The sequence below is a fragment of the Fundulus heteroclitus genome, chromosome 24 (genome assembly GCF_011125445.2).
Source record: "Fundulus heteroclitus isolate FHET01 chromosome 24, MU-UCD_Fhet_4.1, whole genome shotgun sequence".
NCBI lineage: Eukaryota > Metazoa > Chordata > Actinopteri > Cyprinodontiformes > Fundulidae > Fundulus > Fundulus heteroclitus.
The window spans coordinates 19,271,128-19,496,032 of NC_046384.1; the positions used below are offsets into that span (position 1 = coordinate 19,271,128).

A 224,905-nucleotide genomic window follows, 5' to 3' on the forward strand; every position below is an offset into this window, starting at 1 on the left:
TATTCTCCAGATGTCTGGACCAAGGAGTAGAGCTGCAAGAGAAAAGCTTTTTTTTTTTTTTTTTTTTTTTTTTTTTTTTTTTTTTTTTTTACCCAAATAAAAACATTGTGGGAATAGGTGGTTGTAGTCTGAATAATCTGAAACATGACGGCGGCGGTATCATGCTGTGGGGTTACATCTTCTTTAGATGGAACTGAGGTTTTAATCATGGCGGATTTTAGTCCTAGTATTGATTAATCGATTTTGTTTTAGATTAAAGGTATATACATCTAATGTAATTATAATAATTTCAGTTTTTAGAGCAAATTAGTTTTTTTACCCAATTTTTAAGACTATTAAGTTCTCCTTTATCTTTTAGTACTCTTTGCTGAGGAGCAATGCTTTCTGAAAGGTGCAGGTGCCGCCTTGATTAGGCTGATGAGCTCCCCCTGTGGAGTGGGCGGGTAGCTGCAGGGAAGGACGCAGTTGAGAGGAATGCCACGGCGGGTCAATACAGAAAGCAAGCTGAGCCAGACCACTGAGTGGTTCCTGACCTGAAAAACCTGAACTAGGCTCACCGCTCAGCAGGCCATGGGTGGGAGCTGCTGAGGGAATCACATGTGAAGCTGGAGAGAGACAGTGTCCAGAAAATAGTCTGTGACCGGGGTGCGAGGGATCAGCCACAATCTTCCCTGCACGCCTCAGAGTCCTGGAGGCATACAGGTCCTGGAGAGATGGAAGATTGCAGCCAATCACCTTCTCTGCGGACCGGATGACACGGTGCAGTCTGCCCTTGTCCTTAGCGGTGGCACCAGCGTACCAGATGGTGATGGAGGAGGTGAGGATGGACTCAATGATGGAGGAGTAGAACTGCACCAGCATTGTCCTTGGCAGGTTGAATTTCTTCAGCTGCCTTCTTCAGGAAGTACATCCTCTGCTGGGCTTACTTGGTGAGGGAGTTGATGTTCAGCTCCCACTTTAGGTCCTGGGAGATGATAGTTCCCAGGAAGCGGAATAGGGGGAAGTGCTGTACTACGGTTATTGCCACAGTGTCGATGGTGGAGTCACAGAGGGTGATGGGGGTAGCTTTGAGCCAGTCACCGGCTTTATGTACACAGACAACTTAACACATAGACACAACAGACTTAGTTAGTTTTTTTCCATCATTAAAGCATGCAAGTTTATATCAGAGTCCAAGAAGTCTGATATCAATCCCTTTGTGAACACTATGAACCACTGATGTTACCTGAAATAATCCCTCCTTCAAAGAGTTTGAAGTAATGAAGCAATTTCTGTGCAGTGATCACAAGGGAAAAAACCTGCAACTAAAGGGTGGTTCTCGTCTCATGGACTGATGCATTTGTTCAGCATTAGATTGCTAGACAACCCAATTTTATATGTTCACCAACGGCTTGATTTGGCAGCAATTCCAGGTCATGTTCCCGTGTTGTACCCAAATACTGCCATGTCATCCCAGCCTACCTCAGTAAGGAAACCATTGTGTCCCCATTCTCATAACCTTTAAGTCTCTCTTCTGCTCTCTTGGACGTTGCCTATTGCAATGAAACGTTGTGAGAAATAATTGTAAATATGCTCAGGTTTAAGATGCAATAACATCATTTTACATTCATCTGTATGGAGACCTATACCACCCGATTTCCCCTGATCGTGCTTCTTATCCTGAGCCAGCTGACTTTTATGAACTATGATAGATTGACCGCTGATAAAACCAAAGTGAGTCAAAGTGACCTTCTATCTTGTCTTTCACATTGAGTCTCACAACGTTAACAAAAATGTCCATCAAACGCATATCAAAGATGTACAGTTTGTCCTTTTCAAAAAAAATAATAATTTAACAATCATGTTTTAATTGTTCAGTATTTAATTCTGCATGTAAAGATCCTGTTATGTGCTGCTTTTCTATTTTAAAGTGATGAAAGTTTTATTTCTGGTGATGAAAACATCCCTAGAAATATAGATATGCGTTTATGCTGAATGAGAATTGGCAGTAATGCCTGTTGCTGTTAAATCACAGAATAAGTCAAACAGTGGTGTTTATTTTGTTGTAATTATTTAGTTAAAAGCCGTTAATACCTTTGCAAGTCTAAACACCAAGTGCTTTCCAAAGTGTGCTGTAAACTACAATGAATGAGCAAAAAGCAAGGAAATGAGTAAATTAAATTACAGAACAGTATATGTTAATTTCGATGAGCAGGTAGCCCCCCCCTCCCAATTTGGATTAAAAATCGGTCATTTTATGCAGCGTTTAGTTGTCTAGACATTGGTGTAATCAGTATTACTAAGCTACATATAATATGAAAAGGTTGGTGTAAACAATTAATACCTCACAGTCCTCAAAAGTCACTGGCTAATGATTGAATGGCGTCCTTTTGCTGTAGGATATGAACATAACTTGTCACAGCCCCTCACATAGCTGCCTGTTATGACTCCTGATAACTTAAAAAAAAAAAAAAAAAAAAAAAAAGCTTCATATTAAGACTCGAGTCCTGAGTGCTTAGGACTCGAGCCGGAGTAAGGTTTTAAGGTTTTTACGGCATGAGTCAATCAAGTCTTTGGGGCATGTGCCCGAATCAGATTTTTAACTCTTCAGGAAACATTTCTGAATATCGAGTCTGAGTCAAGTTTGAAGTGCTTGTTTTTGTCACTTAAGTTTAATTCAAATCCAAGCCTCGATTGCCCATCCCCGAAGCATAGGTAGTACCAAAATTCAGTTTAGCAACCACGAGTTTAAAAGAAAACCTTTACAACAAACCGACAGGGTTCTCTAAACTACCCCTGCAAATATTCACACTCCTAAATATCTTTCACTGTTAAATTGTAGGTGGTTTACATTCTAGTTGTCCTTCTTTTGTAAGTAAGTTGCTTAAGGCGCCCATCTTTACAGAAAATCATATCCACCATGATTTATTAGAGGGCAACGGAGAGGATAGGCATGTTGGAGAACGACACAAGCAAGACCGTCAACATTTATGTGAACAGGATGTACGGCATGTAAGTCGTCGGGGGACGGTTTAGAGAAACCGAAAGGGAGTGGATCAACAGTTATAAATCAAGATGCATTGACTTTTAGTGTTAGATTATAGCAGGGATAGTATTTTTATTCCAGTGTATATGCGACTTTGGCTTTACTTCCATAACAGCAACAGCTGTGTCTTGGTTTCATTCCAGGACCACCAAGTGTTTTTTTTTTTTTTTTTTTTTTTTTTTTATTTCATCAGATCCTGCACAGACCCACCATCTAATCAAAGCCAAATACAACAAACATCGGACTTCTTACAGTGTGCCATATGCTTTCATTTATTGTGGTGAAATCCAAAATCCTGAGAGCGTTTAATGGGAAACAAATCACTGGTAAATTATTGTTTCAAATTAAATTAATATGTAATAAAATCTCTGCTTGTATGTTATCTACACTAGTTTTTATTTCTCTTTTGGATCTATATCAGCTGCATAGTACTTTATGTAATTGAGGTAGACCCAACCAGTTTTACTCCAGTGTTGCCGCGCCATGCCAGTCACCGTCTTATGAACTGTTTTAACTCATTTTCACAGTTAAAATGAAAACTATCGGGTTCCTTCCTCTTCATTATGTGCTTCTTTGTGTCCGTTTATGACGTAAAAATGCAGATTTTAGGTTACAGGACAAAATATGAACCAGTTCAAGGGGTATGAATTCTGCTGCAAGGCTCAGTAGGTGTGTATTTCCAGCTGTCGTGTGTATTTAAGTGCTTGCGGCCACGTGGTGCCTTCAGGCAGCTCCACACACAGCTTTGCAGTGTGCTTTATACCGGTTGTAACCCCGAGCTGCGTTTTTTTCTCTGATGTGTCATGTGCTGAGCCGTCGCCATGAAAACTGAGTTTTTTAGGCATGTCTAATGACGTGATCGTGCTTTTCCAGCCAGGACGGACAGAGCGTGGGAAGATGAAGCTGGGCCGTAATGATGTCCCATCATCAGGGAGGTGACCTGATGAAACTGTTCCGCTTTCTCCTTTTTCATATAAGTTAGTGACTGATTATGGGAGAGTCAAATTAGAGGCAAATATTTTCTTCTTAACCCTGTTCTTAGCCTGCTTTTTTGCTTTTCTTTTGACGGTAAACCTTTGTTGTTTTATTGTAGACGGGTCCTTTTTTTCTCCACGGCGTGCTTGAATTTACTCGGAGGTAAATCTGTGCTGCTTAAAATAGGAAACATTTCAAAGCAGGTTCAGATTTGTCTACAATCAGTGCCTTGCAAGAGTATATTTCCGTTCTTTGAATTTTTCCACATTCTATTGTAATACTACTACAAGCCTTAATGTGTTATTGGATTTTCTGTAGATTAACACTGAAAAGTACAAAGCTGTGAAGCGGATGTAAAGTGATTTTCAAGAATTCTTTCTAAACAAAAATCTGAAAAATGTGGCATGGCCAACGGCATACCATAACTCTCATTCAGTGTGTGCTATAACTGACAACCAGGCCCGTATTAAGACAATGTGATGCCCCTGGGCACTATACCTCAAAGCCCCCCCCCCCCCCCCCCCCCTTACCCGTGCTGTCCTCCGGTCAAAAACATCAGACATAATCAAGGGGATTTCTGTAATGTAATTTACTATTTACTAACTTACACAACTACATGTAGGCATATGAGCAGTGAGCAATATTCAAATATCTCATTTTAAAATGTTGAAATCAAAAAGCACAGCTTTTGATGTCTGTTCCTTTTGGATTAATTTTCTGTAGCGTTAAAAAAGACGATACATTTGCACGTACTTGTGGACCAGCTCAACTATGACAGATTGGGGAGGGGGAGTCATAGGTCACGTAGTCTAATCTTGATTTATTTATCATTTGTTATTATTGTGACATCAGTGTTCACAAAACGAATAATGCATGGTCTTTCAACAATTTCAAGTAAATAATATAACAATTTATGAAAAATATATTTTTAAAGCATGTGTCATGTGGTGCCCCCCCCCCATGGTTGGTGCCCCTGGGCACTGGCCCACTGGCCCTTATGGATGATCCGGCCCTGCTGACAACACGTCTTTTTCATCACTATGGTCCACTCTGCTTTGCAGAAAGGTTTGGTTTTAGTTCAGCCAGATTGCATTTGAAATATTTTTTTTTATATAACACCAATTCACAGCCCATTTAATCTCAAGGCACAATAAATAGTTTTTTTTAAGGAAACCCGGCAGAAGTCATTGACTTGCAGCATTCACTCTTCCTGGTAGAAGAGGCTCACCTGGATTCATCCTTTGGATACAGTCCTATTAATTCTTGGTCCAAGATCCCTTGGGAATCCGGCGTGGGGCAATGTGTTCGCTGCCCCTGCGGCATATTGGTACCGCTGGCACCGACTGGTCTGCTCAAACATCGGCTGCACATTTCTGCGCCACCGTCATGTGAAGATCTGCGAACAGGGCCGTCAGGAGAACATCTGTCTGCTTGATCGGTTCTCCCGGCAGACTAACCACTGCTTCATTCACACGGCTCTGTTTGATCGCCGATCACCAACAAAAAGAACCGTTATTGCTCTCACTTCCTGGATTTCCTGTTGTTGATGGAAATATGGCTGAAACTAGGTGCTTACTGCACATTACCAGAGCTCCTCTCACCCAACTAATCATTTTCCAGCTCTCTACATCTGAGCGGATGAGTACGGAGAAGAATTTGTTCCAATCACAAGCAAACTCATTTCAAAAATAGGGGCTTTGAAAAACTGAGTTAAAACAAAAGTTTTCAGACTGATTGGAGGCGTGCATTCAAAAGTTGAACCTACTTTTTTTTTTTTAGCAATCTGGTATTGTTTTCATGTTTTTCATGTTTTATTATTAACATGAACAAACTTGAATCTGTCAGACAAATCAGATTTAAACCAGCCTTGTGGTGCCAATGTATGGCAGCCTTGCTTCTGTCAATCTACCCCAGGGCAGCTGTGGCTGCTAACATAGCTGACCACTGTCGGGCTGGGAATGCGTGTGTGAATGGGTGAATGACGGACTGTATGGCAAGGCAAGTTTCTTGATAGAACACTTTTCAGTAATGGGATGATTCAAAGTGCTGTACAGGAACAAAAAAAGAGGAAAGAAAAGGATTACAGAGACAGAGGGAAGACATTACAGAGGAAAGCACATTGCATTAGAATAGTAGCAGCCTGTCTGACCCAATATAAGATAAGCCAGACTATAAACTTCAACACTGACATTTAAAGGCAACTCTAAACAAATAGGTTTATGACCTGGATTTAAAGGAACTCAGGGTTTCAGCCCTTTTACTGTCTTGTGTGATTTTATTCCAGATAAATGGAGCATAAAAACTAAATGCTGCTTCTCCATGTTTGGTTCTGGGTATGCAGAGTAAACCTGAGCCAGAAGACCTGAGTGGTCTGGAGGGTTGATACACTGATAACAAGTCTGTGATGTATTTAGGTGCTAAGCCATTCAGGGATTTATAGACTGTGGTGTAAAGCGCTTTGGGGTCGTCGGACTTGATGAAGCGCATTACAAGAACAAGCCATTTACCATTTCTAAAGCAAATTGTGATCTAACAGGTCGAGGTGGGTAGAGTAGCCAGACAACTTATTCAAGAGTAGCACTACTTTAACTGATTTTTACTCAGATCAGAGTAAAAAGTACCCAACCAAGTAAAAAAGGTAAGAAGGTTACTCAAGCACTGAGTAAATATTTATAACAACTGATTTAATATTTAAAAATGATGTAATAGGTCAGGCAGAAATGTTAAATGATGTACAAAATCTGGTATTTTAACATAATTTACAAACACTAACAATTACAAAGTTCCAAATTCAGGCAGAAGAAACAAGTTTTGTTCAAATGTTACTCAAGTAAATACTACCCATTTATGCAAGTATAGGCACAAGTCCATTATCTGAGGCCATGAGAATATCATTAGTGACTTTCACCAGAGCTGTTTCAGTGCTATGATGAGCTCTGAAGCCTGACTGAAACTCATTACAGTGTAAATGCTCACATACTTAGCAACTATTTTCTCCATTTTAGATAAGAGAATAAAAGATCTATAATCTACCAAGTCATCTTGATCAACAGAGGTTTAAGTAATGGTTTAGTAACAGCTACCTTAAAAGCTTGTGGTACATATCTGTTTACTAAGGATAGATTAGTCATATCTAAAATGGGAGCATTGATCAAAGGGAATACTTCCTTGAATAATTTGTTTGGGATTGGTGCTAACCAGTGGTGGCTTATCAATACGAAGGCAATAGGGTGCTGCCCCCATTAAATGCAAGATACAAGTATAGAGACAGTAAACATAGATGACAAAATAAAAAGTAATTATATGGGTTCTCTAATAAAATGAATCTAACTTTTGATTTTTCAACGTTTGTGATTTTACAACTATCGGCAATGCATTTTGGGTTTGTTTTAGGTCCTTTTTTGTGTAAGTCTAAATTCAGATCTTTAGATGGTGAGGGATGCTGGCCAGATAAGTATGTTCTTAATATTTTGGCCTCCACGTGACTTAATCCTGGTCTCTGATTGCGGAGAGCTGCATCCATAGCCAATTAGCACTTCTTCTGTCATTCTTAATCCAGTCGCAATACCTGTCCATCAAGGTAAACACCAATGGGAGCTTGGATGCATCGCTGCGAATGTTACTCAAAAATATGGATGCTAATGGAATAGTCAGACAACCATAACATGGGAGAAAATGACAGCGAAAGAAAATTTGGTCATTTACAAAACAATTTCTGTAGGGAAAAAAGCGGATAAAGGAGTTAAGACTGGGCTGATAAGACTTAAAAATTGCTGCAGCAGGCAAGTGGCTGTGGACACATTTGTTTTAAAGTACAGGTTCATTGTTTTGTTGTACTTTCCGACTTCTAATGCCTTTGTGGTTTTGGTCTTAGAACTCATGAGCGCTGATCTTAACTGAGACAAGGGACCTGCAGTGCCTTAGATGTCGTTTATGTGACTTCCTGAATGATTCGTTGATGCGCCCTAGGAGTACTCTTTGGAACGTTAGTTTGATCTAAAATGTGCCAAAAAAGGCAAAAACAGAAATCTGTAAGAGCCTTTAAAACAATTTATATCCAGTTAATGTCCGATAACTGGATCCACGGGTTTGCTGACAGCAGTCAGACCGTAGCTTCTTCTGACAGGCCCCAGCAGGGCTCACTGTTGTTTCACTTACAGTAGTAGCAGGTTTGCATACAGAACCTTTTAACTACATCTACAAACTTCGCAGAACAACAAAGCAGAGATAAGATAGCAAGGTCATAGTGACTGCACACTGTCAGCATTACAACAAAACTGCGTTGGTTCCCTGACTTTAAATTAAAAAGAAAGCAAAAACACCTAAAAGATTAATAAGAAAAGGTGTTTATTGTGCTCCTTGTGGCTGAACAAAGAAGTCATGGAGCGTCGTTGGCTAAAAATGACACTGTCATACTCTCCCAGAATTTGTTATTGAATAGAAAATGTTTGCTAGTTGTGGGCATTTCCTCCTCTCCTCACACATCAAACCAAAGTGGGCATTTGCTGGTCTTAATGATACGATGGCACTTATGGTTTCAGCTCATCGGACTCTTTAGAAAGTAAATGCTTGATTTCACAAAGAAAATAAAACATGTTAAATCATCCATAAGCTCAAAGAAATCAAATTAGGCTTTATGAGGGCTTTGCTCTGTAAATATTCTAGCTTTCCTTCAAAGTTGATGAAATTACAGTTATGGGAAAACTTGCCCATAATTCAAAGGAAACATATAAATAATTAGGACCTTTATTTAGCCTCTCTTCACACAGACAGGTAAATGCTAATCATTTTAGAAAATTATACGTCGTTTCCTTTACTGCACAGTTTTATAACACAATATTTCTAAATGATTTTAGTTTGTGGATTTCTACCGCTTAATTAAATGGCGGGAATAGGATTTCTATTCAGAGAAGACAAAATAATGACGCATCAAATAATAACCAGGTCGGAGTCTGCAAATTGTAATTGGGTGATTGCAGCATTTACACTTCTACTGTCCTACAGCATCATGTTCGACTCTAGAATACTTGGATTTTTGTAAATGGCGGGAATACGATTTCTATTTAGAGAAGACAAAATAATGACGCATCAAATAATTCCTGTTATTGCCATCTGTATAGTAGTAATTTAACGACAAAGCCAAAGTGTAGTTGCTGTGTGTGGGGATGAAACTCAAAACGGATTCATTAGCTTGTGAAACTTCCTCGGTAGTTGCTTTCTGTCGGTCTTTTGTTCTTTGACCTACTCTTCTTTCCTGTGTGGCTTCAGCTTCTTTCCAGCGGTGCCCTCTTGACGTCTCACCACACCATGTGAACCAGGTCGGAGTCTGCAGATTGTAACAGGGTGATTGCAACATTTACACTTCTACTGTCCTACAGCATCACATTCGACTCTAGAATACTTGGATTTTTGTAATTTCTCTAAGTGCTGCATTGCACTGTCTGAATATTTTGCTGAATTTGCTCCGACATCCACTCCCAGGTAGATCATAAACCAGATGAGATGTTTTCCACTTCTGAGGAGTCTTTACCCAAACAAAAGAACTTATACCTCTTCCCAGATTGATGGGAAGGAGCATTTCGTCTTTCCATCTTGGCATTACTATTATAAGACCATAACGGTTTGTACTGCTGGTTTGAAACGCCGCCGTCCACATATCCGTCACACGCACCACCAACCACCCTCCTCCCCCTCAGAACCCCCACCTAGATGTAGCATCTCTGACGAAGATGTAAATGGGCTCTTTCAGTGTCAGAAGATCAGAGAAAATCCAGGACTTGGCTATGTTTCCGTCTTCCGCCGTAGGGCCAGCGCTGACCGATTGGCCCCTGTCTTCACTTGGATCTTTAACAAGCCTCTAAAGAAGGAGGGAACCTCGCACGGATGCAAACTCTCCATCGTCAACCAGGAAAGGCACCGTCATGGGGTTAAACGATTACAGCCCTGTATCCCTGAAATCCTTTGAGTGACTGGTGTTGAGACTGGAGAGGATCTCCTCCAATACAAAACTGTCAGTACTGGCGCCCCCTAGGGGTGCCCTTTCTCCTCTCTGCATAAAAGTGACTGCGCCTGAGTGGACTGGTATGTGAAACTCCTGCAGTCTGCAGATGACACCTCTGTCAGTGGTCCGATCCAGGACGGTGGTGAGTCTGCATGCAGGCTGGAGGTCCATCAGCTGGTCCGTTGTTGTGATCAGAACCACCTGGAGCTTAAAACCCACTCAAGACTGTGGGGAAGACGCTGGACTCCAGGGCAACACACCCCCACACTTCTTTATGCCTCACCATTCTCAGCAACACTTTTGATTCCTAGAAGCCATCCTTTCTCAGGATCTCTGTTGGTCCTTAAACACGATCCTGTTCAGAAGAAGGCGCAGCAGAGGAAACTCAAGTCCAACTTTCTACTCTGCCAACATTCATTCTTCTGTTCACATCCATCACTGTGTGGTTTGGCTCAACTTCAAAACAGGGCGGGTCCAAAGTACAACGATCATGCCTATTTGCACTAATCGGACCGTGTCTTCCTCATTTGTAAGAATTTCTGCGTATACAGCTTTACAACAAATGTCATATTTGTACATCTAAGGGCCTAATTAAAGTGACTTAAGGGCAAAGTGAAACAGAGGTCAAATTCCTTGTTTGTGTGCACAAACTTGCCAATTTAAGCCGATTCTAATGCTAAAATGGGCGAGATTAATCAGGAACAACTGCATGTTCATGATGAAAGAACACAAAAAGTACGAAATAGGGCCCATTTCACCCTATTTTTGTAGACAATAAGGTGAAAAAATAAATAGGGTGAAATGGGCAACGCGTGAGGTAAAAAGAATTGACTCTCACTGATTTGAAGCAAAGGTCAGTGAAAAATGGTACAGAGTTGATTCTGATTGCAGTAATTTGATTGCCTGTCAACTCTAAAACTTTTTGGTGCGTATCCATTATAACGAGTGTAATTTTCATATTGAAAATGTCCGGTACAGTGCAGTTGGTTCAGGAAAAGCATGTACTCAATGAATGGAGCTCTTTCATACTCAAACACATGCAAAAAAAAAAAAAAAAAAAAGTGTGGAACTAGGTGTGCAATGCAACGTTCTGTACCGCCCCTTTTTAATAAAGTGACACCAAAACTAATCAGAGAACTCTCAGCTATCCCTAAACTCTATGTTGGGTAAAATGAAGGCATCTCTTGCAGCTAGAGTGGAGAAAGAAAGGTGGACTGAGCCAAAACAGCAACACGGTACATGGCTTGTCTGTATTTAACTAAGTTACTCACCTGAAACGACAAGCAGGATGCAAACATCACTGTCACTGGAGAAAAACCAGCTGACGTCCGATTGGCTGCCACCGCTATCCAATCAGGGTACTCCTACTGCATCATATACTATATTTGTTTAAATAAATCCAGCCATGTTTCAAGTCAGTTCCATACTGTCCACTTTTTTTTTCTTAGGATTTAAGACCATATCAAATTCAGTCGAAAACAGAAAATTGTCTTCTGCTGACCAATGTAAAACAAAACCTATTTTTTTAGTTATCTTGATTGTACTGTACCAAATCGTGACTTTAAAGCCTGCATGTGTGCTGAGCTGTATTCTTTATTTTTCTGTGCTGGTACACCTCTAGTATGCATTTCAAATAAATGCGACCAGAATATGCAGCGGGGAGTTCTCAGCACCGAACGAGGTCAAACTCTGCAGACTTGTGGAGGCTACTGACAGATTTTGAAACAACCCAAACGTTCAGAAGTGGCCGCTTTTTAAAATCAACACCTCTTTGTCTGCATTCAGGCAGCTGTTGCATAACGCATAGTCAGGAGAAACAAACGGAGCCACTTGTGCGTTTGGTCTGGTCCCTGTCAGCCGGACAAACATGAGGAGCATGTGACATTTTCAGCCGGTTAGAATAAACTCTGAGGAGCCGCCATGAGTGCGGCTCTCTGGAGCGGAGGAGTGGTGGTTGCAGGGCGAACCTGGATGCGTTTGGACTTGCAGTGATGTGATGTGGCAACTGTTCATAGAATGCAGATCTCCGAGCGAGATGAGGAAACTCTCGTTTTCTCCAAATCAGTTCTCGTTTCGCTCTGCTTCTTTTGCTTGAACGTCTGGCAAGCTTCTCAGATGTTATCGTTTTTTTGTCACAGCTCGTTGCAGTCAGACCAAATCAAAGGTGAATTTGTTTCTTCTTTCTTTTTCCGTTCTTTTTGCAAACATTTTTGTTTTTACAATTTTAGATTTAGGATTAAAAAAAGTCATGTTTTGTCCCTTGGACACTTGACCAGTGACTTTTCACCCTCCCTCAAGGAGCACAACTTTGCACACTTACTATTGTCTTTGTCAGTTGGTCCAGAGTCTAAACAACAATTTTTTTTTTTTTTAACTCTGATAAAATACTATAAATGTGTTTTCCTCTCAGAACAGATGCATCCTGGTGTAATACAGCCAATCCATGGTGGATTCACTGGTGGGTTTCGTTACCACACTACAGATGATCACACATTTTCCTCTAGCTCCCTCTGATGCAATCGAATTCATGCTGTTTTCTGTAATAGTGAGCCGATCAGGTCCTGCTGCTGCAAACCATGACACTCCCATCGCTGTGCCTGATTTGGTATGAGGCTCTTTCCCTGGAATTTCCTGTATTGGATTTATGCCTAAGCATGTTTTGGTGTTCAAATGTTTTGGTCTGGCACGCGATACTCTATTTACCACGCAGTGGAACGGCTGTTTTCAATTTCTTTTAGACCTTTTTAAATGTCTTGCCAGATTCATAAACTGCTAAAATCTTCTTTCTAAAAAGGCCTCAGCCTGTTTGGATCTCACCTTGCTGTTCGCTCTCACTTCTACAGTCAGGAACCCATCGAACTGTGCGGTGTTACTGAAAATGCAGAGTAATGCTGTTTTTTTTTTTTTTTTTTTTACATCAGAGCGATTTTTAACTGTTCAAAATGGGGGAAAATGTGGGGGTCTCCTTATTTATTCTTGACCAAAATTTACACTTTAGAGTAAAATATTAAAATGTATTTGCTTTTATTCTGTTTTAATTTTCTATATTTGAATCATGTAAAGCACTTTGCGTTGTCTCTGTACTGAATTGTGCTATACAAATAAATTTGCCTTGCCTTGCCTTGTTTTAATCATCTAATATTACTTGAAATTGTCAGTGTGAAGCTGATAATAAATATCTATCTGTTTAAATATACCGTAAAAATCTGACTGGTAGGGTGTCCTAAATTTTTCACATGAATATAAAACTCTGAGGCCTTGGGCTTTTTCACAGTTTACCTTTTTTCTATTACTTGAACTCTTGTTTTTATGTAGTTAAACCTTTTTAATTCTACTAAACAACACTGATTCTTGCCTAAAAAAAATGCTTAAAAATGTTTGTGGCAACTTGTGATTGATATTGCATGCTGAAGAGGTAATAAAGCAAAGGAGGGAATGTTCTCCTGATGTGATTTTCACACATTGCTCTCTATGTTGCTGCTAGATATGATTTATCGCCTACAGCCGGTGATAGGAATGTGTGTTGGCTTATGTTACTTTTTAAATAAACGCTGAGAAACATTTTTAAGCAAGTCCTGAAAATAAATTTTTAATGAGACTGTTTTCTTATTTTGAAGTTTAAACATTTTAATTTGTTCTGGAAAAACAAAACGAAATGAAACACTGAAGGCCAATAGCGGAAAAATTGTACATATGACTTAGAATCTGTTTTTATTGCAAAACGTCTTGAGATGATTTGTTGTGAATTTGAACTTTATGAATAAAATATATTTCATCGTATTATGCATGTGTCAGTTTCTTTTTTTTTTTCCAGCTGCATCTTAACTGTCCACGGATCCATCACTGCCTGTAGCTCTCGTTACGACAGACACGGATCGGTTTCTCTTTAACTGGCATTTATTTCGTCTCTTCTCTCATAAGCTGTCCAACAAATCTTTGTCAATCAACACGACACTCCATTCACGCCCTTAATGGCTTTCATGCCGTGAGAACTGTGCAAATACAAATATATCTCAGCTCAAACAAATATTGTACATAAAGTAAATAAGAGTGAAATGCTGCGCTGCTTTAATATAAACAAAATGCATCACTAAAACAACTAATAATACCTCATTAGCCGCTTGTCATGGTCTCCTTATCGGCCAGGAGACATTGGTTCCAGGCCAATAAGAACAAACTATGATTGAACTTGATTTTGTAAAGTGCCTTGAGATGAAATGTTTCATGATTTGGCGCTATATAAATAAAATTGAATTGAATTGAAATACATTGAAATTCATGTGTGTGTGTGTTTTATCTTATAACACACACACATGAATTTACTCATTTCAAGTTTTTACCTAAATTATTTAACAACATAAATTATGAATTACTAATTTTAACATGAATTCAACAGCGCTTACCCTGCCATTAAGACACGCTTTACAATAGAAGGCCTTTCTACCCTGGGCCCGGTTAAACTGGAATTTTTTTTTTTCTTTTTCCTGTTAGGATTGGTTCCTTCTCCTCTGCCTGCGGCCTTCAAAATCAATGACTCGAAGCAAGGGGCGGGGCTTGCTCTTAATAACCCGTCTACACAAACAATGAGCATTTTTTTTCCCTGCGTGCATTAAGCCTCCTGTCTGTTTTTCCTGCTTTTTATTAACTCTTTAACAGTAATTGACGTGACGCTGCCTGTTAATCAACCTTGGAGGCTCGGCAGTGGCTGACCAAACAGCGATTGTGCCAAAGTCAGACGCCCCTTACCTGCAGAAGCGCTTTCCTCCCTCCTTCTGCGTGGGTGGAGCGATCTTACAGTGTGTGTCACGTTAATTTTTATAACCTAATAAAGCGCCCGTTGTAAATTAAAGTGAGCTTCAACTATTCCAGAAATTTTCCTTTTTTAAAGGTTAAAAATAGGCCACGGATCATTCAGGCTCTCATGCTGATGAGCTGTCGTTTAGTCTTGTCCACACTTGCTGTTGCTCTAAAAATCCAGAAGCGCTTCTTCTGACCACGTTCCTCTTAACAACACTTTATTCATCATCAGAAAGCAACAGGGAGTGGGTGGCAGAAGTGCTGTTGCAGCGATGGCGCATGCGACCCCTGTGTGGGAGGGTCAGCCATCCCAGGTTCGAGCCTCGGTCCTTGGAACTTTGCTGCATGTCGGCCCCGTCTGTCAATCCCATTTACTGTCCCCTTATTGTCAAATAAATCCCACTAATGGGAAAGAAAAAAGAAAAGAAAGAAGAAAGCAGCAGGGAGTGAAGGCAGCTCCGAACATGCAGGTAACCCCAGGGCAACTCCGAGGCATCTAGCCTAATCTGTCTAAAAGGTATTTAACCCCTAATTATGGACACACACAATTATTTTAAAGTTGTTGTAGGCTGGCCAAGAAATAAGAGGAACAAAGTTAGTTATCCCATGCACAAAAGATGCCATGCTATGATTAACACCCTCTTAGTTTTTGTTATGATCTGAGTTCCCTCTTGCTCAGATCATAACAAAACATCAGCTACCATAACTATGCAGACGACCCATAGCTCTACATCACCATGTCTCCTGGTGACTACTAACCCATTCAAACGCTGAGTGGATGCTCAGAAGAAATCAATGCACGGATGTGGCAAAATCAGTTGAATAGAAACAAAACTGAAGTAACAATTCTTGGACCAATAGAGGGGCGATCAAGAGTTTGCACACAGCTTCAGCTGCTTCAGCTAGTAAACACTGATCAGGCCTGGAATCTTGGTGCAGCGATGGACCCAGACCTGAACCGCCAAAAGGATCTAAACACAATTTATGAAGTCGGCTTCAATCACCGGGAGAACATTTCCAGAATTAAAGGACTAATGTCTCAGCAGGATCTGGAAAAACTAATCCATGAGTTTATTTTTAGTAGAATTGATTACTGCAACGGTGTTTTTACAGGTCTGCCTAAAAAGTGGATCAGACAGCTGCAGCTGATCCAGAACGCTGCTGCCCGCGTCCTCACTAAGACTAAGAAAATAGAGAACATCACCCTAGTTCTAAAGTCCTTACACTGGCTCCCTGGATCTCAGAGAATAGACTTTAAAATACTTCTGTTTTAAAGTCTATAAATCCATACATATATAAAAAAATACATCACAGACTTGTTATCGGTGTATCAACCATCCAGACCACTCAGGTCTTCTGACTCAGGTGTACTCTGCAGAACCAGAACCAAACATGGAGAAGCAGCTTTTATTTTTTTTATGAGCCACTTATCTGGAACAGTGAGCAAACAGGAAACAGGAAATTCAGAGCATTCCCAGCGCATTATTTCCACCTAATCTATAGTTGTCCTCTGACTTCAGTCTCCACCACAGATCCAAAAATCTTTTAATTAATCTTGCTCAATTATCTTTTTAAAATTCTGTCAAGAGTAGTTTTACTGCCATATGCAACATAACCATGAATAACCTTGGATTTTTTCAGATTTATTGCACAAGTTCATACTTTTATATCAGAATTGAGAAAATGTGATTTGTGTGGATAATTAATTAGATTTAACTGAATTTAACTGAACCGAGCTGAATTCTATGGAAATAAATTGAGATGAACTATAATGTATTGAACTGAATCAAACTTGGTTAAACAGCTATATCATGTGAACATTAGCTTACATGCTAAGATTTGTATCAGCTCAAGCAAATGACGAGGTCGTATTTCAAATGCCTTGACATGACGTTTGCTGTGAGTTTGTGCAGTAAAAATAAACTAACTTTAACAGACATAAAGACTTAAACTGAGGCTTACTTAAGTGACATAAATTGAGTTTATGAAACTGAATTGCAGTAAACGTGCCTGCAACAAATCAAACCAAATTTAAATAAACCGAGGTGACCAGAAATGACCTGTCCGTGATGAAAATGATTCCTATCGCTGAAAACTAAACGAGGCAATAGAATATCCTGTTTTTACTCACACTGAAGGTATTTTAACATAGTTGCTTGTATATAGTGGCTTACCACTGAAAAGCTGGTCCCAGATGTGCTGGGACTGTAAGAATTACCACTTCAGCTATCCGGCCTCCACATCAAAAAACCGCCAGATGCTTTCTCTCACAAATCCAACTTGTTTTGGATTAAGATTTCTATTCATCACAGTCCAGCTGATGTTGGACTAGTGGGCACCCATCCTGGCTTGAAAACTGTGGGAATTACCTCGTGTGTAATATTTTCAGTCCTGGGTGAAATGATTAACGTAGTCGTCGGGCGTTTCCTGGATGTCATGTGAATTTTTCTTTTGAGTCAGATTTCAAGTTCCAGTAAAACCCTTATTAAAATCAAGCTTTGAACTAGAGCTTTGAGTGAGACGGGGAAAGTCTTTGTGGAGCTATTTTTAACCAGGTGTCCAGAGACTGCTTGTTAATGCTGCGTGTGTTGGTGGACATTCGTGGGTTGGCCAATGTTCTGATTTCTCCGGACCGAAGGGGGAAATCCCTCCGTCGCGAATAAATCTCTCCCACTGACTCATTCAACTCAAGCTTCTGTGTTAGCGCTTCTGTCTGTGTCACAATTTTCTCCACACGGGCCAGATCTGAGTAACTGATGAAACGACAACAATGGCGGAGAGTGGTTTTGGTTTTCAGAGGAAGTGGGTTTCTGACGGAGGGGGAAAAAAAAAAAAAAAAAAAAAAGAGAGAGTAGAAAACACCCAGCGGCTGTCGCAAACTTTCCAGAATTAACCAGTCTGGCTTTAGCAATCGGTTTAGCAGGAAAGCTGATTAACAGGCTCCACTGGGTGAATAGGAATGTTCTGGGGAATTAATAAGAATGTAATGTCTGTTGTCTGCAATAATGACCCCAGGCTCTAGTCCTTGAGAGCTGTTGTCATCCAATTCTCAGGAGTGTTGAAGCAGGAACCTGTGACTCAAACACACCAGCTAGATAGCAGAGCTCTGCTAACTAGCTGCATGCTAATTGGTAGCATGCTAGTGAGGCGGTTTAGCTCTTTGATTCAGCTATCTTGACCGAGGGACACACGCACTGACCCTCTGGGATTTAAGCTTGAGACCACTGCTCCATAGCATAACTCATCTCTTATAATCTGAAGTAATTTAAGATATACAGGTACTGTGGGAAGTAGAAATATACTTATTTTGGCCAGGCTACGGCTTTCAGGTTTATAATGCAAGGTTTCATAAAAGTTCTAGAGGTTTGTTTGTTTTTAAATGGCTTAATAAGGTCCCGTCTGAACAAATTTAAATTCAATTCAATGCAATTTTATTTATATAGCTCTAATTCATGAAACATGTCATCTCGAGGCACTTTACAAAGTCAAAATCACTCAGATTATACAGATTGGTCAAAAATTTCCTATATAAGGGAACCAGTTGATTGCATCAAAGTCCCGACAAGCAGCATTCACTCCTGGAGAAGCGTAGAGCCACAGGGAGAGTTGTCTGCATTGTCCATGGCTTTGCAGCAATCCCTCATACCGAGCAAGCATGAAGCGAGAGTGGAAAGAAAAAACACCCATTAGCAGGAAGGAAAAACCTCCAGCAGAACCAGGCTCAGTATGAACGGTCATCTGCCTCGGGGGTTACAGAAGACAGAACAGAGACACAACAAGAGAGACAAAAAAAGCACAGAAGCACACATTGATCTAGTAATCTGTTCTACATTAGATGGTAGTAGCGGGTGATCTGTCTTCCCTGCATGATGTCACAGTTAACAGAACGTCAGACCAGGTGTACCTACTATGAAGAAAAAAGAGAGAGAGAGCAAAAAGTTAAAAGCTGAAATGATGACAGTCATTTCAATGTAATACAATGCAAAACTGGAGAACAGTAGACTGGAGAACAGTAGAAATCAGAAAAAAGTTATTTTGCTTTACATTTTCCTTTAAAGAGTTTGTACTTGCAGATTTTAAAGGTAATCCAGTGTTTTTGTTAAATGGTAGCAACGTTCCTTTAAATCTTACTGTGCCACAGAGATATGTACCCGGGGCAGATAGCTCAGTACAGCGGTGCCTAGGAGTGCTCGCATGGTGGTGGTAACCTTACGCTCTGGTTGCTTTGCTCTCTGTGTCACTGGCACATTGCAGAAACTTGCTTCGCAGATTCTGGACGCAGTTGGGTGTGCCAGAAAAACAATACCTTCAACTACATGTCAGAGTTTTGGAATCAAGCAAGCATTAAAGCTTTTTACAAAGCTGTGACATCAACCATGCTAAAGGTTAGTGGGTTATGCTTCAACGCTGGGTCTGTGCCAGAGCCCTCAAGCAGTTAAAATATCCTGCCGGAATTATGCACAAACCTGTCTGAGAGAGCTTCAAGGTGTGTGGGTGAGATGCTACTTCCGACGGGACGTGTATAATTTCAGTGTGTATAGCAGGTGAAATGAAATGTTAAACATTTCAACATTTTTCTTAGTAAATTAGGAATGTCCATGTGAATCTGATAAATGGTCTGACGACAGGCCTCTGCAGAGCCGAATGACATTCTGTTGAGGGGATTCAAGTGTGCCGGAGAATGGATTGTATCTAAAAGTTGCTGGACTGTAGCTCTCAACTCGGGCACAAAAAAATACAAATTTATTCTATTGGCATGAAATTCACTCCAAAGGTTGGTAACAACCCAGGTATTTCACACTTGCAAAGAAATCCAGCAAAATATTTCATGACAAATGTAAGTTTTGTCAATAACCAGTGTTATCAGAATGTCAAACAATGGCTGCCTATCTGCTGATGATCTGGATATTACTTTGTTTTACATACAAGGACATAATAAACATGATCTGGTCTTATCCCAGTGCTGAAATCATTTAAATCTAACCTCAGCCGCACAGAAAACGCCTACAACCACCTTCATCAGCAATAAGGCTCAGTCTTTTTCTCTCTGACTTTATGGCCCCCACTTCATTAGAAAAAGGGTCAACTGTCATATATCTGAACCTTAAGCATGCTGGCACTGCTGTCCTGGTTTGAGTCATTTTTGAAGAAAGATGTAGCTGTGGAAAACAAACGGGCTACAGCTCGGTTTTGAACTCATGACAGATACGTGGAGATCTGGAACTGTTAATCACCGATCTGCAGAGGAAGCAGCATCTCCGTGGGGAGCTCCAAAACCAAAATGTAGTCTTTCAGTTGCATTAAAAATCTCTACAGCTGCCGGCTAATTGCTTAAAACATGTTGTATTTAGATCAAAGCTGTGTACTTGTGCTTCATTGCTGTTGAGAAAATCCAAGTTACTTGTTTCCTTTCAGGCGTGACGGTGAGGAGCTGGCAAAGAGCAAACCAAGGCAACGGCAAGAGGTTGTTCCTGCGGTGTGCAGATAGCAGCAGTCCTCCAACTCGTTAAACAGCTTTGGTGAGTTCGGTTGGAATGAGTTGGCCCGCTTTTCTCACATCGTAGTTGTTTACGGTTTCTAATAGCCTGGCTGCCAGCTGATGTTACCTGACTCCGCCAGATAGATTTGCTTCGCATATCCATCTGGAAACCTTCCGTTGAAGTAATTTTGGGAAGGGGCGAAAATACTGGTTAGCTGATTGGCCTATGTAGGTGATAGATGGGCCAAATAAACCAATCAGATCAACGAAGCATATGACGTACTCGTCAACATGCTTCGTAACAGAGCGACAACGAAAACACAACCACAAGCCAAGCTACTCTTGCTGCTGCAGGTAAAGGCTCGTTAGCTCAGCAAAGAAATAATCTGTAATTCCGATAAAACTTGCTCGATAGCCACGCTAACGCTAGTTTCATCGGCTGAAGCCGCCATATTCTTTAGACTGAACTGTCGCGCTCCTCGTCGCGTCACACCTCAACCCGCCTCAAAGCCAACGCTGATTGGACGTTCGTTTGGTGAACTGCTCCAAATTTTCTTTAACGGAAAGTAGCCAGACTGATCTGCGAGTGAAACCTTGAAAGCTCGCGAGATCAGGATGGTCTCACAAGGCTAGCAGCTGATGTGCATTTCAAGAACAACCTTTATTCTAATTCCCCAGATTAGTTGGTACGACCAGTCAATATTTGAGCTTGTCCACTTGCATGCAATGTGCAGATTTACAGAGGGAGGAAAATCAAAAACCTAGTTGAAGATGACTACAGATTTCCCTGAGTCTTTATTTCTTTGCTCGCCCACACAATGCTAAGTAACTACAGTCACTATATTTTATGATCATGTTTAATACAAATTGTATTAGCGTCAACTTATCTACTAAACCACAAAGTAGCAGATATTTGTGGCTTCATCGTGTCTTACGAAATTAGACAAATAAATCCAGACCACACTGTTTATGATCTTAAAATGGATTTGATGGCTGATAAGTGATGCCTTTGCCTTTTAGAATGGCTGATTCTAAAAAGATACTGATAGTGTTTCTAAAAGTTGCAGCCCACTGAATTTGTATTATAATATGTATTGGCCACTATTTCTAAAAGTTTCAACTTTGTTAATTTTTTTTTCTGGGAAACTGTTGCTGTCACAGTTTAATAAATTCCCCCAATTAGTTTGTTACTTAAATAGGGAAAGAGAGCAAAAATTAAAAGGTGTTTTGTCCAATTCTAAACTTTTTTTTTTCCATCTTTACTGATTATTGTACAATGTTTATCACATTGCACCTGAACCAGGAAAATTATTTCGATAAAATTTCTTTCAAAATCAGACTAATTTGCCTACATACTTAATACACCTTACTTGACACTGATTTTTCTGCAGTGTCATGACTTTTGAATAAACTAGTAAAGTTTATTCAAAAGTAAATCAATACTATTTAAAGTTATGAACTGCCATATTTCAAAGGTTGTTGTCATAAAGTTTAAACAGGAGCAGGATATGTATATGAATAAGGGAATCCAAAGTTTTTTTTAAAAATAAATTAGATTGTTTGAAAAATATGGTTTTGTTATGTTTTCTGTGCTTTTTCCTTAATTTTAAAAACGTCTTTCACTTTTGCGAGTCTTAACATTCACACAAGTCATTCACTCGGGTGGGTACATGGTGTTACACGAGAGTTATTCACCGTCACATGCAGGTCATACATTTGTGCGTGCATCTCTGTATGTCCAGCTTTTGACCGCTTTGACGCTTTATATACACCGTCTCTGGCGATAGTCCCCAGCAGTCCTAAGACAGGTATAGAAAATGGATGGATGAATGTGAAGGGAAGATATTGTGTTTAGAAACTTTAATTTACAAGCATCTGAGTGCTGTTTTTTTTTATTGCAGTACTTGTTGGAATGAAATGGTTGAAATTAACATTCCTGTGGAGTACATGCATAAAAATTTTAATTGCACAGGCATGTTATACTCCCTGTATAAAATCAACGGCATGTAAACGCTGCACTGAATGATTTGATCTTCTCCAAATTCAAATTTTTTGTTTTTGCTGTGAACTTTTGCTGTAAATTTGTCGTTCACATTTGCGAAAGAAAAGTTAGTTTTCAACCACTTTTTGGCAATAATAAATGTTTTGCTTTTTACTGCCATGACCAAACAAAAGACAAAAAGTGTGAGAAATGCACTTTTTTCCCCCTCAGCCCTCCCAATGTATTCCTTTACTGTATTCTAACCTCCTTCCTCCCTGCCCCAGTTGAATAGCACAAATTTTTGATTGACGGCTAGCTGACAAATATATTGTCTCGTCTTAGGAGGGGGGCAGGAAACATTTCATTTTGATTGGATGGAAAGTTTGACTTAGTTTCACCAATTGACAAATTCTATTTATTTTATTGACCGCTTTTGTTATTGACCATTGGCAAGTTACTAAAAAAGACCCCAAGGGGTACAAGTAGCTCACAAATGACGTGTTGGCGACACCTGAACTGGAGTAACCAGTTGACCTAAAAGTCACTTATTGGTAATTTTAAACACATATGTGTATTTAGTACATCTTGCCTGTAAAGGCTCCCAAATACTCGAGCATACTGTGCGCGTACTGTGAGCTTGGCGGACTCCGCGCTGACTCTCTGCGGTTGTTTTACCCTTCATAGTCGAGCGTACTGTTGCCTACATTTCTTGTGACCAATTACTACAGTTCCCACACTTCCTGCCAGTGGGACGACGAGGCGGAACGAATGGTAAAATGTGTGATGCCATTCGTCCTTGTGACCGGCTACTTGGAGAAGCTCGGTGATTTAAGCTCGGTGTCGCATGTAAAACGCTGGCGTAAAGATTTAGCTCTGCACATACCTGTCTGTGCAGAGTCCACGCAGAGTCCGCCTTGAGCATTTGCGGACGTCCGCAGACTCATGTCCGCAAGAATGTGGGGGCCTTTCAGTTGTAATAGGAGCTTCATTGAAGGATCTGGGTGGAGATCCTTGCGTCCCCTGCTGGTTATGACACTCCCATGCCTAAGAACTCGTAATATGCACACGTAATATTATTTATTTCATGCAGTGCAAAACATGCTTACCGTACTCAGTCTTGAAGAGTCTGGCGCTAAATTTAGGGTCAACTAACCATTTTTGATTAGCTCTGCTAACAAAAGGCTGCTCTGATGACGTACTAACATCCATGCTAGCTGCAGCTCGGCTAACGTTATTGAAGTCTGCATGGTACTCACCTTGATTAGCAGGTGAACAAGCGGACTCAACGTCTTCTCCACTCCTCCTCCAACTTTTGGAAAAAGAACATGTCGCAAATAACGCAACCAGGACATGTTGCGTTATTTGAAAAAGCTATTAGCATAGAGACTGGTAGTGGTCTTCGGGGTCCGGACGAACACCTCCTATGTCTTCCCGTATTGACCATAAGATATTGCCATTGTGCTTTCAACTGTATCACCAAAGATACTCTACATACCATCTTTGGTATCACTGTTACTGGTGTATAAAAAAAAACATATTTGAAATAAATAAACAACGCTGACGGAATGCTAGGCCTATAATACAAATGAGGTATTTGAACCATTTCTGCATTTTTGAAAATAGCACTTGCCAAGGTAAAAACAAAATTCATATTAGAAAGATTTCAGACCCCTATATGTGTGAGATAAGGCTACAACAACACCTTTGGTCAATCAGTCGGAGAGATTTTTGAAGGACGGCAGTTCTCGCATGTAAAAGGTGAAATCTGGTGTGTTGTGTGCAATGCAGTTTTAACAAATACTTGAAAGAGCCCAGACAAGGTTGAAAAGAATATTAGATATGCAGACTTTGTAGAAAAAAAGAGTCCAGGCTGGGCTTCTCGTTTGCTGTAATTTAATTTCAAGGTTTCTCTGACAGTGATGAGTCTGTGGTTTATCTTACAATAAGCAGGACCTTTTAGGTCAATGCCTGCATGCGTTCGTTTTGTCATTCATATGACATGCAGCACAGGATGAACCAAACTAAATAACTGGAACAAGATCTAATGAAAACCTCAAAGGAAAAGTGAAAGGCAATTGGGTAATGGGCCTCCGTCATGACCATCGAGATGTCTTGAGGGAAATCGGTTTACTTTTAGCCAGTGGGAGTAAACTGAAATACAATTTCCCCCAACAGCGATCCTGCTCATATCCAAGCAACAGGACGGCACGGATTCAAAGCAAGAGGCCGTAATTGCTAACAGAATATAGTAACCTTGTGCATCCCATTCTGGGGCCTACAGTTGCTGAAGCTGCGAACAGTGATATCTCTCTTTTCTCCTACAGCAGCTTTAACTCAAACATCTGAATGTTTGCCTTTAGGCGAGTTCGAAAATGGAAAAACAACTAGAATCTTTTGCATCCCTTATTTCTTCATACTCCACATCTACAAATATAAAAATTTCTAAGATTTTATTTGAGTTCAATTTAAAAGTGGTGTAAAAGAATGCATTAATTAAAACTCGTCTCTCTCTGGCTCTAACGCCGTCTCCTCCTGCATTGTCTCGATTTTACCTCTATCCGTCTTCCCATGAACTCTGATCAGCTTTCCTGTCCCTGCCGAGGCAAAAAGATTCTAGACCTGTTTTACTTACTGTACATTTGAATAGAAAGAAACCTCAACTCCAAATTAGTATGCATAGTTATTGTGTTGGTTGTCACTTGACTAAGCAGATTTGAAACCAACTTAGCTGTAGTGAAAACAGGAAGTTTGCTTTGTTTCAGCTGCAAGGTTTCATGCGAGTCACGTGGGGTCTGAAAATCGAGATTTTCCGATGTCTCTGTTGTGGATTTGCTGCTGTGGTGAGGAGCACTGTCCTGCGGACTGGCTCAGTTTGGACCGAGCCTTAGATGTCAGACACACTGAATAGTTAGGTACACAGAGCGGTTCGCTGTCAACACAGTATCCGTCAAACAAAGCCCCCATTATCAACCTTCAACCACTGCTTGATAGTTGGTCGAGAGTTAGAGAACGCTGCATATGGCTTTCTGAGCGTGCTGCTTTAAATTATTCCACTGTTTTCAATAGAAACTTCTACACAAGTAATGCATTTTCATGCTGAAGGGCTTTGTCTTGGTCTGTGCTGCAGAAATGCCTGCAATCGTTCATTTGATGTTGATCTGCAGTTAGTTTTATAATTAGTAAGAGTGAGATCATTCATTAGCATTGTCATGTCTTTTTACAGATGTAAAATTAGAACGCTTTTACTTCCTCCTCCTGCATAGATGTTCTATTGCAACTCTGCTTATTTCCATCATCCAACTCCATCTTTTTTTATTTTTGCACATACTATGTTCACTTCGCACTTTGTTCACCGACAAATGTGTTCTGTCACAGGAAGGGATAAACTTGTAACCTCTGATTGAATTAAACGTGTTTTGTGATACAGGTGCCTTCACTGGCTGTATCTTTTTAAATATGGGGTTTTAAGAAGCAGGTAAAAGTATTCCGCGACTGCTGGTGTTCACCAGCGAAGGTTGGTGTTATCAGAATGTCAAACAACGGCTGCCTATCTGCTGATGATCTGGATATTACTTTGATTTTACAGTCACAGGAAGGAGGTACAACCGCTTCAGTTCTAGTTTTACATACAAGGACATAATAAACATGATCTGGTCTTTTCCCAGTCCTGGAATACTCAGCTGCACAGAAACAACGTTTCATAATTTATGATTAAAATAGAGATTAACTGAAATGGAAAGTGTGTTTGTGTGTCTGGAGGGGCACAACCTATGACTAAATGCCTAAAACCACCCTTATCAGCAGTAAGGCTCAGTTTTTTTTTTTGTCGGGCTTTATGGCCCCACTTTTTTTCCCACAGAATTTATTTCTGACCAGAACATTTCTAACAGCTCTGGACTTTCTCTCATTTTCTTGTTGATGAAACGATTTGGGCCACGCTTCAACTATTGGCCTGATATTACACTCTTGGATAGTTTGGAGAAGTCCAGGTCCTGCGGCAGCAAAAAAAAATAGCCCATTTCATCACCCCCTGTACCACCATGCTTGGCAACCGATGCTGTTGGTATGCTTAGTATTTTCCACCAAACGTGATATGCACATTTAATACCAAAACGTTCTTGTGTTTGGAACCCATCTCCTTCCTAAAGTGTATCATGGTTGAACATTCATGCAATGTTTATGATTATGTTTTCTCAAATCATGTGGGGTCTTAGTAATGTAAAATTTTGGAAAAATAGAAATAATTTTGGTATTGAAACAGGTTTTGTTAAACAGTGATGGGGAAAACGGCCTTTTTATACAATGTATGTAAACATCTGGTCTCAACTATCCCTGTAAAACCACAATCTGAAGCGGTCATTTGGTGAGTGTAAATATTTGAGGATAAATATAATTTTGTTTCCCCTCATTCTTGGCTGTAGAAACGTTACACAGCAGATCTCATTTTAATTGCCGTCATTTTTCCGCTCCGTTGCGGACCATTATCTGCTAATTATCTGATTCTGTTAGATTGTGTTTCCTCTAAGCTCCGTCTTTGCACGGTTTTCGGTTCACCACAAAGCCGCCGTTAAGAGATTCGCAGGTGTCGTCGAGCTGGGGGGGCTAATCTTCTTTGCTGGTTTCCCTCTGCAGAGAGGGAAAAACATGGTCAACCGTATCGTGGTTCTTCTCGGCACCTACGTAAGGTCCTTTCATCCTGCTTCCCTTCCTCTGACCGAATCAAAGCTTCATTATCTAATTAACCTGACAGGGTTAGTTAATCAGCTAATCAGTAACATGGCTAAACTGAGTTAGGCCTCTGCCATCCAAATGCCTGGTCTGCCAGATAAGAGGCTGAATATTCATTAGTGGGACATTAATGTTACAAAGCAATTAAGTAAATGACGGGTAAGGGAAATGGCATTGGTGCTCAAACATGTGACTTGTAAGATGTCACCTATGTCGACATTTCCGCTGTAAATGTATAAAAAACACATTTCTTGCCAATGCCTGCAGCTGTTAACCTGTTAAATGCTGCGTTATCCTATCATCATCATATGGGCTGTTTAAAGTCGACTGGGCAGGAATAGTGTGCTTTTACTGAAAAACGTCCGCCTGAAGCTGTTTCTGACTGAACAATGCCATCACTATTCACCATGTTCGTGTTTTAACTAATACTTACTGTTGTGATACTGTTAAGTATCACAACAGTATCAAATCTTGGCAGCTTACAGGCATTCTTACAGGTTTGGCTTCAATTTAGCTTCCTCCATCTGCGAAAGAACAGCATCCTCAGGTCATGGTGCTGCTGCTACCGTGGTTTATGTTACCATGTTTGTTTGCTAAAGACACCTTTTACTCTGTCAAGAGCACCCTGTTATCCATATATTTGCTCTATTCCTATAACTTGTGGCTCACTGCCAGATGCGTGGATCTCTGCAGCTCCTCCAGAGTAACTAGCACAGGGGTGTCAAACTCATTTTGGTTGAGGGGCCGCATACAGCTTAATCTGATCTCAAGAGGGCCACACGAGTTAACTAATTGCAAGATTAAATAGAACTAATAAATGTGGACTTGTTTTTTATATTAAGTTAATTTCACTTTTACACAATATATTATGAATAACCTCAGCGTTTTTAAGAAAAGTATGTGCAGTTTCAACAATACTTTTACTCAGTTAAACATTTACTTGTGCATTATGCATAATATCTGATCACAGTGATTATACAATGTTGAAAAACATTTATTCACATTTTTTGGAACTTAAAAACACTGCCCTGCATGACAAAATACATCAAACAGATAAAAATTAAGAAATTATTTGAATTTTTCCACACCTGAAGCTTAATCTGCTAATTAAAACACAGCGCCCCTCGTGGACAATATAGGAACTGCATATTTTCAATTAAACGAAGTACATGTTTTTTTCAATAATTGTTTTATCATTCTCTTCCTTTTATCTTGTCCACTTGTGAAAGTCAAATCTGATGAGCTCTTTGTGGCATCTTATTGCCACATTGCCAGACAGGACACTGGACACTTTTTTTTATATATAATGATAATGCATTTAGCCACAGGGCCGGACTAAAATGTTCGGCGGGCCGGATCTGGCCCGCGGGCCGTATGTTTGACACCCCTGAACTAGCATGTCAGTTTAGGTGGACAGTATGAGATTAAAACACACACACCAGCCGACTGAATACCACGTATAATTTTCCTTTTACTTCACTATTACCTGCTACTTTTTTTTATTTATTCAAAAAATTCAAACCAAGAAACTTTCCTGAAGCTTGTGGTTGTAGGGTGATAAAAAAGGGGGGGGAAAGCATGAGGGTTATGAACATCTCAGCAATGCCCAACATATGCCTGCTGCACAGTTTATCTAACAGGTGGTTAGCCTTTATGAAGTGTATAACAGATGTGTAGGTGTGAATATCATCACCCGCCTTCCCAAAACATCCTGCTTCTGTTACTGGAAACTGCATGTCGGTGACGAGGCAACGAACAGAAAAAAATAAAATAAAATAGAAAGTTTATGAACTAGCTAGTCCTTTCTTGACAGCAGCTTCGACAGGCGTACTGGGTAATTCACCTCAAAGTAAGAATCTTAGTGTTATATCTGTCGTTAAAATCATTTCACTAAAATACAGCCAGCAGGTAAATAACAGTGGCATAAAGTTTGTGACACCAACCTTCTTTAAAAATGCAGAATTGTCCAATTCCCTGTCAGAGTAATGTGAATACACCAAATTAGACCATCATAACCCGATTAGGGCTGCTTTAGGGCCGGATTAGCAATACCGTCATGCCTCAAAGCAGACATCCTGTTTGCCACTGAAACATTAAAGAAAAACATAATAAGTCTCAAAGTAATCATAACTGTGCTGGTAGTTCGTGGAGTTCTTATGCCCTAAAATGCGTTTTAGTTTTTCTTCAATTCTTTGTTCAGTCATTGTAGATTCCTCACCGGCAAAATGAGTAATTTTATGTCACAGTGAGACTTTTAGCTGCTTGTACTGATCAGTGCTGTTTCACAAACCAATGTAACATCAGAGTAACAAAGCTGGCTGGAGTTTTAGCTTATTAAAGGTGAGTTTTTGTCACAAGTGAACATGCACTGTTGTTGTGAATAACAGAGCACTTTTAAACTCCCAGGTAGAGTGCTGATTTATTAGGTCTCCAGGCTATTGCCTGACAGACATCATTTCCACTGGCCCCCCCACACCTTACTAGCCAAATGACCATATAAATCTTTCTCATATGTACTCACATTTAAAACGTTTGCACTAATTACTTTGTATGGGCATTGTGTTAGGCACCAATGCCCTTAGTTCAGTAGCCTGTCACTACCTCATCACGCTTGTGCAGCATTTTGAAGGTGCCTGGCCATTCTTGTGAATTTTTTTTGTCTGTAGCGTTTTCTTATACACTTTTAGACTCTGAACATAGAAATAAATATAACTATTATCATAAAAGGTCCTGAAAACCCTTTGTTTTCTCTAGTAATTATTCATACTAACTTTGTATCTCATTGAAGTCTAGGAATAGAAAGTCCCTGTTGCATAACAGCTCATAGTATCAGAATAGTTTGTGTTTTATCGCACAGAACATTTGCCCATAAGGTTTATTCAAATTATCAACGTAGGAAAATCTTAATTACTTTCATCTGCAGCCTTTTAAAGTTGTTTTTGCTTTTATGGTTCTTTTCTTTGGGAACAGTTTTCATAACACAAAAGTACATCCGTCTAAAGTGTTCCTGCCAGGTTCTCATGCCAAGAGACTGTCTGCTTATTGCTGCCACACCGAAGGATGAAATGAAACAAGGGCTGGACTGAGACGTGTCTCCCTGTAGCACAGGCCTCCTCTACAGCTGTAACTCATGAGGACTTTGCAGCGGGGGAATTGAATGTGGGCTCTTGTACTACTGCAGGGGAAGAGCACAAGAGTCCGCCTAACACAAGCTTCCTCCTTCCCAGCTGCCAGGACTTGCAACACTGCCGCTTCAGCTTCCTGGCTCTGGTGTTGATGGTGGAGATGCTGGTATTTTCCATCTGACGGCCATGAACCCCTAAGAAAAGGGAGGGGTCACCGCTTCACCTGCATCCCTACGGCATTAAAAAAAACCTACCTGCTCAAAGAGCTGGGTTCTTCAGTGGTCGTAAAATTCCATCAGGTTCTCTTTATTTTGGGTAAATTGCACAGGATGCAATCAATTGGCGTGAAACTGAATCAACTGGAATCATTAAGTTGCTTCATGCAAGGAATTTGATGCTGGGTCTACTTTGGTCTCATTAAAGACATTTAGTAAAAATAGTTAAAAAAAATCAAACAAAAATTTTTTTTGTGTGTGTATATATACAGTCAAAGGGAAGATTATTAGACCACCCTTGTTTTCTTCAGTTTCTTGTTCATTTTCAATGACAACAAAAATGGCCAAGAGTTTAATTTAAGAGTGTATTTCTTGCATTTTCCATGTTTTTCTTAATGATAACCAAAATCGCATAAGTATAGTCGTGGCGTTGTACTGCCAAAAACTGTGGTTTTAGGCATTTTATGTTTTCTGTCTGTTTCAGTCACATGAGTTAGAACTCGATTGCGTAACCATTATTTTTGATGACTCCAAAAAAAGAGAAGAAAACAAGGGCGGTCTAATATTTTTTTTCTCTCTCCATGTTTCTACAAAAAAAGGAAGATATGTCTGATGCTATACTTATTTGCACCAATCCGAAAGGGGCGCTGTGAGTGTTCATCTAATAATAGTATTCTGTAGAACCGACCTGCAAAGATGGTCTCTGCCCTTTTCCTGACCCTAGGTCAGATTAAAAACACATTTGTTTAAGATTGCCTTCAACTGTTCTAGTTAACTGAATCACCACTTTTTTTTTCTATCTACATTTTATTCCTACTTGCTTTTATTTTGCTATATTTTAATCATGTAAAGTACTTTGTATTGTCTTTGTACTGAATTGTGCTATACAAATAAATTTGCCTTGCCTTGCCTTGCCTAGACCTGCCTGTGATGTCCTTCAGTTGCTTCAACACAGGCTACAGGTCTCTAGTCATTTAACCCCATGACGATGCGTGTCTTGGAAACTTAAAGGAACCAAACAAAGATCCAAAGACTACATTGATCTAAATTAAACCAATTCTAAAAACCTATTATAAAGACGGAAACTCATCCTGAGACATTGCCAAGGTAATTTTGTCTCGGTGCGTTCTGACCTACTGCGGTGTCCGTGCCGTGAGCGGTGGATTTTTATATTATCCCTGTGCAAATTGCATGGTCAGGAGCGGTAAAACGGCCTGCATCATGGGAAATCGAGGCATTTCCGCTTTTGTTTCCACAGCCTGCATCCACAACGCAGCCTTTTTTTTTCTATTCGTTTGTTTTTAAAGTTAAAAACATGGTGCAAACGTGCTGTGTCATTAACTTTCACATTCATTCACATGATCGCTTAGGGGGGAAAAGAACTCATGCATTGAGATTTTTTTCCAGTTTACCGACGTCGAAACAAAGCCAGGGAGCTCAGATCTCTGAACTAACAAATAGATGTAGAATGACCTGGATAGCGATGTCTTGATTTCAAATGAATGTTACAATAATAACATAAAACACATTACAGAGTGCAGCCATGAAAGATGAGGGAGAGCACGACATGGTACGCGCAGAGCTAAATTTTTAGGACACCGTCCGCAATGTCACCCTATAAACTGCTCGGCGGCAAGAAGTCTTTACATCAAACTGTTTTATATGTGACACCGAGCTTGATGCACTGAGCTGCTCCAAGCAGACGGCCGCAAGGACGTGTGGTATCACTGTCCCTCTCTGTTTGGACTGACAGGTGTGTGTTAGAAGCCTGCTGGAAAAGAAACGGCTCTAGGCGCTCAACTTGCTAATCAAACATTTTACCATCCATTCCCCCGCTTCGTCCCACTGGCAGAAAATGTGGGAATTGTACGAATTTGCCACAATAAGTGTAGGCAACAGATACGCTCAATTATGAAGGGTAAAATATTTGAAATGAAGACAATTTTCAGTTTCACACGAAAAATTCAGAGATCCTGAAGTTGCTTTGTACATGAGCCCTTTAAGACTTACCATTTCTGAATTCTTCGCCAGTATTAAGACGAACTAAATGGAAAACAAGCTCAGCTTCTGACGATGGCAGCAGGTCATGTAAATCCTTTGTCCGTTTATCTTGTTCATATGGATCAATCTCAACGGTCCTAGAGATTTTTTCACGATAGTGAACCTTTGGAACAGGCACTGTCCATCACCTTTCTCTTTAGTATGGTCCATATTTAAAGCACTTAGCGTCTCTATCTCTCACGGTTCAGCACGTGACTTCAGGGCAAAGTCACCCTGTGGATGGGTCCCTCTGCTGTAGAGTTGTAGGTAAACTCAAACTTATTGATCCATTATGCAAAGGTATTTCTTATAAGGCCAGGTGTGACGATCAAATATAGTTGTTCGCATGAAAATGAGGACGATCAGGCCTAGCAACTGATCGTTGGTGCTATGATGGCTGCTCATTGTTCCCAGAGGGTTGAGTCACGCTCACAGTAACAGCTTTGTAAGAATGCAGTTACCTTCTTCCAGGTAACTGTCCTGAAAAAAAACACCTAAACTTAATGAGGAAACATTCTTCAAAATTAAATTGTTTCTTTCTTTAATATTTAAACATTCATATTTTTTTGTTCACAACTGGAACCCATATTCAAGCTCAGCTTTTCCTTGTTTCTCAACATTTGTAGGGTTAACTGAAATGTGGTGAATTGTCTACCTTATCTGTGTCTTTTGGACTGTTACCCAAAACTAATTGTAAAGTTAAACATTATGATTTTGAAGTGGAGGAACCAAAGATGGTCAGGGTGCATCATGTCTTGTCTGGGCCTCGCAGAAATAAGAGAACAAGGATGAGTGTTAGTGACTCACTGTGCGTAAAGGCTTACCGAGCAGGTAAGACGGAACATTTTGTAGATGAGATGTTTATTTACACAAGCCATAAAAGTAATCCATACATGCTTGTGCGCTCAGTGCAATAATTGTTCATCTTACAGTACTTGGAGAGTACACGACATCCAGATAGGCAGCATTGTTTGACACTGTTCGTTCATATTACAGCTCCCGTTTATCACGCCGATACATTCTTACGCGGTAAATGGACAATTGTAGCCTAACTGACCCAAGCATAAATACATGGACACAAAACCACTCACTATACTATAGTATACACTGTCACTATAGTAAACACTGAACATTTTAATGTAGAGCTTAACAATAGCCCAACAGAAACCACAAAGTACTGTTTATACAGATGCAATGGCATAAAATATCACAATGCCCCCCCCCCCCCCTTTCTCGTCTGTCCCATTTTACCAACTCATTTTCTGCAAACACAGCTAAGAACCTCCTCTCACATTATTATAGCTTGATGGTTAGGCTGTTACAATTTAAACTGCTCTATTGCTTTTATTCATGGTATTTTGATACAGAAGCTAACAAAAAAAAATTACTGTTGGGGATTTTATTGCCAAACCTTGGATTCCTATTTAAACTTGACTACCGTCAAGAAAGAGAAGTAATTATTAGTTAAGGTGTTTTCTGAGTTAACCATGTGGGAATGTGTGTCATGTAATATAGACTACCTGAAAATACAAAAACAGTGAATAATCCTGCTTTTTCCATAAAGCGGTGTAGCCTCCGAATTGACTTGAAGCTGACATCAGTCTTATTAATTATGTGTAGTACTGATGGGCATCTGGTCAACATAAAACAGGCTGAACTGGCTGATTGCAACCTGACATTTCAGATTTCAGTGATCTATGTTGAAATAAAACTTGTATTTTGATTGTTCTCCACCAGGTAGATGAATTTTGCAGTCAGGTTGAAGATTTGTTTGGAATGGAAGCAATTCTTTCCCCCCCTTTGGACTTTGGTAATTTCAAGCTATTTTTTTATGTTTTAAACCAAACTTTGGAAACACTTGTTTATTCCCCCCCGATATAAGATTACATTACTTGGCACTATGATATTAAAATTATTCTTTTCCATCTTTCCTGCTAGCCTGCTCACATAAATCAAAATGTGAGTAAAAATGCTGAAAGTTTAGTCTTTAAAAGTGGTGATGCATCAAAAAGTTGACAGGTGGCAAAACTATGATCTTTTTTTTTTACAATCCATCCTAAGCGCTCCAATGTGATGTAGTTACGCACATCACGCTGTAAATGAGTGATGAAAGTTTGCCATTTTCGAGCTCACTGAGGTGTGTTCGCTTAAGTTAGAGGAAGCAAGGCACGTGCAGGAAACTATTTAATAGAGAACCAGATTTTCTACGACGTGTCAAGACCCATCTGCGGGTACAGCTCGGTACACATTCCACGAGAACAGAGGGGACTCCCCTAATAGGATAATTTATGGAGGAAACGCCGCAAAGAAGCGGAACTGGCAAGTCCAGCCGTTTAAATCAGCGCAGTTGAATGGAGGGAATGCGTGACTACAGGGTTAAAGTTTGACAGATGCGGGACGCATTTCCGCTTTTCTATCTAAATCCTGCCCAATCACAGTACAGTAGCGGGACACCCTGTGAAAAAAAAAACTGTTCTGCCCCGACGTGTCGAGGAGCAGGGTGGGCTTTCAGCAGAAGACAGAAAGGCTGAGCGAAGTTCCCAATACACTGCAAAAACGGATCTAAAAATAAGTAAAATGTTCTTAAAGTTAGTGCATTTGTCCTTGATTTGAGCAGGTAAATAAGATTATTTGCCAATGGAATGAGTATTTTGACCCCTAAAATAAGATAATTAGACATCCTGCACTTGAAATAAGATGATGGAGATGAGTTGTTCCTATTTTAAGTGCATAAATCTTATTCCATTGGCAAAACATCTTATTTACCTGCTCAATTCAAGGACAAATACACTCATTTTAAGAACATGTTACTTATTTCAAGTTCCGTTTTTGCAGTGTAGTTCGTTTCATCTTTTTGAGCTGGAGAACCAACTGATGATTCAGGAGTCAGTAAATGAATAAACACCTTTTACAGTCACCCTGTTTCTGCACCTAATATACAGTAGAGCGGAGACAGAGAAGCAAATGCCTGCAAATTGCAAAGGGGGTATTTTGTAATTTCTAAGGGTTTGTTATTTAAATAAGAGCGAGGTAGGGTAAGGTACGACCGTTTGCTGCAGATGAGACGCCAACTACTCTGAATTACTTCACACAACCCCTCAACAAAAAGGGAATCTCTTTTTGTCATCAGCGCTGAAGTTATTTGCACTAATTTAATCACACAAAAAAAACACGCTACAGTTACACATTTTTATGACGATACCAAACCACTGTTACTAACTGTTTACAGTCTATGCTTCTACAAAGCATTTTGCAGTGTCTCTCATTGACTTGCGCACGTCGAAGCAGTGGAGCCGCCATGCGAGGGAGGCCTTGTGTAGGAACCAGCTCCAGGACACTTCAGCCTGTGCGTCATGCCCCCCGAGCCACAGCTGCTCAACACACTGTCACCGAAACAAGATTTTTTTCAGATTACACATCGTGGTGAAAACTCGTGAACAGTTTCATTACATATGATGCTACCTAATGTGAAAAAAAACTGAAATGACTACAGGAGTCATGTATGGGTTTTTGGTTTTTACTCTTTCCCTGAGTGAACGTTTGGACACCAAAAATTCTCAGAGCTTTTCTGGCCTGAGAAGCAACAGCTAAGTGGAATAACGTCTCACCCCTTCGTCCTAATATCAAGTTATATGCAATTTCATTTTTTTTCCACAATAAAAATGAATTTTGGCCTCATTGGTCCCGTAACAACATCGTATGGCTTTATGTGGTGGACCAGCACAAACTAGTGGTTAAAGCAAAGGAAAAGAATATTAATTTCTTACTGCCACGAGCCAAGTAGGGGACACAGCAAACATGGAAAACTATGTGACTGGTAGAAAACCAACACTGCACACAACTCTCGGTCTATCATAAACACTAAACCTTGTGGTCGTGATCTGATAAATGCACAGCGACACCCTCTAGCATCGATCTTTGCGTTTGACGTGATTCATCTACGGACCAATGATCGCCTACATCATCCCATTATCAATGTAGGTCATTGATGCCAGTGGCCTCTTACTGTTAAATAAACCCACTGCCATTAATAAATAGCAGAAGCCACCCAGGCTTTGTCAGAGAGGCCTTTTGCGTTCAAGAGTAATACGCTACAAACCACCAAGTGAGTGGGAGTGGTCTTAATTGGCCGATGGAGCTTTTCTCGGTGCTTATCAGTTAAAAGGGAAATGGCCATAATGAAATGGAAACACCCAGAAAATAAACACGGGGGAAAGTCATCGCAGTCCATCAAACATCTCGTGGGCTTCCCGCAGGAGCGATCGCTCACTTCCAAGCAGCGCGCAGTAGGAAACGACCCGTCTGTGTGTGTCATAGATGTTCTGTGTCAAGGCAGTCCGTCTGTATGGTGGAGCGACACAGTGTCAGATGGGCATCGCCGTTCTCTTTGGTCAGCGTCGTCTCGTTCACGGTGTCCCTGAACTTCCCCAGCGGGGCCTTGCAGAAGGACAAACAGAAAAAGTGCAGCACGCTGGGGTTGAGAAGGATGAAGACCCACGGATCGACGATGGAGTTGAAGGAGATGAACCGCAGGGCTGTCAGGTCCCGCTCGTGAGATTCGTTGGGATCCCCTTTCGAAGCGTTGATGTACACTCGGATCTGTAAGGTTGATGGGGAGAGGTGTGTTAAATCAGCTTTAATGGCACATCCTCACTGACATCCTGGCTATCAATTCAATACTGGGGTTCTTTAGAACAGGAGCGACGCACAAAGCAGCCGGAGAACAGAGGTGAACAAAACGGCGTTTAAATGTCAAGCAGATACTCATCTCTTGTTCCACGGGCTTAAATGTCAGAATTTTCCTCCACTCTCGAGATGTTTCCAGAGATCTTTGATAACATATCAAATACGACCTTTGTGGAAATCATTCGTACTGCTGAGAGACTCAATTTCTGAGCAACTTCGCCTTGCTCCTGTTGGAGAAACACTAAAATCCATAATTCACCTCAAGACCCTACAGGCAAAAGTATTCACACTCCTTCACCCCTTCACATTTTTTCACCATCCACAACATTTTATGTATTTAGATGGGATTTTACATGAAGTGTTGCATAATTGTATATCTGGTTAAAAAGAAATAAAAATAATTTAAACGATTGCTCACAAGTTTGGAAATGAGATCTATGGTTTGTAACTGTTTTATGAAATTCTAATTTAGATAGATGTTATTGTAAACTGTAATGTAAATTGTAATGTAATCTTTTGCTGCTATATTGGCCAGGACTCCCTTGAAAAAGAGATTGTTAATCTCAATGGGACTTTTCCTGGTTAAAAAAAAAAGAAGAAGAAGATTTTCAAAAAAAATCTGAAAAAATGTATAATTTTTGTATTTGGCCTCCTTTATTCTGACGTCAATAATTAAAGGTCGTTTGATTCTAACTCTGGAGCAGCTTCAGTGATCCATTTTAATTCAGGGGAGGTGGGAAGAACAACTATTAGTAATGGATGCCACAAATCTGACCCTAAAGGCAGCGCTCCAAGAAGGAAGCCCTTGTTGAAGGAAGGAAAGAAGAAGTCAATTAAAGTCTTGCACAAGCCACATAGAGGGCACAGCAAACGTGTAGAAGAAGGAAAACAAAACTTTTTAGCTAAACTTTTTTTTTCATGCGTTAATGCTGTAAGTGAGAAACAATGCACATGATCCTGAACACAGCATCCCTAAAGGGTGATGGCAGTGCACACTACTCTGTTTGTCGTTTGTTAAAATACATAAAAAAAAAAGAAATAAACCTTTTCACTCCTGTTCCCCATTATGCATTTACCAATTACATAAGATTTCAATAAAAAAAAACAACAACTGATGTTTCTGTTTGCTATAGGTGAGGTGCAAACGTTTTAGGAGTGTGAATACTTTTGCTATGTATAATAAGTGAGCATGCACTGGGCCCATCGCCGATGTTTTCACTTTTTATGGGTTTAAAAACATGCGATAAATAATTCATTCAGCCAAAAACTACTTTGTTTTTCTACCAGGAAAGGGTTTTGCTTCAGTACTGGAGATAACGTGTTTTTTTCCCCTTTTATAATTGACAAATTAGGAGCCGGCTCTACTTCATACAAATCTGTGGGGGATGAAGCGGTTCAGATTCATGCCGGCGTCCAGCTCGAGACGGCTTTTGCTTGCCACAAAATAACAAAATGAAGGACGCCTCTATCGTACGGTAATTACTGCCATGACAGCCTGTGTAGCTGCGGAGATGCACTGGAGATGAATGGGAACGATTGCCTTACATTTACAAGCACTTCACCCTGCAAAGACCACAGTGGTAATTTCCCCTTACTTAGATAAGAGTATTTATTTTAGGCACTGGACTACATGTATTAGAGCGTACTAAGAGTAACAGTTTGGTTTTTTAAAAAAAAGGGTAACAATGTCGCATTCATGTGTGAAGAAAAGCCGTCTGATTTTATCTGAGTAAAGCCGATCGTAAGGTACAGACAGGATGTTCAGAAGAGCACGCGGCAACGTCCTAGTTTAAAAAGATTCAACTTAAGCCTTTTAACAGCAACTCATTTGTGTGTTTTGGGGTTTTATGAGAGCCGGATGTTTAATGCTGAGCCAGCAGCATATTGACATTCCTCTGCTGACGTCCACCAATGAGCTTCACACACAGGATACACATTTATTGAGGTGCTATAAAAAAAAATGATTGCAATCTTTTATCTCAAGCCATCTTTCGCATGTATACAGCATAACCTTTAAGCAGAGGTGGTTCATGTGTTTCAGTGTGACTGTACGCCCCCCCTTAATGTTTTACGCTGATTATTAGATCAAAAAACTTTTACTGCACAAAAATGTTGTCTTGAAGCGAATGTTTCTGCTACACATATGATACAGGCCCACCAATACTCTGGAAGGACGCTAGAGAACTGTTTAATCCATCATCTACCAAATGGAAAGAGTTTGGCACAACTGGTAATTTACCAAGGTGAGAGCGTTATATAGAGAAGCAGCCCAGAGGCTCTGGAGGAGCTGCAGTGATCCACAGCTCAGGTGGGAGTTCTGACAGGACCGTAATGAACCATGCACACCATCACAGCTGCCATTTATGGAACAGTAGCAAGAAAAATGTGCATCTCTACATAAAACCACAAGAAATCCTATTTGCCATTTGTGACGAGCCACTTAGGGGACACAACAAACGTGGAACAATGTGCTCTGGTCAGATGAGGCAAGACCTAAACCTTTTAGCCTGCGAGCCAAAAGGTTTGTCTCAGATTACTCCCAATCTGACTGAGCTTGAGCTATTTTTCACACAAAAAATTTACAAAATTGTTAGTCTCTGCATGTGTAAAGCCAGTAGAGCCCTACGTGAAAAGACTGTAACTGACTCAGGGAGCTTAACACAAATACGCAGCAGAATTTTAGATTTTTGTTGGAAATCTAAAATGATGCATTCATTTCCTTCCACTTTACATTGATGCATTACTTTGTGCTGGTTTTATTACATAAAATCCCAATGACACATGTTGAATCTTGTAGATGTGACGTTTAATTACTTGTGCAAGTCATTGTAGGTCTACAAGGCTGTTGTCGTAAAAAAAACCTAATAAACTATAGACTTATACGGTTTCGTCTGCTCTCCTACTTATAAAGATAAAAACAAGTCAAGTTTATGCCTTTAAAGCAAAGGTGTATGTATAATCTACAAATGTATGATAAAGCTGCTATGCAGTAAAAGCTGATGGCAAAATTAAGACTGTAACAGTTGGTAAATCCACAATGTGAAAGGAAGTTGTCACCATTGCATGTATATATTTGTATTTAGCTACAATATTGTTTGCCTTCCTTCTAAAATAAAAGCAAATGGAACAGACTTTTCCCCTCTCACTAATTGAAGCATGTTGCGATTCCTTTTGTATTCCTGGAATCTCTGATTGAGAAATACACCAGTTTAAAGTTTTGACCTTTTTAAAATTAAACACCCTTTAAACGTAACAGCTTGGTTAGCGTTCCCGGAGTGGAGAATGAGCCGCGGGTTTCCCCGCTGAGCTCCATCTTGCTGGGCAAAATAAATCAGCAGCTAGGACAGCTCGAGTGAGAAGCAGTAAATTCCCCGGAGCCATGGCCACAAGGTTGGGAACCGGCTTTTTAATACAATCCATGGAAGTTATGAGTAGTTCGCAGGTTTAGAAATTGCTCCCACCGTCCTCTCAGGGGGGTCAGAAAGGAACAATATACGGTTATATTTGAGGGGGAAAGAAGCATTCGGGGAGTCATTGTATTCTCTAACACGTCTTTAATTCTCTTCCTGCCTTCAATTTATTCTTTTTTTTTTTTTACTTTCCTCTCAGTTTCTTGCCATCGTCATTGTCCACCTTCTTTATCTTTCTTTTCACTCCAATTTTTTTATCTTTGTGCAGAAACACAAAGCCGAATGTGTTGTTTGTGATTGATAAATCGCTTATATCCCTTACTGCTTTCTCCACAGCTGAACATTCCTCCGACGTACTGCAGAGCAGCACCACAGCAGCTGTTAATCTCAAGTGTAAAAAAAAAAAAAGGTCCTAATACTTGGAAGAGTTTACAAGCTGCTGTACTACTGCGTACATTTGAGGAAACAGTTATAAAAACAAGAATGTGCATACGTACTCTTGTTTTGTCTTAAGTGCGAAGCAGCTTTTATTGTCATTGTAAACTGAACCACATGGCATCATTTTTTTTTTCTGATTACTGTCAGTCCTCAACATGTGTGAGAAACAAAAACAGCCAGGCTGAGGCATGTAATCCGTCTCACACTGTGAGACTATTTTCTCCCCTCCGAAGAGCAACAGGAAGCGTAATAAAAAGGTTAATGCGAAGAAGCTGCGAGAGTGCGATGATCACAGAGCACAGGCTGCTGTTTGAGTTTCATTCTTTTCTATAACAAAAGGACTGATGCTGAAAATGCATTATTAAGACGTTCTTCACCTCTGCACAAGCGACTTGCTATCTAAAACGCTGCCGTTTTCCCTTTTTAATCATTAATACAATCAAATATGACTGCAGGGTCATCGCATTCAAGCGTGTCATCCTGCTGGGGCTTCATATTGGAACAAAAAATGTAATATAACCCAGCTTTCTGCACGTGTTCAGACTGTGGTGTCACTTTCTTGCACATCCATGAGTGTGTGCGTGTGTATATATATCTTAGTAAATTATTCATCTGCTGTAGTAGTTTTAAATTAGTTACCTTGGCCAGCTACAATACTCTCATCACGATTTGAGGTCGGTCAGAGAAGCAGTTTTAAAGTTTAAAAAATGCTACACAAGCTGTTTGCATTCAGAAAAGTATTAAAGGTGCCAGGACATAAACGGTATAAACCGTTTCATGTAGTTGATATTGCTCCATATGCAAATTCTCTAAAGAATTTCATTTAAGAAATAATGTCAGCCTGTTGTTTAGTCAGGGGTTGGCGACGGTAATGATAATACCATATTTGGAAAACCGGTCAAATGTGGCCCCATCACACAAATGTATGCTTAGCTTTTAGGTTCACAATTGTCCACCACTTAGTAGAACCACAGGATTTATTTTAATTAAATGTATGCAATACTGGAATTTGCAAAAGACTGCTTTGATGCAAATTTTTTTTAAGGCTATTATATTTCAAGGACTATACATTCTAACTCTAATACCAAACATAGCTGGACTGACTTTCATCATCCTTGACGCCCAAACCAAAAGTCTGCAGCTCAAGGAGATTTGTGTGAACACTTTGATGTTGGTGGCTAATTGAAACTGATCTCATCGTGGCAATATTCAAAGTGGAACTAAACATGACGAAAAAAAAACATAAGCCCACCCTCGAGCCGTGGTGAGCCAAAGTCTGCGTTCGGTTTCTGTTCAGGCTGAATGCAGGCAAGGCCAAGCTGACCAAGTTGTGGTGGCGCGATTCAACACAGTGAGACTGAAGTGCAAAGCCACATAGAACGCGTCGCGACAGGGAGCGCGCTCCCTTCACAGCCCGTAACGCATTTCTGTGTCGTCGCTGTGAAGGCAGCGAGCTCCAGCGAGCCTACCACTAACACTTTACAAAAATGTTAGGGGTGTGCTCTGAGATGCTCTATATTTCGCACACACCCCAGCTAAACACTGAGTAAAACCACTTTCACTTTAATTGCATCTGCAAGTCTTCTTTGGTACGTTTTTTTGACTAGCTCTGCACATCTAGAGACCAACCCACAGCACAGCACTGCAGCCACCACATGTTACCATGGCGAGGTTGGTTTCAGGACCACATTATGCAGTGTTAACTTTCCACTACATATTTTGGCATTTAGGTGCAAGCATGTTAGACCACACCTGAACAATTAAACAGAAACAATTTAAAGGAGGGGGAGGGGAGATTCTTAAACACAGAATAGAATTTAAAATTCTTATCACATATAAAGCCCCTAATCAAGCTCCATCATACATAAGTTCCATAAGTTCCTAACAGAGCAGTTTACTCTCAGACTGCACGTCTACTAGTGGTTCTTAGTCTCTAAAAGTAGAATGGGTGAGGCAGACACCCTGTCTACTTTTAAGACTAGGCTTAAAACTTTCCTTTGTGACAAAGCTTATGGTTTGCTATTCTAGATCAGGTATTCCCAAAGTGAGGTGCTGGGAGTGCGCGAGCTGCCGCTAGGGGGTGGCCGTGAGATAAAAAATGGAATGGCTGTCTGACAGTGTTTTTTCCCCACACCTTAAATACGTGCAAATAAACATTTCCTTTGTAAAAGTTCAAATCAAAAACTTTAAATTTAATAAATAAAAAGTATTCACACGAAAATCTACTTATTTAGAAGAAGTCTTCTTCTACGCTTCATTTTAAGATGTTGAAATATAGAAGAAGTTATCATCTTCTACGCATTGTGCTGTACGGTGGGCATTATAAGCTTATTGCTTCTGCCAATACACCCTTTCCAGTTTTAATTTATGCTACATGGACTTATACTGTCATTTATTATATACTTGTGTGTCTGAAATAAATACCTATTAAATGTTAGTATAGGTGCGCCTAGCCTGTGGCCTCTACTTCATTCATTCTCACAAATATGCTCAATTGGCTAAAACCAGGGAAACTGTCAGGCAGGTGAGACATCTAAGGTCAAAGTTAGTCAAGTCGGAGAAAATCTCTCTATCTCTCTCCTCGCTTCACGTCGTTTACGTCAGTAGAGGAAAAAATTGAAATCGGGCCAAAAGGTTTATTTGCAAGTTTAAATTGAGCGACTCGGTCTCTCTATCGATCGCGCTGCACCTAAAACGGAGCTGCCCAAGGTACCGTGACTCTGAACCGGCGACAAACACTGATGCCCATGACACGGCCACACCGCTGCTGCTGCTGCTGCTGGTGGTAAAATTGATGGTAGAAAAAGTTGTAGTTTCTTGACTAAGCCGACGCACAGAGCAGCAATACTTTTCATTGTGGTGCAGACAGGTGCAGTTCATTTTACAGATACATCTTTAGCGCATATTAAGACAGGAACAGGGAAACCGGAAACCGGCTGTGGAGAGCTGAGGTGTGTTGCCGTGGGCGTGTTTACCTGCTGTGAAATAATCAGGAAATAACTTTTTATTTCTCTGATTAATAACATATTTATGGAGAGCTCTGTTATTGTTACTCTGTGCTGCTCTAAGTCTCTCGCTCGCTCGCTCGCTCGCCATGGAACACAAATCCAATTAAACTTAAAGCATAAATTGTGAGTCAGATTTAGACGCTGGTACATAAAATAAATCAAGAGGGAAAACACACAGGTAGATCATCAGAGTTTAATCCGTGACTCCACCTGGATGGCCTCTGCTTCACAGACGTTTTAGGTTGCTGTGGAGGAGTGACCGACCTGAGTCTGTTTCTTTCTCTGGCTCCAGGTTGAGCCACCGATGCACCTGAAAATCCTCAGGATCCTGTTGTGGATGTTGTGTGTAACTTTATTGCAATTTAATTCAAATTATGTTCTAATTTTATTTCCATAACCTTTATTATGATGGTTGTGTTGTAATTGCAACTGCATTTATTTTATTTTTTTAAGTTTGGGGGTGCGTTAACCTGGTTGGGACACAGAAGGGGGTGTGTGGCTAAAAACGTTTGTGAACCGCTGTTCTAGATGATGCCTTGGTCCTGTCTTTCAGCGATTAATGCCATCTCTCTCCTAGACATAACTATTGACAGAGCTTTCATCCTCTACACTTGAAAACGGTGTCAGACCTTATATGCTTGGCTGTGCATCTCTCCTAGTTGAAGTCACTAAAGGAGCTAACTGCTGGGTTTTTATTTATAGAATTTCTTTTTACCAATTTGAATAATAAACTAAACCTAACTGCATTGTTTGATAACTGAGATCAAAAGGAATGTATGTGCTTGACTTTGCCTCTGTCTGGATGATTCCATTGAATTTACTTCTTTTTTTTAGCAAGGCTCCTTAAGACTACATAATTAACAAAGTGGTGTTAACAAACAAATAGAAAGTTCACTTTTGGTCTTATCAGACCAGAGCACCTTGCTCCACGTGCCTGTGGTGTCATCTACTTGAAAACATGGCAACTTCTGCATTTCTTTTAACATTGTTTGTTTTTCTTTGTGGGGTTTCCTTACTAATAGTTGCTCAGACAACAGCCTCCCACCTGAGCTTTTGATCGTTGCAGCTTCTCCATAGTTACCATGAGCTCCTTTTGGTTGAATGCCATTTCTTGATAGGTTTTTAGCTGAGCCATGCTCTTTCCATTTTAAGATGGATTAAAACGTACTCTGAGATATTCAACGGCTGGGATTTATTTTATAACCTCAACCCGAAATAAAATCCTTTGCAATCCTATGTATTTTTCCCTGATGACAAAAAATTTCAGCTTCCCAAAAACTGCTGTGACAATATTACACATTTTACACAAATGTAGAAAAGTCAACACTTTAACATGTTGGTCTTTAAAGCTACTTTAGCCTTCAAATATCATATGAAATATTATATTTTGGTGGGGGGTTAAGCATTTAAAAGCCTAACGACATTTATTTATTGAAAATATCTGATTAATAATATTATTATTGTTGTTGTTGTCAGTCGTATCGTTACTTCCCTAAAATAGGTCAATGATAAGCAGCAACACTGCTGACTAAACATTTTAGTCAACAGTGTAACCTTTTCTTTCCACTTTATGATTTTACACTGCTTTGTTGTTGGTCGATAAACCTTAATGGACCACACATTTGCTATATATTGCCCTGCTCAACCCCAGCTGCATTAATTATGTTTCTCTATATGGAACATAAAGAAATGAATGGGCATGAAGCTGAGCGTCACGGACCACGTCCATTTCCATGTAATTACTCGATACGATCTTAACTCGAAATTAAATATTGGTAAAGCTTGCCGACATCCTACTGCAGGGCTCCGAGTAAAAACCAGTTCCAAAGAGCCTAATGGGACGGTTGCTTGGACACCCATAGTTTAAACTACCATTGCATGACGAGATGAGATGATAGGATATTAGCCAGACATGAATACTCTCCAGTGTATAGACTTGTAATCATCAGTGTGTAAACAGAGAAACACAGGGAGGTGGAAATGTCTGCTGTTTCTCAAAGGCCTTGCCAAAATCTACTAGTCTACTCTGCTTTGCTGAACCCCGTCACATGAAGCTATTGCTAATCATGCTATCGCTTTTTATGTCCTTTGGCAAAATGTATTTAATGGTTTTTGTGTCCTAATTTCTGATTCTTCTGCCCACTGCGTGCCCCACGTGTGACCGTAGCTGGTTCTTATTGAACATTAACTCCTGTCTCATCAGTAACCTCAAAAAAAAATGTATTAAACCCTTCTGCTGTTGTCACAGAAGTCCGTTTTGTTTCACGAACGTCTAGTTTTTCTTGACCAGGCCTCTGTCAAATCTGAGTCTGTTTGGTTTCTGTTAGAAAGGTCAGACAGGTGACCCGCTCTGTGTTTCAACACGTTTCAATAGGAACAAGTAGCAAAAACTCTGAAATCTAATCAGCTAATAGTGGCCAGATTATCCTTTCTAGATGCATTTAACTTTGCCCCCCCATGGCCCTGCCGCTTGTTTATCCTTGTCTTTGTTGGTCGGACCTCCGCAGAGTGAAAAACATCCCACAGTAGTTGCCAAAATGCTGTGACCCAGCTGTCTAGACATCTCTGTTGTAAAAAAAAAATAAAAAATAAAACTCTTACTCCTGCTCCCTGTTTCTTCCAACACATCACCTACCTACTCTGTTATCTTGGCTCGGCTGCCTCTCCTCTGGCTGTCCTCATTTACCCTCACTGTACCCAGGTCACCTATTTGATTTTGCCTCCTGATGAGATGGCGACGAAAGCGGATCCCTGTGTCCTCTATTTGCCTACAGGGGTGTTAGCTTTGCACACCGTGTTCGGACGAAGACAATTCAAACAGCAGACTAAAACTGGTATGATTCATGTAAAAAAAAAATTCTCTAATTGTTAGAATTACAAAAAGTGTTAAAGCTCACACTCTTCCAAAAGTATTCATACCCTTTGAGCTTGGTTTTACCTGTCTTAAAACAACCGCAAAGGTATTTTATGTGATGGACTAACAGAAAACTGTGCAAAAAAAAACAAAACTTGACAGCTGCAAAGACCATGACGCTGCCACCAACAACAGCTGTCATCATGTGATGGTTAAACAGGACGTCTAATGGCGTTCAATAGCCTGTGACTTTTGGGAATATTTGTTAGGAAAAAAAGATTGGAAAAGCACATATTTTCCTTCCTCTTTATATTTATGTGCTACTTTGTGTTGGTCTATCATAATAAATCCTCAATAAAATAAATTGAAGTCTGTGGTTGTACAATGAAGAAATGTGGACAAGTCCAGCCACTATTATGACCTTTCCTGGTACTATGAAGAAAATACCATTCAACATTCCTAACACCTGAGTCCTACATATGAAAAGGTTAAGTTAGTAGAATGTTATGAAGGTTTTGTAAATGCTGAATGAAAAAAAAAAAGATTCCTTTAACTGTGCGTGTTGTAAACGAGTCTCTGGGAGGATGCAGCTTGAACGGTTGGTTCGGCCTCCCTGTGGTCTGTCTGTGTTTTATTAACAACGCCATTAAAAAACCAAGCCCGAAGCAGAATTCAGCTTTCGCTGCAGAGCTGATGGTTTCCAGCAACGGCTGAGACGACGGTGCACGAGATGGCTCTCCGGTCCATTACGGCTGTCCGCACTTAAGTGCACAGCATTTCGCGCTGCAGGGAAAACATTATCGATTTTGCATCTGATGTCAGAAGTGTCACTTAAAAGCCAATGTGGTTCCATACAGATTACTTGGGAGTCACACTGAGACAACTTAATGGTTTGGGCGATGAGTCATTTATGGGTATTCATTGATTCAAGCACCCAGAATCCCCTCTGTCTGTGCCTAAACCATTAGAAGTATCCCAGGGAAAGTACAGCGTCAGCTCTGGCGTCAGCTAATCATAGGCTTCTTTCAGATATTCATTATATATGTTTAGTCAAACTGCCTGTCATGGCACGATGCAGCTGAGAAGTTTATCATTATAACATTATTGTAATGTTATACAATTAGTTTCTAATTATCCTCTTGATTAATCAAGATTAAAAACACATTTGTTTAGGACTGCCTTCGACTGCTCAAGTTAAATAGTTCTACTGAAACATCACTAGTTCAACTTTTTTAGTCCAACTGTTTTTAATGTTCTATTTTTGTTTATTAATTTTTGGAGTTAAGGAGGTCCGTACAAAGTGGCAAGCATCGTCGTGGCATCCTTATGCATCCTTATGCAGAGAACTACCTCCAAATCCTTCAACATCATCTTAAAACACAAGTTAGACGGTTGAAATCGGATACAATTGGCTATCCCAGCAGGACGACGATCCAAAACACGCTCCAAAACTAGTTTTGGAAGGAATACAGCAGCCTGACATTAAGCTTTAGGAATAAACCTCACCTCATTCTTTATGAAGATCTGTGGACTCTGTTTCGTATCCAAGACAGTGCCAGACAAAAGCTACCAACATATATGATCTCTGTTATTTCTACCCAGAGGAGTGGTCAAATATTCAGCCAGAAGCATGTTGATGGCTACAAAATGATATAAACTCCCAAATAGGTCATTTAGACCAATAATTGCATGTGAACTTCTCATCGCCACCTTATATCAATAAACAGCTAATCCTCTGCTGAGCAAAATGATCTCGAGTAGATTAAAAGTTGTCTTCACATTTTAAACCAACTACAGGTGTAATTTGTCAACCGGCCAAACTAAACAACGCTAATTAATTTTAGGTAGACGCGGTCTTGGCCGGCTGTTATTTAGCTAATCCACCCCACGTTGTTATCAGACAGATCATAGATGTTATATTGGTGGTGTGCTGCGCATGTGAAGTTTATGAGTCTAATTTGGAAGCCAGATACCCTTATCGTCTAATTACAGGTCCCATCCAAACAGCTTCCTGATGATGTTACTGATCACATCCTGGCTTCTCAAACTTTAATCACGATCTGCCACTGCATCTGAAGCCTGCTGGTAGCAAAGAGGGTTCTTCCTTACAACACAAGGCTAGCTTTGTGTTTCTTGTTTACTACAGTATTTACTGATCTCTTATAATTCTGTACATTTTACTTGTGCTGGTGTATTTCAATGGTCTTTTAGGCATTAAATCTACAATTCTTGCAGAGTATAATTTAAATTCACCCCAGTGTTATTAAATCTACATTTATTGATCTAGCATTTTAACCTTTGTCACTGGCACCATCAGACTGCTTCTGTTGCAGGGCTCCGTTAGATGCAGAAACAGTTTAGACATAAATACCGTATGATACTGAAGACAACCTATGTCTGCGTTGACTTTTGCACGTCCTCGTGTAAAGATCTTTACTGATGAGGCGTCAAACCACAGACCAGATTTTTTAAATTTCAGATCAGATATCCTCCTAACATGTGACATTTGAGTTTGAGTGAAGCCAATAATGGCAGTCATAAATCTTTTTCAAGAAATCATCATTCCAGTAAAAGTGGTCTTCCTGTGTTAAAGGTGCATAGCCACGTTATTTTACTTTTTAAAATGTTTAAGTCAGTAGCTCACTCTCGCTTCATACAAAGTTTTTAAGAAGGATGATCACATTCTGCTGCCATATTAGTTGTTATTTTGGTGTTTTTTATGCTTTGTTTTTGCTCAATTTGTTAGTAAGAGGTTAAAACAAGGAAGCGGCTAACTGCTATTAGCATCCCCAGGCAAAACAATGAAGAAAGGTCCAAGATCTTGTAGAGCGGTGTATTTAATAACTGTTGGTCTTCGATTATACCGAGCTGCTGCTTTATTACGAGGCATTGCAGAGGGTCAAGCTCGGTTCGGCATTATTTACAATGGAATTAGAAATTAAGCAAACTACCATTATGAAACTGTCACTAGGTTGGCACCAACTCTGTTTATATTTGTTAATCGCGCCCGAGAGCAACTTATTTTTCAGCTCAAAAAGGACTATCAAAGCATTACCAAGATGGAGGGTTGGTGTGTATAACCTTATTTTATCATGATCAAACAGGCTTTGGTCTTTCTTATAAACATGACATGGCTATATAACTTTAATGGGATGTTTGTCACTACTCTGTGATGAGAAAATGTGTTGTCTCATAAAAAGGAGATATATTTAGAGGAAACATGCCTAGTTTATGACTTCACAAGATAATTCTAAGAATGTGGTTTGCGTGGTTTTTCCCACAGTTTAATCATCCAGTATCTCTATCCTTACCATTCATAAAGTTTCACCAAGTCTCTTTTTGAGTAACTGTGCAAGACCGTCTTACGTTGCTCTTCTGCTCCTCAGGGGGATCATGTAAAAAAAAAAAAAAAAAATCTCCCAAATCCACTCTGGTCTTATTTCTTTCTACTAAACACTAGAAGTGTGCATGCGCAGCCGGCAAGCGGAACCTAACAAGGAATGTGGTGTTACGTGAGCACGTCGCAATGATTGGCATGTGGGACAACCAATACATAAGGCGATACCCCCGGGACAAAATCTCTGACCAATCCCTGCCCTTCAGACCGAATGGCAGGGATTGGTCAGAGTTTTTACAGGCCTGCAGCTCCCACAGAGACCACATTTTTTAACCTCCCTTTTTATGTATACATATTGACTACTGTCAGGATGGAAGGACCATTTCACCCAGTATAACAAAAAGTCTTTCTGAACAGGATTACAGACTACAGCTTTAACGGGAAAGGAGTTTCTGTAGACGAATGTTTGCTGTCAATGGAGAAATAGACTGTGGCAGGTACAGGTCATTTCATACTGGTGAAGTTATGGTAGTTTTGCATCTTTCCAGATACAAAAAACACACAGTCAGCCGCAGGATGCATAGCCAGCTTCAGCGTATAACAGAAGTCTGAAGGTATACTAGCAAAGTTTAAGAAAAGGAAATGTATGTCTTAAGCATCAAACCTCTGTCCACTATAGAGAATGTTAAGATTTGTAAACCTTGGGAGCCTTTTGGAAACCACAGCGCAAATTTAAAGGTTTACATCTCGGGGCGGGCAAATCTGGTCCTTGAAGGCCGCGTCCTGAACGTATGTGACGAAACTGACTGCATCATTATAGCAGACTCCTGCAGAACTTGGTGACAAGCTGAGGAGATAATTTAATGATTTGAATCAGGTGTTGGAGCAGGGATACATCTAAAACCTAAAGCCTTGAGGACTAACATAGCCCATCTCCTAGTATACATTCGATAGGGAATGTCATTGACAATGCTAACTGTACTAATTTATAACATAAGATGCTAAAGATTTTAAAATGCTACATGCTAATTGGCTTGCTACAGTCAGTCATTCACGCAATCATACACGTTCACGCGGCAACTCTAAATCATTTTGTCTGTTTTATACACATAACACACACCTCTGCTTAGAATACAAACTGTAATTTATGACTGCACGTGGCAGCAAGGTAAGCATGAAATATTTTCAACACTATTAACGCTAGTTCTTAGAGACCGTTGAATCTGCTAAAGCTGGCATCGGTAGATTGAAGCTCTAGATCGTAACTCGGTCGAGCTCTGACTGGTGCTTTTCTAAGAATTTCTCCTAGAAGCTCCGTAGAAGTGCAAAGTATGATTTACTAGATAACTGCACGGTGATGCTGAATCCATTAGTTGCGTGGAAAACCCAAATCGCTAATCTTCTCACCACAGGCATCCTCTTCGTAATACCCTGAGAAAACTACACGTAAACATTGACTGCTGGGACCGAGGTTTTCGGCTTGCATGCCGGCACTTTGAGTTAACTTGTAACACCGAGGTGTGTGTCGTCTGCTGTCGTCTTACCACCAGGGGCATTGTGCAGATGATGAAGATGATTGTCATGACGACCAGTGGGACGAGGTGCTCCAACTCATGAGCCACTAAGATCTTGCGCTCGCTGCTGGATCTCATGTTCTTCATCACGGAGTTTTGCCTGTTCCGACGCCGGTACATCTGGAGCAGCTGCTTAATCACAAAACCGTTGCACGCCACGACCGCCAGCACCAGCACCAGCATAATTGTGGCATATAATACGGCATAGAACCGGTGCTTAGCAATTATGGGATTCATGTCGATGAAGCACCATGTGCCAGGGCAATATTGTACATGGTCACCGAAGCCCACCAAAGGAAGCAGAGAAAATAATGTGCATATAAGAAACATAACTGGGATTGTTATATATGCCCATTTCTTGGTGACAAGCCGTTGGTACATGTAGGGGTGCCCTATGGCAAAGCATCTGTCCAGTGCTGTAATAAAGAGGAGCGATATGGTGGCCAGGCTGAAGAAGGTCATGCTGACACCAAAGTACTCACACAAAGTGCTACTGTTGGTACTGTGATTAGAAAACATCCCAACCAAAGTCCTGTTCCTAGCATATGCAATCTGCACAATGGGCGTGATCAAGCAAGTCCCTGCCAGGTCCGTGAACACCAGCGCATTGACGAATATGAGGAACAACCCCCTGCGCTGTCTTTCCTCACTCCTTGAGTCCTTGCGGCGACGGAATTCCAAGATCACCAGGGCGGCGACGTTGCCAAAGATCCCTAAGCCAAACATGACGGCGCTGATCACTGGGGTATCGTCATCTTGTATAGTTTGCCAGGAGTGGCAACAGACATACTTGTTGGTGTTAGCCATTTGTCCCTCCTTTAATGAGAAATGGTTTCCGCACTTCCAGCAGACGTTTAAAAATGGATCTTCACGTGGTTTTCTGGAGTCATCCTGTAACAACAAAAAGAAAAATATTTTTGAGATTTAGAGCAGCAACAATTAAACTAATGATCCATCAGATCATTAATCTTATGTATCCTCATTTTGGTCTCAATGAAGTTTTGTTCGTTCCTACTTTCATAATCGTACATGTAAAACCTGTACAAATGAACTTAAAACATGGTATATCAGTTCAGTTCTCTAGGTAGTCAAATAATTTTAGAAATTATGGAGATAAATTGTCACGCTAAAAACAACTTGACCTCCTGCTTTCAGATATGATTTACCAAAGCTGTACAAAGGTTTGTACACGTTTTTTTTTTTAACAGAATACTGACTAGAATGCTGAAAATGATTTTAAATCATGAGCAACAAAACACCACTAATATTCTTTTACAGACTGCCGCAAAGTTGGAAAAGACTAACAGAGACCGTCAAGCTGCGAGTCAAGATGTTTAATTTTAAATGAGCAAGAAATTCAGGCTACTTGGAAGTAAAATTCAGAGACGTATAGGCTGGTTAAAGATGTCTCCTGTAAATAAGTTTAATTCAAGTCTGATTAAATTGAGTTCACCGCAGTAGAACCCATTCCCAAAACATTTAGGAAAAGTCCAGCTGGAAAAAATTGCTTACAATCATGCTGTTAATTGCACTCTCTCCCCGACTTAGTCCTCATCCTCTCAGTGATGCCGCCACGCTGTTGCGGGCGCTATCGGCAACGTGCATCCAAAATACAGTGTAGTACCATTTAAATGTCGCAGTACCCCAGTACCAAATTAGTACCGGTATACCAGACAACCCTACGTGTGACCAAATGTTATTACAGCTAAGTACCTACTATCCTACTATAAATACGTTTGTTTTATGGTTGGATTAAGCAAAACCGTTTTCTTGGAAGGAACATGCTATATTTATGTTAAATAAAAAAAAGAAGAGCCTAGTTTGCAGCCTTATTAGGAACAAAACTGAGCAAAACCAAAATATCGATTTGTGCCATCACTATTATTATGCAGGGGAATTTTATTCAGATAATCCAGGAAACTGAGAGAATATCTGTGAAAACTAGACTTTTGTATTTAACCCTAAGTGTGGATTGACATAGTTTTTGACCAAATGCGTAAAGAGTCAACTTGGAGGTTGAGAGCCACATTCTCTAGGTTACAGACCCATGCTATGTACCATACAGCCAGATGGATCACCAGAAACAGCTCAGATCATCAGGTTCTTCTCTGATGTCAGACAATCCTAAGAATTTATGCTTTTTTTCTCCCCCCCAGGATTGTAAAAGCTGCTTACCTTCCAGTCACCAAACAAAGGACCTGAGAGCCTCCTCTATAAAGAATGCTTACTTCTCTGTCAGAGTTTCAAACTGTTTGGACTCAATGTCAACAACTGTGACTCGCTGCAGTACCCTAATTCGATGTTTCAAAAACTTTGTGTAGATTAACCTAAATTGTACAAGTACTAAAAACAGTCCTAAAATATCCCGCTCCTCAAGTGCTGCTCCGGTTTTACAGTTGTGACATCCACGGTTGTTCCTCTTCTATCTTATGATTTAGCAGGCGTCAGCTGACAAGCTGAACTGTAAGCTGTCATCCATTTCCTGAGTAACGGATGACGGCTTGCCTTGGTGCACAAGGAGCTTTCTGCAGGGGGCAGAGCATGCTCAGATAATCGGGAGTCCTCTGTTTCCATAACAATTGCTGCAAGAACATTTGCCTTGTAAATTAGTGCTGTTGTTGACATGCAGAAAACGACAGCGCTTTCTGAATGTGTTCACACCCCTTTCACTTTTTCCCATTTTGTCATGTTACAGCCTCAAACGTCAATGTTTTTTTTAACATGCTTTCTCTTTTGTTGGCATCAACAAAGTAGAGAAAGCACAAAGCCAATGCTATGCGGCAAAGAACAGGCTAAAGTTTCAGCATGATGCGCATATACCCATAACGCCTTGCAACCGTAATGGGTTACGGTCCTTTTAGCAAGTTTTGAGTCATGGAGGCTGGCCACAAAAGTAAGCCGCACTTTTCAGATTGTTTTGTTTAAAATAAAAAAATAAGCCAAGGATTTATTTCCTTCCACTGCACGGTTACGCTTCCCTTAGTGTTCAAAATATCACATAGAGTCCCAGCAAATGTAAAAATGGGATGTAAATATTTTTCCCGAGGCATTAGTCAAACTATGTTTGTGAAACTCTGTTTTTTTTTTCAAACCGTTACACCTAGACCTAAACATTGCGCATCGGTTCCAGCGGACCGACACCATGGCGACCTCATGGCTCTGCACCCACATATCTGACTCACTTTCTTTTATGTCCTACTGAAGAGCGTTGCATCAGATGTGACTGAATCAATGTAAAGTGGATGAAATGCCTCCAAGTTTTAACCGCAAAGAACCCATCTCTGACAGATGCGCCCAGCTGTTGGGCGTGTAACTTGGCGTCATTATAGGGCTATTTCACATAACCGCTCGCAGTTGCTCTGTATAAACTTTTCATTGTGCCGTATTTTCTCTCTAAAGAGTAAACATAACTTTATATATCAATTTATTTCAAAGTTGCGGAAGGAATTTGAACATAACTCTCAAGATATTCAACCCAAAATACATGTGCAAACCGGGAGTTTCGATTGAAAATGTTGACGTGCAATGTGTTACAACTAGTGCCAAAGCAAAGACCTCAAAAATAGTAATAATAAAAAAAATATTTCTGGTTGTAAAGGCGTCCTAGCCTTGTTTATTTGAAATAATACAGATGTTTACATAAATCACTATTTACGCGGAGCGAGAAAACAGCGCGAGCGCCAAACTGTCCGATCCGCGTGGACCTCCGCAGCGACAGAAAGCATCCCTGTAAAGTTCTCACCTGCTTTAAAAGTTGCTCCCGGCGTAGTTCTTCTGCTCGTCCCCGTCTTCCTTCGTTACAAAAAAAATAAATAAATAACCAAACTGAGCACGTCCAACTTTTAGTCCCAAATATCCCGGTCCACGGTCTGTTTGTCCCCCGGAGCCGCTCTGCTCTAAAGGTGCGCTGCTGACAGGGGTGAGGCACGAGCCGTTGTGATAAAGACGGGCATGAGTTGATCTGAGCGCAGGGAGCGAGGCGTTGACGTCACGCACAACCCGCAGCCACGCCCACAGAGCTCTGCAAGTTGGAGCTAGTAAAGCTACCCACCACGCCTTCACTTTCTGAGAAGCACCTTTCTGGCTAAATCGTTGGATCTGAATGTTGTTCAGACCAGAGCGTTTAAAAAGGAGCATGGATAAACAAATAAAATAGTTTTATAACTTCCCTGGATAAAAAAAAAAATAGTTTTATAACTTCCCTATGTAGAAGGGAATCCACAGGGCCTTGCAAAACTGATCTTAAGTGTTGAACTTCTTTTTATAAATGTTTTATAAAAAAGTACAATATTAATACTTTTAATCAGAATTGCCTCTATCATTCAAGGACACTATATACATGAAAAGACACAACAGAAACAGTAAAATTACTTACTATCCTGCAAAGTTACTTTATTTATCCTGAAAAGTTACTTCATTTATCCTGTAAAGTTATTTTATTATCCTGCAAAGTTACTTTATTATCCTGCAAAGTTACTTTATTTTCCTGCAAAGTTACTTTATTATCCTGCAAAGTTACTTTATTCTGAAATCCACTGAAATTCACTGAAATTCTCAAGCTGTATGCAAACGAAATTTCATTCTGTACGCACTCTGTGCATACAAAATGACAATAAAGTTTGTCTAAGTCTAAGTCTAAGTCTAAAATGCAATAAGATTGCTGAGTATGATTTCTTAAACAGATGAATTTTAAGTTTTGATTTTAGACAGAGGGAGAGACTCAATATGACGGATGTCTGGCATTTTTGGAGAGCAGAGTGGCTGAACGCTGTGGTCCCCATGGTGCTGAAGCTGCCTGCTGGAAGGCGGGGTGAGGTGGATGGAGGAGGATGACCTGAGGGAACAGGAGAGAATGGGGAAGTCTGAGAGATCTGACCGATAAGGAGGGGAGGAGGGTGGCGAATGGCTTTTGATGTGTGTGCAGAGGAACTTTGAATTCTGTTTACATAAATAACCAAGAGCAAGAGCAGCTGCTGGATAGATGTGGTGGAAAGATGGGAGTTTTGCCGATAATTCGGGCTGCTGAGTTTTGAACAATCTCAAGTTTATGGAGGAGTTTGTGTTGAAGGCCAAGACACTTCACTCGGTGATCAGAGGTCCTGGTAGCGCTGATGAATGCCTCGCCTCTGTCAGTCTCATATTAAATTTAACAAAAAGATCTCAGGAACATTTGTTCCAGGCTCCTCCCGTTGTAATAATTTGACTTCAGCCCCCCTCAGTGTCGACATTTTGCAAAAACCATCTTTTAATGCAATAACATCAGCGGTTTTCTGGGCCATCTCTCGATCAAATGAGCACATTTAGAGAGCAAAGGTTTGCCTGTTCTTTGCAAAGTAACTCAAGTTTAGTCAGACTGGATGATAAACAGGTATCTTTATGAGCAATTCCACTCTGGTTTTCACCCACACCACAGTACAGAAACTGCCCTTTTAAAAATCACAGACTTCTCAGGAAACCGTCAACAACCCCACTTGAGTGGTTTAGTTCTCTCTCAGTTCGTTCGACTCATGTCCTTTAGATCCCACTCCTCTGCTGTTATATCAGTTATGCCCCAGGGCTCAGTCCTAAGTCCTCTTCTCCTCAGCATTTATCTCCTGCTGCTTCTCGGTAATACTTTTCACAAATGAATCATTTATTTACTTTTTCCACAAAACCTAATTCCGCCCTTCCTTCTTCCTCCTCCTTCATGTGCTTATCTGGAATATGATCTTGGTCCACATCCAATTTTCTTTCAATTAAAAGAAAGGACCAAACTGAAAACCTCCTCGCTGGTACGTAATGGTAAACAGCTTGTACTTGTATAGCTATTTGTCAAGTCCAAACGATCCCAAAGCACTTTACACTACAATTCACACTCTGACGGTGGTGAGTTATGTTAGCCGCAGACTGAAGCAGATATACGGTAAGCCTAACTTAACAAAACTGCGTTATTTAACTTGTAAACAGCTATAAATGATCCACTCCACAGATCAGATTCAGGTCTTGAAATGAAAATGAATGCACCTTAGATCAATAATAAATCAATGATTATAATGTATGAAAATTTGTACCAGAACTGGCAGGCCCGTATTAAGACAATGTGGTGCCCATGGGCACCATACCTCAAATCCCCACCCACCCCCCCACCCCCAACGCCCCCCTTGCCCGTGCTGCCCTCCGGTCAAAAACATCAGACATAATCAAGGGGATCTCTGTAATGTAATTTACTATTTACTAACTTACACAACTACATGTAGGCATATGAGCAGTGAGCAATATTCAAATATCTCATTTTAAAATGCTGAAATCAAAACATTATACATGATTTATTTATCATTTATTATTATTGTGACATCAATGTTATTATTGTGACATCAGTGTTCACAAAACGAATAATGCATGGTCTTTCAACAATTTCAAGTAAATAATATAACAATTTATGAAAAATATATTTTTAAAGCATGTGTCATGTGGTGCCCCCCCCATGGTTGGTGCCCCTGGGCACTGGCCCACTGGCCCTTATGGATGATCCGGCCCTGAGAACTGGGAATTAAATTAGGCCCAGTTAGTGATGCGAAAAAGTAAGATGCAGCTCGTTAACAAGCTGAACGAGCTGTACACAGCAACGTCCGGGGTAGGGAGCAAACTCACCTCCAATTAGACTGTTAACTCACAAGCAAGGGGCCAGATTAGTCAGATTAGCGAGGTGAAATGCAAGGACCACGCAATGGTTATACCACCCACCAGGGAGGAGGGGATCTCCTGGGTTAGTACAGTCTCATTGGCCTTGTGAGGCATGTTGAAATAGCGTCTTCCCGTTTGCCTTTCAAGGTTGCAATTTCCCACTCATTTAGTCCCAAGTGTGCTGACTAAAAGGGAAACTGAGCATATTCGTAGTCATTAGAAGGGTAAGTGTCTTATATACAGCAGAAAGCCTGTAATTTATTTATTTGTTTATTTTCTTTCACTTTCTTTTTTTCAGGTATCACATTACACATGTCAGCTTAAATAATAATACATATGATTTAGCAATGGTATGAAGGTGTTACTCGATTGTATCTGTTGCTTTATGTCTGTTGGTTGTGCTGTTCTTTTTGCGTCTCTTTCCAGGTGATGAAGCAGACAGAGGACGTTTTATCACTCTCTCCCTTTTATCTCTTCTTTCTTTCACCTCTACTCTTTCTTTTTTTTCTCTTCTTGTTCTTCCTTTACTCTCCTACTTTCCCATTGTAGTGTCCATATAATTTGAAATTCTCCCTGCAGGAATCACAATAAAGCTATTTACATGCATAAATCAAGCGGAGCATTATGGCGAAAGCTGTTCGCTCCACTTGCGAAAGCAAAATCTGTCGAGCTCTATTTGGCATTAAGACATCAATTCTTATTGCCACATTGCTAGACAGGACACTGGGAAGAAAAAAAAGAAAAAAAAAAAAAAGAAGGGTAAGTGTCAGTGAGATGCACATTCTGCTTATCTTTATTTTTTTTTTTTCCCCAGATGAACCACAAGACTGTGTAATCAAAGATCGTATTCCAACCGTCGAGTACGGGGAGGAAGTGTGATGATGTGGGAACTCTTTACAACAGCTGGATCTGGGCACACCGCAGCCACCGGGTCGATCGTGAACTCTTCTGTGTGCCAAAGTATAGTCGAATACGGGCTGATCTGTGCCAAAGACGAAGCTTGGCCCAGACTCGGCCGTAAACAGGACAATTATGTCAAACACAGCGGCACATCGTCGACAGAATGACCGATTGGAAAAGAACAGAATCAACATGTTGCAATGGTCGTGTACAGAGCTAGACCTCGCCTAAGAGTAAGCCTGGGGTTGGAAAGAAAGACCTGTGCACGAACGAACGTCTGCAGACCTCAAAGAGAAACGCTCTTCAAAGAATCTACCGATAAGTACGTTGACTATGGTCACAAAGAGGACATATTAACTTCGGGTCATCGCTGCTTTCGCGTTGCGGTAGCCTGACGTCCCAGTTTAACACGCTGCAGTGGAACCGCACAGTCATCTTTAGAGTTTTTTAGCCGCTAGCTTTATCTCCTCCGGATGTTTAAAACTTAGCCCAAGTTACGCACACTGGGTCCTGAGACGCTGATTCTTGAAATAGACAGCTGAAATTGTACATGCGGCGGCCAAAACGTATCATATCGGCAAAAACCTTCTGCAGAAACTGTTTCCTCTTTGCAACGAGATATTTCGAGAGCATGCGGCATCCAGTGCGTGTGTGCATGCGCCGACCCTGCCGGGTCAAAAATGTGTTTCCACTGGAGCGTGAAAGATGTGTTTGCTTCCTATATGCGTCTCAGGGGTTTCCTCCTACAACATTTTAGATGTGAGGCTCTCATTTCCCGCGTGGATTAATATAACTTTCTCTTCGCTATGATATGTCCCCAATGAACCGAAGATGCAATCAGCGGCCTGGCTCCATTCCCCTACGGCCACAACAAAGGAAAGAACCAATCAACAAGTGACTAAAAATGGTACTTTTTGGAAATTGTTGTCTTGCTTTTCAGGGTCCTGTTCTGCTATATTTCCTTTTTGACAACAGATCATTTTCTGCAGCTTTCATGTCAACTGTAAAGACACAGAACATGTGCTTATTGTTAGTGGAAACGTATCAAGTGCTCCATAATGCATTGAACTGTTATTGTCGCATCATTTTATCATTTATCAAGAGCAAAATGAATGCCTGTCTGGGTCTTGAATGGGATGTGATGCATGCTGAAAGCTTTTAAATGGAAAAACTGCCTTCATTTAGGCCCATTAATGAATCCCTAATGGTTCTGCTGTAATTTTGCCTCTTTATTCCCGGCCTCTCTCCTTTACACTGAACTCGTCTCTCTTTTTGCCCACTTTCAGTTCTTTAGGGCATTTAGTGCCTTACAGCAGTGTTTAAGGTCCACTTTTTTTCATGCTATAACATCAAACTTTCTATGTGTTTTGATGGACCAATGCAAAAAGGAATAATTGAGAAGTGAAAGATAATTAATAAACGATAATTTCTGAGCTTTTCTGAAATAAGAATGGAAAAAGTGAGATCTGCACATGCATTCAGCCTTCCTGGATGACCTCAGAATCAGAATCAGAAATACTTTAATAATCCCAGAGGAAAATTTCAGTTCCAGTACAACCGTCCATCACGTACATCACAAACATTTCGGGGGAACAATTTGACTGAGGCCATGCTGCCAAGGACCCCGCCTGACACGGTTTCCATAGGGCGCTGCCTTTAACTCTGTGGAAAGATAGGTGCCACATTTGGGGAGGGAGAGGAAACAAAGGTATATTTTTAGCACTTTATCCTTAAAGGGTACAGTGCTAAAAATTTACATTGGAGACATGTCGCATGTAAGTTCATGTAGTTTTATGGGCGTCAGTTGTGTGTGTGTGTGTGTGTGTGTGTGTGTGTGTGTGTGTGTGTGTGTGTGTGTGTGTGTGTGTGTGACTGAAAGTGTGCAGTTTGTCCATGAACGCTGTCCAGAGGGCCATTGTCCTTGATATGATTTACTGTATGTCACCAAAAAATCCTAGTTTTACAATAAAATACATTAAAAGTTGGGGTTGTGTTATAAGAGAGCTGGTCAAGGGGTATGAATATTCTTTGGAAAGCACAAGTTGCTCAGAATTATATCTAGTAAGGGGTGTGTGACTGGATTTTTAAGGTTTATATCTCAAAATCTAAAAGCAAAATTCTGAACTTTCCACTTGTCTATCGACATCGCTCTTCCCTTTTCCCCTTTCCCTCATATTCACTTCCTTTCACACCAGCGCCCCTGCTCACCTCATCCTCTGCTCCACTGACACAGAGCCACATTTCACTTCCTTTCCCTTCACTTTTCCCTTCCCTACAGTTTTTACTTTTTCCTTCCTCATTGCTATTTTTCAGGTTCCCTCGCCTCGGGTGATGCCTCGGGTGTGTTCTGCTAAGGCCCTTGCTTCTCCCGCTCTCTTTGTCACAGCACGCATTTCAGCCCCTGCCGAGCCTGAATAATTGATGGCTTCATTGATTTCTATTGAATATCAGATGTCTCCACCAAGGCCTGGCCAGCCAGCATCCAGTAATTACACGGTGGGACAGACAAGAGTGCTGTTACACAGAAGAATATAGCATGAGCTGATGTTATTTACTTTTTTCCATCATCCATAAATAATCTTGTGTATTTGGTTATATATATAGTATAATGGACGCCTAACTCAACAAGCTCAGCCACAACTTTTGGAATGCAAATACAAAGAATATGAATTACCCAAGCTGAAACTAAAGAATAGGATGGGCTTTTATATCTGAAAGCCTCACGTTGGCTCCATCTGCAGGTTTCCTTGCGTAATTACACCATAAACTAAGAACATGGTTCAAGGACATTCAACATTTACTGTAAGCTGCTAGTTACATCTCACGAAACCCTGTTCTTTGGTCTTTATTTTTTTTTATTTATTTCCTTTTGTTTCTTCAGTGGTTTTCCCATATCCCATTGGAGGAGGGAAGGGATACAGACAGAGGGATACAGATAGAGTGTATATTCTGTCTGGCCTGGGAACACCTTGGGATCGCCCAGAATGAGCTGGAGGGCGTCGCTGCAGAAAAGGGACGTCTGGAGTTTTCCCCCTGGAGCATTTGCTCTAGCAACCCGGTCTCTAATAAGCGGAAGACAAAGGATGAATGGTTTTGTCTGGCAGGTCTATTAGACACTCAGATGTCTCTCATATTGACATTCTGTCACCTTAACGCCCCTAACATAATTCTGTTTCAGTTTTATGCAAAAATCTAAGAAGTGTGGCCTTTTTTTTTTGTATTTAGCCCAAATATGTCAATACCCTGTAGAATCACCATTCGATATAATTGCAGCAGCTTTGCACATCTAGAGACTGAAATGTTTGCCCATTGTTCTTTACAATGTAGTTCAAGTTCAGTCCGATTGGCTGAAGAGCATCTATACTATTCAATTTTCAAGCGTTGTCAAGTTCCTCGTCCAGTGGGATTAATCGTTGTAATTTTGTCATGGTGCAACATGGCAGAACATTTACCTTTGATGGTCATTGTCTATTTTTACCACCAGGAAAAAATTCAGGTCTGGCCTAAACAGTTTTACTGAAAAGGTTACCCATTTGTGGTCTTATCTTACAATGCCTCCATGTAAAAAACTTTCACAGAATAAAACCCACAAAGTGCTTCACAATAAAAACAACCATAAAACACAAAATAAAAATATAACAAAATAGATAAATCACCACCAAGCACAAAATCATTTAAATTTTTAGGCTACATAGGAGGAAATTATTGCCTCTTAGCTCTTTACAAGGCCCGCTTTTATTGCACTTCTAAGGTATATTTTATGTGTATTATTATTATGTGATCATGACAATGTCAACCATTTACTTTCCAATTCAAGAAGCAGAGCAGCACCATGGTGTTCAGAACAACTAGTTTTTGAAACACAGAGATGTCAGTCCTGCCTTGAAGACATTGGATGTCCCTGTTTGAACTGTTGTGGTATTTATATAACTTTACACACATAGCCTGAGGTAAAGAAAGTAAAGAACAGCAAGCTCAATTACTTCAATGGAATGTTGCCAAATTTAGCAACCTTTTTTTTTTTTTTTTCTTTATTCTAATTCATCATAAATCTGAAGGCGTTCTGTAAATTCCCGGCTCAATCCCTCAGTGAAAGCCTGTGTGCACTTTGGAGAATATATATTTTTAGGTACCTCTCTGCAGTGCCTGGAGTTAGTCTCTGATCAGATCAGACTTCTCTTCATCTTTCTATGATCTCCGACAAACTTCGATGCTCCCGCTGAAGTAAAGCATCACCGCCTGTGGATGCTGTCACCACCATGGGTCTTTGTTTGGATTAGTGTGTTCACTCCTGTGTTGCTTGGTGACTTCTGAAAGCAGTTGTTTGCATTTGATGTTATTAAGGGGTATCAAGGTGAGGGCTTAATATAAATACTGTTCTTTATTTGCATGTGTAGAAACAATAACCAATGTATTTTCCTTCCAGTTTACAGCTTAAGTTGGTGTGTCACATGAAATCCAAATAATATATCTTACATTTAGTATTGTGACAAAATTTGTAAAAGTATAAGTGGCCAAAGGATTGAAAGGAAGGGTCCACTATGGAGCCTGCAGTACAGCTCTTAAGACGCTAGGTGGCGACCAAGAGGCGACCAAGAGCCGGGCTGCGTTGATTTGTTTAGAGAGGACGGACAATAACAGTAAAAAAAAAAGAGAGAAATTAAAGAATGTGATTTTTTTCCTCCTAATTTATCAGCAATGTTTTATGTTCTCTTGAATGTTGAGCAGAGTTAAAAACGTCATAATTCATAAGTGCGTCAGGAACTGTGTGTGTGTGTCTGTGTGTGTTTGTGTGTGTGTGAAAAGAGGGAGGGAAAAAAAAAGTTTCAGAGCCATATGTCTTCATGAGTGTTGGGAAACAGATACTGCTACATCCGGATTAAAAATGCTCCAGCGCTCTTTTCTCTAATTCGAGCCAGATGTTGCCTCCTGCGCCGGGACGCTGTCACTCAGGCCCCCTCTGACCAATCAGAGCGGGGCCAGCCTCGTTCCCTCCCCTCCCGGCGGCGGCGGCGGGGTCTCGGCGGGTCTCTCTCTCCTCCTCTCTGCTGCTCCGCGCCCTGAGTCCGGCTCTTCCCCGTCCCAGAGCTGCTCGGCCTGCCCATGGACAGAGGAGCGATGCTGACCGCGGCTCTGCTGTGCTGCTGGAGCCTCTCGCTGTGCGTGGTCACCGCCATCCGGAGGACTGACCTGTTCCCTTACGGCGCTCTGACAGGAGATCTAATTCTGCCAGAGGGCGACGATGAGACGTCCAGAGCGCTGACCCTACCTAGACCCTTTTACTTTTTTGACTCCCCTTTCTCCCAGCTGTATGTAAGTAGGAGACTCATCACTTTTTTTTCTTTTCCTTCTGTCTTTAACAGGCTTAAATTTGCTATTGCAGGAAACAAGTGGGACCGATGGAAACATTGAGGAGATGCAGAAAATACAAGATTATTGGCTGCTTAGATAGAAGAGTGGGAAAATACTGGGACAAATTCAAGATATTTGTGCAAAACAAAAAGCTTTCCGTGTAAAATTTTCAGTGCCACAACTGTTACAAACTGAAATGTGTTTTCAGTCATTTTATTGGATAGACCGGCACTAAGCAGCATAAGAAGTGGAAATAAAAGGGATGCACAAGTCACCATCACTTCACTGGGATTCCCAATGTGAAGTGATATGACTATTGTGAATACCTTGTACGGAATGTTGTAAATATATATATATATATATATATATATATATAAAACAATGTGTGTATTCTGGAGCACGTAACAAAAGTAATTTCCCCCTGGGATCATTAAAGTATGTCTGAGTCTGAGTCTGAGGATTTCAAAACACACACAATGCCCACGCCGAAACACGGCGGTGGCAGCATCATGCTGTAAAATTGGCTTGTGAGGATCAGAAACAGTGTCCGAAATTAACTTTGTTACGGTAGACGTAAAATCAACCGGCCAGGCATATTTTTTACCGGCCAAAATATTCATTTTGACCAGACCTCAACTTTTATAAAAATTAAGAGTGAAATTATGTTAATTATGGGGGGCGTGGTTGGGGGCGTGGCTGACTGGAACCTGGAAGAGAAATCTTTGTTTCCTGAATTTAAAAAATATATATATTGTAGTTGATTATAAAAGACACAATATGAATTATCAGATTCACATCCAGGCGATAAAAAACACTACAGATTATCATTATTCTATCCATGTTGGCCTTATTTGTGAATGAGGCAGAGTTTCATCAAGCCTGTACGGTCAGTGGGGGTTCTAGACCAAATTTAGCAGGGTGGGTCAGGGTGGGGCCAGTGTTTTTTCACAGGGGCACAGAACAAAAGATTGGGGGGGGGGGGGGTACTTAACAGGTCAACATTTCATCGTTTAAAATATTAAGTAAGCCAAAGAGCCAATTGTGGCTCTGGAACTGCAGGTTGCAGACCCCTGATATTTTCTCAATACAGCGGGAGCTTAACGTGAAACAGCTTGATTTTAATTATTGTTATTTTTTTTATATTTATTTTTTAATTATTTTGTTATTTTATTACTGGGTAAAACCATAAACGAAAAAAATGCAACTGATCCAAATGACCAGTCAGTCACGTTATCTTTGTCAGCATTTATCATCCTAAGAAATTTAACATCATGTTTTTAGTACAGGGGCCATAACAGGGGCCAGGAACAGTTCTACAGGGGCACAGGCCCCTGTTGGCCCCTGTCCAGAACCGCCCCTGTGTATGGTTCAAAATTTTCCCCTCAGCTGCAACACTTAAAGCACTTAGGGTTCACGCTGCGTCTTTACGCTGATCTCGCTGCTGGATTTTACCGTCGTGCGCTGCGCCCCCGATGTTACAGGTTACATGTAACGTAATTTTGCGCACCTGGATTCAAGCGCAACGCACCACGCCCACTGAAGCACCGCTGGTCCTGTGTCGTTAAAAACAAAAGAGCATGAAAAACAGTTACCGACTCTCCTACTGACTTTAATTGGGACATTTTGGTACGAGTGGAAGGACATTAAACGTAGCGATTCACGTTTTGAAGGCTGGCCGCTGATAAAAGCACCTTGCTCCGAGAGGGGGAGGCACAGTAAGAGCGGTGAAGCACAGAGCCGCAGCGCAGGTAGTTAAAAAAAATCAGAATAAATAAGAACGAAACTTATAAACAGACTAATTGGCGTTTTAGACTGTATCTGGTTAGCAGATCTGTTTTCTGATCCAGCGTGCAGCCATGACTGGTTCTGAATGTGAAAGAAGCTGAACCAGCACCGCAGAAGGTGGGTCTAGACTGAGCTCTGGATGGACAGAGCTGTGAACGGATCGTATGGGTTTTGTTATTTTTATGTTACTTTTATTTTATTTGGTACAAACATTTACTCGCCATGTGGCAGCTAGCCCTCTGAAATTCACTCGCCAAACGGGAAATTTACTCGCATTTGGCGACTGGTGAGTGTTAATTTCGGACCCTGATTCAGAAATGTGTGGTTTTCGTTTAGCCCCCACCCGAGTCAACGCCTTACAGAACGTTTTAGGGGTATGTCTGTATCAGCATCACACCATTCCCACAGCATAATGCCGCTACCACTGTCTATTTAGAGGCCTATCTAAAAAAAAGTGAAAGGGAAATTATAAATGTGTTTTTTTTTCTTTTACAAATAAAAATCTAAAGCTCCTTTACTCCACTACCCTTAAATAAAATGTAGCTGCCTTTAGAAAGTCACGTTCAGTTATCAAAGTCATGTGTTATTTAATCCTAGCATAGATTTAGCTGTTCTGCAAGAGCTTTGTCAGAAAACATCATCACGAAGCACACAGCAGATAGGTCAGGGATACTGATAATGCTGCGTGTTGCCTCTGCATCAGTCAAACCCGTTTGCCCAAAGTTCTCGGACATCAACTAGGCATTTCAGGCCCCACGATTGCTGTTCAGTGGACATTTTTTCTCGTTTTTGGACTATTCTCTGAGATGGTTGAGAGTAAAAATACAAGCAGTTCAGCAGTCTCTGAAATACCCAGACTATCCAATAGGGCATCAACCACCTTCCAAGTCACTTAATTGACCCTTTCCCCCCATTCTGATTAACTTCTGCAAGTCGCCTGAAAGCATCTGGAGAATTGCTGCCATTCTAATGGCCGATTGGCTGTTATTAGCAGGTTTACCTAATAGAGTAGATGTGTAATTGCTAAACATAATGTTGTGCACGATAAGTAATTAAGAAATATTTGGTGCTTTAAGCGGCTCGTTGTGAGCAGTGTGACCTGACCGTCCTATATTCTCCCGATTGTATCGCGTCGCGTTTCACATGTGCTCCTTTGCATCACACTTTACAGGCATCATTGGTCATGCTCTGTTATCCAGGATAATATCGGTAGAACACTGAAAGCCATTTAGATGTGGTTTGCTGGTTTCCTACACATAATCAGGTCCAGGCAGGGGGATCCTTGAGGCTGTTCCAGAGGTTTATGGAGGTAATGAAGAGGTTCATTATGTGGTTCCCGGGGTCCATCGGGGGGCTTCCAGTGGCTTATAAGGGATGTGGGTTCATTTGGAGACGCCTCGGGGGTCACGTCTTTTTTTTTTTTTTTATAAACCCAAGCTCGCTCTCGTCTCTTGACTTAGGTGGCCACCAACGGCATCATCTCAGCCCAGGACCTGCCTATGGAGAAGCAGTACGTCGATGATGGCCTCCCTACGGACTTCCCTGTTGTAGCACCGTTCCTGGCTGACATAGACACCAGCGGAGGACGAGGAAGCATTTATTACCGGGTCACCGAAACACCCAGCGTGCTCAACAGACTCGCCAAGGTACGTCGAATTGAACGTCGTCTGAAATGAAAACTCAACTCTAATCTCAACTCTAGCCGTCTCAAATGTGAGAAACGGCACTTCAGACATGAATTCTTCTCTGTTTGGTTCATCCTCCATTAGTGCATTCCATAGTCCTTCCCCTTTTTTCATGTCTCATTCGTTCCCCCTCTTCATCCTTCGCTCGTTCATCCATTGCCCCCCCCCCCCCCCCCCCCCACCAGGAGGTGCACCGCGGCTTCCCAGATGCACAGTTCACCCCCACGCACGCTGTGGTGGCGACGTGGGAAAACGTGGCGGCGTATGAAGAACAAGCTCGAGCCACTGGAGCCTTAAACAAGGTAGGACAGATAAAGGTACTGACACTCGTACCCTTTGTCCGGATTCTGCCCCTAACAGTGGACTTCCTGAGACACGCGGTCCCAAATTCCTGTAAATTGTGTTTCGTTTGCACTAAGCCTATTTGTAACCCCCACCTTTTACCCTCCTAATCTTCCTCTTAACCTTTTCAAAGGGTCAGAGGCCATCTTTAAGTGTCATCAGAGACCCCCCCCCCCTGCTCTACCAACCCATTATTCCCTCCTCCGGTTCCCACACTATAATGCTTTGACCTCTGAAGCGTAGAAGCAACACTCCCCTCTCGGTGTGTTAGCCAGTCTCCATGAGGTTTCTCCTACACGTTGGCCTTTTAGAGATATTAATAATAACCACAGTTTCACATAGTTTTTGGGGGTTTCGAGAGGAATGTAGAGAGGAAATAAGTTGCTGGAAACTGGGTCAGTTGCTATAGCTGTAGGCTACAGCTTATAGTCGTGTTTGTTTATCCCGAATCCGTTTTTTTTTTATGTATCAGCAAGGCACCAGTAAAGTTGTTCAATACCTCAAGGAATGCTAAAAATCAACCTCACCCCCCTGGGGGAATTTAAGGGTTTATCTTTTCTTTTGCCGCAATGTTCAGTTATTTATGCTTTGCAACGCATGCGGCAAACAGGAAGTGCACAAATTCTGCGTCTGCAGAAATAGTGCTGTCAACAACAGGGGATCCAAATTCAAGTGCAAAAAGACCAGGACTCCCCCTTCTGCTTGAGCTGTTTGGCAGCTTCAGCTGTTGCTCCCATGATGAACGGCGCAATAAGCGGGCCGAACTGACTTCGCGTCGTGCACCTGCTCCTTTCCTTCCCACCGCAAATGAAATCGTGCCGTTCCTAAAACTCACAGGCATGCACAGGGCCGTGGAGATGTGGATGTCGTTGTACAGATAACAACAAACTTGATCGCATTTTGTTGGGGTTTTATGAAAGATTAAAAGAAGGCGCTACTGCCAACTCACCAAGACATGGCCGAATTGGCTGTCCACCAAAAACTGATCTGGATAGTAGAGGGTTTAGTCAGAGCAGCATCCAAGAGGCGCAATGCAACTCTGGAAGAGTTGAGGAGATCCACAGCTGTAGGGTACAATAAAATAATAAGCAGATCCAGTAAAATACAATTATGTTTGTGGTTGTAATGTGATGAAATTAAAGTTCAAGATGTAAAAATACCTTTGCAAGGCACTCCGATTAAATTTCCCCTCAAAAAGGAGACTCTTCACACCCAGTTATAAAGAATAAAGGCCCTCCATCCTAAACGTTCACCTCCTTCCCAAGGAGTCATAGTTACAGACCTATTAGAAAGGCTTGGCTTGAACTGCATCAGAAGCTCGGTTTAAGTTCAAAGCTGGGAAAGTCTCCAAGTAAAGCCAGGCTGAGCGAGGTGATCGATTGAACAAACAGCGGTTTGTAGTTCCTGGTGTGCAGCATGTGGGATGAAGGGAGTGGCAGATTTAAGGAAAAAAAAAAAAACCCAAGGGATCTTTCTTTGACCGTCCAACCCTCTCAGCAGTGTTTGCTCTTTGGCTTTCCTTTAATTGTATATTTTCTTTTAGGCTTATTTCTATCTCGCTGTCTGATCAGAAGCCAAATATTGAAACAATTATCTGAGGTTAGGGGGGGATGGGGTAGGGGATGCAGCATCAAGAGACTTTGTTTAGTACCCTCGAGACTGGTTTCCCTGCAGGGATGTTAATGGGTGTTTTTATGAGCTTCATAAACCAGATTTGCACCTTTGGGTCTCAGTCCACTGGCCTGGTGTCCAGCTCTTAAAGTGCAAAATGCCTCCACAAGAGTTTGTTCCTTAAGGGGGCCTGCCTGATCTTTAAGAATAGGGTGGGGTCCGCAGTGTGCTTCAATGTGTCTCACTTTGGACTGATAGCATCTTCCTTTGAAGAGATTAGACAGAGGTGCAGGGTGGTGGGGGGTGGGGGGGGGGGGTGCGGTATGTGCGTGTGAACTGATTAACCTGAGGTGCGCTTTTAGGGTTGTCATGGGGGGCATTTTGGGGGAAGGGCTAGACTGCGGGGTGCTTGACAGAAACGATAACAGAGACCCGAAGATCAATTAAAGCAAAAGAGTCAACATTCGTTCTTGATTATTGGATCCTGTTTTTGTTGTTGTTGTTTTTTTTTTAATTTACTTTATGGCCTACATGCAAAAAGTTATGTAATCCCTTCTAAATATGCTATTAGCATAAACCCAAATCAGTTTGAATGCAAAGACGGCGTTACATCACGCTTGCTCCGTTTGAAAATGACAAGCTCTCAGTGTTTAGATTTTTTTTTAAAGAATATCTACTATATTGCACTTTTTAACTTAAATATTGCTATTCCTGCTTTCTTTGTGCCTTACAACCAAAATACTGATCTGAGACCTGAAAGCTCCCCCTGATAAGTTAAGCAGACAGAGCTCCCACCACCCACAAACCCCCCACAAACCCCCCATGATGCATTTGGAGAAAACCCGACAAAGTCCTGCAGGAAATGTATACAGAGGTAGATTAATGTTGTAAACTTTTCATCCCTAAGAATCAACAATGATAAATTCAAGTGTTGGAGTAGTCCAGTTAAAGCACAAACCTAAACCCGACTGATACGCCGAGGGATGACCTTTAAGAGGCTGTTTGTGCTCAGGACCCCCTGATAGTGGCTGATTCTGCAAAGAAGAGTGGAACTAAAATATGTCATAGTGAGGGAAGAGGCAGTGATTTAAAGCTGGTGAAGAGCCTCCAACTTTACAAGTCAGAGGTTTACTTCAGAGGTCGTTTGAACGGATTTTCTGACTTTGAGCCTTCTTTGTTCATTTAGGATGTGCCGTTAGTTCTCCTGTGTCACTCGCATGAAAGCTACACGAGCAAACAGCTAAAGTTGAACTTGGTTCTCTCTTTAGCACCATGAGGAGTGTTTTAAGATTATTATTTGTTGTTTCTAACCCCCCCACCCCCACCCCCCCTCCGCGCCCAGCCGTGACGACGGGGGATGTTTCTTGGGTTATGCTCATTCAGCCTCAAAGCATGTTCTGACCGCTCTTCGACTTTGACACCATGTTATTCTGGCCACATGCGGTGGGACTCATTTAGACTTTCAGTTTTGGAAAAAGTAAGGAGGACAAAAAAAAAAAAAAAAGACTTTGAATATGGAACCCAGACCGGTGTGAGGTCTTAATTTTCTTTGAACAAACCTTTAAAGCACATGGGAACATGTCCCAAGCGTGTTCTTTAATCAGTCTAAAAAAGGCTTAAAAGCTATCGCTAAACCTTTAAATTGTATCATTTCTTTCAATTCTTATCAAGCTAAATTCTTTTCCAGCAGACAAAAATGCTACAAAGACAAGCGTGGGGACGCTGAGTGGACTGCTGCTGATCAGAGATCTGCTTGGTGGTGTGTTAGTGTGTCTGCATGCCTGTGTTGCCAGTTCCCACGCTGCACAGGCAGTTCTGGTGATACCGGCAACTGGACCACAGCTGCCGTCTGTCTCTCGCTGCCTGTTTGCAGCTGCTCCGCGGTTAACGGGCTGAAACACCAGCAACCAAAAACACACGTGTAGAACATGGATCCCTGACTTGTTTCCACTCGATGCTTCAGGCTAACCGAACCTGACTATGACTCCAGTCTGAGCAAAACTACAGCGTGGAAAGGCACTACTTCTTTGTAATTACTGAAATGGGGTTTCTGGGGAGTTATTTTCAGCGGTTATTATGTAAGCTATAGAAAATAATACATGGTTTTCAAAGGAGTCAACAGTTTCAGATGCTAATATATATTTCTCAGTTTCTCCGAACTAGAAACTTCAGTTTTTGCCCATTTTTCTTTGCCGAGTAGCCCAAACTCAGATTGGATGGAGACCGTCTGTGAGCATCAGTTTAAGTCTTACCACAGATTTTCTGTTTTAGGTCATGACTTTGACTGGGCCAGTCTAACGCGCACCTTTGCTTTGATCTAAAGCATTCCAGTCTACTGCTGCCCCTACCAGGTGTTTTCCTCTGACTAGCTTACCTGTCCCTGCTGAAGAGAGACATCCCCACAGCACGATGCAGTTCTCACCATGTTTCACCCTAAGTGTTGCTTTTTGGCCTCACATAGCTTTTTTTTTCTCCTGGTTTTGATCTCATCTGACCAGTTTATTGGTTTGGGACTTTAATGCTCTCATTTGCCATTATCCCAGTACTGGTAAGTTTTTTAGTGTTTAGTTTTGGATTTTGTTTTATAAGCCCACTCTCCTTAAAGCCTCTTCACAAACCCATTCCTGAATTGTCCGTCGTGATTTTTTATATCCTGTTTGTTGACTAATATTCTCTGACAAACCTCTGAGGCCTTCACGGAACATCTGGGTTTCTTGTTAGATTAAATGACACACATGCGGACTGTATTTACTAAGTAGGGGACTTTTGAAGGCACTAGTTGGACTAGTGTTTATTTAAGAGTGTTAAAGTAAAGAGAGCTGGATACATATCCGTGCTGCATGCTTTTCCGATGTGTTTAATAAGTCACATTTTCTTTAGCTTTACAATAAGGAACTGCTTTGTTTTTAACTAGCACATAAAATCACAATAAAATAGAAAGAGGTCTGAGGTCAAAATGTTACAAAGGGAAAAAGTTCAAGAGGTCTGAGCGCTATTGCAAGGCGCTGCCGTTGTGTTCATGACATTAATTCTATTTAACAGTGAAATTCTGACCAGGAAAGTCGAGCTAGAAACCTTTTTGTAGATGAACAGAGACCTTGGGTTGTTTCAATTAAAGACTGGGACGGTCTGCGGTTTGTTACATGTCATGTGAAACGTGCGAAACACATTCTGCAGAGCAGAACACACTACGTAAAAAAAATGTGATTCAACTTTAATGCAGACATTTGGACTATTCTTCCATGAAACACATAGACCTATCAGGCAGATAAGTCTATGTGTTTGTCTGCAGTAATTAATGTTTACCTTTATTTCTGGTCAGCACGGCTAAATGTAAGCGTTCCACTTTAAAAAGAAGAAAAAAGGTGCGAGGAGATGCCTGCAGGGAGGCTGAGTGTTGAGCTACAATCTCTGACAGTCTTTCATCTTTGTCGGCTGTAATTTGTTTTTCCTCCAGCTGTGAGTCTGCAAAGAACACCGAGACGTCTTTGCCGAGGCAGCGAAACAGCGCGTGCATCTGGCAAACAGCCAAACAGATAGAGGTGGGAGTGGGAGGCAGACTTTACCAAATGGGGCTTTCCCAATCTGCTGTACGAGGCGGAGGAAACTAAAGAATATATCATTAATCATCCCAAAAAAAAATCAGGGATTGTAGCTTTGTTCACAAAAAGGAAGTAGCTTTCTAATAAAATCATCATCATTGAATCAAACCATAAACTAAAAATCTGTGTTACATCTGTGGAAAGATTTAACACGGGCATTAAAACAATGCATTTTATTCAGAGTTTTTTTTTTTTTTTTTTAAGTATACTGAATAATTACCTCTGACCAACCTCCAGTCCACTTAGCACTGACTGATGTGCATATTGTCATGGAATCTCATTCTTGAGTGAGGGTAAATAACAGGATTTACTGATCTGCCAAAGAGAAGACAATAAAGCGCAAAGTGGTGGATTATCTAGCTCCATTGTTGATCTAACACTCACCTTGGGCTATAACCATTGTCCATACCCACTAGTGTAAACAATGAAATCTAGATTAGGGTGAAAGGCAGGTACACCCAGGACAGGTCACCAGTCCATCCCAGGGCAACACAGGACCAACAACCTCAGCACACTTTCTTTTAAAGCCATTTATGACAGACTCTTTAACCTCACCTAAATGTTTTTGAACCGCGTGTTTGAAAAACCGGAGTATGCGGGAAGAGCCCACAAAAACGCAGGGAGAACACGATCCATAATCCAACCAGCATCCATCTAAACTTATGGCCAACATTTAGTTTGTAAGACCGTGGCTATTGGTTATCCTCACTTTGTTCGTCAGCATCTTGCTCCCTATCTCTGTGATTTTATGTGGCCGGGTTATCATTTCCACTTTGTTATAATAAAACTAACAGTTGAATGGGAAGTGTTTAGTAGCAAGGAGATTTCACAACTGATTTATTGCACAGGCGGCCTCCTATCTAGGTTACATGGTGGACTTTCTTGACCTCCTGAGAGCAAGCCACTCTTTCGCAAATATTTGCACAAGCTGTCTGCGTGCCTAGGCCCTGGATTATATACTGATTGGAAAACATGAATTCAAAGATTTAAATAGGTGAGCAGATGTTTTTTTTTTTTTTCAATTTACAACCACTGGTCTGTGGAACACTGTGCCTTTGTGGCATCACAAACCTAATCAACCTGTGTGCATTGGAAACAATCGCTGATAAACACCAGGCCTAATGATGTTTTCTGCCTACGATTCTGCAACAGAATCGTAGGCAGTTCTTTTTTTTGTTTCTACATTCTATCCCTACTTGCTTTTATTCCTATATTTTAATCATGTAAAGTACTTTGCATTGTCTCTGTACTGAATTGTGCTATATAAATAAATTTGCCTTGCCTTGCCTTGCCTTGCATGCAGGACTGCGAGGAAGTACTACCACAAAGTTTCCAAACTTAATTACTATTTCCTCTTGAATTTGCGCTGTGGTCGTCACAGCTTCCTTGTAAGATGTTCAGAAAATGACACAGTGTGTAAAGATACCCAGTAATCTTTTAGGTGTATTTTGACCTACATTTTGCTTTTCACTCTCTTGGTGTATGTTTTTCTCCCTCCAGAGCCCTTTAATGATGCAACAAGGGCACACACATATACGCACTTTCAGTACATCCCCCCATCCCCTTCTCTTGCTTGTTTAAAATACTTATATTTAATAAAGATTTTAAAGGAAAACAAAAATCTTATCCTTCTTCCCTACAGTCAAAAGAGCCCCCTCCTCACTAATTACAAAGAGTCTGGACACTGCAAAGTCCTCCCACAAACAACAAGCAAGGTTTAAGACGTTGATGTAAACGATTAGGAGCAGACCCACATACATTCACATGAGCTGACTATAAGCTATGGGACATCTGTGTTTGTTTGTGCCCTGTGGGTCTCTTGTCTAATGAGATCTGGTTTCCAAGTTGTAACATCACCCTTTAAGACAGTCAGACTCAAAGAGAGACAGCTGTGGAGCTCAACATCTGGGCTGAGGGTGGTCAGCACAAGGGGTTTTATACATACATTGGTTTGTGTGTGTGTGTCTGTGTCGGTGTGTGTTTAGGTACTCGGGAGCTGTGACCAAAGAAAAACAACGTAGGATTGTTCAAAGTGTTCCCTTCATTCATAAAATTGGAGTGTTTTTAGTGTGGTTTGCAGTAGGCAGAGTGGCCTACGTTTCCTCGTGCATCAGTCCGTATAGATTAAATGTTTGGAAAGGCGGATCAACAAATGGTCGGGGTGGGTGTAAGAGGCGGAAAGAGGGGTGACAAGCCGACAATACCCTGCGAAGCAGGAGATGAGAGAGGAAGAGGGGGGGGACATGGAGGAATGGGGGAGGAGAAGTGAGAAGATTAAACATTAGAAGTGTGTTTGAAGCCATCTAAGGGTGACTGAGCGGACTCGTCACTCAGTCGACAGCAGATTGTAGCATCGTCTTGTATGGGATTATTACAGATTAATAAGCGTGAATAAAATGCATTACAAAAAGGAACCACAAGGCTAAATTATGTTTTCTATTTTGTAATGATTGGATTGATGCAAATAAGCACGGTACCGATCTAGATCATCTGATTGTTAAGTGTTCATCAGATTGACAGCCTGGGGGGGAGAAACTGTCTCTGTAAGGCCTCTTTGTTGCTAATAGCGCTCTGTAGTGGTAGGTAAAAGTCTAAACAGTTTGTGTTTAGGCTGTATTGGATCTGCTGCCTTTATTCAGACGTTTGACCTGTGTGGGTCCTGGATGGAGTGAGGATCAACCCTGATGATCCTCTCTGCAGCCCTAATTGTCCGTTGTCCTTTGGAGCTGTCCTTGTTTTGTGGATAAACCAAACCACACACTAGCCATGTTTCCATCAATGTTTTTTATATGCATTTTGAAGTGAAGTTCCTCCTCAATATGGCAAATTGATTTTTCTGCTCGCTTGAGTTTTTTTGTGACTGGAAACATTTCCAAACAGCTATATTTGTCTCTTTTGTAAGTCGAAGAAAAGCATAGCAGCCTTGTTTCAGCCAGCTGACTGCCAGGGCTCAGCAACATGTGGAAGATGGGCAGCCCCGAGTTATCCTATATTTCCCTGCAGGCATTGCACTGCAAAAACGGAACTAAAAATAAGTAAAATGTTCTTAAAATGAGTGTATCTTTCCTTGATTTGAGCAGGTAAATAAGATGATCTGCCAATAGAATAAGATTTTTGCTCTTAAAATAGGAACAACTCATCTCCATCATCTTATTTCTAGTGCATTAGATCTAATTATCTTATTTTAGGGGTCAAAATACTCATTCCATTGGCAGATAATCGTATTTACCTGCTCAAATCTAGGACAAAAACACTAATTTTAAGAATATGTTACTTATTTTTAGATCCGTTTTTGCAGTGTGAAAACGGCATCACTTTCTCAGGGGTCTCCTTTAAAGGACTTTAAACCACAGCAACAGTGTGACAGTACATCTTTGTGGTTTTGAAACTGTAACTTTATAAGATGGATTAGAACTTGATACCGTTAACTGGACCCATTTACTGTTTTTAACAGCTTACCTTAGTCAATGGAAAGTGTACATAGAAATACAAGAGTATTTCTATGTACACATTATTTAGTTTGTATAACTTCTGTTTAACTTTGATAATCAATGAATCTGTTGAACAAAACATCCCGTTAATCTTTCCAAACCAAATATCTGTAGGACAGTACAATGGACAAAAGCAGTGACGATGCTGTTTGCAGATGACATTTTGATCTGTAGTGAAAGTAGGGAACAGGTGGATGAGAACTTGGGGAGGTATTGGTATGGTCTGGATGGAAGAGGAAGTTGAAAATAGATGCAAGACAGAATGTATATAAAATGCCAGGGAGAGATGGGAGGATAAGGAAGATGGTAGAAGTAGAGCTACTGAAGGTGGATGAGTTTCTGTGCATGGGGGCAACCAGCCATTCAACATGTGGTACACAACAGGGGATTGGGAGTCGATGGAGACTAGTGTCAGTGGGGATTTTGTAATACATGTAATAAAATGTTTTGTACTGATATGCTAAACCGTAATGTGGTCACAATCAAAAGAAGTAAAACAGTGTTCATCATTTACTTTATCTGACATAAACCTTACACAGGCATATCTAACAGATACTTTTACTGTCTGGGGGTTAAGCATGCATCTACTGTTTCCTACAGAGCAATAATATGTAATGGACAACTTTCTAAATAACAGCATTATTTAGTAAAACAGAAACACTTTCAGTTTGCTCAATATATATATTTTTTGTGAGGCAATTATTTGTTTGCCTTTCTCAGTTACAGTTTCTATCAAATTAGTATTTGAATAAAAAGTCACATTAGAGGTTGAATTTTATATGTACTTAATTTGATCTGTTTTAGATCCTATTGAGTGTATCTCTCTTCCTTCCCTGAAGGTCAATACGTTCCAAGCTGTGATCGGATATGATGAAACTGACTCGTTCGTTCTCTTCCTTTATCCTGAAGATGGGCTTAGGTTTTTTGGGACACGACCTAAGGTAAACTTACTGGACTGTATGTATGGATGTATGGATGGACTGCAATGATGTAAACATACACAGTTTAACATTGTTTGCGCTGATACTAGTTTAAAACCCACTATTTTTCCACAGGAGTCCTATAATGTGGAGATAGAGCTTCCTGCTAGAGTTGGCTTCAGTAGAGGAGAAGTTCCATATTTCATCATCTCCAAAACTGATGGACCTTTTTACAGCGTTGCCCAAGATGAATATAATGTTAAAAAGCTTTCTCAGTAAGTAAAAAACAGGATATGTGTTGCCTTTATCGCCGACAACCTTGGACAGCTTTGACAGCATGGATAGTGCCAAAACTCTTGCGATTTAAAAAACATTTTTAAACTTGAAAAATGATAACTTCATTCAACTGTATGTTTGTGTCACACATCTCCTATACAACCATTAGTAATGATGCAAGAGACCAAAGGTAATAACCAGGTGAGTGTAGCAATTAGCTAAAAGGCTAAAACAGATTTCCCCTATGGGGAAATTTGTCTTAGCCTTTAATCTGATCTAATCAGATCTTAGCCTATAATCTGATCTAACTGTGACAATGTAGCTAAAACAATGATTGTGAATGACTGGCATCATTCAAAATGGCAGAAAAAGTACTTTTTTTTGGAAACTTTGGATTCTGATCTTTAGTTGGTAGCTAGCAGCAGGTTAATAAGATAATCTGCCAATGTAGTGAGTATTTTGACCCCTAAAATAGCATAATTAGATACTGCAGTTGAAATAAGATGATGGAGATGAGTTGTTCCTATTTTAAGTGCAAAAATCTCATTCCATTGGCAGATCATTTAAACTTGCTTGCTCAAATCAAGGACAAACTAATTTCAAGTGTTCACTTTGCACTGCTCATGTTGTTCACCCATCAAATTAAGCAGCAAGAAAATAAAGTGAAAAATGTTTGTTTGGCAATTATTCATTCAGAATTTTAATTTAGTTGGCTAAATAATTTAGATTTTGATTAAACTTAACATTCATGCTAGGTATCTTAAAGTTTGTACTGTACAAAACTAAATATTGTGTTTTTTTATGTAAGCCTGATGTTTTGACAAATCCATGTTTTTCAATTAATTTGTACTTTTTCTCTAGGTGCTAATGTGATTTAGCGCTTCCTTTTTCCTCTCGTTTCCCCCTGGAAACTAGGATGTTGTCCAGATTAGACTATTGTCATCTGACTAGCAATCTATTAGCTGTTCTTGACTATATTAATGTATCATGAAAACAGTGAGTGTCGTAGGAACAATGAGGAGATTTAGTATATTTATCAAAAAGATAATCTCATTCTTGGCTTGGGATTTTTTTACAGGTTACTGGTTTTGCTCAAACTTAAAATGTGACACCTTATCATAGTTTCATAGTTTAAAAATAAAAGCCTGAACATACTCCACCAGAACAGAGAAAGTGTTTCTCTTTATCTTTGGGCTGCCAAAACAAGAAGACATCATTCTGTTCTTGAAGCCCTGGTTTGTGAGTTTTTGCAGTCTTGACCCATCATCAGGACAGAACTTTATCCATCGTGGTTTCTGAAAACTATTCTAAACAAATTGTGGAGTGGGAGGGCCTATCAGGACTCCCCAAGACTTCTGCATCTTAGTTTTTGTGAAGCATGAAATGCCCGGACTGGAACCAACTTTGTTCTTGTTCTTACCACCTTAGGTAAAGGAACTCATTTCTCTTTTGCCTAGTATGTATTGTAGTATGAAAATGCAACCCTGAGTCGAAATGGGTCAAAATAATACCTGACTGAACTAGACCTGAGTGGCTTTACCAATGGTAGAGAATGAATTGGTTGTCACCACAGAATTGGTGACAAGAATTCACCCTCAGTCTTTACCCTATGCATGCACAGTGTACTGTGAAGGTGGACGTGTTTACTTATGGTTTTGGAAAGAAATATGCTAGATAATAAACAAGTAAAGAAAATAATTAAAAGTGCTTTAACCAGATTTGCTGGGGCTGACCAGCAGAAAGTAGCCCATTGTAATGTAGAGGAAGTGAAATCAATGATTTTCAAAATATTTTGTTTAGAGGTCTGTAACATGCAACAACTTGCCTTTGGCATTATGATTACCAAGAAACAGGGTTAGGTTAGCTTTAAATATCTTTTGGAGCACTGTTCAGTCCTTCACTCAAACATGATGTGGGTATGGCTCTGTAAATCTACCAAGACATGGACCTTCATCAAAACTGACAGGCTGAATAAAATGATTTAATCTAAGAAGCAGCCTTTGGCCCATGGTAACTCTGGAAGATCTACAGAGATTAACGGCTCAGGTGGAAGTCAGCAAGATAACTATTAGTTGTGTACACCACAAGTCTGGTTTGTATGCAAGCCGTTGTTCACACAAAGCCATAGGAAGACCTGTTTGAAGTCTTAAGCCATGTAAGGGACATAGCAAATATGCAGAGGACATAGAAAATGTGTGCGGAGGAAAACTAGCACCATGAACCACATTATTAACCATGTATTACACCATTCCAATTATGAAACATGTTGGTGGCAGCATTATGTTGTGGAGTTGTTTGTCTTCAGCTGGTATAGGGAAGCCGGTCAGAAGATAGATGGAGCGAAATACAGGAAGAGAGCTGGAGACTGTGAAAGATTTGAGACTGGGACTGGATATACCCTCCAGCATACTGGGACTTGCAGCTTTATTTGCAGAAAAGAAAACTATTAACTTTGCTTGAACTGAATACAAACGCATGTTGCACTTTTCAGGCTTTTATTTGTGAAAATAAGAAAAAAGGTGTCAGTGCTACATTTTGTGGATCTATCAAATGAAGTTCAGTTGAAGGCCTTTATTGTCATTGAATGGTTGACATACAATGACATTCTCTTAAGGAAAATCCCAATTTGTAACATGACACAATGTAGAAAAGTTTAAGGGACATGAGCACCATCAACAGATGATTAGCTAAGATTAGCTATAAAAAGGATATTGTTGTGGGGGGTTGAACATGCCTGTGCCTATTTATTACCTGTTCTCCAGGGTTGGAAACACTGGAGTCCCAGGTGTTTGGCTTTTCCATACTGGAAAACGCTACTCTTTTCAAGACATCATTCCTGCATCCACTGGTGGTCTCCTTGCTACTCCACCGACTGCTGGATATGGCCTCTACCTGGTAATCATATTGTTTGTCGTTTGGTCCAACTCTTAGATTTGACTTTCCGTAGTTCTAACTTATCACCCGCTTTGTCTCCTAGGACACAACCACCCCTGAATATGAGTTTACCGATTATACATTTGAGCCAGAGACCGAAGAGGAAGTGGATGGCTACACCCTGACGGGCAAAGACCCCAGGTTCCAACCAAATCCAGCTGGTAGAGACCACCCAGAGTCCCGTCAACCTGGAAGTCTCGACTCTCCGTCACAAGATTCCGATCCCGAGTTGACTTACAACAGAAAAGATGTACCGTTGACTTTGGAGCCGGTAGAAAGGCAGTACGCTCCGCCTGGTTTCCCGCTGACGGGCCCAGAAGAACGCGCTCAACGGCCCGGGGAACAGCAACCGCAGGTAACAACGCAAGTTCACCAACGAGTGGTGGCCAAGTGGTTAGAGCAGTGGGCTTCTGCTCTAAGAAGGATGCAAGTACCCGGTTCGATCCCCACAACCTGCACTCTGGGTCCCTGAGCAAGACCCTTAACCCCCGATTGCTTCCCTGGCACCGCACATGGCTGCCCACTGCTCCCCAAAGGGATGGGTTAAGATGCAGAAGTGAATTTCTCCATTGTGAAATCAATGACGTTATTTTTTTATTTTTTTAAGTTCTGACCAGTGGTATTAAATGTAAATTTAAAGTAATTATATTTAATTTTAGTGGTCATGATTATTTCTGTTCATGCCTAAGTGCTGCTGTTTGAAATTGCTGAGCTACAAAACATAGGAAATCTACAAAAACAGTGTTGTGTATGGGAATAAGAGTTCCTTCCTTTCTTCCTTCCTTCATTCCTTGGATCATTCCCTCTCTACTTCCCACCTTAAATCCTTCTCTGAAACATTTCTTTTTTTTTTCTTCAATTCTCTCGCTAGCCTGGTCGCGTTTCTTTAGTCACTGCAGGGGGTGTAAAAAGAGAAGTTTAGATTTTTTTTTTTGTGATAATTAAAAGCTGTAGTGGCTTTCTACTAATTCTGTGGGAGCAGGGGAATGTTGTTTTGGAGCGTTGTGCTGTCAACAGAGCTAATCTACTGCCTCCTGTATACTAGATTTGAAGTTTTCCCATGTCTTCATTCTGTAGTTACAGTCTCTGGAGAGAGGTAATGTTCTGGCTTGAGTCTCTGTGACAAAAGTAAAAAAAAAAAAAAAAATTGGAAGTGAATCAACTTTTATTTCCATCCTGTCTCCTTGTGTAGCTTCCTTTGGAGGTGGTGGACGTGTACCCTCCTCTGAGAGGCGAAGCACCCCTCTCCCCTGGAGGTCACGTTGTCAGCGTGGATGAAGACGATGTTGACTTTGACACAGGAGGTGAAAAACAAACCACACATGCATCTGTTTTTTGTTTACTGTCTAACGTCATACCATGATTAACATGGAAGAAAAAAAAAAAAAAAGCCGGTGTTAGGTGTGGGCTTTCTCTGCATTATTATGTAATTCCAGACTGTTTGCACTATACTGAGATCAAACTGTTGTTGGAGCCGTACAATTCTCCCTGGTGGATTTGTTTTGTAATTTAGATCAGGATGGTTGACTTGCTGCGCGGATCAGTCAGACGTTTAACGTTTTAATGCAGCACAGTCTCATGGTAGTTTGGTAAACTAGATCCGACAGTTGATAAAAAGAAAGCTCGCCATGCTGTCCCTAAACGATACTGAGGGTTTCATGGTTAGATATAAGAGGAGCATCTACCAAAGGTTTTGTCCTTTCAAAGAATGATGCAAAGTCATTCACTACTTTGTCCCCAAAGGCCAAAAACTGCATCTATCAGAATTATATTGTTTGATTTTCTTTGACTTGGCGACTCCAAACCTAACTAGATGCATTTCTTTCTCCTGTAATTAATTTAGAATAATAGAATAATTACAGAAGAATACATAATAACAACAGGGAAAATATTTTTCCACTTTTAATGCTGTAAGAGGTTTTTATATATATATATATATATATATATATATATATATATATATATATATATATATATATATATATATATATATATATATATATATATATATATATATATATTAGGAGCAGATGAGATGTCACTGTTGCATTGTTAGCGCTGATTGCATTACTTACTGTAGAGCCTTACCGTTAAGTCTGAGATTCCCAAAAGGCTGATACCGTTTCCACGTCAAGCATGTTCCATCACCAACAGAGATTAAAAGCACTAAAGGCAGAAAACAGAGTAACTTTTCCGTACTCTATTCAGTCTTCCTTTTATCTGCTAAAACACTTGCGTTCTCTTACAGCCTGAATAAACGGAAGATAAGTCTTAAAATTCCATAAGAAATACAGTTTCCTGTTAAATACATCCTACTGCATCTTAATAAGAAACGTTCTCACATCTATGGCAAACAGCTAAATTCAATTCTTCTTCCCACAGTAACAACGTCCACACTGTAGAGTGTTGCAGTTAGCGTGACCGGGTGTCAAAGGATGTAGTTTCTTTTTTGACAATTTCTGTTTGTACCTTTGAAAAAATATGTGCAAAACTCATCGGTTTCTAAACAATATTGAAAAATAAAGCCTTTGGTAAAAATGAAAATGAAAAATGAAATAAAATAAATTGGGTTCAACAAGCCACTAATTAGCTAAAGTCCATATAGTCATACAGCTCATGGGATGTATCTCGGATCGTAATGTGCTCCGAAATGCTTTTAATGTTTAATCAGACGTGATTCTGCACAGCTTTCAGCAACGAGGCTTCATGAGCAGTGCGTGCTCTTGCCTGGAAAGCAAGCATGCACAGTAAACTGGATGACTTTTGCTGTGAAATGAGGCTAACCAAACAGCCGAATAACCGCGTCTCAGATCTTTCTCCCATCGAAAACGAGAATCAGATTACTGCTGTAATAGACTGCAGCCCTGCAACAGCTCAGATCCTCTGTTGACAGTAAGTGCAGCTAAAGGAGAAGGTGATTTGACGCAATTATAAACACATGTCTCTTTCAACTGTTTTTTGTTAGCTTTGCTGCTATCAGGCCCTTCCACATACTCTAATTACTTCTACCTACCTATACTCGTAAATATTTTCATATCAAATGAGAGATGTTATCTTTTTCTTGTGTGAAATTCTTCACAATGTGTTACTTTACAACCACAAACGTCCATGGATTTTATTTAATTAAATGGCATGTGGGTTAGATTTTTAAAAATAATTTCTAAATAAATAAATCTGCCATTAGACTTAAACTTTGTATGCAAAAAAACTTTGTGTGAAGGAAAACCGACACCCTGAGGTTCAGCATGGTGATGGGAGCATCATGTTGTGGGAATGGTTTCTACAGTATTCCCAGGGAATGATGGGAATCTGGGTGGAGCTGAACAAAGGACAATCCCTATAGAAAACCTGTTTTAGGTGAAAAAGACTTGTCTTGCAATACAAAGCTAAAAAATATTTACCCAGGACGTTAGAAAGAAAAATGCACACCACACTTTTCAGATTTGTATTTTTTTATTTTGTAAAACATTCATCATTTTTATTCCGTTTCATGATCATGCACCATGTTGTAAAGGTTTAACTTAATTCCCCTCAAATCTGTTCAAAGTTTGCTGTTTTAATGAGACAAAATTATGTTCATGGATTCAAAGTAAAGCGAGGCACAATATGTATCTAAATATAGGCCCCTATCACAGCAAGGTGCATAGTAGGAGGGTAACACTCCCCCTTCTGTCTGTGGGAAAGCTGCTCAGCAGCTAGCAGTACAATGCAGCCGTTGTGTGGGCTACAACTCCAGGTGTGTGTTCAACACTCCCTCCCTCGCTGCTTCTCCCCAAGGATTTAGCCCTAAACAAGAATGTGTTCTCAGTCAACCCTTGTGGTGAGGTTTAAAAAGTCGGTGTGGGTGGGACGTATGCTTATGAAGTCATTTAGCTCAATTTAGGGAATGATCCTTTCGGAAGAAATCCATCAGTAAGCTTATATATGTTTATGCTGATGTGCCCCTGAGCAAGCCACTGAACCACAAGTTGCTTACCGATCTGTCTATGAATGTGTGCGCACTGGTCAGTGTGAATGTGGCTTCAGAGTAAAGCACTTTGGGTGGTCAGTATGAACATATGTTGTCGCCATCATGGAGGGGTGCATTACAATCAAGTCGAAGAAGAATGAAACATGGCTTTAAAGTGTTTTTTTTTTAATCAAATTAAATCAGAAAAGTAAGGATTGCATATATTCACACCACCCATGTGAATGGGTTAGTTCTGTTCTTCACATCTAACGGTTTCAGTTTTCAAGCCTTGTCTTGGATACCCGGTTGGATTTAGGTCCGGACTTTGATTAGGCCGTTGTGTTTCATGAATGCTGCCCTGGGCGATTCCCTCTTTCTGAAGAAGAAAGGTTCCATGACTTCGGTTTAGGTTTGACTAGTCAAAATATTTTGGGTTTAGATGTCCAGAGTCTTTAAAAAGCGGGAACTAGGCCTTTGTGGTCATGGAAGCAGAAAATCAGACAACACCTTAAGCGTTGTTAGCAAGCCACAGTGTAAAAAAAACATATTATCTAACGTGTTTACACGGTACAAAACACAGGGAGGTACGACTTTGCATTGATTGGACACTCGTTTGGAGAGGAAGTAACACATTAACCCCCCCAGTCAATGCCAACCCAGGTGGAGAGCCATATCTCCCATTATTACCCCGTCTTTAGCTCCATCCATCTTCCTATCAGCCCTGACCAGACCTGATTCCTATTTGTAACACATTTTGGACTCCATGTATCATATTTCGATCACTTATCAGTTATGCGCTGGTTTGTGTTGGACTAATACTTGAAATCCCAATAAAATACCTTAAGGTGTGTGTGGCTCAGACAGGAAATAAGATTAAAAACCCAAGAGGACATGAATACTTTTGCACGGCCATGCTTATTTTTCAAAGTTGTTACTGGTTTAAAGTTGGATTTCTCCATCACTACAATAGAGATTTGCCCACGCGGTACCCCTGTGGGATGGACAATCGCTGTGTTCTGGTCCCAATGGATATTTGCTAATAAATTAAATAGAGAAGAGACAAATGCAGAGAGAAAATAAAGGAAAACAGTCACTTGGAAATATTGAGTGACGTGTATGTCACTTTTGGGTTTTACCCAGCTCCCTAGAAGTCGTCCTGTTTATTCCTTCTGTTAAGAAACTCTTCAGCTTTTCCATCGTTGTGCTGATTGCTGCATTTTCTTCGTTTCCAAAGAACCTACAAACAGATTGCTTCACTTCCTGCATCAAAGAGCAGCTAAGAATAACCTGTGATTGTTTAGACCTGCAGCAAAGATGACCCCGATCGCCATTGCGTGCTTTAATGATTGATTTGGGGGTTCAAACCGGGCCGTGCCGGTAAGGTTATTTGGTTCGAGGCTGACCGAGCCATTTAGCCGTGTCGCTTTAGTGAACCAGAAAATGCCTCCTGCAACATGTGTCCTCACAAACAGAAAGCAGTGGGAGGTTGGGCTGCAGCAGCTGGTTACTTTCCAAGAGGTGCCTCGACATATGTTTATATATATATGTCTACATATTTTCCCATGCATGAATTCCAGCTGTTCAATTTGTCCCCCCCCCCCCCCCCTCCAATTTTTTTTTTACTTTTTAAGTTAGTGTAATTATAGATGTTGTAATCAAGAAAAAAATATCTGGTGCTTAAGGAAATACGGGCACGATGGCACTATAAAGACAGTCAAATTTAGTTTGATGGAAGAATCAATGCCAAAGCAAAGAAATACATGTGAAAACATGTTACATGTAACTAAAACCTTTAATTTGAACTGTTGGATGTGTTGCAATACGGCATCTTGCATAAGTATTCAAACCTTTTCCACATTTTGCCACGTTACAACCAAAATCGTAAATGTATTTTATTTTAATTGCATGTGATGGACTAAAACAAAGACATGTATAGCTGTGAATTGGAAGGGCTTTATTTTTTTTTAGCCGGTCATTCATGTAAACAAACAACCTATGTAAAAGACAGCAGTGATCCCAAAAGAAGGTCATGGTCACTCTGGGGGAGGTGCAGAGATCCACAGCTCAGGTGGGAGAATTAACAGGAAAACTGTCATCGACTCTACAAATGTGACTTTTATTAAAGTAGCAAGAAATAAGCTATTTTTGAGAGACGGCAGAAATAAGTTCAATTTAATGCATGCCATAAGCATGGAAGGAATATGGCAACTATGTGGAAGAATGCTGCTGGGGTCAGATGAGACCAAAACGTAACGTTTTTGAGTTAATAGTCAGAATGCTACATGTCAGGGAAAACTTAATTCATTCATGATCATGATCACGCTGTAGGGAAGCTGGTCAGGGTTAACAAGAACAACAAGCCACATGCGGCCAGAGCTACAATGGAAGGTTTCACATCGAAGCATTTTGACATGTTACAATGCCTCTAGTTGGGAAAACGTGGCAGAATTAGAAATTTTCTGTTAACAGATGTTCTTCATCCAGTCTGACTGATCTGGAACTGTTTTATAAAGGAATAGCAGAAAAAAAATGTCCCCTCCTCATTCCATGTGTTATTTTCCTTAGATCGCCCAATTGTGCACCATTTTCTGTTGGTTCATCACATAAAATCACAATAAAATACACTGAAGTTTGCCGTTCTGATGTGGAAAAAGTGTGAAAACATTCAAGCAGTATGAATACTTTTGCAAAGCACAGGATACAACAGTAACACGATCTCTTCTCCTCACCCTCAGTGATCCAGTACACTACAGAGAATAAGGAAACATGTGCCAGGTGAGTGAAAATTGATGAACTCCTAATGATATGCTGGTCAGCTTGTGCAATTTTATCCAATTGCTTCTAATGTAATTATAATTTAACAGCGACTTTAAGACTATACATATATATATATATATATATATATATATATATATATATATATATATATATATATATATATATATATATATATATATATATTTATAAAAATAAAAATCCTTGTTTCTTTTCATAATTAGGTTCCAGCAGCAGTGCTCCCAGAATGCATTCTGCTCAGACTACCCCACAGGTTTTTGCTGTCACTGCCGACCGGGCTTCTATGGAAATGGCCGCCAATGTCTACCAGACGGTTAGCACATACCGTTTGATCAACAGTGTTCACTTTTTTCGGACAAAGTAAAAAAAAAAAAAATCCTCTTCTAAAACCGGACTTGGTCGTGTGCTGCCTAATCTGCCTCCAGGTGCTCCCCAGCGCGTCAGCGGTAAGGTGAGCGGCACGCTGACGGTGGGTTCGACTCCAGTTGAGCTGAATAACATCGACCTTCATGCCTACATCGTGGTTGGAGACGGAAGAGCTTACACAGCCATTAGTGAGGTAGACGACTCAAAACACACGCATTCACCTCTGGAGATCCAGTGATAGTAATAAAAAGTAAGGAAAATCTCTTTGTATTGAGTCGTCTTCTTACCAACGTACTAACAAAAGATTAGGTCTGCGAAGGGAAATTAAACATTACCACATTTAACATAAGATCAATATTTATTTAAAATATAAATATAAACTGAGATTGGGGGAAACGTACAGCCAGAGCTAGAAGCAGAGTCCACAAAAACATCATTGTAGTAAATAATGCAAGAGCCTCTACTACACACGCATTTAGCGGCAATTCCTTGACCTTATTAGGCAATTTACACATTTGTAGAAATATTTTGCCCACTTTTTTTTTTTTTTTTTTACAATGTCGCATGAAGTTATTGTGGTTTGAACTTGCTACCTGCTTTACGGCCAATTTCAAATCTCCAGTTTAGTAAAGCTGTACCATAATTGGCAGTCCTAGCTTTACTATGGTAAGCAGTTGGTAATTTGTTTTGTTAGATGGAGAGGCAACATCAGTTATTAGATCCTATAGATCAGAGTCTCACCGTTTTTAAACAAAACAAAAAAATTGACAATGGAGTCGACGTTTTTAACAGTTTTTAGCATCTTCTCAAAGTGTTTAGCCCGATTAGCAGCTTACCCTTTCCTTGTGTAGGTACCAGAGCCAGTGGGCTGGGCCATGATGCCGGTTTCACCAATCGGAGAGCTTTTTGGATGGCTGTTTGCTCTGGAGCTGCCCAATAGCCAAGCGGGATTTAAAATCACAGGTGATCTTGTTTATGTCTGTTCCCTTGGACAAATTATCCAAAAAAAAAAAAAAAAAAAAAAAAAAACACGCAGGGAGACAAAGTGTTCTGTGCCGAGGACATTCTGTGTCTCACTGAGTGGTCACCCAGCCAGATGCAGTTTCTCCAGAGATGGGATGCGATACGAAGCGCCTGCCTCTCCGCTTTAATAGGAAACAGCTGCATGTGCATTTGTTTTTGGAGAGCAGAGTTTTTTTCCCACTTGTAGACAAGTGCAGCACCGTAATTGACTTAAAGCTGTGTAAAAACAGTGAACCCAACAGCGATGGATTTGTTGAGTTTTTTTTTACGTCACCAGGTGCTGAGTTCAGCCGTCATGCCGAGGTGCTGTTTAACCCCGGCAACCAGCGCCTGTCCATCATGCAAACCGGTCGGGGCCTTGACGAACACAACCACCTCAGTGTGGACACTGTAATTAAGGGCAATGTGCCATACATACCACCTGGAGCAGAAGTTACTATGGAGCCCTTCAAGGAGACCTACCAGTACTACCCGTCTGGTAAACATAACGATATTATTGGATGACTAAATCTAAACCATTTCAGAGCTTTTTTTGCCTGAGACAGACTTTTTTTTTTTTTTTTAACTTCCTGCAGTTGCCACCTCCAGCTCCATCAGGGAGTTTTCGGTTGTGTCAGCTGAGCGCGGCACAGAGTCCTACACGTTCCACCTGAAGCAGAACATCACGTATCGTGACTGTCGCCACCACAACCGGGATGCCACGCCCGAGACGCTGCAGATCAACATGGAGAGGGTGTTTGTGATGTACGTCAAGGAGGAGCGCATCCTGAGATACGCCATCACTAACAAGATCAGCCCAGTCGGAGGTGAGTAACATCTGCGTTATGTGGTTCTGGACTGCGTTTAAAAATGGAGTCATCAGCGCTGCTGTTTTAAACAGTCAAATAAATATATTGCATTTGTGTTTATAGATGTGAGTTTTTGAGATGTTCAAAGGTGCACACCAGCAGAGAGGATTACATAAGATAGACTAGAAGGTTTAGCGAGTTGAGGAGTAAGGATCTGCATTCATCCTTTAAAAAATGTCCATACTTCACAAGTATTTGACATAAGTTAAGCACTGAATGGTATTTTTTTTTATAAATACAATGTTTGATAGAGTTAGAAAGGCTGTGTTGTATGAAGATAGAACCAAGAATCAGTATTTATAACGTAACTAATACATATTAACAATCACAATAATCTAAATGTGTATATATGTAAAAATGTATATATGCAAACCCATTCAATGAATTAGAATATTATTGTTAGTTTAATTTTTTTCAGTAACTCAATTCACCAAATGAAACAAATTATGTAGATTAATTACACACTGACTGATTTTTCTGTTAATCATGATGATTCCCTGCTTACTGTAAATGGAAACATGACATTTATTGGTCTGATATCGCATCAGACCAATAAAAAACAATTTTATTTCTGAAATGTGGTCCTAATGAAAAGTATATTCAATACCTGCTTAAAGGTTGTTACTTCTAATTTGACAAATGAACTTGATCGTAACGCATATTCTCATTTATTGAATAAGATCATATATTAAACGGTAAAAGGACCATGATCTATGCCCTGTAGAACTCCATGAGCAGTATCTAAGGTTTTGTTTCTTTCATGGCTTTCAAGTTTGCTTTTGGCCTTAGGTCAGAATAAAACAAGCAGCAGAGAAAAAAAGGTTGTCACACCTCAAAACAGTTAACACACTGATTAAAATGTCAGTGTCCAGGAAGAGTGTGGGATCTTTAACTGGACTGTTTGCACCTTTTTTCAAGTTTATCAAAGTGAATGTTGGTCCAGATAACCCAGTGGTGTAAATAATTACAGTATAGATGCATGAATAAAACTCTGAAAATGGCTCCATAGCAGAAGATGTCCATTCATAAATTGACTGGATCACAAGTTCTGTCCCAAAATGAGTGAGCCACCAGGCTCTATATGTTCGCCAGATGATTGAGTAAAATATAGATCGAAGAAAAGTAAAAGATGGACCATCAATCTGGTCGATCACAGAAATCAATGATGTGCATGATGGTGGTGGAAATCAATGTTTCTCTGTGACTCAAACACCTGGTAGGAATTATACCAGGTAGGAATTTCAAGGGGTGGTTGCATCTGCTAACCTCTGCCTTGAAGAACTTATATGCTGTCCCCTGGTTCAGGACTTCAGAACTATGATCCTCCACAGGTTGAATCTGTTGAAGGGTTCCGAACGCCACTCCGTCAGGCTTCTTTGGTGTTCAGCTCCCTTCTCTGGTGTTTACAGCTTCAGTACTAGGGAGTGGACAGTTCTTCGGAGCGGTCAGGAGCATGTCACCCCCAAAGACTTTACTGACAACTCCAGCAAGGAATCCAGTTGGGCAGCTGCATTCAGTGGAGTCTTTGAGGCCAGAAATATGCACGTTTTCTGACTGTTTTAGATTTACAGTTGATGATATCACTAGGTAGCTTGGGGCTAGCTTCTCAAATGCCGGTCCATGCTCGGCTTTCTGCTCCAATCCTTTCCAGGCGAGTCGAGTGGCCAATTGGACCAACACCCAGAATGGTAATTGTTGCAATTCTACCACAGCCAAACCGTTGCGCTGTGCTGGATTGAGCTCAGATTCCAACACACACGCACGATGCACTAATAATTATGATCATTGCACAATGAAACCACTAACAGCAATGTTGAAGCATATTTAGTATTTCTGTTTATGGGTTCATGTTCTATCAAAGGCCGCAGAGACAAATGATTGTAGGTTTACTTCCAATATCATTTTAATCACAGTTTATGTTACAGTTTACTTAATTTTTCCCCAGATTTGTTTTTCTTCAGGCATGTCATTGTATTTATTGTCTTGAGTGCTAACATTTGTAGAGAAAGGGATTTGAACATTGTTGTGTAAGCTCCAGTTTTGTGTACTAACGATGAGAAGGATGATAATTAAAGTAAGGCCACCTAAATATTGTGTATTTTGATTGGAAATTTTGGTTTCGTTGGTTTCCAGACTGAAACACCATGATTGAAGAGGATTTTTAGGTCCCCCCCAGATCAAAATACCCCCAGATCAAAATACGTGATAAAAGAGATGTGCTTTAATGTGACCGTATATAAGAACATTTTTTGGCTTAAGACAAATCATCTGATAGAACTTAACATTGTAACCTCAGCGTACTGAACTAATACTTTTTTTTCTGATGTGTTGTTAGATTAAGAACACAGACATAAAAAGTTTAAAACCTTTCTTGTGAGTGCGTTAGTGCAAATGTTTTTTCACGTTTTGTCACATTACAGCTGCAAACGTAACAGTAATAATCATAATACTCTTTATTTGTCATTGCAATTTGGACATTCCAATCATTTGTGTCCTCTGCATTTGATATACCGCCACCCATCTTGAAATGCGTATAAAGAAACAGACCGCAAGCATATTGTTTCTATCCGCACACAATCGTTTTTCAGCTAATTAAAATGTTAAATATTATTTTTACTTTCCCATACATACTCTTACAATTACCTGACACGTAGAATGAATTTTCCTCTATTACTTCCTCTACCGCAGTTACCTCTTTAATTAGCCAGTCAGAGAGTGATTTGGGTTGCACACACCAATTTGCGTGTCCACCTGGCTGATTTGTTGAGTCTCTGTCGTCATTGGTGCACTGGGAGAACACGGGCTAACTTCAATGTTTATAGATATCTTACCTCAGACGACATTACACCTCTAAACAAAAGACCTGTGCAGTCGCAGCGGCAGTTGCTTTTCCTCTTCTCCCATGCACAAGCACAGCACTGGTGTCATTTCATCATGTCGCCAGAGGGGGCAGACATCTGCAAAAATCCCGGAACTTGCGCTGCGCTCCTGCAACCATTCAGTTCAGCGAAAATGTAATTAAAGGTCGAGACAGATCTACATCTGGGTAGATGAAGTGGAAAAGAGAGAGATCCAGCAGAAAGCCTGAGAAAGGCTGCTTTCTTCCACAGTGTTTGGACACGGACCAAGCTTCTGTCACTGGAACGTCAGCGCACTGATTAAAAGGTTTATGATGACATGTCTCGCGCACACTCATTCTGACACACAGCGACATACTCAGAGCACAGCTGGAGGAGGCTGCTGGCGTGTGCGTGTGTGTGTGTATGTGTGTGTGTGTGTGTGTGTGTTAAAGGATCTTACACTTTTTGGGAAATAGTATCTCAGCCAGTGACAGATTTTTTTTTGAAGAAGGGGGCTGCTGAACAGAATAGCTGCCCTGTGAGGTCATGAGAATATGAGATTGCAGCATGCTTAAGACACTCAAGTAATAACACAACAGGAGAACAAATTATAATTATTATTTTGTATTATTATAATTATTTTGGATTATAAAGAACTATATAGTCACCTTTTATAGGCTTTCAGAAGGACAGACCCTACCAGGATTTTTTTTTTCAGCATGACGGGGGACACCACTAGGGGGGATGCTGGGTTGTTGTTTTGTTTCTTCAGCTCGCAGAGGGAGCCCAGACAGAACCCCGTCACCGGGCTATCCATCAGGCTAATAACAGCTAGCGTTAGCTTATGCTGTCTGGGAGGTTTAAAACTGCACTGATGCACATTCAAGAGCTTTGCTGACCTTTCTATGTTGCTCTCCAACATCTGTGTGATACTGTTAGCTTAGCACGTAGGACCGTCACGCTCGTTAAAACTGGGTGTAACAGTCTAATTTCAGCGTCATTTTGATCAATTTCAGCGTAATGGCTCATTATGCTGAAATGCGTGGGCGAGAACCCTTCGGAAACCCTTACATTTCCGATACCAGGCTCACTGGGGGACTTTGGATGGTCTTGTTGTAAAAAAGTGTCCTTGACCTTAAGGTCATAAACTGATGGACAGACGTCCTCTATTATGATTTTCTGGTAGAGAGCAGAATTTGTGGTTCAGGTTGTCCAGGTCCTGAAGACACTAACCAGCCGTTGTCCGTCATACTACCGCCACAAAGTTTCACTGTCGGTGTGACATTCTTTTTCGTGAAACCCTGTAGTTTTTGCACCAGATCTAACGGGACGAGCATCTTCCCCAAAGAAACAGTCCACATAATATTTTCCCAGATATGCCGCTTTGATCCAAGTCTGTCCGTTATAGCTCTGACTGTATGTTCAAGCTTGCCGGAAGCTGAACTACCAGTTCTTTGCAAGGTACTGCAAACGAATTGCCCAACAATTCTCCACAATGTCATAAAACCTGCTCCTGCTGCAAGGCCAACCTTTCTCTAGATAAATCTGTGCATTTGTGTGTGAGAGGAGGAGGAACCACGTAAAAAGCAACAGGTGGGAAGCTGCAGCCATCACTTTGATGGTGTACAGGGCATGTGTGGGATGTGTGTGTTCCTCACCCCTCTGTCCTGCTCGCCTTCGTTCTCTCCCTGTCTCTAATTATCCCGTCGGCCTTTTTCTCCATATCCATGTGGACCTCTGCCTCTCATCTGCCCTCCTTCCTGGCCACATTACACTTTGAAGAGTCTTTCTCCCTCTCTGATAATGAGCCAAAATTGTTCTCTGGCCTGGGGGAGATGAAGGCAAGCTGTGCGTTTTTGTTTATGTTGTTTATGGTAGAAAAAGCCCTGATGGTTGCCCAAAAACCCTTACGTGTCATAAAAGAACAGACATTGCTATCCTTCGTGTTAAAATGGTCTCTAAAAGCTTTGCATGTATTTAAGTCATCTGGCGGAAAGCAGACCCACAGTAATGCGAGGAAGTGTTTTTATTTGGAACAACAAATGGGACGCCACAATCCCGGCAGACAATTTCTGAGGCTCAGAGGACCACTAACACCATGCAGCATGACTTCCCCATCCTGCTCTTGAGAATCACTCTGTACCGCGTCGTTATTTCTCAACACATTCGTACATCTTCTTACCTTCTTTTGTAAGGATTTCCCTGAGTTCTCCGTTCTGTCATATTCTCTGGAAATCAAGGTTGTCTTTATTTGCTTTTGAAATGTTTCGTCTGAACCAGGCGGTGGTATGAGGAAACTCCGCAGACCCCCTCTCCTGCTTGCATGTTGTCTCCTCTCTGATGTCCAGGACATGTGCGTCTAACCTCATCCACATGTTTTTGGTATTGAGAACATGAAGGGAGTCCCCTCTTTGCTGTAAACCCTCGCATGGGAATTTGTCTGGAACCTTTTACACGTGTCCCTGGTTAGGTTGTCCTGTAATCATCAGAACGTTAAGAGATTTTTCCAGATCTCGGTTACTCTGAGGTCGAAAAGACGGCTAGTACGATGGAGTTGTTGGATTTTGCCAGACTAAACTTTTCCTGCTTTACATCTATCAGGACTACCAGAATTTTCTATTTTCCAAATGCCAAAATAAGGAGGGACACATTTGGTATTACTTTTTTTAAATTCAGAACCAGAATGCCTTTCATTGTCGTTGTACGCATGTCCAAGCACGTACAACGAGATTAAGACCATCTCCAAACAATGCAGAAATATCAAAATGTCAAAATATATACAGTATAAACATTAAGAGGTATGGTGTGCAGTCCTGAGTGTTGTGTACATAGCAGAAATGAGATATATTGCTATATAAATAGTTAAGGTAAATATTTCACATTGTAGGACAGAAACTGTAAGCATTGTACAATGTCATAATTGCACAATAGTAAAACATTTTTTTTACAGTTTATCAGTGCATGTGGGAGTTCAGGATGGTTATTGCCTTAGGAAAGAAGCTGTTCTTAAGTCTGTTTGCTCTGGTCCTAATGCATGCGGGTGGAGGAGTGGTTCTGGGCCAAGTCTCACAGTCTGGGGTCAGTTGGTCAAAAAAATCCTTTAACCAGGGGCATGTGAGAGGGGGTAGGCCAAGAATGTCCTGTTGTGTAGTGAGGATGTCCGGGATTATTGTATTGAAGGCTGGGCTATAATCCACAAACAGCATCTGAACGTACCTCTGCTGCTGCTCTAGGCGGCTAAGCGCAGAGTGGGGAGCTACGACGATGGCGTTCTCTGTGGATCTGTTGGCAAACTGGTAAGGGTCGAAGTCTGGGTGGAGATGCTCGTTGACGCGCTGAAGAACTAGTCTCTCGTAGCACTTTATGTTTACTGGAGTAAGGGCCACTGGACGGTAATTGTTCAGGCTAGTGGTGGGAGACCACCATTGATCATTGACGCTGGGAATATTGTAGTTGATTTGAGGTAGGATGGGAGGACTGCCTGGTCCAGGCAGAGGTTGAAGAGCCTGGTGTAGGTTGGGCAAGCTGGTAGGCAAACGCTCTGAGCACCTTGCCAGGTACTCCATCTGGGCAGGCAGCTTTCTTGGGGTTGCTGGTTAAGATTCTCTCTCAGGTCATGATCCATCAAAACAAAGGTTAAAAAGCAAAACAACTGGGCTTCTATTCTGAAGCTGAAGGCGTTTTGCTTCCCATCCAGGAAGCTTTCTCAATTCAAAATGTCTGGAGTAGTGCGGAGCTCCAAGCTTTATAGACCTGCCGTCCTCGTTAGAGTTTAGGCTCATCGTTTGCCTGACTCACTGGAGGAATGTTGTGATAACATACATGAAAGCACCAGTCGGACCTCCTGCTCCTGTACAGTGAGTGGAGTGGAGCGGGAAGGCGGTGGGGGAGGGCTGGAGCAGATGAGTGCTGCCGACATGAGTCAAAGCTAGCAAAGAAGCAGTTTAGCTCCTCTGCAAGCGGCGCACTCAGGTCTGCTGTTGACAGATCACAGCCTCTGAAGTTTGTGATGTTTTGTATGCCCCACCGCACCTCCCTTGTGTTGTTACAGGCCAGGTGGGACTCTATGTGCATCCTGTGGTCTGCCTTTGCAATTTTTACTCCTCTTTTCAGGCCATCTGTATAGAGCTCTGTCGCCTGACCTGAAGGCTCGTCGCGTGTCCCGAGGAGTGTGGGGAACTGGCTGGTCATCCAGGGTTTCTGGTTTGGGAAAACCCAGATGCTTTTGTCCACGGTCACATACCCGACACAGAACTGGAGATAGTCCAGTACCGTTCCTGGGAATGTCTCCAGCTCCTGGTGTTCAAATAAGTTCCAGCCTGTCTATTTCAAGCCGTCCTGTAGTTTGGAGAGAACATTGTCAGGCCAAGTTGTAACTGTCTTCATGGTGAGCCTGAGGGGGGTGTTAGCTGGGGAGAGAAGGAGGGAAAGGTGATCTGACTGGCCAAGGTGGGAGAGGGCTATGGCTCTGTACGCGTGCTTGATGTTTGTGTAGACATAGTCAACACGGTTCTCCCCTTGGTGGAACATTTGACATGTTGGTAGAACTTCAGGACTACAGTCTTGAAGTCCCTTAAAGTCCCCTGCAATTATGTGAACACCGTCGGGGTGGGCCAGCTGCTGTTAGTTTACGGTGTTCAGCATGACAGAGAGCGCTGTGTTTACACTAGCGTCGTGTTGAATATACACAGCCGTAATGATCACAACAGCTAGCTCTCTCGGCAGAAAAACAGGCCGGTATTAACACAGACTTGTACTTGATGTCCGGGGAACAGTGATTGTCTATGATTGGCCCATTGTTACACCAGTTGTCCTGATCATAAATGCAGAGCCCCCCTCCCTTTTTCTTACCGGAGTCCTCGGTCCTGTCCTAGCTAAGCCGAGTGCGACATGCTAGCATCGGAGATTCCCGTGTGGAGCCAGGTGATAATCAGAACACAGCAGTCCCAAACATAGTGGTTCCCGGTAAGTTGTAGTTCCAGGTCGTCCGTTTTATGCACAAGGGACAGGCTCGGTAGAGGTGGTTCGTGTTATTTTTGTAGCCTTAGCAATACACTGGACCTGCGGCCTCGCTTTTGCTTCCTCTCACTCCTCTGTTTGCACCGCCACCTAGGGCCAACAAGAATCCGCGGAGAGCCCGGCAGTCTTGCTATGTTGTCTGGGACGTTGTGCGTGTTGTGAAAGTCACACGAAACAGACATCTGGATTTGGTCTCCAATGTCCAGAAGCAACTGGCGGTTGTGCTGGATCCTCGCATTACCGATTGTGCACAAAAGAAAGAAAAACAAGAGGAAAAAGAAAGGAGCACTGAAGTGGAGAGTCGTCAGCTGCAGCAACTATGTGTGCCGCCATCTTGGACAATCCAGAGGCTCACCTACACTAAAATTACTATACATTTAAATTACTTGGGAAACATGACGATAATGACAATGATTCAAGGCCTTTTTAAGCTAATTATTAGGAGAAGTCACAACATTTGGGTCAGTTTGGGGAAGACCTGTGATTTTATTTAAAGGCAACACCTAAAACACAGTGCTTCCTTCTATGACATCATGCACTAATAATAATAAAAAAAATCAGCCAAGATATCGAGAAGAGCAAACTTCACAAATCTTGGTGTTCCTTGGTAGCAAATTCCAGACTCATATCTTACTGGGTTTGCTCAGTATGTGGACGGTCAAGACATTGCTGGACGGGTTACTGGACAGGTTGGTTTCAAAGGCCAGCTGAGTGCTGGGCAGGGGGTGTCAAGCTCCAGTCCTCGAGGTCCGATGTCCTGTAACTTTTAAATCCAGGCCTACAGCCTTCCGAAAATGAACTACAAAGTGTGCGATCTCGTCTCCTGAGACATTTTTGATAATTTCCGTGAGGTGGAATGTGCTTATACGTCATGTGTCCCTTGTCCAACACAAAGGATTGTGGGAATAAGGGACCTAGTGAGGTTTCTATACTGAATAAGCCGCGGGAGAGAACTTGCAGGTACTTGCTTACCTTTTCCTACCTCCTTCCTTATTGACTGCACTATTTGGACAGCACTTATCATGGCAACCGCTGACGCACTTCCGCTTTGGCTTAAGAGTCTTTGCTCTGTAAGGGTATTCGGATGGAGCCAAGTTCTCCAGAGTCCTGGTAATGACCTCAATGATTATTTGACTCAGGTGTGTTGAAGCAGAGACACAGATACAAGTTTCAAGACATCAGACATTGAGGACTGGAGTTTGACAGCCATGCTTTAATGTCTTTGGTTGAGACCGAGCAATTCAGGTGGTCCTTCATCCCTACAGCAATAAAACTGTTTGACTCCTCGGGTTGAAGTCAGCCATGACTGCAATCACACACACACAAATACACATTCATATTCTTAATACGCAGGCACACACATGCACATAGAGAGAACAACGATAATGTGAATCTCACCTCTTTATTCTTCCGTGTGCTGTCTGTGTTATATAGTATTCCAGATAACTGATGGTGTGGGTTGTTGTTTTCACTTCATCACGTTAAAGCTGCATTAAACTCAAGTCAATGTTTGATTGTCTTATGTGATGACCTGGTTCTTTTGCATTCTCCTTGTTGTTTGTAGCAGATTCTTCTGGGGTTGAGCTGTTGAACCCCTGCTATGCTGGGACCCATGACTGCGACACCACAGCGCAGTGCATCCCACTGGAGGGCCAAGATTTCCGGTGCCAGTGTGCTACTGGTTACAGAGGAGATGGACAGAACTGCAACGGTAACTCCGTCTCTCCGTTTCCACTCCTACGCATTAACACATAGTTCTGATCAGAAGTTTACATACGATCACCTCTGGCATAAATGTCATGTTTGCTTGAGCCTTCATTTATTTGTACTGATTATGACCCTCTGGGTTTGCTAAATCTTAAGCTGTCTGTCTTATCTAAACGTACTCGGACTCAGCTGGAAGTTCAAGGCAACGTGCCTGTGCTTCATCGACATTGTCAGCGTAAAGTTGAGGGTTCAAGTACAGTCTGGATGAATGGAATCAGGAGTATTATCCTCCTCTTCTCATTCCTCCTGTTAAAAGGGACATGTAAGGATTGAAGCTGGTGGTGATTTCTCATCAGAGCAGCAGGTGGTCTCCGTCTCCTGCTGACACCACCATGAAGGCCCTTCAGCTCAGCCTTGGTTCCCATGCTTTTACCTCAATGTCTCTCACTTATCATTTTTCTGTCTTTTGTTGTCTGTGTTGCCCAATGTATTTTACAGCCAAGAATCCAGGAATGGGCCAGGGGTAGTAAGGAGGGAGTTACATATTATAGGAACAGTAAACACAGTAATTAGTCTCTTTATTGCCCCACATATGGCTTGGTGTTGGCTTTAGATGGGGAGTCCCTGGTTTACAGAGTGTCTGATGTACCCTCCCTCCCTTTGATGCAGACATCGATGAGTGTGCAGAGGGTTTGAGCTCGTGTGGCGATTACTCTCAGTGCCTGAACCTTCCTGGCACACACCGCTGCCAGTGCCAGAGCGGCTTTGAATCCGGCCACAGCAGCCATACCTGTGTTGGTAAGATCAATAAAAAAAGACTTGTTTTTGGATCTATATCACTTAAACAGGCAAGTCATTAATATACATTATTTTCCACATACAGCTGAAACTTTATCACATTTTGCCATAACCACAAACCTGAACTAAGTCAGCACTCAATGCTGCGTAATTGTAGCCTCGTGAGACCATCCTGATCTCGCGAGCTTTAAAGGTTTCACTCGCAGATCAGTCTGGCTACTCTCCGTTGAAGAAAATTTGGAGCCGTTCACCAAACGAACGTCCAATCAGCGTTGGCTTTGAGGCGGGTTGAGGTGTGACGCAACGAGGAGCGACAGTTCAGTCTAAAGAACATGGCGGCTTCAGCCGGTGAAACTAGCGTTAGTGTGGCTATCGAGCAAGTTTTAATGGAATTACAGAGTATTTCTTTGCTGAGCTAACGAGCCTTTACCTGCAGCAGCAAGAGTAGCTTGGCTTGTGGTTGTGTTTTCGTCGTTGCTCGTAACAGAGTGACGACGAATCTGATTGGTTCATTTGGCCCGTCTATCACCAACATAGGCCAATCAGCTAACCAGTATTTTCGCCCCTTCCCAAAATTACTTCAACGGAAGGTTTCCAGATGGATATGCGGAGCAAATCTATCTGGCGGAGTCAGGTTAGCGTAATTGTGAAGCAAAAGGAAAATGAAATATGGTTTTTCAAAATCAACATTACACCGTGATTACACCGTCCCACACAGTTAGATTTAGTGGTGAAAGCATTATGTGCCGGTGAAGATTCTCAGTCATCCAGGTCATGATCAATCCAAAAAAGTTTGAAAAATAAAACAACTGGACTTCTATTCTGCAGCTGAAAACGTTTCACTTCCCATCCGGGAAGCTTTCTCAATTCAAATTGTCTGGAGTAGTGATAAATTCCAAGCTTTATAGACCTGCTGTCCTCGTTATAGAGTTTAGATTCACATCTAGATTAACCTGGTACTGATCGCCCCAACAATGGAGAGTCGTTAACCCAACCTTAAACAGAGGAGGATGGCTCAGGGTTTTAACTTTAAAAAAACTTACAACACAGCTATAGGTTTGATTCCTGCTAAGTTTCACCTCAATTCACACCTCCATGCATGTAATCTAGTGCTGTCAAACGATTAAAAATTTTAATCGCGATTAATCGCATAATGTCGATAGTTAACTCGAGATTAATTGCAATTAATCGCATATTTTATCCTTTAATTTCTGAAAGTGTAATAGCCTGTTTGGGCATTTTAATGTGCAATTTTGCAATAAATGACACTAATAAAATACATGCTTGTACAAAACATATTTTATGTTATTTTTCAAGCACTTTTCAGAATTGGAATGAAAACATCCTGGTGCCAAATGTTAAACTCTGGACTATAATGGCTAAATGACTAATCATGACGCCCTGATGTTTACACCATGTGTAAACAAATGTGTAAATAAATACCTGTTTTCCTGCCGATATATTTTTTTTGCCTCTTAAACAAAGCTAGACATGGTATTATGCATAAACATATAAATTATAAAAAATTGTACATTTCAATAAAGTCATAGGTTTTGTTAATTTCTTCACTCTCTCTCTCTCTCTCTCTCTCTCTCTCTCTCTCTCTCTCTCTCTCTCTCTCTCTCTCTCTCTCTCTCTCACACATCTAATTCTGAGCTTTCACACCAACAACAATACAGGTCATTCCAGTCTTACACTTTGCTTGCAACTGGGCAGGAGCTTAATACCCCTAAATGAGACTGTTTAGCAACTGATTAGTAACTCCAGGTCCTTCGTTTGGCAAAGTGATTCAGCCTTAATTTGTCAACCCGTGACTCATGAAATTTAGAAGCGCTTTTAGAAAAAAGAAGCCCAAAGTCGCATGTGTCCGAGGGTAAAAGAAACCCTTCGGGGCGGGTGTGTTTTGCTACAGTTTTTTAGCACTCTTGAAACTACGGAAAGCGCCGAGGGTAAAAGAAACACAGTCCGGAGAGCGCGGCGGGGGGAAAAACATTAGGGAACGGTGTGTGTGTTTTGACGCGACGCGCGTTAATGGCGACAAAAAAATTGTCGGCGTTAAAATCGGTTTGCGTTAACGCCGTTAATAACGCGTTTAACTGACAGCACTAATGTAATCACAACATTTCTCCTGCGAGCCAGGCAAACGATGAGTCTAAAGACTCCCCATTGTCAGGGGCTTTTAGCTTGACTCCTCCATGAGAACATCTCTAAACTAGGATCACCTTGACTTTCCATAAAAAAACCAAGCTACCTTTTGAGTGAATTATACTACTTTAGCTACATCAGCTGATATGGTTGGCAGATGTGCTAAACTGAAGTTTGAGGCACTCTTTTTTTTCCTTGGCTTGTCGTTCACTTAGACATAGACGAGTGCAGCTCTTCTCCATGCCACATCAGTGCCAGATGTGTCAACGAACTGGGGTCCTTCCAGTGTCAGTGCCTGCGCGGATTTTATGGCGACGGATTCCACTGTTCCCCTCTGGCAGGTCGGTACGCTAGATGCCCGCACAGTTCCTGATAATCACAAACGTAACACAGAATGAAATGTCGCTTCCTTCTTTAAAATTTCAACAGAGCGGCCGGGGAGCCAGTGTGAACGGCACAGAGACAGCCTACAGAGTGGAGGACAAACAAGTAGTGGAGCCTACATCCCTCAATGTGACTCTGATGGACAGTATCGACCACGGCAGGTGGGTTTACACAAACTATTTGGTTGTGTCCATGGTAACGGCCCTCGCCCCGCTGCTTTGCATATGCTGCTTATTTTGGAGACTAATGAGCAGTTTTATTTCCTTACTTCCATGAACGTGATCGGTTAAAATGTCTTGAGGTGGGACTTTTTAATGTGAATATAAGTCCAAGGATTTGCTTGTTTGTGACTCTTGTTTTTTCTATTTCCTTCTGCTGCAATGTTCTTCGTTGTTGGAGTATACAGACAGAGGGATCTTTTCCTCTCTCTCTTTGCATAATACAGTTTTTTCGGATTTAGGTGTAGGGGCTGAGTTCACTTTGTGTTTGGTGAATTGTTTCTGTGTTGATCTGACCATGTTTTAGAACACTGTTCTGCTCAAAGACCCTTTGACAACATATTTTCAGTTTTCTGGTCAATACTACCAGATTGATATTCAAAATATCCGGGCATATCTAAAAATATAATGCAGTCTAACTTGTGCTTGGATCAGAAACAAATATCACAGTTAACTATTTTCAATATATTTAAATATATTTAACAATGTTTAGCAAACAATGTTCTTGTACAATACATGCGCCCAATACTAATACTAATCTTTAATGGGACTTTATGTCATAATCCTGTCAAGGTTTGAGTTGTTCCCACTGATTATGTTCCCTTTTTTTCCCACAGTTTTTCTTTCCACCCAACTTTCCATTGCTCACATACTTTATTTATTGGACTGTCAGCTATGTAGCAGTAGGGATTTTAGGCTTGTAAAGGTTGTTTTTGACTTTCTCCTGGTTAACTATCAAGTCATTAGCAATCTTTTTTATCGGTTGTATGTAATATTCAAATTTACTGATAAAGTAATGTTGGGTTTTCATTTGCTTTAAGCTTTAATTATCAAAACTAACGCGAATAAACACTGGAAAGATGGCATTCTCTGCATTAATCCTCTCTGAAATATGAAATTTTGCTCTGAATTCAATTTCAGACATGAATTAATGTTTTGATGACATTTTAATTTATTGAAATTCTTCTGAAAAAAACCTGGATATTTCAAAATATGTGAAATTTTGAAACGTGCAACTAGAGTAACTCTGAATAACCTGGGGTAAACACGTTTTGATATGATTTTTTTTGCAGTGCCATGGTTCTACTGGACACTGTTGGTGCGTGGACAGTAGTGGACAGGAAAAACCAGGAACTAGGACTCCACCTGGTACAGCACCTAAAGTCTGCGATGCATTAGGTAGGGCCCTATTTTTTGATGAGTTCTTTAAATAAAAGAAGTTGTCTGTGGATGTAAATCTTATGTTTTGTTTGGTTTTACCTCAACAGATGAGCCAGAACGACCAAACACTCACTGTGAGCACCACAGAGACAGTGTTCAGACCACCGGTCCAGATGGACTCCCTCTAGTTGGAGCCTATGTACCCCAGTGTGATGAAAATGGACAATATGTTCCACTGCAGGTCAGCACATAACGAGCAGATTGTTAAGTTTAAACATCCATGGATTAATTTGTATTTGTACTGTACTTTTTCACAAGAGATCAAGTTAAAGAGTTAAAAATGGTTACAATTATTAAATTATATATATAAGTAGGTAAAGAAACTAAGATCCAGTTTAATTTTTTTCCTAAAAAGAAAGGTTAACCTTTAAAACTTTGAAGCTCCCCACAGATTCTTCCCAGAAATAGCAGTGACAGACCAAAAATAAAATATGCCTCAAAATAAGTTCTTTTGTCCCAACTTTGGAGATTAATGAAGACCAGCATAAGCTAACCTGTGGGGTCTGAAAGCTCAAAAGAAAATTAGAGAAATAACTTAGACTAAGACATTTAAAACTTTGAAAACCAGTGAAAGAATCTTGAAATCAGAGTGATGTGACATCTCATTGGGTCCTTGAAAAACACAGGTTTTATTTAAGTGATGAAATGTGTTATTTAGAAGACTAGCATGAACAGCTTTGCAGCAATCAAATGTTCAAGTGACAAAAAGCATGGATGAAGGTCTTTGTATTGATTTGGGAGAGAACTTTATTTGCGTGAAACAAGGCTGTCTTTGTGACGTTACTAATGTGTTAGGTGTGAATCAAAAATAACACCAAGTGTTTTTCGCAATTCTGAATGGATGTTGTGCAAGAGCGCTTAACGCCACCGCCCACATAATTACGTTCACCTTTCTGATACATAGTAGGTCTCCTTTTTGCCTCAGAGCTACAGTTATTCTGACCGTGGATGCCATTGGAGTCGTAGCTGAGCTGATTTGAGCTGTGTGGCATGGTCTATTATATATCTCATCTTAGGGTTGTAAAGTGTGCCAAGAGAATATCCCCCACACCATTGCACCAGCAGCCAGAAGCAGGCAGGAAAATCAAACTCCTAAGACCAGTCTGTTATTATCCAATTGTGGTGAGCATGTGTAAAATTGTAGCCTCGGTTTCAGGTTCTTAGCTGAACAGTAGCCCATCTGCTTCAAGGTTTAGCATGTTTTTCCATTCAGAGATGGTTTCCTTGGTTGTAAATTAGTGCTTATTTGAGCTGCCGTTGTCTTTCTTTAATCGCAAATCAGTCTCGTTCACACACAACTGCTGCTTAACTAGATATTTTCTCTTGTTTTGGAGCTTTTTTTTAAAACCTGAGAGCTGGTAGTTGCTGAAAACCCCCCATCAGATCAGCAATACTGAGATCTACTCCTTTGGCACTAACAACCATGCTTTGTTTAAGTTCACTTTAATCACCTTTCTTGCACATTCTGATACTTGGTTTTGACGTCTTCGTCGTATTTAATCGATTGTTTATTTGTTTTAACGAGCAAATAAAGTGGCCTGTGAGTGAAATTGAAAAAATTGGCATTAACTTTCTCCCTCTATCCCCCCTTTTTTTAGTGCCATGGCTCAACTGGATATTGTTGGTGTGTGGACAGCAGGGGAGAAGAACGACCAGGAACCAGTACTCCACCTGGCACACCCCCCATAGACTGTGACAAACCGGGTAAGTGAGAAAAAACCTACAAAAATGGGCACTCTCTCTATATTCTCCATTTCCCACGGCCCCCTGTAGGTCTCCTATTAAACTGAATATGTTAGTGGGTGTAAAGCAGGTGTATAATGTCATGTCTTTTTAAAGCTTTCTTGTTAACCAATGACCTGTGAACCCACTTAATTCCTCAACTCACAAGCAACTCAGACAGCATGTTTATGTGAATTTGAGAGTTATGTGCCGCCGAGGTCACCGGGTCATAAGCTTGGAATGCCTGGAAAAACAGGTGGGTGGGAATGAGCGGGGTCCGTAAAGTCCAAAAGGAAACAGCAGCAAAGTAAAGGTAAAGCATAATAAACTGCAGAAAAACAAGTGAGTCTAAGTGGTTGCATGTTTGATAAATATTCGGAAGACAGAGGACCTGAGTGGATAGTTAGTTAATAAATGTCATAACTGGTATGTTCTACTAAAGTACACTAAGGTTTAATGCAGAACACCACTATGTTTTCATAAAAAAAAAAAAAAAGTTTTTTTTAAAAACTGTAGTGGTAGGCATTCCTGGGGGTGACACGATGGCGGTTACACGACTGTAGAACAACATGGTTTCAATTATGACGATGTCAGACTGAATGTTTATTCACTGTACAACTGAAATAACAGCTCTACGGCAGTAATCTAATGGCACAGTTTGCAACCTGGCTGAGCATTTTATTTTTCTGTGTTTCTTAAAAAAGAGCTCTAATGCCCTGTTGTATGAAAAACAACTGCTACGTGTGTTAACAGTAGGGTCGTTTCCACAGGCTTGAACTACAAATGCATGCAACCAGATTGTTCCTGCAGTCAAGGGCCCCCACATGATTGCGCGAACATGAGTCCACGGACGTCCGCTCATACTCAAAGGTGGAGTCTGTGCGGACTCTGTGCAGAAATATTACGTGCAGAGCTAAGTTTTTACAACCGTGTACGATTTGTCACACTTCCTTGGCGGCAAGAAGTCTTCATTTCGAACTGTTTTATATGTGACACTGGGTTTGATACACTGACCTGCTCCAAGCAGGCGGTCACAAGGATGTGCGCACCGACAGGTGTGCGATGGGTGGCTGCTGGAAAAGAAACGGCTTGAGGTGCTCAACTTGTTAATCAAGCATTTTCACATCCGTTCCCACGACTTTGTCCCACTGGCAACACGTGTGGGAATTATAGGAATTTATCACAAGGAATGAAGGAAATAGCTATGCTTGACTATGAAGGGTAAAAAGTCTGTGGAGAGACAGAACGGAGTCCGCAAAGCTCAGAGTGTGTGGGAGCCTTTAATAGTTGCTTTATGCTTGATACATGTACGTTCTGCGGGGAAATGAGATGTGTAGCCACCCCGTCTGCAGCATTTATGCTCCGTGTGGCTCTTCCTCTGCAGTAGCACTTTTCTCCTACACTCTAGAGGGCAGCGTTGTGCTCCTACGCCAAGTGTACTACATCCCACTACAGGTAGAAGTAGAACAGAGTTGTTTCCAACATGTTAAAGCCTGGGCTCCATCCGAATACCCTTCATAATAGCTTCCAGCTCCTGTTCCTAGACCTTTAATGGGGTCCACAGTAAGAACTCTCATGGGGATGAAAGGAGCTTCAGACTGCTGTACCGATTTCGGACACCTTTTAACTCTGACATCATTAAGTGACAGAAACGCACATGGATGATGCGAGCATGATGTCCGCGGAGCCATATTACATCATTTTGCATAAAGGTTACTCTACGCTTCACGCACATATGTTCCACATGGAAATGAGAAGTGCGGACACAATGTCTGCAGCATTTATGCTCCGTGCGGCTCTTCCTCTGATGTAGCATTATACGTCTAGACTCTAGAGGGCAGCGGTGCGCTCCTGCGCAAAGCGTGTTACACCCCACTACACATAGAAGTAGAAAACACAATTGTTTCCAACATTCGAGCCTCTTACTTTCTTCCAAGAGTGACGGCGAAATACGAAAATCCCACCCGGTGATCCTGATTGGCTCATCCATTTATGTGATAGTGAATTCCCCCCCAATGGCAACGACTCCAGGTGGATGTGTGGAACTCGGCGGAATTACATTCATCTGGCAAGAGTCAGGTTATGTAGCAGTGTTACACATTTGACCACATGTGGTTGGATAACAAGCCTGCATAATCAGTTCCTCAGTACTGTGCTTTACAGTTGGAATAAAGTTTTTTTTTTTGTTTTTTTTTTCTCGTTTTTCATGAATTGGTCCTTTAAATAGTTCATATAGAGACTAGGTGAAATACATCAATGATTTGAGCTGTTCATTTGGAAACGTCATAACATTTAAGCTTTGCAATATTTATTGGAAGCATCCTGACTTATTTTCTATGGATATTAATTCTCATAAAAATGTTGCATTCTGTGACTCACCTCCCCAGATGAGCCAGAGCGTGCCAGGACTCAGTGTGAGCACCACAGAGACAGTGTTCAGACCACTGGTCCAGATGGACTCCCTCTAGTTGGAGCCTATGTACCCCAGTGTGATGAAAATGGACAATATGTACCTCAGCAGGTTAGAGACGTTTCTACTGTTTTAACTGTGTGTTGTCAATTTCAACTGCATCACAACATCAACATGTTTCCATACTGCTTCCAGTGCCATGATTCTACTGGACATTGTTGGTGTGTGGACAGTAGAGGACAGGAGAGAGCAGGAACCAGGAGTCCACCTGGTACACCTCGTGTAGACTGCAGCAGAGCAGGTGAGGCTCCAGACTTTATCAGGGCATGCCATTTCTGTATGAAACTATTTTATGGGAATCACCTGGATAAGGCTGCAGATGAACAATAATCTTGGTATATAAAAGACTATCAGGACAAATACTATATATATATATACACATTAGGAATGCACAATAAATCGGGATAAACATCGGTATCGGCCAATATTAGTCATTTTGTAGCATATCAATATCGTCCGATAACTGAAACTAGAGTGATATTAAAAAACGATGCTTAGTTCTTTCTAGTTGCCATTTGTGCCTGTGTTTCAGGAGGGGAGGGGGTTGGTTGTCCCGTGTAAGGAAACACTGTTTCAATGTTTGACATTGTGAGTGCAAGCTTTAAGTTGGGAAATGTACAAAGACTACCATATGTATTGTGTTATAGTTATGTCTCAATTCTAATATTGTGGTTCAACAATTTTATAGCTAGGACTTAAAATTGATTTGCAGGTTTTCATGTTTGCCTGCCTGTGGATACATCATTTCATCGTTACATTTAATGTCTTGAATATTTACTAATTCCAGTGCAAGTGGGAAAATGTGCACTGACTGTCAGTATAAACTCCGATCATTTATGATGTAGCATTTCCCACAGATTAGAGTTGAGATGGAGCAAACGTGTGCCTAAAACATGTTTTGCAATTTAAGAAACGCCTGGTGGCCGACAACACCGCCAAGTTTGATGAGTTGACCTTGTCCAGCTGTTGTGGATGTTATTTATGTTGATTAGCCAAACTTTATCCCAGGAGGTTTGTCGGTTGAGGGAGTTAAGTTGTGGTTCAGTTTGCTTTCGCACTTGTTGCAAATTAGTGTGTGTGTGTGTGTGTGTGGTATATGTATAGGCCCAAATGTTCCTATCTGTGAAACCCTAGCCCACAGCAGCATAAGTTCCCCAGCACTGTGCTTTGCAGTTGGATTAAAGTTGTTTCCTTTACTTTTTCATGAAATGGTCCTTTAAATAGTTTATATAGAGACAAGGTGAAATACATTGATGAGTTGAGCTGTTCATTTGGAAACGTCATAACCTCTAAGCTTTACAATATTCATTGGGACCATCCTGACTTGTTTATTTTCTATGGATACTAATTCTCATAAAAATGTTGCATTCTGTGACTCACTTCCCCAGATGAGCCAGAGCGTGCCAGGACTCACTGTGAGCACCACAGAGACAGTGTTCAGACCACCGGTCCAGATGGACTCCCTCTAGTTGGAGCCTATGTACCCCAGTGTGATGAAAATGGACAATATGTACCTCAGCAGGTTAGAATCTCTTGAGACGTTTCCACTGTTTTAACTGTGTGTTGTCAACTTCAACTACATCACAGCATCAACATGTTTCCATACTGCTTCTAGTGCCATGGTTCTACTGGACATTGTTGGTGTGTGGACAGTAGAGGACAGGAGAGAGCAGGAACCAGGAGTCCACCTGGTACACCTCGTGTAGACTGCAGCAGAGCAGGTGAGGCTCCAGACTTTATCAGGGCATGTCATTTCTGTATGAAACTATTTTATGGTAATCACCTGGATAAGGCTGCAGACGAACATTAATCTTGGTATATAAAAGACTCCAGATATCAATTTAGAGGAGAGTTCATGTTTCAACACTGCTCTAGATTTTGAAGACCCATCACAATCCTATAAACCTACAACCGTACAACCCCAGATCATTGGTTCTCCACCGCCATGCCTTAGGGGTATTATACAGAGAGGGGTATTATTAAGAATATCACTTCAGTTTCTGAATAAATTGTGTAACTATGTTTCCTCTTCATCCAACAGATGAGCTAGAGCGTGCCAGGACTCATTGTGAGCACCACAGAGACAGTGTTCAGACCACCGGTCCAGATGGACTCCCTCTAGTTGGAGCCTATGTACCCCAGTGTGATGAAAACGGACAATATGTACCTCAGCAGGTTAGACCTTCTTTACCCGTTTTTGCTGTAAGCTTTCATTTCGGTCTTAGTGATTCAACTTTAAAGCATGGACTCATTGTATCAACATGATGTTTCTGTTTCTAGTGCCATAGTTCTACTGGACATTGTTGGTGTGTGGACAGTAGAGGACAGGAGAGAGCAGGAACCAGGAGTCCACCTGGTACACCTCGTGTAGACTGCAGTAGAGCAGGTGAGGCTCCAAATATTTTCAGTACAAACAATTGGTGTATGAGTCTATATACTGAATCCCATCTTATTGTAAGATTGGAGATAAACTATACTTGTTGGTAAGTGAAAGACATCAGAAAGGAGGCAGCAAACTCCTTACATCATTTTCAAGCAATATTCTTTATTTTCATATCCTTATTTGTATGTCATAAGTTAGCATACAGAACCTTTTGGATCTGTGTGTGTGAGAGAGGTCTGATTTCCTGTCTACAAAACGAGACCAAATCATCATCCCTTCACCTCCGTGCTTTAGGGTGATGGATTGTACTGGTAAAATAATGTTCTTTGTGACAAAACTTTAATACTTTGGTCTCAAATGTCCTAAAACTGTGTTCTAGATTTGGTCAGCAAGAGTCAGGCAGCAGGCTGGGTGGACCACTAGAGCACTTCATGTGATAGACCAACTCAATGTAGTGCATAGTTGTGAAGTGGAAACAAAACAACTTTTTTAGTTGGAGGAACCTGAAAAATGTGGCGTTCATCAATATTTTGTGGAGTCGCCTTTCCCTGTAATAACCGCTTTGTGCTGTACTTTTTGTCTTGTCAGTTGATGGATTGAGCGGTGCACTGTGAGATGTCCACAGCCTGACATATTGTTATACAACCTAACCTTGCTTTAAACTTCTTTGCAATCTCATCCCTCGGGGGGAAAAATGTAGGAAGTCCTGGAAAGATAAACTGTTTCTGTTTGAGCCAAACAGTCCAAACTACTCTTTGGGGAGTGTGGGTACTGGGAAGCTGTCCAAAAGGACAACATACTGTACACTTAAGGGTATTTGTCTCTGGTAACGTTCATGTTTACTATTGACTTGTTGGTACGGTTTTAGGGTTTGTCTTGGGCTGACAGGCTGATGTGTTAGCATATGTGGTAGAAAAATTGCGGATTATAAAATCTATCTTCACATAACCTAGGAGAAAAAAGGACTGATCAATGATTAATTGGCCAATTGGACCTAGTTCAGAAGATCAGCTACCAATTCGTCTAAAATATTTATCAGAAAATCAGTAATGGCCTGATAGCTTTGTTCATTATATTTCGCCATTCTTGTTTAGATGAGCCAGAGCGTGCCAGGACTCACTGTGAGCACCACAGAGACAGTGTTCAGACCACCGGTCCAGATGGACTCCCTCTAGTTGGAGCCTATGTACCCCAGTGTGATGAAAATGGACAATATGTACCTCAGCAGGTCAGACCTTCCTTACCCGTTTTTGCTGTAAGCTTTCATTTCGGTCTTAATGATTCAACTTTAAAGGATGGACTCATTATATCAACATGATGTTTCTGTTTCTAGTGCCATGGTTCTACTGGACATTGTTGGTGTGTGGACAGTAGAGGACAGGAGAGAGCAGGAACCAGGAGTCCACCTGGTACACCTCGTGTAGACTGCAGCAGAGCAGGTGAGGCTCCATACCTCTCAGAATATACAGGGTAATATTTGCACTACTTCTTCATAATTTATATTATTAATCCCAGCATGCTGGATATCAACTTCCAGACCAACTTCTATCTAATGATGACACATCCTTGTTTTATCTTTGCTTGGAGTTAATCACTGTCTTCTGGTCTCTGTTTCTCTGCTTGCTGCTTGAGAACTGACCACAGGTTCTCAAGTAGGTTGAGATCCGTGGATTCTCCTGACCACAAGTCCAAGATGTCAGTGTCACAAATTCTTTGCTTACACCTCAGTGAGAAATATTCATGGCACTTGCCAGACACTCCGGGATCCTAAAGTTTTCTTTTCTGCCGTTACCTTGAAGTTTTTCATGATAGAGAAGTCTACTCATGCAAGTTCGATGCTCTCAGCATCAGTTTCCTCATGACGCCATTTTGAGGCAAAGCTACAATTACACAATTATACAGTAATCGTAGGGTGGGGGGTGGGGGTCCATACGCCGCACACTGCATCAAATTTGTCCGCATGGCTGTCGTCCCAAAGGAGGACTCATCTAAAGATGATGCAGGGCAGTATTCTAATGTAACGACCCTAAACACTCCTGCCATGCTAACGAAACTGAAGGTATAGGTGCTGGACTGGCCAGACCTAAACCCCGTTGAGCATCTGTTGGGTATTCTCAAACAGAAGGAGGAGGAAAAGAGGGTCTCTGACATCCAGCCACACCAGGAAGTCATCATGGAGGAGTGGAAGAGGAGTTCAGTGGTAACCTGTGAAGCTCTAGTGAACTTCAGGCCGTGGAGACTGGAAAATAATGGTGGCCATACAAATGATTGACATCTTGGGCACAATTAAGAGATTTATTTACTTGGGGGTGTACTCTCTATTATAGCCAGTGGTTTAGACATGAATTGCTGTGTGCTGAGTTATTTTAAGGGTACAGCAAATTTGCACTGTTACACAAGCTGCCCACAGTACTCACTTTTCTCAGATACTGTAAAAGGATGAAGAACATCAGATACTGAAGTCTAGAAAACTGTTAGTTTGTAATAAGCTTTGTGAAAAAAACGCTGTCTGTACCTGTGCTTAAGATCCAAACATGAGACCCTGGTCAGCTAACAAAATCTAAGTTTAATTAATAATGTAAAAGTGTCTCTTCTTCTTTCAACAGATGAGCCGGAGCGTCCAAAGACCCACTGTGAGCACCACAGACACAGTGTTCAGACAAGCTCAGATGGAAATCCTCCGCCTGGAGCCTATGTGCCTGAGTGTGATGAAAATGGACAGTATCTGCCACAGCAGGTTAGACTTTCTTTACTGATCATGACAACAAGTTTCGATTTAACACTAGTAAAACTGGACTCAAATTGTTTCTAGTGCCATGGTTCTACTGGACATTGTTGGTGTGTGGACAACAGGGGAGAGGAGAGAGCAGGAACCAGGAGTCCACCTGGTGCACCTCGTGTAGACTGCAGCAGAGCAGGTAAAACTTGTGTCTTGTTCATGTTGCAGCAACTATTTCTGCTAATAGGAGCTCAGATCTTCTGAGGGTTAGGCAGATTCTACAGGATTCTGGATAATTTCAGTGATGAAAGCCAGAGCCATTTTTATTCTCTTATTGCAGTAATAGTTGAATGTCATCAGCATATTAAGCAATACTGACAGTAGACTGCATTGATTTGGCTTGTTGCGTCCAAGCGTTGTTTCTGACACGTTAAGCCAAAAAAAATTTAAATGTTTTGCAGATCAACCGCAGCGTCCTAAAACTCCCTGTGAGCACCAGAAGGAAAGAGCACAGGCCACCGGCTCACAGGGATATCCTGTAGCCGGAGCCTATGTGCCTCAGTGTGATGCAGATGGACTGTACATACCGCTACAGGTTTGCACTTCTTACTTATGTGCATTTAAACTTTAAATAGCTTTATTAGGATAAAGGTGTATGCTTCTCATCTTTATTCATGTTTTAGTGCCACACGTCTACCGGTTATTGTTGGTGTGTCAACAAAGATGGACAGGAGAGAGCAGGAACCAGGACGCCGCCTGGTTCTCAACCAAAGGACTGTGTGAAACCAGGTGAGACGGTTGGGTTTAGATGAATTATTATCTGCTAGAGGAAGTATGAAAATATTATGTTGAACTCTGTAAGACAGAGGAGATGATTCGGATTAATCAGAAACCAATTTGTTGCTGTTAAGAAAGCACTTAACAAACTTTTAAAATACCTCTCTATCTGGGATTTTTTTTCGTTATGCACCAGATGCTCCTAAAACTCGCTGCGAGGAGCAAAGAGACCGAGCACAAGCCAACATTCAAGAGCAGTATCCCTCAGCTGGGGTGTTTGTTCCTCGCTGTGATGCAGAGGGACAGTACCTACCTCGGCAGGTGACTCTAGGATGTGTTTTTGCGTCACCTAACTAGGCCTAATGTGTTCACCAATCCTGTTTTTTTGCTAAACCCTTTATTGTTACCTATTTCAGTGCCATGGTTCTACTGGACATTGTTGGTGCGTTGACAGCAGTGGACAGGAGAGAGCAGGAACCAGGACTCCACCTGGTGCCACACCTGTAGACTGTAAGAAACCAGGTAGGAGAGCTGTTTTTCAACAGAGGATGGATTACAGGTGTGTAGAGATTTAATGGATCGGTTTTTCACTCTTTATTTTCCATTTTAGCTTTATTTTGGCAGTGTAGATTCGGATGTTGTATTGTACAGTTGACGATAAATATAGAATAATAAAATTGTATTTCCTGATAAAACCTTAGAATCTAAAGCAAGGATGCTTGCTTTTTAACCTGACTTTAACCCGTGGCACATCAAGAAATAAATGGCTGTTCTTGATTGATGTAAAGCTCATAGAACACTCAACGAACACATTCACACTTGTGAACATATAGAAGCTGCTCTGCAATTTGCTGTAAAGGACATTTACGACCTGGTAAAGATGTAAAGTTAGTTTTTGATTTGCATACAATAACATAATGCTCATTAATATTCATAATATTCATTCATTGAAGAGCGATTTCAATTTCAACGGTTGAAGCAAACCTTTTAGCCTTCCTGTTATCTGCTGCAAGTCTGGCTCTCTCTCGCTTTCCTGCAGCCTAGATGACCGCAGACAATACTTCCTTTAAAACATGTTACCGACACTGCAACAACAACAAAAAAGCTAAATTTGAGGTTTGTTCACCCAGTAACAGCATCCACACCAAAGAGTGTTTTTGTTAGTGGTAGCATAGTGACAACAAAGTGCACCAGTCTGCGGGTTGGAACCCCCTTTATGTGCTTTTTCCTATAAACCACTGAATTCAGTCGACTGTGTTGTTAGATACTGTGTAACATTTAAACCACACGAATCAGACTTGCCATATTTCAGGAACATCTGCATTAATGGGTAAGAAAATGTAAGGCGAATTAACCGGTGGAGTCCTGACCATAGAACTGCTCAGCCAGAAGCCGAAGGGCCTGGATAAACATTAGCAGAAACCTAAAGTGGTTTCGTGTTCACTTATAAAGCTCCTCTGTGCATTGAGTTATTAAAAGGCCTCTGGGTGGTAAACAGTTTGGACTGAAGGAAGACGTGTGTGTGTGTATATGCCTCTTTAAACACGGGGCATTCACACGCCATTAATAAAGCACTCCACCTCCCATTGCAACATAAACCCAGAGAGCTGGAAAACAGATGCTCCATTTGGTTGAATAAATAGCAAAAACAGTCAACAGAAAGGGATCTGATCTGGGTTTTGTGCGCCTGTTGGGTGGTTGGCTGGGTTTAAAACGGGATTGTTTGCTCCGCAGCATCTAACAATCGACAGGAGAGCGTGTGTGAGAGATGGAGGGCCAGTTTGATCGAGCACTACGGTGGAAAACCAGACCCCAATCAGTACTTGCCTCAGTGCGAGCCAGATGGAGAATTCAGGTACATCGATGTACACGATCAACACGTGCTTAAGTCTATTCAGTAGCAATAATCCCGCTGATTCTGGTTTTTGTGCACTCTCAGTCCGGTCCAGTGTTACGGGGAGTCCTCTTACTGTTGGTGTGTCGACCAGGACGGACGGGAAGTCCCTGGTACTCGCTCAAATGATGCTGTCAAACCAGCGTGTAAGTCAGCTTTTGTTTTCACTCCTCTTTTATGTCTGTAATACAACATACAGTGTCTTGCAGAAGTAGTCCTACCCCTTTATTTATTTTCCCCCACAATTGCTAACATTCAAACCTGAAACCTCATTGCATTTTATCAGTAAACATCTGCCCCGGTCTCATGTCAGGTGGACCCTCGAGCACAGGGGTGTCAAACTCATTTTGGTTTAGGGGCCACATACAGTTTAATCTGATCTCAAGAGGGCCACACGAGTTAACTCATTGAAAGATTAAATAGAACTAATAAATGTGGACTTGTTGTTGATTTTTATATTAAATTAATTTCACTTTTACACAATATATTATGAATAACCTCAGCGTTTTTAAGAAAAGTATGTGCAACTTCCACAATACTTTTACTCAGTTAAACATTTACTTGTGCATTATGCATAAGAACTGATCACAGTGATTGTACAATGTTGAAAAACATTTATTCACATTTTTTGGAACTTAAAAACACTGTCCTACATGACAAAATACATCAAACAGATAAAAATTAAATTATTTAAATTTTTCCACACCTGAAGCCTAATCTGCTAATTAAAACACAGCGCCCCTCATGGACAATATAGGAACTGCAGATTTCCAATTAAACGAAGTACATGTTTTTTTCAATAATTGTTTTATCATTCTCTTCCATTTATCTCCTCTTTCTTTCACCTTTTCTTTTTTCTTCTTGTTCTTCCTTTGCTCTCTTACTTCTCCATTGTAGTGTCCATATCATATGAGATATTCCCCCCATGAATCATAATAAAACTATTCACATTCATAAATCAAGCGGAGCACTATGGCAAAAGCAGTACAGCTCCACTTGTGAAAGTCAAATCTGATGAGCTCTGTGTGGCATTAAGACAACAATTCTTATTGCCACATTGCCAGACAGGACACTGTAAAAAAAAAAAAAAAAAAAAAAAAAAAAATTATTTAATAATGATAATGCATTTAGCCACCGGGCCGGACTAAATTGTTCGGTGGGCCGGATCCGGCCCACGGGCCGCATGTTTGACACCCCAGCTCTAGCAGGTTTTCTTTCAGATTTGTCATTTTTGTTCTCAGTAACTCCAACTAGCTTCCCTGTCCCTGCGCAAGACAAGCATTCGCACAGCATGATATCGTTTGCTAAAAAATATTAAAATGTCAGCCTCACCGCCACCGAAATATATATTTTATCTTTCCGATCTCCGTGCCAGGCCTCCCGTCAGTGGCCCCGCCTGTCGTACGTCCCGTCACCCGTCCAGACGTGACCCCTCCGGCGAACACCGACGTCACTCTCCTCTACGCTCAGGGACAGAAAATAGGAGCTCTGCCTCTGAACGGGACCAGACTGGACGCAGCGCGCTCCAAAACACTGTTGACTCTACATGTAAGAAACCACCCAATTTTTTTTCTTCTTCTCCAGAAATATAGAAACAGAGCTAAAAAAAAAAAAAGAGCCTCTGATTAGGTCTCCATTTGTCATTTTTATTGTCTGTCTACACCCACCGTGTCAAATGATGCAATGTGTGAGGCACATGTGTGCAACATCTGCTGCGGGTGGGTTCCCTACGCCTACGCTGTAGTAGATGGGCTCATCAGAGGAATAGCTGCTAAATGTTGCATGTGCTCATGAAAAGTTAAGCTCGAGCTGATAAATTACATGTTGCCATGATAGAAAAATTAGAGCCCCATCATTTCATTCGGAACGGAGATTTTAGCCAAGGTCAAAATCATGAAGCAGGATCGTTTAATTGGCTTGACTTTAGCTCAGTGGGTAGAGTAGTCGTCTCGCAGTCCGAAAAGTTCAATTTTCTCTCTGAAAACAACATGGCAGCATGAGTTAGGCTTGCAAAGCTGCATATTGCAGACTTTTGCGATATATTGTGGACATATGAGACCCAAGTAGAGATGTTTGACCCCAATGCAGAGTGCCATCTTTGTTGCAAATTAGCCTAGACAGAGTTTAGACCTCCATCTGCTCAAAAGGATCTGATGGAAAGCTTTTTAACTTTTTAACTTTTACTTACCATTAATTACAGGGTGTATTTTTGCCAAGAATCCAATTTTGGATTTTGGTGGAGATTTAAATCTAGCCTTTTGGCCTGCTCAAAACTAAGAGCTCGGTAGTCGCTGAGAGATTCTGAGCCGTGTTTATGTGTTTGGTTTATGCCCAGGGCTCCATAGTTGTCGGTATGGCCTACGACTGCAAAGAAAATAAAGTCTATTGGACGGATTTGTCAGCAAGGACGATTAACAGAGCTTCCATGGCCTCCGGAGCTGAGGCTGAGATGCTGATCAACACAGGTAAGAGTGCGTGTCCAGTCTGCTCTGTCGGTTCCGCGGCTTCAGCAGCAGTTTAAACCAGCTCTGCCCGTAGATCTGGTCAGTCCGGAGGGTTTGGCCGTGGACGCCAAACGCAGGTTGATGTTCTGGGTCGACTCGAACATGGATGTGATCGAAAGCGCCGACCTGGACGGCAGCAGGAGGCGGACCCTGTTCGACTCGGACCTGGTCAACCCGCGGGCCATCATCGCGGTTTCGTCCACCGGGTAAGACTTCTTGTCTCACCAGTGGTAGGGGGTGTGACTAGATCTTATGTCAGGAGGAAAAAAGGTCTTTTAATTGCAACTTTCTAATGATTTATTTAGCTTTTTTTGTTTTTCATTACTTGTTTGATGAGAGGATCCGGTTACTAAAACGGAGGGGTGGCCAATTTTATAGCTTTTCTATCACCGAGTCTACCTCAGAATTAGACACGCGCAAAAACCATTTGATTCCATAAGCCTAGACTTTATACCTTACTCTTAGCAAAAGTCTTGTGAAGTGTCTAGTCTCGTTACTTAGGGTTAATTAATCCCTGCATCTCCACGGAGATGAGCCGCAGTGATGTATCAGAGCAGGGACCACATGGCTCGGCTCATTATTAAAACCAGGAGATTTTACGCAAGGGTCCCAGACGAGCTGGGAGTCAACGAGGCCTGGATCCAGAGCAGAACTGCTGATGCATTTCTCACACCACCAAGTCTTGTTGAGTCTGCTTTCCAGCCGCGGGGCGGTAACATAAACACGGACTCCTTGATAAGAGACAGGAGGAGATTTATGAGCTCGCACACACCGCGTGTTTGATAGCTTTTTTTTTTTTCCACGCTGTCCACAGATGAGCCAGGAAGACGGCTGGGCTGTAAATTCTGCATGCCTCCCACGTTTCATCCTTCCAAATTATACCAATAATTTATTCAAGTGCTTTATGAATAGGACTCATGAAGCCTAAAATGTATCTTTTACATCGTCGCCTTGACAGTTTTAGTTTCTCTCTGGAGTCCGGTTTGAGTGCGTCCTGGTAGAGAGCCCGTTTTTACACAGACACCTGCTGCGTGGAACCCCATCTGGACCGGACCCAATTAAAAGTGGTCACCATGAACTCGTCAACAGAAAACCCAGTGGCCCGCAAAAGTATTCAACCCCCTTGAACTAAAACAGCCTCACATCTCAATGGGTTCTGCTGGGAGGTCTCTGTGTAAAATCATGATGCTACAACCACCATGTTTCCCAGTGGGGCTTGTAGTGTGCCGTACTATAGTTTTTTTTTTTTTTACATATGGGTGGGATCAATCTAGTAATTAGCCATTAGAGTTTAAGAGAAATCAGTTACGGGGGAAGTCTTCTATATATATTTTTTGTTACATTGCCATGTATCCAATTTTTTCATGACCATGGAAAAATAGTTGGTGTGACCCACACAATCCCAGTACATTAAAGCTTGTGCTTTGATTAGGGCTGGGTATTGATTCAAATTTCTAGAATAAATTTGATTCTGATTCTCAAGACTTAGAATCGATTCTTTTCCATCCGATCTCAAACTAGATTGCTGGTATTAAATACTTTTTTGTAGCCGTTGCCTGAGTTATTTGACTGTGTAGTGATGCAACACATTGACACTAATATTATATTAACATTCAACAGCAAATTAATGAAGGAATGGTGGCTGCAAGGACCAAATTCTTCGCTTTTGCCAACATCCTGTGGGGCAGGACTGAAAACAATTCCTGGGTAGAAAACAGGACGGCAGAAATATCTACAGCAACATTTGGACACTAACCTGGCGCATTATTAAAAATATGACATTAACTATTCACCTCCCAGAGTGGAGTTTGAGATTGAAGTTCACAGTGGAAAATGCTTTTTAAATCAATCTTTGGTTATATGAACCGATCTTTAGGAATTAATATGAGAATCGATACAGAATTGGAAAATCTTTTTTTTAAACACAGATTTGATGTTGCAACATGAGGAAAAGTAAATGTTAGTGAACACTTTTCAACCCCCCTAAAGTCATCGTCGTGAGCGCGGTGCTCCTGCGACAAGCATCTGCTTCCGCTCTGGCCTTTTGTTTTCAGCACCAGAACGAGTTTCCGTGTTAATCATGGTGTGAAAGGTTCTGTTCTGCCACCCCCTGCAGGAGTCTTTATTGGACCGACTGGAACAGAGAGGCTCCAAAGATCGAGACCTCCACCGTGGACGGTCAGGGCCGCAGAGTGGTCGTGTCTGATGGGATCGGTCTGCCAAACGCCCTGACCTACGACTCCTCCTCCGGACAGATCTGCTGGGCTGACGCAGGTAAACGTTTACGCTTGAGCCTGAAAAGTGACGCTCCGCTTTCTACGTGAAAGCGCTATTTGAGCCGGCTTCTCGTGTTTGCGTCAGGCACAAAGCGCTTGGAGTGCATCTCTCCAAACGGCTCGGGTCGAAGATTGATCCACTCCGACCTCAACTACCCATTCAGCATGGTCTACTACAGCAACCACTTCTATTATAGCGACTGGAGGAGGTAGCCATCTTGGATTTTTGTCCCCCATCGGTTACTGAGTCTTGTGTTTTCATCGATTTGCTTCTGATTACTAATGCGTCCGGGTTCTCGCAGGGACGGGGTGATCGCATTGAGCAAAGACAGCAGCAAGTTCACCGATGAATACCTGCCTGACCAGCGCTCTCACCTGTACGGCATCACCATAGCAACCACCCACTGTCTACCAGGTGAGATATAGGTGCTGCTTGTGGACACAGGTTTGGTGAGATTCCTCTCATCTGTTTACAGTGGGTTAGAAAAGTAAACACACCCCAGGAACTGTGCCACGTTTTGTGCTATAACAACAAACTTCCCTGTTTTATTACAATTTTACATGACAACTGAAATAATAAAAATCGGTGTTTAAAAAAAGAAAATTGTGGCAAGCCTATCTGAGTCAAAATTTTGTGCAACTTCCTTGTCCCGGCTTGTCTAAACACTGAACCTGAAGAACTAAAATCGTTATTGTAGTTATTACGTTTTATACATTACCTGTAATGGGACATTTTCTTTTTATATAAAATTAAATCATAAAAGCACAAAGTTTTTAACTAGACAAATTGCTTCAATAAAAAGATTCCTTTTGTTATTGTTGTTCATTGTGGAAATGTAACGCAGACGTTGAATGAAAGCGCCTACGAACATCTGCTAAAGTGAGCAATCTTTGCATGATTACCTAGACCATCCCATCATAGCTCCAGCTGTATATCTAGGTTTGTTGGCGAACCCTCTCAATTCCTCTGCAGCCTCCAACGGGTTTTTCTTCCAGTATCGTCCCCATGTTTAGTTCTGACCAGCCTCCAAGTCCCGCCTGAGGAGAATTGTCCCCACAGCATGATGCTGCCACCATATTTCATTCAGCCGCACATTTGCATGACAGCATTTGTGTTGTTGGGTCTCACATCCCAGTAAAATACGATGGGGTTTGCAGTCGTAACTGGGAAAAAGTTCCTGAAGGATTTTTTTTTTTGTATATCAGAGCTCCGTTGAGTACATTCAATTCAATAAAATTGTATTTATATAGCGCCAATTCATGAAATATGTCATCTCAAGGCACTTTACAAAGTCAAACTCAATCAGATTATACAGATTGGTCAAAAATGTCCTATATAAGGGAACCAGTTGATTGCATCAAAGTCCCGACAAGCAGCATTCACTCCTGGAGAAGCATAGAGCCACATGGAGAGTCGTCTGCATTGTCCATGGCTTTGCTGCAATCCCTCATACTGAGCAAGCATGAAGCGACAGTGGAAAGAAAAACTCCCCATTAACGGGAAGGAAAACCTCCAGCAGAACCGGGCTCAGTATGAACGGTCATCTGCCTCGACCGACTGGAGGTTAAGGAAAGGACAGAGCAGAGACACAACAAGAGAGACAAACAAGCACAGAAGCACACATTGATCCAGTAATCTGTTCTACATTAGATGGTAATATTCAGATTTTCCCATGTTGGATTTCTGTAACAAAGTGTTACTTTGATTTCAGCTGTTCTGTTTTCAGGAATGTTATCAAATCGTCTCCCACCAGGGGTAACTATCCATTTAGGCCTTGTGGAAAAAGCGTGACGGCGACCCTCCTGACTCAGCGCGTGCGACCCAAAGGGCGATGATTACACGCTTGTCGGCGGCTCCTCTGCCTCTTACTTTGGGGATGCGTCACGGCTGACGTGTTGATGTCTGCAGATGTCCTCGAAGGGCGTGTTTTTAAAACACCTTCAAAGTGCGACGGGGGCCCCCTCTAAACACAGGATGATCCTCTAAAAGTGGCACCCTGTGCAGATGTGAGGGCCAGAGCCGCACATCTGCACAGGGCTGAATCTAGTCGCGGTGACGGGGATGCTTGTCGGGGGGGTTGGGAGGCGGGCTGTTAGAGGCTTTAAAAGCCGTCATCGTCGTGAACACACAAAACTCTCTGTGTGTGTGTGTTCTGTCATTAAAGATAAACAGAGGCACTAAAAAAAGAAGAAAACACACAGGAAGGCAAACCTGACTTCCTCTTCTGGCTAATTAGACGTCACAGACGTGGAAAATAAAGGGTCTTTTTTGTCTTGTTTCACAGGGAGCCACTAACAACGGACCAGCAATCACGGGTCCTTTGGTGCTATAGTCGCGGGAGCCGATCGCCGCACGGGAAGAAGGCCGATTCCCGCCGCCGGGAGCAGATCAGCCTTCAGAGAAGAGTCGCAACCCCCCCACCGTCCTCACCCTCAAAATATAAACTCAAAAGTAAATGTTTTGTAAATTTGTTTATTACCTCATTTTTCTAGTTTTTTTGTTTAAATGTTTTTGTGTTATGTTGTTTTCTATCACAGCTACAGAGCAATGATTTAAAAAAAATCTTCACTAGCGTGCCGCTTTCCTGTCACTTAAAGGGATAGTTCAGGATTTTTTGAAGTGAGGTTTCTGGTAAAAAGCTGGAAGCAGCTATCTTCATTTAGACTAAATCATTAAATCATAAACTAGTGGGCTGGATCTTACTGCTAACCTGAGCTTGATACTAAACCAAGATGGCCAACAGGGACCTACTGCTTGTAACTTTTCACCACGAACTCGCCTCAAAGATCCTGAACTGCTCCACCGTAGCTAACGAATGCTAACACTAAGCATCAGGGTGGTCACACTGTCCAGTGTGACCACTATGCATTCAGTTTTTGTTTGACGTATTTAGTGACAATTTAAGACCGTTTTGTGTGTTTTATTAAAAGTAACTTGGACTCAGCAGTATTACTATGGATCTAGAGCCAGGAAATGGTAACTTAAGTCACATTTCAACACGGAAACGAGTAGAGCAAACCAGTCAGATTGCTGCAGCTAGAGAAAGTCACTTTTTTTTTTTTGCTGAGTATTTTTTTACATTGTAAACCTTTTCCTGCTAACGAGATGTGATATTTATATCAATAAAATGGGATTTGATACAAGTTTATTATTATTTTTTTGTTGGATAATTGCATTCAAGTCAGTATTTGCTCCGTTGTACGAATCACATTCAATGTGATTTTAACTGTTGAGAAATTAACCTTTATTCCATCTACAAAAACCAAAATTAAAAAAAAAAAAATATCCCAGAATAAGAGATAACCGGACAGCTTTCAAGAGCTCAACAGAATCCTCCCGTCTTTGGAGGGAATTTCTTATTTCATCAGAACTACAACAGTTTTTCTAAGAGCTTCTCCTCCCTTCTGTAGGAAAATTAATCTTTGCATCTGAAACTTGGACCATTGCTCATAGTTTGTCCAAATCGGCCCATTTCATGCAACAACTGAAAAAAAACACAAACTTATTTATGTCCTTCAGACGTCTCCGAAAACAAAAAAAAAAGGCCTTTTTTTCCTGTAAGTCAACTTGAAAACTCCTGCGGCTCGGTCCTCGGCCCCCCTCTAGCGCCTCTCTTCGACCTCCCCCCCTCTCATCTGCCGACCTTGCCCAGCCGGTGGTCCGTCTTGGGGTCGGCTATGATGGCCTGAACGGCGACGATGGCCTCGTTGATCTTCGTCTGCAGCTCCCGCAGCTCCTCGATGTGCAGCAGGCGCAAGATCTGGGCGGCTTCATTCAGGGTCGCGTCTGCGGGGGAGAGAAGAGGAACTTTGTTACCGGGGGCGACGTCTTCACGGCGCACGTTTCCAACAAAGACGAGCGGTTCCTCCCTCACCTCCGGTGTCGAAACCCAGGATGTGTTTGTCTAAAGCGACCGGAATGCCCTGCGGAGACACGCGGCACATTTGTGAGCTCCAATGTCCCTCTGGGATTGAATGTGCACGTGTGTCCTCGGCTCACCTCTCTGTTCTGGCTGGCTTTAGTGATGGCCTCTGGTGAAAGTCTCTCCTGGATCAGAATACGGATGGCCTGCGAACAGCAGGAAGACACGCACTGATTACAACCGCACCGCTGCAGTTACTCATCTAAAGTTTCATGTTGCCCGCTTGGTTCTTCTAATTTAGGAACTAAGCGTTTACAGGGTTACCATAATTCACATCGCCCTAAGAATGCTTTTTTTATTTATTAGTGATGTTGCAAACAGCAGCCTTCAACAAAGGATCACATCGTTAGGCATTTAAAAAGGAAAACACATGGTTCTTAAATATTTTAAATAAAAATCCCAAAAGTGTGGCTTGGATTTCTCCTCGGTTCCCTTGACTCAATATTTGTTGAAGTGTTACATCAGGAGACTCACAAGTAGGGATGTGCCGATACCAGATTTCTTCAAACCAAGTACGACTACAAGTACTTCAGCTTTAGTACTGGCCGATACCGAGTACTAATAAATGCCATTAACTCCTCAGAATAAATTTTCTAATTAATTCATGAGAGAACTCCTTGTATTCGGCGTGGTGTTGTGTCTTAAGATGTTTTGTCAGGTTACTTGTGTTGTAACTGCAAGGGTTTGTTCCTCCTCTTGATAACTTTGATTTACACATTTTGCAACTAGCCTTACTTTTGTCGTCCTCGTTTAGTTGAAAATACTTCCAAATAGCGGGCGTGGCTAACTCCTTCCACCATTATGCGTTTACTCCCTCCCTCTCTACGCTCTGACTGGCGGGTTCTTGACGTCACACTGCGTTCTTCTTCGCTGCTTTGTCTTCTTCTTCGTTTTCTTCTTCAGTTTGATTTTCTTTTATGTTGCTTTATAGCTGCTTGTGGTACCTGATCGCAAACTAATGCTTTCTGTTAAAGAGAAAGGTATGCTAGTATCTGGTCCTGTAGTATCGGAACACATTTACGAACACAAGTACGAGTACAAAGACGTGGTGTCGGGCCTGATACCAGTATCGGTACATCCCTAGTCACAAGTGTCGGTCTTTCTCGAGCAGCTCAACCGTGAGCTGCTCCCTTGGCTTTGCTGAAGCAGATAATCCACATATATTGTGATTACGCCGCCATCATGCTTCACCGTGGGAATGGTTAGTTCAGGGCAAAACCGATTTTGGTCTCCTTTGGCTAGAGCAACAAATCTAGATGTTTGTGCTGTATTTCTTGTGACTTTTAAGCTTTCTAGCTTTTTTTAGGGACTTTATTCAGGGGATTTAGAGTAAAGCGGTTTAATACACATGCACGCCACACTTTTCAGATTTTTATTTGTATAAAATAAAAATCCAAACACAAAGTGGCACAACAATGTGCCACTTTGTGTTTGGGTCTGTTAAACTCCAATAAAACACTTGGGAGGTTTGTGGTTGTAACGTGACAGAACACAACAGAGATTGTAGACATAGACAAACTTTATTGTCATTTTGTATGCACAGAGTGCGTACAGAACGAAATTTCGTTTGCATGCAGCTTAAGAATTTCAGTGAATTGCAGTGGATTTCGGAATAAAGTAACTTTGCAGGATAGTAAAATAACTTTGCAGGATAAATGGAGTAACTATGCAGGATAAATAAGGTAACTTTGCAGGATATAAAGTAACTTTGCAGGATATAAAATAACTTTGCAGGATAAATGGAGTAACTTTGCAAGATAATAAAGTAACTTAGCATTGTGCGTACGACGTCACACTCTCACCTTTAGCATGACCAGGTAATCGTCGTGCCGTTGTATTTTCAGGATGTTGGCCAACGCTGCGACTCCTGCTTTAAAATCTGGAGAATTACCTGAAGGATTAAGAACACAGAAACATGGCAATAAAACGAGAAAGGGGGGGACACGGTGAAAGGAAACGGGGCGGGGGGCCGATCGCTTACTGTCGAGGTTGACAAGAGGATCCACGGCCTTATCGCTGTTACCGGACGTGGCCAGCGGCGGGCAGTTCTTATATTTTTCAACTGCACAAAAAAAACAGAACATGATAAAAGCTCAAAATAGACCAATCGCTCAGTGGGGCACAGAGACGCTATACTACACCACCATCTAGTGGCCAGCAGCGGTATTTCATGTAAGGAATGTCGAGCATTTCCAGCGCTTTGAAAAGGATTGTTTAGGAGTGAATTACATTGCGCTTTTATGTTTTGATGTTCAATAAATGCAAAAGTAACATCAGGTTTTGAAGAACTGTTTATAGTTATTTGCCGATAACTAAACAATTCAAGGTCCACAGAAGGAAAAGAATTGGTGTGAGGCTAAAAATAAGGAAGATCCCTGAAGGAAGATCTCACAACTTAGAGCAGGGGTGTCCAAACATTTTGCCACATGGGCCGAAATCATCAAGTCAGAGGTGCTCGAGGGCCACAAAACTAAAATAAATAAATAATGAATAAATAACCAAAAAAATATTTTTAACTTGCTCTACAAAACATGATCGTTTTATTTAAACTAATTAGTCAGAAATTCAGCCAGAAAAGGGATGTGTAAATCATTGAAGATGTGAATTTAAAAGTTTTTGCTCATTTGCCTCATCAAAAGATGGTCATCCAGTTCACTAATTATTTCGGGCTTGATCCAAAAAAAAAAAAAAAAAAAAAAAGTAGAATTGCAGAACAGGATTTGGTCATTATATCTTTGAAATCAGAATCAAATGCACCATAGTCTGCATTTGAGAAAATGACCCTGGATAGATGTGGTCCTATTTACTATGAATTTAAAAAGAATGTAAAAGGTGTGGTCTTAAAAAAAAAAACAATCACTTTGTGTTTCACCTGACATTTTCAATTGTAAAAATTTAACCTGTCTATAATAATTTTGCCCTAATTAAAAATTAAAAGTTGCCATTTGCATCAGCCACCTTTGCTGGTGGATCAAATCTTTCTTAAAATTGAGTCGAAGGGCCGCACAAAATCAGCACAGGGGCCATAAATGGCCCCCGGGCCGCACTTTGGACACGTCTGACTTAGAGGGACAAGACCAAAAAAAATAAATTCTATATTTATAGAAATTGTTTATGGAGGACACTTGTGGTTGAATAGAAATCCGTGCTCCCCTTTTCAAATATTACTTTAGATTAAAAAAAAAAAGTTGGTAGATCACATACAAACTGGTATTACCTCTGCAGGCCTTCTGTGTTATCTACTCTGTCTTACCATTGTCTCCATATTCATAGCGTACAGCCAGGCCCAGCAACCAGTCCAGGGCCTCCTTCCTCTCCTGAACTCCAAAGGGGCAGTTCAGATCCTGCAGGTACTACAGAAACACCAGCAGAAAGCTCAAACACAGATCACGGTGTCCAGATTGGCCAACATCTGCAGCAGTAACATCTGCAGCAGCAGCAGCAGCAGCAGTCTCACCTTCTGGTAGGCTTTGGGCCAGTCTGAGCTCGGGATGTTCCTCAGGTTCCCCCTGTCCTCGATCTTATAGTGTCGGATCTTCTGGTCCTCCAGCCACACGACACAATTCCTGTACTGGGTTTCATCTGGGGAGAGGTGACACGCAGACACGGACGCACTAGGCGCGTGATTACCAATAAAAGACGGCAGCAGATATTATTGTTATGCTAGTTTGAGTTAGGTTATTATTAAAGGAAGGAGAAACGAACTTGTGGGCTGGTGCCTTTATAAAAAGGCACTCCACTCAGATGGGGTTGGTTTTAATTTGTTTTTAGATTCTAAAAACATTAAAGTTTACTAACCCGATAAAAAAACAGGTCAATTAGAGGGCCTTAGAATGCGCTGATATGAATTCAAAGCCTAAAATGCGTCCGTATGTTGCTATTTTTAGTCCGGCACTCCGCCGTCTCCTTCTAGTGACAGGGCTCTGAATACGTACACGTTAGGTAGCTCCGTGGAAAACTGGACCAAACCTGCTAATTAGCTCCTTTTTCCCCTCACCTGAGCTGTCGAATCCGCTGGGGTCGTGATAGTCTAGGGCAGTCAGCTTTCTGCGAAACATTTCACAGCAAATATGTTGCGCAAAACCTCCTTTTTCTTATTTAGATGCTGAAATGTGCGACTGCCGCTCTGCTAACGCCTGGTCTGTGGACGTGCGCATGCGTCGTCGGACCCTGAAACTTCCTGGCTGCCCTTTCAAAGTAAAGTCCTCACTGCCAACGATTTCACTTGTCCCCCTCCAGGAATGTTCAATATATAAAGTTAAACTCGAATTTTACTCAATACTAGCTAGTGTTTGCTAAATTACAAATATATGGGATAAAGCGGGAAAGTATCTTAAACTGTCCGTTTATTAGGTAGCTTTATTACAGGACAATCGCAAGTCTCAGGCTGATGTAACTTTATTATTTTTTTATTTTGACACTTCCCTGAATACGTTTCACCTACTGCTCAACATTTTCACTTTGTCTAAAAATGCAAATCCTCCCTTTATTTTGGAAGTTCTTTTATTTTTCTGATTTTAGGGCTGCTTTCGCACATTGACCAAAGTCTTAATTTACATAAATTTAACTTTCAGAATCCACTTTGCTGACCACGATTGTAAACACATACAATCATATCTGACTTCAATGTCAAGCTCTCAGAGCATACAGCTTTTTCAACGATTCTACTTTGTTCTTCAAAGATTTTTTCTGTTTTTTTTTTTCTTTAAAAATGATTGAGTTCCCTTTATTTTTCCCCTCATCTTGATAGTAATCTACCAATAGGTAAACATCCAAAATCATTTCTATATTTCTAGTTCCCTCAAAGCGTCCCAACGCTCTGTTGTAGATGATCAATATATAATTCAAGCCATTATTATAGGAAAATGTTTACTAAATCAGATTTGTGAAAATTTTGAAATGTGTAATATTTCTAATCAAGCATAACTAGTAATTCTTAATAACTTATTTTAACCACACATTTAGCCCATTGATGTCAAATAGCCTATCTAAAACTTTTAATTCAGAGATCGTTTTGCAGGGAAAAAACTGACAGTAAAAAGAGACGTAGTCTTCGGAAAAAAAAAAAAAACAACTTTATTAAACATCAAGTTTTATAAAATGGAGGAAATCAATTGAAGATAACTGAGAAAAATAAAAGACAGATCCGTCCCTCTGTTGCATCAATGATGTGACTGAGTATTCAGAAGGGCCTCATGCGCGTGTTGAGGGGCGGCGCTCTGTTGGGTGGCGTGATGGCTATGTCCAGGTAGTCTCCGATGTGGAAACGCTGAGATTGCAGAGTCAAGCCGTCATCGGGGCCCTTCCTTCCAGACAGGGTGCCACCGATCTCTTTCAACCTTAAAGCGAACAGTTCATGTCAATCACCTAGTAACCCTAATATACATTTGTCTAAGTAAGCACTGGTTTGTACACTTACCGGTACATCTTTACTCTCGGATCAGGGAAGACGATGGCAAAACTGAAGTGGGTCCCCTTTTTCCTGGCTTCTGGGTACACTTCCTTTACTAAGCTAGTTAGCTCCTTCAACGTAGCATCCATCCTGCAACACACACACACACACACACACACACGGTCAAGAGTCTTGCTCCGACTTCTGTGACAGCTAAATACAGAACAATCAACAAAAGCCAGGAAATGTGCTTTTATTCTTACCATGTGTAAATCTGGAGTTCACTGGAAGGCACATTGCCCCGAGCAAATTCATCTGCTCTGTGGTGCCGCCCGCTGTTGGTGGTAAACACTCGCAGCAGAAGGGGACAAGTCTGCAACAAACAAGAAAGTCAGGTAAAATATCTTTTAATACAAGCAGCATGGACAGTCAAAAGTATTCTACACAAATAAATTAGCTTAGAAATATGTCAAAAACGAGCTATCTTCACTGCCATCTAGTGGCAATACCAGGTTACTACAGCTGCACTTTTGCTGGTTGGTACGTGGACGTCACATCAAAACTACACTATAAAAGGCTAAAAGGAAAACATGAATACATGCACTAATAGATCATTTTATTCACATGTTTTAAGAAGAAAATTACAAACAGTTGCTGGAGTCAAAATCCATCAATAACTTTCACAAAAGCTGATCAAGAAGCTTTATCTGCCATTTGTACATACACACATTATTCAGGCATAGTTTCTGGGGCACAGCTAGTTAAATCAGTACAAAAATATTTTTGAGCAACAAATAATATATAATAAAACATCTATTACGGTATATTGCAGTGTTGATGTTTTTGTAAGTGTGCTCGAGCAAATTTAAGTCCCGGTAGTTTGCATCGGATTGAGATTTCAGCGAAGGGACGTTCCATTTTAGAAAGAAGCTGCACGATATGATCAGCTGTAGTTCAACAGCTAAGCCGCTTAAAATAGCCAAACGGAAGTTGACGGGAAGACAGCTGGAGTTAAACACAGGGCGATCCTGGAAGAGGATGACCCGTTGAAGGTATCGTACTGATTATGTTGCCACTGGTCCAATCAAAACCACCAACAGTCAAACGTGGACACACTTTTCTCCATGGTAACATGGTGGTGGCAGCATCATGCTGTGGGGGGTGCTTTCATTCAGCAGGGATAGGGAAGATGGATGGAGTAGGATTTGGACTGAATTATTCTAAATATACCTAAGATTCTTAAAAAAAAAAAAAATGCAGCCAAAACAATAAGACTTTACCCCATTTCTTAGCTTTCCATTAAAATCACAGAATACAGCTTTTTACGAGCAGCCATCTTGTCTCTCTTAACCTCTTATTTATCCATCCTTTGTCTCCCTGTTTCTATCATGTAAATTTATACATAGTTATATTTTCACGGCTACCTGCTGTTCTCCCTACTTACTTCGTGACAGAATTAAAATGTCTTTAAAATCCAAATCTGCCAGAGTTTATAATATTTTATAATATTTTCAAGCATAAATGTAGTCAATTTTTATTCTATTACATTTAGAATCTGTTTCTGATCCATTCTAGGATCTAGAAACAAAAATGTGATTTCCAAAGACATCTGAAAATGACCATAGAGCCGTTTACTTGTTGAGAACGTGCTGCATTGAGCTTTCATTTTTATAATTGAGTTTAAACATACGTGATCATCCGTATATTTGTGTACTCGGTATATTGAAGTGATTTGTGCACCACGTGAAATAAACAAATGTGTCCTTCTCTGTTGTAAGATCTGTAACTGTATTATTTTGATTTGTGACATAAACAGCTTAAAGGAGCAATAAGTAATAATGACACCTTGTGTTCCAAGTCGGATCAGTGCTTGCTTACACAACAGCCCAGTATGCCGTTTCCTCAATGGTCTGTTGCTGTGAAAACCTGCTGAATAGACCCCTTGCAACCACGTGACTCCGTTACCCAGAATTACTTCCACAGAATAGACACTCGGCTTATGTTATGATGTTGTAATCTGCTGCTATTTCTGGTCCGCTTCTCTCACTGGCTTCCATGTTTTCACGCTGCTGCTCTTTTGCCAAAATACCAAATGCTGCGCTGTGTTTTTGGGAACTTTCGTATGATTGGCTGAGGAACCAGGAAGTAAACAGGAGCTACACGCTGCACAGAAGTAGCTCCGCAGCTCCAATTTTGAAAAGAGAAAAACGTGACTAAGACATTGTTGATGAAGAGGACCGATAGTTTATAGGGAATGTTACTTCTATCCTGGGTGACATATGAGAATGATTTATTGATCTTTTGAAGCAGGGTCATCTGACTCGGGTAAGATCCAGGACACTGGCCATTCAAGGCTGACTTTAGACACCACTGGCTTGCAGGTTTCACAGATCACAACCGGCGCCTTTGAAGATTAGAGACCAGTGTATAAAAAAACACAGCTACGGTTTGATCGGTACAAGTATTTAAAGATTTTGAGCCAGAGGTCCTTCGTGTTGATATAGCTAGCGGCCCTTTACTGAAGAGACGCAAGGTGTAATGTCGCGCAGGAAAATACTATCCAAGTTTTCGGTTCTAATTTGAATCTATATTGTGTAACTCTGTTTTCCAGCATAAAATAATTTGTCTTTGACATCAAATCAATAATAGTTGTAAGAGAAAAATAATCCAAACGTCTCGAACTCCTCATGCTCCATAGCCATTAGCTAGCAAAGCATTAGCTAGCACGCTATAGCAGCATTTCGTTATTAGCCTGCCCTTATTTCCCGTAACCGTTAAACTGTTTACCATTAAAACGCCGAAATGTTAATATAATACAGCCAATGCGTTGCACTTAATATTATAAATCTCTTTAGAGTTTTCTCTCATATCAGCAGCTGAGATTAGCATCATATGCTAAAATGGCTAGCTGGGGGCTCGGAAGGTAAGCAATAAGCGGGGAATTTTGGTGTAAAATCCTTCAGTTTACCTTTTCTCGGTCGATGGGTTTCTCGGGCTCCTTCTTTATTTCCTCCTGTGTAATTCGCGATTCAAGCGCCATCTTTATTTATTAATGTTATGGTCATAGAGCGAGGTCTGCCTTCGTTTTCTTTCTGCAACTGCAGCACCGGACAAGGTGGTGGGCGACACTCTTCTTCGCTGCAGTTTGGAAATGGGATGGCGCATCACTGCCCCCTGCTGGTTCTTTTTCTTCTTCTGGAATTTTTTTTGGCGGTTGGCACGCAACGAAATGGTGCATTACCGCCACCAACTGGTATGGGGTGTGGATCAGAATGGCTACAACCAAATCAACAAAACAGAATCAACAAAACCAAAATAAGATTCAATTCCTCTCAATTACATTAAATAATCTAAGATAATGAAAAACAATTACATAACACTTATCTCTTGAGTTTTTTCTAAGTATTTCTATTAAATCAAACTGTATTCTTTCCATTTTTAGATTTTGAACCATTTCTCCTGTGTATACTGATATATTATCACTGGTCCTCTTTCCTAGTGTAATATACAACTCTGGAAAAATAAAAGATACCCCTATCCTGTTAACTAAACTTTTTGATGCACCTCTGTAGATCTGAATGAAACTGTAGTAACTATTAATATAGTCCTGTACTGTATTTGAATTCAAAATAAACCCCCTGATCTTGTTTTCCTTTTCTAACAGTGTAATATCTACTTTCGCTTCAGGTAGTTTCCAAGGTGGTACTGCTGGCAGTGGTACTGTTGGACTGAACATTAAATCAATTAATTCTAACTCCATTGCTTTTTGTTTAACTGTCCATCCAACTGCTGGTTTTTCTCCTTCTTTATGGAATTTTGTTGGCAATGGTGCATTACCACCTCCAACTGGCATGGAGTGTGGACAAAAATGACTACCGGTACTTATTTCATACTAAAACAAACCAAGTCAATAAAATAAGACAAAACAAACAAAATCACCACATAAATCATAAGACTGAGATCCTCTCAATCATATTGATTGTTAATGAAAAATAATTGCATAGGACTTATCTGCCCTTTCGTTTCCTCTGATTCAAATATGTGCCGGTACCCACAAAAACCCAGAGTGACTTCTTTGTAAACTAATTAGGGATGGTAAATCTGAACAAATAATTACTTTAAATGGTCTAATTTCCCCTACATACTGCACCACTAACAAAACTGCTATAATTCTCCTGTGTATGCTGATGCATTATCTCTAATCCTCTTCATTATTGTAATATTAAACTCTGGAACTATAATAGCTGCTCCTATGTTATTGGCTAAATTCTTTGATGCATCTGTATAAATCTGGATGTAACTGTGGGAACTATTAATATATGCCTGTATAATGTGTGAATTCAAAACAACCTCCTTATTCTTGTTCTTCTATCCTAGTATTGAAAGATGTACTTTTGCTTCCAGTAGTATCCAAGGTGGTACTGCTGGCAATGGTACTGTTGAACTAAACTTCCTTTGTCCATCAAGGTACTGTTTTCTTTTGTCTCTTCCCTTCCTTCCTTTGAATTGTCTGTCTTGCAGCTCCTTCACACATTCTATTTATTGTTTAAGATTAATCTTTTCCAGTTGTTCATCAGTGATTTGTCTAAATTTATCCCGGTCAGCATAACCGAATATCCATCTTTCACATTTTTACTCTCCTCCATACTCCCTCCTACTTCTGTCCCGATGGGGTAATGATCATTTCCTATTGTTTTCTTTTCAACTTTCCATGTCCACACACCAGCTACTGTTTCTGATACTAAAGTTAAGTCTATTGCTGATTCTTTTCCACTTCAAAGATCTATTCTTGTACTACTGTCATCATTTAAACATTCCAATTTTTTCATTTCAATTAATTCCTCAATCACTTCTCCATTACTATCATTGTAACTTCCCCATGATGTACTCTGTCCATTAAAATCTCCACAACATATAATCTTCCCCTCCAACCTAGTTAACTCTTCCAATAATTCTATTGTTAACTTTTCACATGGATTATATTCATATTTCCAAATTTAAATTTTTTCCTTTTTGTTAAAACTCTATATTGCATTTCTTTTTCTTTCTGTTTTTTTGTGTGTGTCCTGTCTGGCAATGTGACAATAAGAATTGTTGTCCTAATGCCAGAAAGAGCCCAACAGATTTTATTCTCAAAGGTGGAGCATTATCGCTTTCACCATAGTACTCTGCTTGATTTATATATGTAAATATTATGTAAGGAATAATTCATTTTTATGTGGACACTACATTGAGAAAGTAGAAGAGGAGAGAGAAATGAGAAGGTAAAAAAAGAAAGGGCGAGAAGGAGAAAGAAAGAGGAGACAGTAGAGAGAGATTGACAAAACTTCATCAGTCTGCTTCATTACCTGCAAAGAGAGATGTAAAAAGAACAGCACGACCAATAAAATTACAGATACAATACAGCAACACCATGATACCATCACTGAAGTATATACAGTATTAATCAATACGAAATGCATAAAGTGGTAGCTGAAGATAAAAACTGTGGACGGGGGCCTCTGAGGGCATATATTGCATTTCTTGTTTAACAAATATTATGCACCCTCCTCCATGTCCCTCCTCATATCCTTTAATGACAAAATCTAATGTAGATTTCAACCATGTTTCTTGAATACATATGACTTCTGGTTTATTTTTAACATTTGCAATAATACCTTTAACTGTATGGCTATTTGGAATTAAACTCCTTGCGTTCCATTGAAAAATAATTATGCATCTCTTTCTTCTCCACGTCCTGTTCTGCTTTCTGTTTTAAGTTTAACTTTACTTGTTCCAAAGACAATTTTTTTCATTTTCTACAATTGTTCTGCTCTTTTAATAATGGTTTTAATTTTCTCTGTTTTGTGCTTGACCTGGTCTGTGCAGTTAATCACATAAGCAATAAAGAGAATACGTTTTTCAGTTGTTATATCGGTTGTCCTCTTGGATAGGCCTCTTCTCCCCTCCTGACTGTCAATTACATTTTCTGTTCCCATTCTTGACTTTTGTCCTTGCACTCTCTTTACTGCTTCAGTATACAGTATCTTATGTTATTATCCAACTATCCTTGATTATACTTTGATTTATTAAATCAAAGCATAATCATAATAAGAATGGGCCCTGTGGCAAGACCTCAAGGTTGAGTGAGTGAGTGAGAATAAAAGAAAGTCAGATTTTTTTTAAACAAAAATTATGATTCACGTACCATTTTCCTTCCACTTAAAATGTGTTGATCTATTGCGTAGGATCAGTGATAATAAGCGTCAAAGGTTCAAAGGCTATAAATACTTTTGTAAGGCTCTGTAAACGTGCAGCATGGATGTATCTCCATGGCTGATCTGGGATTAGCCAGCCAAGTCCTCCTACAGAACAGAAACCTGCTATTCAGTCACATGCTACACTCGCCCTCACTCATTAAATTGTCCGTGGGTGGGGGGCGTTTAGAAATCTGGTCAACATATATGCGAGTGTATGTTTGTACAGTATGTGATGGTACAGTGTGTGCTTGTGTGTGTGTGTGTGTGTGTGCTTTTCTGACAGTGCCTCTCTCTGTTCCCTGGCTGGCTGGCTGATCAGAGACCAGGAACTACTCTAACAATCCGCTCCCATTCACCCTCGTTCACCCTGATTCCCAGATTACCACTCACAGACCCGGCTGAAATGACCCACCGGGCTTTTCTCCGCTGTTTCTGCTCCCGATAGAAATACCAGACAGGGGCTCTTTCAGCCTGGCCCTGACACCGATACCGTTCACTGAGACAAGGTCTTGTATTAATGGTGCTTAAACCTTTGACATTCTAACAGGTTACAACCACAAATTTATATGTTAGTCTTTTGAGCCTTTATGGGATAGACCAAGCCAGAGTTGAGCGTTTTGACTACATACAGGACTGTCTCAGAAAATTAGAATATTGTGATAAAGTTCTTTATTGTAATGCAATTAAAAAACATGAAATGTCATACATTTAGGATTTATTACAAATCAACTGAAATATCGCAAGCCTTTTACTGTTTTAATATCGCTGATTATGGCGTACAGCTGAAGAAAACTCAAAAATCCTATCTCAAAATATTAGAATATTTCCTCAGACCAAGTAAAAAAAAAATTATAACAGCAAAACAAAATCAAACATTTGAAAATGTCCATTAATGGACTCAGTACTTGGTTGGGAATCCTTTTGCACAGATTACTGCATCAATGCGGCGTGGCATGGAGGCAATCAGCCTGTGGCATTGCTGAGGTGTTATGGATGCCCAGGATGCTTCAATAGCGGCCTTTAGCTCATTTGCATTGTTGGCTCTGGTGTCTTTCAGCTTCTTCTTCACAATATCCCACAAATTCTCTATGGGGTTCAGGTCAGGGGAATTGGCAGGCCAATCAAGGACAGTAATGCCATGGTCAGTACACCAGTTACTGTGAGAATCTGATGTCGTCTCTTAACCACTACCGTACTTGTGATTTAGTTTACTGAACCAAGCTGAGTGTTTTTCAAGGCTCAGGAAACCCTGCAGTGTTTTGAGTTAATTTGACGATTCAAGTGATTAGTTGAGTAGCCTACTAGTATACTTTTTCACGATATTCTAATATTTTGAGATAGGATATTTGGGTTTCTTAAGCTGTAAGCCATAATCAGCGATATTAAAACAATAAAAGGCTTGCGATATTTCAGTTGATTTGTAATGAATCCGGAATGTATGACATTTCATGTTTTTTAATTCCATTACAGAAAATAAAGAACTTTATCACAACATTCAAATTTTCTGAGACAGTCCTGTATAGTGGAAAACTAACCAGACACCACCACTGTGACACATGGTGGTGGCAGCATCATGCTGTGGGGATGTTTTCTCAATAGAGATGGTGAAGCTGGTCGGAGTTTATATGAAGCCAGATGGAGCTAAATATAGGAAAAACCTAGAAGCCAAACCCGTTAGAGGCTAGTAACAACTCAAGGCTGGGGTAAAGGTTCACCTTCCAGCAGGACACACAGCCAGACCTGCACTGGAATGGTTTATGCCAAAGAATATTCATGGGTTAGAAAGTGTAACTCTACTCGCTAATTAGGTGACTTCTGATGATTTTATTTAAGGGTATCAGAGTGAAGGGAACTCACTTTTTTAAAATCTTTCAAGAGGATCCACAATAGTGCAAATTGAGGAAGTTGCTTTTGCTCCCACACATCAACAAACTGTGGGAACGGCTCCTCTCTCCCAGTCATCCGCAGCACAACATAGAGCTGCACTGTCCTGCCCGCTGGCCGCTGCCAGGATGTAATTCACATCAGAGAAGTCCTCCGGACTCTAGCCGTGTCCAGTTACAGTCACAACAATCACACACAAACACACCGTCCTACACACACAAACACACCACAATGCAAGATTGTTCTTTCAACCCTCGGACCTCCGCACTGCAGGCTCGGTATAATGTCTTCTGTGAGGAATATAAAAGCCGACTGGAACTGTTGTAAACATGCACACTGTGAAAAGAGACACAGTTAAACAGGAACAACGCATTCAAATTGATCCACACTCTTAGCCCCATCAGACTCCCATCAAAAAAGCAGAAACTTCTGTCTAGATATTATAAATCTAGTTATAACTCCCAGACAAAGTTTGGGCAGTTCTCTGGTCTGGAGCAGAGAAATGTAAATATTACATAAGAAGGAAGAACAACAGCAATGGACAGTTTTCTAATTCTCATGATGGGTTTCATTTAGCCAGCCAAATGCATAACAGCAGTCTTATTTGCAAGTTCCCGTGAATTTTTGAAGTTGTGTCTCTAATGTCTTTAAAAATGAAATCACTCCAACTTAGCTGCTGTTCTTTTTTCCCTGCTTTGTATAGGGCTTGCTACAATGGCGGATCTGCCTCCCTTTCACCGTACCATTGTATTCAGTGCTATTCAGGTAATAATTGAATCTCTGATGAAATCCTGTTTGATTTATTTATTGTTTTTATTGGGGGGGGGGGGGGCTTTTCCATACAAAACAAACAGTAGGGACAAGCAAACCAAAGGTGTAATAAACCTAAAGGTTGGTTTATAAAATAGGATTTACAAAACATAAGTAAAATAAAAACAAAGTGTAACTAAAAATCCATTTGGCGTGCAGCCAGGGTTGTTCCATCCTAATTCAAAGGAATGTATAGTTTGCAACAGTGAACCTGTTGAAGAAGGTGCTCTGCTCAGGTGAAAACACTTGCCCTGCAAACATCTTGCTACCATCAGCCTGAAACACAGCGATGGCAGTATTATGGTGTGGGAGGCTTTTCTATAGCATAGACAAGGATGCCAGTCATAGTTGGAAGAACATGGACAAAGCTACATATAGGGCCATCCTGGAAGAAAACCGAGTAGAGGCTGTTAAAAACCTAAAACTACAATGGAGGTTCACCTTCCTGCAGAACAATGACCCTAAACATCCAACGGAAGATGCCAGAATGGTCCAGATAAAAGCACAAAATGGTTAAAAAAAAAACAAAACACAAAACAGCTAGACTTCAGTTGTTGTCGTTGAAAATGTTTCACTCTTAATCTGAAATGAAGGAGAAGGTCCTGTCTTTTAAGCTTTTTGGGAGGTGCTGCTCTGAATATCTACATTCGCATGGAGATCAGCCTCACCAGATGGGCGCGTCGCTGCTAGCCGGGCTCACTGAGAGGTATGAAGTTGAGAATTGCTCTGAAACTGGGCATCAGGCTAACACTGGAGCTGAAATCTGAGGCTTCCTCTGGTAAGAGTTGTTTTTTTCTTGTTGGACGTAAATGTCTTCCTTCACTCCTCCCTAAAACCGGCTGTCTTCTCTGTCCAAAATATGAACTTTTTGGTCTTCAAAAGAGAGTCCCTTATCCTTGAGGTGAGGTGTGGGTGCACTGCAGAGTCTGGTCCTGAGGAGCTGGCCATCCTCTGCTGAGCCATGCGTCTGTGGAGAGAATGTTTAGTTTCTCCAATATAGACATAAAACCATGTGTTAGAATGGCCTAGTCAAAGTCTAGATCTAAATCTGATTCCAAATCTGTGACAATACTTAACTACTGTTCACTGACACTCTCCATCCAGTCTGATTAAGCTTGAGCTATTCTACAAACATTAGCTTAAGCTTGATGCTAATGCTAATGCTAATTTATGGGAGGCATTTTCCGCAATCACTGCATTAAAAAGTACATTTTTTTCAGAGAGTGCTAACTTTGCCTTCTAAATACTTGCACGCCACACTTTTTAGATTTTTATTTGTACATTTTTTCAAGTTTGTGCAAAAGTTCAAGGGGTATAAATGCTTTTGAACGCTTCTGTTCATGGAGTGATTCATGCATACGGGAATTGGTCCGGGTTCCCAAGCGCGACCCCGAGGAATTTTATTTTGAAACTCCTCGCAGGACGTCATCCTGTTGAAGTCTTCACAGTGGAAGGGGCATCTCTGTGCAGAGGACTTGGAGGCTGCAGGTTTGTTTCTTGTGGCTCTGGAAAAACGCACTCGACTCTAGTCCAGTTAAATGATGTTAGCTCTTTCAATATAATTAGCTGCTTGGGTTAGTTTTTGTTTTGTTTTTCCTTGCAGGAACAGAAAATGGAGACCCTTCTACAGCCAACATCCTGACAAACTGCAAGCAAGGTGACAAAAATGGTCTTGTTTTATGAAATTATTTTAGCCATAGGTAAAAAAAATGTTGAAAACAATTTACACAAATAAATAAATCAATAAAAAATCATGAAAAGGCTTGATGAAAACCAATATTATAATCTCAGACATCACCTAAGTGTAGTTTTTCCAGTGCGACCTGCATCATTAAGATAAGGGTGGAAAATATCGAGTTCCCTCTCTGTGAATGGTGAGAGTCGGTGTAGCTTTGCACCATACAGTTTTTACAATAGCGGGCTGAGTTTCAGTGGGCGGCGAGGTTCATCACGTTCGCATGAATGCTGGCACTGGGCCTTCTGTCTTCCTCCTCTCACTTTCATTCCTTTTCATCCTCTTCCACTTTCAGAGTTGCCTTTTGTTCTCGCCGCTTTTCTCCGCTTTCATCTTTTGCCGCTGAGCTCCTTGGAAATGTCTGTGACCCTGTGACCCACGGCGTAATGAAATAGATTTTTTTTTATGAAGCACAAATTTTTTAATACGGAATAAAATGTTACTTTTCTGAACCGTCGCCTTTCTTTGTCTGCCCCTGTTTCTGACAGGATGTCTTGGCCGGCTCTGTACGCTCAGCTGGTCGGTTCCAACCGTCACTCCACCTCCCTGGGGAAGGTCTGGCTCTCGGTTCTGTTCATTTTCCGAGTCATGGTGCTGGTCGTAGCTGCGGAGAGCGTCTGGGGAGACGAGCAGTCCGATTTCACCTGCAACACGCTACAGGTAGGGCGCACGGTGGCATCTCAGTGGTACTGTGTGTACAGAGCCAGGGAGAAGGCACACTCATCATGGGAGTGAATTTTACCATGTTTTGGGCTGTTAAAGACGCATTTGAGCTAAAAAATCTCTCATGAAATTCAAATGTACGCGTACAAACCGAGATTATTAGAAGTTTCAGAGAACATCGTACTGTTTGTTAATATCAACAGGCCTTTGCTATAGTTCAGGCTGTATGCTCAGAGTTAAACTGAATGACTTCCTGGCATTGACTCTGCTTTTTGAGGATAATTCACAGATTCTCAGTAGGGTTTATGTCGGGCTCGTTTCAAAAGCTTACACTGCAAAAAACGGATCTAAAAACAAATAAAATGTTCTTAAAGCTAGTGTATTCGTCCTTGTTTTGAGCCAGTAAATAAGATTATCTGCCAATGGAATGAGTATTTTTGCCCCTAAAATAAGATAATTAGACATCCTGCACTTGAAATAAGATGATGTAGATGATTTGTTCCTATTTTAAGTGGGAAAATCTTATTCTATTGGCAAATCATCTTATTTACCTGCTCAAATCAAGGACAAATACACTCATTTAAAGAAAATGTTACTTATTTTTAGTTCCGTTTTTGCAGTGTAAGGCCAGCCTGTTTTGTTTTATCCGTTCCCAAACCAGTTTTGAAGCTTGCACATGTTTTTTTTTTGTTTGTTTTTTTTTTTGCCTGTTAAAAGAATCAAAACCATGTCTGTCCTCCCTACTTAAGAGTGCAACTACAGGCAATGTTTATAGTCGTGAAAACTAAATATGCTTAAATTCTAGTTTTCCTTTCCACTGTTGCCCAGTGCTTGCTTACGTTAGAGGAATGCATTGAAGTTAAGACTTGCTGCACATTGCTGTTCTTCATGGTTAAGAAACTTTTTATTTTCCTGCAAAAGCATTTGGTTTGGTTCAAATTGGACTCGTTGTTTAATTAATTGTGAACATAGCTGTTCTGGCTTAAATTAAGAGAGAAACTAATTTAGGTGAAATTTCACTTGGAGAAAATGCATTTCTTTTCTTTGTCTCCAGCTCCCATTTTTTTCTTCTGTTTTCTTACTTGGGATGTGTTACAGACATGCGTAATAGAGTCTAAACTTCCTTAGGTCAATTCCTCCTTTCCACCTAATGCAGATTCACATCATTCTGCAATTGTTCTGCTTCTTTTTCTTCCCCCCCCAGCCTGGCTGCGAGAACGTCTGCTATGATCAGTTCTTCCCAGTGTCCCACATTCGCCTCTGGAGTCTCCAGCTGGTCTTTGTGTCCACACCGACCCTCCTGGTATCTATGTATGTGGCCTATCGCAACCACTGCGATAAGAGACGGCTGCTTCAGGTGGATGCTCCTTTTTTATTCTGCTTATTCCTGTGAGAAACCAGAGCTATAATAATAAAGCGATCTGTTTTATCAAGTGACGTAATGCTTATTCAAAACCAGTGCCTTACAAAATATTCATATAGCTTGACTTTTTTTTTTTTTTACATTTTCTTATTTTACAACCACAAAGTTTTGATACAATACCATCTTTATTCATAAAACGCTTAAAAACAGCCAAGAAGTGACTTCTGCTGTTTTCAATAACTGTAACCACAACTGTTATAACTTTGGGCAATAACTAATGTTATCTGCTATGCTGCTATCACCAAGTGAATATATATATATATATATATATATATATATATATATGTATATATATATATATATAGATATATATATATATATATATATATATATATATATATATATATATATATATATATATATATATATATATATGTGTATATGTATGTATATATATATATATATATGTATATGTATATGTATGTATAGATAGATAGATAGATAGATAGATAGATAGATAGATAGAGATATATGAAACGCTGGAGATAGGCACCAGCAACCCCCGCGACCCCAGGAGGGATTAAGCGGTTCGGAAAACGGATGGATGGATGGATGGATATATATATATATATATATATATATATATATATATATATATATATATATATATATATATATATATATATATATATATATATATGTGTGTGTGTGTGTGTATATAACCGGGAAGTACACATGACATCATCTGCCTACTCCAATTTCTTTTGTATTTGTATTCTTATTTTTTTCTCATTTTCTTTTTGATCCACTGTATATAGAAAGATACACTGTATATAACTGATGCACCTTTTCCTATTTTTGGCACCTTCTCCTGACTATTGACTGACTATTGAGCTAATGTGACAAGTGAATTTCTCCAATGTGAGATCAATGAAGATTATCTTATCTTAACAGCTGAAACAAAGTGTCATACATTGCTACAAGCTAAAACACCTCCATTTAAAAAATATCGAAAAAAAAAGACAATGCAAGAAAAGAAACAATAAAACCAATTTAAAATGAAAACTAAGTCTCGCTAGTGGTAAACGCCAAAGAATAATCGTGGGTTTTGAGGCGAGTTTTTAAAGTGGACAGGGAAGGAGCCTCTCTTCACTGCAGAGAGCGAGTAGGGATCAAAAAAGCTCAGAGAGGTACGGCGGGGCAAGGTCATTCAGACACTTAAAAAATAAGAATTTTAAAATGTACTGGGAGCCAATGGACCGACAAGACCAAAGAGGACCTTTTGTGCATTGTGTGTCCTGCTGTATCTCGTGGAAGATCAACACAACATTTGTGGGGGAGGAAAAATAACATCATATCTACAGTCGCGTACGGTGGTGGTAGTGTGATGGTTGGGAGCTGCTTTGCAAGGATCCAGAACAAATCCACATCTGATTGACCCAAAAGAAATAAAGGTTTTTGCAGTGGGCTAATTAAAGCCTCAATTTAAACTCAAATTAGGTCTTGTAGGTTACCTCAGACAGGCCATTTATGCTAAAAAATAAATGAAAAATAAAATAAAAACCCTCCAGGGTGCCTGAATAAAATAATTCTGCAAAGAAGAGAGGGCCAAAATCCCTCCATCTTAAATCACAAGACTTCAGGATTATTAGGTTTAGAAGCCCACCGGTGTTTTTTTTCTTTTAGACCCAGCCGGTTTGGATTGCTTGTTTCCTAAAAAATCATTTGAAAACAGCATTTTCTGTCACCTCAGCTCATCTATGTCGGATTGTTTTCACATCTGAAGCTTGTAAACGGAAAACAAATTCTGCACAACGACTGCTGAACGACCGCGGCGGCAGCATCATGCTGCGGGGATGCTTTTCTTCTACAGGGCAGCAGCTCAGACGAAACGGGAAGAGGGAGGGAGATAAATACGGGGAGATCCTGGAAGAAAACCTGCTAGACATTTCCAGCTTTCTTTGAAATTTCTAAATAAGTATAATTTCCCTTCTGTCCACTGCACAGCTGTGCACTACTTTGCGTTGACAAAATCCTAATGCAATACATTAAAGTTTGTGGCTCTAACCCAAATAAATGGGGAATACTCTAAGACAGGGGTGTAAAACTCATTTCTATATGGGGCCACTTTCGCGTCATGAAGTCATTAAAAGGGCCGGTTGCACGTGTATAGACGATACTTTTCATTACATAATTTCATTCCAGTTCACACAGAAGTATAAAAAATGCACAGTAACATAAAAGTAGCAACCTTAGGCCCAGTATATACAGCTTATCTGCAAAAAAAGTTGATTTTGGGGTGAGTTACACTTATAGGAGGCACAGTTTTAGCCACTTTATACACTTTAAAAGGATATATGCCTCTACTTTATGACATGATATGCCTTTTTTTTTTGGCTCTTGAGGGCCGGATAATTTACCTTGACGGGCCGGATTCGGCCCGCGGGCCTTGAGTTTGACACCTGTGCTCTAAGAGATGTACATACTTGTCTAAGCCACTGAATTTTGTGCAAAATTTGTATGATGTAATTTTTTTTCCCTATGTAATCTCTTCAAATCTGTTCTAGTCTCAGTAGGTGTTGTTTTTTTCTTCAGCGGTCTGTTGTTTTATCTTCCCGTGACTGCCTTTCTGTCCGGCAGAGTTCTGTCCGGGCTACCGTCCTCAACAAGGGACAAGAGGAGGAGCTGGAGACTCTGAAGAAGAGGAGACTTCCGATAGCCGGCGGCCTTTGGTGGACCTACCTCTGCAGCCTGCTCTTTAAGATGCTGTTTGAAGGTGGATTCATGTAAGACGCGGGGGTTTTGGGGTTTCTTCCTGTCTATACCCATGCCGGTTGAGCATTAACCCACACCGGATGTCCTTTCCTCTCCAGGTACGCCCTGTACGTGGTGTACGACGGTTTCCGGATGCCACGCCTGGTGCGCTGCGATCAGTGGCCGTGCCCCAACCTGGTAGACTGCTTTATCTCCAGGCCCACGGAGAAAACCATCTTCACTGTTTTCATGGCCACCGCCTCCTCCGTCTGCATGGTTCTTAATTTGGCTGAGCTGGCATATCTCGTCGCCAAGGCCATCAACAGGTAGAGGTGTTGATCTTTGTGATCAGGTGATCAACCACAGACTGGATTATTTTACATTTTTAGATCACCTGTATGTCTCTTTGATTCTTTTTTTTTTGTTTTCAGCTAACAACTAACAACAGCTTGCTTTCAACGAAGCCAGGAGGAGAGGAAAACTAGAAGTCCGCCTGTGCCAGGAGAAAGGTGCAGCAGCATGCAGACAATCACAGAGACTTTTAACATTTGTAAAATGCAGATAGATACACTTCAGAAAGCCGACATCTTCCATGAGCCCAGAATTGGTGACCTGCAGCCATCATGTGGTGAAGAGGATTTGATAAATACTGGATTTTTATGCAGAATTGTGAGTTTGAGTGCCAAAACAAAAAGAGAAAAAGTTAAGCTATTGGGCCATCTAGTGGACAATAATAAAACTGCACCACCGAGGGAACGTCCCACAAACTCCCCAGCATAGTGCAGAGGAAAATAAAAACACACCCTGAACTTTTTTCCAAGCAAGTATGTGCCTGTAGGCCCCATATCAGTTTTGCTCAGGCTGGGTATGTAGTAAATAAGCCTGTACTCACATCAAGCTTCTTTTTTTCTTTTTTTTTGGCCCACATCGGTTGACTAAATACGACTTATGTTGTCAACATCAGCTGGGCCTTAAATCGGTGTCAAGAAAATCAGAGCAGCACATCAGGGACTCATATGGGTCCCACCTTGTAAACAGAATTTTCCTTCACCAAATCTCCGTCTTAGAATCCTGTGGACAATCTCATCTGGACCAAATTTTTTTTTTTTTTCCGATGGTACAAGATAGACCAAAGCAGAGTTGGGCATATTTAGGAAATGTGGAGAAATGATGACTTTTTAGAAACCAAAATGTGAAAAGTGTGTCATGCATGTATTATCAGTCCCCTTAATCTGATACCTCTCAATAAAATCAAGCGTAATCGATTGCCTTCAGAAGTCCCCTATATAGTGTGTGACTGAATCTTTGAATAAAAGCAGCTTCTATGTGAAGGCCTCAGAACAACATTAAAGAAACGATAGAGAAGCAGCCAAGAGTACCCCCGTATCTCTGGGGGAGCTGCAGAGATTCACAGGACACATCCTGAGCCACAGAACCTGTTGACAGCGCAGCAGCTATTAGCGGTGTGCTCCACATATTTGGAGTAAGCAAAGATGATGAAAGAAAGATACAAGATATCCCCCTTGGAACAAAGGGGGGAATGCCAAACAGATGGGATACGGCCAAGATGCTAACAGGGTGATGTGGTACGTTGAGACCAAAGCTGAACTTTTCTGTGCCAGCAGCGATAGAGCCAATCAGAGGTTTGTTAGAGGACTTTAGTGAACAAACAGCATTGCAGAGTGCTTTTTTGTCTCTCTTGTTGTGTCTCTGCCTTCTGTAATCCCCAGTCGGTCGAGGCAGATGACCGTTCATACTGAGCCCGGTTTTCCTTCCCGCTAATTGGTGGTTTTTCTTTCCACTGTCGCTTCATGCTTGCTCAGTATGAGGGATTGCTGCAAAGCCATGTACAATGCAGACGACTCTCCCTGTGGCTCTACGCTTCTCCAGGAGTGAATGCTGCTTGTCGGGACTTTGAAGCAATCAACTGGTTCCCTTATATAGGAAATTTTTGACCAATCTATATAAACTGATTGATTTGACTTGTAAAGTGCCTCATGATGACATGTTTCATGAATTGGCGCTATATAGATAAAATTGAATTGAATTGAATTGAAATGACAAAGACCAAGGAACACCGCAGGAAGGTGAAGGAGAACATTGTGGAGAAGTTTAAAGCAAGGTTATGGTTACTAAACAACATCAATTCAATGAACACTGTTCAGTCTGCCTTCTGAAAATGGATAGAGGATGGCTCAACTGCAAATCGAGCATCATGATTCATGAAGACCAAAGAACACAGCAGAAAGCTCTCCTGCATGATACATGGGATGGCTAGGTAGTGACCCGGGCTCCTCTGCAATCTTTCTGGACCCAAAAAGAAGTCAATATATCTTCACAGCCAATGTACCAGAGATCTCCAAAACGTGCAACTTTTTGATCAAGACAGTCTGAACGTCCACCGGTACTTTGCAAGGTGTTTCTTAAAGTGGTTTTCTCATCCTGCCAGCTTAAGACGTTTTTCTAAAGTTTTATTCTGGTGGGCGAATGTCACCTCATGACGTCACAAAGGGTCCACTTTTGTGAGCCGGCTAATGCTGAGCGTTTGAGTGAATTTGAAAGAGTGACACTGAAAGAAATTCTGATAAGGCTAGTCAATTCATTTGCTAAAATACTCTTAGCATTCATATGCTCCCCTAATTCATTTTTTAAGCTATAGTTAGGTTACATCTTTATGTTGTTTCGTGTCCCGACCAAATTCATTATTAAAACATATCAGTGTGATTAGTGCATATTTGTTATTAGAAGCTAATTCTGGTTATTTCTTATTTTTTAACTGATAAATTTTCACTTGAAATGTCAATATTGAGATTCTTAACATGAATGTTTTACATAAATCTCATGCCTTTCTGGAAAGGAAAGCTTAATGACACAGTTTGCCTTTCTGATTTATTATTAATAGATAGGAGACTGCACAATTTTATTTCATTAGAGTGATAAAACAAATTGAATTGGTGAGTGAGTATAATTTTACTATTGGTGCTGTCACCTTTTAGTGTACCAATGTCGTGGAAGAAGGTGTTCTCAAAATTAAAATTTTGGATCCACATGCAAAATGTTGCGTGATATGAAAGCTAACAGATGTGCATTGTTAAAACATGGTGGCGGCAGCACCATGCTGTGGAGATGCTTTTTTTTCCAAGCAGGTACAAGCAAGTTGTTAAGTTTAGGGTCAGGAAGATGGAGCTAAAAAAGCGCACGCCTGAAAGAAAACTTGTTGGAGGCTGCAAAAGACTTGAGACTGCAGGTGGAGGTTAATTTTCCAGCAGGACCATCACCCTAAACAAAAAGCCAGAGCTTAAATGAAAAGCTTGGATCAAAGCACATCAAGGCATTGAAATGGCCTAGTCAAAGCCAGATTTAGGTCCAATTGAGCAGGGGTTCCCAAACTTTACAACCACAGAACCCCAAAATTATAGTGCCAGAGTGGCGATCCCCTATTGGCAGATAGGATTTTTTTTTATTAATTTTTATTTTTTCCTATGAGAATAATGTCATAAAATAAAATAAAAATCATAAGAACCCTTGCAAAAAATAGTGCATCCTTCACCTTTGAGTTAAAATGAGGAATGTTGAGCATCTTGTAAAGTTATACTTTGGTATCGGTTTCACAAATAATGAAATACTAAATCCTTTTAGCACACCAGCAGAAAATCATCTCACGACACTACAGGGGTCCTGACATCTATTTTGGGAACCCCTGCTATAAAGCTCTGACTGAAATTGAGATTTTCTGACAAATATTTCAGTTTATAGTTGCAAAAAGCTGGTAAACATACTCCAGAGACATACAACCATTGCAGCACGAGGTGGTTCTGCAAGATATAGGCTCAGACCTGCTACATAGCTGCACGTCGAACTTTTAAAGTTTTTACTGGTAAAAAAAAAAAAAAAAAACAAGTTCCACTTTACAATTAGAATTATTAACAACAATTTGCTGCTCCATAAATCCCCCGACACCCATTTTTGTCCGCCCTCTCCCCCCCGCCTTGTTGGTTTTGTTCTAAGTGGCCTCGCGCCACCGCACACGTTTACGCGCGCGCGAGCGAACACAGACACCCCAACGCCCCCCACGTGCGCCCAACGCACGGAGACACCAGTGTGTGCGACAGCGGCGCAGGGCCTTGGCCACGCGGGACGCAGCCGCTGCGCTTCGCCTTCGCGGGACTGCTTTTTCCACACGCACCGGTTTTTTTATTTATTTAAACTTTTCTAACAGGAGCGTCTCTTAAAAAAAAAAAACTCCATCCTTCTCTTTGCGTCTCTCTCCCTCCCCCCTCCTCATCCACCGTGCCCACCTACTACTCTGCACCTTTTTCGAACCCACCCGTGGGATTAAAATAACGACGGAAAAGAAGAGGAAGGAAAGAGAGGAGACGCCCGCCGCCGGGGGGAGACGTGCCTCAGAGGGGAGCGGTAAGCAGGTGGATGCTGGAGTGATGGGGTTGCCTCAGGTGGGAGGGAAGAGGAGGGATTATCATCCTTCCACCTGCTGGATTATCAACTCCTCTCATGCTGCGTTCACTTCCTTTTGGAAACAGGAAGTTTCTGCTGGTTTATGACACACTGTCGCGGGATTTCAGTTTTACACTTCAATTCAAGCGTATGGGTTTCTCTTGATGAATTAATGCAGGCTACTTTATATCAGTCCTCTAAAGGAAAAATAATAAATACTGCTTACCTACCGATGATGAAAACAAGATATTCCAAAAAAAGTAAAAAACAAAGCAACTGGACTTGTTTTCCGTATTTTTCAACTACGGAAAACAAGTGTAGTTGCTTTGCTTTTTACTTTTTTTGGCATGACCATGACCTGGATGACAGAGAATCTTCACCAGCAAAACAAGATATCCCTGTTTTTGTACATAGAGTGATCACAGTTGTGAAAGTGTGTTTTTCCTTTCTTTTAAATTATGTCTACTTTTTTAATGTCTTTAAATCTTTGCATTGCTGAAGCCCAGGTATTTAGATACAAATCGTGTATTTTTGTGCAAACATTTGCAAAATACACGTTTTTGACTTTTTGCACACCCTTTTAAGCCATATGCCAAAAATAGCATGTGCTTTAAACATTTTCTACTCACATTTATACTTTGACCTAACCTTATGAGTCTACATACTGATTGCAACTGTTTTACTGGCTTCAAGGAGCCTCGCAGAAAGCCTTCTCAAACTGCAGTGTGTGTGTGTGTGTGTGTGTGTGTGTGTGTGTGTGTGTGTGTGTGTGTGTGTGTGTGTGTGTGTGTGTGTGTGAATACATGATGGTGAGAAGCTAATCGGCCGACTGAGGGATTGCGATAAGCGACGGCTCTCATTGTGAGTATTTCGGCGTGCAAGCGGCAATCGAAGAGTTAACCGTTTGGGACACTTTAGGACAAAGAGCTCTGATCCATCGAAAGCGTGCGCCAGCCTGGACAATATCCATCTGGCAGCTTCTCTATTGTCCGCCCCGGCCGGTGGCATTTCATCTCATCAACACATAATGTACATCTACACATGCTGCTGTGAGACTGGCGTGCCAAACGCTGTCACTCACCTGGTCGTATGCTGGCTGAGAGAAGCACTGAAGTACAGGGATTTGGGGAAACTCGGTATGCGTGTCCCTGGTTAGCTTTAATAGGCGCCATCTGACTTTTGACACAAAAGACTGATGTGTTCAGAACACGTTTTCAGTCATTCGGTACCTTTCACAGAACTATCTTCCTCTTCCTGTTGGCTGTGACCAGCTTCCCTGTCCCTGCTTTAGAGCAATCTTCCCGACAGCATGATGCTGCCACTCCCGTGTTTGTGTGTCCAGGGTCTATGTTGCGTTTAAGGTCTTTTCCCCCCACACATGGCATTAGCATGTAAGCTAAAAGACTGGTCTCGTTTGACCTACTCATCTTCTCCCATGTTTGGCGCATCCTCTCCTGAAAGCCAAACTGAAAGCAGAGCAGGCTTCCTTTCAGCATTTCTTCTTGCCACTCTTCTCCCGTAAAACGCCAGATTTGGGGGGGGGGGGGGGGGAGTGCTCGTCTAATGGTTTCCCTGTCAACAGACCCTTTCGAACCTGAGCTGTGGATCTCTGCAGCTCCTCCAGAGTTACCTCTTGGTCATTTCTCTGATTAACACGCTTGTCAGTTTAGGTGGCTGGCCTTGTGTTGGCAAGTCTTTCCACCTTTGAACGCTGAAAAGAGCTCAATGAAATGCTCACAGCTAATTCTGCTTTAAACCTCTCCACAACCATCTCTCCTGAATTGTTTGCTGTGCTCCTTGGTCTTCAGAATGTTAGTTTACTAATGTCCTCTAAGAACCAACCCACCCAACAGGACTCGGTTTACTAACTAGGCTCAGTACGACTGCGTGCAAGACTTTTCTGATATATCATCTCAGAAGAAAAGTTGAGAATCCCTAAATCGTTTTGCCTCAGATCGATGGTTATTACGTGGCAAAGTGTGGAAAAGTTCAAGGGCTGTGGATATTTTTGCAAGGCACTGTACTTCTTATGAGGCTCCCCTCAATTAAATTAAAAGTTATGTCATAAGCCATTCCCATCATTTTGAGATGATATTTTAGTCGCTTTACGCTACAGAGGGCTACTTGCGTGTTTGTGTGCGTACGTATCTCTGGAAAACATTTGCCCCCCTCAGCATTCCTGGGATGTGATGAGTCCGGCATTCAACAGGGACACCCTGTTATCCACTCATTCACTCCCCACAGATGGCGGGCCTTTGTCCCCTCACCGGCCTGTCCTGCAGTGGACACACTCACACTGTTATAGAGGGGCATTTCAAGCTAAAATACTATTTTGCTATGCTGATAATCATGATTATTATTTAGAAACCAACCCCTCATCCAATACTATGTACACAAGTGGGAAAAAAACAGCATTAGGGTTAGTATTAATAATCAATATTAATAATCAGCGTATTTAGAATAATCGCATTCGGGATGGACAAACTTTTTCTACAGGGGAAAATACTTTTATTGCTGGAATTGACATTTAAGGGGATAAATATTTATAAAAGTTATGAATATTTGTTATACGTGGTGGCAACTAAAGTTAATAATGGCGTTCATGAAACAACTGGAAAAAAATGTTTTAAAGCAAACTGGAAAAGAGCTTTTTTTTGTATGTGTGACCAAGGGATAGAGCCGGGGCAAATAATAAAGGGACAACCAAGGGTAAAAAAAAAAGTAAATCATCTTCCACTTGTCAAGAAGAAATGACCCCAGATGTAGCTCAATCTGCTGAAAATACCTTATTTGATGATCACAGGTTCCACCCCGAGTAGTTGCTCGCGTTCACTAGCTCACCAGCCAGACCCCTAGAATAAGAAATTTCTCAAATGGGACCTGTGTGACAACATGAAGTAGGTTAAATTACTTTAAAAAGCAACGTATCACACCTCGATCTGAAGAAATTCAGATGAGAAACAAAGTCATTGATGTTTAACAATCTGGTAAGGGTTACATAGTCAGTTCTAAGGCTGGGACTGCAGTAAATCGAGAATCCATAAATAGAGGAAGCATGCCAGTTTCGTGAACCAACAAAAATTACTCCAAGAGCGGCTCAACAACTCAGTTGAGGTCATTGTTCATGAGTCAACAAGGAAAATCCTGTCTTAAAAATCCCAAAGAATTTGGTCAAAATATTACATGGACTGATGCGACAAAAGTGTTAAATGTAGCGTAACACTAACCCAGACTTGCTGTAACAGATGAAACACAGAATGTCGGGACATAAGTTCGTGACCCGCGTACGCAGTGTGACAGTGATCCAAACCACAAGCCTGTCAAAAGTCCCGACTCATATCCAGCTGAGATGTTTGGCATAGCCACAGGCAGAAATACCTCCACAGCGATGTAAAAGACTTGTTTACTCCAACGCATACACTTAATGGCAGTTTTTTTTGGCATCCTGACCAGATGCCCGAGCCACCTCAACTGGCTCCTCTCGATGTGGAGGAGCAGGGGCTCTACTCTGAGTCCTCCCTGGATGACTGAGCTCCTCACCCTATCTCTAAGAGAGCCCAGACACACTACGGAGAAAACTCATTTCGTCCGCTTGTATCCGGGATCTCATTCTTTCGGTCACGACCCTTGACCATAGATGAGGGTAGGAACGTAGATCGACCGGTAAATCGAGAGCTTCGCCTTTTGGCTCAGCTCTCTCTTCACCACAACGGATCGGTACAGCGCCCGCTTCACAGCAGACGCCGCACCAATCCGCCTGTCCATCTCCCGCTCCATCTTCCCCTCATTCGTGAACAAAACCCCAAGATTCTTGAACTCCTCCCCAACGTGCAGGCATCGAGGTGCACCCCTCGAAGGACCTATATCTTCAACATCATCTTCAATAATTATTTATTTATTGGTCAAAATGTGTTCTGCAGGCTTGTAATTCATTGCCAGGGTGTGCTGTGAGATCACCAGTCTTTCATCTTCCACCAGGCTAGAATATTAATTGAAGCATGGCTGACTGGAGCTTTCTAGGGCGGCTGTTGGAGAATGCTCAAGAACACTCCACTGTGATTGGAAAGGTAACTAACCATTTACATCCCCGAGTCACGTCGCTCGTTTCTCATTCTTCGGCAAATTCCAACCCCATCACCTTCGCCTTTTAACAGCACTGATTTAATTAAAAAGGTTATTATGGGTGGGTCCAGAATATTTCACACATTTTGCTTTTGACTTAAACCAAACACTAAGAAACCACATTATTTAATCATCGCTGACCTGCCGGAGCTAAAATGCTGAAGGTGACTTTGTAAGTTAAGATGATTGTTAACTTAGCATCTTTTCCAATGCTGTACAAGGATCATAACATGCTAAGTACAGTAGATGTCTGATTATGACTAAGAAGACATTATCTCTGCATCAAGGATAAGATTTCCATCCCAAGGCAACAGTGCCTCGGACGTCTTTGGCTAACTGTTGCTTTGTAATCGTTTCATCTGCCTTTTCCAGGTTTGGCTTACTGTCCTGTTCATTTTCCGCATCCTGGTGCTTGGCGCCGCTGCTGAAGAGGTCTGGGGTGACGAGCAGTCAGACTTCACCTGCAACACCCAGCAGCCCGGTTGCGAGAACGTCTGCTACGACGAGGCCTTCCCCATCTCCCATATCCGCTTCTGGGTGCTGCAGATCATCTTTGTTTCAACGCCCACTCTCATCTACCTCGGCCATGTGCTGCACATCGTGCGCATGGAGGAGAAGAGACGGGAAAGGGAGGAGGACCTCCGAAAAGCTGTACGTCATCAGGAGGACCATGACCCTTTCTATCTTAATGGCGTCGGTGATGGAGGGGGAGGAGGTGGCAGAAAGGAGAAACCGCCAATCCGGGACGAGCACGGGAAGATCCGGATCCGCGGGGCCCTACTGAGGACCTATATCTTCAACATCATCTTCAAGACCCTGTTTGAGGTGGGCTTCATCTTGGGGCAGTACTTCCTCTACGGCTTTCACCTCAAGCCACTCTACAAATGTGGCCGCTGGCCCTGCCCCAACACTGTGGACTGCTTCATCTCCAGGTCAGAGTATAGTTCCTCTTCAGTACAGTTAAGCACGTCTTACATGCGCCGTTTCTATAAATAGCCGAAACCAAATCTCACAGACGCTTTATAAAAAGACCCAGAAACATATTGTCATTGGCTGAAAAGAAATCAGATTCAGCTTTCCTATTTTAGGTCAGTTAGGATTAACCTGACTCCGCCAGATAGATTTGCTCTGCATATCCATCTGGAAACCTTCCGTTGAAGTAATTTTGGGAAGGGGCGAAAATACTGGTTAGCTGATTGGCCTATGTTGGTGATAGACGGGCCAAATAAACCAATCAGATCAACGAAGCATATGACGTACTCGTCAACATGCTTCGTCGTCGCTCTGTTACGAGCAACAACGAAAACACAACCACAAGCCAAGCTACTCTTGCTGCTGCAGGTAAAGGCTCGTTAGCTCAGCAAAGAAATACTCTCTAATTCCGATAAAACTTGCTCGATAGCCACGCTAACGCTAGTTTCATCGGCTGAAGCCGCCATGTTCTTTAGACTGAACTTTCGCGCTTCTCGTTGCGTCACACCTCAACCCACCTCAAAGCCAACGCTGATTGGACGTTCGTTTGGTGAACTGCTCCAAATTTTCTTTAACAGAAAGTAGCCAGACTGATCTGCGAGTGAAACCTTGAAAGCTCGCGAGATCAGGATGGTCTTACGAGGCTAAGTTAGGATGACCAAGTCCATGTATATATTTTCTAAATACCGTAATAAGCTGCTGACAGGGTAATTCACAACATTTATCACTGCAGACCTGAACTGATAATATTTTTGGCCGGCGGATGGATCGTCTCAAACCAGTCACCACGCCCTCCGTCCAGGTGACTGGGGACACGGCCGAGTCCATCACCAAGGCAGAGCTGCTTAAACCTTCCTATCATCAGGGCTCTCGGTCCCTGACATACATAGCCAGTTTGTCAAGGCTGAAACATCTCTTCAATGCTGTACGAAGGGTTTGGAAACAGCTGAGGAGTGGCAGACCATGGTGGCCCCTGAGAGAGATCAGACTAAAACAGCCTCCTTCAGGCTGTTAAGATTGACGCTTGAAAGATTGTCAAACCTGAGATTTAAGAGGGATAGTGTGACTTTTTTCCTAGCTCGGGAAAAGTGCATCAGGTCTTTACCCCTACATAGCCGCTGATGAGCCGTTCATGGGAGTATTGTGAATCTGAGGAAGGCTTATGACTGTGTCCCTCAAGGCATATTGACAGGTGGTGCTACAATTATAGGGTGCCAGAGATGCTTTTCAGGGCTATCCAGCAAGAGATGCTGCTGAATTTTGAGTGCAAACTCTAGCTTTTGTTTTTAGTGCAGGTTCCAAATTCACTTCATATCACCAAGAATGTTTGTGGTGCGCAAGGACAGGATCTCAGTCTGGAGTCTCTGAGAGGAGGGTGTCTAGTTCAACGAGTCTCGTCTTTGCTTTTTGAAGATGATGTGGGCGTCCTCAGTGCATGACCCCCAGTATGCAGTGGAGTGGTTCTCAGCCAAGTGGGAAAAACGCAGGGTGCGGTTTTGCATTAACCAACTAAAAGGGCGGTCATGAAAAAGTGGATGTTGTAGCAAAAACTCTGGATGGGGAAGGAAAAGCCTAATTATCATTTATTAAAACATCTGCACTATTCGTGGTCATTGTTCTGGCTGAAAAAAGAAACACTCAACATAAATCCTCACACTGCCGGTTGTAATTTCTGTTGCCTTTCATTTTCTTTTAAACATTGAACTCTATGTTTTTGTTTTCTTGCACTAGGCCTACCGAAAAGACAATCTTCATCATTTTCATGCTGGTGGTAGGGTGTGTCTCTTTGGTCCTCAACCTACTTGAGATCTACCACCTGGGCTGGAAGAAAGTTAAGCACGGAGTCTTGAAGGACTTCGCCCCTGACAGCCTGTCACTCAACGAGCCTGGAGACACGGAGACGATTCCTGAACAGACCTCACCCCCAGGGCTCGAGCGTTTGCCAGTCTGCTCTAATGTGTGTGCGGCGAGGGGCGAAGCAGCTGAAGGAGGAACTTACAGTCCAACTGGAGCCTCCCACACGGTGATCTCCTTAAACCCGGACATGGCTACCGCACCTTTGTCTGAAGAACTTAATGTAGATGGTGCTTTCCACCAAAGCGACTTCCTGATGGAGTCGACGCCTGCTTCTGTCTACAGTGAGAGTGAAGAGAGCCATGGCCACCTTGTGGAGATGCGGCAGAATTGGAGAAACATGGCTTTGGAGCTTCAAAATCGAAACGAGGAAGATTCCTCCAAATATCCCCTTCCTCGTCCTTCTCCGTACCCTTCTACCCCTTCCTCCTCCTCCCAGGAGGAGGCGGAACGTCTGGAAGAGAAGCGACGCTCCATGTTTCCAACGCTTCCTCGCAACACACCTCTTTCTCCACTCGCGCCTGAGGAGAGCGCGCTCGCCGCGGCGCCTAGCAGCGAATCACACGACGACTTCACGGTGATAACAAGGGCGGAGATGCATCAGCCTCCCGCAGCGGCAGGGACGGATTTCAGGAGGCAGGGAAGCAAGAGCAGCTGTGCCCGAGCTCGCCCCGACGATCTGGCCGTGTAGCTAAAATGTACACACTCGCACATTTACAAAACGTTGCACATGTGCTTCTCCCTTACCCATACACACAAGAAACCAAACTACAGTACGTTCTGCAGCTTAAATCTAGCTTATTTCATTCAGGAAGCGAAGGAGGGTCATTAAAAAACACCATGTATGAGAGGAACGTTGGAACATTGATAGCATTCTCATGTCTGTGTGTAAACTATAGAGATTTGGTTCAATATCATTGGAAATATCCAATATTTTCCACTGTAAAGCTTAGAAGTACAGTGAAAAGAAGTTCCCAAACATAAATGTTGTTTTTTTGTCTTTTTTGTGTTCCAAACACAAACCCAAGTCTTAAAGTTAGATTCGTTGTTACTTGTTGTAGTTATCTAGCGTGTCTTCTGATTCTGAGATATCAAGAAAGAATGCTGAAAAGCATGCTGGTAGTCTTCAAGCACAGTTAAACTATTTTAATTCGTTTAAATAGGTTTCTGCTAAGGGGTTATAACTAGCGGGCCAAAATGAAGAAAGTTTTCTTATTATACTGTCAAATTTTAAATATGTCAAGGAGTTGATGCAAACTCGATTTCATAAATCTTTAAACAGTTGACAAATTTTCATTGGATGGTTCTTACATAGAAGCTCACAGAGTCAAGTGTCTCCGCTTTGCAACCAATAGGGAGCTCAATACGCTGCCATGTGGTACACTGATGAACCATGAGCAGCAAACTCCCATTTGATATAATTCAATTCAATATACTCATTCAGTATCTTGATACAAAGGAATATGATTCGGTACAATCAGGATGAAAACAGTTTCTCAATAAAATCCTTGTTTTCTAATTCCAGTACAAGATTGTAAAGATTATGAAGAATCTATAATGTACAAGAATGTGCTTATCACCCATTCAGTAACTCACCACCAAGCAAAACAAAATCTTAACCTTTGAAAGAGGAGTCTGTGAGATTTAAAAAAAAAAAGATGATATATTGGCAGATATTGTAGCAAATCAAAACGGTGCACATACAATTGCAAACTGGTTAGTACAGTATTTAACCCACATGCCATACAATCAGTGGTTTCTTCAGGAATTTTGGCTGAATTATTTGGATGAATTTTAATGATCTGAATTACTAAGATTTAAAAAAAAATTATACTAGTCATATTGCTCTTTTGCAACTTAATGCCTTTACATTTTTGGTCGTATAGTACCGAACATTTTGAAGAGTCACTTTGTACCTGCCCAAGCGATATTTAGTACCAGTTATGGCAACCAACAACTTTAATACACCATGAGTCTATGTATAGTTGCACTGCTGTCTTGTGTCCTGTAAAGCAGTTTTGGACACGGGACTCCAATAAATAATCCACCGGCAGGAGGTCGCTTATAATTCTTTTATCTTGATCATCATAATCTGTACTGTTTTATGAGAGGCAACTGTCCCAAATGAGAGTTAGAAGTACCCCGAAAATGTTGTGCAATATATAATGAAGTCCTTTTTCTGTTTTACTATACAAGCGCCACACACATATAGTACTGTACAGCCCCTGCTGGTGAAGCGTGCTCCTTTAGTGTTTCAATCCATAGCTTCGTGAGAAAAAGATTGTATTTGTGTGTAATAGCACTGTAATAGCAATGAACAAACCTGACAGACTTTGCAAGCAGTAAGCACTCAAATTGGAATTGGATGTCGCTCCCAGTATTAAACTCATCCATTTGACAAACACCCGTATTAAGCACATCTGGCCAAAGCTATGTGAAAAAAAGTAGTGTAAAAAACGTAATTATCAAAGCTTTTACATTTACTAATATTTATAGATTTTCAAACTCTAAACACATAACAAAAATATCGCACTGCAACACTTTAATTATTTTATTTGCTTCAGTGTGTTTTAGTGCACACAGGAAACACACACAAAAAAAACTGAACTTCAGCCATGGGTAGTTTTATCAAATGTAGCAACAGTTGAAGATTGTGTGGCGAAAAGGATTGCTGGATGGTGTGCCCGAGGCAATGAGTGAAATGCTGATGTTGTGGGTTGTTTCATTCAAATAAACGGAGACGTATACCATCATATGTTCCTCTTTACTCATCTATTAGATAGCTGTTATGAGCAAGTTAGTTTAACAAACCCTGTTTTGCAGGTTACATGTTTCAAACTGGATGGGTACTGTTTTGGACTCCAATTTATTATGAGTTTTCTTATAAAATAACCATAGATTTCTAAGCCCATCAATTGCAAACATGATGGCAAATTAAAAGGTTTATAAAATCGGTTTGCATGAACAGTTTTGACATTGTTTGACCTAAAGTGTAACAGAAACGAAAGTCTTCCTCAAGGACTTTTTTGTTAAATAAAACAAAATCTAAACAAGATAAAGTTGTAGTTGAGAAGTCTTGTTTCCCCAGCTCTTAAGATCTCCATTTATGCTAAATTGAAATTTGGGCTTACAAAGCAATATTTTCAACATTTATCTGGGCTGAATAAGGACAATTACTGAATTGCCGAGTGGGTTATCACCAGCAAGTAAGATATTTTCAGCTTCAACAAGTCTGAGCCTGCTATTGTAGTAAATAGCCAAACATGGTTATCTAACTTTGAGCAAAATGCAAATAGTTTCCTTCTCAAAAAAACGAGGATTGGATGAAGAGCCTGGCAGTTTTACTCTATAGACTTTCTTCCTGTTGAACTTTTTTTAAGAAACTGTTGCGGACATTACAACATTGGCCCCAAAAATATGCATGATACATCTTGAGTAAAAACATGGCCAGCACAAACTCAAGTAGATTCTGATTCTGTTGTTGGTGGGGGAGGATTACAGCTGAGCTGACTAGTAACCTTTGGATCTTGGTGCAGCAGTTCTAATGTTATATAAATGAAGAGTTTGCACTTTTATTTCGTTTTTTTTTTTTTTTTTTTTTTATGATGACGCATCTGATCGGTCCTTTGCTCTGTTGAAAAATTTCTGTATTTGTGTTTTGCTATGATGCAGCCTGCTGTTTCAATGAAGAGAGGGATTCACCTGTGTTACGCTGGAAAGACGGGGAAAGAAATTAGGCAATCCCACCCTGAGACAAAGGCACTAGGCTTTTCAGGCTATGCATGTATCTGGGCGTGTGTGTTCAGGTCCCTTGATCTTGTTTTAATGTTTACAAAATGAGATTGCTGCAGTTACATCAGGGTTAACTATAAAAAGTGTATAAATATGTATATATAATGAAAAGTAATGCTTTTATGTATCACAGCTACATTTTAACATAGCTTGTCTCTGATTAAGCTGCAATACAGACTTTCACCAAAAAAAAAGTATTTCTTTTTTTTTTCTGGGATTGACAAAGCACACTTCAGTTTTCAAAGTGATGAGAGCATTAGGAGTAAATTAAGGAGAGCTAAAGCCTTTTTTTTATTTATCATCTTTGCAATTTTTAGTTTTGCAGCTTGAATAGAAGATAAAACTTGATACTTTTTAATGATTGCAGTGTGTTACAAAACTATTGAGTCTCCTTGAAGTGTTCTGTATGGGAAGGTTCTCAGTTAGATTTCTAGATGAACAGAAGAATATTAAGCAATATGAGCTAAAGAAAATTCTGTTTAGATACTTTGCCAAAGTATGTGTTGTTTTTTTTTCCCTTTGTTTTGTTAATTCCTGCCAAAAAAAAGCTAAAAAGAAAAATAAAAGAAACAGGATTGTAGTGTATGTTCTCTTCCCTTGTGAATAACCAAGATCCCAAAAGGCTCAAATTAAGACAATTTACTGGTAGTTTATTTCTTGGAGAGGGTTTTCATGGGTGCTGGCCATTTTACCATTTTGTCATTTGGTACCGTTATAGTTTTGGTCTTTATGGACCAGACATTTTTGGGTATGAAATGGAGCTGTATGCCACAGGACATTTCATACAAACAAGGCATCAATTTGTATCTGTCAAGAGACAAAATATCCATGAAAGCAGCAGAAAGTTTGGCTAAAGAGTAAAGATTTTACATTTGAACGGTTGAACATGGGAATAAGCAATAATACATTGGCCAACCAAGAGAACAGTAGTGATACAACTGAGGATGTCAGGAGAAAAGTCTGAGAGCAGTAATTTGGAAACTTAACACACCGGCATCCTGCTGAGGGATTTAAAAGCACCCACGCTTCCTGTTAGTCGCCACAGTGGCAAGAGACCATTTCTGACGACGCCATTCAAAAAACATTTAACTCTGGCTGCATTTAGGGTAGATGTCGTAATTTATGGTGTAGTTCTGACCCACATTGTTACTCTCACTTGCACAGACATGAGTACCCCAGTTCCTCCCAAAAGAATAACCAAAATAGCTACTTTATGTTAGCAAACCATGCAGTGATTGTGCATAATTTGCACTTTTCTCCACATTGTCTGTGTTTTACTTATGTTTACCTGTAACGCCGTGATGTAGCTCTCAAAAACTTATTGTCATGTCACCTAAACTCCTAAAGTCCATCTGCAGTTGGTTTCCCCACATTTATTTTGGTACGACAAAGTCAATTTAAGCTAATGCCACACAGGTTTTAGATGAAAGGCAAGTTAAAATGCTAAAAAAATAAAATAAAACAGACTGCATCTACGGTCAAACACCATCTTCCTTTTTGTTCACACACAGGTGGACTTCCACCTGAAGATAATTACCGTGACTAAAATTGTAATAGAAAAAGTATTTCTATTACCTTAAAAAAAGAATAGACAGGAAGATTATAAATCTATATTTTATGCTTTTAATTGTAGGTTAATGCCTCCAAAAATATTTGCCCTTAACAAAGGTTCTAATGTAGTTAGCTAGCTAGTTAAGACAGCAGCAGCTAATTGCTGTGACTTTATCTTGCGAATCTTTTACAAATAGGCTAGTTTGTTCAATATTGCAGCTTCAGTCATTTGCACCGTAAAAAAAACCTAATCCCTAAAAATCATCTGTATTCCTTAATTTAGACATTTTTCGACATTATATTCAGCATTGCTGCGTCTGCTGTTTTTTCTGCCACAGATTTTCATATAACGTATTTGTATATTTATTTTTACACACTCCCTGCTTACAGATTTCATGCCAGTTCATCACAGATTTAATAGTTAGGCTTTTGTATCAAAAGCATTTGTAAAATAGATTAGCAGAGATTACCGTATGCTGAAATAAACTTGTGCCTTGCATTTTACCCTAATTAAAAAGATTGTAAATGGCCTGTACTTTTATTGCGCCTTATCAAGTCTGATGACCCCAAAACGCTGTACACTACATTCAGTCATTCACACATATTGACACCCTGACGGCGATACATTGTAGCCACAGCTGCCTTGGGGCAGACACACATTAGCGAGGCTGCCATACAGCAGCGCCACCGGGCACTACAGGCAAAAAAGATATTATTTCTAGGTGTGCCATTTAACATAATTCCAATTATGATTGATTACAACCAACTGTTCATGTCTTCTGCTTTCAAAAATGTGTTGAGATTATCGAAAATCATCTTTTTAAATGGTTAAAAATAGTAAACAAGGATCATAATAGTTAAAATTGTCATAGAACAAAATCATTGAAGTTAGGTGACATTCTGTAGTTATGGTGAGGATCATATAATGTATAACAGCTAGTTAAACAGCTGAAATTATTTTTAAGTTTATCAATATTTTAGTAAAAATATTTTAGATAATACAAAGCCAAATATCCAAATGTTTAAATGAATAGTTTACATCTTGTTATGGTTGTCTATTTTTTTTCTATTAAATACATAAACCATTTCAAACCACAACAACGGGTGATATCAACGCGACTCTAATTTTGCACATTGGGCATTTCTTTAGTTACTAAAACTCATTTTGTAAAAGCAGAACTATTACAAACTGTATGTTTCTGTTTAGGTCTTTGTGCCGTTTTGTTTACACATCTTTGACTAAGCTAAGATTGTAAATTAACAGTATCAGCACAATGGGAAGGATGACCTTATTCTTTATTTAGCTGCAATAAGTACAATACCAAAAATGTTGACCAAATAAATACCTGTTTATATTAGTCATACTTCCAGTTTTAAACGATTGGTAAATCCTGGAGTAAGACAATTATCTATAAGACATAATGTTGAACTTGAAAAACATGTTGAAAATGTGTTGATTAGCAAAGTTTATTTTGCTTATTTCTTGTGGTGAAATGTTCAGTTTGAACCTGTAATAGTTTCCATATGTAAATTAATATTTAAATAGGTATAAAGTTCAGAAAGTAGAATAGATCAGGGTTTCTATGTCCTATTGTTCATTCATGGAAATAATAATAATAATTAAAACAAACAAAAAGCATGTTCCTGAATGGACAAGAGATGAAACCCCAGTGGCCATGTCCTGGACATGGATTGAAAGACTTGTGCCCACGCTAGCTCTTACACCATAGATGTGCCTTGAATTATCCTCAGATGAAAAGATTTGGAAACTGCTTCCATAGCTCTCTAACGTGTAGGTTCCCTTGCTTCTATTAATTTTAAAGAACCGCCGCTTGTTAGCAGACCGAAAAATGCCTTGTCTTTTGAAGCAAAGTCCCTATTGGCTGAACATTTTATTAGAGAACATGTTGATGTAAATGTTAATTTACCTCAAATGTTGACAGACTTGTTTCTGAATAAAAATATTTTGTACCATTCCTATTGTTTTTGTGTTATTTTTAGAATCAAGATAAAACTATGCACCCACATAAGTCACAAAATATAAAAGGATTAAAAAACTTCACATTTATACATCATATTTGGTATTCCATATAATAGAAATGCTATTATTGTGAATGGATCTGCCATCCATGTATACACTGACCACGGTTTTACAATAAGATAAAAATTTAACAATAATACCCTCGTGTAAGATAAATTCATTGCTTCACGGTTTTGTTACCCCGGCTTTTCTCCTATTCCAGCAGGAAACTGGGGAATACCGAGCAAACCCTTTCTTGTTTTACTTCTATCAGGATTGCCCAAATTATTTTGACTTGCTAAATGGAAGAATGAGAGAATTCTTAATTTTCAGATATTGGGGATTTTTAAAAAAATCTTACAAGCAATAGATAATTAGCAAATGAGATTAAAGTTGCTGGTCTGCCATCTTATAACCACTCCAGTGTCAAATGATCTTGATGGATAATGCCAACTGCATTTATGAACCTTTAAACTGTCCTCCTGTTTGCATTAGATTATCTAATTAATTGGTGGCTGTCTGATGGATGACGACTTTGAGGTCCTGATTAATATTTAGCTCTTTAAATTTAAAGATTATCACTTGAACAGAGAAGCTACTTTCTCCTTCCCCTTGGCCTGTATCTTGTTCATAATGATTAAACCTGCCATTTGTGGGCAGTGCTAATCCTAGTTCCACCTTTGGGACACACAAAACAATGACAAAAAATGAGCACAAACATTTGCAACTATAGTGAACCACACTGCATGTTAAATAACCAAATTAGCATTCACTTTTAGCAGAATTTGACCACTTTGCACTGAAATGTCTAATCTGGATATTTATCAAAGGAAAATGGGGGGGGGGGGGGGGGGGGGATTAGTAAAAGTACCGGCTATAATTTAAAACTATTTTCACCCCGGATTAGATAGTTATAGTAAAAACAATACATTTTTACAATGAACATCTGCATGTTCCGTTTTATTAGTAGGCTTCATGTTTTATGCAGGAAGGTGATCATTGGCGAACGTTTATTTAATTTTCCCATGTCAATAATCACTGACCTGGGCATATGAACCTAATGCAAATATGACGTCTTAAAGGCTTGTAAAACCGCATTTAGCATAAAGTTTCATGACGTTTAGGATTGGAGATGTTTTAAGATGTAGACGTCTGCTTTGATCTTGGGCCATCAGCTAATCTGGATTTATCCTAAATAAAGACGTCAAAGGCATTATCTCCTACAGGTAAGGCCTTAATTTTAGTCAATGTCTTTCTACAGCATACATAACATTCTGAATAAAATATCTTCAGTTTCTGGTTAGTTTAGCCAATGAAGACTGAAGCTAACTGCTAGCTGTAGTGGAACCAATACAAAAGCAGTTTTATGCCATCTTAATAACTCTATTATTGAAAAAATTGTAGTGCTTCATGCAAAATTGTTAAAGGTTTGTGTTTACCAACAAAGAAAATGTAAATGGTCAACAGATGGTCCATAAGAAAAACCTACGTGAAACCTGCTGTAAAACAGAATGTAGCTGTAGTCGGTTTGAGTAACTGCATGATGGGAAAAATGAAAATTCAATACATTAACGTTTAAAGTGCTATAACATTGGTTTTAAATAAAATTGTATCCAAATAAATGGATTTGTTATATGTGAAGCCAGGCTTTTAAATTGGTAGAAAGCTGCTTTAGTTTTGCTCTTGCTCTATTAGCCTGCGGGGGAAACGTAGCCGTATTTATGCAAGCTGAAGAGACTGAAACAATTATCTAATTCGGGTGAGTTATTAACTGTACGTAAACTCTTCGTGGAATCCTGCTTCAAATAGTCTGAACTATACCTTGAAAGTGTTGTGCTGTTTTTGAGTCTTTGGGAATAAAAGCCTCAGCTAGGTTTGAAGCCAATCTTACTGCCATTAAAAGTAAATAATGTATTCAAATACAGAAGTAAATGTAAAATAATTTAGCTAAGTGACATTTCAACCAATAACTGGTCGTGATACATTATACTTTTAGGTATGCTATGGAAAGAGCCTGTACTGTCTGCCATTCATGTGTGCGTGCATTTAGGTCCCCGTTTTTATGCACGTGTGAATCCTCACTGTTTCGACCGTGAATCTGTGCTGAGGCCAGCGCTTCCTTTATGCTCGCTGAAAGTCCCAGGGATTTTAACTGAACAAAGACCTCTCCAGGGGAGTGAAAAGGCCTTGAATGCCGACTAATGCTGCCCTGACCTCGGGATAGGCTGGAGTGTATGCTCCAATATGAGCACAAGCAGTTTGCAAAACCCTGTAAGTTGTAATAATGAGCGAAAAAAAGGAAGGATGATGCCATTTTTTTTTTAATCACAGGCATGATAGAAATGCCAATAGTTGAGGTCTGTTTAGTGGTGGAAGAGCGGGGCCAACGTTTATCCTCGCTTAAAAGGAACCTTCAAGCTTCCTACAAGCTCCTTGTTAAACTTTCTGAGGTCGTTTAATTCAGCTATGTGTTTTGCCTTAAAACTGAAACGGAAAAGGAGCATTTATTGGATATAAACTACAAGTTCACATAATTCAATTCAGTTTTATTTATATAGCGCCAATTCATGAAACATGTCATCTCAAGGCACTTTCTAAAGTCAAATTCAATCAGGTTATACAGATTGGTCAAAAAATGTCCTATCTAAGGGAACCCTGTTCCCACATAATACCCACATAAGTATTGAAGTTGTGCAGCAAAAGTGCTCAAAACATGCGAGGGACATTTCAGCCCAATCTTGTCATAGTTGTAGAGTTTTGTATCACACCATCATTTTTTTCCTATGCTGTGTGAATCGAGATCTATTGTTCCAGCCATAGGAATATTTTCGTGGAGTTTATACAGGGAAGGCAACAGACAGAAAAAAAAAGTAGTTTTCATGGTGCTCTTACTTACTCTACACAATGTCAGCGTTGGCGATCAGAGTTATAACAGTGATTTCCAGACTGGGTAGAACCCATTCTTCCCTGTGCAACATGGACAGGTGGTCCTCTAGTGGACAGAGTGTGACATACCTTCAGAGTCACGGTTGTTTCAGATCCCTCTGCAGCGATGATAAAAATAACAGACAAGGAGGACTGGCAGTTCTCTTTTTTTATTTTTAAAAGACAAACATGATTTCCTGAAACAAGGCTTGTCTCTCAAGTTCCAAATCATATAGCCATGCTTTTCCACTCTTTGCTCCACTCAACACGAGATCGTTTCAGTTTTCTTCTGGCCTTCATTTTTGAGTTGGGGATCATTTTTTTTTCTCATTTACTTCATATCCCCCTTTTTTGGCGATATTTCTTCGTCGTTGCCTATTCCTCGCATCCCATCATTGCAGGGGTGATGTCCTCGGGCACAGGGGCAATCCGGCCCATCGCCAGTATCATGGGGCTGTCGTAGTGATAAAACTGCGAGCCTTTGAATATTTTAATTCCCTGTTCGCCGCACAGACCGGCGTCAATGTCGGACAGCGGCAATGGCATTTCTCGGGCAACAACCCTGGGTGTGGCAGTGAGGACGACGTCCCGCATCCTGTTCCCTGTGGAGAGAAACGCGTGAAGCTGTTTATCCCTGAGCTGCCACTGAGCTTTGACGACTTAATATTCTACACGTGTCATTAGAAATAAATGCTGGAAATCTCACCTTGAATTATGTGAGCTGTGTTTTCGTTCGGGCACACAAAAGCAGCATCCACGGGTCCCTCAATGCCCAGCTCCTCCTTGACGGTTTTAGGGTAGCCTTCGATCAAGGTGAAGTGAGCATGTGCTTTGTAGATGTAGACCTGATCGCCCTGCGAATGTTTGATGCATTAAGAGGCATTTATTTTCATGTCCCCCCCCCCCCCAATTTCAATGTCATACTAACTCAAGACATGGGGGGATGTATAAAATGAGGGCTACCTTAATCAAGTAGATTTTGCTGTCGTAGGAGAAAACGGCGTCGACTCCGTCATTCACTCCCTGCCACGCCCTGGTTATTGGGAAGGCATGAAACCCATCGCGGTGGGTGTCCACGCGCATGTAGATTGGACCTAAGAAGACCAAATGGGCAGCAGGCTCATTTAGTCAATCATTAAAGTATTGTCAGCTAAACATGTTTACGTGTCAACAGTAAAATTACTCAGTTTTGTTCGATCCTTGTGTACGCTTCCTACGCCATTCGGTTAGCTTACTTGGAAGGAAAGGGAAGAAGTAGCTTTCAAAAAAAGGTGCTGCTTTGAAGAAGAGAACGTTGACACAGCATTTCTCTCTGTAGGACATTTGTTTGGGTCATTGTGACTTGTTGATGGCTTGAAATCTAAACCCTAGGACTTGCCACTTGTTAAGTCTTGACTATAAAGAGTTTAAACTTACTTGGGAAGTAAGGACTTGGTCTCCACCTCTGGTAGCTTAGTTTAGAGGCTAGAGACTCTCGTTAAAAAAGCCCAGATGGTGGCTCGCATCTGTTATTTTCAACTTTTTCCATTTTCCGCCTTGAAAAATGAAGGCAACCAACACAGCTGTCTCAGTGATGCACACACCCCAGCACCCGGTTTCAGGTTTAGCAAGAATTTCCAAAATCACGGTTTTCCAAGCAGCTTAATACTTGCCATTGCATTGTTTCTGTTGTTTGAACTTCTTTTAATGATTAATCAGTAAGTATGGAGGTTTTTTTTATTGTGTGGGAGTGCCCCTCATCCCCTGTTGGCACAAGTTGTCAATCGGCTGCATATGGTAGATTAGGAGCCCCACACCATTTAGTACCTTTCTAGTTTTGGTCATCAGGATGTCTTTTGGAGAAAGTGAGATGGGCCCTAGTGATCTTTGTGGTCAGCCATGGTTTTGGCCTTTCCTTCTAATTGTTGGATGAGGAACGCTGACTGTAACTGAGGCTAGTGAGGCTTGCTATGCATAAAATCCTTTGTGACCGCCTGGATGAGTCATCCGTGGGCTCCTTATCCAAATTTGGTCGCTCCTGGGGAGGTTCACCACTGCTTCATGTGTTCACTACTTGTGAAAAATGGCTCTTTCTGTAGTTCACTGAAGTCCTGAAGCCTACTATTACATATAGGCTGATTTAGATCACTTTTTACCCTTTAATAAAGCAAATTATGATTAGATTTTTGGATATACTCAGTATATTAACGTCTGGTATTAAAATGTTTGTTGTTTTGAATTTTTTTAAAAACTTATGTGCCTTGAATTAAGTAATGAAATGCTTTAACGGGCAGAAAATAGAAATAGGAAGGAATACAAATGGCAAATTGAGCCGGAACCAGTAGCTAAAGGAAGGAATTCCTAAAATAAGATCCTGTCGTTTTACTTGCGCTGTTTTGAACCAAACATTGGAGAAAAGCGACAAGAGTTAGCATGTCTGTCTGTAAAATAAGCAGCCTACTGCACACTCACTACAAGGGCATATGACGCGGCTAATGAGTTAACATCAGGTTACTGGGCCCCGAATGTTAGTTTTAGAAACAGAAGAGCGGTTTTTGAAATATGATGCCATCTTTTAAATAGTTCAAGATTTTGCGGTGCAGGCGATGGATGAATTTTGACTATTTTTTAATGACTTTTCTTTGTATCCGATGTTTGGGTCTGCCGCTGGCTTTATTCAATACTTGAGTCTGAAGAAGGGTTTGAGCCTTAATCTCGGAAATCTATATAACTGCCCATTATTATGACTTTGCGTTGAATACTTTTCCTCAAAGCCATCATAACTTGAGACTCTTCCACTGCCAACCTCGAAGTGGCGATGCTAGAGGCAAGGTTGAGATAACGATGGCTTTCACCAGTCTGATCTACAGTCCATGCGCCCACGCTTAACTTCATATGAGATGCATGTAAGGTTGCGCATGATAAAACCATAAAGCTAACATGTCACAGAAACATTAAACTTTCCCTTTTAACGCCATTATTTGGTTACCTGCAAAGAAATACGTCCTGCCTCCATCATCTGTGGTGACCGCGTCCAGCTTGACGTCGCGGCACTTAAGTGGTTTACGATCACCTCCGTGACCTGCGGTCAAACGCGACGGGAGCAAAACGAAGAGGAAGATTCGCCGTTATTTCTTTGAATCGGACCCTGTAGGCGGTGAACTTCCATCGCTAAAGAGCTCACCAAAGTTGGGGCAGTTCATGAAGTAATGTCGGGCGTCCTTAGGGTAGGCGCCGACCACCTCTCCTGAGACCGGGTGGAAGCGGGTGAAGTTTTGTCCGTGGAAGCAGTAGTAGTGTTCGAGCCAGCGGAAAACAGAGGTGCAGGCGGGCAGGTGGGACCATGTCTTGGTCTTCATCGTTTTTGTGGTGATGTCATAAACGTGCACATCCTGTCCTGCAGGTGGGAGAGTTTCTGTTTAGTGTGATCTGTTAAGAATGTAAGCTTGTCCTCATGGGAGAGAAGTGTTATTTTAATGGTCAACAAACCTTTAAAAAACAAAACCGAGTCAGTCATGCACTCTCCTTTGGGACACTCCACCGCAGCATCGAGGTGAGTGGGAATGGCCGGAAAATCTTCTTGGATTTGTTTTGGATACCCTTCCTCCAGGTTTTGGTTGAAGTAGCTGTACACCTTATCGTCCTGGACAGTAAAGGAGCAACAGAGTTGATCATCGGCTACCATGTCAGACGCCCCCGGTCTGCAGTCACGGCTGAATTTATTGACGGACCCGTACCTTGAAAAGGTAGATGTGATCGTGATCGCCCGCGTTTTCAGGGTTGTGCATGCGGAAAGCGGCGTCGACAGGACCGTTCAGCTCCCTGAAGTACAGAGTGGAGAGCTGAGCTGGACCGGTGAAGCCGGTCCACACGTAGTTACCTGAGAAGAAAAACATGTAAAATAAATTAAATACATTTAAATGGATTATAGAGGGGAAAAAACATTTTTGTTGGGCTTAATGGGTTGGACTGAAAAGAGGTTGCCGGTTTCTCAGACCTTTGAAGAAGAGAGTATTTCCTTTTTCGTTAGGAGTGATGGCATCGAACTCCAGACCTGCACATCGGTCTGGAACAGCAGGGCTAGCATCTCCATCTAAAGGATGAAATACTATTTATTACAAACATAGATTTATTTCACATTTTTAACATTAAAATGTTTAACTACCAAAAATCTAAAAGCGTTTTCCCTTTGGATGTAATGTGCAATAAAACAAATCTGAAAAGTGTGCCGTTGATATTGAACCCCCCTGAGTCAGTTGATTCATTACCAAGCTCAACTCATCTTCCCGTGAGCTCGGTCCAGCTTCCCTTATCCCTGATGAAGAAAAGCATCTTCACAGCCTGATGCTACCACCGCTGTGTTTCACCAGAATTGGAATCACTACGTAATTATTTGAAAATATGGACCACCGAGCCCAGTAGCAATGCAAGCTAGAAGCATAGTCTCCACACTTATTGGGGTATGTCAATAACTGCATTACATTTCTAGGCCTGACCTGGTTACCCAAAAAAGATGGAGATATTCACCTGCCTTGACTTTTTATCCTATTTTGTTACATTCCAACCTGTAACTTGAATGGTTTTAATCTTTAGACTTTATAGATTTTATTGATCTCACAGGGGAGAAATGACATAATCATGTCATTTCATGACATAATCTTATGTCATGCGTCTGCCCAAAATTGTCTAAAGTAGTAAAGCGAAATGAGAAAAACGATTTGCATGTGCTTGTCTATCCGTCCCCTTTGCTATGAAGCCCCTAAAAAGGTCTGGTGCAACCAGTCACCTTCAAAAGTCCCTTAATTGGTGAACTGAAGTCCACCTGTGCGCAATCTAAGTGTCACATGATCTGCCAGTATAAACAGAGCTTTTCTGAAAGGCCCCGGAGGCTGCAGCACCACTAAGCAAGAGTCACCACACCATGAAGACCAAGGAGTTCTTCTAACAAGCCAGGGACAAAGTTATTGAGATGTACAAGTCAGGGTGTGGTTAGAAAAAAATATGCAGATATTTGATGTTCTCCCAGAGTACCATAGACTCCATCAACTTCAAATCATTTTCAAGTGGAAGGCCAGTGATAACCATCCCCCCAGTGAAACATGGTGGTGGTAGAGTCATGGTGTGCGGGTGTTTTTCTGTCTGCAGGTACTGGGAAACTGGTCCGAGTCGAGGGAAAGCTGGATGGTGCTAAGTACAGGGATACTGACAGGCAGAACATATCAGTCTGCCTGTGATTTGAGACTGGGACAGAGGTTCAACCTCCAGTGGGACAATGACCCGACCCAGACTGCTAAAGCTAGTGGAAACATTTTAATGTGTTGGAATGGCACCGTCAAAGTCCAGACCTCAATCTAACTGAGAATATGTGATCAAACAATCAGTTTTATTTCTAGGTTTAAAGGCAACAAATATATGGATGGACACATTTCTAGATCATGTCCTCATAAGGAGATTGTTAGCAATGACAAGGATTGTAGGGACATCATCACATTTCAAGGCCTATAACTCTTAAGATGTGACATAACTATGAATCTAATGTATGTTTGAAAAAAGTGAAATACTTTTGCGAGAAACTGATTACGTGAGTAATTAAGACCATAAGGACTTACCTTCTACTGCTGCATCTTGTCTGTGGACGATAAAAATCACATTACTTTTTTTTGTCCTTCAGTAAAACATTAAATGTGGTGTAATTTCTAAACGCTGAGTCATCAGTCAATCAATGACACCAGCACTTTGACAAATAGATGATGGAGCACTCGTGGGCCTGGTTTATCGATCCAGCAGCTGAACTTTGTGAACCTCCAAACAAAATTGTGTAACCCAATCGATGGTAACTTCAAAAGTCTGGCTAATACAGGGAAATCAGTAGGGGGAAGACCAAAAACATTACATTTATCAGACCTGAATAGAAAAAGGTTTTGGGTTCTGTGTAAATGCTGCTTAGAAAAGGAATAAATTTACCATACCTCATGCTTTAAAGATTTTAAATTTTAGGTTAACTTTTAACATACAAATTGTTGTGATTTTTAACAATGGTACTAAAAAGTAGTCTGTCAGTACTTACAGTGGTGCTGCGGAGGAGACGGCGAACAGTACGCACAGAAACAGAGTTCTGGTGACCATGTTTGCTCTCCTGATCCCCTCAGATGTGCCGTCTCACAGTGGAACTGAGCTGGGAAGTGTAGCCCCAGTAGGCGTTGAACCTGTGCCTTTATACTCCTGTGTGTGTGTGTGTGTGTGTGTGTGTGTGTGTGTGTGTGTGTGTGTGTGTGTGTGTGTGTGTGTGTGTGTGTGTGTGTGTGTGTGTGTGTGTGTGTGTGTGTGTACCCAGGTGGACCAGTTGGGAAACTCTGAGCTTGCATGTGCTTGACTGTGTGTTTGCACAAATAGGGAGGCAAAAGTTTTGTTGTTGCATAATTATCTCTTACGCCCCTGCAATGGAATGTACTCAAGTTCTTTTAAAGGTTTTTGACTGTATATGTTATGATAAAAGGGGTAAAAGCAGCCACTCTGGTGACCATTTTTGCTTATTTTGCAAAAAACGTAACTGGTCCATTTAGTTAATATTTTACAAACTGTAAGTTTGAAATTTTTGTTTTGGTCAAGTCAGGATTTGGGACCTATCATGGTCATTTGTTTGCTTAGTCTTTCAGGTTGTATACGATTAGAAATATTTTAAGGTCTATTAAAATAATACAAGATTTAAACAATAAATATTTAACACTTTTTACAAAGAAAACCAAATAGTACATGGCGTTAAACAACTTTAACTAGTGACCGATCCCCTAAATCAGGGGACCTGCAACCTTCACAGTCCAAAGAGCCATTTTGCCTACAGTCCACTTGAATTAAACTCGTTCAGAGTCACAAATGTCACCTGGCCTTTTGAAAAAAGAAAAATTATAATTTTTGATAAAGATCTAGTGTAGGAAATATGTTGTCATCATTAAAGAAACGTCTGTTTTGAGGTTTAAAAAAAGACGATGGACGGGATGTTGATACTTGTGGATAATGATGTAGAAAAAAAATCATAGTTTCCAACATAATGAAAAAATATTGATTTAAAATGAAATATTACTGGCCCTTTTAGCATCATTCTGTTGTGAAAATTAAAAGCAATTATTCCAAGAAAAAACTGATAAAACCTGCATTTATTATCATTAGGTTACAGACAGGTTGCAGACCCCTGCCCTAAATAATTAACAAAATACATAAACTCTTCAATTCATTTCAATGTTTTTATTTAGTTATTTTGATACATGGAGGATTCACATATAATTGAAACTGCATCAAGATAATTTTTGCTGTATAGGTGATTTTTAGAGAAAAACACAATTCAGAAAGGTACTATCCTTTTGTTTCCTTGTATGTTGTTGTACTCTTCTATACTACTACTAACAGCTTAAAGGGGACATCCATACATCCATTTTCTGACCCGCTTAATCCCTCATGGTGTGGCGTGGGTTGCTGGTGCCTATCTCCAGCGTTCACTGGGCGAGAGGCGAGTTCAGTTGTGGTCGATATAAAGTAGAACTGCAATGCTTTGGTCTGACTGTGTTGCCCCACAGCCCTTCTTTTACCCCTGTTCTGATGTTCATCTGATAACAACTGGTTTTGGTGCTGTCTCTTTAAATGCAACGGAGGTGCTTCACACCCTCCCCCTTCAGTTCACAGAGCATTCCAATCCACTCGGTTCGGCCATTTTTGTAGCATGCTGGGGGAAGGTGTGATGAATTGTGTGCGTTAATCCACAACAACCGAACCTTTTTTACTTATCCACTTGTAGCTTCAGCATCTTGAGCTTGGACTACAAAATCATAGCGAAACACACATTTTCAGATTTCCGAAATTGGTGAGCTGGAAGTCCATAATCTTGTTTAGCAATTCTGCAGCAAATACTGTGATGTAATTTTTCATAAAACAAAATGGAAAATAGAGAAAACTTAACAGCTTGAAAAATATGACCCAAACATAATAAAAAGATTTCTATGCAGCACCTAGAAAGATTTAATTCCAAGTACAAAGAGACTCCAAGTATGCAACAAATGTAATTAAGGGCTGAAAAAAGAGGATTTAGCATTTTATATCTCCTTTTGAAAAGACAAGGATCAGATTAAAGAAAATTACTTCAAACCGACAAGGAAAGCATGAAACATCCCCCTGTCAGGTACATATTGATGCAAGGCTGTTGGGAAACATTCTAGGAATGATGACTTATTTTTATTTTTAAGAAAAGACTTAAGCACTTAACCAAAACTGCAGCGGTACAGAATGGCAAAGAAAAATTCCCCAGGCCACAAATTTAACTATGAACACAGGTCTGTTGTGGTCTTGCCACCTTCTGCGGTTCATTTGTAGCGGTATATCTTAATGCAGTGATTCATGCTGTCTGACACAACCATATGGCCATCTGGGAGAAGCGCCAGCCCACGTGGGCTGTTGAGGTTGTCTGACACAAGAGGCCGGCCCACACCCTTTGATGGGTAGATGAGTACACGGTGGTGTTGCTTTCCCCAGTCTGCCACTAAGACGTCCCCATCACGGTCGATGCAAAGGCCCCAGGGGCAGGTCAGGACAGGACCCAGGCCAGAGCACACACCCAGGATTCTGATAGTGTTCCACCCAGGTTCCAGGACTCGGATGCATGGAACCCGACCAGTTTCATTACCTCTTTCTGAAACTGCCATAAGCCCAGTGGTGAGACAGGCTGCCACCAAGTAGGGTCTGTGATACCCGGTTACAACTGTGCGCTCTAACCTAGCCCCAGTTTTGGGGTCCAACTTTAAGGCAGTCAAGGAGCCGCGCTTAATGTCAGCAACTACAAATTCATCTTGACTTGTAACTGTGACCCCTCTCGGAGCATCCAACTCTTCATTTGTGGAACCAGTCACGGTGCCACCAAATGTTTGCAGGAGGCGTCCATGACGGCTGAACACCAACAATGCTCGCTCTGCAGCACAGGTCAAGGCTATGAGGCCTTTTGAATTTGCAGCCACATCAAAGTAGTTGCAGATACGGGAAGACCTTTCTGATCCCGAGGGAGAGACTTGCTGCACAATGTTCTTCTGGAGATCTGTCACTTGGATTCGAGCATTGCCGCAGTCCACCACAAACAGCTGCCCTCTGGCAGTTGCATGGACACCACTTGGCAGATTGAAGTCAGTTCTGCCTGAGCCTTGTTTACCAAACTGTTTGACCAGGTAAGCTGAGTCAAAGGCAGCTGAACCAATCCCTTCCTCCAATTCCCCAAAAGGCACGTCAACTGTGTCTTTCTTGTCCTTGGTGCATAGCACCAATTGTGGATCTTGTTTTAGTTTATCACCACAGATGGCTGACATGGAAAGAGATCTGCTTACGCGGTTTACACCTAAACTATGTGAAACCCGAGTTTGAGATGTTGATTGCCTTTTAGGGCTGATGATGCTCTTGTTAGATTTTGTGAAGTTTCCTTGGCCTTTCTCAAATGTGGAAGGCTCCGAGGCAAGACGCATTCTACTGACTCTTCTCGTTTTTCTGCACTCAATCTTGTCATCGTCAATCAAAGGCTGTTCCTTACTAGACAGATCAGTGGTGCAGGTTGACCAGTAAGGGCCCTGCTTAGGAGATCCGTTCTCTGGAGTATCTACAGTGTAGGTGTTGCAGGAATCTTCACTGTCCACTGGAGATGAAGGGCTTCCACTCTCCAATGTCATTTCCGTTAAGGCATTCTTCTTTGAGAGGCTTTGTTGCGAAAGAGAAATACGTTTTGTAGAAAGGTCTATAAGACTATGTCTGCAGACAGAATCCTTACATCTGGCCTTTGGGAAAGCTGTTGCATTGCTCCTTTTATCATCCTTTTCTCCCAGGGGGCATGATGGTTCTTTGCACGAGACCATAACAAGGGCTTTCTGTCGTCTTTTACCTTTCACTGTGTTGCGTCTTTTTATTTCATTTTGTCTGCAGTCGGACTCGTCTCCTTCTGATTCTGCTTGACTGGAGACAACTGGAATAGCCAGGAACAGATCTTGCCCTTGTGAGTCTGAACACACTGATTCTACCTCTTCGTCTTGTGAAGATTCTGAAACACCACGACTCCTTTGAATGGAAGACTTTGTTGGTCTGGGCTCATCCTCATTCTCTGTAGAGCTTGACAGATGAAGTTTCCGGACAACACGAAAGTTCCCATTGTTTGCCCCGGTGTTCTCCACTGGGCTGCTCCTTTGCCCGCCCCTGTTTGGTTGGGGTTCCTTTCGGATTTCACGAGGATTTATGTTTGAGAAATCTGTGTCACCCGAGTGCAAGGCACATTTGTGTCCTTGGTCACCGCAGACTCCAATGTGGTAGGTCATACCCTGTTCATGAATATCAACCTCCCCAAAATTCAAAGTCTTATACTGGGGGCGTGATAGAAAACTGACCCTTTTCAGTGTTAGAGAGATTTCCCATGGCTGTGTGAGCTCTTCTACGCCTCTTTGAAGCTGATTTTTGTTTGATCCATCAGCCATATAACCCCATATCTGGATCTGTTCCTTCAACTGTCCAATTTTACGAATTTGCTGATCCACCAGTGACTGCACAACTCTCACAGCTGCAGCATTTTCTCTCTTCACTTGTCTAAGGTGTCGCTGGGCTTCCCTGTAGTCCTGCTCCACCTTTTCAAGAAGGCGACGCTCTTCTCGCTGAGCTTCAATCACTGCATCGTCCAGTTCACGGTTTACCTCTTCCACTTCGGTTTGCTGTCGCTCCCTTAGGCTCTGAAGTTCTCGTTCTCCTTTCTCCAGTGTCGAAAGTGCCGCTGTCACCCAAGGAGGGGATAAAGTAGAAGAACGTGGTGTAAAGATGGAGTCCCTTGGTGTAAGGTGCACAGGTGATGAGGAGGTCACGTCTCTCTCTTTTGGAGTGTGGAGTGTCAGTAAGGCTGAGAAGCCAGGGAGAGCTTTTCTCTCGGCGTAAGACCTCATTATCATTTTGAATGAGCACCCTTTGTCTCCGCTGTGTCTGTGGAGATAAAGAGATGTTGCTAAGTAAAACAGTGTGGTATATTATACTCATAGCAGTGTGTTTAAAAAAGTGAGTAAAGCATACAATCTTTCAAAAATCCTGTTCTGTTCTATTGGATAAAATTTCATAAAATTTACCAGGATTATCAGTCTACAGAAACTGTAGACTGATAATGTAGACTGTAGACTGCCCTTACATTCCCTGTGTAAATGGAAAAAAATGCTTGAGGATTTAGCTTGAGTAGGTCTAAACTGCTATTCAAGCCCATAGACAATTAGGCTACAATTAGGCTACATCCCATAGTTCTTCTATGAATTAAGGTATGGGGATTCAACTGGCAACTCTTTTTGGTTTGGACCAAAGATGTTGATCTCCTATTGATGTGGTTGGGGTCCTCACCTCACATTTCAAGGCTGCTTCCTCTTCAGTATTGGGCAACATGCCCTCTTCAACTATTTAGATCCGATCCTTGATCCGTGGTATGCGATAAACAAGAGTATTATGAGAAACCTCCCCATATCGTGATGCCAGAGTCTGAGATGCCATGCTGTGGCATATTTTAATTTAATTAAGTAGCAGCATCTGACACACTGTCCCCTCTTGAGCCCATCTAATCTTTTTTTGGGACTTTGCGCCGAATCTTACTGTCAATAGGTTGGCTTTAAACAAGCGTCTTCTAATTGTTACAGTACTTACAAGTCAGTGTAGATCTGATATTATCACCTTGGAGCTGATTTTTGCCATTTTGACTATTCTTTGATTCATTCGAATGAATGAATAAATCATACAAAAACACCATCATTTGTAGCCAACAGGGCCGTTTAAGTAATAGATTGTAACACCATTCATCACCGAGACAAGTCACTCTTTGTTGTGTTGGCCATTACTTTCTCCGTCCATCAGGAAATCTATCTGACCTACCTGCTGACTGAGGTTTGCACAAACCCCGAAAGGACGAGTAGCTGTTTTAAAACTGGGACGCAAGTAACTTTACCTCGCCTGGACAAGATTTGGTTTCTTATTGGGGACTCTAAAGTGCTCTCAGGTTGCCAATGTTCTTTTTCTAAGAGGAGGGCAATTATGTATTCAGACCACCTACTAATCTAATCAACATTTTTCATGGATGAATCCAGCATTTACTCCAGGGAGGTCAGTATATTCAATTAGCTTATTTTTCTCTTCTGTTGCCATAAATTCATGAATCATGTTTAAGTTGGTAACTGCGTGTTTTGGGTGCCTAAAAAAATACTTTTTGTGATATTACAGCAGCTAGGTGGTCTAAAACAAATCAGTACAGGATTGTGAAACTGAAGTAAAATTCTACATGGTTTTTAGGTCAACATTTTTAGGTCTGGACTTTGACTGGGCCACTATAAGGTCTACCTCTGTGTTTGGGACTATTGTCCTGCTGGAAGGGGTACACTCTGCCCCAATCACAACCAGTTTTCAATCTCTGACGGATTTTCCAGTAGGATTGCTCCATATTTCATTCCAACCATCAATGTGATACGCTTCATTGTCCCTGATGAAGAAAACCGTCCCCCCAGCATAATGCTGCCACCACCCTGTGTCACAGTTGGGATGGTGGATTGAACACCATCAGACGTTCAAAGCTTGGGATATTCTCTGTTTATACTGAAATTAAATTATTCAGACTATATTTACTTATTAATTGACTTCTGAAGGGAGTTGGTATCCTGGGATTTTATTTAGGGGTGTCAGCATAAAGGGGGATAAATGCACCGCTAAATTTTGTAAATTAAATTTGGAAAAGCATTTGAAAACCACGTGCTCGTCCTTCCATTTCACAGCTATGCACTACATTCTGTTGGTCTATATCATATGAAAGCTATAGAAAATACTTGTTTGTGCTGGCAATATGACTTTTTATTTATTTTTTTACTTTAAGGGGTTCTAATGTTACCACTCTGGATCTGGGTGCCTTTTAACAGAAGAAGAGTGAAAAGGTTTTTGCAGAGATGAAAGAGGCAGGTGTCGGTTTACCTCCACATGCTTACACAAAGGGAGCCCTGGAAACATGTGACCTCCTCTTCTCAATTAATTATTTCAGGTTCCAATACAAAAAAAAAAAAAAACATTTTAGAAACCATCTAATCATGTGCAAATATAAATGTGTCAGTCCGAGTGACTTCAACTTCCACTTGCATGTCAACAACAAATTCTTTCGACCCTCAGGGTCGGAAAAGTTGGGTCGTCTGAAGTTACCCCACTTCGACGTCATATGAGAGGCCCCAGTTGCTAAGTTACAGGGCCACTTTAGCTGAGGCGCTGGGTCTGTAGCTTATATGATACCATTCATAATTGAGGAGATTATTCAGAAAGGTTCCAACACAGCAAAACTCAACAATGTAGCCATTCACTGCCAGTTACACAAACTAAACCTGAGCGCAGGAAAAGACAATAATACTTGTGGAAAGGACAATTCAGGTCTACTTCAAGTTAGATAAAAAAAAGAAAATACATTTAATCATATTAATACCTTTTTATCCTCACTATTTCTTACATACAGGATTTTTCATTTAAGCTCTAAGACGCAGCGCTGACAATTACTCATGTGCGCGTTTGTAATGACTGCTAATTTAGGTGGACGTACCTGAGTTCAAGGTAAGTGCTTCTTCCTTTCCTGCTCGCTCTGCTCTGCTCTGCGCTGCGGTCACCGGTTCATCTTCCCTCCTCCCTTCACGCTGTCGCACGCCCATCTCACCCCTTCCACCCTCCCTGTGCTAGCGCATGCAGACATGGTGGATTACAGTGGCTCTAAAATGCCAAACAAAGCATTAATTAAACAGGAAGCATGCTCTAGAGTCTAGACCACCGGTATGATTCTGCTTTAGTGATTAGTGCCTCTGAATCAGCTTGAGGTCCTTTCTGCAGATGGGGCTTTGCGTTTCACAGTGGACCCTGACTACTCTGCGCTTTTCAGAAACATTTTCCCTTGAAGTTGCCCGATTTGATGTCCCCGACTAGTTCTCAGCAATGAATGCCACACCTGGAGCAACAAGGTTGCTTTCAGAAAGGCAGCGAGTTTTTGTGACGCTGCTCTGAACCACATCAGCTGTCTTCGCTGAAAGCTCTTTCCGATCCTCTAAAACCTTTTTAGGTCAAGGATGAACCGTAAAATGCTGAAGTTTGACGACCGCTTCGGGCAGAAGTGGATGTTTTGGAAGAACAACAGACAACATGGGCCCTTTGGTAGTAAGTGAACAGCAATGGTGAGTTTGGGGTGCTTTTAATCTGTATTATTAGTGATTTTAATAACGCATAAGGTGTAAAATAAGATCAGTGTGGTGAGTGTGCTCTATCAAGATGTATTGATGTCAGCCTATTAACCTAACGATTTATAGCCCAGGTGATATCTTTATGCAGTATTTAAGTGCACCTCTTACTTTCTATAATCTTTGTTGAAATGTGGGATATAATCAGTATGGTTATCAAACGTCTTATTCAACAATTTTGCATTATTTCAACTGTGTACTGTTTTAAAACTCCAGACGCGCCTATACTGGTCCCAAAATCAAATCCAACTGTGATCAAAAGACCAGCCCAGTCTTGATTTGCAGCCATTGAGACATTCAAACAGGCAGCAGTAGAAGGCAGTAGCCTCACAATTAAACCAGATTTAAGTTTTTATTAATAACAAGGTCAAACTGACTGTCCAGTAACACATGGACAGCAGGAGGCCCAGAGGTCTGGTTCAATGGGCCTGAAAGACTAATGTTCACTATGCAAAGTAAGTCTGTAGCCTGAGGAACAGGCTGAAATGTTAAAATCCCATTAACCATTGAAATTTTTTTTTTTACCAGAAGAAAATCCACACTCCAGTGGGGAGAGGCTGCTCTTGTATGGGGCTAAAATAGTAGCTTTAACATTTGCAAATGTGTGTGGAGAGTTGTGTGTCTGTATCTCGATTTGTGCGTGTGCAGTGGGATTTGTAAATGTGTGAGAAGATTTGAGTGTCTGTACAACAATCTGCAAATGTGTAAAACTACTTGTGTGTAATCCGTTTTGCAAATGTGTAAAAAATCCACAAATCTGTATTCAGATCTGCAAATGTGTACAGAGATTTGCAAATGTGTAAAAAATCCACAAACCTGTATTCAGATCTGCAAATGTGTACAGAGATTTGCAAATGTGTAAAAAATCCACAAATCTGTATTCAGATCTGCAAATGTGTACTGAGATTTGCAAATGTGTAAAAAATCCACAAATCTGTATTCAGATCTGCAAATGTGTACTGAGATTCGCAAATGTGTAGATCAATCTGTAAGCACACACAGAGACACTTGTGTCTGAAGTGTTTTTGCTTCAAGACCCAGAAATACAGACAAATCATTGGTTACAAGTCAAGCGGTTTTTCGGTTGGCTCTCTTTACACACGTGATTTTTGCTACTGTTCTGCCGCGTGAGATGCACAAATGCGTGGAAGGATTTGTATGCGTATCTTTTCGATTTGTGTCCCCTTGCGCAGACTCACAGGCTCAAAGGCTCACATACTGCCCTGAGCGCAGGCTCACAGGCACACAGGCTGTCTCTTCCGGCTGTGGGAGGTCACGTGACTTTCAAGGATTTTACCAAAGCGTTTTGCTTCCAGACGGCTGATAAGACAACTTGTTATAACTATATAACTTTCTCCCTTTAACGGCAAAGGTTTCTTGTTTTAATGAGAGACTTATCTTGCTAAAACCAGATAATTGTCTCATCATAACAACGCAACATATCCCGGCATCAGCTCGCGGGATATTTGAGTGTCATGGAGAAGAGGAGAGACGGAGGGGCGCCTTTTATTTCTTTTTAAAAAGTCGTCATTGGTCGGAGGAATGTATTTCTGCACTGAGGAGTGACAAGGTAAGTCGTGCATATACAGCAAGTCCTCTACTTGAAATTTTATCAATTCGGCAGTTATTTATATTTAACAACTATGCTATGGAAACAAGTTGCATCACTGTAGTACAGTCTCTGGCTCCGTTTACACGGTGAAAACAGGTTTGCGTTGCCTTTGTACTCTCCATTTACACACTACAAGGTTTAACTGTTGCTTAGGGGGGGCTTTCAGCTATAGCTGTGGGTTTATTTACAACAGTTTGCAGCCGAAACAGTCCTCCGCCAGCCGCTGTTTTCTTCTTCTGGGCAATTTGACCCGGAGCTTCAAAAATCACAGCACTACTAGTGGTGCGTTATGGGAATTACACCGTTTAAGTACTCTAAACAGGGCCTGTGACTGCAAAAGTTCTTCATGTATGTTAATGAGATAGGCTGACATACATACGGATAAGCAGCTTAATTTTTTTAAAACATGTCATGCATATAATCATAAATTCTGCTGTAAAGATTAATAATCATGTGCTTAAAAGAGTCTTTTTAGTTTATTTCTTTTTTATATTAACCATAATTTCATTGTGCTTGTAGACATATCAGCTATAGCAAGCATGGATGATGAGAGCTTGGCCATCTATATTCCCACCTACGCTGACAGAATTGCCACCCAGAGATTTTGCTCCGAGTACCAAGGGAAAGGTGAAAGAGGTGTCCTTCGACAGACATTGCTTGAAAAACTCTTTTCATGGAAATCTTCATGGAAAAAGTCCAATTTGATCTAAAATGTTTTTGGTTTCAGGTAATACCACTATGTAATATATTTCAAAAGAAAGTTTACCATTTGACTCAAAATGGTCATGTTTTCAGGAACATATGGAAGTGAGCCACAATAGAGTCAGTTAGTTTTTCTTTTTGCTGACAAAGATATAGAGCAAAAATACTGATTAAAATGATTACTCCAACATTGTGAAATACAAGTTTTGAAGTCAAATTATTGCTGTTGCTATGAAGCTTCTTTAAGGTAAAAATTCTGAAGCATGTGTTTAAACTGTACTTATTTTCCTTTTCTTTCCATAGGGCATTATGTTTTTTATATTCTTCAAAGTTGATTGTAAAATTGATAAATGCTTTGAGCGCAATAGTGCCCAGAATTCTAACAAAGACTTTTGTCTGTTGTATGTAAAAGGATTTTCTCATGTTCAATTTTGAGATCCATGTATTCATCTTTTTAATACTCATAGATCATGTTCTAGTTTGGTCATCTTCTGGAGGTAGAAAACTTCCTTTCAAAAGGATCTTTCAGAGCACTTGTTAAAGGTACTTTTAATGTATGTTCTTCTGTGAGTTGATGTAACATTGCAGTATAATGTTATGTTTCTAAGGAAAGAATGAGTTGGTTTGATCACAAACCATAACACTTCATTTTGTAATGGGTTTTTACCAAAGATTCATTAAAGGTTTTCATATGTCATTCGACCATATCGTCATTGTCAAACAGTACATAACTTGGGTCTCAGTGTTCAGTAACAGAGAACTATAAGTCTTGCTGTTATAAATATAAAAAGTATGTCTTGAATATGAGGAGCAGTGGTGGGGTTTACAGAACATGTCATTTAAACATTTTGTGTCCTGCATGATAGATCACAAGGCAAATGTGAAGTTAGATTTCTTGTTATTGTCCTAATATATGTAGCAGCATATATTTACTGTCAAACACAACAAGAATCACAGAAAATATAAAACCTAGCAGCAAAATTCAAAAAGTTATGTACATCATGATGAAACCTTTAAGTACATGGGAATCGAAGAAAACAGAGGTCTGTTTTTTTCCCCTCCATCTGTATTTCTTTGACTGCCTGTCCTTTATGGGTTGTGGGGTCTGCAGCTGCCTATTTCTGACTGTGTGGGAAAGTGACAGGTTCATTCTGAACAGGCTCACAAGGTCATTTGCTCCACAAACTCTTTTTTTTTTTACAAGAAAATATCACGTGTCACAGGTTTGTGCGTATATTAGCTCTTAAAAATAAGCATAACTCAATTGTTTCATCATGTGTGGACGGTGCATGAAGAAAGTTCTCTGTCATCAGAAGGTATGATACTTCGAACTGTCTCATCACGTGTGAACGGTCCTCTGAAGACGTTGGACTGTGCAAGTTCCCGCCGCTTGCTCAGAAACCTGTATGAGATTGTCTTGTTCACCAAAAAGCCGTGGAAGGGTATACATCATGTAGGACCGGCAACTTGGAGCAATAGTATCTCTAATCTTACGAATTATGTTCCATAAGTGAACCACTTTAAGAGTTGTTCCTGAAAGACAAGAAAATAAACAAGTTCTTAAAGTACATACTCCATATTTAAAAGCATATATCATATAGTATTTATCTTTTACATTCAAACACACCTCAGTGATATTTAAACAGGTGAGTAGAATTGGCTGCTTATCCAAGAAGTCACCAGTAAAGTAATCTGTATTCTTCAGTTTTTGAAAAAGGTTCATCCAGTACTGGCTGTTGATGTGCTGGCTGTGGGTGCTGGATCCCACAATAAAGTAGTTTTCAGGATAGCTGTCATCAAGACGCAAAAATCTTTGAATGTCTTTCATTGTACCATTCTCTGTCTCCATGTCGATATGAATTCTGGCTGTGGTACCCCCTCTGTTACTGCTGGAAGAAAATATCCAGCAGTAACTTTTGGACAGCACCATCCATGTATTCAGCTTTAGAGATGCCAACCTGTAAACACAGCAGAGATTTTGTTATCGTTCTTTCAAGTTTTTTATTTTAAACAAAAGGTAAAAATAACAATTAATTTACTCTTTCTAAAAATTGAGCACGTTAGTTCTGCTAAATGTGAGAAGCTAAATATTCCAAATTATTTAAATTTTGTGTCAGATCAAATGCACAGGCATTCTAAGATGCAAAAGAGAACATTCATGATTTTCTGGCTGTATTTTTAATGTAGCTATCTTAATCCTGGTCCTCCTTAACGTTTTTGTTTATGGGAATTTTAAAAAGTACTTTTACAGAATTCCCATCAGAAGTAGAATAGCTACTGTTTAAAATTGTGATTAAAGGTTAGACTGGATCAATGTTTAATTGCTCAAACCTAGACTGCAATGCAACAATGTTGTTGATTAAGATTTGTTTTCTTTTCTGAGTAAGTTTAAAAAGACATCAGAAAAAACAAATGCAACAACTAATAAACTGAGAACAGTTGTGCCTTCCTGCCAGGTGCTTTTATTGATAAATTCTGATATTAACTTTTGAATTTGCAGCAATAATAATCGATTATCAGTTTTTGCTTTTCTCCTTATTAAAGCATAAAGCAGTAGTTGACTGGGTTTATTAATGGATCTGATATAAATAGCTGTCCTTTACTGGCTTGTGAATAGTCACATTAGAAAGCTCTGTATTCATCACTTTGTTTTGACACAATAAAATATGGATAAATGTAGCTTTATCTAGCCTCACTTTTATTGTGTAGAATACACATACTTTTAATTAGCCTTACGAGTGTCGAATTAAAATTTATTTTAATTACATTTAATTCAAATACATAAAGGCATAGGTACTTTTGCAGTCACAGGCCCTGTTTAGAGTACTTAAACGGTGTAATTCCCATAACGCACCACTAGTAGCACTGTGATTTTTGAAGCTCCGGGTCAAATTGCCCAGAAGAAGAAAACAGCGGCTGGCGGAGGACTGTTTCGGCTGCAAACTGTTGTAAATAAACCCACAGCTATAGCTGAAAGCCCCCCCTAAGCAACAGTTAAACCTTGTAGTGTGTAAATGGAGAGTACAAAGGCAACGCAAACCTGTTTTCACCGTGTAAACGGAGCCAGAGACTGTACTACAGTGATGCAACTTGTTTCCATAGCATAGTTGTTAAATATAAATAACTGCCGAATTGATAAAATTTCAAGTAGAGGACTTGCTGTATATGCACGACTTACCTTGTCACTCCTCAGTGCAGAAATACATTCCTCCGACCAATGACGACTTTTTAAAAAGAAATAAAAGGCGCCCCTCCGTCTCTCCTCTTCTCCATGACACTCAAATATCCCGCGAGCTGATGCCGGGATATGTTGCGTTGTTATGATGAGACAATTATCTGGTTTTAGCAAGATAAGTCTCTCATTAAAACAAGAAACCTTTGCCGTTAAAGGGAGAAAGTTATATAGTTATAACAAGTTGTCTTATCAGCCGTCTGGAAGCAAAACGCTTTGGTAAAATCCTTGAAAGTCACGTGACCTCCCACAGCCGGAAGAGGCAGCCTGTGTGCCTGTGAGCCTGTGAGTCTGCGCAAGGGGACACAAATCGAAAAGATACGCATACAAATCCTTCCACGCATTTGTGCATCTCACGCGGCAGAACAGTAGCAAAAATCACGTGTGTAAAGAGAGCCAACCGAAAAACCGCTTGACTTGTAACCAATGATTTGTCTGTATTTCTGGGTCTTGAAGCAAAAACACTTCAGACACAAGTGTCTCTGTGTGTGCTTACAGATTGATCTACACATTTGCGAATCTCAGTACACATTTGCAGATCTGAATACAGATTTGTGGATTTTTTACACATTTGCAAATCTCAGTACACATTTGCAGATCTGAATACAGATTTGTGGATTTTTTACACATTTGCAAATCTCTGTACACATTTGCAGATCTGAATACAGGTTTGTGGATTTTTTACACATTTGCAAATCTCTGTACACATTTGCAGATCTGAATACAGATTTGTGGATTTTTTACACATTTGCAAAACGGATTACACACAAGTAGTTTTACACATTTGCAGATTGTTGTACAGACACTCAAATCTTCTCACACATTTACAAATCCCACTGCACACGCACAAATCGAGATACAGACACACAACTCTCCACACACATTTGCAAATGTTAAAGCTACTATTTTAGCCCCATACTCTTGCGCCCCCACTGCAATACAATCACGCCACCCGTAGGGGGCGCGCCCCACCATGGGCTCTGTGCACAATATGGCTTCTGGCAACTTCCGGTTGATACTTGTTATGTCGAGCACTTCCGGTGTTATTATCCTACAATGAGCTTTTAGCAGGAAAGCATTGGTGTTGTTAGTGAAGAAAAATGAGTGTTTAAGGTTCAATGAAGGCGTTTAATTTATCTAAAGTTAGGAGTTGTACCAATTCGTTGCTCTACAATGATGTGCGTCTGCAGTGGCTAACTAAAAAACAACGCGACAACTTCACTCCCACAAAAGGTACCCGAGTATGTAGCCGGCATTTTTTTTACCAGGAGATGTAGTGGAGACTCCTGGAGCATTGAGGAGACTGAAGAAAGGGGCTACACCTGTTCTTTTGGAGTGGAACAACAACTCATTGCCTCCTCCAAGGCTCAGTGTGTGGCAACGCTGCCCTCCAGTGGATAGCCCTCCCGCAGACCCAGTAGAGGACCCAGACACTTAACCTGACTCTAGCCAGATGTATTTCGCTCCGCCTAGCTCCACTCATCCATCTGGGACCTCTCCATAGGAATTGCCTTTTTTGAAGGCTGGGCCTTATAAAAAATCCTTGCATATGATTGGATAAGCCACTTGTCTGTCATCTTTATCGACGTGCTATTTCAACCACTCACACCGAAGCTAACCCGTGACGTGAGAGCGACGCAGGAAAAAACAAAACTTTTTTTTTTTATTAAATGTGTTTGCAGCTCTAGTGGCACGTGTTTTATTGACAGTGAGCTGACAGGAAGAGGGGGGAAGACAGGCGGTAAAGCGCCGCGGGTCGGAGTCGATCCCGGGCTGACCGCGTCAAGGACTAAAGGCCTCCTAACATGGTTCACGCTAACCGCTCCGCCATGGGCCCGCCCCGGAAAACAAAACTTGCACGCTCAGATGATTACACCAGGTACGTTTGTGCAATTTTTATAAGTAGTTATTATTATTATTATTATTATTATTATTATTATTAAAAGTTTAGTTTTGCAAGATAAAATATGTGTAAGCGACGCTCTTCCTAGTAAAAGCTAACCTAGCATGTTATTAGCATCAGCTGTCTCAGTCTGCAGCTCCGAACAGCTTCTGCTTCGTCCTTCAGTCACAGCACGGACAGCAGTGAACATTTCACTAATCACCGTCAGTCAAACATAAAACTATGAAGTGCGTTGTTGAAATGTAGTCACGAGGTGTGTGGTTGAGGCTTAATGTACAGAAAAGTGGGATTGAAGTAGGGCAAACGGTCCATTGTTTTCATTAGCTTTAGCTTTACCTTCAGGGTATATACACTAGTGTTTGTTTTACTTCATATTGGCAAATTGGTGCTGAACCTGACTTTAGGCAACCTTTGGAGGCAGCTAGTGTACAAAAAGTGCCATTGTTTCTCTACCAGGGACACATGGACCGGAAGTACTGGTAGTAACCCTTCTTGATGCGGAAGTAGCGTTTTGATGCAACGAGTCAATTCGAGAAGCACTGTTAGAAAGTATCAGGACAATTCCGGATTGAATTTTTCCTGACAAGCACCAAACCTCTGGTCCTCCTCATCCTGCAGGAGGCTCATGAGTACAGGAGTCCAGCTCAGTGCTGCTGAAAATGTTGGAGCCTGTCTTTTGACCTTTTCTTTTTGTGTGTGTCAAAACCCATTTAATGTTTAAACGAACTTTAATATCGGTAACAGAGATAACCAAAGTAAAGATAATGTATCATCACAATGATCTGAAACATGAAGGTTTCTCACAGCACTGCAGCTGCTGCGACGGCTGGACTTATATTAAAGTTTGTAGCCTATATTTTAGTTACATAAAATAACGTTTCAGCAATTCCACCCCCTCTAAAGGTTGCTGAGATAAAAGTGAACATTTTTAAATGATCACATGCTGGCGCTCCAAGCTTTTTGCCTAGCAGACTGACAGATGTTTTTTGAGAGTGCAAATGTATTGAATGATATAAATTATATCAAACTCAACTGCCACATTAATGTTCTTTTGAAGTAGTTTCATACCTACACTCTAAATGTTAAAAATAAGATTTGTAAAAACCACAAATCAATAGATTAATCGTACCACCAACAATATCTGTCTCTTTGCTTTTCCTGATGGAAATGTAGACAGGAGCTGCTTCATCACATCTATATAAACTGTTCTTATAAAACGTAAAGGTAAATTACTGATTTGTGTCATATGAACACGGCTGTGTCACATCTAATGTGGATACCATCATTTAGCCACTAGATGTCAGCAAATACAAAGCGCCAAACCACAGACAGACTGAAAGTTTGAAATGTAACAAATCTACCAGCATACAGACACACAGTAGAAACTATCAGCAGTGTCCAGTGAGGCAAAATTGCCTCTGAGTGATCAGAAAGACTCTTGTTGCATTTTTTTTGTTTAATTTGGGAGGGGTCTCTCCATATTTAGTTGACTTCTTTTTGCTTAGCTCCTTAGTTTATCCTTGTCTCCTCTTTGTTGAACTCTTGGATTTATTTCTCTCAGATCAGTGTTAGTATATTTTCCCCTATGGTTCCAGTTTTCCATCTGTGAACTAGTCTAGCTCCTCTCGTGTTAGCTACCTTTCCTCAGTTCCTGGCCTAGATTATTCCCCAGCTGCTCTGTACTCTGTTGATTTTACTCACCTGGTTTCCCTGTTCATCACATCTCTGGCATCTCTGGTTCTTGGTCGTTGGCCGCTGGATTCTCCCATGGTGTCCTGATCCCACGTGTTCATTTTTCTGTACATTTAAAATTTTCTCAATTCAAATTTTTGGTCGCCATCATCGTTTGGGTCCTCAGCAAAATTCAAACAACAGTTTTTGTATTCATGTAAAATAGGATTTTCCGCTTTATCTGGAGATCAAGTTTTCGTTTGCTTGCCTCATGCTCTGAATTTGGATCCATCTGCAAGAGAAAGTCCACATATCCTCGTGTCTCAAGGCCAGTCAAAAAAGAAAAATGAGTTGGCTGGTGTAGGAAATTCAACAATTTAATATTAGAAATAGCTCTACGGTTATTTCGTTTTTTATTCTCAAGTCTCAACTTAACATTTGGTGATCAGAGAAACAAATGATCACATTCCGGGAATGTGATTATGTTAAATGTGTTAGAGTCTGAAATGGATTCAAAGATGAAAAGAAAAAACTTGAAAAGTGCAACATGCATTTTTTTCACCCTCGTTTCTCTGGAGCAATCAAAGAAGATCTAATTGGCTTTAAATAGTTGCCTATGTAGTAATTAGAAACCACCTATAGTACAATTTAAAACGTAAACAGAATCCAATGCTTTGAACGTGTAATGGAGCACTGTTCTATCCAACATTGTGGAAGCAGCATCATGCTCTGGTTTTATCTTCAACAAGGACAAGGAGCCTCGTCAGAGTGGACAAGCAGATGGATGGAGCTAAAGACGGAAAAACTTTGGAAGAAAAAATGCTAGAGGATGGAAACGATTGGAGACTTCCAGCAGAACCGCAGCCGTAAACACGGCACGGCACGGTTTAGATCAAGGTCATGTGTTAGAATGGCCTAGTCAAAGTCCACACGTACGTACAGCTGTGAAAATGTGGCATCACTTGAAATTTGTGGACAACTGAAGTTTTCTTGATGTGAAAAGTTGGTGGAAACACACCCCAGAACGCTGTAAGGTTCATAAGCATTGAATCTTGTCCTACAACATCTTTACTGAGGGTGGCTGTATACCAACATTTGCCAACCCTTTTTTTGTATTTTCTTTGTGTTGGTCCATCACATAAAATACATAGAAGGTACTCTGTCTGCCTATCACCTCTGACCACCTTCCCTGTCTTTGTTGATGAAAAGCATCCCCATAACATGACTCTGCCACCACCATGATTTACTCCATGAGATGCTTAAAAGTGAAAACCATGCACCTGAAACACCGATTTATTCTCGTTGCCGTTTTCAGAGTCTTGCGAAAGCCTCTGCTTCTTCGCGTCTGACCCGGGAGCAGCGAACGCCCCACCTTAGCGGATGATCCAACACCTTCTCACCAATTATCTTCACCCGCGTCCTCCAACACACCCGGACAGACACACACACAGACACGGAGAGAGCGCTGCCCTCCCCCCGGACACAGATGGGTCCAGAGCCGTCACCGTCGCTGGATGTCACGCGGGGTCCCACGGGCTGTCTTGCTGGGTGCTGTGACTGATTATTTCCATCTTCCGCTCTGTCAGGAGAGATGGAAAATCATACGGGCCCGAGGTGGCGCTCCGTTATTGATATCACTGTTAAAAGTCTCCGATCCAGCTGCTCGCCTCGCCTGCAACATCACTGCAATTAAATCTACATGCTGCTCCCAGCCTGTCTGTGTGGCAGAGAGTAATGGCCCCAATAGTTACTGTAACAAAACAATAATGGGATTCATCATGGCAGCATAACAAGCGCATACATATATGTATACGTATATTCATCTGTGCCTAATGTGACAGGGGGGGATAATGGGTTTATATTATCACTTCCGAATAAAGGCGAGCAGCACAACAAATTGGATAGTAAGTGGACTTGTTGTTTGCAAACAATTAAAAAATCGGTTTGTAGGTTTCTTTCATACATGGGATTAGAAAGACAGTAAAGAAATTCATATTGCGCTCTTCTCTTCCACTTTGCATACAAAAGGCAATATTAGGTGATGAATATGGTAATGGTCCTCATTCTAGTGGGACTATCTCCTTTCAGAGGGGAAGCTCTGGTTCGGCTGTTAGATTCGATTAATTCCTCCTCATGCCACTCCTCATTTCTGTACCCAACACCCCCACCTCCCACCAAACCACCCAAACCCTTCCACATCCTCTCTAACACTTTCAGGCCTAGAATATTAGACCAACAATCGCAGAAACAAAACGAGCTGGAACAACCAGGATGGGAACAGATGGCTCATAATTGCCTCATGGTGGAAGCCAGGGAGTCAATTTTTACCCATCCTGGGGGAGTTGGAGTTGCGAGGAGGAGGGAAAAAAAAAAAAAAAGTGCAGGTGCATTTGTTTTGATCAGCTCTGGCCTGGAGGAGGCATCTGAAGAATATTCATCACACGCACATTAAAGAAGGGGAATTTTTAACAAAAGCTTTGGCGAGCTTTCGTCAGACCAAGATGGAGACGAGGGGCTGAGCTAAGAGCAACAGATGCACCGTGAACGAAGATCGCACCAAAGTGTTGCAAAAACTGTCAAACTCTCAGATGGTAGCCGTCTGCCCACAGACTCACCAAGCACGTTTTAGGATGGAATAATTAAACTACCCACTAAAATTAACAAAACATGTATAAATACTTTCAATTGTATAAAATATTAACTCAGAATTTTTGGTAAAGTTCATATTTCACAAGTTATTTGAGTTATTTATGTGAGAAAAAAACTAAGAAAACATTTTACGCAACATTCGACAAAAGAAAAACAAAGATTATGATCCACGGTTTTCGGGTTGCCTTAATTTTACCAACCGGTTTTTAATTAAACAAACCAGTTGTTAATTACAACCTAGAAAGTGAATTGAACTACTTTTCAATATCAGCAATATTACTAACTCATTAAATAAAAAGGACGCTAATAATTAAAGGGGGCATTTACTTAATTGCTTTTGTTTTAGACTGTAAAAAAAAATCTATTGGTGAACCTAATTAACTAAATTTATTAAGCATATTAATTTGAATTGTCAAATTGATTTGAATCAGTTTTATTACAGTAATTAAAATAAAGAGCTGTGGACAGTAGAGTTGTCGTCGGTAGGAGACACGTTGCAACTCCCTGTAGACTCAGATGCAGTCAGTACAGCCAAATGAACCTTTACTGCCTGAATTTATTAACAATTGCAAACAAATAATTTTTGTTAGTTTGTGGTGGGTTTGCTGAAAAGTAGAAGCTAAATTAAGCAGAGATTTGTCATTTGACTAAAGCACACGGAGCAGGTGTAAATGTAGGTATTTGGTATGAAAATATGGTAAATTAAGCACGGCTGCTTGCAACTCTGACCACTAGATGGCTGGCAACGCCTTTCCGACACAATCCTTGGTATGTGTTGAATAAAACGCAACAGGTACCGCAAAAGGGTATCTCAGTCTCCCTCCTGTGGTCTTGCTTCATATAAAGTTTTTTCTGTCTCCAGCGGGGGAGTCTTTATAGTTCATGTTGATTCATCCTGATCTGCCTACCAAATGTGGTCCGCTGCACAGCTCGGGGTCAAGTGTCCTGGCGTCTTGCTCACTAGTGATGGAAAGAAACGTATGGATCGACTGCGGCTTTGTCTACAGTAATGAGGGCGTTGCTCCGCTCTGCCATGTTGAAGAAAGAGCGGCGCTTAGAACCAATGTTTTCCATCCGCTGGTCATGAATCACAATGACGAATATCCCAGCGGCGTTGGGTTAAAAATGCATCTCCATGGGGTTGGCTGGGTGTGAAGATTCTGGCGATCGGGACGATAGGGCAACTCCGTTTAAAGGTTTTCGAGCACTTACTCGAGCGGTTTACAGCCCAGTGTGAACTAGCCTGGGTAGGAGTAGAGGCTTTGTTTTTTTATCTAGTGAGTTTGTAATAGAGACAGCGCTCCACCACATCAAAAGGAGTTGGTATTCCATCAGAACGCTCCATCTTGGAGGTTTTTGGTCCTCGTTCAGCTGGGGAGGAGACCCCAGGACAGACCCAGAACTTACTGAACCGTAATAACAACATCTTTTCTGTGCTGAGAACGCTTTAGGATCCTCAGTAAGGACCTGGAGATTGTTGTTGGGAGGAGGGATGTCTTGGTTTCCTTCCCGTTGCCTCCAGTGTCGCTTCATAGTTGAGTTCCTGGAGTCAAATGTCATCTTTCACATTTCGTTTCTGAGATTGCCTGTTCTCACTTGCAGCACAGTGATAGTTTTTTATATGGGCGACATAGGTAGACAGCCAACATGGCCTAATGGTGGACCTGTTTCAACCGAAACAGGTCCACCTCTTAGTAATGGGCGGTCGTTGAATTTGCATGTTATCTAAGCCATTACAAGGCCTTTGTTTGGGCAGTAGTATAAAGCTTGGTACTCCACATTACTCCAGACTTTTTGAATTGAGAAAGCTTCCTGGAGAGCAAGCGAAACGTCTTCAACTACGGAAAACAAGTCCAGTTGCTTTGTTTTTTACTTTTTTTTGAATGACCATGACCTGGATGACTGAGAACCTTCACCAGCATCTTTTTTTTTTTTATTCACTTTGCAGCAGTGGAAGAAGGCTAAAAACTTGTTCCATCTTTCAAAGTTGAATGCTTTTACTTGTACTAGGCCTCATGAAGAACAACAAACCAAGTGTAGGTGCGACTAGGAAACGACCCAGCAGATGGGAAAGAGTTCTCACGGCCTAACACCAAAAACATTTATCCAATAAAATGTCAAACCGAGTTCAAACTCTATTGTTTATTCTTATGAAGCTTCTTCCGACAGCTTGTGCCATTTTTCTTAGTGATAAAAGTTTGGCAGTACATTCATAGTAGGGGGGCTCTGTCTTGCCCGCAAAGCTGGATAACACTATTTGTCTGTAGCTACTCCATCCTTGGACATGAATCAGTCACATATTGCACTGAGATGAGTTCTTGTTCCTCTGTCCTCTGAGCACTGACCACATCTGTTCAATTACCAGCATGGAAAGTGCATTACCATTGGCTTTGTTGTTGGGGATGCTTGATTTTCTTAGTAAAAAGCAGATGAATTTATAATGCTGTGATCTCCTCTGTTGTGAATCTCTTCAGCGGACCGAGGCCCCCGGATCCGAATAAGCATTTTGATGAGCTATAGACGTCTCTTCTTTTTACAATCCCAAACTTGCGCTGGCTGGCCAATACCAAACTAATAAATTACAGCCCCCCGTCTCCCACATAACTCACTGATAAATAAAAAAAAAGGTCTGCCATGGTGTGCAGCTGTGACCCAGGGTTACCTAGCAACAGGTCATGCCCAGACGTGATGCACAAGGTGGAGATGCACCTCTAAGGAGCAGGAGAGGGAGGGAGGGAGGTGTGGAGGTAGCGGAGACGGAGGAGGGGGGAGAAGGGATGGGTCTCATCCTCACTTTCTATGACCCTTGACAGATGGAAAACGCACTCAGAGGAAACGGTGTTTGATTGACAGGGATATTTGAAGAACCTGAGAGTCCTTGGCTTCTGTTTTAGCGCTTTCAACTTGGACTCTACCTGTCCACAGTCCTATAAAAAAAGTATTCTTTGATATTGTTTCCTTGATTTTTGCTTTGTTGTTAGACCAACTGTTTCTCATAACAAAAGGTTTTAATATTAGACAATCATGACCTGACTAGCAACGGAAAGCAGTGTTCCTTTGAGAGGCCTGATTACTATTAGACCCGTAGACTCAAAAAGACACTTAAATAGAACCTGCTTGACTACAGGAAGTAGGCCAAAACATCTAAAAAAGCTGCATCGTTCTAAAGAAACGCAAGAACATATAAGAAACAAAGTCAATTACCTCTTTCAGTTTGGAGAAGCTTACTAATCTGTTTTCTAAGGCTTTGGGATTCCAGTGAACGTGAGAGCCGTTATCTCCGAATGGAGAAAACATGGAAGAGTGGTGAAGCTTTCCAGGAGTGGCAGACTTACCAAAATTACTCCAGAAACAAGGCAATGACTCATGCAAGAGTCCACAAAAGAGCAGAAGAGGATCCAAACCCCTGCTGACCAAGAAGAACACAAAGATGTAGCACATATTTACCCCGAAAATTACGACTTTTGAGAAAGTTTTCTGCATACGGATGAGATAAAACATTTTCAAAGTTGTACAACCCGATAAATCTGATATTAAACCAACAGCATTTCACGAAAAAAAACAAAAAAAAAACTTCACCAAAAATGGTGGTGGTAGCGTGATGGTCAGGGCCTGCTTTGCTGCTTCAGAAGCTAAACGACTTGTCGTAACCGATGAAATCAAAGAATTTTCTCATCCTCAAAGGGAGTATCCGACAATCAGATTGTGAACTAAAGCTCAAAAACACTTGTGATATGGGGCAGGACCATACTCTGAAGCATCTAGGAAGTACACTTCTGAATGGCTAAGACAAAAAACAAAAAGGTTTAGGAGTGGCCTAGTTAAAGTCTAGAAGCCTATATAGAGTTTCTAGGCTTGAGATGCTGTGGCATGGCATTAAAGAGGCCCTTTGTGCTTAAAAACACTCCAACGTAGCTGAATTAAAACAATTCAGCGAAGAAGAATAGGCCAAAAGTCAGAGCGATGGAAAAGACTCACTTATTAGGTTTAGGAAGGAATTATTTTTTGTTGTTTTGTTCTTTAAATGGGATCAGGCTGGTTTGAACAGTTTTAGTCCCTAAAGGACAGCATCTTTTAGTATTTACTTGTGTTATTTTGTAAAAAAAATTGATTTCTGAAGAATTTAAGTAGAACAAAAAAAGGCATAAACAGTATAAATTAAACTAAATTATGGGGCCAAATACTTCTACACAATTGGGATAAACCAAAAGTAGTTTCGTAAAAACATGGAAAGATGTAACCGCGAAAGCAGTTTTCATTCAACCTGAAGCACTGCATACAGAACAAATTGATATTGTATTTTGTACATGGGCCATGAAGAAAGCAATCAAATCTCCTGATCGTGATTCCTCCTGAAGAGCCAACTTGCGTTGTCCTCCGTGTCCTGCATGCATACATTAGCGCGAGGAAGAGGAAGCGCGTTTCCCTCAGTGAAGCACACAATCAGCCTCCCAACCTCGCTGCCTTGGAGGACTCGCTGATGGAAACCCTAACTGACAGGCCTAAAAAGATTGAGCAATAGCACAAGAGACACCCAACTGCAGAGGTGTGCGATGTCTTTGCCAGAGTACGGCGGGATGGAAATAAGTGTTCAGTGCCCCCCCCGCACCCCCCTCCCCTAACCGCTCGTTTCTGCTTTTCTTCTGTTGCCCGCGCGACAAACCCTCAAGGGGGCTCTGCAGCTGTGTTGGGTTAGCACATGGTCGAGTTAGGGGCCACACACACAAACAAACAAACACACACACACACACACACACACAAACACAAGCGGGCAAATACAGACTTTGGTCTTTGCAACTATGGAATATTCATGCTATGTAAACTGTAATACCGCGTCCTTTTAATTAGAAGAAATCATGTGGAATGTTTTCAAAGGGCTTCAAAATGCAGCTGCCATGGCTATCCTCTCCCTGTGAACACGCTGTGCTCCATATTCTAATTTATGTAGCCGTGCCAAAGTAGTCATTCCCCTTGAACTCAAATTTTCTCAGTGTTTAGTGTCTCTTATCAAGATTTGATGTAAGAAATACAACAACTTGGTGCGTGATTTTGAAATAATAGGAAAATTATAAATTAAATCTGACAAAGCTTTGTGCGCATTTCTACTCAACCCCGTAAAAACCTCCGGTGGAGCCAGTTGCTCCTGTTTAGTTGACAAAGTTGACCTTTTGTGTAATTTAATGCCTTCATGAGACTTTTTCTCTAATTTCCTCGGTTGGATCATGAAGCCTAAAAATTACAGCTGATAGGACAGTGATGAAGGTATAGAGAAGTTTAAAGCAGGACTGGGTTATAAAATAGTACAGTATGTCCATCATAGGACATGGATGTCCACCTAAACTGTTAATTCAGAGAAGCAGTCAAGAGCCCCATGTAAGCTCTGTAGGAGCTGCTCACATCCACAGCTCAGGTGGGAGACTTTGTCAAGAGGACGGCCACTGGTTGTACCGTCCAATAAGAGCAACGGAGTGTGTGACGTATGTTAAGGGACGCATAGTTGTTGTCAACGGAACTCAACTGTTAGCCTAGCATAAGAAGATGAGCGTTAACGATTTTTGCAGGTGTTGCAAAAACAATGTAAGGATCCAAGGAGTCCTTCAACACACGAACCTGTCGATATCTTCTAGAACAGACCTAATAGCAGAATCTTCACACCTCAACTCTCCAGCGGCAGCCATCGTTGTTGTTAACGAATTCAACCCAAGCGCGCTTTGGTGACGTGGTTTTTTACGTTACTGTTGATCATCTGTCCATCATCGTATAAAGCCCGCCCTGACAATTTGATTGGCCCGCCAGATATTGGGCGAGCATACTCGCGCTACTATTGAGCAATGCCAGACTGAACTTCCCGACCTAAAACGTTGTGGGCGGGACTAAGTTCGGAATGGCACCCAGGCTAGAAATAAGCCATAGGAAGTCCCGTTTGTAGTTTGCCCTCATCCGCCCACATAATCTTCTTCTACGTCTGTGTCTGCTTCCGTGGATTGTTGCCAAAGAAAAAGCTGAACTTTGTGGTCTGGATACGCAACGCTATGTGGGGATAAGTTAAAGCTGCACGTCGCCCTGAACACAGCATCCCTGCAGGTAAACACGGTGGTGGAATCATCATGCTGTGGCATTGCTTTTCTTCAGCACAGAGAGGGATGGTCAGACTTGTTGGAAGGATGGATAAAGAGGATACAAGATAATACTGGAAGAAAACCTGTTGGAGATTGCACAAGGATGGAGGTTCACCTTGAGTGCAGAATCTCCCAATCTGTGGCAGTGCTGAGTATCAGTGTTGACAGTGTGACCTACTATGCAGAGAGGAGTATGGCCAAAGCAACTGATTGGAAAGGTTGGACAGTGTTTTTATAAAACATTGTTGAGTATTCTGTATAGAATGTATACTAGTATAGTATGTTTACACGTTTTCGGCATATCAGACAATTAAATAATGGCTGCAGCTTAATGGCTGGTTGAATAGCAGTTGCAGGAAACTAACTGTAAACGGACATTCGTTCAGTTTTTCTGAAAACGTGTCGATTCTGCCGGCTCTCACTTGAGCCACCTGCAGTTGGAGCGCTGCTGTTTTGTGAGTAACTCACCCCAAAATCCACTTTTTTGCAGATAAACTGTAAAAGCTGGGCCTAGGGGTGCTAGTTTGATGTTACAGTGCATTTCTTTACATTTTTATTTTTTATTTTCCTAAAACCGTCTCAGTGCTGCCCTCTGGACTGAACAGTGGCTGTTGCAGTTGAGTTTATTTTCCTGTTATGGAGCTGTTGTTTGGTTTCATCGATGTCAGAGTCTAAGAAGTCCTCGCTGCATCGGACCGCGTACTCACCGCCACTCAGTTGTGGTATGGGCGTTCTGTCTCTGGGATGATACGGTTTTTGTCTGAGAGTGTTGTTAGTTCTGAAATTCACCGCTATACTGTAATATTGAGTAAATATTTCTCAGAAACTCCTGACACATGTGGAGTGTCGAGTGTGAGTGATAAATTAGCATTTATTTAAAACTAGGATTGTAAGACAATTTATTTACTATAGGTTAAGTTAGGTAAATTAACTGCTTATAGCCTTCTTACAGGAATATAATTTTTTAAAAATCTGTTTTACGTAGGGCTGGACGATAATTCAATAACAATATATTTCGATTGATTGACTTATATCAATGATAGAAAAATAGGGTCAATAAAATGTTCAGTAGAATAAAAGTTTCCCTTCCTTATGCATTTTAGCCATGTAGGTTAACACCACAGTCATTACATCCTCCCAACCAATCACAAACGCAGACCCAGGAAACGCTCAGTCACAAAGCTCCGCCCCCTTCAAAGAGTTCAGAGAGCATGTGTTATTTTTCCATTTGTAAAAACTTGCAGTTTTGGTAAAAAGTTGGTTGAATAAAGGGTTGAGTGGGAATTCAGTGTTTGTGAGTTCTGTATCTAAAAACATGTCGCTAAGCAACAGCATAAAATGGCCAGGGCTGCACTTAAAATGATATGTTTTGAATTTGTTGAGAATTATCCATATAGATCAATATGATTTTTATTTTATCGATATGCTTTTTTTTCTATATCGTCCAGCCCTAGTTTGACTTAATATGCTGTAATACAAATTAGTTAGGGGAAAAGCAGAGCCTCAGTAATGAAAGTAATGCACTTACCAAACAGCTTCCTACACAGGTGAATAAAGTAAGGTGTTGCACAGGCTACTGGGGGGTGGGGGGGGGGGGGGGGTGTACACCTTTGCATGCAGTTAATGGACAGCTCGCACATGGTGATAATTCACCGCTAGCAAACGTGACATACACCATCAGATGCTCGTATGAGTAAAACCGGCATCCATCACAGCTGCTAACAACTCTGATTAAAAATACATAATCTGCAAACGGCCCCCTGGTACCGCCGTCAAGCCATTTTGGGGGATAATTGCAATTGGTCTCCGTTATGATCAAAGGCAAGTCACACCTGCTCGCCCAGCGCTTTCGTTTTGCTGATTACACTTTCAAATTTCATCAACGTCAAGTGGAAAGATATGAAATGATGGCATAAACCTGTTTACTCCTGGTCAGCGCAGTCACACTCCCCGTCTTGGGGCTGGTCATTCAATCCATCCTCCCGCTCCTCACCTTGTGTTTTAAATCTAATAAAGCGTCATACTGTGTTGGACAACGGAGAAACTAAGCAGGGGGGGGGGGTCAAAGAGCAGCCGTGAAAGACAAACTAAAACTGATAGTCCTGTGGAAATAAAGGAAAATACACCACCGCTCGGTTTTCCCTTTACCCTACCCTCCACCTGTATGTCTTGGGGGAGGGGGGGGGGGGTGATGGACAAAGCATCAAGAGACAGAGCGCCAAGCCTTCACAGAGAAGGCTTTGCACCCAGCACTCACCCAATTTACACCTCCAGTCTTTCCTGCAAACCCCACCCTGCATCCCCTGGTGACAGCACCATGCTAACCATCACCTCCCTGCTGGCATGACTGTGTGTGTGTGTGTGTGTGTGTGTGTGTGTGTGTGTGTGTGTGTGTGTGTGTGTGTGTGTGTGTGTGTGTGTGTGTGTGTGTGTGTGTGTGTGTGTGTGTGTTAGGGAAAAGTGGGTTTGGATATGGAAGAAAGAGCATGTGTGGCATCCTTGGAGAATAAAGTATTAGACCTTCATTTCAGAAATATTTAAGCAGTAAGCAGGTTTTCATTTTGTTTCTGTAGCAGACAAGTGTCTATATATATATATATATATATATATATATATATATATATATATATATATATATATATATATATATATATATATATATATATATAGATAATGGTACTTGTTTTGTGTTTTTATTCTTATCTATCTGTTTATTTTATTTATGTATTTTTTGGACCATGAATCCGGAATAAAGTCTATCTATCTATCTATCTATCTATCTATCTATCTATCTATCTATCTATCTATCTATCTATCTATCTATCTATCTATCTATCTATAGATATAGATATAGATATAGATATAGACAGAGAGAGAGAGAAATATCTATATATCTATATATCTATATAGATATATAGATATATATCTATATAGATAGATAGATAGATAGATAGATAGATAGATAGATAGATAGATAGATAGATAGATAGATAGATAGATAGATAGATAGATAGATAGATAGATAGATAGATAGATAGATAGATAGATAGATAGATAGACTTTATTCCGGACTCATGGTCCAAAAAATACATAAATAAATATATAAATAGATAAGATAAAAACACAAAACAAGTACCATTATCAATTAATTGGAGCTTTAAGAAGACAGGAATACCAGTGTCTCCACAGCTTAGACTGGAATCTGACTGCACTACGTGTGGTGTCAGAAAGTGACAAGATAATTTCATTGCCAGATGCATTTAACCTACAGATAAACTTGTGCATTAACTTTCGTAAAACAGCTTGTAGGGTATTGACTCTTGCTGTGACAAACATCTCACTCTCACTAGTCCATCTTGGCCCTTTCAAAAGTACCGGCAAAGCATCAGTATAGGCCACCTGCAGCCTCTGCAGGTTGCTTTTTCTATATGAAGACCACAGGTGAGCAGTGTACAGAGAGGTACAATATGCATTAAACACTTCCACTTTGACTTCATCAGTACATGCACCGAATTTACGAGCAAGGGTATATTAGCTTGAGCATACAACATTCTACATTGTCTACAGACATCATCATCGTCTGACAGATTTTCTGCGATGATGTGTCCAAGATACCCAGATTTGTTTGTAACACCCAGCACAGTATCTGACAGCCGAAAAATCTGGAAACTGAATAGATTTATCTTCTTTACTCCTACAGATCATAAAACATTTCTGGACTGTTTAACATTTAAAAACACAATTTAGAAAACTTGCATTTTTTTTAGCACTTGAAATGAAATAGGATAACTATATAAACTAGCTTTTAAAGACCATCGCCTTGACTTTATGCAGCAAAAAAAGCTATAGCTGTACCCAGTGTTTCTTGTTTGCTTTACAATAGTAGTGTTAATGTTCAGTGGGAGAAATTTAGCCTGTTTTCTGTTTGAACAAGTGAACTGAGTTCACGTCGAGGTGGATGTGTGAAGGACGGCGATCATCACTGAGAGACTGCATCTGTACCTGGGTTTGTTAAACTTCACGATGCCATGTAGATCCGAATGGAACCAACATCCTGCGGGCATGCCTCCTCAAGCGTGGTAAGACTTCCCCTCTTAGTGAGGATTAAAGCTCTCACTCTCCACTGTTTTTGAAGTCTTCAAATCTTGAAAACTCCCCATGTGCCCCCCCTGACACGGAAGAATACTTGTGGAGGTGATTAGCTGATAATGTGGCTCCCTGCAGTGTTGACATGCTAGTGAGAGCGTTGCCCTCTAACTGGCCTGATCCTTCTCATGAAAGCTGTCACCAAGCTGTACATTTCGTGTGCAAACAGGCCCTTGCCTTGCAGCACAATATTTAGTTCAGTCATTAGTGCAGTCACACCAACAGCAAAGGGGCAGGTCTACCATCCAGTGTGTATCTGAGAGCGCTGGGATGTCATCGTCTCTCTATTCCCACAACTCTTTCGTCTTTGCTCTTTGGTCCTAGGCTACAAACTAGACGGCCTAGGCTGTCTAGTTTGTAGCATTTTAGTCCCAGCGTCTCCATCCCTGCCTGTCGCAGTTCCTTTCTTTGACCGCATAGCTGCCAGCTTCATCCTCATCTCCGAGTCTTTTGTTAATCCACGTACAAGGATGAGTAACTGGATTTGAAAACAAGTCAAAATTTCCCCATTTAAATGCCAAAATCCCTGCGATGTTCTCGGCGCTGAGACGGACACGTTTGCTAATCCGTCTTTTTTTTCTCCCCTCAGGGCAAATAAGCGCTGCAGACTCCTCCAAACAATGTTTCATAGGCACTGCATCAGAGCATGGCTCACCTTGTCATGCAATTTTGTGTGCTATTAAAAAGCTGGTCCTGTCTGCTGCGTCCCTAGAATAGTGGCGCTTTGCCCCCGGGTAAGGCACTTAACTCCAAGTTAGAATTTTCTCTAAACGCAAAATCAGTACTTAAAAATTGTAGGAAATATATTACCCCTTTTTTTCACCTGTTAATGCATAATACAGTAGAACGGAAACGCAAGGTGCTTTGAGAGTGCTCAGCGTTTCTAGCCAGCTGTTATACTTGTGGGTTTAAGCCCCCGGGGGCTCGCGATATGATGTAAATGATGATCCAAAATTTCTGACTTTACAATGTCAGAAACGTACTTGTTTTAATGCAGCAAATTTATGCCTTTTATCATGGAAAAAGTTTTTTTTGTGTGTGGAAATTTACTTCTTAATGACAATAATTGATTTCCTTTAATCTACAATGGGCGTAATAGAAATTTTTATTTATTGGAAGTTACAAGAATAAAGTCACAATATTAGGTGTACAAAATAAGGAACATTATGATAATAAAGTCGTAATGTTATGAGAATAAAGTTAGCCGTTTGCATTATTGTTTTAAAGTCCTGAAACTGATAAAGATTTGACGCTGATTTGTTATCTTTTGTTGCGAAACCGGTTCCAAAGTATAACTTTACGATTTTAAGACTATACTGCCATAATTTCCAAAAAGAATCTCCCCAACTTCAGAATGAACCGTTTATAGCTTTGGATACGGTGCTCTGCAGCTTTTTTGTTGCATTGCTACAGTTCCATGCCAGAACCAAACAAGTTTCGACATATTTTAGACACCTGTCATTGATTTTTGTACAATCTTGGGGTAGTTTTTTGTAAACCTTTCACTTAATATCCCTACATCCCATTGGGCAACTAGCACCACATGATAGGGTGGTGGCCTAACCCATATGGATAAGAAATTAAATGAACACATAAAAGAATGTAATATTCTTATTTGAATGAGTTACTTGGGTGCAAACTCTCATCTTAAAATAAAGGTTGTTACACCTCTCTTTCTCTGAAATATGTGGTTCGACATATAAATACAGGAAGAATATAGAATATTTTGCTCATTTTTGGTACATTTAAGCTTCTCTTACTATATTTTCCTTAAGAATCTTTCATCCCTTTTCCTCTAAAAACTGTGATCTGCAAAGTACAATGCGGCCGTGAATATTGTTGACATAAAGGAGTTTGCAGGGGCTTCAGAAGTTCTTAGGTGGGTCTCACGTGTCAAAGTAACAGAACATTTTTCATTTTACAACAGTAGCAGAACATTTTTCAAAACAATGTGCATCCTGGTGGCATGCGTTTCCATGATGCTGCTCCGGTGCCCATATTAGCACTTTTTTGAGGTGGACCAGAGTCAGAATGGCCACTCTGACTGGTCTGCAGCTATACAGCCCTACACGCACTGTGTGTTCTCCGGCCAGCGTTAATTCCTTTAGCCATATAAGCTACAGAGTGAGGACCTGAATTATCTCGGTGGAGCAATGAACAAAGCCATTGCTCCTCTGCATGAAAAGAATTTAGTTGAGGTGACAATTTGGTCAGTCTCAAATTTACCCAAAATCGTCACCCCTGTCCATCTTTTACTGGTTCCAATATGTCAAATTTAAGGAAAAAGTTTACTTGTTGCCTAAAATACAGTATCTCCCCCACATATTCCCTGATGATGAGATAATCGGTATTATCCACATCACGTCAGTGTCCATAGCCTTTAGGTAAGTTGGGTTCCCATCACAAAACTGACTTTTTGCAGCTGGAGGCCAAAGCAAAGGAAAATTTTAAGAGTTCGTTGAACCGAAATGACAAACCCTCAATGCGATCGAAAAAGAGTGTTTCCTTTTTTGCTTCGTAGCGACACGCCACATCTAAACTATGAAAAGTTTGAGCAGCAGTTCCAGCTTTCTTTCCTCCCTGAAATAGAAACCTTTTGGTCTGAGCCTCGCCTTCTGTCAGCCGCGATCCAGTTAACCAAAGAGACAAACTGTAGGGGGGACACAGCTGGTGGTTATTGCACCAAAATTAACGTCGGATTTTACAGTTGCAAGCGATTAAATTTTGCAATTACGGTCAAGAAATAGATTCAAGATTGGCACATAAGTACAGACTAAATGCACCATAAGGAACGTGATTAACCAAAAAGTATGAAGATATCAGCTCCAAGGGAATGTTCGTTCTAGCTTCCTCCTGCCTCAACTTCACCCCAAGTTGCAACGATGAATAAAGGCTGTTAAAAAATGCACTGACAGGCTTGGAAATGATGTACCTACTGTATGTAAGGCTTGTTTAAACATCCTGACAGGATTAGAGTGGAGTTAAACTGCTTTGCGGGTGCAGTTAATTGAAGCGGATGAGGTTTTTAATAAAGCGTGCAGTGTTAGCAGCTGACAAATGGCTTCGCTGACACACATGGGAAATTGCATTTAATGGCATCAGGTATGTGCTTTGCTGGAGCTTATCACATTACACTGATGGGCGCACACATACGTGCGCGCTTGGACTCGCACGAACCCGCATAAACGTCCCCGCACGTGCTTTTATCTTCGTCTGCTGTGTGCGCGGGCCTGGCTGTGTACGGTGGCCCACATAAAACCCTTCAGCATTAATTCACGCTTACCTGACCACTCAAGGTGTTTTCCCCCGAGTAGGATGAGTCACTGGGATGCCCTAATCAGACGCAAAATGCTAGAATAACTCTGTTATATGTTATGAACAGATGGACCTACCTTGACGTTGCAATTGGAAGTTTGTAAGAAGCCCAGACGGCATTTTGAACCGAGTTGAGCAATATGGAGGCGATTTAACCAAAGGGTTCAGAGCTACAGTAACTGCACTTTCATTGTATGCTTAGACAGTATGTATGTGTTAAACAATGACAAAGGAATCTTTGATTTGATTAGTCTCACATTGCTGTGGAGGATTTTTGGTCCGCTTTTCATGGAAATAGCTAAACTACTTGCCAAACTGATTCAGTTAAAGAGATTAATAGGAATTCCATTTTGCACATCTCTTTTTTTTTTACTCTTTTCAGGCATTGTCGTGTTTGGGTGCATTGTTTCTTCTGATTGAGCCTCAGCTGTCAGAAAGACCGCCTCACATTAGACTCTAGAGTACTTTATTACATGGAGGAGTGCGTGTTTGACTCAGCAGTTGCGTCTTCATTGCAGATGTGCGCAAAACTTTGTCGACATTCTTCTAATGTTGAAAAAAAAAAAAACGCAGTTTAGCCAATAGTAATGGTTGTTGATCAAGTGACTCGTGTGATGCCAAAAAAAAACTCTTTCCATTGCAGTTCTGCGAAATACACCAAATATCGATCATGGTCTTAAAAAAAACTGTTCATCCAAGCACAAAAACGAAACGAAAAACACAGAGGCGTCGCCCCACTTAACTTATCTAGCATGATAAGTTAAGTGAGGCACAGAAACTCAACACTTATTAGCAGCAACACATTTTTTGTGACGCATACAACCTGACTTTGATCAATTTGAAATTAAACAGATAAATTGGCATGAACCAACACACTAGAAAATCCATCATATAAGCTAAATGTAATTGAATTTTTAGTTTTTTACATAAAATCATAATTAAAGGCTCACTTGTATTGTTAGTTTATTCAACAGAAAAGATTCACATCGATCCTTCGATAAGCTAGCAAGGAGAGGCAACTCTAGACGGTCGCAGACTTTCCGGCAGAACGTAAACGTGACGTGTGCATTTCCAGTATTTTGATTGGACGATCCGAGCTAGGGGCCATTGGATTTGTGCCCCACTGCTGTCTACAGAGAGCGTGTTGGGCATGGCACTGCGATTTCAGATGTTCATCATTTAAACAAAAGTTGGCCCCAATTTAGCCTACTGAGCTTGTCAGTGTTCTCGCAGACTTAGATATAGAGACACAAACGTTTATAACATAATTTTATTGGTAAGGGAATCTCTGCTTTTTACAAGATTTTCTAAAAAGAAGAACGCTGACCCGCTCATTATTGCAAACATTGAGCTCCACTGCGACATCTGGTGGGGTCAGGCCCCACTGGCCCAAAATGAGTGAATTTCGAATTGAAATTGCCATGTTTGCATTAAACAAATTCATTTTCGGAATTGCAATGTGCACAATTTGATGGTCAGCGGAGACGGAGCTACTGACTGCAAATCTACAAGGTACCGTTGCTGCAAAGCCGACCTGAATCATTACCACCATGCTTGACGGTCGCTGTAATGTATCCTGGTATGTTGTCTTGGTTTCTCCAAACATGATTCAACTTCCGACTTTGCTCTCATCTTTACAAGGGCACTGTTCCAGATGTATTTTGATCCATTCAGACGATTGTTTGAAATCCTAAAGCGAAAGCGTATCGGTACTGTTCAGGTGCATCTCCTCCATTTACGTCAGTTAGTGCCTTTAACGCTCACTGGCCGTGACTTGCAGAAGTTTACCTAGACACCAAGTTATAGGACTTCAGTTGTAGACTGTTTTCTTGTGAAAACAGGAGGTTCCAAAAGGATTGTGGGTCACCACACCTTGGCGTATAAGACGACGACCAGACGGTGTGTGTTGTTTAAACAGTCAATGATGTGTTCTTCCATATTCCTTTCACAATAGGCTTTTTCAGAAAGCCTCCTTCAAGTAGAGACCATATTTACTCACTTTTTTTAATTAGCTTTAATATTTACCATGCTGAGGTCTCCCTGAATGATGGATTTTTTTGACTCTTGAATTGAATGGCCTTAAAACCCTTCCCAGGTTGATGGACAATACCATTCATATTATGAAAATCCAGTTATTAGACATATCATGGGCTGAGTAGCTGCAAACAAATTGCCCTTCGCGGGATTAATGATTCCCCTACATAAAAGAAGAATTAATACATTAAATACCAACTTTAATGAATATTTATGCAATACATAGAAAGCAAAATCAGATGTAAATCTAAAATAAATAACTTCTAAAATATGGAAAGTGGATGTCAGCAAAATGCCAAAACTCCTGCTTCATTAGAAGTGCTCACACTGATGATCAGGTAAACAAGTGCATTTTTCTAGCCGCACCTCGTTTCTAAGTTCCCTCCCAAAAGTATACCCTTGTCGAAAGAGGAAAAAGTGTACTTAGTTTCCGTTACTTTGAATACTAAAAAAGTATTGTACTTCTTCCCATTCCTTTTTTTAACAATGTGCAGTGTTTTGTAATGTTTGAAGCACTTTATGTGATTTTATTTAAAAAAATATATATTTTTATGTACAAATAGTTGTCCGTCTTTCAGAAATTAATCTGAAGGATGAATTCTTAACCTTTCCATTGAGCAATCACATGTCACATGTAACAATTTCTCAAGATCTATGCAGAATCAATTCAAAAATTAATTTATTCTTCAGCTATAGATTTTGAGAAATCAATGTGAGCTTAGTGCTAATAGAAATAATAATTATTTTCTATTGTTAATCAAACAAAATGTGTTAACTAATGATTCAGCTGAGCAAAGAAACGCACAGATGGAACAAAGGTAATGGTGACTCTTCTCTACAAACTTAATACTGAGAGAATATGTTTTCCATCTAGAGAATAAACATTCGCAATGTTATTCCCTAAACTGGTTAAAGTCTGAGAATCATAGTTAATCAGTTTTGGAAAAGCCTAAGGAAAAGGGTTTTATCGCCTAGCTTAAATTCGGATCTCTACTTTTATCTGAACAGGCAAAGAAAAGGAGACCAAGATTCATAACTCAGCTTTCAGGACCAGCACTGCCAAACTAGAACAGGAAAAGTCCCTTACTTGGCCGGAAATGAAGCCGTTTCCCACCTCATGACACCAACTGGATCTCTGACTCCGTGTCTCACGGCTTGGCTTAATCAAATTAGCCAGAAGGCTGTTATAAATCAAACCATCAGTTCTGGCACGGACGTTGTATTACTGTAGTTTCCCACTCTGGACCATTTGCAAACCCAATTACTAATAGTAAAGCTGAAAAACTCCCCTGGTTATGTTTACTAGGTTAAGCAAGCAGAGTCTCCGCTTTCTAGTGAGGAGTCATCACAAGGAACTGATCAGCCAATCAGGAGCAACCTTAGATTTTATTTCAATTTGAGAACAATGTCATAGAAAATGGGCTCTTCTTTTATTCTATTACACTTTTATGAACATTGTTGGACTCTTATACTCCAAAAAGAAATAAACAATCACTTTAGTGTCACTGTTTGTTTGTTTTTTTGGCTAAACCCATGGTTTCACACGGACACTTTGAAGTGACCTGGGAGACAGCAGTTCTGTAGGTCAAAGGTCAAAACTCGTTCTCGTTGATTACTTTCTCGTTGTTGCTTGTAAGGGTTTCTCTCGTGTATGTTACCATGATAAAATAAAGTATTTCAGAGTCATTCAATAGTATTGTCACACTTTAATACCAACGTTAAGCAATTTAAATGATGCATATTTTTACTCAAACAGGAAAATGGTTTAAATCTGCCAGCAGTGTTTTGATTTCAATGTGAAATGTGAAGTTCTTGTGCTGTGAAGTATTATCTGCCTCCTTACAGATTATTTTCTGTTTGTACTTTTTGTCACACTTAAAGACTTCAGATCATCCAACAAACTCTAATATTTGACCAAGATAAACTGAATAAATACAAAGAACTGTTTTCAAATGATTGCATTTATTAAGGGGTGGGGGGGTGGGGGGGGGAGAAACTATCCAAACCAACCTATGAAAAAAGCCACCCCTCCTCATTAAGGCATTACATGACTGTGATTAACCATATTGTTTGGGTACCTCATTTTAATTTCGGTCTCCACACCTAGACTTCATTACTGCCAGATCTACAGAATCAAGAAATTACTTGAGTATAATGTGTCTGATAACATTAGGAAGACTAAATACCTCAGCCGATCAGGTAGTGTGAAGGGCTGGGACTGCATTGCTGCTTCTGCACCTGAACGACCTGTAATGTAAATTCTGCTCCTAACAAAAAAGAGAAACCCTGAAGGAGGGTGTCTGGCTATCAGTTTCTAACCTAAAGCTGGAGCGCACTCAAAATATGCAGCAGAAAGGAAGATGGAGGTTTTGGGGTGGCCTAGTCAAAGTCAAGAAACTTAAATTGGACTGAAATGCTGTGGCCTGACCTTTTAAATGGGTTTTTTATGTACATACCATCAAATATTGATCGCAGGACATCGTCCAACACAGACATTTTTGAGTTACCTGGAGAAAAGCACTTCTTGTAGGTGCAAGGTCAGTTCTAAGAAAGAAAATAATTGCTCTAGCTATATATCAAAGCCCTAAAAAAAACCTCAAATTCTGTTAAATTCTTCTTGTTTCTGATGTGTTTTTTTAAACAACTGGATAGCATGTATGCAAAGAACTGTCAGAAAGGACAACAAAGCCACATGAATTATTTCAAGTGATATGTCGGGAGACGACTGCGTAGATGCCCTTCAGGAGTTGTCAGTTTGATATCTCACCCAGCAGTGTAGACACACACACACACACACACACACACACACACACACACACACACACACACACACACACACACACGTACACACAGGGATATATCAAGAGTGTGGGGCTGTATAAGAAATTCCTCATATGAGAACAATTAGGGAGTCTCATTTTTGCCTAATATCAATCATGCAGCTCATGAATAAAGACAATTAGGTCCTGACGAATCCATACAATTGCGTCTGCCCTTTTCGCCTCCCCCCCCCCCCCATGATTTGGGACTGATGCCTCTCGGGTATACAGCGCTCTCATCACGGCAAACTCAGTGTGAGCCACCGCAGTCAATAATAGGAGACAAAACAGAGGAGGCAAGGGCCCAGTCGCGGACTAGATCAGATCCTCCGGACGCGTGTCACTCTTCATTAGGGAGGCGGGGTAGCAGGGGACGCCCTTAAGGTGAGGACGATCGCAGACTGGAGCCAGGGGGGTGCGGGGGCAGGGAGGGGAGGGGGCCGCGTGGCAGCTGTGGAACAATGACAGAATCTGTGTCCAAGGGCCCCTCAGGCCAAACACCAGCTCTCCTCCACCCTGAACTGATCTCTTGCCTCTGGACCCACAGAGGGAGGGAGGGAGGGAAGAAGAGACAGAAATAGACCGGTCACACTTGGTGGACTCTGTATCCAGACTTGCTGTGTTGAAGAGCGACAGACATTGATGGAAGACATCACGTCAATGTGTCTAATGTCATATTCATAGAAGTGTGATTGGTTTACCTCAGGCATGGGTGGTTCTCCCAACAGCACAGCAGCTTGGATAATGTCAGGTATTAATCTTTTATAGCCTCCATTAAATTAAGCACTTTGATCACCTATTATTAATTTATACTGATTACTGCAGTGTTGGTGAACATGCGGGCAAAGCCAGTTACTAAAGGATACCCCTCCCTGGGACTGCCATTTCGGGAGACGGTGATATTTGCACAAGCAGGAACAAACAATTCTCAGTATAATTAAGTTTGGGTAGAACACATAGCCTCGTATTGCACTCCGTCTTCTTTTGTATGATGTATTCAAAAACCCTTCATGGTCAGGATTATTTAATCGTTATTATTACATTCACCGAGGATCACGCGAGAAGCGGTTTGTTGGCATTATGCAGACAAGCTCCCAAGAGGCCAATGGCAACCTAGGAGAAGCTGCAGAAATCCGCAGCTCAGGTGAAAGAATGCGTCGACAGGACAGCTTTTACTTGGCCAGAACACCAGTCTGGTCTTTATTGAAGAGTAGCAAGGAGAAAGTGCCGCTGTAGGTTGCTACAGGGCACGTAAGGAACACGGCAAACTTGGAAGAAGGTTCTCTGGTCAGGTGAAACCAAAACGTAACGTTGTGCGGAGAGAAACTGACTTCACCTCACCCTGGCCTGAAAATACTGTCCGTACCGGGAAAAGACATGGTGGTGTGGGATGGACCGAGCAGTAAGGACAGTCAGGCACAGGAGTATGTAAAAAAAACAAAAAAAAAACAGGGTACTTTTATTTAACCCAAAAAAGATCAAATGTAACAAGTACAGAAATGGATCCAGAAAGGAGGTCAAAGGAACAAAAGCTACTCAAAATAACTAATAACAGAACAAACCTAACTCAAACAAACCGACCTCCCTTAATGAGGCAAAGGGGAACTTGAATAGCCCACAAAAGAAACACATGGGTCAAAACATACACAAACCTAACTAAACCAGATAAAGCAAAACCCCATTCCCCCCATAGCACTGATGTGGTATGGTCCAAATCAACTCAGCCCCTCGGCCACCTGCTGGTTCCTCAGCCAAGGGACCGGAGCAACGGCCAAACTCAAACAGAATATAAATTAAACAGAGTCCCAACAAAAACAGGGTAAACCAAAATGTGCACACTCATTTTCAAATACGGTACAACGGTGATAAATAAATTCCAAGTAATGAAATGGAAACCCTATATGAAACCTAAATGACATAAATGGTGTTTGTTACCACATCTGTGTGGCTGTAAACGCAGCCATCACAGGGTGGCAGCATCATGCTGCGGGGATGCTCCCCAAAGGCCATCTTGGAAGAGGAGAAGTTTAGAAGAAGTTGCAGAAGAAGAACCAGACCCCTCAGCAGACAGCCAGAGCAACAATGGTGAAGTTTAGATTGAAGCATATTGAGCCGTAATTCATGGATCTGTGTGAATTACGGGAGAAATTGATGTTGCGACAAGTTCAAGCGCGACAAGTTCAAGCGCAGGACAATGATCCGAGGTCCACGTCTTGAATGTCCAAACAAGCTATTAGTAGTAGTGTGTAGATTCCATGGTGATCTGGGCAGTCCAGACTTGAGTTAAAATGCTGTGGCATTATCCTAAGCAGCTCACTCAGGCTCGGAAACCCTTCTGTGTGGCTAAATCAAGCAGCAGGTCAGAATAGAGATTTATTCCCCAGGGAATTCACATGGGTCCAGGTTGGTTTGATGGTCTGTTGATTATTCTGTTTAGTCCATTGGCGCGATGGAGGAGTTTCATTTCCATGCTATGTGCTGAACTACAGTAGCTGTACTGCCTTTTCTGAGGCTATATTATTGTTTTGCACCAAACAAAATGTATTTTATGTTTCTGCCTGAGGTCAGTTGGTAAGCGATACATCTTTATTATATCTGGAACAGCTTACCTTGTACATTTTTGAGACAAATTTGTATTTATTGTGAATATAGAATTAAATACTGGCATGGCGAAAACGTAAATGGATAAAAATCCAGGTCCAGTGTTGAAGCCCTGCCCGCTGAAAGCAGGAAGTGAGATATTTTACTGACGGATTTCCCTGCTGTTAGGGGAAGTCGTCAATTTTTGTAGTCCTTTCTAAGCATTGCCTATGGGGGCTGCCCAACATTATGAAAACCTGTCATTGAGAAAGTTTAGATGAATCCTGATATAACAATAATGGGGTTGGCGATTAATCAACATTTTTCCCAGAATTTTCATCAGAATGTTTCCCCCACGTTCCAGGCGTGCTAGCATTGCAGACTATAATGGGTCAGGGTTAGGCAAATATTTTAAATATTGGCATGCAAAGTGGAAATGCTTTGCGCTTGAAATATTCTGGTAAATATCGCATCCAAGCAGACCCTGGTCCTCGGGGACCCCTGTCCTGCATGTTTTAGGCGTCTCCTTGCTGCCACACCCCTGACTTTAAATAAATGGATGATTAAGAGGCTTCTGCATCACTTGCAATCACTTGAATCAGGTGAGCTGCACCAGAGACATCTAAAACATGCAGGACAGGAGTTCCTGAGGACCAGGGTTGGGAAGCTCTGCTTTAGTGCACATGCTAATTATGCGACGACAATTGCAGTTTGACTTGTTATACAACGCTACGTTTTACGCAGCAGAATGTCGTCAAATTCCCAAAGACGACGCAGGCCAAAGCGGTGTGACCACTGAGCTATATAATACACTGGAGTGCTGATTTTGCCGAAAAACTGAAGTCTCTGGCCGCCATCTTGCTACTCCCTACTCTCACAGAATCCCATACGATTTGCTTGCAACAACAAGCAGTTTTCTGGCTGTGTGAAAACGTTTCACAGGTATACACATATGTAAATATATGTTTTTGTATATTGTTATTTATATATTTATAAATGTTAAAAATATATATTTAAATGAAAAAAATTCTAAATATTTCAGCACATGACTTTCTCAGTACTTGATAGTTTTAGAACATAACATAAAAGTATATGGCATTTGACATTTTAAAAGTCTTAATCCCCCCCTGAACATGAGAAAATCCTCGTTAGTCGATGCTGTAGCGCACATATTCCCTAGTTACTGGGGGGAAATAGGGAGTACCAATATGGCGGCTGGTGGCTTCAAAGCGACTCGTTCAAACAGCGGGCTATTAGCTCTCCAGTGCATGATATAGCTCTGTGGGTGTGACAGACCACCACCACCAATGATCGAGATGGAAAATAACAACTACCAAACCTTGGCTTGGTCACTATTTGGGAGTAGCCACCCCACGTCACCACATGATGATGTATACCCAGTGGCGATCCTTACCTCCTGCGCTACTGAGGGCTTGGCCTCCCACCTGTAAAGTTGACATTTTAGACTACCCCCAGCCCCCCCCCCCCCCATCGTACATCACACCGAGAGCTGCTGCATCAACGCATCCAATGTTTGTGCGACACATCCGTTTTTTTTGGCATCGGCAATACATCACACTAATAACCTCATCCAGAAAAGGACAATGGGCGTTGTGACGCAGGCCGGCGCTCTCCTGCCACACGTAGGTGGCACGCGCTCGGCTTATTAGCCGGGTCAAACATAATCAGCGATAGACACCGCGCGGCTGCTTAATTATGGCTGGCAGCTGGCAGCGGGGGCCTTCCTTTAGGGCCCGGGTTATGCCCGTGCATAAACCTCTCCCCCTCCCTTCTGGAGCGAGCGGCCCTCCGCAGCCTCCCACACTGCCCCGCGTGCAGAATAAATCTCGCCCTGCCTTTTGTTCGCGGCGAAGCATGTGGCAGCCCCGTCGTTTAAGACACAAGCGACAACGTGGACAGAAGTCAGGATTAATAGAGGAGACGGAGCATTAAATTGCTGTTATTTCGTAGTAACATCGCTGTGTGGTTCTATTCATGTGTTCGCAAAGGTAATAAAAACGTATGGCAGGCTGGTGCTAGATTCTCAAGATATGATTTCCTGAAATAAAAACATGTTTTACCGGATACTTGCAAACGAAACAGCTGGAAACAACTAGCAACTTTGCCTCTCCTGTAACCAAGGAGAAAGTTGTTGTTTTTTTAGCCACCCGACTGGCTGCATGCAGCAACAGGTAAGTACGGCGTAACACCTCGACGCGCCTAATATATGTGTTTGTACTTCTGTCTGACATTACATTTTCTCTGAACGAGCCGACGAAGCCCTCCCCTGAGCTATTAGAGCGCTCCGATTTTTCAAATTCATAACACACAGACTGCCTGACAGCTTGTTTGCTGCTCTCTGGATGACACAACAGATGTAGTCACATCAAGCAACTAGGCAGAACGCATCCTGAAAAGGCACCTCGGCTCCTGTCGCAAGCGGCTTGTAAATCTGCCCTTAAATGAGAGCGAGAGCCCGGCTCCTGGCCGCCTGCCCGCCGCGCTTGCAGAAGAGCTACAGCCTCGTGAAGTTTGTAACAAAGCCGTTCTGCGGCCTGACATGCTGTGTGATTACATTTTTCTTCCCTCTGCTGCACCTAAATGTTACTCAAAACACTCTTCTTAAAGACGGAAAGCAGGGGTGGGGGGGGGGGGGGGGGGGCGCTGCACGAAGCCAGGAGCGGCTGCGCCCTGTGATCTTCCAAGGCCCCCCCCCGACTCAGTCCCCACTGGTTTATTGATCCACTTCATTCTCCCTCAATGAGATGCAGACAGCATCCCGGCACCCAGACCGCTCGTAATCATGATATAACTCATGAGCGTATTGAAAGCTGCCATAGGTAGGGAGAAATCGGATAATGCCACGGCCGGGATAATGAACAATATCAGATGACATATCGATGTTGTCATGCACACACCGGGGTAATGAAACATATATGTGTGCTGTTGGCTTTGAATTTGGCACGTTCAGGAGAGGAGACACAGCTGTAGACATGTGTTGTTGTTGTTGTTTTTTCGGCCTCTAACGTGGTTTGCCATTTCCACGTTTGCTGTGGGAGCAAAATCATGGTCGCCGCTTACTTTCCAAACCTTATTTATTTCTCCATTCAAATCCAAAAGGTCAGGCTCGGGCGTACCGGCGTACAGTTGAACGCCAGCCTCTCCTTCCCGTCTCCCTTCCCAATATGGCCTCTCGCCATCACATCGCGCCGTAACCATGGCAACTCTCCTGATCGATCAGGCGCCTTCTGATGGTTTTCTCCAAAACTTAAACAATCAGACGGTCGTCAGCGACAGACCGTCAAGGAGGGGGGCCTCCAGCAGAGGGGGGCCTCCAGCAGAGGAGGACGATGTACAAGGGATTTAACTTCGAGTCAGTAGGCCGACGCTGCTGTTAAACAATGTAACCTCTTGGACAAATAATAAAATCATTTTATTAAAGAAAATAAGGCAAGGCAAGGCAAGGCAAATTTATTTATATAGCACAATTCAGTACAGAGACAATACAAAGTGCTTTACATGATTAGAATATAGGAATAAAAGCAAGTAGGGATAGAATGTAGAAAAAAAAAAGTCGTCACTTTCGGGAGGACGTTGTAGAGAGTGCCCAGCCCAGCCTTGTTTCTTTTTTTCTTGCCCAATTTCCACTTGTTCGCATTGTCTGCCTAGACCAAAGTGAACGGGGAACACAGTTTGGTATACCTGTACTCTAAAGGTGCTTTTTCAGCAGCCTTGTTTTGGTGGAGGTCTCAAAGGGGGCGTACTCAAACCCCTGGTCAGTCCGAGCATCCTACTAGACATCTTCATGCTCATCCAATGAGGTGCTCCAAAAAACAGTTTTCCTTCGGCAGAGAAGACCTCTAATTGTAAAATATTAAAAGTATGCCTACTCTGTGTGGTTAGAAAGACTGGTTAAATAACAAACTTTAGGGCTTTTATAAGTCTACAAGTTTAAAAATGACTCAAAAATAATCTAAATATTGACTCTATGTTTGAAATTTGACCTATAACAATAATGGCTTTCTGAGTCATTGTGGACAAAAAAACAAATATTGGAAATATTATTGTTTTCCATGTAATAACAAAGTAACAAGTAGCAGCCACACAAAGACACTTAAGGGACATGCGCATACTCTAGTCTTTGGTTTTCATCTTCGTCCTATTTTTTCACCCTCCTTGTCTTCCCATCCATCTTTTGCTATAGAGCTGATTTTTTTTTTTTAGAACTTTTTGATTTCACCAAATAAGCATGAAAGGCTTTTCAAGAAGTGTCTTTGAAATTACATTGCACAAGCTGAATCCCCTTTAGTGACTCACCAGAAGGATGGTTCCTGTCTTCTTCCCTGGCTCTGTAGCAGTGAGGAAACCCTCTCTACATTTGCATTGGGTAAGGGAAGCCCAACGATCATGTAACCTTCAGTGATATTTGAGTAACATGCCAGGCTCTCGGCCTTCTCGTGGGTGTAACAGCAAACTCAACACGTAGCCTTTTTTCGTTTTCCGTGACCACCGACAGCTTTTTCATAGGAAACATATGTCCCATTTTGTTCTGATTCAGGCGCTATGCGAGAACTTTCTTTTGTGCTTTCTTTGTTGAAGCTGGACTTGCGCTATGACATCTTGTCAGCAGCGGCGCAGCCCCGCTGTGGGAGCCGAGAAGAACCGCCCACAAGGCAGCAGGTCGGGGATGACGTCACACACAAGGAAGGCTGTCTCGTTTCAAGTCACTTTCAGTACATGCCTATTGGACATTTTCATTATTCTGTGAATATAAAAAGTGGATGTGTCCGGGCGAAAGAGCACATTTTGGTCACCCTAGTCTAACCAGAGCACCTTCCTATGGCTTTCACTAAACAAGAACTGACTTCTTGTCACTATCTTATAAAGGACAGATTCATGGGGTGCAGGTTTAGTTGTTGTCCTGTTGACAAATTCTCCCGTCTGAGCTATGAATCTCTGCAGCTCCTCCAGAGCTACCTTGGGCCTCTTGCCGGTCCTGACAGCGTAGGTAGAAGGTAGGTTTGCCATTACGGCTTACTTTTTCCGCCTAAGGAAGATAACTGAAAACTTCCTAGTGTTGCTCAATTACACAAACTCAATCCATCCATTTTCCAACAAGCTTGTCCCTCTTGGGGTCGCGAGGGGTGCTGGTGCCTATCTCCATGTGTCAATGGGCGAGAGACGGAGTACACCCTGGACAGGTCGCCAGTCCATCGCATACACAAACTCCAAGTAAACCACATTTAATGTTGCCATTGCCCGTCCGTCCGTTTTCTTCCGCTTATCCGGGGTCGGGTCACGGGGGTAGCCGTTTCAGGAGGGAGGCCCAGACGTCCCTCTCCCCAGCAACTTGGGCCAGCTCCTCCAGGGGAATCCCAAGGCGTTCCCAGGCCAGCCGGGAGACATAGTCCCTCCAGCGTGTCCTGGGTCTTCCCCTGGGCCTCCTCCCGGTGGGACGTGCCCGGAACACCTCACCAGGGAGGCGTCCAGGAGGCATCCTGACCAGATGCCCGAGCCACCTCAACTGGCTCCTCTCGACGTGGAGGAGCAGCGGCTCTACTCTGAGTCCTCCCTAGATGACTGAGCTCCTCACCCTATCTCTAAGGGAGAGCCCAGACACACTACGGAGAAAACTCATTTCAGCCGCTTGTATCCGGAATCTCATTCTTTCGGTCACGACCCAAAGCTCGTGACTATTGATGAGGGTAGGAACGTAGATCGACCGGTAAATCGAGAGCTTCGCCTTTTGGCTCAGCTCTCTCTTCACCACAACAGATCGGTACAGCGCCCGCTTCACAGCAGACGCTGCACCAATCCGCCTGTCGATCTCCCGCTCCATCTTCCCCTCATTTATGAACAAGACCCCAAGATACTTGAACTCCTCCACTAGGGGCAGCACATCCTCCCCAACCCAGAGAAGGCACTCCACCCTTTTCAAGACCATGGTCTCGGATTTGGAGGCACTGACTTTCATCCCGGCCGCTTTGCACTCGGCTGCGAACCGCTCCAGTGAGAGCTGTAGATCACGCCCTGATGAAGCCAATAGGACCACGTCATCCGCGAAAAGCAGAGACGCAATCCTAAGGCCACCAAAACGGATTTGATGCCGTTGCATTGTGATAAAATGTGGAAAACTTTGAGGAATATAAATACTTTTGTAAGAGGGCTGTTAGAAATCCTACAGCCAACAGCAGAAATGGTCTACTAAACCAAAAAGAGTCCACTTCCAAGATTGTTCAGTTTGAGTTTATTTTTTGTTTTTTTGTTTTTTTTTAAAAAAAACATTGCACAGGAGACTGGAATATTGTGGAAGTGTATAACATAAAATCCTGAATTCAGACTGGAGCAGGAGGCAGTAGGTATATGGGTTCACATGAGGTTCGGATGTGTCACTTTTTCTTTATGTCAGCAGCCACGGATAGCGGTTTCAGGGTCCAAGGTTCACTCTGTGATATTTCAGCAAGCCTCTGTTTCTCTTTAGCTCACTGGTTGGGGCTTGTGTCTGTCTGCGGAAGCGGCGCGTCCCCTCGTGCCTTTTGGTGCGAGCACGCCCCGAGACGCAGAAAACACGGGGAGCCTTTCAGAAACTCAAACAAACGCACCGAGGAGGAAGAGAGAATGAGCCGAAGCAGAAGGAAGGGAAAGCTTATTACCACAAAACAGATGGCCCCCCAATTCACCGTGGCCCCGCAGGGACCTGGAGGGAACAACTCTTTGCCACCTCCAGGTTACAGCGCTGGCGAGAGGGCGGTGGGCGCTTAAACACGACTCTGTGTGTGTGCACTTTTTGTGCTGTAACTTGTAAACAAAAGCAAATTTGAGGCATCTCTGGCAGGCTGCCACTCTCCGCTCGATTTCCCCAGAGTTCATGCTTTAAAAATGATTCATTTAGAGATTTTGTTACTCCTTGAAATGGATCACCAAAGAAAAACAGGCGCATGCTTAGCAGAGTTTGCTTCCCTCTGCGGAGACTCAGAACTACCAGACCGGCATGTCCAAAACAGGGAAGTAATCCTGTTTTAACAAAACGGCACACACGTTTGGCATCGGGTTTTGCTGCTTCCAAAGCCGTCACTCAGCATCGTCTCTGGATGAGCTGGTGTCGCAACATCCGTAAAATGAGATCTCGCACGCGTCCAAGCGTTCGCACCCTTCCGAGGCGACGCGTGCGGCCGGATGGAGTGGACGCGCGAGGCCCCGGGATGACAGGCAGCGAGTGGAAATGAAGGATTTGGAGTTCCATCCCGGTACATTATGCAGCAGATGGCGTTCAGGCCGAGCACGGCCAGGCCGCTCCCAGGAAAACAGGAGCGAGAGGGCAGGCAGAGGGGAGGAGAGAACACGAAGGGGGTGTGAAAAAGGGGGTGAGAGGGGGGTGAGAGACAAAGCTGATTTTTTTTGTTTGTGTTTGTTTCCCTTTCTCTTTTTTTTTTAATTTATTTGCGTGAACAATGTTTGTCCCGGTTTCCTGACGGACTCCTCATGGTTCACCTAAGCTGCCTCCACTTTCTCCTCCTCACCTCCTCTCTTCTCACCCCCACCCCCTCTCCCCCCCCTGTCCAGCTGAGGCTACACCTGAGCCCAGCCACAGAGGCCCCGACCCAGCTGACCCGCAGCTGAGAGTGAGGAAAGAGGAGGAAGGAAAAGGTAGAAGTGGAGTTAAAGTAAAGATTAAGGTTTTTGTTATTGCCCAAGAATCTCCAACTAAAGGATCAGCTGTATATCTCCATAATTTGAGCTAGATTCACACACCACAGCTGAGGATCTAATGCCATATCAATACACACACAACACACGCCACGCACGCACACACTTACCACACGCATTCTGGTAAGTCCCCCAGATCTTTGCCCTGGGCGCTTTTTTTGTTTTGTTTTCGAATTAATTGAGCCAACGCTCAAGTGCGGGGCCAGATGTCACTGCAACCTGTGGGGATTATTAGAAATCTGTTTCCAACCATTGTTTGTGTGGGACCCTTCAAAACGCAACGCCTCGCGCTCTTGCTGCTGAAGTTTCAGAGCGCATTGAGTCCCAACCAGATGCTAATGCACGAAATAATAGTCTCCGAGTTCCAAGAATAAACAGAGCCCACATATCGACATGTGGGACATTCGGGGACTTTCCTGACTCCACTCCAATGACCGTGGCCTGTGCCCATTGGCCACCAGGGCCCCCCGATGGCCTCCCCGTTTGGCCAAAACACTGCCATGCTCCTTGGCTTAGCTGGGGCCTAATGAACTCATCAGCCAGCTGGAGGCCCTAGATGGTGGGGTAGGGAGAGGGCGAAGAGAAAGAGAAGAGAAAGTAGGGGGGTCGGGGGGTGAGTGGGTTTGCTTGAAATATGGAGGTGGGTGACTGAGGAAAGCTCGCAAACACCTTGAAGGAGGCAGGTGCATCTTCAGAGGGGGGCCTGAGGCCAAAGTAGGAGGGTCAGCCGGTTGGAGGAATAGGTGCAGGAAACTGTGCGAATAGGGTGTTATATGACACTATGAAAGATGAAGGCGAGAAGGGATTGATGATCCTCTGGCCCCTGCAAGGAGCCCAGATGAGCAGGGTGATGGTAATATCCAGTAGAAAAAAGGAAAAAGTCAGAGCTTAGGCTAGCAAGTAGCTTCACTTTTGTGTTGAACTGAAGAGGAAATTCACAGCAAGTGTTTGTACCCAGAACCTTCTGACATTTTGTCCAAATAAAACCAAAGTGTTAATGGGTTTCATTGGGATTTTACGCGACAGATTAACAATCGAACTTTTCTGTCAATTCGCGTGCATTAGGCGTCCTCTTCTTATTGTAACCACAAAATGTTTATTAGTTACATATTTAGATTAGTGCGACGTGGCACGAGGTTAGGGAGTTCGTCTTGCAATTGGCAGTTTGCCGGTTCGATCCCCGCACTGACTGTCTCTGTCGTTGTGTCTTGGGCAAGACACTTCACCCGCATTGGCTGCTGGCCGGTGGTACAGAGGGCCTGGTGGCCGCCGGTGCATGGCAGCCTTGCCTCTTTCAGTCTGCCCAGGGCAGCTGTAGCTACTAACATAGCTCACCACCGTCGGGTGTGGGAAGTGGAATGAATAACTGAACTGTAGGTGTAAAGCGCTTTGGAGGTCGTCAAGACTAGTTAAAGCGCTATACAAGTACAAGCCATTTACCATTTAGTACAGAGTACAATTGGCGACATTTTTATTGACCTGAATGATTTTGTGTCCGGATCTGTCCCCCGACGAGGGGCCCGCATGTCCTCATCCTGAGTCCTGGACAGACGGAGAAGTACCGCTGGAAGCACCCGTTCATCCAGGCTCAGCTACAGGTTGTGGTACTCGCCAAGTGTCTGTTGAAGATCTGTTGGACCCAGGTTGCTGACACCGTTTTATGGCTTTTCACGTTAAATACACCACTGTGACTCGCTCTGTAAATTCCATGTCCGCCACGGTGAGCTGAACAGATCGGAAGCATCGACAAGTGGATAGAGCTACCCCTATTTGACGGTATTGCGGAACGAGCGCTGGGCGTTGTCAGTGTGTAAATTGTTTGTGAGAGACAGAGAAATGCCAAGCACACCAAACGGCCGGGTGATCGAGGCGAATATATTCGTCTTGATCGCGTCGTTGTGAAACGGACCTTTTAGAAAGATGGAGGCGGACCCTGGCATGAGGGACTCCATGACCCTCAACGGAGTCAAAAATGAGCAGGTGATGATATTTTCTAGTATCAGTAAAAGAACTTTTATCTCTGTCCCCCAGCAACTTTCTAATGCTGCTTGTTCAAATCTGAAGATAATTCTGGAGAGAAGTGGTTATGATGGTTGTTTGCTAAGAACTGAACTGTTTACTGGAACACGATATCTGCGGACTCTTGCTTTATGCACCAATCTTGTTCTTAATCTTAGTGGGATTCTCTCTAGGCTGGTAGTTCACTGTTCTGGGTGGTTTCAGCTCCCACTCGTGCCGTCAAGGCAGACGTGCGTCAAAGAGCTTTGTTTTTAGGGTCCCTTGAAAGCCAAGGCTGTACAAATCTCTCAGCAGCCTTCTCGAGATAATTTCCCCCTGCCCTACGCCCTCTTTGTCATTCCTGTTGTGTGCATGTGAGTGTAAAATGTATGAGATTTGGCTGCAGATCACAC

At 41.3% G+C, this 224,905-nt stretch overlaps 7 protein-coding genes and 1 long non-coding RNA gene across 13 annotated transcripts; 3 read left to right on the top strand and 5 right to left on the bottom strand.

The window, feature by feature from the left end:
* Window positions 1-35,143: 35,143 nt before the first annotated feature.
* Window positions 35,144-55,633, bottom strand: ptger2a (prostaglandin E receptor 2a (subtype EP2)). The gene is made up of 3 exons (XM_012857943.3): window positions 55,416-55,633; window positions 51,644-52,564; window positions 35,144-36,965 (listed from the first exon to the last, which is right to left on the bottom strand). Exons 2-3 carry the CDS (start codon window positions 52,478-52,480, stop codon window positions 36,678-36,680), a joined length of 1,125 nt encoding a protein of 374 aa, XP_012713397.2. The 5' UTR covers window positions 52,481-52,564; window positions 55,416-55,633; the 3' UTR covers window positions 35,144-36,677.
* Window positions 55,634-64,272: 8,639 nt separating this feature from the next.
* On the top strand, window positions 64,273-124,442 carry nid2a (nidogen 2a (osteonidogen)). Of its 6 annotated transcripts, none has more exons than XM_036128471.1 (42): window positions 64,274-64,549; window positions 67,834-68,019; window positions 68,244-68,360; window positions 77,944-78,045; window positions 78,160-78,299; window positions 81,063-81,195; window positions 81,278-81,589; window positions 82,427-82,538; window positions 87,919-87,958; window positions 88,183-88,292; window positions 88,405-88,538; window positions 89,197-89,308; window positions 89,646-89,846; window positions 89,944-90,174; window positions 99,640-99,786; window positions 100,452-100,580; window positions 102,941-103,066; window positions 103,155-103,270; window positions 104,401-104,506; window positions 108,658-108,791; window positions 108,876-108,981; window positions 110,129-110,262; window positions 110,356-110,461; window positions 110,782-110,915; window positions 111,021-111,126; window positions 112,218-112,351; window positions 112,457-112,562; window positions 113,730-113,860; window positions 113,936-114,041; window positions 114,304-114,437; window positions 114,526-114,631; window positions 114,816-114,940; window positions 115,036-115,141; window positions 116,354-116,474; window positions 116,559-116,659; window positions 117,889-118,061; window positions 118,849-118,978; window positions 119,052-119,223; window positions 121,134-121,291; window positions 121,379-121,502; window positions 121,596-121,708; window positions 123,579-124,442. In XM_036128471.1, the coding sequence occupies exons 1-42, from the start codon at window positions 64,340-64,342 to the stop codon at window positions 123,587-123,589; spliced, it is 5,535 nt and encodes a 1,844-aa protein (XP_035984364.1). In that variant the 5' UTR covers window positions 64,274-64,339; the 3' UTR covers window positions 123,590-124,442. The 6 variants fall into 6 exon arrangements, with proteins under 6 accessions (XP_035984367.1, XP_035984368.1, XP_035984369.1 ...); XM_036128472.1 differs by having other exon boundaries at window positions 99,643-99,786; XM_036128473.1 differs by lacking the exons at window positions 110,782-110,915; window positions 111,021-111,126.
* Window positions 124,443-124,616: 174 nt separating this feature from the next.
* On the bottom strand, window positions 124,617-129,387 carry rtraf (RNA transcription, translation and transport factor). Its single transcript, XM_012875855.3, has 8 exons — window positions 129,214-129,387; window positions 128,674-128,798; window positions 128,470-128,569; window positions 127,198-127,278; window positions 127,019-127,107; window positions 125,294-125,362; window positions 125,169-125,217; window positions 124,617-125,080 (listed from the first exon to the last, which is right to left on the bottom strand). The coding sequence occupies exons 1-8, from the start codon at window positions 129,272-129,274 to the stop codon at window positions 124,926-124,928; spliced, it is 729 nt and encodes a 242-aa protein (XP_012731309.1). The 5' UTR covers window positions 129,275-129,387; the 3' UTR covers window positions 124,617-124,925.
* An 881-nt stretch (window positions 129,388-130,268) lies between these two features.
* Window positions 130,269-133,760, bottom strand: sap18 (Sin3A-associated protein). The gene is made up of 4 exons (XM_012875864.3): window positions 133,577-133,760; window positions 130,872-130,981; window positions 130,636-130,758; window positions 130,269-130,555 (listed from the first exon to the last, which is right to left on the bottom strand). Exons 1-4 carry the CDS (start codon window positions 133,646-133,648, stop codon window positions 130,399-130,401), a joined length of 462 nt encoding a protein of 153 aa, XP_012731318.1. The 5' UTR covers window positions 133,649-133,760; the 3' UTR covers window positions 130,269-130,398.
* A 7,164-nt stretch (window positions 133,761-140,924) lies between these two features.
* Window positions 140,925-147,681, top strand: LOC105935471 (gap junction beta-6 protein-like). The gene is made up of 7 exons (XM_012875863.3): window positions 140,925-141,029; window positions 141,145-141,198; window positions 141,765-141,936; window positions 143,144-143,296; window positions 145,943-146,088; window positions 146,176-146,382; window positions 146,488-147,681. The coding sequence occupies exons 3-7, from the start codon at window positions 141,766-141,768 to the stop codon at window positions 146,489-146,491; spliced, it is 681 nt and encodes a 226-aa protein (XP_012731317.2). The 5' UTR covers window positions 140,925-141,029; window positions 141,145-141,198; window position 141,765; the 3' UTR covers window positions 146,492-147,681.
* Window positions 147,682-150,334: 2,653 nt separating this feature from the next.
* Window positions 150,335-159,283, top strand: LOC118556250 (gap junction alpha-3 protein-like). Its single transcript, XM_036128451.1, has 4 exons — window positions 150,335-150,472; window positions 154,490-154,578; window positions 155,006-155,565; window positions 157,337-159,283. Exons 2-4 carry the CDS (start codon window positions 154,510-154,512, stop codon window positions 158,148-158,150), a joined length of 1,443 nt encoding a protein of 480 aa, XP_035984344.1. The 5' UTR covers window positions 150,335-150,472; window positions 154,490-154,509; the 3' UTR covers window positions 158,151-159,283.
* An 8,691-nt stretch (window positions 159,284-167,974) lies between these two features.
* Window positions 167,975-173,912, bottom strand: LOC118556246 (hemopexin-like). The gene is made up of 10 exons (XM_036128225.1): window positions 173,794-173,912; window positions 173,336-173,355; window positions 171,724-171,819; window positions 171,464-171,606; window positions 171,216-171,369; window positions 170,911-171,123; window positions 170,716-170,808; window positions 168,711-168,841; window positions 168,454-168,601; window positions 167,975-168,349 (listed from the first exon to the last, which is right to left on the bottom strand). Exons 1-10 carry the CDS (start codon window positions 173,850-173,852, stop codon window positions 168,123-168,125), a joined length of 1,284 nt encoding a protein of 427 aa, XP_035984118.1. The 5' UTR covers window positions 173,853-173,912; the 3' UTR covers window positions 167,975-168,122.
* Window positions 173,913-185,842: 11,930 nt separating this feature from the next.
* LOC118557938 lies at window positions 185,843-187,538 on the bottom strand. Its single transcript, XR_004928137.1, has 3 exons — window positions 187,498-187,538; window positions 185,947-186,277; window positions 185,843-185,852 (listed from the first exon to the last, which is right to left on the bottom strand). It is a non-coding gene; the product is annotated as an uncharacterized LOC118557938 (long non-coding RNA).
* Window positions 187,539-224,905: the final 37,367 nt, after the last annotated feature.

Excerpts from the sequence above, each read along its gene's own strand:
- LOC118556250 (XM_036128451.1), top strand. The coding sequence starts at position 154,510 with ATGGCTGACTGGAGCTTTCTAGGGCGGCTGTTGGAGAATGCTCAAGAA. Across the intron at positions 154,579-155,005 it reads ACTCCACTGTGATTGGAAAG|GTTTGGCTTACTGTCCTGTT; the intron begins GTAACTAACCAT and ends TGCCTTTTCCAG. Across the intron at positions 155,566-157,336 it reads GTGGACTGCTTCATCTCCAG|GCCTACCGAAAAGACAATCT; the intron begins GTCAGAGTATAG and ends TTCTTGCACTAG.
- sap18 (XM_012875864.3), bottom strand. The coding sequence starts at position 133,648 with ATGGCGCTTGAATCGCGAATTACACAGGAGGAAATAAAGAAGGAGCCC. Across the intron at positions 130,759-130,871 it reads GAACTCCAGATTTACACATG|GATGGATGCTACGTTGAAGG; the intron begins GTAAGAATAAAA and ends TGTGTGTTGCAG. Across the intron at positions 130,556-130,635 it reads CCGAGAGTAAAGATGTACCG|GTTGAAAGAGATCGGTGGCA; the intron begins GTAAGTGTACAA and ends GTTCGCTTTAAG.
- LOC105935471 (XM_012875863.3), top strand. The coding sequence starts at position 141,766 with ATGTCTTGGCCGGCTCTGTACGCTCAGCTGGTCGGTTCCAACCGTCAC. Across the intron at positions 141,937-143,143 it reads TCACCTGCAACACGCTACAG|CCTGGCTGCGAGAACGTCTG; the intron begins GTAGGGCGCACG and ends TTCCCCCCCCAG. Across the intron at positions 146,089-146,175 it reads CTGTTTGAAGGTGGATTCAT|GTACGCCCTGTACGTGGTGT; the intron begins GTAAGACGCGGG and ends TTTCCTCTCCAG.
- rtraf (XM_012875855.3), bottom strand. The coding sequence starts at position 129,274 with ATGTTTCGCAGAAAGCTGACTGCCCTAGACTATCACGACCCCAGCGGA. Across the intron at positions 128,799-129,213 it reads CAGCGGATTCGACAGCTCAG|ATGAAACCCAGTACAGGAAT; the intron begins GTGAGGGGAAAA and ends ACCTCTCCCCAG. Across the intron at positions 125,218-125,293 it reads AAGCCAGCCAGAACAGAGAG|GGCATTCCGGTCGCTTTAGA; the intron begins GTGAGCCGAGGA and ends GTGTCTCCGCAG.
- LOC118556246 (XM_036128225.1), bottom strand. The coding sequence starts at position 173,852 with ATGGTCACCAGAACTCTGTTTCTGTGCGTACTGTTCGCCGTCTCCTCC. Across the intron at positions 171,370-171,463 it reads ATCACATCTACCTTTTCAAG|GACGATAAGGTGTACAGCTA; the intron begins GTACGGGTCCGT and ends TTTACTGTCCAG. Across the intron at positions 168,842-170,715 it reads CAGGACGTATTTCTTTGCAG|GTCCAATCTACATGCGCGTG; the intron begins GTAACCAAATAA and ends TGGTCTTCTTAG.
- nid2a (XM_036128471.1), top strand. The coding sequence starts at position 64,340 with ATGGACAGAGGAGCGATGCTGACCGCGGCTCTGCTGTGCTGCTGGAGC. Across the intron at positions 68,361-77,943 it reads CCACTGGAGCCTTAAACAAG|GTCAATACGTTCCAAGCTGT; the intron begins GTAGGACAGATA and ends CCTTCCCTGAAG. Across the intron at positions 118,062-118,848 it reads AAACACTGTTGACTCTACAT|GGCTCCATAGTTGTCGGTAT; the intron begins GTAAGAAACCAC and ends GTTTATGCCCAG.
- ptger2a (XM_012857943.3), bottom strand. The coding sequence starts at position 52,480 with ATGGCTAACACCAACAAGTATGTCTGTTGCCACTCCTGGCAAACTATA. Across the intron at positions 36,966-51,643 it reads TCTGCACAATGCCCCTGGTG|ATCCGAGTGTACATCAACGC; the intron begins GTAAGACGACAG and ends TCAACCTTACAG.